General features: G+C 42.3%; 4 protein-coding genes across 5 annotated transcripts; 3 read left to right on the forward strand and 1 right to left on the reverse strand.

Annotated features, from left to right (window-relative positions):
* Positions 1-26,707: 26,707 nt before the first annotated feature.
* Positions 26,708-134,620, reverse strand: MTTP (microsomal triglyceride transfer protein). Its single transcript, XM_089680558.1, has 18 exons — positions 134,486-134,620; positions 105,055-105,242; positions 104,472-104,615; positions 83,909-84,016; positions 82,504-82,620; positions 78,457-78,596; positions 76,322-76,472; positions 76,054-76,211; positions 72,859-73,027; positions 68,586-68,693; positions 65,946-66,158; positions 47,801-48,012; positions 45,766-45,863; positions 44,445-44,566; positions 40,880-41,107; positions 34,426-34,550; positions 30,171-30,341; positions 26,708-27,044 (listed from the first exon to the last, which is right to left on the reverse strand). Exons 1-18 carry the CDS (start codon positions 134,547-134,549, stop codon positions 26,879-26,881), a joined length of 2,682 nt encoding a protein of 893 aa, XP_089536684.1. The 5' UTR covers positions 134,550-134,620; the 3' UTR covers positions 26,708-26,878.
* Positions 134,621-150,532: 15,912 nt separating this feature from the next.
* On the forward strand, positions 150,533-172,872 carry TRMT10A (tRNA methyltransferase 10A). 2 transcript variants are annotated; one of them, XM_089680559.1, is made up of 8 exons: positions 150,533-150,669; positions 152,508-152,729; positions 156,782-156,944; positions 157,028-157,099; positions 163,593-163,667; positions 165,548-165,697; positions 169,598-169,703; positions 172,362-172,872. In XM_089680559.1, the coding sequence occupies exons 2-8, from the start codon at positions 152,557-152,559 to the stop codon at positions 172,589-172,591; spliced, it is 969 nt and encodes a 322-aa protein (XP_089536685.1). In that variant the 5' UTR covers positions 150,533-150,669; positions 152,508-152,556; the 3' UTR covers positions 172,592-172,872. The 2 variants fall into 2 exon arrangements, with proteins under 2 accessions (XP_089536685.1, XP_089536686.1); XM_089680560.1 differs by having other exon boundaries at positions 150,560-151,313.
* A 19,836-nt stretch (positions 172,873-192,708) lies between these two features.
* Positions 192,709-195,221, forward strand: LOC149459867 (uncharacterized). The gene is made up of 4 exons (XM_089680588.1): positions 192,709-193,158; positions 193,634-194,274; positions 194,782-194,822; positions 194,929-195,221. Exons 1-4 carry the CDS (start codon positions 192,709-192,711, stop codon positions 195,219-195,221), a joined length of 1,425 nt encoding a protein of 474 aa, XP_089536714.1.
* Positions 195,222-203,351: 8,130 nt separating this feature from the next.
* LOC149459868 (alcohol dehydrogenase 1-like) lies at positions 203,352-239,283 on the forward strand. The gene is made up of 9 exons (XM_089680562.1): positions 203,352-203,449; positions 206,971-207,072; positions 213,025-213,166; positions 220,093-220,180; positions 222,021-222,238; positions 226,674-226,936; positions 228,736-228,871; positions 233,151-233,289; positions 238,728-239,283. Exons 1-9 carry the CDS (start codon positions 203,432-203,434, stop codon positions 238,750-238,752), a joined length of 1,131 nt encoding a protein of 376 aa, XP_089536688.1. The 5' UTR covers positions 203,352-203,431; the 3' UTR covers positions 238,753-239,283.
* Positions 239,284-252,223: the final 12,940 nt, after the last annotated feature.

Here is a 252,223-nt window from a genome sequence, read left to right on the forward strand (position 1 = left end):
TACACAGCACATGGCAGGCTGGAACCCTCTGCCTGATACTTCCTGGAAAACAACTATATAACATCCTGGGGTTTCCTGACCTCCTTGTAGGGGCAGGAAGCACACCTAGGGACTTGTCTGTAATGGGACCTCTATGGTAGTGGCTGTATATGGATGTAAACAAACCACAACTAGTGTATAAAATAACAGTTCCCTACACTCTCCCCCTGGTGAAACCTTTACGTCCCGTCAAAGGAAGCTCACATTATATACAATAATGAAATTCAATTTCAAATACACAACGTTGTCCTCTCTCCATTACAATGGTTTGCTAAAGAAAACAACAGATTAGTATAAATACATGCCAGGTGATGCAAATACAGGTAGCATATTGACCAGATTAGATACTGCCCCTACCCAGGCATGGTATAGATGGGGCTGAGGAATGATGCTGGGATCTCCCAAAGTATCATAAGTCAAAACAGGTGGTGGATGTCTAACCCTTCCTCCTCTACGCACTTCCCTATGAGGTAATCCCTGATTTTCAGGTACTGAATGAGGGCTTTGTGTCATGGGAAGAGATGGCACTGATTGTGGAGTAGAAATAGATCCTTGGTTAGGCGTACTCACTGACTCAGGCACAAACTCTGGAGATCTAGGGTTCAGTGACTCTCTTGGAAGAATAGAAGCTGTTGGGCTCTGAATCTCAGGAACTACAGTCCAGTCACTCTCATTAGAGTCAGGAGGGTCAGTTGTAATGTTAGCCTGAGGTTGTGGGGAGTCCCTACCCACAGTATCTTCTGAGTCATCATCATCAGTGACTTGAGGAATAGGGAGCAAATGGTTTCGATGCCAAGCTTTCACTCTACCTTCTGGTCCCTTTATTTTGTACACAGGTAATTCCAGGTAATTTGCTCACCACTGTAAAAATCTCATTCCTCCATCAGTCAGCTAATTTATGCTTCCCAGAAGGGCCCAAGTTTCTAAGCAATACCTGGTCACCAGGTTTCAATTCTCTGTATCTCACATGACGATCAAACCGCCTTTTGTTCCCTTCATTTATCTTGGCAGCATTTTCTTCAGCCAAACGATAAGCTGACTTAAGGGTATCTTTCAGATGAGCTACATACTGATAGTGACTTTGATGATCGACACCATCAGTGGAGACCCCTAGCAAGAGGTCTATTGGCAGTCTAGGCTCCCTTCCAAACATTAAGAAATAAGGGGAGAATCCCGTAGTCTCATGTCTTGTGCTATTGTAAGCATGAACCATGGCTTCAACTTTACGACTCCAAGTACGTTTATCATCAACCTGTAGAGTACCTAACACATCAAGCAAAGTTCTGTTAAATCTCTCAGGGAGAGCATCACCTTCAGGGTGATAAGGGGTAGTCCGGCTTTTATGGATGTTGAGCAGTTGAAGTAATTCCTTAACTATTCTGCTCTCAAAGTCTCTTCCCTGATCCGAATACAATCTGTGGGGTAAGCCATAGTGGATGAAATACTTCTCCCAAAGCACTCTGGCGACTGTCACTGCCTTTTGATCCTTGGTAGGAAAAGCTTGTGCATACCGGGTGTAGTGATCAGTCAATACCAACACGTTCCCAATTCCTCTTGAATCATTGTCAATGCATAGAAAATCGATACAGACCAAATCCATGGGGCCTGAACTCTGTAAATGTCCCATTGGGGCAGCTCGAACTGGGAGGGTTTTTCGTCTCAGACAACGGAGGCACCTTCTACAAAGGCTAGTCACAGTTTCTCTCATTCTGAGCCAATAAAAGCGGTCCTGAATCAAGCCATAGGTCTTCTCAGGCCCCAAATGACCATGATGATCATGTAGATTTCTGAAAACCATCTTTCGAAAACAATAAGGGAGAACCAGTTGACGTCTCCCTGGGTGGTCATGATACAGAGTCACACGGTAGAGTAGGCCCTTTTCAATCCTGAATTTATCCCAGTCTCTCAGAAATGAGCTACATTCAGCAGGCAAGGTTTTCTTCAATATCTCTGGATCATTAACACTAACTGCTCTATTTAAAGGTCCAATCAAAGGGTCAGTCTTTTGACTCTTAATCATCCGCTGAGGAGATATAGAACAGTTCTCAAATGAGCCTAGGGCTGCTGGGTAAGCAAACATGTCTGGTACAGCATCAGGTCCACTTCCTATGGAGTCTATGAGCCGCATCTCTGAGAAAGCCACGTTATCGTCCACTACTGCAGCCATAGAACATAGTGCTCCAACACCAGGACCAGGGACTTCCTCCCATTCATTGTCTTCAGAGACAGGCGTTAACCCAGGGCGTCTGGATAACGCATCTGCACCAATGTTCTTTGGACCAGGTTTGTATTTCAAGGTGAATTGATAATTTGATAGAGCAGCCAACCAGCGATGTCCAGTGGCATCTAGTTTTGCTGTGGTTAAGACATATGTCAAAGGATTGTTATCCGTTCTTACTTCGAAAGCTGCTCCATAAAGATAATCATGTAACTTATCGACAATAGCCCATTTGAGAGCTAAGAATTCCAACTTGTGAACTGGGTAATTGCGCTCGCTAACTGTGAGGCTTCGGCTGATGAAGGCGACTGGTCGCAACCCAGCTGGATACTCCTGGTGCAACACTCCACCCAGTCCTTCAAAGCTAGCATCTACATGGAGAACATACAGCTTTCGAGCATTAGCATAGGCCAGAACGGGTGCCTCTGTTAACTTCTTCTTTAACTGAATGAAGGCATCCTCACAGGCTGAAGTCCACTTATCGCCAAAAGGATTTTTGGTGGATTTCTTCTGTTTTTCTTGACCGCTCGAATCAGTCTTCAACAAGTCATGTAGGGACTTGGCCACTTTGGAATATCCTTCTTCAAATCTGCGGTAATAACCACAGAATCCAAGGAATGAACGTAACTCTGTGATATTCTGAGGTCGTGGCCAATTCACCACTGCTTCAACTTTGGCAGGATCTGTGGCCACTCCTTCAGCAGAAACAATGTGACCTACATAGGTAACAGATGAACGGCAGAACTTACACTTGTCTGCAGATAACTTCAGCCCTTCCTCCTTTAGACGCTGCAACACTCACATGAGACGTTCTTCATGTTCCTCCAATGAAGCTCCAAATACAATAATGTCATCGAGGTACACAAGACACTCTCGTGGCACTAAATCACCCAAAATGCATTCCATTAATCTTTGAAATGTTGCTGGTGCACCCCTTATGCCTTGTGGCATGCGGGTAAACTGATAGAAGCCCAAAGGACATATGAAGGCTGTTTTCTCTTGGTCTTCAGGAGCCATTGGAACCTGATAGTACCCTGACCGCAAATCAAGAACTGTGAACCACTGATTTCCATTCAGAGCTTCCAAAGCCTCTTCTATCCTGGGTAGTGTATACTGATCAGGTATTGTGCTTCGATTCAGGGTTCGATAGTCCACACATAGGCGAATAGATCCACACTTCTTTCTTACCACAACAATAGGTGAAGCATAGGGACTTTTACTATCCGCAATGATCCCCTGATCTTTCATCTGACGTAAGGTCTGTCTGAGCTCATCAACATCCTTTGGAGCTATCCTTCTGGGCCTTTCCCGGAAGGGAGTGGCATCTGTTAGCCTGAAAGTGTGTTGAGCACTTTTGGCACAGCCTACATCCATTTCATCCATAGAAAATACTTCTGGTAATCCTGATAACTGCTGTGTCAATCTGTGAACCCAAAGCTCTGATAAGTTTGGATCAGTCAGATCAAATTCAACAGTAGGAGCGGTACCTTCAACTTGCACTTTGCACACTTCAGCATAGGGGTTAACACCAAACACAGGATAGCAATGGGCTACCTTTTGGTAAGGATCAATTACAACGGGGTAAGGTGAACAGTTTCTCACAGTCACAACTGTAGATAGGTCCACTCTGGCTCTCCAGTCTTTCCTTTCAGGAATCACCTTCCACCCCTCTTTGTTGATCATCTCTTCAGGTGTTTCCATAAGGACGTAACTGCCATCTCCAAGTAGCTCAGGAGCAATGCTGGAAGCAACCCTTAGTATTCTCTCTCCCCCTTGAGGAATTTCCACTGCATGCCTACCGATGTGATACACCACTCCGTGTTGATAGCCAACAGAGAGGACATTACAAAGCTCTTTAAGATCAGAAGACAGTTAAATTTGATCAAAAGAAGCAGTTTGACCTCCTTCAAGAAACTTCTGAAAAGCACAGTGTATTGCTTTACAATTAGTACCTAATATCACAGGAGCGGCATTGGAGTCCCCAGTGTCGGGACACACAAGTGCAGTGATCTCCATGGGAGGAACACCTTTGTCCTCTAAACCAGGTACAGTAACAATTATGCGCAGGCTTCCATCAACAGGGTATGATTTAGAGTTCAACCCCCACAACTTCATCTGTCCAGTAGATTGAAGTGGTGTGTTGCTCAAATGCTTCTGATAGAAGGAACGATAGATAAGGGTAACTTGAGACCCAGTGTCAAACAAAGCTTAAGTTTTAAGTCCGTTGACAGTAACGTTAACAATGGACTTGGAGCCTATGATAGGCTGTTTTGATCCTGACTTTGAATATTTCAGTCGTCCTTTGTGCTTTTGTACAGGGAATGACACACTTTGCACCATTCCCTCATAATCGTCATGACATTGTCTAGCTGAATGGCCCGTCTGACCACACCTGAAGCACTTTCTAGAGTCTCTCCCTCTGTGTAATGCAACGGGCTTGTTAATGGAAGACTTGGACCAAGTGAATTCAGGTTGATCATTTTGAACAGGACGAGAAGGGAGGTCCTCTTTAAAAGGTTGTTTCACTTTCTTAGGGGTGCTAAACTGAATGTCAGCTTCCAATTTCTTCACTAACTTCATTAGTCCATGAAGAGGAAGATCATCATCAGATAACTTCACTTTGAGGAGCTGTGCGAGAGGATGATGAGGTAACAACCCCCGTACTAATTGACTAGTTCTCATTGAATTCACTGCATCAGGATCTATAGCAGTGTGATACACCAGACGTGACAACAGTAACTGCAATCGATTAATGAAAGTGGAAACACTCTCTCCTTCTTTCTGACGGGTCATACGATAGTCAGCAGCCATCTGTTCAAGGTCATAGTATGGTTCAAAATGGTCAGACAGTACTTGTATATAGTCTGTTGCACTTACCCCCTCATGGGTATCTCGATACAAGCGGATTAGTTCTGCTGCTGGAGATCGCAGACTTTCCATAACACGCTGACGCTTGCCTTCCTCTGAGCAGGACCATTCTTTCAAGCATTGAAGGGTGTGCTCTTTCCAAACTTCGAAAGCTTCTTCTCCTTGTGGTACAGGAACATTACCAGAGAACACTTTTAGCTTTCTATAATGTGCCGCCTGTAACCCTTGTGCTAGCATCTCAGTCAGTTGATTTAAAGTGCCAACAGCATTCTCACTAGATTGTGGAATATTGACATCTTCCTGATAAGAATAGTTAACTGGCATTTGTTCTTCTTTTACACTGACGTTTTGTGGGACAGAGGGAAGGTACCTCCTTCTAGGAGTAGGTTGAGGGCGCCACTTTTCTTCGTGTTGCTCCTCCATGACTGACTATTAAACCCACTTCGATCTCAGCAGTGCCTCCAAATGTAGCCCTGTTTTGGGGGGGGTTATGTGAAATGGCCCACACCAAACAAGCTATGGCGCTAACCTGTATATGAGTAGGCAATCCTGAGCCTTCGCTATATGGAAGAGGGGGTTGTGATAATACAAATGGCAGTGCCTCCACCTAGAATAGGGATCCTGCAATTGAGGAGACTCACCCCTTTCTAGGAATGTAACAGGTAGACAACTTACAGTAACTATACATAGCAGTATTAATGCACCCAGCTTATATTTCTAACATGATAAACATGTCACCACACCTGTATGAGATTAATGCAAAGTTTATATAAAGCAGCCACATAAAACAGGATGCATAAGAATAACATTCAGGAATTACAATTTAGCATAAATTGGGAGGTTGCAATTATACCCAGGTATATGTGCATGTAGTATACAGAATACCTCCAACCATGGGTTATAGCGCTGTCCGGTTGCAGGGGCCCCTGGAGAGGTGAAAGTCCATAAGATGCACGCTTCCACTTTAGATGCTGTGATGGCGTCCAAGTAACACGTTCTATGCGGATGATTGCACGGCTTGTCTGAAGATCAGCGATGCATCACCTAAAAGGATAAAATGCTCTATCTATCCTCACTCTTAGTCCCTATCCCTAAACTGGGCTGTCACTGCAACCGGGCCTCTATCTGTCTAAGTGGCCGTCGGGTGCCTAACCTACCTCTAGCCTAATCTATCCAACGCTCCCTATGCTAATCCTAGCTAAAGAGAGATCCAGACCAATAAGGCTCTTCAAGCAAAGAGGCTGCAAAGATACACTGCAATTAACAGAAAGTTCACCTGACAGTCTTATGCAGGTGAAAACACTGATATATATATATATATATAGACAACTATAAGGATTCTGCAGTGTGTAAATAGAATAATGATAATGAACCACAAATCTCTCTCTTACAGAGATATTAGGGTTCCTATACAGAAGTTGAAATATAACAGAGGCAGACCTAATCTGCTTCAGTAACAACTACATAGATAACAGCCTTGTTAATCTGGATCATTACTCACAGAATTACCACACAGTTCTCCCCAGATACATAGCACATGGCAGGCTGGTACCCTCTGCCTGATACTTCCTGGAAAACAACTATATAACATCCTGGGGTTTCTTGACCTCCTTGTAGGGGCAGGAAGCATACCCAGGGACTTGTCTGTAATGGGACCTCTATGGTAGTGGCTGTATATGGATGTAAACAAACCACAACTAGTGTATAAAATAACAGTTCCCTACAAATACATGACGTAAACTAAAGAGGAGCTCCAGTCTCTCCACCCAAAAGTTAAAAGTCATCAACTACAACTACTGTAGCTGCTTACTTTTAATATAAAGACACATATCTGTCCAGGGATCCAGTACTGTCCTCACCTGAGCCGATTTTTCAGTCAGCTTTGGGTCCATGCATCGGCATTCTAACTAAGGGAACACTGCTGTGAATGGTCCTGCACTCTTCTGGGACCTGTAATGTGCCCCAGAAGGCTGCAGGGGAAGGGGGGGGTGAATGTACGAGATGATCCAACCAGAAGTGGCAAATATTAAAGTGATATTAAAGGCATTTTTTTAAAATAATAACAAACATGTATACTTACTTGCTCTGTGCAGTGGTTTTGCACAGAACGGCCCAATCCTTTGCGGGTCCCCCGCCCTCACCTTTGGCCCCTCCCTCCTGCTGAGTGTCACCAGAGCAAGCTCTTTAACTACTTGCCCTCTGGGAAATGTACCCTGTTTCCTAACCAGGCCATTTTTTGTAACACGGCACTGCGTTACTTTAACTGACAATTGCACGGTCATGCAACACTGTACATAAATAAAATGTATATAATTTTTCCCCAAAAATAGAGCTTGCTTTTGGTGGTATTTAATCCCCTCTGCATTTTTTATTTTTTGCGCTATAAACATATCCAATAAAAAAATTTAAAAAATACAATTTCTTCATAAATTTAGGCCAAAATGTATTCAGCTACATGTCTTTGCTAAAAAAAAAAATCTCAATAAGTGTATATTAATTGGTTTAAGTGAAAGTTATAAAAACGGTATATATACTTGATTTTTATTTATTTATTTTTATACTAGTAATGGCGTTAATCAGCGACTTATAGCAGGACTGTGGGACTGCGATGGGCATTCTGACACTGAGGGGAACTGACTAACTGCCACTAACATCTCCAGTGACACTAATACAATGATCAGTGCTAATTAAAAGCACTGACACTGTACTAATGACACTGGGCAGGAAGGGGGTAAACATCTGGGGCGATCAAAGGGTTAACTGTGTGTTTACTAAGCAGACCTGCTGCTTTCTATCTCTTCTGTTGTTCTGTGAGATAGAAAGCAGCATGTCCCTGTATGCACAGATCTCTCTACTCTCAGCTTCGCCGATGATCACCGAGTCCTGGCCCGCTGGTTGTGAACCAGTGATTGACATCGCCAGAAGCCCATAGTAACATGGGTAGGGCGGCGGCACGCGCGCACCCTATCTGAAAATGCGAAATCATGCATATTTATGTGATTTTGCACAGCACGCCCACCCTGTAGCAGTACATCTGCTATGAGGCGGTCAGCAAGAGGTTTAAGGGATACTCTTTCCCACTAGGGTGGCTCCACAGCTGTCCTGGGAAACCTTAAGTTCTGGCGCTGTGGGTTCCTAGGAGGTTTCCAGGGGCATCTCTGTCACACTTGAAACTTTCAGTAGGCTAAATGGCAAACTTTCGTGGTCTCCCATAGTACTCCCAGTAGTCCCAGCACTCTGGTGGTTTGTTATCAGTCTAAAACATCACTTAGTTTTAGTCCTCATCATACCAGGTACTACACAGTGGTAACTCTCTTTTTACACAAACAGCGACTCTCCCAACCAGACTCGCTCCCAATTCACTAAGATCACAACTGCAAGAGTCTTACCTTTCCCCATGGCAATTGTTGTAGTCGTCAATTGAGAGGGCTTAATATGCTTTCATTTGGTGGTAAATGGAAATGGATATCTCCTGATATTTTTTTTTATTGTCAAAGGAAAACTGGCACAAAATAGTAAAAAAAAATAATGTTTTTAAATGTAGCTGTATAATTCTTGCTATCATCATAACCTACCACCAAGGAATAACCCAAAATAAATTCTCCTGCTCCTGATGATCACAGTGATACTACATATGTGGATGTTACTTGTTTGCACCCGCAGTAGGGCCCAAAAACAGTGCATATTTTGCTTTTTTCATTCTAACTAAAACCCACTAAAACTAACTGATACTAATGCTAATTTAAAAAATGCTTTTTTAAAATCCTACCTATATACACTGACCATGACCTTTGACACCCAACCCTTGAAGTGTTACTAAACTCAGGACCCTGTATTCAGTATATTTGGTCTCCCACAGTACACAGAACATGGAAATGCAATTATTTTAGTAAATATAAACTGCTAAATACCTTTTCTCATCAGCAGTATATAGTAGTCTTGTGACTTTTAGCACTGTTCAGCTGAGCACTGGTTAAAGCTTGTAGGAGGAGTTTTCTTTCTGCTCTAGGAGGATGTAAAACCCCTGACCTTTGTCTGGACAGTGCTGATTGGCCCTGTGCTGATCATATGCATTTTCCCAAGAAAAAAAACCCTTTCTAGCAATCCACACTAAACTGAGCATGTGCAGAAGGACTACAGGTTCAGTCTGTCTTATCAGCGTGGACATTTGAACAAGAGGAGGAGCAGAGAAGCCAGGATCAAACAGCATTTTTACACAATGCAGAGTATTAATCCCTTAGGTTCCACAGTGAGTATAACAAGCATGCTTTACTGCATATATAGACTGATTTTACTGTTGTGGGTTGAGTAACACTTTAACTCTGACCGTGACCTTTGACCCTGACTTAGATCAAACCCTGATTTAGCAATTTTTTTTTCATTGCTTTATTACTTTTTTTCTTATACACATTTATCTTCTCTAGCAATGAGACAATGATACAATGTTTATTTTTCTCCACTCGAGAGGAGAAAAAAACATAGGGCAGACTGTACAGTGACTGATCACTGTGTTAGCCAATCAGAAGCTGTCAAAGTGATCAGGTAATTGGGAACCAAGCCCGTTCCCAATTGTTAATAAGAGACCTGGGTCTCTCGGTGAGAGCCTAGTCTCTGTGCAGGGAGTGCGCTGTGCAACATACTCCCAGTGCAAACTCAGGAACGCATATATGCAGCCCCAGGAATAAGGACCAGCTTCCATGAGACCACATATATGTATACACTTGGTGGGAAGGGTTTAAAGAACAGCTTCCTAACTGACACTAATTTCTCCCTAGGTAGTTTGTCATCTTTCCGTATGCTTTCCTCATAACAACTTCCAATACACTGATACACTGACACTATGGATGCTTTTTTGCCCCCATCCTTTATAATGAGAGGGTTGGCTTATCCAAAAGCCCCCATATTGGCCTATCTAAGCTACCTGGCCATAGTTCAAATGCCATTGCAGTGCATTACGATTGAAAAATGAGTTCTCCCAGGCAAATCTGCACAAAAATTTGGTTGGACAGAAAATCTTGGACTTGCAGGACTCACTTCAAACTCAGTAAAGTGGCTAACTCGAACCCCATCCTTATTCTGTATTTACCTGGAAGTCCATCCAATTTCAAAAACACTTTTTTTCACTTGTGGTCATAACATGACATCATAACATGAATAAATAATAAACTTGTGAATAAACAGGCAGGCAAAAAACAGTGTACGATTTTACTTTTTTCACCACTTTAAAACTTTATATGGATGTGAGAGTGGAGATGTGATATTTGCTCTTCATAGCCATCTACTTTTGTTTACATAGGCGTGGCATCACACTGCTGTTTAAGCACACTTACTTATTTTTGGACTGTGATACCTTAATTTGGCATGGCCATGTGAAACTAAAAACTGCTGTATGGAAGATTTATGGTTCCATGCACAGATGCAAGTTTAGTTCTGAAGGAGTAAACTATTCCAACACTTAGGGCAGCAGTTGATGAGAACAAGGGAAAGAGCTCCTTAAAAGTAGATCATCAGAACCTTGATTAAGTGTTTTTTACAGTAACAAATGTACAGTAATATCCTTTAGTTGAAATATTGCTTTAACCCCTTCACTCCTAAGGGTAAAACAAATCTAAATGCCTAAGCACAATTTTGCAACGTTGGCATGTGTTATTAAAACCGTACATATCATCACAAGTACTTTGGTGAATTAAACCTTGTTTTTTTCAGCACACATTGGGCTTTCATTTGGTGGTAAATGGTAATGGATATCTCCTGATTTTTTTTATAATCAAAGGAAAACTTGCCCAAAATAGTAAAAAAATCTATATTTTTTAATGGAGCTGTGTGTTTCTTGTTACTACCATAACCTACCCCAATCTTGATGATCGCAGCGATACCATATATGTGTATGTTATTTGTTTGTACCCATAGTACAGCCCAGAAACAATAGTGCACATTTTGTTTTTTGGGGTTTTTTACGTAAAACACACTGATACCAAATAAAAAAAAAAAAAAAAAATCTTGACCTTTGACCCTGACCATTTGATCTTGACTTTTGACCCTGACCTTGACCCAAACACTAACCCTGGCACTGAAATAGATCAAACCTTGATCTAGGGATTTTTTCTTTCTTTTTTTTTTTAATGTTTATCTTTTTTTTTTTTAAACAAATATTTGTTTCTCTCTCTCTATGCAAGCAGTTAGAGAGATACAATGTACATGTTCATACAGAAATAAAAAATAAAAAACAAGGGGGGCAGGCTATACAGTGACTGATCACTGTAATAGCCAATCAGAGGCTATCGCAGTAATCATGTGACCTGGAATCGGGAGTCCTGGGTCTCGATTGTTAAAACAGGACCCGGGGCTCTCAGTGACATCCCGGTCTTTGTGCTGGGAGAGCGCTGTGTGGTGCTCTCCCAGCAGAAAGAAAGGTATGCAAATATGTGGCCCCATGGAAAAAATCCCTGTTTTGTGAGGCCGCATATTTGTGTGACGTTGGCGTGGAGGGATTAATCTCTGTACAGACATAATTATTTACTAAAATGACACACCTTTACTCACTTAGCTTAGGAAGAATTTATTTTTCTATCTTTCTTTTTTTTTATGGATAACATTTAATGACAAAATATAAATCTCACATGTGCTCAGTGTGTTGGGAATATCTTCCTACAAACCACACTGAGAAATGTGCAGCTTGTCCTATCACTCTACAGTATATACTGCTGTGAAAAAGTTTTTGCCCTCTTCCTGATTTTTATTTGCATATTTGTCACTCTTAAATGATTCAGATCATCAAACAAATTTTAATATTACACAAAGATAGCTCGAGTTAATACAAAATGCAGTTTTTAAATGATGATATCATTTATTAAGGGAAAAAAGCTGTCCAATCCTACCTGGCCCTATGTGAAAAAGTAATTCCCTCCCCCTTCTAAATCATGAATGAACTGCGATTAACCACATTTTTTAGAAAGCGGAGTTAAATTTCACTAGCCACACCCAGGCCTGATTACTGCCAGACCTGTTGAATCAAGAAATCACTTAAATATAAGCTGTCTGACAAAGTGAACCATGCTAGAAGATCTCAAAAAGCAAAACATCATGCCACAATGTAAAGAAATTCAAGAACAAATGAGAAACAAAGTAATTGATATGTATCAGTCTGGAAAGGGTTACAAAGCCATCTCTAAGGCTTTGGGATTCCAGTGAACCATGGTGAGAGCCATTATCCATATATGGAGAAAACTTGGAACAGTGGTGAACTTTCCGAGGAGTGGCCAGCCTACCAAAATTACTCCAAGAGTACAACAACTACTCATCCAGGAGATCATAAAAGAACTCAGAACAACATCTAAAGAACTGCAGGCCTCACTTGCATCAGGTAAGGTCAGTGTTCATGATTCACCAATAAGAAAGAGACTGGGATCAAATGGCATCCATGAGAAAGTTTCAAGGTGAAAGCCACAGCTGACCAAAAAGAACACAAAGGCTTGTCTCACATTTGTCAAAAAACATCTTGATTATCCTCAAGATTGTTGGGCAAATACTCTGTGGACTGATGAAATAAAAGCTGAACTTTGGAAGGAGTGTGTCTTGTTACATTTGGTGTAAAACTAACACAGCATTTAATATAAAGAACATCATATGAACAGTTAAATATGATGGTGGTAGTGTGATGGTCTGGGGCTACTTTGCAGCTTCAGGACCTGGACGACTTGCCATAATTGATGGAACCATGAATTCTGCGCTCTACCAGAAAATCCTGAAGGAGAATGTCTGGCCATCAGTTCAGGACCTCAAGTGCAAGCAAGTCCACCTCTGAATGGCTCAAAAAAAAATTATGGTTTTGGAGTGGCCTAGTCAAACTCTGAACTTAAATTTGATTAAGCTGGTAGGACCTTTGGCATGTTCAAAAACCCTCCAATGTGGAGGAACTAAAACAATTCTGCAAAGAAAAGCGAGCCAAAATGTATCCACTTGATTGCAGTTTTTGCCGCCATGGGTGGCACAACCAATTATTAGGTTTAGGGGGCAATTACCTTTTCACATAGGACCAGGCAGGTTTGGACAGCTTTTGTCCCTTAATAAATGAAATCCTCATTTAAAAACTGCATTTTGTATTTACTTGGGTTATCTTTGTGTTATATTAAAATTTATTTGATGATCTGAATCATTTAAGTGTGACAAATATGCAAACAAAAACCCAAAACAAATCAGGAAGGGGACAAATACTTCTTCACAGCACTGTAGATTATTTCACCTGTCACAGGAACATGAATAAAAGTATGTAATCTAGCCAAGTTTTGATTCAGAAAATAATCTCTCTCTTACTTGCAATGAACTGGAGGACACTCATCACAATGAAAGAATAGAGGTGTAACTTACAGGAAGTTCCCACCAGAAACAGATAACCAAGTTCTCCCATTCATCAATATACCAAAAATAGTGCTGTGCTAGTACCATCGTGGTGAATGTGCTCATAAACAACATAAAATGTTCCACATACTACAACTAATATAGTACTGTTCATATAAAGCAACACGTGTGTATATTAAGTACCCATAAGAAATCTCATATCACAAAGACCAAATATAAATCCAATCTTGATCTATAAGACGTGCTTCAAAACCAAAATGTCACTTTTGTGTAGAATTATTCAACATAAATTCCAGTGCCAAACCATCACCAGAAGAACTCTCACCTTAAAGATATGACCTCCTACCAAGTGTTCAGTCAACAGTGCTTTTTGACCCTATCATCGGGACCAACAATGATTCCTCCTCTCCAATTAAGGTTCCAGTGTTTCATACATAACTCCTCCTCCTCTCAGCTTGTTAGATTTGCCCATCCATCCTCTGTTCACATTGATTGTACTTCCCGACAATGAAGGGAACAGAAAATACTTCTAGAAAAGTACAGCAGCCAATCACAGAAGACTTCCAGAAGAAAAACATGGCACTCCCAACTTCTCTCTTCTTTATAAGTTCCCCCTTTCCACCTACTGTGCATCCAGTGTTCTGGGCAGAAGTGCAACTCCAGGGTATTAGTACTAAGGCAGGCCATGCATGATTTATTTTTTTTCCTTCAAATTAATGGATTCCCCCATCCAAACAGTTGATGTGGATGGGGGAATCCCTCCTGTAGAGCTATTGCATTCTGACAGCAGGGAGACTTCTCTGCAGTCAGAATACACTCATCAGCACAGCAATTGAAAATTTCAAACAGGCTGGTTGTACAGAAGTTGACCGAGAGATCAACTTCTATGCAACCAGCCTGCCCATTCATGGATTGAAAATCAGCCCGCCCCTGCTGACCTGGCTGAATTTCAATCCATCTATGGCCAGCTCAACCAGTTCCCGCCCGTTTACAGTACATTAACTGTGAGCGTGTGGCACAGGCAGGCTGGATCATATACATGTACGTTATCCAGCCTGTTCTAGGTTAGGAGAACGCATACTCCTGCTATTAGCCCCTGCTGTCCCTGGCTACAGCAAAATTTTCGGCAGACTCCGGTCAATGATTTATGGCTGAGACCTCCTGTTCAGCGGTAGCCAATCACAGCACAAAGCAGGGGCATATCTGCTGCGAGGTGCACAAGGCATTTGTCTTGGGTGGAATTTTGCAGGGGGGCAGTGCCGCCCCCAGGAAGAAGGGACCAAGGCTCAGGTGGGAGGAAGGGCTCAGCAGGGCTAGGGAGGGGGCAGTCTCGGTAGGGCTAGGGCAGGGAGGGCAGGCTCGGCAGTTCTCGGACAGGGGGAGGTGGGCTTGGGCAGGGAGAGAGCAGGCGCGGCAATGTTTGGGTGGGGGAGGCAGCCTTGGCAGTGTTTAGGTGGGGGAGGCGGCCTCAGCAGTGTATGGGCAGGGGAGGCGGGCTTGGCAGTGCTCGGGCAGGGAAGGTGGGATCGGAAGTGTTCAGGTGGGGGAGACAGGGCTCGGCAGTGTTTGGACTGGCTCGACTTACCTTCTCCTGTATCCTGTGCGCAGTCTCATGTATCATTTCTGCAGACTCCTGTATACTGTTTGCAGTTTCTGACCATCTCCTGTACTATGTCCGAAGTCTCTGACCTTCTCCTGTACTATGTCCACAGTCTCTGACTGTCTCCTATATCCTGTCTGCAGTCTCTGACCATCTCCTGTAGTAAGTCAGCAGTCTCTGACCATCTCCTATAGTATGTCTGCAGTCTCTGACCATCTCCTGTTGTATGTCTGTAGTCTCTGACCATCTCCTGTACTAGGTCTGCAGTCTCTGGCCAACTCCTGAGGTGCAGCGCTAATAGGAAGAGGTGGAGCCTAAAGAGAAAGGGGTGGAGTTTACAGATGAAGGGGTGGATCTTAAACAGGAAGGGGTGGGATAAATTTAGATGGGGGGAGGGTGCCCGATTTTAGTCTTGCCTAGGGCAGCACAAAACCAAAATATACCACTGGCACAAATAGCGATTTTTTTGTAGCGTAATGTTTGGTCTTTTTTTGTTTATATAATAAAAAAACCCAGTGGTGATCAAATACTACCAAAAGAAAGCTCTATATGTGTGAAAAATTATATAAATTTCATTTGGGTACAGTGTTGCATGACCACGCAATTGCCAGTTAAAGTAGCACTGTGCTGATTAGCAAAACATGCCCAGGTCATGAAGGGGGGGAAAACCTTCCGGAGGTCAAGTGGTTGAGACTGCATTTTATTTTGGGGATTTTTTTTTTAGTACAAAAAATGGTCAGCCTGATATCATTGTCCAGATATGACCCTTGCCCCTTTGTTCCCAGGCTGGGAATCTCCTGGCTGGCAGCCGAATAAGACTGGTGATAAGTTATCACTTGCTATGATGCTGGTAGCCATTGGCTTCATAGTAACAAGGGAGCCCTGTGCAAGATGATGTCATGTTCATGACAGCTTCCCTGCACAAAATGCCCCGCTCTTAGCACTTACGTCTCTCTGTACATCTAGTCAGAGTTGTTGGTCAGTTTAAAAATGTGGAAGTAATAAAAAGTTAGTTAAATCTGACACACGTTTCAGAAAAAAATACAAAACTGTTGCAAGGCTTATCTGAATTAGGCACAGGTCTTTTTTAAAGGGGGCACACTGCTCTACAACTGTCATAACTGCTTTACTGAATTCTCCCATTGGTCTTCAGCTTGTGTACAAACAGTGGGGTTGATTCACTAAAGGTAAATAGACCATGCACTTTGTAAGTGTAGTTGCACTCAATTAATTAGTAAATGTAATATGGGGAAGCTTCACTTTGTAAAGAATACCCAATCAGGTGCAAGGAAAATAAAAAAAAGCTTTTTTTGTTGGCTGATGGAAGTCAGCTGAGCTTTGGGGTTTTTTCCAAATTTACCAAATTTTGGGGAAAATGAGTGCAACTGGACTTGCGAAGTGCATAGTTTTTTTGCCTTTAGTACATTCATCCCTATGTCTCTTCTGCAGTGAAGTTTCTTACCCTCCTGCCCACAATGTACACTGAGCTGAACACATGCAGCTCATTGTACAATTTCAGCCCAGAGTGATGTCATCTTCACTCGGCCAATCAAAATGTCAGGGACTTGGAAGATGACCAGCTGAAGATGTCAGCAGCAGTCCACCAGGTAGCTTCTATATAAATATTGGCTAATCCAGATGTCCATCATGGTTTGACAAAGTAGCAGGACCCCTCGAAACGCGTAGCCACGACCTCAACTTCTGAACTGTCCCCTGCTGACATCACTTCTATTCCCACACTGCAACTTCATTCCAGGGTGGTTCCAGACACTTCCTGGTTCATGCCCAGCTTTAGCTAACAGAATACTGACAGCTCAGAGGTCAAATACACAGCATTGGTGACCCGAATGGACTGTTTATGAGATATGCCTGCCTGATTTACATGCCTAGTGAGTTGCTAATTGTTTATTTGAATAAACGTACTCTTTTGATGCTGCATCTCGTTGGCGCCCCCTTCTCTACCCTCTTTTACAATTCAGAGATCGCTTCTATCTCCTGGGGAGCAGCTTCAAGTACTGTTAATACCCTCCAAATGAACTTTATTGCTACCACTATTTGGTTTTATGGTATTTATTTGGATGGTTTAACCATCATTTGTCCCTTTTCTGGTTGTTTTATCATTTATATGCATACAATGTTCTGATCGTCATTGAGCTGAAGGGTTATCATCCCTTATGCACCATTTCATCCTTTATGGTCTAATGTGGAACTAAACACTTCTATACCTACTTCCCCTCCAGCAATGTGACCTCCCTTGTACTTTTAACTTTGCCAAGTCTTTTTCAAGGTCTGGCATCTTTGGCCAACTTGGTTGTTCAGGGATGACGTATCTGCACACAGGAAATGATTCTTTTCTGCACCAAGGCAGAGCATTCAGAGACTGTACGCTCAACTGTACATACTTGTGTATTCAGGAGAAACTTTGCTGGCAGGAAGGTAAGATGCTTTTATTGCATAAGAGACATACAGAATCTCTTGTAATAAAGGTTTTCCTGCTGGTAGTGTTTATTCTACAGCTACTGTATAGTTCCACTTTAAAGACTTCAGCAAAGCTGCTTGAAGCTGCTCTAAAGCTTTGCAAATGATTTGTAAAGAGATGTCCATAGTGAAAGGAAGAAAAAAAAAATAGCCAGGGCAGACATGACTGGGTTAAAGGGGGGGGGGGGGTAGGAAAGACAGGAAAGGGTTAAAGAAAAAGGTGGGAGTTAGAATATGGGCAAGTTACCTGATTGGCAATGGGGGGTGCAGGGTGGGGTCTTTGACACCTTTGGGTGTGGATGGGGAGGGTCATCCAGTTCAGTGCAGGAGGAGACAGCGGTGAGCGAGCTTCCCTCCCGCCCTCCCTTGGGGTTTGTGTGGGTGTTTTGTTGATTCCTGTTTTTTGTTCTGGTTCCGGGGGCAATTGTTGGTCTTTGGAGGCGGCACATACTTTGAAGCTAAAGATAATGGTTGGGACCGATCTGTGGTATGGTATGCCCGGGTGCATTCTGGTTAACCAAGGTTTAACTGGAAGGTGGAGGTTCTACACTGCGGATGGTATGTTTTTGTCTCCGAGCCGGTGCATTGCGGCTGGAGGCCTAGATATAATATAGGTTCCACAGGGGGATATTGGTTTTGTTTGGTGCCTTTGAAGACCAACAACTTCGCCTGTATGTTTCTGTTTTAAGGAATGTTTTGTGTATTGAAGTTGAAGTGTTAATAAAAGACTGTGTTGGCCATTTTACTCCAATCGGTGTTATATTTTACTTTAATGGTATGTTAAGGGGGTATGGGAGAGAGTGAGACGGTGGTGTAGGGGGTCTTAACTAGCCTATCTCTTGTGCACTAGTCATGGATTGCTGTTTTCGCTATCCTTACACAAACTGAAGCCCATAGGTACAATGCCTGAGAGATACCAGGGTATATGATTTCCCAACTTTTTGGAAACTCCCAATTTTTACTGTTCCTAATGTTTGCTTTACACACTATATTTTTAGATGTTCTTAGATTACAAATACCTGTTATTTCCCTTGATTTCCTTATTCAGAGTGGCAACACTATTACATCCAGTCATTCATATTGACACTCTGACTCCATATGTTACAGTTTTCCACTCCACTCTGAGCCGAGCCCAAGTGTTATATGAAAGAACGCATCCCCCAAATTGCTTTAGACGTGCATGTTCCTGGCCACTAGGTGTTGCAGACATTAGCTGTGCAATCTGTTCCAGAAACAGGTAAGATAGAATGTGAGTCACCAGTCACACTGCTGTGATTTAAAATCATGCGATTTGTGTGCAATTTTGGTGTGATTTCTGAAGACTTTATTGCTACTTGTGTCGATTTTCAATGATTTCTTGCAATTTGCAGTGCGATTTCTATTATATTCTATGTATGTGAAATCGCAACAAAACTGCAGAAAAAGACTACTTTAGAAATCACGCTGCAGCAAATCGCACATGTTAAGACACTGACAATCACATTCATTAGATGCGATTTCAGGTGCGATTTCAATTCCCAAATCACACCTGAAATTGCAACAGTATGACCAGGCACTTATCAAGCAACTGAACAGCAGATTGCGCAGTTATCCCCAATTCACATATATGCGGCCGTGCGGGCCGTGTTTTGCACGGGCACAAGAGCACATTCATTTGAATAGACTCCCATGCCCGTGACACGCAGAGAAGAAGTCCCTGCACTTCTTCCAAAAACGCAGCCCGCACAGGAACCTCAGTTCCCAATACAGTTGAGTTTTCCAGTGCGGGCGGCATGCCATTACAACTAATGGCTTCCGCCCATGGGTCCCCATTTCTCTATGCAGGTGGTGCGGCTGCACGGATTTTTGTGCGGATCTGCAGTGGCACCACCCATACAGATGTGAACCTTTTAGGGGCGGACTGACAACTCATGGGGCCCCCGGGCAATAGGGGATCATGGGGCCCCTGTGTCCTTGCCCAAACTCAAAAAAGCCTATGAAAAAGGTACCAGGGGCATCTCATGGGGCCCCTACTGACCCCGGGGCCTTGGGCAGTGCCCAAGTTTCCTAATGGTCAGTCCGCCCCTGGAACCTATCCTTAAAGTCTCCACCATCCAGTGGCTAGCAGAAAGGAACATGCATGTCCAAAGGATGAGATCATATGACTGTAGGATTAAAGAGGCAAAAAAAAGTATTTGAGCTTAGAGAAATGATGTGATTTATGACAAGTTATTATTAGGGTCCTATATCATGCTCATATGCAACGAATAGTTCTAATAAGTCTACATACACTTTAAAGCTGAACTCTGGTCTGAGGGACCCAGACAACAGACACTCAACACCTGCTGAACGGGTTAGAGGCCATGGGAGGGAGGGGAGATAAATGTTGCTGGGAGATGAGTTTTAAATAAGGCTCATGGATATATAAACAATAACAGTGGAAAAATCCCAAAATAATCATATTGATACAATAAAGGAAAAATCTTTTTTTGACTAAAATATTTAATTAATAGGTCTTTTTTTACAGAGGACTAAAGAAATGTTCATATCTACACTAGGGCTTTGCAGATAACATTAAGTATCCTGGTGATAATCCCACCATGATTTTTAAATTGATTGCAATCCAAAGGCCCTAGCATGGTCGCAATACATTTCTGCATGGTTGGCATGGTGTGTTTTACAGTGCATACATTGTATGATACCTTATTTTTGGAAGATTAACAGTTTTGTTGTTTCTGTAACCATGGTGTCACTGTGCTTTAAATGGTTACCTCAGGGCTGACAGCTGTTAAGTATAAAGCCACAGGCACTCTCATTATGCTCAGCTGTCGTAGCAGCTAATAACCAATGCGCTGTCATGTTAACTGACTTCATGGATGTTGTATACAGCTAATACTGAAATCATCAGACTTTGCCACTTTACTCAATTTCACAAAAGATGTGTATAAAAAAAATACATGTATATTAGTCGTGACCTTATACCAGTAAGACTATGGCTTGTTTTGGCAAATCAGTATATGATTTCATTTCCAGTTCCCTTTAAAGGGAAACACCACTTTATGGCTTGGTGGCAAAGTCCATCCCTCCCTAGAAGAATAAAGCTTTGCTTCTGACAATGGCTCTGTATTTGACTGTCACAGGACGGATTCAGAGGCTGCTGCAGGTACAGTATATGCACTTACCTCTTCTCTCTAGTGACCAAACTGTATACCACCTCTGTCATCCACAAGATGTAACCTATACATGGAATCACAACCTGAGATGCAGAGCAAATTATGTTTTACCTTAGATTGTAAGCTCCAAGGAGCAGAGCCCTCCTAACCCTCTTGTATTGAACTGTATTGTTGCTGTATTGTCTCCTTTTATATTGTAAAGTGCTGAGCAAACTGTTGGCGCCAGGGGCGGACTGACAACTCATGGGGCCCTCGGGCAATAGGGGATCATGGGGCCCCTGTGTCCTTGCCCAAACTCAAAAAAGCATATGGAAAAGGTACCAGGGGCATCTCATGGGGCCCCCTACTGACCCCGGGCCCTCGGGCAATGCCCGAGTTTCCAAATGGTCAGTCCGCCCCTGGTTGGCGCTATACAAATCCTGTATAATAATAATACCTGACTGCTGTTCCTGTTGCAGTATCCTCCTAGCATAGAAAAAGCTGCTAAGTAAATTTAGTTTGGCTCCCTTGTAATCAGAGGAGCAGGGGTTGATTATTTAGGGCTGCTCGGTGTTTCACAGGCTGCTGCTGTGTTACTTCCCCCATATTCTAGAGCAGGGGTGTCAAACTGGCGGCCCTCCAGCTGTTGTGAAACTGCAAGTCCCATCATGCCTCTGCCTTTGGGATTCATGCTTGTGACTGTCAATCTTGCAGTGCCTCATGGGGCTTGTAGTTTGGCAACAGCTGGAGGGCCGCCAGTTTGGCACCTGTGTTCTAGAGGATTCTATAATCATAGTGGGAGGAAGGACAGGGAAAGCAGCCTAAATATTTATGGCATTCTAGCCAATCCCTCAGGAGGTGTGCCTATTTGCAAATTCGCATCTGGGGATCAGGGTCGGACTGACAACTCATGGGGCCCCCAGGCAATAGGGAATCATGAGGCCCCTGTGTCCTTGCCCAAACTCAAAAAAGCCTATGAAAAAGGTACCAGGGGCATCTCATGGGGCCTCCTACTGACCCTGGGCCCTCGGGCAGTGCCCGAGTTTCCAAATGGTCAGTCCACCCCTGCTGGGGATCAAGTAATCAATTAATTTACTGGTGAGAGCCAGGAGAAAGTTGGTGGGAAAGAGTCCAGATGTCCTATGGTGGTGTCTACATCTCTCTCACAAAGAAGAGCCTGGTGGATACCTGGCTATTATGCGTATGAAATAGCTTCAGAACATTCTTAAGCACAAAATATGGAACAGGTATGATTAAGAGTTCTGATTTCAGTCTGACTTTCTAATCTGTATGCTTGTTTCAGATCATTGACTCAGAATAGTATTTAAACCTGTCACAGCAAGGAAACTTACATTTCCAGGAGGAGGTCAGCAGTGGTAACCTCCCATTATTCTTTCAGTAAAGGTTTTCTTTCTGGAAGAAGCTATGGGCTGTCTAGAGATCTAAAAGATCTGTAATATGCATCCACAACTAAATTCACAATTTTCATTTTGATGGCGAGGAGGGTGGATTTTTTTTTGCAACTTTAACAAGAATAACAAAGGCTTACAATTAGTTTGCTAAAATACAATACATCACAATATAATTAAAAAAAATCTAAAGAGGACTGGAACTATCTGTCAGTGTATGGCCAACTTAAAGCGGTGCTCCACCCAAAAGGGGAAGTTTCGCTTTAAGACCTGTCCCCTGCTCCCCGTTAGTGCCCGTTCACATATTTGCAGATTGGATGCGGTTTGAACCACATCCAATCTGCATGACTTGTGAAATAACATTGCTTCCTCTGGTGCCTGTTCACTTATGTCTGGTGCTCTGGTGGTGCAGATTCAGTGCGGATTCAGTTTGGTTTGAAAAAGAGTCCTGTACGATTTCTGAGCAGTGGCTTCAGGTTCAGGTGTGGATTACAGGCTATTGACTTCTATGGGAACCGTTTCTAAACTGCATATGTGTTAACAGGATAAGATCCTGAGCTAATCCTGTCCTGAACCTGATGTAAACCTGACCTGGACCCGGGAACAGCTACTGTATCAATTAGCTGTGAAACCTGACCTTCAATCCGCACCGCGTATATGTGAATCAGCTCTTAAGGATTGGCACCTTTGGGGAGCTGGAGGGGGAGCCGATTTTGACAGGCACCAGCTCCCACTTCCGCTGTGATCAACTAGGTGATCCGAAACGGAAGTTCTTCTTCTTCCCCATCCCCGCAGCCTTCCGGATCATGCAATAGGTCCCATAAGACTGCGGGACCATTCACAAGGCGCAGTGCTTCTCGTGCATGCGCAGTGGGCACTCGGCTGTGAAGTAGCAAGCTGTCACAGCCAGGTGCCCACACTTAAGATGCCGGCACCAGGGATGGCTGGAGAACCCGGCTGAGGTGAGGACACAATTGGATCGCAGTACAGGTGAGTGGCTGTTTTTTAATAGTCAGCAGCTACCATTTTTGTACCATTTTGACTTTTATTTTTTTTCACTGAAGACTGGAGCTCTGCTTTAATTTTCTGAGTATGCAATGTTTTCAGTTTATTCATTTTTGTGTTTTGGGTGAACTTGATAGATATGTACTTTTATTCAACCAGATTATGTACTAGGTACTTGTGTAGATAAAGCTAATCAATCAGGCTGAATATCTGGTTGAAATGTAGTCAGTCTTGAGAAGATATCATGTAGATGGAATAATAAAATAACCAGAAAAAAAATGTTTTCAAGTGAATAACTATCTCAGCAGTATTCATATTTCAAAGCTCTAAATTCAATTAATAAAATTGTTTAGCAGATTGGAATTATTATTGTTATCCAAACTATTATTTCCTATTACATTAAAATCACTCCCAATATACCACCCTGGGCAACCTTACCAACAAACTGAAATAATTTGTCCAAGGATACTATAATACATGACTTTGATGTATAAATATAAATAAATATGTAAGGTGTTTCAACTAACTTACCAAGGCTTAATATCTAAATGATTTTTCTAGCAAAAACTAAAATGAGAAAGTCAGAAACATTTTACAGTTTAATTTATTTTCAAGTTTTTATTAATTCATGTTACACTTAAAAAGGTATGTGTTTCTGTTTCAGCCATCTAAATTGCTAATACAGTGATAAACTGCATGCAAATAATTTATTAATGTACATTTTGTATACATAGATATAACAATACGGCTGGGTACATGTAAAATATTTGCTGTTACTCTATTATAAATAAATCTCCTACTGAGTTAAAACTAAAGCATAACATATTAAAACATATTAAACACATACTAAAACCCAGTTCATTTATAGAATATCATTTGAACAAAATGACTTAGTTCACTATACAAAATGTGGGTGATAGCATTTGTGTACCTGATACATACTTTTTTTTTCTTAATACTAGTGACTCAAGCTGTCCATAGATGGGTTATAGTGGGCTGAACAGAAAAAAAAAGTGAGATCGATGAAGGAAAGTGCCCTGCTGCAACACTGCATTTTGACAGTAGAACTCTCCACTGTAAAAATACACTGATCAGCAGCTGTAGCTGCCGATCAACAATAGTTTTCCAACATTCCCTTTCCAAAACATGATCGACTTCTGTCAAAAAGAGTTGCCCACACATTGATCAAATTTCATCCAGTCCATGCAGCACTGGCGGAAATGGCAATCCATCTATGGCCAGCTTAAGTTGACTTTTTCTTTCAGGGTGTATTCAGTTTCATAAACTTTATATATCCAGCAGGAATATTATTATATGGCATTTACAGCTTTCTATGGTCTTACACAAAGCCTTGTTACCCAATTTTACTTCAATGTACTTTGGATGATTTGTCCCTGGAACCTTTCACCTTCGAAACTTCCATGCTATTGGACATTGTACAGAAGCTAGTGATGTTATGCAGCTAAGCTATCTACTAACAGTACTGGTTCAGGGGAGTGATATTCACTATAATTCTATACGAATTATAGTGAATATCACTCCCCTGAACCAGTACTGTTAGTAGATAGCTTAGCTGCATAACCTCACTAGCTTCTGTACACTACTAATGCATTCCTGAGAAATGCATGCTAAATATTTTTGTATAAAAATCCTCCATATAGTAAGGGATGACTCTCAATGAAACAGTATATGACTGAAACAAAAAGTACTGTACCTAATGACAATAGCAGGGAGATCCAGTATACACTCCAAGCTTAAGCTGCCATTTGCAGATACCTGGTGATTACTGAGCCTCACCTTTTAATGATGCCACTGCAAAAGCTACGATAGGCCCAAAGAGCAGGGAACATCAGACTTCTGCACTGAATCAGCATTTAAACTGCATTAATATTTTGTGATTTCATACTAAATATGGATGCTCTAAATAAACCACTTTGATCAAATAAGAACCAAAACTCCCATCATAACAATTTTACAATAGTTAAAATGATACTAAAGGTAATTTTCTTACCTCCTCTCTGGCGGTTTCCTGCTGGCGCTGTCCACTCCTTATTTTTCTACGTGCCCTCTTAGCAAGCCATGTGCTATGTGGGCACCTGAATGCATGCTCCCGATCTGGGCTGTGTGCGTCCATTGATACACACAGCACCAGTAATCCACACCCTGCTTTCTATGGCTTTTGCTGCCTTCAGTATCTCTTGTGAGACCAGGATGAGAGCAGGGCTACCACCAGAAGAGCCCTGGATTGGTGAGAGGAGTCAGGTAAATGTTTAGGGATGAGGAGGGTGAAGGGGGGGATAGGAAGTGGGGACATTTTTGCAGAGAATGCATTAAGGTACAAAACTATTTTGACTTTAGAACCAGTCTAATGATTATTAAGCAAGCAGAATAGCTAGGCTTCTTTAATAAGACAAAAATCAGTTCTCATCAGCAACTGAACAGGACGTATCCTTCTGTAAACATAAAGGATAAATTTCATTAGTTGCCATGAGCTTTACTTGCACATCCGTTTTTCTCATTGCGCCCCAGTATTCATAAGGACAACCGAATCTTTACAATGCCGGGAGTAAAATTAACACTTGTAAGTGTCACAACCACTGGTGTTTATTTACTAAAACTGGAGAGTGCAAAATCAGGCTCATTTCTACATAGAAACCAATCAGCTTTCAGGTTTTATTGCCAAAGCTTAATTGAACAAGCTGAGGTTAGAAGCTGATTGGTTTCTATGCAGATGTGAACCTGATTTTGCACTCTCCAGCTTTAGTAAATAAACCTCAATATTTCTACTGCAGAGAGCAAGTCAGCTGAGTATGGCCCGTGATGCTTTTTTATTTGCACTAAAAGTCACATTTTCAGAGTGAGCTTTGGAGCCCAATGATAACGCCTTAGAACAGGGGTCTTCAAACTTTCTAAACAAAGGGCCAGTTTACTGTCCTTCAGATGTTAGGGGTGCCGTACTGTGTAGAAAAGATTCCAATGTTTGTGGGAATAAAAAATGCTGCATCTTTGTTGTTAGTGGGAGGAAAAGCGCACCATTGTTGGTGTCATTGGACCTCATTGTTGGTGTTATTGGGAGGAATAGCACACCATCTTTGATGTCATTGGGAGAATTTCCGCCCCTTCATTGGTGTCATAAGGGGGTGTGGCCATTGGAAGTCAAAAAGGTCCCAACATCAGTGGAAAAAAAAATGCCCCATCTTTGGTGTCAGTGGAAAGAACAGTGCCCCATCATTTGTGTCATTGGAAGGAATGGTGCCCCATCATTGGTTTCAGGTGGGGGGGGGGATAATGGCCCATTGGTGTTTTGAGAGAAATTGTTCACTGTCATTAGTGTCAGCGGGGGAAACATATGGCCCATTGTTGGTATCAGTGGATGAAATAGTGCCCCAAGGGCTGGATAAAAGCAAGCAAAGGGACGCATCTGGCCCCAGGGCCGCAGTTTGGAGACCACTGCCTTAGAAGAAAGCCTGCCCTGAAAATGTAGCTCTTAATGCAAATTAAAAAGTATCATGGACAATACTCAGCAGTGTTGTTGGAACCGTGCACTAGTATGGCTACAATCATTATACTGCAGGGAACAAAAACAGAACACTCACTACAATTTTAGTGCACGTCGTAACCTTCAACAATTTCTTTATTGTTTAACACTTTACAAATGACTTAAATACATGTAAATATGTAAACTTGATGCATGCACTAAACACATACAGTACATACACAACCCTCCAGTGAAAACCACTGGTTCAGCAAAATGGAATGTATCTGGTAACCATCAGAACCAGCTCTCTGAGGAATCTTGCTCTGCAAACACTTCCCTGCACATGTTGGAGTTCTCTTGATGAAGAGGAAGCTCAGAACCTGCCACATTCTGTACTTTTCCTTTCCGAGACACATACGACTTGCCGCAGGGCAGTCTTTCGTATTTTGTGACATACCGCCTGCAAATTAGTATCATTGATACAATCACTTACAATCATTCAAAATATGAGACAATGTTTATTTTATGGCTACACATCTACAATTCATGATTGAAGCAGCAATATTGGTTTCAAATAGCAGCATTCCCCTGCTGTTAGAAATGTTATGTCATGTACTGTCAAGCTGAACTTTGGTTAAAGTCCAAAGTTACAGCTGCAGTGGGGCTTATCCCGCACTGCAAGGGTTAAATACTCGTTTTTGTCTGGGGGGGGGACATAAATAGCAATTTTGTTCACCTTATCCCTCACTTCCCCAGCAGCCAGTGCTCTTCTCTTTCCTCTGATGCCCCAGGTAGATGGGCCCTCAGCTTCCTCTCTTGGGCCCTCTCTTCCTCTCTACAATGCCTGTAATTGACAGAGCAGCGACGAGAAGAAGCTGTGGGTGCCATTCATGCTGCTGGGAGAAAACCTGTGTCAGGGTCCATGCACACTGGGCCTAAAAATGCTAGTTCCCTTGGCAGAAAAAGGCTCATATAGGGCATTTTTGTACAGATGTTTAGAGGCATTTAGCATTTTTTTCAGACAGAAAACTCCTCTAAAAACTCTAACCAGAAGGGTTTTTTTATGCCTCTATAAGCTGAGCTTAAAATGTGCCTCTAAACCTCCTAGTGTGTATGGACACATAGGAGAACATGGAGATGCTTCTACAGGCAAAGCACAAAACTTTTGAAAACGCTTTTTTTAAGCCCAATGTCCTCGGACCCTGAGTGGGTAAAGCGCCTTAACCACACTTCTTCAGGAGATATGGGCAGTGCAGTTAAAACAAACCATCCGTAGGTCCCTAACCACAGTGGGGGGATGCGGTGGCTGAGACAAACAATGTCTTCCCTTGGGGCAGGTGTGGGAGCAAAAAAAGCAGCACTGATTGAAGTTGTCCAAGTATATATATATTCATGGAACTGGTGGATGTTTAAGGGAACAATGGAAGCAGACATATGTTTCCAAACCTCAATGACCATACGGTACTAAACCACCCAAGATCCACTTCCAATAGATCTACAACACCCTCCTTTTAATTATACTTGAAGTTCAGCATTAAAGCATCACTGTTGCTAAAACAAATATCTAAAATAAAGTGTTTCCTGCGAAAAAGACAGAAAATACTCACCTGCTGTCCACACCTTTGATTCCTGCTATAGTGATGAGAAACAATGGACTGAAGATTCTTCAGAATCTGACACTTCCCAAATTGCCGATTTCTTGGTCCCCCACTGCACACTGCAGGGATTTAACATTCCTGGAAGTGTTGCATTATGAAGATTCTTCAGTTAGTAGTTCCTCTTCACTAGAGATCAGAAGGATACGCTGCAAGCAGGGAACTTTTTATTTCAGACATTTATTTTAGCAATTTTAAGTTTAAGGCAACTTTATGTTTTTAAAATTAAAATAACAAACATGTCTATACTTATCTGCTCTGTGCAATGCTTTTGAACAGAGCAGCCCCTGATTCTCCTCTTCTCGGGTCCCCCGCTGGCTCTACTGGCCCTCCTCTTCAACGGGTGCCCCCACCGAAAGCTGCTTTCCATGTGGGCACCCATGCAGGCTCGCTCCCAAGCAGCCCTGTCTGCGCCCATTGACACAGAGTGAGCGGCTCGACCCTGCCCCCCGCTCCAGTGTCACAGCATTTGATTGTCCCAGCAGGAACCAATGGCTCCCACTGCTATCAATCTGCTCAGGGAGGAGAGAGACAGCAATGAGAGCAGCTGCTCTTGTGCACATCATTGGATCGGGCTCAGGTAAGAAAAAGGAGGTGGCTGGGGGGCTGCAGTAAGGTGAAAAATCTTAAGGCTTTAGAACCACTTTAACTTTAAAGCAACCTTAGAAGACTGCAAGAATTATGTACAAAAAGTTTAAAGCGGAGCTCCACCCAATAGGGGAAGTTCCGCTTTAAGGACTGCTCCTCCACTCCCCATTAAGGATTGGCACCTTTGGGGAGCGGGGGGGAGCAGGTACCCGAAGTTGACAGGTACCCGCTTCCGGTCTGATCGCCTAGGCGGAAGTTTCCCTCCCTCCCTGTAGCCTTTTAGGACAAGTGACAGGTCCCAGAAGACTACAGGACCATTCACAAAGCACAGCACTACTTGCACATGTGCAGTGGGTACCCGGCTGTGAAACCGAAAGCTATCACAGCTGGGTGCCCACACTGAAGATGCCAGCCTCCTGGAATACAGGACGGCCGGTGAAACAAGCTGCGGGGGACACACCGGGGGACCGAGGGACAGGTAAGTGGCTGTTTTTTAAAAGTCAGCTGCTACAGTTTTTGTAGCTGCTGACTTTTATTTTTTGATAGGTTGAGTGGAACTCCGCTTTAAGGCTCCATGCACACTGGCTTAAAAAATGCTGCTTATAGAGGAGTTTAGTGTTTTGCCTGTAGAAGCAACTAATATCACCCAATGTGCCCATGCACATTTTTTTAAGCTCAGCATTTAGAGACAGAAAAAAACCTTCTGTTTTGCATTTTTCAGAGCATTTTTCTGGCAGAAAAAAACACTAAACGATCCTAAACACTGCTAAATGCTCCTAAACGCTAGTACAAAAAATGTTCAAAAATTAGTGCTTCTTTCTGCCAAGAGCACTGGCATTTTTTAAGCCAGTGTAAATGGAGCCTATCGGAGGCTGCTGACTCTCACAGCTAATTGTGGCCATTCGCTTGTACTCTCTCATGGAGTGATCACATGCAAGTGATCAACCTGGGGCTGCCTCTCGCAGCTAATCATGGGAACCCCTACTGAGGTTCTTTCATCTAATCACAGTGTGGGTGCATTCACAAATGTGATTGCACCCTATATAACATTCATGGATGTAAGGTAAATATATAAAGGTTTTAGGAAGTATAGAAATTACCAGGGGCGGACCGACAACTCATGGGGCCCCCGGGCAATAGGGGATCATGGGGACCCTGTGTCCTTGCCCAAACTCAAAAAAGCCTATGAAAAAGGTACCAGGGGCATCTCATGGGGCCCCCTACTGACCCCGGACCTTCGGGCAGTGCCCGAGTTTCCAAATGGTCAGTCCGCCCCTGGAGATTACCTATCTATCTATCTATCTATCTATCTATCTATTTACCTATAGAAATTAAAATATTACCTGAATGGGTATGTTCCTTTATCCATTTGCATACACACCAAAAACGGATATGATGAAAACTGCACTGTTGAAAGAAAGTTAAAGGAAGACTCAGTTTCCATGCGGGTTTCCATGCCAGCATTTGCAAACCCTGAATCAACAGTTATGTTGCCTGTGATGACCATAGCTCCACTGTAGAAACATAAGAAACATAAACATGGTTAATTAGTGTTGAAGGAAATCTGAAAATATGGCAACATGGTATGCGAAAACAACAACCTTGTCTTCATAAACACACAAAACATATTTATTTTCCTAAATGGCTAGCACATCCAAAACTGGTGATGGAGAACTTTACATGTCCTACAAAATTTCGAAGGTAACATCAGAGCTGAAGTGAAGGTACTTTGTGGAGTGTTCATATACCTACCTGTGTAGGCATTCAGATTCAATCCTGTGTCAAGGTTGTACAAAGGAATGTGACTTTTAGCTAAGATTAAGCCCACTACTTGTAGAATTTAAGATAATTACCCTGTCATTCATATCTCAAATGCCAGAACTAACCTCACTATTTGTCCTGGGGATCACTGCAATCGGTAGGCAGAAAGAGAGAGGGTATCAAAAGTTTGTAACCAGAACATGAGAGAAATGGGTATACCTGTTTGGTGATACCAATGAAAGGCAGGGTTTCCCCAAATTTGAAAAGATTGCCATGAGGAAATGCAGGGAAATACCCCTTAAGAAGACACAACAGTTATAACCTTCTCTAGTTTATCCAAAAAGGCTAAGAAGTCAGAGGTGCTTGATTAACCACTTGCCCTCCAGAAGATTTATCCCCCTTCCTGACCAGGCCATTTTGTTGCGAAACGGCACTGCGTTACTTTAACTGAAAATTGCACAGTCATGCAATGCTGTACATAAATGAAATTTATATAATTTTTTCCCCACAAATAGAGATATCCTTTGGTGGTATTTGATCACCTCTGTGGTTTTTATTTTTTTCTCTATAAACAAAAAAAGACCGACAAATTTGAAAAAAACCCAATATTTTTGACTATTGGCTATATAACATATCCATTAAAAAAGATTAAATATAACATTTTATCACAAATTTAGGCCAAAATGTATTCTGCTACTACAAATAGCAGTATACAGTATATATTGAAATTTTTATTTATTTATTTATTTATTTATTTATTTATTTATACTAGTAATGGTGGCGATCAGCAACATAGCGGGAGTGCGGGACTGCAGCAGGCATTCTGACACTGGGTGGGAATAAAAAAATAAAAAAAACAATTTCTTCATAAATTTAGGCCAGAATGTATTCTGCTACATGTCTTTGCTAAGAAAATCCCTATAAGTGTATATTAATTGGTTTACGTGAAAGTTATTGCATCTAAAAAAGCGGTATATATACTGGAATTTTTATTTTAAAATTTTTTATACTAGTAATAGCGGTGATCAGCTACTTATAGCGGGACTGCGACGAGCATTCTGACACTGAGGGGAACTGAATAACTGCCACTGACATCTCCAGTGACACTAATACAGTGATCAGTGCTAATAAAAAGCACTGTCATTGTACTAATGACACTGGGAAGGAAGAAGTTAACATTTGGGGTGATCAAAGGGTTAATTGTGTGTTTTTATTGTGTACTGTGTGCTGTTTTACTTAGCAGACCTGCTGCTTTCTATCTATCAGCTGTGCAGAGAGATAGAAAGCAGCATGTTCATGCTGACAGGAGAGAGATCTTTACACACAGATCTCCCCTCTCTCAGCTTCGCTGATGATCACCGAGTCCCGTCCGGGAATCGCTGGTCAGGACCCGTGATTAACATCCTCAGGAGGCAATAGCAGTGTGGATAGGGTGAATGCGCGTCCGTGTGCCCACCCCTACCTGGAAATGTAGAATCACATACACTATATTGCCAAAAGTATTGGGACACCTGCCTTCACACGGACATGAACTTTAATGGCATCCCAGTCTTAGTCCGTAAGGTTCAGTATTGAGTTGGCCCACCCTTTGCAGCTATAACAGCTTCAACCCTTCTGGGAAGGCTGTCCACAAGGTTTAGGAGTGTGTCTATGGGAACGTTTGACCATTCTTCCAGAAGCACATTTGTGAGGTCAGGCATTAATGTTGGACAAGAAGGCCAGGCTCGCAGCCTCCACTATAAATTATCCCAAAGGTGTTCTATCTGTTAGGCCAGGACTCTGTGCAAGCCAGTCAAGTTCCTTCACCTGTGTGACAGACACGGCTTTCTCCATAGACAGGGCTGTCTTTAATATTGATTGGACCCTGGACAAACATTTTCTTGGGCCCTCCCCATGCAATTTCCCTCTCCAACTGCTCTGATACATACAATAAATAACAGCTAAACTCAAAATCAGTTTACTGCAGCAGATCAGGCAGCAATTGCAATTGATTGCCAGAGGTTACAGCATATCTTTACCGCTCACTGACTGGTTGCCAGAGGTTACAGCACACATTTTGGATCACTGATTAGTTGCTTGAGGTTACAGCACATGATTTCTGCTTGCTGATTGGTTGCTAGAGGTTACTGCACATCATTAGTGCTCATTGATTAGTTGCTTAAGGTTTCTGCATATCCTTACCACTCACTGGTTGGTTACTAGAGGTTATTGCACATCTGTATTGGTCATTGGTTGGTTGCTAGAGGTTACTGCTCATTATTACCGCTCACTGGTTGCTAGAGGTTACTGCATATCCTTACCACTCACTGATTGGTTGCTAGTGTTTAGAGCACTTAATTACTTCTCACTGATTGGTTGCTGAAGGTTACAGCACATTATCTCCTCACTGTCTGCCCATCATGGACTGAGAAGGTTAGGGGGTCCACCAGTAGTCAGAACACTCCTAGGACTCCTGGGATCAATGGCAGTGCTGTGGGCGAGGGTGTGATCAGTGGCAGTGCTGGGGGAAGGGCTGATGGGATAAGTGGCAGAGGTGGGGAGATGGGACCAGTGGCAGTGGTGGGGAGGATGGGATAAATGGCAGTACTGGGGGGATGGGACGAGTGACAATGATGATGGGGGGATGGGATCAGTGGTAGTGCTTGGGGGGATGGGATCAATGGCAGTGCTTGGGGTGTGTGACCATCAGTGTAAGGGCAATTCTGTACTTACCACCAATGTAAAGGGAAATTTTCACTGGCTACCAATGTATTGGGGAATTTCCACTGACCACCAATGTAATGGGGAATTTTACACCAACGACCAATACATTTCTACACTAGCCACCAATGTAAGGGGGGATTTACACTGACCACTAGCAGAGGTGTTGGTGGCTGGAACCTCTGGGGTCATAATATACATATGAATGCTGCCACTATTTACATATGAATGCCAGCATTTTTTATATGTGAATGTTGACATGGTCTGCACATATGAGTCATTTGTACAGACAGAGCTGGGCAACAGTAAGATACTGAGATATTGGACACAGCCTAAGACAAAGACTTCCAGGGACAAGGGAATGTAAACCAGTACAGTTGGCAATCATGGGGCAGCTGCTTTGGGCCCCACAACAATTACTGGGCCCAGGGTAGCTGCCCCTTTTGCCCCTCCTTAAAGACAGCCCTGTCCATAGATACAGTGTAGTGAAAAGGTGTATCTACCCTAGGACAGAAAGTGTGTTATTTGCACAATTGCTAGGTGAAACTAAAGGAAAAAAGTCTGAAAAAGAAAACGAATCCAAGCACAACACATCTAGAGACTGATAAACTACAATAAGGGAAATAATTGTTTTTGAGTTTATATTTGCTTTAATGTTACGAGTCACCCATAGTTACATACTGTAACTCATAAGGCTGAAAAAAGAGTCCATCTAGTTCAACCTATAAATGTTCTCTAATATAACAAAAATATGACAAAAAAGAATTGAGTTACTGTATATGTAACTGCACAGCTATTTATGAGTATCATTTAATACAATTTTGTAAGCTGGGTCAAAAAATTAGGCACATGGACCTTTGCTTAGTGAGGCTAAAATCCAATGTATAAAGAACTCTCCTCCATTACAGCAGGGCAGCATCATCTCTCATTGTCCCGATTACTCTGAATGGATAAAATGTCTTACTGGTTGGTATCTTTTAGTACACAACTGCACTTTTCTCTGACTTGTTAAAAAAGACCAATAGCTTCTTTTTTGCCCCTGTGTACAATTATGTATATTAGAAAACAAAAACTTCACATGCTTTGGAATTCAGGCAGATATCTGTTTTTAATGAGCGTGATAACAGGGTATCTTACCGGTTATTAACACTGGTTTTGGATTCCCGATACCACAGGCTGAAATCCATTCCTCCTGAGATATCAATGGCCAGTCCACCCTGGAACTCAACACTGGCCTGTAGCCCAGACTGCAGCTGAATAGTCTAAGAAAGTAATAGTACAGTGTTATTATTATTGGGAAAGATGGGGGAGGGAATCCGAAATTTGTCACTATAATATTGCAAAATACTACTCATATTTCACAAAATAATCAATGTGCTGATCATCTGTATTTATTTCTACTGCACAAACACATTGCAAGATACAATCTTCTTCATACCTGACATGTATTACTGACCTCCTCCACTCTTCCTACCACTCCATTCCCCACAGCTATCTCCTCCTGTACCACTATCCCCTCCCTCCTAGATTGTAAGCTCGAAAGAGCAGAGCCCTCGATTCCCTCATGTATTACACTGTATTGTTTTCGTACTGTCACATGTTCTGTCTCCCTTTGTAATGTACAGCGCTGAGCGAACTGCTGGCGCTTTATAAATACTGTAATAATAATAAGGTATGTGGATCTATTCATTCTGCATGGGCAACTTGAACAGCCTTATTTCATCTAAGCAACCCTTTTAATGTCATTATACCACAGCATTTAATGTCAGATCATGAGATCTGATAAATGCAGACAAAAGAAGATAAAAGTTGTGTGTCACTATAATATATGTAGCGTCCTCTCGTTTAGGCAGGATTTTTGTGTTTACTTAGAGGCTTGCTGGAAGCCTGGGTATGAGTCAGCCTAGGAGTGAGTCAGCAAGGTCACTTCAGGTTAGGCTGGGAGGCTCTACAGGTCAGGGCTTCTGGAACCCTTCTACTCTTCTAGAAACTGCTGGTACTTTTTAGAAGATGGGCGGAGGAGGGGAAGAGGCCTGGATTTGCATGTCTGAGGGAACCTGGCCAATTCCCAAGTAGGAGGTCTGGCATGGTGGCTAGGACAACCCTTAAATATGGGAGAACCTGATCAGCAGAAGGAGTTGGAGTCAGGTGGAAAATGGAATGAGAAAGGTGCTGTTGGTGTGGAGCCTGGGAGGGGCCCCCAGAAGAACTCAGCAGCCCTCAAGAGAATAGTGCTACATATATAATTTAAAACTTTACTTTAGCCTTTTATTATTTTAAAATATAAATACATTCACATTTTTTTCATTGAAACCTTCATTCCCCTGACTGAAATCATCCAATATATAACAAAAGGTCTCTCATTGTCACTTTATATAGCATGTGCAGACATTAGGTTCAATTCACAAAGCTAATAACCAGGATAAGGATTCTTATTGCACATAGTAATGTAAGTTATTTTCACTTGAGTCCAATAAAATTTTTAAAATTACATTAACATGGCTAAAAACAGAGTGCCTTAGGCTGGTGTAACAACTCTCTGACTTAAGTCTGTTTTCTCTCATAGTTCCTCATGGACCTTGCAGCCGCACAACTTCTTAAATCAAGGAAGCTATTACTGTTGTTCACATCACACCTTAATTTTAATCCAGCTTTGTCTGAATTACATACTTTGTGTACCATATGCAGTACTTCCATAGCCAATGTCTCAATTGCAGCCAAGCAGACCATGACATATAATGTTAATGCTTTGCTTTTGTGTATTGAGCCCGCATAACACTCAACCTCCATTGAGCGGTGTTTGTTGTAATAAAAAAATGAAAAAGAATTTAGAATTCTGCATCTAGATAGCATTTTTAATCAGAGAAGGCTCATTGCAGCTCTGATTTACATTCTTATCTATAGGGTACAGAAATATTTTTCATGCTCCTAATGAAACGCACTACTGAACCTTGCACTCTGTACCTAACGCATTCCTGAATCCTGTGCTCGGTATGAAACGCACTACTGAACCTTGCGCTCTGTATCTAACGCATTCCTGAATCCTGTGCTCGGTATGAAACGCACTACTAAACCTTGCACTCTGTACCTAACGCATTCCTGAATCCTGTGCTCAGTATGAAACGCACTACTGAACCTTGCGCTCTGTACCTAACGCATTCCTGAATCCTGTGCTCGGTATGAAACGCACTACTAAACCTTGCACTCTGTACCTAACGCATTCCTGAATCCTGTGCCGGTATGAAACGCACTACTGAACCTTGCACTCTGTACCTAATGCATTCCTGAATCCTGTGCTCGGTATGAAAAGCACTACTGAACCTTGCACTCTGTACCTAACGCATTCCTGAATCCTGCACTCTGTATGAAATGCATACCTGAAACTTGCACTCTGTACCTAATGCATTCCTGAATCCTGCACTCTGTATGAAATGCATACCTGAAACTTTCACTCTGTACCTAACACATTCCTGAATCCTGTATTCTGTATGAAATGCATACCTGAAACTTGCACTCTGTACCTAATGCATTCCTGAATCCTGCACTCTGTATGAAATGCATACCTGAAACTTTCACTCTGTACCTAACACATTCCTGAATCCTGTATTCTGTATGAAATGCATACCTGAAACTTGCACTCTGTACCTAATGCATTCCTGAATCCTGCACTCTGTATGAAACACACACCTGAACCTTGTACTCCTTACCTAATGCATTCCTGAATCCTGTGCTCTCTATGAGACACACACCTGAACCTTGCACTCTGTACCTAATGCATTCCTGAATCCTGTGCTCTGTATGAAATGCACTCCTGAATCCTGACTCTGTGTATAATGCATTCTTGAATCCTTCCACACTTCCGCACTCTTCCACAGTTTGAGCTAAACCATTTGTAATGGAAGCTTTTTATTCTTTTTATTAAATGATTGTGTTGGGGTTTGTGTCCATGAGACTCTTGCTTGTGGCACAGCAATCAAAGCATATTTTATAGGTACAAGGAAGCCTGGGTTTTGTTTAACCATGCCCCTTAGGCTTCTCCCACTGTTAAAATGTAATGTCCAGCCAGCTTAGAAAGGGCAGTAAGGGAGCTTTTGGTTAAGCCAGCAGTCTCACTTTAAAAAAGATGGGATGGGGGGACAGCCATTGTAGTGAATTGGAAACTGTCGTAGGGAAAGCATAGGTAAAGCTGACAAACAGCGTCAGATAGAAAACTCTACTTTAATTCTGATTGCTAGTTCTTAAGTTCTTACAAATCAACTCATTTGCTTTCTTTTTGTTTTTAAAATTGGGGCTTTTTTGTATTTTACTCAATTCATTGTATTTTTATATTGACGCTTATTTGAGATCATTTTATTTTGTGGTTGATTTTAAAAAATGGGCTTTTTGTTTCAGGAGGTGGTATTTTGGGGTCCATTTATTTAGAGGGTATTTTTTGTATGCTAATAGGAGCTGCCTTCTGTCAGCAGCTTGCCACTAGCCTTGAAAGAAAAAAAAAAAGAGAGGTGCAATAATAGTGCGCAGTTAAGCCACCTAATATTTTATCACTCACTTTATGCCACCCCTTATCCCCATAAAATAAATAAAAGGCACACTGCTGGCCAGTTTTACACTGATGTGTCTTAATTCTTGTAGTAGAACCATCCTGTGCTCTTTTCTCTAGTAAATTTGGGCCTAGCATTGCCTCCTAAAGTTGTCCTGCTGATGGCCAGTTTTACACTTCTATATTATCTGAGGTATCTTAATTCTTGTAGTTAAACACCTGCACATACCCCTTGTCTGTAGTACATTCTGGCCCTTGATGATTGATTCAAAATTTCCCACTACTTGCCAATTGTACACTACTGTATCCTGTGCAGTATCTTAATTCTTGTGGTGAAACTACAGCCTGTGCTCTTTGTCTCTAGTAAATTTAGGCCTAGTCTTCCTATTTATATTTGTCCTGCTGATGGACAATTTTATACTACTGTGTCATCTGTGGTCTCTTCATGTAGTAAAACACCTTCATGAACTCTTTTTCTCTAGTACATTTTAGCAATTTTTCTCTCAATGAATATGTCCTTTTGTTTAGTTTTACACTGTTGCATCATCTGTGGTTATTTAATTCTTTAAAGAGAGCTTGATAGAAATTGGCTAGCTGACAGTTTTGCATCAATGAGAACAGGGTCAGCCACAGCGCATTACTGACCACTGTGCCAAGCTAAGCGGGTCTAGTTCTATTTAATGGAAAAATCTGTTGGTTAAAAACCCTCCTGAAATAAATTAGATTGGGATGCAACTGCAAGCTTCGATGGCTGGAGTCCAAGAGAGATGCCCTCGCCATTACTGCTCTTGTGATGATTTCATCTTTTTAATTGCATTGAGTTTTCCGCATGACTTTGATTAATGGTTTTACACAAGTTAGTACATGGTCCTTTGCAGGGGCAAACTGACAACTCATGGGGCCCCCGGGCAATAGGGGATCATGGGGCCCCTGTGTCCTTGCCCAAACTCAAAAAAGCCTATGAAAAAGCTACCAGGGGCATCTCATGGGGCCCCCTACTGACCCCAGGCAGTGACCGAGTTTCCAAATGGTCAGTCCGCCCCTGGTCCTTTGTGAACACCTGATGAGATTCGGGATGAATGTATACACTTCATTTAGTCAATAAATCTCCCTGAAGAAGCCATAGCGAAAGGTGAGCCGAAATATGTCGGAGTACCTACTCGTAAGCTAAAATTAATCACAAGGACTACAACTATGTTGCAAGATTTTAATATTGTGATTTTAATTTTATGTAATCAATAAATTGTTATCTTTTTAACTTAATTTGCTATTTTTTTTGGTACCTAAAAAGTTCCATGGTAACATTTTGTTTCTTTATATATACCATGTACAGCTTTAAGGCATCCCCAAACATGTTATTTCAAGGATATGTTCAATGTGGCCCTTGAAGCCACATAAAAAGAACCTGTCTCTGCTCTATTTTTTTTTTCACACTGGTACATGTTCTCCTTGACAGTGTCCAGCTTTTTTTTCACAGGTGTTTGCCTATTAGTTCTACAAATGGTCAGATTTAATAACAGGATTTGCCTCCTATAGACTTGAGTGGATTTGTCAAACTTTGAACAAGATTAACAAAACCCTTAGTGAATTAAACCCAGGCAGATTCGCCAATTGCTAGTTATGAATTATTCATCTACATGCTATACTCAATGCCCTCAAGGAGCCACCTGGTACTGATATGTTAGATTAGACAGACTCCTACCAGGTTAAAGTTTGAGGACACACAGTAAAGCAAAATCTGCCTATATCTCAGACCTATAGTAAAGTTTTGCCATAACTGCCCTCACCTTATAGACCTGCAAGAAGTTGGTGTTTGCTATGGAGCCAGTGAGAAGTTTGCTCCACACCTAGTGAAATATTCTCAGACCTTGAGGGCTGTGTTTAAGAAATATTGCCCTACAGTATGCCATTACCAAGGCTAAATGCTGGCTATGCATGCCTCCAATTGGCTGATTCTTGCTAAATCAGCTAAAATGTGAGCCTTGAGTGGCCATCAGTGACTGAATAATTGAAGAACCTGAATGAAAAATTGTCACCCAGTTATGGCAAAGAGATGCAGTCACTGTGTAGATATTCTGACAGCCACAGGTTTAAGCCTCGTTATACTTTTTTATTTTTCACACTGCCTTGTTATGTATGCTGTGCTGTAAATTTCCTTTTCTGCTATGTTTCACTCTGTGTGGCATACTATACATTTTACACTTTCTCATTCTGAACTTCATTATATGCCATGGCATTTGGAAGCTTGTACAATAGTGTTTCTTTCTTCTGTTGAGTGCCCTTTAAAAATGTTTGCTACGGGGCCCTGCGATTTCTGGCTATGAATCTGCATCTTTGTTCTACCTTTTATTTTTTTCTCTAGCCAGTCCAGAGATATTCACAAGCAGCACAGGGAACACACTGCAGGCACTGTCCCTGCACACATCTAGGTCTATGTGAAATCTGATTGGCACCCTTGGAACTGTGCATTGTAATGAGAAAAGTGGTGGGATCCTAGCAGCAGAAGACAATCTTGTTCAGACATTATGGGTGGAAAAGGGAATGGTGGGGGGAGTAGTCCAGTTTGGCATCTTCACCCTGGGCACTGGATTACCTTGATGTAGCACTAGATGCAGCACTAAAAAACTCTTTAAAGGGATATAAAACTAGCACGGTCAGTTTGGGCAGCTTAATAAAGTATCCAAGGTGATAATAATAATAATAATAAAAAAAAAAAAAAAAAAAAAGATTTCTATCCAAAATATATTGGACAGACTGCAGGTCAAGGTTGCTAGAGTGGTGATATGCAATACTGTGAGGTGTTGTGTGAGCTGATGTGAGCTGTAGAGTGAAAACACGTATGCTTGCAAAACCTAGGCATGTGTGAAGGGGGATAGCATTATGGAATGCAGTATGAGATGACATTTAGTAAGCGCTGGAAATGTATACTTAATCACCAGTGTGTAGTGTAGCAGGTATAGAAATAACACAGATGTACTACAAGTTCTTTCACACTTAGGACTTAGGAATATACAAAAAAATGAAGTCAAACAAAGTTGTGTGCATTATTACCTCAGAATGGTCTGTTAGCAGCACTAGTCCTTTCACTACACTTATCGGGTCACCGGTTGCTGAAAACATTTTTGACATTAAATCACTATAACCCTGGAAAAAGGTTACAGGATGAAGCTGGACATCAAACAAGATGGCCGACATTCCAGCAAAGGACTCCAAGTCTTCCTCTCCTTCATCAGCAGTTGCAGCTATTAGGGATTCAAGTCCTTGTGCTTCAATAACAACCTATAATAAACACAGTATTGGGTTGAAAAATATTGCAATAGTATTTGAATTAGAACTGACTAAAACTGCTGAATGCCCTATTCTGCATGATTGTTACAGGGAACATGTAAAGTTATTTGGCTTGTTACTAGTCCATACATGAAGAAAGTGCATGTGGTTTCAGCAGCTAATTGGATAATATCCTAAAGGTAGAAAATTCCTATATCCTGCCACTGTCAAAAACTTTCATAATATTAATTAAATGATGAACCCTTACAATTATCCTAAGAATCCTATATCCTTTTAATAAAGGGCTAGTACAACCACAAATTATATTTCACATTTGTAAGTGGATGCTAGAGAGTTAAACCACATGATAATACTGTAGTTTATATCTCTCTTGAACTCTATATGTACGATCTCTGCACTTGGTTTGGTCTGCATGCCTGCTGTGGTCATTGTGAGGATGCCCAGGTCTCCTTGTTGGAAGTTTTATCATTATTATAAGAGAATGCCAAAGGATGGTCTGGAATCCACAACAGAGGGCATCAATGCAAAAAACAAAACAAAACAAAAACCAATAAGTGTATAGGAGGAGAGTCACGAATTAGTGTAAGGAGATCTTGCTGATGGAGTACCCAAGACATATAACAAATCAGGCATTGACCAATATGATTCATCTACAACTAATATATCACTTTTATGAGGACCAACCATCTAACTGTACACCATCCTAACATATTAAGAAACATACCTAATATACTTTGTTCAAGACTGTATAATTCCAAAACTTTCTTTTTTATTCTTTTTGTTTGTCCCCAGGGGCTTCTGCAGTCTGAAGGCGTTGTAAATGATTATTCAGTACGTCTTGTTTCATGATATAGGTAGTATGCAAGATTTGAGAAGGTAAGTAAGGCTGATTCATAAAAACTTGAGATAAGAAAATTAACACAAAAGTAGATATGTTCATCTTACCCACCAAACAGGATTCTTGTACTATTTTCCCTTTTGAAATTGGTTAAACCCAATTGGCTGCTACTGACAACAGCTCTACTTTTGGTCTTATTTCATTTTCTCTGGTTTTAATAAATCAGCCCCGATGCATATTTATGTTCAACGAACCAGATACAGTATTTTAATTTCCTTTCTAACAGCTTTTTTACTTTTTTTGTTTGAGTTGCTTTTGTAGTGTTAAGAAAATGTTTATACATATTAAAGCATGTAAAATATGTACAGTCAGGTCCATAAATATTGGGACATGGACACAATTCTAACATTTTTGGCTCTATACACCACCACAATGGATTTGAAATGAAACTAACAAGATGTGCTTTAACTGCAGACTGTCAGCTTTAATTTGATGGTATTTACATCTAAATCAGGTGAACAATGTAGGAATTACAACAGTTTGCATATGTGCCTCCCACTTGTTAAGGGACCAAAAGTAATGGGACAGAATAAAAATCATAAATCAAACTTTCACTTTTTAATACTTGGTTGCAAATCCTTTGCAGTCAATTACAGCCTGAAGTCTGGAACGCATAAACATCACCAGACGCTGGGTTTCATCCCTGGTGATGCTCTGCCAGGCCTCTACTACAACTGTCTTCAGTTCCTGCTTGTTCTTGGGGCATTTTCCCTTCAGTTTTGTCTTCAGCAAATGAAATGCATGCTCAATCGGATTCAGGTCAGGTGATTGACTTGGCCATTACATAACATTCCACTTCTTTCCCTTAAAAAAACTCTTTGGTTGCTTTTGCAGTATGCTTTGGGTCATTGTCCATCTGCACTGTGAAGCGGCGTCCAATGAGTTGTGAAGCATTTGGCTGAATATGAGCAGATAATATTGCCCGAAACACTTCAGAATTCATCCTGCTGCTTTTGTCAGCAGTCACATCATCAATAAATACAAGAGAACCAGTTCCATTGGCAGCCATACATGCCCACGCCATGACAATACCACCACCATGCTTCACTGATGAGGTGGTATGCTTAGGATCATGAGCAGTTCCTTTCCTTCTCCATACTCTTCTCTTCCCATCACTCTGGTACAAGTTGATCTTGGTCTCATCTGTCCATAGGATGTTGTTCCAGAACTGTGAAGGCTTTTTTAGATGTCGTTTGGCAAACTCTAATCTGACCTTCCTGTTTTTGAGGCTCACCAATGGTTTACATCTTGTGGTGAACCATCTGTATTCACTCTGGTGAAGTCTTCTCTTGATTGTTGACTTTGACACACATACACCTACCTCCTGGAGAGTGTTCTTGATCTGGCCAACTGTTGTGAAGGGTGTTTTCTTCACCAGGGAAAGAATTCTTCGGTCATCCACCACAGGTGTTTTCCATGGTCTTCCGAGTCTTTTGGTGTTGCTGAGCTCACCGGTGCGTTCCTTCTTTTTAAGAATGTTGCAAACAGTTGTTTTGGCCACGCCTAATGTTTTTGCTATCTCTCTGATGGGTTTGTTTTGTTTTTTCAGCCTAATGATGGCTTGCTTCACTGATAGTGACAGCTCTTTGGATCTCATCTTGAGAGTCGACAGCAACAGATTCCAAATGCAAATAGCACACTTGAAATGAACTCTGGACCTTTTATCTGCTCATTGTAATTGGGATAATGAGGGATAACACACACCTGGCCATGGAACAGCTGAGAAGCCAATTGTCCCATTACTTTTGGTCCCTTAACAAGTGGGAGGCACATATGCAAACTGTTGTAATTTCTACACCGTTCACCTGATTTGTATGTAAATACCCTCAAATTAAAGCTGACAGTCTGCAGTTAAAGCACATCTTGTTCGTTTCATTTCAAATCCATTGTGGTGGTGTATAGAGCCAAAAATGTTAGAATTGTGTTGATGTCCCAGTATTTATGGACCTGACTGTAAATGTGAGTAAATAAAAAGGCAAATGTATTGATTCATTCATGGACCAAAATTCTGTTTATCCTAGCATTGTTTTTGTACCGTTATGTAGACTTGAGAACTACCTGCATTGACCAAGATTTTCAATAAGGTTTCCTTAAAAGATTCATTGTGTGCAGAATAATAATATTAACATTTTTAAAATATTAATACATTTAAAAATAATAAGCAATAAAGCAAGGAAAACCATCTGTTATATTTCACAGGTGTATTTCCCTGTGCTATGATCCTGTTACACATGCAGTTCTCAAGGTCCTGGACTGCATTTCAGCTGTTGAGGTGCTAATTTAGCATGAAATATAACATGTCAGGCAACACATCTTGGAGGAAGTTCTCAGTCTTCAGGACAAGGCCTAAAGGACACCACACAGAATAAGCAAGAATATCCTACCAGGCTATTTGTAGCTGATAATTAAATTGTTTATGCTCCTAATTACCTGAATGGCATGCAGTTCTGTATTTTTGGAATAGACAAAGGTATCCATGTTGCTTCTTCTTAGGATGCCTGAACCAGAGTAAAGAATGTCAAGACTATATGTTGCTGATGAGTAAGGGCCACCTGAATGAATGAGAATATTAATTTAGAAGCTATCAAAATTAAAAGTTAATAATCAAAATTAACATATGCCATATATGCTATATATATATATATATATATATATATATGTATATATATACACTAAATTGCCAAAAGTATCATTGGATTCAGGTGTTTCAATCACCTCCATGGCTACAGGTGTATACAATCAAGCACCTAGACATGCAGACTGCTTCTACAACATTTGTGAAAGAATGGGTCGCTCTCAGGAGCTCAGTGATATCAAGCGTGCTACTGTGATAGGTTGCCACCTGTGCAATAAGTCCATCTGTGAAATTTCCTTTATCAACCCTTTGATAAAGTCTGGTGACGAAACACTTGTCAGGGCTGAGCCGCACGACATAATACTTTCTATCCAATAAATGGTTTTTAATGGATTCACGCCATGAGTTTCCTTTCACATGTTTCCATGATTACGGAGTGTAATAGTTTGGAGGATGTCCCGCCATCATATCAGTCTCTAATTGATGAAGGGCTTGTCGATTGATGATCTGTACTACGCTGACACTCACCACAAGTGCTATTGCCTGTCAGGTTTCGATGGGCCACAATATCTGGTGAGTGCCACTGAATTGGGGGAGGTTTTCCTCTGGATAACGTGTTGATATCTGAGTGCATTTTATTCAACCAATTATTATTATTATACAGTATTTATTATACAGTATTTATATAGCGCTAAAAGGTTTGCTCAGCGCTGTATCATTATGTATAATTATCATTATGCTGTTCACATGGTGATCTTGATGGATCAATAAGGACTTTGTACTTCATCACAATTTTCATTTTTTAGTTGGTGGACTTATGTCATATGATTTAAATATTTGTGTATACTAAATGAAGTGCTATATTTTGTGTCATATTTTCACTTTGCTATTGTTTTTTTTATATATATATTTTTTTTGCGTTGCTTTTATTTGTCATTGTTTTATGAGGTGATTATTGGATTATTCACTATTAGGGCAGCTGCATGCTTATACATTTTATGTACTCTTTTATTTATCTAGGTGAGTGATTTATTGTGCACATTTTCAGGCACATTTGCGCAGTGAATATACGGTTTATATATTGATTTTGAAAGATTAGAGAGATGTACTGATTTTTTTTTGCCAATGCATGCAGTTTTAAAAAAAAAAGGTAATAAAGTTAAATATGATACATACGTGTTATATATCCAGAATAGGCAGAGGAGGATCCAGGTTTTGAGAAGCGGTCATAGTTATGAACCTTCATATCCTTCAAAACTTCACGAGCAAGCTTACTAAAAGCAAACAATAAGTCCGTTCAGAATGTACAAGCAATTCCATTGCTATATGCGGTGACAAACATTTTATTGCATTGTAAATCACTTGTCACCACAGGGACACACAGGAAACAATTGTTTCCTGTGAGTCCCATTCACATTGTAATGCAGCCTAGTGCTAGGTTGCAGCGTGCTGCGGTAAAGTGAGGACATGCTCCATTTTATCACAGCGCACCATGCCGAATCGCACTTCAATGTACGTCAGCACAGTGCATCACACTGCCCTACGTTGCAGTGAATGAAGTGTATGTTTTGTAAACTTAGCATAAAGTTTAAGCAAAACAACAAAAATAGGGAGCTGCGTGATGCGCTGATCTGGGGGCACCCTTGTTAAAGGGGGCTTCCAGATTCCGATAAGCCGATAAGCCCCCTGCCTGCAGACATCAACATGGGGACAAAGTGCTTTGGCTCTCCCCTGCCCCAAAGCACCCCCTAATGTTGAGGGCATGTGGCCTGGTATGGTTCAGGGGGGGGGGCACTTGCTCACCCCCCCCCCCTTTCCTGACCTGCTGGGCTGCATGCTCGGATAAGGGTCTGGTATGGATTTTAGGGGGGACCCCCCACATCATTTGTTTTTAAATTAAAAAAAATCTAAATCCATACCAGACCAGAAGGGCTTGGTATGGATGGGAGGGGGAACCAATATTTTTATTTGCTGGCAATTCTTTTACATTCAGCTGTCAGTGGGGTACCCCGCTGAGAGCTGAAACATTAACATATGGTTGTCACTACTAAAATACTGCATGACTTAATAACTTATATAATTGGTTTTCAGTGCATTTCTATGGGAAACGGTGTTTTGGTTTACAAATTTTTTGCTATACAAAAGGTCCTGCAGAACGAATTAAATTCATAAACCGAGGTATTACTGTGTATTATTTGTTCTCTTTTGATCTGTTAAATTCACTAATGAAAACATTTTGTTTTAGGCCTGGTTCACACTGCTGCAACTTGGGATCCGACTTGTGAGACCCCAAGTCACATGGCATGTGAAATCCCATGTTAGTCAATGAGAGCCAGCTTAATTAGCACTACTGAAGTCGCTCCAACTTTAGAAAAGGTTCCTGTACTACTTCAAGGTGACTTCTATCCAACTTGTGCCCATAGCTTTAATAGAAGTCGCCTCCAAGTCGGATCCCCATCTATAATGATGTGATTTGGATCCGACATTACAGGAAGATTACTCAGGCATTCCCTGAAAGTTGCTTCAGAGTTACTTCAAAGTAGTACTCAAGTTGCCTGGAAAAGTCGCACTGCAAGTCGTGCGACTTTCAAGTAGCAGTAGTGTGAACCGAGACTTATCTGTTCAGTTAGTGCAAACATGTTAATCTTCCCAAAAATTTATAACTACCCTGTGTCTTGTGGAAATTTTTTGTATTGTCTCAACGAGCTTAAATGTATCTTCCAGTTCTTCCTTAGGACTACAGGGAGTCTTTATGTTGTGGAGAATAGGATAGGGGAAAGTTTGAGTAGTTTAGCAAAAGACAATTGGGCAGAGCTGACACCATTCAGTCCATATCCTATGTGTTGTCAGTGTATGTTGTGTTGTCAGTCCACAACAGCACTTAGTAGCAGAGTGCAATTATGGCACATCAACAGGTATGTTTCTGTATTTGCATTGTCTTTATGGGGATAAAACATGGAGAAATGTGCATGTGATGCAGATATTTATTGCACTTTTTTTTTGCTCTGACATACAATTAATTAAAGCAGTACAAAATGCAATAATCCATAGCAGCTAAGCCGGTTAAGTTTAGGGTTGATTTTTGCTTAAATGCTACAGGTTACTGCATTTTGCACTACTGCCTTTAATAAGCCCAATTATTCCAGGTGACTGAATAAACATTTTTGCCTATGTTGGCATTGGTCCACTGCTTCCCTGGGATCTTTGGTACCTGGCAGGCATCTGGAAACGAAGGATATCTTGGAACACAGAGAGCATGTACTTGTTCATTTCTAGTGGAAGATGCCCAATAGAAAGAAGCATGTTTTTTACTTCCATGTAAGTAGGGTTGTTGTTCAGTATTATATTTGCTGCAGACGTCCTCACTGTCTTTTCGTGTATTCTATAATTCTGGTGGTAGATGCGATTCATTACTTTTTTCACCTAATTTAAAAAAAGAAAATTTGCAAAACATAAGAATATAGTAACAGTTTCATGCACTTAAATAGGATTTTTACTGTAATGCTTTGCTTAAAAAGACAAGCAGGGAACAAGGAACTAGTCACCAGTATTGCCTGTAATCTCCCTACAGCTGAATCTTTTGCCCCTTATTGGCTTACCTTTTTCCACACCAGGTCTCCTTGTGAAAGCACCCATCTCACAAGTAGAGGGCTATGCTTTCTTCTGCCTTTCTGATGATTGGTGATCTAATGACTAGAGGGGCAATAATTAAGAACAACAGGGAAGGTGGAAGAAGCACAAATCCAAGGAATGGAAGAGCAGAACCAGTGACATCCTTGCCCTGCAGGTCCTCAGGTACAGCTTCATCACCAGCAAGGAGAACAGTGAACAGCACAGTAGTGATATCACCATCTCACTCCTATTTTGTGGGATTAGAAGTCAGGGGCAGCAGTACCCTAAATCTCACACTGCTTATACACAGCTATGAGGCTAAAGACACAGAAAGGTCTAGGCACAAGAAGTGCACTGCTATATTTCAAGATGAATTCAATGCAAAAGATATATTTTCAGGGTACACCGTAGACACAAGTAGCATTTCTAGATGTTCCCTAATATAGCAAATCTTCACTTTTAAATTTAGGTCCACTATAACAAATATACTCTTCAACATTCCAATGTGTATTTGACATTTTGTTTGTATTTGATGTTGTTTTTTTTGGCTTGCACTATTGCTGCAGAGTTATTTATTTTAATATTAAATTATTTTATTGTATATCACATTGAGATTTAAAGTGATGTCTACTTCACAGAGTGTTTCTTTCTGTACATTTGAATATCAATAAAATGTTGCCGGTAAATATGTATTAAAACTAATTCAACCAAATCTAAAGTTGTTTTAAATGATTAATGCTAGTGACATTATTTTACTAAATGTCAGATATTCTTTAAATAGCCATTCTTTATTCTTTAAATAGACATTCTTTAAAAAGCCAACTATAGATACACATACACAGCATTTAATGACAGAGAAAAGAAGGAGCATTACATACAAATACACAGACTCTAAATGAATCATGCTTCTTTTTCAATCATCACTAACCTCTGATATTTAGTGGCATTGCCTAAAGACAGAATTAAACTATAACATCAACAAAAAATAATGTATGATAATAAACAGTGTGGATATCCATATAAAAGGTAGATTTTTATCTCAAACTGTTAAGATATAAAGTTACTTATTATGCTTAAATATACTATTTCTATCATTTTTATTCATAGAATATCTAAATCTGCACACTACTGTATATGCTTGAAAGATCTTAATCACTAATCAATTCTTCATTCTCATTCCACATCTATAGGTAAAATGTCAATATATACAGCATATTGAAAATCAAGCCAAAGATTTCCAAAGTTTGAATGAAGTTCTGGTTCTGATTATTTAGAACATTCCAAGAAGATAAGATAAACATAATTAATATTATCAAAGTGTGTCAATGTTTTAAAAGCTTGGTTTGTAAGTATAGCTTGTAAAAAAAAAAATAAAAAAAATGTGTATATGTAGTGACATACTTCCTGACACCCTGGCTGGGTATCTTTGCTAAACTACAGTTTCCTCCACTCTGGAACCAGAATATAAAACATTCACCCCAAGCATCAAACAGAACCAATGTTGGAGTAAAACAAGGACTACATTATGCACAGCATTTATACACAAATACCTTCCCCCTAGACAGGTATGGCCCACATTACAAGTCTCAGGAGAAAATTACTTTACATAAACAAATAATCAAATACAAGAAAACATGTGCTGACCCCACTCTGTCATTTTACGTGGCCTACCACTTTGTGGCTGAGTTGCTGTTGTTGCCAGTTGCTTCCACTTTGTTATAATACCACCAGCAGTTGACCGTGAAATATTTTGTAGCAAAGAAATTTCACGGATGGACCATGCTTGAATTCACTGAACTCCTGAGAGGGACCCATTCTTTCACAAATATTCGTAGAAGCAGTCTGAATGCCTAGGTGCTTGATTTTATACACCTGTGGCCATGGAGGTAACTGGAACACCTGAATTCAATGATTTGGAGGGGTGTCCCAATACTTTTGGTATATATATATACATACACTGCTCACAAAAATTAAAGGAACACTTTTTTATAGGAGTATATCATCAAGTCAATTAAACTCCTGGAATATTGATCTGGTCAGTTAAGTAGGAGAGGGTGTTAGTCAGCTTCAGCTGCTTTGGTGTTAATGAAACTAACAACAGGTGCACTAGATAGGCAACAACGAGATGACACCCAAAACAGGAATGGTTTTACAGGTGGAGACCACTGACATTTTTTTCCCTACTCATCTTTTCTGACTGTTTTTCACTAGTTTTGCATTTGGCTATGGTCAGTGTCACTACTGGTAGCATGAGGCGATACCTGGACTCTAAAGAGGTTGCACAGGCAGTCCAACTCCTCCAGGATGGCACATCAATACGTGCCATTGCTAGAAGGTTTGCTGTGTCACAGTCTCAAGAGCATGGAGGAGATTCCAGGAGACAGGAAGTTACTCTAGGAGAGCTGGACAGGGCCATAGAAGGCCCTTAACCCATCAGCAGGAATGGTATCTGCTCCTTTGTGCAAGGAGGAACAGGAGGAGCACTGCCAGAGCCCTACAAAGTGACCTCCAGCAGGCCCCTGGTGTGAATGTCTCTGACCAAACAATCAGAAACACACCTCATGAGGGTGGCCTGAGGGCCTGAAGTCCTCTAGAGGTCCCTGTGCTCACTGCCTGGCACCATAGAGCTTGATTGGCATTTGCCACCAGAATTGGTTGGTCCGCCACTGGCGCCCTGTGGCCATGTGACAGATGTGAAAGGGTCTGGAGAAGCTGTGGAGAATGTTATGCTGCCTGTAACATCGTTCAACATGACCATTTTGGTGGTGGGTCAGTGATGATCTGGGGAGGCATACCCATGGAGAGACGCACAGACCTCTAAAGGCTAAACAATGGCACCCTAACTTCCATTAGGTATCAGGATGAAGTCCTTGGACCTATTGCCAGACCCTAAGCTGGTGCAGTGGGTCCTGGGTTCCTCCTGGTGAACGACAATGTCTGGCCTCATGTGGCGAGAGTATGCAGGCAGTTCCTGGAGGAAGAAGGAATTGAGACCATTGAATGACCCCCACACTTGCCTGACCTAAATCCAATAGAACACTCCTGGGATATCATGTTTCGGTCCATCTGACGCCACTAGGTTGCACCTCAGATTGTCCAGGAGCTCAGTGATGCTCTGATCCAGATCTGGGAGGAAATACCGTCTTATCATTAAGAGAATGCCCCAACATTGTCAGGCATGCATACAAGCATGTGGGGGCCATACAAACTATGAGTACCATTTTGAGTTGCTGCAATTAAATTACAGCAAAATGCACTAGCCTGCTGCATCATTTTTTCACTTTGATTTTTGGGGTGTCTTTGAATTCAGTCCTCTGGGGCATCCCTCCATTCCTAACACATTACCCAGTCCATATCAGTATAGATATCCAGCATGATATTTTTCCACATTGAGATCTGATGTTTTTTAAAGTGTTTCTTTAATTTTTTGAGCAGTGTATATCAGATTTGCTTATTTTAAACTCTTTTTTTCCATATCTTTAGTTACTTCCTAGTTTCCATGTCTAGGCATATATGCCTATGTTTTGAGCAGTATATATATTATAGCCATATTTGCTCATAACTAGAGATGAGCGAATCGAACATGACGAAGTGGAATTCGTTCCGAAGATTTGGAAAAATTCGATTCGCGACGAATCCGAAGATTAGCAAACTTCGGATGCACGAATCGAATTTTCCCAAAAATGGCGGCGACATGTGTGGCGACAGGAGAAAATGGACAGAGAAGATGGGGCAGGGATCTCTGGGAAGGCGCGCAGACAAGGCGCGCTGACCCATAATGCATTCATGAGTCATGAATCATGACATGTGATCGCATTAGCCAATCAGCAGCCAGCCAGCACTGTGTAATGGTGGAGCTATAAATCGCGGCCATCTTAGAATTCTCCATTAGCCTCCGGTCATTCAAGAGAGACAGACCTGTCTGTATTAAGGGACAGAGTTAGGGCCACAGAGACTTTAGGGCCACAGAATCGTTACTCAGGGACACAGAATTGTTACTCAGGGACACAGAATTGTTACTCAGGGACACAGAATTGTTACTCAGGGACACAGAATCGTTACTCAGGGACACAGAATCGTTACTCAGGGACACAGAATGGTTACTCAGGGACACAGAATTGTTACTCAGGGACACAGAATCGTTACTCAGGGACACAGAATCGTTACTCAGGGACACAGAATTGTTACTCAGGAACACAGAATCGTTACTCAGGGACACAGAATTGTTACTCAGGGACACAGAATCGTTACTCAGGGACACAGAATCGTTACTCAGGGACACAGAATCGTTACTCAGGGCCACAGCTATCAAAGAATCGAAAATTTAAAGTGACATACACCCTTTTTTTTTTTGGTGGCTGTCGTGCACAGTTGGTGCTGCAGTTTGCCGATTGTGCAAAATAAACTGACTTTCTGCTTCACAACCACTATTGTACGTTCAAAGAGTTAAATCCATTTACACGCCGGCTGGCGGTAATATTTTTTGGGTGATTAGTGCATTCCAGTGACACAAACGTACAGTTTCCAGCCAACGGCAAGCTGCAATTGACCGATTGTGTACAATAAACTGACTTTCTGCTTCACAACCACTATTGTACGTTCAAAGAGTTAGATCCATTTACACGCCGGGTGGCGGTAATATTTTTTGGGTGATTAGTGCATTCCAGTGACATAAACGTACAGTTTCCAGCCAACGGCAAGCTGCAATTGACCGATTGTGCTAAATAAACTGACTTTCTGCTTCACAACCACTATTGTACGTTCAAAGAGTTAAATCCATATACACGCCGGGTGGCGGTAATATTTTTTGGGTGATTAGTGTATTCCAGTGACATAAACGTACAGTTTCCAGCCAACGGCAAGCTGCAATTGACCGATTGTGCTAAATAAACTGACTTTCTGCTTCACAACCACTATTGTACGTTCAAAGAGTTAGATCCATTTACACGCCGGGTGGCGGTAATATTTTTTGGGTGATTAGTGCATTCCAGTGACATAAACGTACAGTTTCCAGCCAGCGGCAAGCTGCAATTGACCGATTGTGCTAAATAAACTGACTTTCTGCTTCACAACCACTATTGTACGTTCAAAGAGTTAGATCCATTTACACGCCGGGTGGCGGTAATATTTTTTGGGTGATTAGTGCATTCCAGTGACATAAACGTACAGTTTCCAGCCAACGGCAAGCTGCAATTGACCGATTGTGCTAAATAAACTGACTTTCTGCTTCACAACCACCATTGTACGTTCAAAGAGTTAGATCCATTTACACGCCGGGTAGCGGTAATATTTTTTGGGTGATTAGTGCATTCCAGTGACATAAACGTACAGTTTCCAGCCAACGGCAAGCTGCAATTGACCGATTGTGCTAAATAAACTGACTTTCTGCTTCACAACCACTATTGTACGTTCAAAGAGTTAAATCCATTTACACGCCGGCTGGCGGTAATATTTTTTGGGTGATTAGTGCATTCCAGTGACAGAAACGTACAGTTTCCAGCCAACGGCAAGCTGCAATTGACCGATTGTGTACAATAAACTGACTTTCTGCTTCACAACCACCATTGTACGTTCAAAGAGTTAGATCCATTTACACGCCGGGTGGCGGTAATATTTTTTGGGTGATTAGTGCATTCCAGTGACATAAACGTACAGTTTCCAGCCAACGGCAAGCTGCAATTGACTGATTGTGCTAAATAAACTGACTTTCTGCTTCACAACCACTATTGTACGTTCAAAGAGTTAGATCCATTTACACGCCGGGTGGCGGTAATATTTTTTGGGTGATTAGTGCATTCCAGTGACATAAACGTACAGTTTACAGCCAACGGCAAGCTGCAATTGACCGATTGTGCTAAATAAACTGACTTTCTGCTTCACAACCACTATTGTACGTTCAAAGAGTTAAATCCGGTTTTATTTTTGGGGTGCTTATTGAATTAAAGAGTATGTCAGACAACACGCAGAGGAGTGGCAGAGGAGGCAATGTTTCAGGAGCGAGCAGACGTGGCAGCAGAGGAAGGGGTCGAGGCAGCACTAGTCGCAGCCAGAGGCCAGTGCTCCCGGTGTCATCCAGCGGTCGTGTCTCCACCGACAACCCTGCCGTCATCGATTGGTTGACTCGGTCGTCTTCCTTTTCCCAGGTCACCTCTGACACCTACAGCCAACGGTCGGTGGGTACGTCAGACACAACCGTTAGTTGGCATGGCCCGGGAGCAAGCCCACTGAAATCACGTGTCCTTGACCTGCCCCTGTCCTTTGGTGTTCCCTCACCAAGCGAAGTATCGCATGCTGTGGGCTCAGCCCCACTGTACAGTGAGGAAGAGCTAACAGAGGGCAGTCAGGAACGGGGGGAGACATCCGCCTCTTCAGCAGCCAGGCGAAGAAGTACTGGCGAGGAGAGTGGCTCGGTAGCCGGTCTAGAGACAGGTCTGTCTCCTGACCCACACGCAGCAGAGGGGGCTAGTAGTGACGCGGAGACCCTAAATGATGATGATGAGGCTGATCGCACTTGGCAGCCTCGTCGTCATCAGGCTATTGCTTCCGCATCATCAGGAGAAGAGGGTGCCAGCTTGGCAGCGAGCAAAACAGTCGGTGGGTTGCCCAGGAGGCAGCAGGGTCGCAGCAGTGTCAGTGGAGGCAAACGGCCACGGAGTAGAGCACCAGCTCCACTGCAGCCTACCACCACGGCCAGTAGTGGTGCCGGTGTGCACGGAGGAAGTAGCAGTCAGCCAGTGAGGAGTAGCGGGGGCAAAGTTTCCTACTCGGCGGTGTGGCAATTTTTCGTCAAGCCGCCCGAGGAAGTAAACGTAGCCGTATGTCGACTATGTGGCCAGAAAGTCAAGCGTGGCCAGGGGGCCAATGTTGGGACTACAGCGTTGCGTCAGCATATGCAGCGTCGCCATTCGGTGGCCTGGGAAAACCGTGATAAAGATACGGCGGTTCTGCCTGCCCCAGCCCCCGCTCCATCACCCGCTCCGTTACTTGCTCCGTCACCCGACGTCAATCGCCCTGTATCAGCCAGTCAAGGCTCCAACACCTCTGCTGAGGGGAGTTGTCGCTCGTTGGCATCTTCCGCTCGTTCAGATGCTCCTTCTCCTGCTACTCCTCTTCACGGATTCCGTCAGCAGTCTTTCTTGGAATCCGTTTCCAAGAGACAACAGTTTGCGAGCACGCACCCGACGGTGCAGAAGCTGAACATCCTCCTGTCCAAGTTGCTGGTGCTGCAGTCCCTCTCTTTCCAAGTGGTGGACTCAGCACCTTTCCGAGAAATGATGGCTTGTGCCGAGCCGCGGTGGAGAGTGCCAAGCCGGCATTTCTTCGCCAAAAAGGCAGTGCCAGCCCTGCATTCACATGTAGAAGAGATGGTGGGCCAGTCTTTGAGCATGTCGGTCTCTGCCAAAGTGCACGGCAGCGCCGACGTGTGGAGCTGTAACTACGGTCAGGGACAGTACATGTCATTTACGGCCCACTGGGTGAACGTGGTGCCGGCACAGCCGCACCAGCAACTTGGACAGGTCACGCCGCTTTTGCCTCCACGTTTGCACGTCCTTGGTCCAGCAAAGATGTCCGCCTCTACCACCTCTTCTTCCGCCGTGTCCTCAGCCGCAACCCCCGTGCCAAGTCCCATTACCCGACCGGCATATCACATGTGCAGGGCGCAACGGTGTCACGCTGTGCTGCACCTGGTATGCCTTGGCGAACGTAGTCACACAGGGGAGGAACTTCTGAGTGTAATGAACAGAGAAATCGACAGATGGCTGTCTCCGTGCAAACTGAAAATCGGAACCATGTTGACCGACAACGGAAAGAACATGGTGTCTGCTCTGCGTCAAGGAAGGTTGTGCCATGCGCCATGCATGGCTCACATGTTCAATCTGGTTGTCAAGCGGTTCCTAAAATCCACCATCCCACTGCAAGACATCCTTAAAATGTCACGTAAACTTTGCATGCATTTCAGCCATTCCTACACCGCAAAGCACACCCTCCTTGAGCTGCAGCGGCAGAACGGAATTCCACAGCATCGCCTGATCTGCGACGTTGCAACAAGGTGGAATTCAACCCTACATATGTTAGACCGCCTTTACGAACAGCGAAAGGCCATCACCGATTTCCTGATGTTACAAGCGGATAAAGGTACTCCCCTGTGTAACTTAGATGTCAGCCATTGGCAGCTCATGCGTGACACCTGCCGCTTGCTGAGGCCCTTTGAGGAGGCCACGCTATTCGTGAGTCGGCAGGACTATGGGATGAACGACGTCATTCCTCTGTTGCACGTCCTGGAACAAATGCTGTTAACAATGGCTGGTCAGGGTGCGGTAGACGTGGCGCACAGATCTCAACGCCACATGACCCCTGTGGGGGCAGGACAGGAAGAAGAGGAGGAGGTAGAGGAGGACATTGGTGCTCAGGAATTATTGAGTGAAATGGGTGGTTTTTCCACTCAGCGGACAGGAGTGGAGGAGCAGGAGCATCTGGTAGAGGAGGAGGAGGAGACAGAGGACCCAGACGCACCGTGGCAGTATGCTGTGGAGATGGAGGCAGGGAGTCCCTCGCATTCCTTGGCACAAATGGCCCATAGCATGCTCGGTTGCTTGTGTAGCGACAGCCAAATAATAACCATCAGACAGAGGGATGACTTTTGGCTGTCCACCTTGTTGGACCCTCGCTACCGTTCAAAAATGGTGGCCTTTTTCACACCTGCTGAGAGGGAGGCCAAAATAAAGTACTATAAAAACCACCTATGTAGTCATGCAGTATATAGCCCTATCGGCCACTTTCTGGCATCCAGTTGCTGTAGCCCCCATCACCACACTGTGCCACGGGCCCCTGTACCGCCTTCTCATACTGCTGCCAGATCCATCCTCTGCCATGTGCGTCTTTGTCGTCTGCTCACGCTGCTGGGTTCCAGTTTTAAACCTAGGCCTGTGTATGGCTTCGGAATACTGCTGCCTCCACCGCCACCCTGCGCCATGTGCCTCTGTCGTCTGCTCACGCTGCTGACGGCTTCCGCTTTTTAACCGAGGCCTGTGTATGTCTTCCGAATACTGCTGCCTCCACCGCCACCCTGCGCCATGTGCCACTTTCAGGTCTCCTTACACTGTTGGTGGGTTCCATTTTGTGATAGGGTGCTGTATGGCCTTCCATTGCTGCTGCCTCCACCGCCACCCTGCGCCATGTGCCTCTGTCGTCTGCTCACGCTGCTGACGGCTTCCGCTTTTTAACCGAGGCCTGTGTTTGGCTTCCGAATACTGCTGCATCCACCGCCACCCTGCGCCAGGTGTCTCTGTCGTCTGCTCACGCTGCTGACGGCTTCCGCTTTTTAACCTAGGCCTGTGTATGGCTTCCGAATACTGCTGCCTCCACCGCCACCCTGCGCCATGTGCCTCTGTCGTCTGCTCACGCTGCTGACGGCTTCCGCTTTTTAAACTAGTCCTGTGTATGTCTTCCGAATACTGCTGCCTCCACCGCCACCCTGCGCCATGTGCCACTTTCAGGTCTCCTTACACTGTTGGTGGGTTCCATTTTGTGATAGGGTGCTGTATGGCCTTCCATTGCAGCTGCCTCCACCGCCACCCTGCGCCATGTGCCTCTGTCGTCTGCTCACGCTGCTGACGGTTTCCGCTTTTTAACCGAGGCCTGTGTTTGGCTTCCGAATACTGCTGCATCCACCGCCACCCTGCGCCATGTGTCTCTGTCGTCTGCTCATGCTGCTGACGGCTTCCGCTTTTTAACCTAGGCCTGTGTATGGCCTTCAATTGAAGCTGCTTCTGCTCCGCCACTCTGCCATTGGACTCTTGATAGTCGTCTCCCCACGCTTCTGCTGGGGGGACTTTTTAACATAGGCCTCTGTATGGCCTTCAATTTTAGCTGCTTACGCTCCGCCACTCTGCCATGGGCCCCTGTACCGCCTCCTCATGCTGCTGCCAGGCCTGTAATCTGCCATGGGCCCCCGTACCGACTCCTCATGCTGCTGCCAGGCCCGTAATCTGTCATGGGCCCCTGTACCGCCTCCTCATGCTGCTGCCAGGTCCAGAGTGTGTCATGGGTCCCTGTACGGCCTCCCATTGCTGCTGTCTCCATCGCCACACTCTGCCATGTGCCACTTTCAGGTCTCCTCACACTGCTGGTGGGTTCCATTTTGTCATAGGGTGCTGTATGGCCTCCCATTGCTGCTGCCTCCACCGCCACACTGTGGCTCCACACTCTGGTTTTGGCCCCGTGACTGCCCAAATGAGTGAAGTGTGCGGTGATTCTAAGATCGACGGCACTCATCTGCATGTCATACTGACTGACAGTATTATTTCTCTTCCCCAGCAGACTCCAAGGGCATTTAAATTAAAGGTACAGTGTTCTGCACTAATATAAAGGCTCTCTGAAGCCTAGAAACACCCTTTTTATAAGTTAAATTCGCAGCGAATATATTCGGCACAAAGCGAATTTAATCGGCGAATTCGGCGAATCAGCCGAACCGAATTTTTGAATAATTCGCTCATCTCTACTCATAACATACGCAGGGTCAGCTTCCTGCTGATTATCTTATCTCACTGATAAGGTCTATTTGAGTGCAAAACAATAGTTCTGAATAGCATAGTAAGAAAAAGATACTTTTTTATTAATGACATTCGGTAATGCCCTCTCGATGCTTGTAAAGTGTTTTCTTTTAATGTTAGATCCACTTTAACAAGTGTGTCAAACTCAAGTGAAACAGTGAGCTGACATGACTGAATCCCCAAGGTAGCCACATTATGTCTGGGGGATGTACCCACTTAAGTCCACTTACTTATTTTTGTTATGTATTTTTAGGTTAATAGGGTCTTTTTTTAAGCTTGGGGTGCTCAGAATGGAGCAATCAGTTATTATTGACTGGTCTCGTGTTACAGTACTGCTCTCCAAGCTAAGGAATTTACCGGTAAATCAAAATTCCTATTATCTAAAAAGTAAAGTATGGAGTTAAAAAAAAAAAAAAAAGTGCTTGGCAGGTCACTGAGAAGCTGAGCCAGGTGCTGATCCAGGCTTCTGGGTGGATCCTGATCATATGCTCAAGATATTTTCAGAGCCTGGACTGGTTCTGTGATGTGAGCCAACAGTGGGCTTTAGCTGGCTGAAAATGGATAAGAGTGCTCAACATACTACACTCCTGTGATCTACAGGAGAAGAATAGCTAAAATAGCTTTTGCTATACTTCTTTAATCATACACCACAGGACTGGCATTCATATGCCCTGGGACATACCCAAGCAATAAAACTAAGGAGGGAGTGACAACATAGCAATCTGGAACTGCCAACAGGCTCACGAGAAACACAAGGGTTTAAGGAACCTAAACAAAATATTCAAAAGAGATGAGTTGTCTGATCCACCTGGTAATGGCAGAGCAAGAAGCAGGAAATCCACTACAAGGACCTGCAGGTAAAACAAAAAGGGAGAAGCCAGAAAGTGGAGGGAGGGGGCCACTATAGGTAAAAAAAATAAAAATTTTGATCTCAAAACACCCATAACCTTGGCAAAAGAAGAAAAAGGCTCTTTACAAGAGAGAGCTGCTAACTCAGAAACAGACATGATGGCAACCAAGAAGGCAACTTTAAAGATGAGATCTTCTAACAAATTGTCTCTAATCAGTTTAAAAGGGGGTCTCTGAACAGCAGAGAACACTAGGTTGAAATCCAAAGGTGACACAGGATGTTAAAATGTGGAATTATATGAGCAAATCCATGTAGAAAAGTCCTTATAAGGGATTGAGAGGCAAGAAGTCACTGGAAGAGGATGGATAATGCAGAAACCTGTACCTTGAGGGCCAGATGCTGATCAATACCAAAATACAAGTGATAGAGTATTCCCTAGGGCTAAGCCTTCTGTCCTGGCACCATGCAAAGAAGGCCTTCCAAGTGTGATGGTAATCTTGGGGGAGTTGGATTTTTTTTTCTTAAGTAAAGTATAAAAAAAACCCTGGATGAGAGATACCCCTATAATTTATGACTTGGAACAGCCAGGCCCTTAAAGCCAGCTACTAGTGAGTAGCAAAATGGAGCAGGGGGCCTTCTAAGTCTGGTCTGCTTGGAAGAGGCCAGGGTCCATCATCCAGAAGTCTGAGTGTATCTATGTACTGCACTACCCCCATTTACTCCTCTTAATCTTGCACAGAAGTTGAAGGAGTATCTTCATAGGAGGGAAGGCATAAACCAGTTAGAATTAAATTTGTTCAGTTACTGTTGATGTTGGAGGCCAGGATGTTTTTCCCCACTTTTGCCAGAGATTCTGAAAGAACATGGTGGGCAAAGACTACTCCCCAAGGTTTAGGCATTAATGGCTTAGGAAATCTGCTTGCCAGTTGTCCACTCCTGGAATGTGGATGGCCAAGATATCAGTAATTAAATTTTCTGTCCATGAGGGTATTACATTCTTTTATGCTTCTAGTGCACCCTTGATGACTTATGTAGACTACTGCTGTGGCATTGTTTAACTGTACTCTGACTGGGTAACATTGTAGAATGGAGGTCCGATGTTGAAGAGACAGCCTGAGTGATCTCTGTTCCAGAATGCTAATCGATAGTTGTGTCTTCAATAAGGATCATGTTCCCTGTATGGTCAGGCTGCTTAACTGCTTTACCAAGGCTGTAAACTACATGCCCATCTATAACTACCAAATTCCAGGTCCTGTAAAAGAATGAGTCTCCCAATTCCAGGGTGGGATTTGAGTTCCAAAATGCAAGGAGTTCTTCAACTGAACAAAAACATTGAGCAATCCAAGGATTGAATCCAATTGTCCTTGTCTTGAGGTTATTGGATTGAAGGGATCTGAAGTGAAATTGCACAAAGGGAACTGGCTTGAAGGATATCACCATAATGTTCAGAACCCTCATGCTGTAGCAAATTGAGGGGTACTATTGCAAACCAAGGGTCAGAGAACTGAACTTCAGGGAGGACATCTTCTGCTGAGGGAGGAAGATTTTGGCATGGATTGTTTCCAAGATTAGACCTAGGTACCCCAGATGATGTGTGGGCTGTACAGTAGACTTTGGAAAGTTGAAAGGTTTGAAGGGACTGAATAGTCCAATGGATATTGGCAAACAAGATACTGTATGCTGATGAGTTCTTCAACAGGTCATCCAGATAACTTGTGACATGAATACCCTGGATTCGTAGAAGAGACAAAATTGAGGCAAGCACCTTTTTGAACACTTGGGGTACAAAGGAAAGTCCAAATGGCAGATGTTTTGTACGAGAGTATTCAGCAGACCAAGCTTTTAGTCACAAAATTCTGCACATGTGCACAGAGATAAGAGAGATTCCTGAGATTTGTTGATTGACATTCTCTAGAGCATCAACACAAAACTACATGGCTGAAAGCATTAGCTGTAATTGCACTAAGAGAGCAGGGTCTTCAAAGACAAGTTCCTGGTCTCTTCCTAACCAGTTGGTGATAGTTTGGCAAAAAGCAATTGCCTGTTGCAGAGCTGGACTTGTAAGACTAAATGAAGCATTTAAGAGGCCTTCAAGAAGCCTATCAACAGAAACCTTAAAGGAAGAAACATCCTCAGTAGGAAACAAAAGAGAAAGGAGCACCAAGAAGCCTCATAGCATAGTATTACTGTATTCAGTAAAGCAAAATAAAAATCAATAAGACTTGCACTCACAAGCACAGGAGGGGAACTGGCATGTAACTGAAAGGAGAAATTCCATATGTTTGCTTTAGATCCTGCTCTCTCTCGCAAGCCAACACTCAAGGCAGCAGCACAGCCAGCAGCTAGAGTTAGGCTTCATGTACACGAGCCTACCCTGAGCATCAGCCGCAGGAAAATGCAAATCGAGGTAAAACACGTCAACTACGGTGCTGCGGCTTTGCAGTGGTTTTGCCGCATTTTGCGTTTTTCTGTGGTCGGTGGTCAAAACGTTCCTATCCTGAACACGATTCTTTCGCATTTAGGAGAGGGAGGTTTAACCTGACCTAAACGCGACAGCTCCTAAACTCTGTTAAAAGCCTATGTGTACATGGACATATAGGCTTTTATGGAGCTAAGTTTAGGAGCTTTGGCAAAATATGCCAAAAGCTCCTAAACTCAAGTTTAGTAGCTGCTGGTGCACATGAAGCCTCAGTTTTTAGCAATCAACTTTATCTCCAGGACTTATTTATAGGTTTTTAATTTATATATTGTTTTGAGTGTGATAGTATCTCATTTTCTGAGAGATATAATTTTATCCTTTATATCCTTTCACTATTGTCCATGTTGACATACAGACATACAGTCTTATCCATTTGCAACATTGTTTCTCTTTTCATGCATGAATTAACCTCACACGCCCCTGTTGGCTGTTTGTATTACTTCAAATTATTTGTGCTTCTCTTGGTTACAGTCTATAGGTGGATGGTATGTTCCACAGGCAATCTTCTTTTTTGGTTTTAATATCCTCAATAGGTACATTTTTTAATTGCTGCACTGTTATTGTTATTTTATTATTTTATTTACTATTTGTGTTTATTGAGAACTGACATGACAGGACCCACTACCTGAACTGACCATTTAAAAAAATAAATCCTTTTCTATAGGATAAAGATCAGCATAAAGCTTAGATGAAGTATAAACCTTTTCATGGCTGAGCCAAGTCTCATAAAGTGCACAATCAATCTGTGCATGTATGTGAAAAGCCTCTGTATTGGCTGTGGAGAATCAGGTGCCTTTAAGCAAAAGGCTCGTGCACACCTTATTAATAAGTGTGTCCATAATGGAAAGCCTTTGGCATAAGGCCATAGGCTTCAAAGGAAGGGAAACCCTCTGCTGCCTCCACTTCACTATGAAAATAATGACCTCAGTACTTTCCTTAATATCTTAATGAGGTTCTGCTTCTGACTTCTGAACAGGATCAGGGGGAAAAAAGGTTGTGTAGCATTTTTGGCCTCTGGAACTGAAGGCTCGAAAAGAAATCATACATAGTCGTAGAGAAATCTGCCTTTGTGGGATAAGTAGATGGTGCTTGTCCAAAAGGGAGCCAGAGTCAGGCAATGGGAGAAGTGTTAGAGACAAAATGGCAGCACAATAAAGTGAATAACACCCCTAACACTTCTGGCCACTAAACCAAATAGTGTGCTATGACCTGTGCACGGTGCTGTTTAAAACAAGGGACTGGAGTCCATATACAGTGAAATCCAGGCTTGCCTTATTTACAGTTCTGGGCCTAATATTGTCCAGGCTTCCTACGTCATGGTGGGCATACCCCTGAAAGGTTCTTCAAGTTCTTGAACCCATAGAAATGGACCATAACTGTGGATCTGCATAGCACCCTGCAGCTAACTTCACACATTGCACGTTGTGTCAAGGTGAGCACCTAATGGAGGATCCAATGCCCAAAGCAAACATTACAGTTGAGTTTTGGTACCGTCCCCGAGGTACACACCAAGGGAACAGGTCCAGAAACTACTAGGTAGTGCAAAACAATAAGCAGTCAGATGTTGATAGAAGATTCAGATTTAAAAAATGTAGTGGTTTATAAAATACTTCTCCTGAGGAACCTAGGGGCACTAGCAAAATACTGGAGCCTCAGAGAATCAGTGCGGTTATAAGGGCCAGCTCTAGAGGGTGACCCTAGCCCAGTGTTTCTCAACTCCAGTCCTCATGGACCCCCAACAGGTCATGTTTTCAGGATTTCCATTATTTTGCACAGGTAATTTGATCAGTTTCACTGCCTTAGTAATTACCACAGCTGTTTCATCTGAGGGAAATCCTGAAAACATGACCTGTTGGGGGTCCATGAGGACTGGAGTTGAGAAACACTGCCCAAGCAAAACATTTTTGTCAGTGTTTAATCACCTGAGGGTAGCAGCATATACCCATTGCCTATGAATAACAGTCCTGTGTCCTGTATAGCATGATTAAGATTATAATTTTTCTCTATATTGTACTTAAAGGGGAATTAAACCCACCTATCCTTTACAGCCAAGGAAGCTCCTTTTTCTAACAGAAAGAATGTTTATTAAAATAATAAACCATGATACATGTGAATCACCATGACATTATTACAGAAAAAGAGAAACATGAGTGTCACAACAGAAGCATCAACCAAAAATTGCTTACTTCAAACAATCAACAGCAGGTCACAAAGAACCAACAAATAACACATTACATAATAGAACAATATAGCCTGAGGAAGGGGGGAGGAAGGTAAGAAAGGAGGGAGGGGGGAGGGGAGGAAGGAGGAAACTTAGGCAGTAGAAGGAAATATAGGAGTAGAAGGAGAAGAAAACAGCAGGCAGAAATGAAAAGAAATAGGGTAGACCAAGAGGAAAGTGTACATCCAGGGAGGGACTCGCATACAGAAAACTCACTCAGGGAAGTGCCAGGGATGGGAGGCGACTAAGCAACCAAGGGGAAGAGAGCGCTCAAATAAAGTGTCACAGCGTAAGGTGTCTCGCTTCCACCCAGAACAACCAAATTTTGCTAAACTTTTTGGGGAAATTATGTCCCATGTAGGTCAGCTTGTATATAGGCAAAACGGCATTGATCATGGAACGCCAGGCCGAAACTGTAGGAGGCTCCGGCATTTTCCATTTAGAAAATATAATCTTCCTTGCATAATAAACAGCATAAAAAACTGTTTGGTATGGGTAGTGGTAGGTAGGTTATCGGTTATTGAAGCTTCATTTTAGCCTCTGTTTAATTTGTAGTTGCCATGGTGCTGCACATTTGATCAGTTATGACACCAGTTATTTGATGGCTTGACAGTTCAGTTGAGAGCACAAGTAACCTTTACAGTTATCGTTCATGTTATGCCTTGAATGTTACTGTTTTAGAACTTAGTTAAATCAGTGGGTTTAGTTCTGCTTTAAATTATATTACTTCTGTGTATGTAGGGCTAATATGTGTTGTCTTGAGCAAACCTTTGAAATGTTAGCTTTCTTTTTCTAACACGAGAAAACATTATAAAGGAAAAAAGGAGGGTACACCCAGCAAACACCAAAAACCAGGAGGTTGACTTTCCAAACGCCAAGAACAATGCTATCAATCCAGAAATGCCTTCTGAACTGAACTGCCAGTGTGGTTGTACCTGCTATTTGGAAATAAACCCTTCTGGTTTTCGGATTTGCCACATGGACACATCTTTATTTTCCATTATATTGGAAGCCCAGTAAGACTGAAGTTTTGATAGCATCCTGTAGGTAGATGCTGGCTTGATCACCTAGTTTCAGCAGATTTTACAATAAAGTAGCATATACATATAATCTGTGTTTGTTGTAACATTTTTGGTTTTGGATAGAGTAGGTAAGGGTTGGAATGCTGTCGGGTTTTTACTGCTATCCAGGGCTCTGTGAGAGGTTTAACCAAACTTCTGTATATCTAACAATGATTTCACTTAACAGGAAAATATGGAAAATATATATCAAGGACACAGACAGAAATACAAATCTGATGGGGGTTCTAGCTTCTCCTTCTCTTCTTTCTCTCTGTGTTGCTGCCCTCACTTCCTTTCTGACAAAAGTTGTCAGAAAGACAGAAAATTAGTGGAAATCTCTCTTAAAAGAGCTCAGGAGAGCAATAAAAATATGACAGTGGTTGTAACCTTTCCACCACTATACTCAAAACTAAGAAAAAGTTTTGACTGGACATACACTTTAGAGTGACTTTCCGATTGGTTGCTGTGGAATACTGCTATTTGTTCCTTGGTATTATAGGATTTTTGTTGTTTATATTCTTCATTATCTCTATGTCATATGTAAGTTGGAAATGTGCAGAATGCCTGCATAGTAATTTACCTCATCAGTGATGAATGAGATGTCATAATTCTCAAGTGCGCTGACCGCAATGCTGCTGACAGGCCCCTCCCCAGATTCTGAATATTTCAGCAGCACTGGAATCCCTTCTGGCAGATTGGCATTTTTCAGGGATAAAAGATATGCTTTGACATCAGAAGGTTTGTCTGCCTTTTTCAAACCAGCTAAGATTAACTGCTTTGCTTCCTGAACTGCCTGTAATGAAAACAATACAGATTATATAATTTGAAATGTGCTGTATAAGGCAGAATTCCTATTCTTATTCATTGTTAACTAGGTACAATTTTTTTTATTTATAACTGTTATCACTTTCTGTATGATAGAATAAAGATTGATTTCATAGTATAAAAACTCTCACATACACTATATTGCCAAAAGTATTGGGACTCCTGCCTTTACATGCACATGACCTTTAATGGCATCCCAGTCTTAGTCCGTAGGGTTCAATATTGAGTTGGCCCACCCTTTGCAGCTATAACAGCTTCAACTCTTCTGGGAAGGCTGTGCACAAGAATTAGGACTGTGTCTATGGGAATGGTTGACCATTCTTCCAGAAGCGCATTTGTGAGGTCAGGCACTGATGTAGGACAAGAAGGCCTGGTTGCAGTCTCCACTCTAATTCATCCCAAAGGTGTTCTATCGGGTTGGGGTCAGGACTCTGTGCAGGCCAGTCAAGTTCCTCCACCCCAAACTCGCTCATCCATGTCTTTATGGACCTTGCCTTGTGCACTGGTGTGCAGTCATGTTGGTACAGGAAGGGGCCATCCCCAAACGGTTCCCACAAAGTTGGGAGCATGAAATTGTCCAAAATATATTGGTAAGCTGAAGCCTTAAGAGTTCTCTTCACTGGAACTAAGTGTCCAAGCCCAACCCCTGAAAAACAACCCCTCACCACAATCACCCCTCCACCAAACTTTACACTTGGCACAATGCAGTCAGGCATGTACCGTACTCCTGGCAACTGCCAAACCCAGACACGTCCATCAGATTGCCAGACAGAGAACCATGATTTGTTACGCCAGAGAACACATCTCCACTGCTCTAGAGTCCAGTGGTGGTGTGGTTTACACCACTGCATCCGACGCTTTACATTGCACTTGGTGATGGAAAGCTTGGATACAGCTGCTCGGCCATGGGACCCCATTCCATAAAGCTCTCTACGCATTGTTGTTGTGCTAATCTGAAGGCCACACGAAGTTTGGAGGTCTTTAGCTATTGACTCTGCAGACAGTTGGTGACTTCTGCGCACTGTGCGCTTCAACATGTGCTGACCCCACTCTGTCATTTTACGTGGCCTACCACTTCGTGGCTGAGTTGCTGTTGTTCCAAGTTGCTTTCACTTTGTTATAATACCACTAACAGCTGACCGTGGAATATTTAGTAGCAAGGAAATTTAATGGATGGACTTATTGCACAGGTGGCAACCTATCACGGTACCATGCTTGAATTCACTGAGCTCCTGAGAGGGACCCATTCTTTCACAAATGTTTGTAGAAGCAGTCTGCATGCCTAGGTGCTTGATTTTATACATCTGTGGCCATGGAGGTGATTGGAACACCTGAATCCAATGATTTGGAGGGGTGTCCCAATACTTTTGGCAATATAGTATATGACAGATCTATCTCATATTCATAGTCTGACAGTGCTAACTACTTCTTTTCAGTTTCCTTAAACATCTGGTTGGGTAAAATTATGCTTGTTTTGATACATGATGTAAATTAATAAAAATATGTGCAGACCATGTATTATCTATATGCAAACTGTTTTACCTGCCAAAGTATTTGTAATTCTGTTAGGCCAGTCTTCTGATCCATGCAGCCAGCCTGACAGCATAGCCAGGTTGGTCACCTTATTTTTTTCTACACTGAAAAAAACAGCTCAGTGAACATTTTACTCCCTACATACTAAATATTAAATGAAAAAACATTGTCACACTGAAGAGGTTGTTGCACTGTTCTCTTCTCTTTTCAGTAATGTACTAGCAGACAACTCTTTGCAATGCAGTAGAGCCTGATTGACTTTCCCTCACCCATGTAATTATTTAAGGTACTTATATAGCGTCATCAACTTACGCAGTGCTTTACATATATATTGTACAATCACATCAGTCCCTAACCCTCAAGGGGTGTACAGTCTAAGGTACCTAACTCACATTCATACATACACATACTAGGGACAATTTTAGACAGGATCCAATTCACCTACCAGCATGTCTTTGGAGTGTGGGAGGAAACTGGAGTAACCGGAGGAAACCCACACAGGCACAGGGAGAACATGTAAACTCCAGGCAGATGGTGCCGTGGTTGGAATTCGAACCAACGACCCTAGTACTGCCAGGCGGAAGTGCTAACCATTTAGCCACTGTGCTGCCCATAAGTAATTACAGTAAGTTGTTAAAAAGAGGGATTTGGGAACTTATAATAAGAATATTTATAGCTATTTTGAAGTAATTCCAACTGAATTCATAGTGTGTATGCATTCCATTGATTATCACACCCTGTGCTTTAACCTGTATTCTAATCTGTATTTCTGTACCTTGTCCTACTTTGCTGCTGTTATAAAGAAAATTAACCAATCCATCGGAAAACAAGTATGAATAAATAATAATAATGTAATGGTTACCCGTAGTTCAGAGCCTCCAGCCTTGCTCAGTTTTTTGACAAGAGCACCAATAATAATAATAACAGTTTCTTTAATCTCCTCATTTGCAATTTTTCCTTTGTATATGTCCTAGATAATTAAACAAAAAAATTATGACCAGTAGAACACTTTAATCAATTTCCATACTGCATATTGATATGAAGTGGAACAATTTTTGGCCATGAGGTTATTTAAAGCTGAACTTAAGTTATGATCTTAATAGCATAGTTATAACAATGGTCTGGCTTAGACCAATGTTAATATGCAGATCTCATACCTAAAGGGCAGCTGTGAAATTGGAAATCACTGTAGTAATTGGCAGGGCTTGTTTTCAGCAGGAACGTGGGGGAATGCAGTTCTGGCACCTCCAGCACTGAATGTATGCAATGGCAAGGGGTTTGGGCTGTGGGGTGTACTGGAGGATCTATTGATGTTGGCTGCTGGGGGATATATTATCACTGGTGGGGATCTGTTTTTGTATGAGGGTCTTATGTTGCTGGTCTACTTTTGAGAGAGAGATTGCTGACTGCTGGGAGATCTGTTGTTACTGCTGGGCGGGTCTAATGATTCTGGGGTAGATCTTTTATTGTCAGGTGTGAAGGTGTGTTGTGGGTGGTCCATTGTTGTTATGTGGAGGATCTATTGCTGCAGGAGTGGGGTCTAGTGTTGGGGAACCTATTGTTGTTGGGGGAGTCTATTGATGTGCGGGGGATCTATTGTTGCTGGGGTGGAGATCTACTGTTGCCTGGGGGATCTAGTGTTGCTGGCTGCAGGGGATCTGTTTTACCACTTTCCTTGTTATCATTAACAAATATCATACAAATTATTTAGCACCACAAAATTATACTTGGTTCTGTATTCCCTAAAAAGGGCAGTACTGAGAAGTTGGTAGGGGTGGAACAAAGGGACAGTGTTTAGAGGAGGGTAGGGGTGGAGACAAGGGGCAGAGACTCAGAAAGAGGGAGTTCTTGCACCTATTCTCTGAGAAAAAAAGCTTTGGTAATTGGCATTACTATAGTGATCACCATGATCTTCCAAGTCATGTATTAAAGCTGCTGCCCTACTGCATACCGACCACAGTGGGCCGCTCAGTTGGCTCTGCCACTCTTTACAGATTGACTTGTATTTTTGTCAATGAATACAAGGTGTTTTTTCATTGGAGGAAGTAGAATGGAGTGGCAGTGATGTCAAAATTTGCACCTTGCCCAATCATGGTACATCAGCTTATCCTAACCTTTTTTTCTTTGAGGAACCTTTAATTGTAAGGTTGTTAGGAATCCCTGCTGATATAATTACACCTACAAATCATAGTTACATTAGCATTATTAGTAAATTGTACAATGTTTAATAACATTTAGTAAGTAATAAATGTGGGATTTCTAGAGTATTTTGACACCAAGGCCAGATCATATATTACCACCTACCTGCTGTATATGAAAAAATTGTTTTTAGTAATTAAATTAAATGATTAATAACATCACCAAAAAAGAAATGCAGATAGTGAAAATTACGGTATGCCCTAACATTGGGGTTTACATTGGTGGTCAGTGGAAATTGTTCTCCAAACCTTGGTTGAGACAATCTGTGGTATATTTGGATGACATTTTTATTTGATGCGTTTGACCAGATACACTATTTGCTAAGGTAGGACATTGCAATATGATAGCATGTCGACATCTTAACTTGATATATGATGGCCCAAGTTTATTTCATGTTAGCATCAGGGGCGGACTGACAACTCATGGGGCCCCCGGGCAATAGGGGATCATGGGGCCCCTGTGTCCTTGCCCAAACTCAAAAAAGCCTATGAAAAAGGTACCAGGAGCATCTCATGGGGCCCCCTACTGACCCCGGGCCCTCGGGCAGTGCCCGAGTTTCCAAATGGTCAGTCCGCCCCTGGTTAGCATCCATTTGTACTTTATTATGGAATAATGCTGATAGTGTCTGTCATGGACTACATTATGTGATAACATTAGACACTTACATTTAAGCATGGACTGCTATATTCAGATATATACATAGCATTATCTATAAAGGGATGCTTAGTCAAAGACAAAATTAATGTGTTGTTAGAAAATTATCTATTTGTGGCTTATGACATCTTCAGGGAGAAATTTGCTAGCATATGGCCTAGAGGCATGATACAATGGAATAATGGGAATTATTGAATGGAATGCATGATGAGTTAGCAGCTGTAACCTACTGACAAATAATTATGGCACTGTTGCCTTTAAAGCCCTCTAGAGAATTCTGCTTGTAAGGGCTGGTAGCTAAACTAAATAAAAATAAATCACTAAAAAACTATTTAGTCTCTGAATTGAAGTTCAGGACTGAAAGATGCTCTATTAATGCCTTAGATAGGAATGTGCAGCATTCAGGTTATCTTTAGTCTGCGTTAGACATAAAGAAATAAAATTATTATGGCTATCAGGAAGAGGTACAACCAGCTCTCTGCTATTTTAAAGAATAATGCAGGCCATAGACGGGGAGAAAAACGGCCGATTTTTCTTTTAAAAAACGAAAAATCGGTCGTTCAAGCAGCCGACGTTACCACCAATGGTAAAAAAAAATCGGCCGATTTTTCATCCCGTCTACAGCCGGCAAAAAGTGTCCCTGCAGAGAGCTCTGCTATTTCTTTGACAGTTCTTTGACAGTTCCTTGACATTTACAGAGGTTGCAACATTGTATCTATTTGTATCCATTTAGGATACAGATGTTTTTATTCGGAAACAAATAGATACAATGTTGCAACCTCTGTAAATGTCAAAGAACTGTCAAAGAAATAGCAGAGCTCTCTGCAGGGACACTTTTTGCCGGGCTGGAATTCCTCTTCCTCTTCCTCTTCCTCTTCTTCATCTTCTTCTTCCTCTTGCAGGTCACTGCTCATGCGCAGATTTTTTATCAGTAAAAAAATCGGCCGATTTGCCCATTATTGCCGCGAAAATCGGCCGATTTTTTTTCCAACTTTACCGATTAAAAAAAACTGCCAAAATACCGAAAAACGGCCGAACAAATAGCCCACTAACGATCCGAAAATCGGCCGATTTTATTTTCGGCCGAAAAATCGGCCGATTTTCGACCCATCTATGGCCTGCATAAGTGTATATAGCACTTTTTCCTCTTCTGATCTCTCCTACAATTCCTGAGTGGCAGCATGATTGGATAGCTCGACTTCCCTCCCCCGCTGCATTTTGGAGACAAGCCCCACCAATTAGCACAACAGAGAGCTGGGTCAGCTCCATTCACAAAAGGTAAAGATCAGTTAGCTCCGCAGTGCAGTGTATATTTATTAGCAGCAGCAGCAATCTATCACACAGCCCCGTAGCACTCACTGATTAAGTGTTCTTGCATGGCAAGACCACTTACTGTTATCTCACATATATATTCTTATTATTATAGCCAAATTTACCACCCTAACTCTTCCCACAGTTTTTGCACTACATAGACAGTAATATACCAAAATGTGTGGATTGTTCCCGATTGGTATGCTATTACTTTGTGGAACGTTTCGCCAAATGGTTCACGAAATATCGGCGTTTTTGTGGTGCAATTGTTCCCATAGGAATGAATGGCGGAATGTTCAAAACTAGAGTGGGAGCTGACAAAAGCTAGAGTGTGAGCTGAAAAATCAGGACATGATTTCTAAACTGCCATCACTCCCTCATTTTCAAGCCCACCTACACAAATCTTATATCATAACGTTCAGCTTTCCCTGCTGCCACTAAAAATGTCCACGGCTAAGCCATAGTCCTGATTCTCACAATATAAAGCTCTTCAGTGTAGGATTTATAGTTTTTAAACTACAACCGTTTGAAGATGGCAACCGCCAGTGAAGTGAGCAAGTTGGAACAGTTTGTTTTTAACCGCTCTTCTCTGCCCTTGCTGTAGAGTGAGTTGCCATAGGAACCCAGGTGTGTGAGCAGGCAGCAGAGTGACAAGCCACTCCATCCAGTTACTCCGCCCACTCCAGTTGTAGACTACTGATGGAGGCAAGAACACTTCACACAATTTTCCCAGAAATTGTAGCTTTTCTAGTTTACTATACAAATTGTGAATGAACAGTCAGTGCTGCAGAGCTGCTCACAGTGTGATACTTAAACAGGGGGCAGTGATTACAGAACTGGCTGTAGTTCCCCCATTGGAATACCCATAAATGTATGGTTTCAATGGCTGACTGAATGCTACTGGTTTTTGCACCATGCTATTATGAAAAAACCCATTTTAGATTACACAATATAATATCAAATTAACTTACAATCAGAGCTGTCAGCATACTTTCATCTGGATGTGAAGCCAGGCCACAGGCACATAAGAATCTTTCTTGTAACAAAGGTCTACTTCCATTACCAAAGTCCAAAAACTCCAAAATGGCCTTCAAAGATTCAGGAGTCTGAGCAAAAGTCACTGCATCAATCAGCTGAGGACTGTGGGGAAATAGATATTAATATTTTATATCTGGTCCACTGGAAAAGCATACAGTTTTTGACACAAAGCTTCGCATCGTATCTATTACAGGTATTTATATAGCGCCAACAATTTGCACAATGCTTTAAATATACTGTACATTCACAGAAGTCCCTGCCACCAAAGGAGCTAACAGTATAAGGACCCTGCCTCACATGCATACATTCATATACTATGGCCAATTAAGATAGGAACCAATTAGATTATCAGCTTGTCTTTGGAGTGTGGGAGGAAACCCACGCAAGCGCAGGGAGAACATGCAAGCTCCATGCAGGTAGTGTTATGGTAGTAATTCAAACCAATTACCGAAGTGCTATAAGGCAGATGTACTAACCCAGCAATGGGCAAACTACGGCCCGGCGGACCTTTTAATCCGGCCCGCAGAGCGTGGCAAACATTGGCTGTCAGGATGTAGGCGGGGCAGCGTGACGAACGTGAGGGGAGCTAGGCTCCTCTCACAGTCTGCCCTGAAGACCGGAACGGCACGGGAACACAGCGAGAGGAATGCGCGGAGCAAAGGTAAGTGAATTGACACAATATGGGGAATGAATTACTATAGGGGGGATGAATTACTATATGGGGGATGAATTACTATGGGGGATGAATTACTATATGGGGAATGAATTACTATGGGGGATGAATTACTATATGGGGGATGAATTATTATGGGGGATGAATTATTATGGGGGATGAATTACTATATGGGGGATGAATTACTATAGGGGGGATGAATTACTATAAGTTGGAAGAATTACTATATGGGGGATGAATTACTATGGGGGATGAATTACTATGGGGGATGAATTACTATGGGGGATGAATTACTATGGGTTCGGCCCCCGGGTCCAATATATGAACCCTTTGCGGCCCTCAAGTCAAAAAGTTTGCCCACCCCTGTACTAACCACTATTTCACTGTGCTGATCCATATGTTGCTTCTGTTTTATAATGTTGAAGCATTTTCTCATTTTATCCTCTCTATAAGAATTACTACTATTCAATGCTATTTTTGCATATTCCCTGGGGGTGCTCATGCCTGGACTCTAGAGCAGTGAAGACATGTTCTCTGGAATGATGCATCATGTTTCTCTGTCTGGCAAACCGATGGATGTGTTTGGGTTTGGCGGTTGCCAGGAGAACGGTACTTGCCTGACTGCATTGTGCCAAGTGTAAAGTTTGGTGGAGGGGGGATTATAGTGTGGGGTTGTTTCTTAGGGGTTGGGCTTGGCCCCTTAGTTCCAGTGAGGGGAATTCTTAAGGTGTCAGCATACCAATACATTTTGGACAGTTTCCAAATGCTCCCAACTTTGTGGGAACAGTTTGTGGATGGCCCCTTTCTGTTCCAACATGACTGCGCACCAATGCACAAAGCAAGGCCCATAAAGACATGGATGAGGAAGTTTGGGGTGGAGAAACTTGACTGGCCTGCAACGAGTCCTGACCTCAACCCTAAAGAACACCATTGGGATGAAATAGAGCAGAGATTGCGATCCAGGCCTTTTCATCCGATATCAGTGCCTGACCTCACAAATGTGATTCCATAAGAATGGTCAAACATTCCCATAGATACATTCCTAAACCTTGTGGACAGCCTTCCCAGAAGAGTTGAAGCTGTTCTAGCTGAAAAGAGTGGGCCAACTCAATATTGAACCCTACAGACAAAGACTCAGATGCCATTAAAGTTCATGTGTGTGTAAAGGCAGGCATCCCAATACTTTTGGCAATATAGTGTATATATGTATTGCAGCTGTATATTTAGCGGGATCTTAAACCTGGAGTTCAGCTCTAAGATGCTAGCTTCAGTGTACAATCCCAGAATAATTAAGAAGTTGCATTGCTGCTGGAAGACTGCAGGGTATACATTGAAAAACTGTAAAAAAGTGAAATGGATTGGCTTAAAACAATGAAAGCAAATTAAACCTTCCATATTTTTTTTGCAGAGTCACTGTTAATGAAAATGATTCAGCCACATTGCAGGATTTACCGTTTCCTAATCCTCAATGTTGGCTTGAACAAGCATGGATATAAGAGGTTTAATCACAACTTTGTGCTTGCTGAGCAAAATCATATTAATTCTTCAACAGGTAAATGCAATTGCTTTAGAAAACACTGCCAAACAGTCTCTTTCAGTGACCATCCTATAAATAATTCTAGATGTAAACTAAAAAAAGTGTGATAAAAGATTACCTTTGCCATTCATGGATTGAACACTGAACACCAATGCATGCATTTTAGGATATGTCCACCTAAAATTGATTTAGTCACAGGTGAAGCCTGGTGGTCTGCATCTGGCTACCTATAAGTATTGGTTACTTGGACAGTGAGATTCTCCCACCAAAATTCCTGAATCTATTCTGGATATCTCTTCAAGTCTTCCCCTCAACATTGCATACTCCAATACCTTCTGTTGCTTGTTCCATTATGAAAAATAAAAAATCCAGCAGGGTAAGTGGAACCCTCTCCTATGGCAGGTGAACACACATATGAACTCCACTACAGGTATCTCAATACCAATGTCCGATGATTACCTCTCTGTAATTTGAAAGAAAAAACATTTTTTTCTGTACTTTGGAGTATTTTGATGTCTGAGAGTGTAATGGAAAGTAGAAAAGTTGGGTTACCACATCAATGTGGTAGAAGTATGCATTTGCTATCAGTTTTGGATGCACTGAACCATAACATAACAAAACAATAATTTTTGTAATTCCCTCTTTCTCTGTGGCACACCTAGCACAAAAGCAGAGGTGTAGCATCTTTTGTATACTATGAGACTAAGTAGAGCCCAAAGGGCCTTATGAAATTTTGGGTGGCCTGGCACTAACAAATATTGTTCTTATTCTTCCTTTAAATGTTTCCAACTTCTGCTATGATTGCTCATGCAGAACATCTACATAATGAAGATCCTGACTCCTAGGTGCACTGGTCCTTCATTTTACAATTTTAATAGTAACATAACATCAGAACAGTACATGTAAAGTAATACTCACAGCACATGTGCTTTCTCTGATCTAAGAAGTGTTAGAATATCTGATTTTTTAGCTCTACGAAGTCCTTGAATTAGTGACAGAAAGCTATGAGCTGCAGTCGCTTTTGAAAGATTTTCAGGTTCCAGGTTTTTACGAATGGCCTGCCATTGCTTTGAAAGCTGATAAGAAAAAGAATGAAATAAATTACATCATGGACTATTTGTTGTATTTTATAAAAATAATATTTCATATAAAGGTTATATGTAACAATATTGATGAGTTTACTCACCACAGGACAATTTTTACATTCTAATTTTATTGGATCAGCCACTAGGGGAATAGCCATATATTTGGGATCTAGCCCTTTGACTACTTTGACTATCTGCTTTCCTGCCACTTCCTTTGGTCCAGCTTCAACAGCCTTCAGTTCTAGCTTTTGTCTGCATTTTTGGAAAGATACAATATTATTATTATAATACAGGACTTATATAGTGCCAACAGTTTACGCAGCGCTTTACAAAATGAAGGCAGACATTACAGTTACAATACAATTTGGTACAAGAGGAAACAGAGGGCCCTGCTTGTTAGAGCTTACAATGTAGGAGGAAGGGTTGAGTGATACAAAAGGTAATAACTGTGGTGGATGAGCTGATGGAGGATATAAAAGGCAGTTTGCTAGTTAGAAGCAGGATAGGCTTCTTTAAAGAGGAAGGTTTTCATGGATTGTCTAAAGGTGGATAGATTAGGAGATAGCTGGACAGATTGGGGGAGGGTGTTCCATAAGATGGGAGAAGCTTGGGAGAAGTCCTCGAGGTGAGCATGGGAGGAGGTGACACGGCAACTAGAGAGCATGAGGTCTTGGGAGGATTGAAGAGAGCAGTTTGGTTGATATTTTGAGACCAGGTTGGTGATGTAGCTGGGGGCAGAGTTGTGAATGGCTTTGTAAGTTGTTGTTAGTATTTTGAATTTTATTCGTTGGGCAAGTGGAAGACAGTGGAGGGATTGGCAGAGAGGGGTAGCAGACACTAAACGGTTGGTAAGGTGGAAGAGCCTGGCAGCAGTATTCATGATGGACTGGAGGGGGGATAGCTTATGAAAAGTAATCCCATAAGAAAGGAGTTGCAGTAGTTGAGGCGAGAGATAACCAGGGAGTGAATTAAGAGCTTTGTGGTATCATTGGTTAAAAAAGTGGTGTATTCTGGAGATGTTGTGGAGGTTGAGGCACCATGAATTGGATAGGGATTGGATGTGGGCCTGAAATGATAGTTCAGAATCTAGGGTTGCCCCTAGCACCCTGGCATGTGGGGATGGGTTCTGGGATCCTGACTGAGAAATCAGGTAAAGAGGCATGTGGGGGAGCAAATATTATGATCTCAGTTTTAGATAGATTGAGTTTTAGGAAGTGGTGTGACTTCCAGTCTGATATGTCTGTTAGTAAATCGGTGATACGTGAGAAAACTGATGGGGTGAGCTAAGTAGAGAGATAGATTTATGTGTCATCAGCATAGAAATGGTATTGAAAACCATGGGAAGCTATCAGCTGACCCAAGGAAGAAGTGTAGATTGAGAATAGCAGAGGTCCAAGGACAGAACCTTGTGGGACCCCAGTGGTAAGAGGAGTAGTAGAGTTGTAAGTGACTCTGAAGGTGCGGTGAGATAGTACAATTCAAACCAACAAAGAGTAGAGTCATGTAGACCAAGAAAATAGAGGTTTTTGAGGAGGAGGAGTGGTCAACTGTGTCAAAGAAAAAATAGATAACTGCATAAAGCATATACAGACATATATAGACAGAGAGATTTACAGGTTGCTGGAGGGTGTGAATTTATTATCCTTCTGGCCGAATTCCTAGGGAATCCAGTATTAGTATCCGAAATCACTACAGCAGAGGCAACTTCTCTTAATACTTGGGCTACTCTGGATTCCACAAGTTCCTGTTGGAAGGAGCACAACATCACTCTCGCCTTTGTGCCATGGGAGGAAGGCAGCAGTAAGCTAAGTTTATAACCTAGCCTATTACCTTATAGGTAATGTTTTCAGATTATAATTTTTTATGCAGTAATTTGTGCACAGGGAGGGGATTGATTTTATAAGCTGACCTTACATTTCTGGTGCAGGGTCTGCTTTAAATACAGTAACTCATTACAACCAGTCAGAATCCACCATATTCTGGTCTGATTTTATTAGAAGGAATTCCAGTTGATTCTTCTTGCTGCTATGGGTTACTGCACGGTGCACCTGAGAATAAGACCTCTTAACTGGATAATGTCATTGCTGCTGCCATCACATTATATATTTATTCACTGTATTAAGAATGTGTCATTTTTTTCTGCATGGTCTTTCTTGATTTACTCTTTTTTTTTCCTTAACACTTTGCTGCCTTTCACCAAAGAAGAATAAAAAGAAAAAGGAGAAAAGAGACTGACCTGCACAGTATTTTGGCTGCAATAGTTTCATGAACATTGAGTGTCAGCACATGATTTTCTTCAGCCACTGCAGATTTAATATTGTCATCTTCAATGAGATAACTTGTACCAGACGTGTCTTTGTTAGTAACACCCAACACCTGTTCCAAATACAAGGTGAATACCTATGTTATACAAATTATTATCACCATTACTAAAGGTTAACCCCGCTACAAATAAATAAATATATATGTAAGTTGTTTTATATATATATATATATATATATATATATATTTACAAAATTGTTATACAAGTCGTTATGTCCAGCAGTCAGCTATGATTTTCTAACATTGGCAAAAAAATATATCAGATATCACTTTGTATGGGGCCATTCTTTATCTTGTTGGGATACAGAACTCCTCTAAAATGATTTTACTTGCAGGCAGAACTTGGTAAATGTATCTAACTATAGAAGGATTGTTTTTCTCAGCAAAGTGGACACTTTAAGAACAGAACTGCATAAATATGTTCACCCTATCAAATGTTGGAAAGAAATTAATTCTATGGCACTCTGCATGTGTGTGGCAAAACTTTGCCTACTATTTATTATAGGTACTTATATAGCGCCAACAATTTTAGCAGCACTCTACATATACAGTATGTTGTACATTCACATCAGTCCCTGCCCTTGAGGTGCTTACAATCTAAGTCCAGAATTCACATTCATACATACACATACTAAAGCCAATTTAGACAGAAGCCAATTAACCTACCAGCATGTCTTTGGAATACGGGAGGAAACTTGCACAGGCCCAGAGAACATGCAAGCTCTAGGCAGGTAGTGCCATGATTGGAATTCAAACCGACATCCCTGGCTCATCAGCAGAAGTTTTCTTCCTATTTGTTTTTGTCGGCCACTAGAACAATTGCTCAGGCATGGAAGAGCCCGTTTGTCCCTCTTCAGGAGGTGCGGAAACTGTATGACCACTATGATGCTCAATGAACAGATGTCGAGTATCTGTAACAACTCCCAACGGAAATTCTTGAAAATATGGGAGCCGTGGTTGCAATATGCCTTTCCCAAGCTCCCCCTGGCTAGTCTGGGGTTGTGATGTTGCTCGGTATTGGCGTTCTCAGACCCCCGCTCTTGGTCTTGTCATCATTTTCCTTTTGTACTCCTCCTTCCTTTTCTTTTTTTTTTGTTTTTGGTGTGGCAGTGGGTAGTTGCCTTAAGTTTGAGTTACTGTCAGTGTTATACCAATGTTTTGTCATATATGTGCCATTGATAGCCCCTGCGTGGGTGCAACGTTTGCTCTGTTGGTGTTAGAGCACTGTTTTCTTTATTTTTTTATGTGCAATTGATGGCCCCTGCGTGGGCGTGTTTTTTTGCTCCTGTCTTCTTAAACTGTTTATAAATTAATAAAAACATTGAAATACAAACCGACAACCCTAATGTTACCAGGTGGAAGTGCTAACCACTTAGCCACTGTGGTTCTCACTAAACCCAATGACTAACTCATTGTCCCTCAGATATGATCACAAAGGTGGTTGGTAAATGACTGATGAATATAGAGGTGAAGAAACAGACTAAAATGGTGGTGGTAAAGGTCAAGTCATACAGTAAAACACCTATATCTAGAGAACTGATTGTGAATATATAATCAGTAAAATATAAAACTTCTGTTTGGCATTCAGTCTTTGCAAGTTATAGATAAAAATAAATCTTCAAGGTACGTGATCATATCTGAGGGACAATGAGTTAGTCATTGGGTTTGTTCAATTAAGCTTTGGCAATAACACCTGGAAGCTGATTGGTTACTATGCAGAGCTGCACCAGATTTTGCACTCTTCAGTTTTAGTAAATGACCCCCAGTATGGTTTGTGTAATGCAGTGCACCACAATGCATGTTAATTAATGAATGGAACCGCAGTGCACAAAATAAATTGTGAGGATTTTGCTCGCTTTAGAAACCGCAACTTGGCATTGCATGCCATTATTAGGCTTGTGATCTACCAGAACTCCCAGATCCTTCTCCACCATTGATTCCCCCAGTTGTACTCCCCCTAGTATGTATGATGCATGAATATTCTTAGCCCCCAAGTGCATAACCTTATATTTATCAACATTAAACCTCATTTGCCACATAGTTGCCCAATTAGATAGAGCATTGAGGTCAGCTTGCAAGTTGGAGACATCCTGTAAGGACGTTATTCCACTGCACAGCTTGGTGTCATCTGCAAAGACTGAAATGGGATTTTTAATCTCAGACCCTATATCATTTATAAATATTTTAAAAAGTAAGGGCCCCAACACTGAACCTTGGGGTACACCACTGATGACCCCAGACCATTCAGAGTATGAATCATTAACCACTACTCTCTGAATACGATCTTTTAGCCAGTTTTCTGTCCATTTACATACAGATTTTTCCAAGCCTGTAGACTTTACCTTACACATTAGCCATGTGTGGGGAACTGTGTCAAACGCTTTTGCAAACTCCAAGTATATCACGTCCACCGCCACCCCTCTGTCCAAGGTTTTACTCACCTCCTCATAAAAACCCCCAAAAACAAACAATCAGGAATATGTATATGTAAGAATCTGGATTTCCACTGGTGAACCTTTTCCCAGACTGTGGAAACACTAGGCACTGCCCCATTGATGTTTGGACATCAATGGAGGAGAAGGATCTAGGAGTTCTGGTAGATCACAAGCTTAATAATGGCATGCAATGCTAAGCTGCGGTTTCTAAAGCGAGCAAAATCCTCTCTTGTATTAAAAGAGGTATAGACTCCAGAGAGAGAAAGACATCATATTACCCCTGTACAAATCATTAGTAAGACCTCTTCTGGAATATGCAGTTCCGTTTTGGGCACCAATTCACAAAAAAAACATTGGGGAACTTGAGAAAGTACAGAGAAGGGCAACTAAACTGATAAGAGGCATGGAGGAGCTCAGCTATGAGGAAAGATTAGAGGAACTGAATTCATTCTCTCTTGAGAAGAGGAGATTAAGGGGGGATATGATCAACATGTATAAATACATCAGTGGTTCATATAGTGAACTCAGTGTAGAGCTATTCACCCTGAGGTCATCACAGAGGACAAGGGGGCACTCTTTACGTCTGGAGGAAAAGAAATGTAATCTCCAAACACAGAAAGGTTTCTTCACAGTAAGAGCTGTGCAAATGTGAACTAGACTTCCTCAAGAGTTGGATCTGGCCAGCTCAGTGGATTGCTTTAAAAAAGGCCTGGATTCTTTCTTAGATAAACAGAATATAACTGGATACTAACATTTATAGGTAAAGTTGATCCAGGGAATATCAGATTGCCTCTTGGGGGATCAGGAAGGAATTTTTTTCCCAGCAGCAAATTGGATCATGCTTTGCTGGGTTTTTTTCCTTCCTCTGGATCAACTGTGGGTATAGGATTATAACTTTTTTTTTTGTTCTATGTTTGAACTGGATGGACTTTTGTCTTTTTTCAGCCAGATTAACTATGAATGAAAAAGATGTGCTTGAAACTTGAAAAAAAATGTATTTTGTGCACTGCGGTTCCATTCATTAATTAACATGCATTGTGGTGCACTGCATTACACAAACCATACTGGGGGTCATTTACTAAAACTGAAGAGTGCAAAATCTGGTGCAGCTCTGCATAGTAACCAATCAGCTTCCAGGTGTTATTGCCAAAGCTTAATTGAACAAGCTGAAGTTAGAAGCTGGATGGATACCATGCAAAGCTGCACCAGATTCTGAGTGCTCCAGTTTTAATAAATCTCCCCCACTGTGTGCACCTTTTTGGTGCATTAGGCAGCCCAATGAGCTGTTTAAACAAACAGCAAACTAATGTGCAGAATAATGTTAGGTAACGCACGTGCGGCACCACAAAAGTGTGAATCCAAGTACTGTATTTTTTAAACAAGTCATACATCTTATAAACAAAACTGACATGTTCACTTAGACAAAATACACATTTTCAGAATGTCTTTTATGCCTTAAAATCAATATCACGTATGCAGTCTATTTTTTTTTATCTGTTGATCAGATTTAAAACCATTTTCAGTACCTTGTTAGAATTAGTGAATCCAGTTTTTGAAATCTTGCAGCTGTCCAGTTGTTTGATTTTTGTCACCTGGTTTTGTTTTGCTAGGTAAGTAACCTTACAATTACCAGAAACATCAGCCTGAAAAAGACAAAAACGCATATAATTCCTGTATGTAATTTAACTGAAAATCAATACACTTTAATTTACTAGTTGATAAGCTGCATGCAGCTTTTAAATGTCACCTGCTGCTTGGCTTTGAAATACCCATATTGTAAAACCACCTGCTTCAATGCATACAAGCATATTTAGGGGCTCCATTTACACATCCCTTCAATGAAATCATATCTAAACCCCAAAACAAAAATGTAAACTATTGGAGCTTAAAAGTCCTTAGATGTGTTGCAGGTCTTCCACTTTGGTCACCACCAACAGATAATTGTTTGAAATACTGTGTGCATTGCCTGTTTCAGCCCAACGGGCTGCAGTTTGTATGGGGGGGGGGGCTAAAATGATGTATATTTTTCTGTAATGGCTTGTAACTTCTTTCTTATGGAAAAAAGGAATGAACACTATTGAAAAGAAAACGTCCTTAGATGTGGTGGCTCCATTTGTATACTTCTTTTCAAGATTTTTATTTTTTATGGTGATCCTGCCAACAGTGTTGTCACTAGGCTGGTCTCTTAATTTCGACTACAAATATCTTCACCTCCTTATAATAATATTAATTACATAAGGGGAGGAATTCTGTAGTTTACAGAAGACATCTAGGAAGGCAGATAACATTGTTTGAGACAGCTCAGTGCACATGAAGCTACAAAGACAGCGGAGTTCTGTCATGATTAGCAGGTAATTTTCTGTGTGTGCCTAAAAAAAATAGAAAACTAATGCAGATACAACATCTAATGACTTGTAAGCTGCAATATATTGCACGTTTTGTATTTTGTTTTAGATATACTTTAAGTTGCTTTGTAAAAACTACAAAACAGGACATACCTATTTCAATACATAAGAATATTAATAATTTCTTTTGGAGATGTAACTCCACATACCTTGAATCATACCTTGCATTGTACAGGTTTATAACTCAAAACAATTATTTTTAAATTCATAGAACACAATTTACTGCAAGTCAGTGCATGGTAACTATTCAATGCTGATGAGATGCAGAAAACTAAAAGTATTTATCGAGAAACAGATGCCATATTTCCTGTATAAACCTCCACACTTCATAGTTTTTCTACCCACAAGCAGAATATGAGTCTTCTCATCATGAGTACTGCTTTTCAGACACCCACAAACCTCAGCAGGCACAGGAGATGACCTACAATGGAATCTCACCTCCAAGGAATTTCATGGCCTGACTAACGTCCTACTGGGTCACAAGCTGCCACTTGTGCTAACTGCCCACATATGACAAAACTATTACCTCTGTCACTGTACCAGGACTGAACTGTATCTGGAAAAGACTTGCCAGGCCTCTTTTAATGTTCACAAGGATGGTGGGTTCATTCTGGTACAGATACAAGGTTTTAACCTATGGAAAAAAAACACGTATTTAATAAAATAACAAATGTTAATTAGAAAACCAGATTGCTCCTTTGATTTCTTGGTTGATTTAAGGTTAACAGTTAATTTGTGTATATGGATCAGAATCATAAATGGAATTTATCTAAAATAGCAAAAACATTTAAAGATGAATACTACTGAAAAACATATCAGAAACAAATATAAGAATGATGAACGTCCAATACTGCAGTAAGGAAAAATTGGATAGATGCTGGGCACACATTTCTTGCGCTGCCTAATATTAATTGCTTAAGATGCACAAAAATGGCAAACTCACCACCAATGATCAGAAAAAATGAAAAAGGCTGACAAATGGTTGACAATGTTCATCTTATATTGGTTCAGGCAGACTGCCTTCTCTATGTTGCTAATCAGAAGCTCTTTTATGCTCCCATACTGGAATAAGAATTGTAGGGCTATGTAGGGTGTCTGAGACACTTTTGTAAATGAAGCCCGTTGTGTGTTCACAAGCTAATGCAACCACTAAGTCACAGAATTTGGGTGTCCGTTTATGACACAGAGAATAGCTGCGATTCAACGGATCTCAGCTATTCTCTGGTCATTCACAGTTTATAACACTCAGGAGATCATGTCAACCCTTCAGTGGAGATCTGTGTTCTCCCTCCAGATTCTCCAGCCCAGAGCTGGAGAATCGGAGGGACCGCAAACTAAGCAGAGATAATTTACCTCTGTTTAATAAACTGATTTTTTACTGTAATCTCGCGAGATTATAGTAAAATCAGCCGTTTTCCAGAGTTTGTAGACCGTTCTCCAGCGTTTGGAGATCGTTCTCCCTTCGTTCGGAGAACTCCTTTATAAACTGCATTCACAGGAGAACTGTGTTCTCCGAGAATGCCGGAGAACTGAGCAGCGATCTATTACCGCTGGTTCATAAACGGACACCTATGTCAGATGTTCTATTAAAAATAAAAAGGTCTGCTTGTGTATAGTTTGCTTTAGCAATCTCATCATGGACATCTTTGAATTCGTTACCCTAAAATGGTTGACAGAAGTTGCATTTACAGTAGCTCCATAGCAAACCTGAATACTATGACAAATACAATTTCCATGTGGGACTTCTACCTTCTTTGTGAACAGTGGTGTCCGTTTATGACACAGAGAATAGCTGCGATTCAGAGGATCACAGCTATTCTCTGGTCATTCACAGTTTATGACACTCAGGAAATCAGCAGAGAACATGTTCAGCCCTTCACTGGAGATCTGTGTTCTCCCTCCAGATTCTCCAGCCCAGAGCTGGAGAATCAGAGGAACCACAAACTAAGCAGAGATAATTTACCTCTGTTTAGTAAACTGATCTTTTACTGTAATCTCACGAGATTATAGTAAAAGCAGCCGTTTTCCAGCGTTTGTAGACCGTTCTCCCTTCGTTTGGAGAACTGATCTACACCACTTCATAAAAGGCATTCACAGGAGAACTGTGTTCTCCGAGAATGCCGGAGAACTGAGCAGCGATCATTTACCGCTGGTTCATAAACGGACACCAGTATTAGTAAAACTTTTCTTGTAGGAAACTATTTTAAGGGATAAGCTGTTTATATAAAATGTGTAACAGTTTTGTTACTGTGCCAGATGTGTGAATGGCCTCCAGTCAATGACGTGTCGCCAACTGTGCAGTCTTTGAACTATGACTTTATCTATTGTAATGAATTGTATTACACTTAAGGACTTTGTATCTGTGCTTCCAGCTTGACTGTAAGAGCCCATATAATGCTATCTAAGAATGTACCTTGCTACAATGACTAAAAGAACAAATGTGCTAACAGTAAAACAAAAGCAGCACAAAAGAAAGTAGACAATTATTTGAAATGCAACACTGTACTAATCATTGGACCAATCTGTATCTTATAGGTTTAAAAGACATGGTGAAGAGCTCAAATCATTATCAGGTTTTGTTTTGCTCTTGTCTCTATTAGAGAGATTATTATTATTATTATTATTATTATTATTATTAATAAACAGGAACTATATATTGCCAACAGTTTGCTCAGTGCTTTACAAAATAAAGGAAGACAATACAGAAACAATACAGTTCAATACAAGAGGGTTAGAAGCAGGGGTGGACTGATCATTTGGAAACTCGGGCACTGCCCAAGGGCCCGGGGTTAGTAGGGGGCCCTATGAGATGCCCCTGGTACCTTTTTCATAGGCTTTTTTGAGTTTGGGCAAGGACACAGGGGCCCCATGGTCCCCTATTGCCCGGGGGCCCCATGAGTTTTCTGTGTTGTTACCAGAAGAATAGTGGAGAAAGGAATAGAGGAATGGAACTACACTGCACCTGATCACCACAAACCAACAACGCTGTTTAACTAATTTTTAATATTCAAAGCAAACTTACTCATCCATACATTTGTCCATGCTTTATTTTGCTGAGAAATCAGTTCGATAAACTCCCCCTAACATGTCTGGCCGTGGCCATCTTGAGTAAGGGCAGATGATTCATGTAGCATTTACTTCCTGGAATCCATCTGCCCTTAGCTCAGGCATGCAGACAGGAAGATGTGTTTAGCTGACAAAGTCCCTGCTTCCCTGCTAAAGACTCCTGGAATCAGGGGTGGACTGACAACTCATGGGGCCCCCGGGCAATAGGGTATCATGGGGCCCCTGTGTCCTAGCCTACACTCAAACCACATCCAACAAAGGCTATGAAAGGTACCAGGGGCATCTCATGGGGCCCCCTACTGACCCAGGGCCCTCAGGCAGTGCCCAAGTTCCCGAATGGTCAGTCCGCCCCTACCTGGGATGTATGACATCATGTGCCTAGGCATGGAAACCAGGAAGCAGTTGAAATGTAAAAAAATCTAAAAACAAGAAAATATGATATACTTTTCTATATATTTACTAATACTATCAGCATGAGGATTAAAAATAGGCAATGTTGACTGAGAGAGTACAGTTCCACTTTAAGAACAATTGTTTAATATGGGACACATTTATGTCTTTTCAGATTATCGATCTATCTTGTGATAGGCAGACAGCTGTAAACAAAACTTAATGCGCTTACATTCTTTTTTATTATTACTATTATTATTATTATACAGGATTTATATAGCGCCAATAGTTTGCTCAGCACTTTACAATATAAAGGGAGCAAATACAGCAACAATACAGTTCAATACAAGAGGGTTGGGAGGGCCCTGCTCCTTGGACCATACAATCTACAATCTTTTACCTACATACCATCACGTTTAGGTCCTGAAAAAATAGAAAGGGGTGCAAACCTTTTTCTGACTTGACTTGGGGGCGATCAGAAGTAAACATATGCACATCTGTTTACATCCACCTGCCCAAAGACTAACATCAAACTTCTATTCAGGTCTGCCTACAAAAATTGGCAGGCAGATCTAATTAGAACAGTTGGTTGGACGGGGCCTAAAGCCGGCCATACATGGGGTCAAATTCTGAAAGAATTTTCTTTAGAAAATCTTTTCTAAGAATTTTCATTTGAATTTCGCACCATCAGTGGGCCACAGCAATGGCCGATGTTCGAACGACCATCGAATTTGAGTGATCGGGCATGCTGGAAATGTTTTGAAAAACAAACAAATTTCTAATCAATGATGCAGAATCGTGCAAAAAAATGAGCATGAGCTGTGACCTAGAAAGAATAGAAAATTATTTTCTGTAGCAACATGAGGTGAAGTTAAAGGTTTGGTTGGTCAAATTTCAAAATCAATAGTGGCACCATCGAATTACAAAACGCATGAAAATTCTGATTTTCTAAAGAAAATTTGTTCGGAATTTGACCATTTATAGCCTGCATAAGATATACCCATGTCTGTAATTCAGCAGACAGAGCCTATTACACTTAGAGTGATGAGAAGTAATGGCTTGCATTGAAGCAGGGTGCCAACAATATTTTTTTTTGGGGGGTGGGGGATAGATATGCATTGGACAGTAGTTGCCTGACTCCTAGGGTTTCTCCTGCTACTGTTTGGTCCATAATGAGTTCTCATATATGAAAATAGACTGAAAAGGTCTAGGTGAGTAAATTGAAGGTCTTTTACCCTCAGCTATCAATGCCATGCTGGTGTGTACAAAATCAAGGGTGGCACCATCGAATTACAAAACGCATGAAAATTATGATTTTCTAAAGAAAATTTGTTCGGAATTTGACCATTTATAGCCTGCATAAGATATACCCATGTCTGTAATTCAGCAGGCAGAACCTATTACACTTAGAGTGATGAGCAGCAATGGCTTGCATTGAAGCAGGGTGCCAACAATATTTTTTGGGGGGGCGGGGGGGGGATAGATATGCGTTAGACAGTAGTTACCTGACTCCTAGGGTTTCTCCTGCCACTGTTTGGTCCACGATGAGTTCTCATATATGAAAATAGACTGAAAAGGTCTAGGTGAGTAAACTGAAGGTCTTTTACCCTCAGCTATCAATGCTATGCTGGTGTGAGATAAAGATCTACAGCTGAAAGATAAAGTATGATTTCATAGCATACATTGTGCATATAATACAAAAGGTTTTCCACTTACAGCAGAGCTCCACCCAAAAGGAGAAGCTCTGCTTCTTTGCTTCTGTGCTTCCTCCCCCCTTCACTGCCACATTTGACCCTTTTTGGGGGGGGAGCGGGTAACTGGTTTTGACAAGTACCCACTCCCACCTCTGGCTCAGTTCACCATGGCAAACAGAACCAGAAGTTCGGCCTCCTCCTTCCCCCTGCCAATCTCAAGGTACAGCGCGACTCACGCATGTACAGTACGAAACCAACTGTGAAGCCACAAAGCTTCACTTCCAGTTTCTCTCACTTGCCGGTGTCAGGAACCCAGAGGCTAGTAAACAACTAGCCTGGGTGATGACAGTGCTGGAACCCTTGACAGGTCAGTTTTTGTAGCTGCTGACTATTACATTTTTGGGGAGACTAGACCTCCTCTTTAAAGCGGAGCACCACCCAAAAGGGGAAGTTCCACTTTAAAGACTGCTCCCCCACTCCCCATTAAGGATTGGCACCTTTGGGGGGCGGAGGGAGCAGGTACCTGAATTTGACAGGTACCGGCTCCCAATTGTGGTCGGACCGCCTAGGCCAGGGGTCTGCAACCTTTAAGACATAAAGAGCCACTTGGACCCGTTTCCGAAGGGAAAAAAAAGACTGGGAGCCGCAAAACCATTGCAACATTTATAACAAATCCGACACTGCATATATTGCAAAAAGCACTCTGGTCATGAAGGGGGTTTAAGGGCCCAGTAAGCAAAGGGTTAATCAGGGCCACAGTGTATCTTCATAATCACAATCATAGCCTTAGGTCAGTGGTGGGCAACCTTTTTTTTCAACTGAGCCAAATCTCGCCAAAACCACGATTGAAATTTATTTTGACAGCCACATTTTTAAAACTGAAAATACATCCCCCATATAGTAATTCATCCCCCATAGTAATTCATCCCCCATATAGTAATTCATCCCCCATAGTAATTCATCCCCCATATAGTAATTCATCCCCCATAGTAATTCATCCCCCACATAGTAATTCATCCCCCATAGTAATTCATCCCCCATATAGTAATTCATCCCCCATATAGTAATTCTTCCCCCATAGTAATTCATCCCCCATATAGTAATTCATCCCCCATATAGTAATTCTTCCCCCATATAGTAATTCATCCCCCATAGTAATTCATCCCCCATATAGTAATTCATCCCCCATATAGTAATTCATCCCCCATAGTAATTCATCCCCCACATAGTAATTCATCCCCCATAGTAATTCATCCCCCATAGTAATTCATCCCCCATATAGTAATTCATCCCCCATATAGTAATTCTTCCCCCATAGTAATTCATCCCCCATATAGTAATTCTTCCCCCATAGTAATTCATCCCCCATATAGTAATTCTTCCCCCATAGTAATTCATCCCCCACATAGTAATTCATTCCCCATAGTAATTCATCCCCCACATAGTAATTCATCCCCCACATAGTAATTCATCCCCCACACAGTAATTCATCCCCCACATAGTAATTCATCCCCCATATTGTCTCAATTCACTTACCTTTGCTCCGCGCGTTCCTCTCGCTGTGTTCCCGCGCCGTTCTGGTCTTCAGGGCGGACTGAGAGAGGAGTTCGTCACTCTGCCCCGCCTACATCCTGGCTGCTCCACCTACATCCTGACAGCCAATGTTCCACGCTCCGCGGGCCGGATTTTTGAGGAGGGAGGGGAGCGGGCGCCCGGCACACAGAAGAGCCGCATGTGGCTCGCGATCTGCGGCTTGCCGACCACCTGGTGGGCAGTGTGCTCCGGAGCCGCAGCAAAGATGAAAAAGAGCCGCATGCGGCTCCGGAGCCGCGGGTTGCCGACACCCGGCCTAGGCGATCGGAAACAGAAGGTGTCCTCCCTCCTTCCCTCCCCGTAGTCTTCTGGGACACGTGACATGTCCCAGAAGACTACAGGATCATTCATGAAGCGCAGTGCTACTCGCGCATGCGCAGTGGGTACCCGGCTGTGAAGCCACAAGCAGTCACAGCTGGGTGCCCACACTGAATATGCCAGCCTCCAGGATGGCAGGTGAAACGGGCTGCGGGACACAGAGGCGGACTGACCATTTGGAAACTTGGCACTGCCCACGGCCTGGGATCAGTAGGGGGCCCCATGAGATGCCCCTGGTACCTTTTTCGTAGGCTTTTTTGAGTTTGGGTAAGGACACAGGGGCCCCATGATCCCCTATTGCCTGAGGGCCCCATGAGTTGTCAGTCCGTCCCTGGCGGGACACACACCAAGGGACCGAGGGACAGGTAAGTGGCTGTTTTTTAAAAGTCAGCAGCTACAGTTTTTGTAGATGCTGACTTTTATTTTTTGGCAGGATGAATGGAACTCCGCTTTAAAGCCTTGTACACACAATGAGAATATCAGACAAAAAAATACAGCTTCCGGAGCAATCGTCCGATAATCTGCTGGATATGTGAAAATAACCGACAAACGACAAGCATGATAATTTTTCTCGTACGATAACAGAACAAACAATTTTTGTTTAAACAGTTCGGTGTTTATCCATAAAAAAATTGAATGACCAAGACTGCGCATGCTTGGAACGAAATAATACATTACAATACAATACATGACCACTTCTGAAGTTGTATTCTGTCTTATGAGAATTTTCATAACTTTAGTAACCTCTTCATTTTTGATGTGAGACTAACATGCAAAAACAACAAACAATCATTCATTCTCATCGTGTGTCTTAGGTTTTATACAAAAAGTATGTCTTTGACTCAAGGTATCCTTAGACTTGATATGTGACATGGATAGCATGAACACATCCTCCAGTCTGAATGCCTGAGCTAAGGGCAGATGGACTCCAGGAAGTAAATGCTACATGAATTATCTGCCCTTACACAAGATGGCCACGGCCAGATATGCTAGGGGGTGTTTTTCAAAGCGATTTCTCAGCAAAATAGAGCATGGAGAAATGGATGGATGAGTGAGTTTGCTTTGAGTATTACAAAAATAATAAATAAGTGCATGCAGACCCATGATTATGTCTGACAAGGCTGTCAATGTACTAATACCATACCTCATGTACTAGCCTTATCACTAAGGAAATTTAGTGACTGATCATGATAATTTAACTCAACTGATCAGTAAAGATTAGCCAGAGAATAATGTGCGCAGCAGTCTATAACAAATATATATATATATGTAAACCTGTATCTCTCCTAGGGTCTCCTAGAGACCCTTATGCAGGCTTCACTTTTGTAGAAAGTGAACAATAATGATCCATACACTGCAAGCTGAAGGGTGAACATCACTTAAAGTGTTACTAAACCCACAACTAAAATCAGTCTGTTTATGCAGTGAAGCATGCTTGTTATACTCACTGTGAAATCTAAGGGGTAATCCTCTGCATTGTGTACAAATGCTGTTTGATCCTGACTTCTCTGATCCTCCCGTTCTTCCAGTGTCCCCCTCTTATCTACTGATAAGACATATCGTGTGGAGACACTCTGCACATGCTCAGTTTAGTGTATATTGCTAGAGGTTTTTTTCTTGGGAGAGTGCATGTGATCAGCACAGAGCCAATCAGAGCTGTCCACACAGAGGTCAGGGGTTCTGCATTCTCCTAAAGCAGAAAGAAAACTCCTCCTACAAGCTTTAACCAGTGCTCTGCTGAAGTCACAAGACTGCTCTAGCCGCTGATGAGAACAGGTATTTAGCAGTTTATATTTACTAAAATAATTGTATTTCCATGTTCTGTGTACTGTGGGACACCAGATATGCAGGGTTCTGGGTTTAGTAACACTTTAAGCTGGACATGCAATACAGATGGAAGAATCTGCAGTGCTGGCTATTGTCTTCTGACAGCTGACGAGACAAGGTTTTGCCTGTGTTTGCTCAGCATAAACTGAGCAGGCACAGATGTGACATCCGTCCCATTTGACTTTGAACGGCGGGGGATCTGCTCACAGATCCCCTGCTGATCGGAGCAGTGTCTGTTCCATGTAACAGGGGTCTTACTAGCTGACTCACCAGATAAAAATAAAAGGAAAGAAAGTCTAAAAAAAGAAAACTAATGCAGCCATCACATCTAAAAATTGGTAAGCTGCAATAATATAATTATTATAAAGGATCTGTATAGCGCCAACAGTTTGCTCAGTGCTTTACAATATAACGGGAGACAATAAAGCAACAATACAGTTCAATACAAGTGGGATAGGAGGGCCCTGCTCCTTGGAGCTTACAATCTAGGAGTATGATCAATGTTTGCTGTTGGGTTTAATACCGCTTAAATATATCCGGGCCCCATCTCTCATACTATATATAGCTGCATGAAAGTAATATAAAAACTTTTAGGTAAAAAGGTTAACGAATACAGTAGAGTCTATACTGGAGGGTGAGGCAGATCTAGCAAGCAGATCTTGGTTTATACTGCAAAGTCCACTTTAAGTGGTTACTGAGAGCACAGTGGCTAGCAGCCTGTCATTCCATAGCAAGATACACTAACTACAACAGATGTAAGCTGCAAGACAATCCTGCTGTGCACTTATTTCTGGCACTTGCAAAGTGTCAGCATATTGACAAATATCTGTACATTACTACATGGATATAGAGTATTTGATGGCAGTCGCTCTATAATAGCATTATCTATCTTTCTATCTACCGTATTTGCCGGCGTATAAGACGACTGGGCGTATAAGACGACCCCCCTACTTTTCCTGCTAAAATGTAGTGTTTGGGCTATACTCGCCGTATAAGACTACCCCTCTTCCAATGCACACCAGTGGGAGGAATAGTGCCCCATCATTGATGTCAGTGGGAGGAATAGTGCCCCATCATTGGTATTAGTGGGAGGAATAGTGTCCCATCATTGGTATCAGTGGGAGGAATAGTGCCCCATCATTGGCATTAGTGGCAGGAATAGTGCCCTATCATTAGTATCAGTGGAGGAATAGTGCTCCATCATTGGTGTCAGTGGGAGGAACAGTGCCCCATCATTGGTATCAGTGGCAGGAATGGTGCCCCATCATTGGTATCAGTGGCAGGAATAGTGCCCCATTATTGGTGTCAGTGGGAGGAATGGTGTCCCATCATTGGTGTCAGTGGGGGGTGGAATAGTGCCCCATCATTGGTGTCAGTGGGGGGTGGAATAGTGCCCCATCGTTGGTGTCAGTGGGGGGTGGAATAGTGCCCCATCGTTGGTGTCAGTGGGGGGGGGGAATAGTGCCCCATCATTGGTGTCAGTGGGGGGGGGGAATAGTGCCCCATCGTTGGTGTCAGTGGGAGGAATAGTGCCCCATCGTTGGTGTCAGTGGGAGGAATAGTGCCCCATCATTGGTATCAGTGACACCAATGATGGGGCACTATTCCTCCCACTGAGACTTGCTGACCCTGTTCTCGTATGGTGCTGCTGCAGCCAGCATATGTGGTTGCAGCAGCACCTCTACACAGAACACTTACCTGCTGCTCCGGCACTCAATTTTCGCGGGGCCGCTCGGCTCCGCCCCCTCGCCGGTGATTGGCTGCCTGTGTGCCTTTCCTGAGCCACAGTTCTGGCGGCCAATCACCGGTGAGGAGGCGGAGCCGAGCAGCCGCACGAACATCCAGTGGCCGAACTGAAGGAGACGCCGCGCTTCCTGGACCGGATCGTCGTGGGACTGGATCCAGGTAAGAGACATCAGCCCCTGCCCACCCCTGTACTTAATGCCGCAGCCCCCCTAAACATGTGTACCGGCGTATAAGACGACCCCCTACTTTTGAGAAGATTTTCAAGGGTCAAAAAGTCGTCTTATACGCCGGCAAATACGGTATCTATCTATCTATCTATCTATCTATCTATCTAGCTAGCTATATCTATAACTTTATATATATATATATATAATAATTAAATTACTTACTTTTTTGTTCACTACCTAAAACACAATTCCATAACATGATCTTGCGGAAATTACCCTTTGTGCTGTCCTAGTCTAAACCCGACATATATAATGACTAACAAATGTTAACAGTGAACTTTGAGCCATAAATATGCAACTGCAAGAAACCTGATATAGCAACAACACAACAGATAGTCTTTAGTAGCATAGTCTAATGTATATGTTCATATTTTGTCCGAGAACAAAAACTGTGTATTATAATAAATGTTAGGTTCAAATTAGGGTTTGCAAATTTGAATGAAGCACAAGAACAATATTATTGAAAGTCCATGTAAAATGTTTTCATTGCTTTACAACAGTAATAACATGATCAGTGATAGTTCTAACACTGTCTGCCTCATACACCATACCAGACCAATAAATATCAATCTTCAATCCTTTCCTCTAAATTAGCTGTGGATATTTGAAGCATTCTCTAGGTTTCCATAGATATTCTGATTGGGCATAAGAAAATTCTATGTAACCCATTCATTAAAATATACCGAAAATGCTTTACTGTCTGCATGCAAATTTACAAACCTGGCCTTTGTGAAGACAATCATTATTTTGTTTTTAAAGTGAATCTAAAGGCATTTTTTAAAAAAACAAACATGATATATGTACCTGCTCTGTGCAATGGGTGCTCCACTTTTTAGGTCCTTCGCTGGCGCTCCTGGCTCCTCCACCCTTCCAAGTGCCCCCATAGCAAGCAACTTGTTCTGGGGGCATTAGTGCTCGCTTTGTGTGTCCATTGACTCAGCCCTGCCCCCCATTCTCTCCTCACTGGCTGTGATTTACAGCAGCAGCAGCAGAAGCAGATGGCTCCTGCTGCTGCCTCTCTGTCCAGTGAGGAGAGAGAGCCAAGAGAGTTGCTACTCTCGTACACATCGCTGGTATAAGATTGGGCTTAGATAAGTATTTAGGGGGGCTCAGGGGAAGCTGCATGCAGAAGGGTTTCTACCTTAACTTCTTGCCAACCGCAGATAGCCGAATGATGGCTACACTGCGGCCGGCTAGTTCTGGGAGGGCGTCATATGACGTCCTCCCAGAACGCACTCTCCTGCGTGCCCCTGGCGATCTCTGTGATCACAGCTGATCACGTGACAATCCGTGTCCAATGGCACGCTGATCACAGGGAAATGCAATTGCCGGTTCTCGGCTGCACTTTCCTCATGCTGTCAAGGAAAGTACTGCCGAGAACCGGCAGTTGTCAGAGCAGGGATTGGCACCGATCATCAGGACACTGATGATCAGTGCCCTGATGATCGGTGCCCAGCAGTGCCACCCACCAGTTCATCCCACCTCTGCCCAGCAGTGCCGCCCACCAGTGCCACCCACCAGTGCCCAGCAGTGCCACCCACCTGTGCCCACCAGGGCCACCTACCTGTGCCCACCAGGGCCACCCACCTGTGCCCACCAGTGCCACCCACCTGTGCCCACCAGGGCCACCCACCTGTGCCCATCAATGCAGTGCTGCCAGTCAGCACCACCAGTCAGTGCCCAGCGGTTGTGCCAGTCAGTGCCCATCAGTTTCCCCAGTCAATGCCTAGCAGTGCCTCCAGTCAGTGGCCAGCAGTGATGCCAGTCAGTGCCACCTATCAGTGCCGTCTATCAGTACCCATCATCAGTGCCGCCTATCAGTGCCACCTATCAGTGCCGCCTATCCATGCCACCTCATTAGTGCTGCCTATCAGTGCCACCTATCAGTGCCCTTCAGTGCTGCCTATCAATGCCCATCAGTGCTGCCTATCAGTGCCCATCAGTGCTGCCTCATCAACGCACATCAGTGAAGGAGAAAAATTACCTGCTTGAAAAATTTTATAATAGAAACAAAGAAAAACATTTTTTTTTTCAAATGTTTTGCAATTTTTTTGTTTATAGCGCAAAAAGTAAAGCGCCCAGCGGTGATTAAATACCACCAAAAGAAAGCTCTATTTGTGAGAAAAAATGATAAAAATTTCATATGGGTACAATCTCGCATGACCGCGCAATTGTCAAATTGCGACAGCAATGAAAGCTGAAAATTGGCCTGGTAAAGAACGGGGTATAAGTGCCCGGTAAGCAAGTGGTTAATGCATAGAATCCATTAAAGTAAAAAACCTTGTACCTATAGATCCACTTTAATTGATGGAAGACCTATGTGCACATATCTGGCCAATTAAAGGGACCTGGCACTCTGTAACATATTTCTGAAGGTTTAGGTGTAAAAGATAATTGCTAAGAGGTTTTTTAATTTGAGCAAGTGCTTCTAAAACCTTAAGGTTTTTACCTTAATGCATTCTCTGCATTAAATGAGTAGTAGAGACAAATCCCGTTTGGTCCTACTTCTCCTGTGAGTCACAGGAGTGCACTTTGTTCTGTACTCCTATGACCTGCATTCAGCCAACAGCAGGCTAAAGTCCAAGTTGGCTGACATCACACAGCTGGTCCAGGCTCTGGAAAGATTCCAACTTTAAAGTCAGGATCCACCCGGATGCCTGGCAGCTGGCTCAGCCTCTCAACATCCTCCTGTGAGCCTGAACCAGCTGATCCTGCCCCCCCCCCCCATCCCTTCACTCCAGTGAGCGCTGGAGGGTACAGAGCAGAGAGGCAGTGACTGACAGTTACCGCTCTCAGCTCACTGACTACCGAAAACTGAACGATCAGTGGTCTTTAATCACTCAGTTCTCAGTGTAAAGATAGATTCTTTGGATCACTGCTGCACCCACCTAAGTGAGTACGTGTGTTTGTTATTTTCATATCCCGCACTTCTCTTTTAAGGTGAAAAACCTTCTGTGTCCAGACTTCCCCCCTCAGTCCCCCCTTATACTTACCTGTATCTGATCTCAATCCAGCATTGTGCACGAGAGCAGTGGCTCTCTCTGCTCTCCCCCTCTTCACAGGGCAGATTGACAGCATTGGGAGCCATTGCTGTTGTCAATCAACTCCTATGACATGAGAGCAAGGGGTGGGGCAAAACCCTGCTGACGGCTTGCTATGGGGGTACTCGGAAGGCAGGAGCCAGGGGTGCTGGACAGCCTGGACAAGTTGTGTGATGTCACCTGGCAGTGGGCTTTAGCCCACTAACGGCAAAAAAATGAGTCACAAGAGTGCAGAACTAAGTGCACTCCTGTGATCCATAGGAGAAGTAGAGCCAAAACAGCTTTGGCCCTGCTTCTCCTTTAAGTTTCTAAGTGTCCCGGTGACATGTTTTAGGGCGTGACAGGTTGTTAATAGGATAAAAATTGATGGAAAACTCCAGAAAAGACAAAGCTAGCTGGACATAGGTCATCCCTCACTCCACACAAAAAAAAAAAGTTTGGCTTAGCATGAACCTGTACTTTGTCCATGAGAGGCATACAATCCCTGTAACATCTAACACTCACTTTCGCTTTGCTCTCTCTTCCCTCCATTTTCTGGTGGAGAAAGGAGTAAAAGTAACATGTTAATCTCAATTCAAGTTTATACAAATCTGAGAACTCTCTCCCCATCTCGTGTGACAATCTGAATGCCTAAAACTACTAGTTATGTCAGTTTTCTCACGTGGAAGAACAAATCAGTGAGGAAGCAAAAGGAGGTTCATTTTAAATTGAGCAGCCACCACATCTAAGAACTGGTTGTCACACGATTCCTGCATGGTTGTCTGGGATTTCCAGGATTCTTAAGACATTCAGTACTCCCATGATCTCTACTGGGTTTTCCAGGATTTCTAGGATTCCCGGGACAACCTGTACACACAGGATCCCAACTGGGATCTTCCAGGAATTCCAAGATTCTTAGAACATCCAGTACTCAGTCCTTGCCAGGTCTTCTTAGATTTCCAGGATTCTTAGCACTTCCAATAACTCTAGGACTTCCATAAATCCTAGAAACCATGCCTGGTATATCCTCTGTTCTGAGGAGTATTTAATGCACCTGCCTTAGAAGTGGCTAGTGCTGTGTCTTATCACCAGCTACATGAGAGCTAAAGAACTATATTATTTATTTTGCAGTTGCGAGATTGTTACCAACATGAATTGACATGACCCCTGAGTCCTAAAATACTATAATACCTGCCAGTTGCTAGTTTGTTGCCAACCCAGACTTCCTTGTCTCTGGCTTCCTGTCCACTAAGACCCCTGACTGAACATGATTGCTCTTCCACTTTCTACCTGAATAGACCTAATATGCTGACTCTACTGCTCTGATGCCTTGTGAACAATCTCTGCATTGTAGCCTTCATATTCCAGCCTCCCCCTTGGTAGGGCAATCCTGAAGGCTGCCACCTGGTGCCAGTTTTCAGCAAAGAAAATTGGTGACCACCAGGGTTTCCAACCTATTATCCCTTCCAGGGTGCTCTGGTGAGGACCAACTGTCACTTAGACCCCATGCTTTGGGTAAGCCCATGATACGTTTCAAGAGGGACCATAACATTGGTAAGATACAATATACTAAATGTTTGTTCTTGAGTTTTAGTTATCCTTTAAACCAAAATACAAAGTTTAGAAATAAAAATTCAGTGGTCTTTAATCACTCAGTTCTCAGTGTAAAGGCAAATGCATTGGATCACTGCTGCACCCACCTAAGTGAGTACATGTGTTTGTTATTTTCATATCCCGCACTTCACTTTTAAGGTGAAAAACCTTCTGTGTCCAGACTTCCCCCCTCAGCCCCCCCTTATAATTACCTGTGCCTGATCTCAATCCAGCATTGTGCACGGGAGCAGTGCCTCTCTCTGCTCTCCCCCTCTTCACAGGAAAGAAAATGGGAGACCACCAGGGTTTCCAACCTAATATCCCTTCCAGGGTGCTCTAGTGAGGACCAACCGTCACTTAGACCCCGTGCTTCGGGTAAGCTCAGGATACCTTTTCAAGAGGGACCATAACATTGGTAAGCTACAATATACTAAATGTTTGTTCTTGAGTTTTAGTTATCCTTTAAACCAAAATACAAAGTTTACAAATAAAAATTTCTAGACACAGGAAAAAAAAGGAGACATTTCTAACCATGTAGATAAAAAATCCAGTTTTGAGGACTGCAGATCTTTAAATGTGTTACATCTATACAATATCATGCATATGGGCTTATGAAAATTAGCAGCATTTTTTCTGCCAGAATTTCTCCCAAAAAAAGACCTCTAAGGGTATAATATGTATGCTCATTTATGTGCATTTATGACTCTATGGCATTTAAGCGTAAATGTGTTCTACTGGCCAGAATATTAACTTATTCTGGCCACTGGAATATATTGAATTTGCACGCATACCCATGCGTTTACACACATTTATGAGCACATGCGTGTTCTTTTTGCTCAAAAGCTCATCTCAGAATGTGACTTTGGTACATTTTATTTTCTGCCTGTAAACGCTCCTCTTCAACTATGCCTGTAAATGCGCAAGGCTACATAGGCTAACATAGAAGTGCTTTAACAGGCATTAAAAAAAATGCAGAATGTCTGTATAATCAGCGTTTTTAAGCTCTGATTGCATGAGGCCGTAATCACAGCAAATGCCAGCTGTATTGCACAAGCATACTGGTGTCAGTGTGTGTGGCACAGTACTACGGCAGCCAGATAAGCTTTCCATAGATCTGAACGTGTCTTTATTCTATTGGCTGTGAGTGACCTTTATACACAGATTTCCTTCATTAGTTTTATTGACACTTAGTGATAAAATCAAGGTTATTTAATTGCACATTGATAATGAAACATTATTTTAAAGTTCATCTGTGAGAGCTGAAAATCAATGTTCACCTAACATAAAATGTATTAGTTAAGTTATACTTCAGCTAAAGATGAAAATGAAACCTTGAGATGCACAAAAGAGTGCAGCCTGTCTCCCTAGTACTTCATTTTTTTCATACAGGCATTTCTGTAATGTACCAGCCCACCCTACTACCCACTGAAAGTAATCTGGTGATCCTGGACCATGCCTGCTTGTGTTGCTAGAACACCTACAACAGACTGTACTGCCTCCCACATACTGAAAGCTTGACATCATCACATGAAGTTTTCTACAACTTCTAATCAGCTTCAAAATTGATTTACAAATTCAAACATGAATGGCTTTGCAAAATGTAAAGCAAATTGACTACAGCACAAGCTACATGAAGTACACTTCCATCCAGGGATTTATTTTTGTGGGAATGTGGCACCTCGAGCACTGAATGTATGTAATAGTGTGGGGAGCTGGGGTGTGATGGAAGGTCTATTAATGCTGGCTGCTGGGGGATCTATTGTTGGATGGTGGTATATTGTTGCTTGGGAAGTGTATTGTTGCTGGTGGGGATCTGTTATTGCTAGGTGGTCAATTGTTACTAGAAGGGATCTACTGTTGAGGGAGGGGTCTGTTGTTTCTGCCTGCTGGAGAGTATGTTGATGCTGGCTGTTGAAAAATCTGTTGTTGCTGGGGGGTATTTTGTTGTGAGGGTCCATTGTTGCTGGGGGTCTATTGTTGCATGGTGGTATATTGTTCCTTGGGAGGTCTATTGTTGCTGGTGGGGGCCTGTTGTTGCTAGGGGGTCGATTTTTACTGGAAGGGATCTACTGTTGAGGGAGGGATCTGCTTTTTTCTGGCGGCTGGAGAGTCTGTTGATGCTGGCTGATGGGAAATCTGTTGTTGTTGGGGGCATTTTGTTGTGAGGGTCCATTGTTGCTGGGGTTCTAATGTTGCATGGTGGTATATTGTTCCTTGGGAGGTCTATTGTTGCTGGTGGGGACCTGTTGTTGCTAGGGGGTCAATGGTTACTGGAATGGATCTATTGTTTAGGGAGGGGTTCTATTGTTGCTGGATGCTGTAAAGTCTGTTGATGCTGGCTGCTGGTAAATATGTTCTTGCTGGGGGGTATTTTGTTGTGAGGGTCCATTGTTGCTGGGGGAATCTTTTGTTGCTCGAGGGGGGTATGTTGCTACTGGCTGCAAGGGATCTATTTTACAGCTTTTCTTGTTGCCATGAACGAAATTCCATACAAATTGCTCAGCACCTCAAAACGATACTTGACCCTGTATTCTCTAAAAGGTGTGGTACTGGGAGGTGGGTAGGGGGTGGATCCAAGGGACGGCGCTCAGAGGCGGGTACTGGGATGAGACAAGAAGTGATTTAGAAGGGAACAGTTCCTGCACCTATTTTCTGAGAAAAAAAGCCTTGCCCACTACCCTACTTTAGCACATTTGCAGTGTTAATTTGTAACAGTTACAGAAATTAGATTTATTGTTTTAAGACATATTTATTTAACATTTTTGTCCTTTTATGTGGGAGCACTTGAAATACTGCCCAAGAATACACAAAATACTTGAATAAAATGGTAGACTTACCTCTGAGTTTGCTGTGTTCCAGCGATGACAGCTCTGTACTTAACTCTCTATAGCCATTAGTGCCATTCTCCATGAAGCTTTAAAGGGTGTCCAGAGGTGATGCAACTCCCATGCATGCACACTGGAGTTGCACCATCCTGGCACTGTAAAGTGCAGGGGTGGACTGACAGCTCATGGGGCCCCCGGGCAATAGGGGATCAAGGGACCCCTGTGTCCTTGCACAAACTCAAAAAAGCCTATGAAAAAGGTACCAGGGGCATCTCATGGGGCCCCCTACTGACCCCGGACCCTCGGGCAGTGCCCGAGTTTCCAAATGGTCAGTCCGCCCTTGGTAAAGTGGTATTCTAAGCCAAATCATTTTGGTAGACAGTGTATGTCTCTGGATCTTGCTGCTCTTTTGAAGCAAGTAGGAAAATACCAAGACAGCGCTCATTTTGTAAACAGCACTATATATGGAAAAGCATATTTTAGTCTGGGTGTGCTGCCAAGCCAATATAATTGCTGTAGTTTTAAACTCATTACTCATTATGACCTTGTTCTTCTAATTAAGACTAGTACTGTAACTGTATTGCTTTATTAAATAGTGAATAACTCCATACTATTCGATTTTTGATTGCTTGCAGAACAGAAAACTGAAGCGTAGCATACCTCTCAATTTTCTGAAATTGGTACCTTTCTGTACGAAGCATGTAGGCAACCGACAACATCCTTGCCACATGCTCAATTACAAGAGCCTCAAAGAATTAACACATAGAAAATACATTTTTAAAACTTAAAGTAGTTGTAAAGGCTGAAGGTTTATTACCTTCATGCATTCTATGTATGAAGGTAAAAACCTTCTGTGTGCAGCAGCCCCCCCCCCCCACCCCAATACTTACTGGAGCCCCCTTTCCCCCTCCCACTGTTTCTTTTTATTTTCCTTGCACATGCTTGGGTATTCTTTGCAAATGAAATTTCATTGCATTAACTAAGCTGTGGGGAAAATACCCTTGTAAAAGCAATAGTCTATTTGCCTTTATTAAATGCTGTTCTATCTCCTTGTGTAGTGTGGCTGGCCTTGTTTTCGCCTCCTTCTTGTAGTTTAATGCAAGAAGCTTGTTGGGTGGGGCTCTGCTAGGTCCCTCCGAAAGCTCTGCTCTCTGCAAGTGACTATGAAGTTGATTTACAGTGATGATGCCACCACTACTTTTACAAGGAAATTTCTGGGTTTTCAAAGGCATTGGTGCACACAATGGGGTTTATTTATTAAAGCTGGAGAGTGCAAAATCAGGCTCACTTCTGCATATAAGCCAATCAGTTTCCAGGTTTTATTGCCAAAGCTTAATTGAACAAGCTGAGGTTAGAAGCTGATTGGTTTCTCTGCAGAAGTGACCCTGATTTTGCACTCTCCGCCCTGGTTCACACTGATGCGGTGCGGAATTCGCAGCAGTTTCTGTGTGAATTCCGCACCGCATCAGAATCGGACCCCGTTCATGCGAACCTCTGCGGGTGTGTATGTTAAATTAACAACACCCTGAAAGCGGTTCGCAAAACACAGTGCTGTGTGCAGAATCGGATCACATAGGTGTGAATACCCATGTGATCCGATTCTAGTGCGGACCCAAAAAAGGGTCCTGCACCTTTTTGGTGCAGGTGCGTTGCGACTAGAGCCATACAAAATGTATGGCTTCAATCGCACCGCACACAAATTGCATGTGATTTGCACAGGAATGTGGTGTGGTTTCTGTGTGAATCACTTGAGATATACCGCACTGCATATATGTGAACCCAGGCTCAAGCTTTGGTAAATAAACCCTAATGTTCTTTTTGGCTATTGAGGAATATGTTTAAAAGAAAAATTTTTTTGTTTGTTCCTCGAGTTCAGCTCTAAACACAAAACTGCTTTTTTCAACCACTACTTTTAATTCCTGGCCATTTTTCACAATTAGAAATGAAATAATTTAGAGGTTGGATTACATTTTAAGAATAGTATAACACTTTATAAATAAAATATAGTAAATATGTTTTAGAGGTCTATACATGAGACCAAAAGGAAAGACAACTGAGGAGGAAAGAGGGATTTGGTCCCAACTAAGGAGGAGCTATGGTGCAGTCATTTATATAATTCCAAGTAATGAAGATGGAATAGCAGTTTTCTGAAAATGTACAGTACTACTTCCCAAGTTATGTCTTTATTTTTTAATTAATTCAATTTCTGTTCAAGAACTGGCTTTTGCCAAGTTATGTGGATGCAGAGAAATAATACAGGCACTAGTCTGGGGTGAAAATTCAGGAAAATGCATTGTCCATGGCGTGCCACTTAGAAAAACCCACTACATGTGCAGTATGCCTGTAGATGAAACATGGTGGAGTAGCTATGGCTGCACAGATTTAACAGAGGTTTCTACACACAGGTCACAGACATTCTACTGCTGCCTAGCATGGACAATCATTACAGTAAACTTCACGTGATTTCAAATCCAAAGCCCTGGAATTCACTGGTAATAAATACATTTTACACATGGGCATTAGAAATTGATAGAAACATTATTAAGTTGGCTGGCTACACATTAGCTTGGGAAATAAGGAAAAAAGGCCAAATATATCATGTACAGACAAGTGATATATTTACTCATTTTACTGTCGCATAATAAAAAGAATTGAGTAAACTTTGTACTATATGTTCATAGGATTTTAGTGCTCTCACCAAAATAAATTATACTGTAGACAAGTTTCAGGTGACCACTGGCCATCGACACATAAAGAAACAACACTATTCTATAATTCATTTTACCTTACCTTTCCATGACTCCATTGTACAAGAATTGGCCTTTGAAGAATAGAAAGATTATCTTCTCCTAGAAGTTTTGCAGCATTTGTTCCAGTAAAAATGTTCTGATTTTGTGGGCGTTCGTTGATATTGTCAACTTTAATATTTTTCATCTGCAAACAAATAATATCTATTAGTAGAGTACAACCAGCTAGATCCTCCTTATTAAAGAGAAGCACTGGCGTTCAATATTTATGTTAATATTAACAAACAGTGTTGGGAAACATATTAAACCTATGATGCTTGTCATCCACAGAAACCATTATGTTCATTGTCCTCTGTCATATAAAATACATAGGAAAAATGCAAAATATATATATATCATAAGATAGATCATACATAAGATACATAGATAAGATATGCTAAGAAAATTAATAAACAGAATTTTAAAAAAAAGATAAGATATGCTATGCTATGCTATGCTATGCAAAAACGTATCATGTATAATCTAAGTGTTGTTCTATAAAATACTTTAAATGGATAAAAAGAAGAGAAACTTTTTTTTTCATATAATGTATCATTGCACAACATATTCAATCATGATAAACATACCTCAATTCTGATGAGCTGGTCATCTTTGTTGGTTGGGTTTCTCCAAATTAAGCTAACTTCTACTTCTGAGGAAATCTTGTAGCCTACGCTGTCCTGCAGTGACCCTCTTGGCTTATCAATTAATACTTCTGTGGCATAATTATATCTATACACCTTGTCATTGTTAAGCCTTGGTCCAGCTGTATGTACTGTGAAAAAAGGAAAAAAATATATATACAAATATAAGATATCTGTCAAATAAGCTGTAAAAGTTCTGTGTACAGGATTTGCGATTTTGCATAAGGCGAATAAAAAGGTAAATATATGGTCAAGAAATTAATTTGCTATCTGTGTACCATGTAGGTAATTTCCCTTGACTTCCTAGAGACACAACAGAATATTAGAGAAAACCTCTCCAAATGAGAGAAATTACCTTCGAAGACAGTTGTCCTCAGAACAGGTGTCCCCATTGGAAGACTTCCCCTTAAATTATAGTCTGGAGATAAAATATTGCTAATTTCCTATTACTTTTTCCCCAATGGGGACACAAACACGAGCAAATATCTGATATAGAATAAAACCCTTCCCTACTCTATCAAAGGTAAAAAAAGTAAAAAGGTAAAAAAAGAAAACATTTTTATTCAATTATTTTATTCAATTGTATTCAATTATAAGCAATAAGCCCTCAACAATAATTCCAGCAAGTGGAGGGCTTTTGGCACCCATGGGCATCTCAACCCTTCCATAGGAGCCTGTATACCCCTTGGATAAAAAGGAACTGTTATACCCAAGGTTGACATTTGAAAATAAATAATTTTTCTTCAAAAATTTAGACCAAAGTGTATTCTGCTATAATTCTTTGGTAAAAAAAAAAATAATCCAAATTAGTGTATATTATTTAGATTGTGTGAAAATTATAGAGTCTACAAACTATGGTATAGATACTGTATTTGAAAATGAATCAGTCCTGATGTATTGATGGCCTATCTTGAAGCCCTAAAATGCCAGGACAGTAGAAATACCCCCCAAAACATCCCCTTTTTGGAAAGTTGACAAAAAGTTAAAAAGGGGGAAAAAATTCATTTATACGCACATGAACTTGATGGCATCCCAGAATTAGTCCATAGGGTTCAATATTGAGTTGGCCCGCCCTTTGCAGCTATAACAGCTTCAACTCTTCTGGGAAGGCTGTCCACAAGGTTTATGAGTGTGACTATGGGATTGTTTGACCACTCTTCCAGAAGCACATTTGTGAGGTTAGGCACTGATGTCGGTCGAGAAGGCCTGGCTCACAATCTCTGCTCTAATTCATACCAAAGGTGTTCTATTGGTCAAGTTCCTCCACTCCAAACTTGCTCATCCATGTCTTTATGTTGGAACAGGAAGGGGCCATCCCCAAAGTGTTCCCACAAAGTTGTAAGCATGAAATTGTCCAAAATGTCTTGGCATGCTGATTCCTTAAGAGTTCCCTTCACTGTAACTAAGGGGCCAAGTCCAACCCCTGAAAAACAACCCCTCACCATAATCCCCCCTCCACCAAACTTTACACTTGGTATGATGCAGTCAGGCAAGTACCATTCTCCTGGCAACTGCCAAACCCAAACACATCCATCTGATGGCCAGACAAAGAAGCGTGATTTGTCACTCCAGAGAACATGTCTCCATTGCTCTAGAGTTCAGTGGTGGCGTGCTTTACTCTGCTGCATCTGATGTTTTGCATTGCACTTGGTGATGTAAGGCTTGGATACAGCTGCTCGGCCTTGGAAACCTATTCCATGAAGCTCTCTTCGCAATGTTGTTGTGCTCATCTGAAGGCCATACAAAGTTTGGAAGTCTTTAGCTATTGACTCTGCAGACAGTTGGTGACTACTGCACACTGTGCGCTTTAGCATGCGCTGACTCTACTCTGTCAATTTATGTGGCATGTTACGAGTTGTTATTGTTCCCAGTTGCTTCCACTTTGTTATAATACCACTAACAGTTGACCGTGGAATATTTAGCAGCAAGGGAATTTCATGAATGGACTTATTGCACAGGTGGCAACCTATCATGGTACCACACTGGAATTCACTGAGCTCCTGAGAGCGACCCGTTCTTTCAGAAATGTTTTTAGAAGAAACCTGCATGCCTAGGTGCTTGATTTTATACACCTGTGACCATGGAGGTGATTGGAACATTTGAATCCAATGATTTGGAGGGGTGTCCCAATACTTTTGGTAATATAGTGTACATACTATACATATATATATCTGTATTTGTATGCCATTATCATGACCACCACCAAAAAAAACTCAAAATACATTCACCTACCGCAAACGTGCATGAAGATACCACATGTTTGCTTTATTTGTTGTTTGTACCTGTAGTAGGGCCAAGACACTATAGTGAGCATTTAGTTTTTTTCATCCTACCTAATCCCACTGGCACCAACACTAGCCTAGATCAGGCCCTGATCTAATTATTTACTATTTTATCTTTTTTTTTTTTTAGCAGACTTTTTTATGTTTATACAGGCTTCTCTGAAAACTGTATGTTTTCTTCTCAAAGAGGAGAAACAGTAGAGTTGTGAGTTTTAAAACTGGTGATCACATTGGTTATCACAGTTATCACATGATTGGGAGTTGGTCGCACTGACTCCCAATCAGTACTCTGAGAAAATTTGCAGTGCAATGAAAGGAAGCTTACTTTCTTGATACAATATATATGTGTTACGCTGGTATCAGGGGTGCCGTAGGTAATCGGTACCTATGAAGAACCCAGGTGGCTGTGGCACCCTGGTTGAGATAAGCTGCTTTAAACTGTCACATTTCTACTATTTTCAATTATAACTGTTAATATTTCACTACTGTCTTGTTAAGTGGTAGCTGCAATGGAAAATTAGTAAAGTCCACTTTTCAACCCTGTGAAAAAAATGAAGTCAATGGCTGTAAAATCTAAACAACAAGAAATGTGCTCTTATTAGGAAATCCATACAATCTACTTAAAATCTGTGCATGAAAATAAATCACATTAATCTATGATTGTATTACAAAGGCCCAATTACTCCTTTGTCTTTTATCGCACACAGGAGCACAAGTTTACCAACCTTTTTAATGGTGCTGATTAGCATATATGTGGTGCATTGGTAAATAAATATGTCCATTTTCTAATATATCAAGATGTGTTAAATGATTTTTGATGTGACAAATCAACACGCCTGCCCAAAGTAGTTAAAAAAAATCCAGGATAACACAGACACATAGGTGTTAAGCCAGTCTCAATGTTTGCAATTTCTAACATGTGTAGCATTTTGTGTGCGCACATTTTTCACAAGGATTAGGAATGATCAAAAAATAATAATTAAAGACAAATTGTTTTAATATGCTACAATAAAAGCACAGCTTAAAAGTGGATAACTTGTGACAGAATATTTACTGTAGTAGACCAGTCAAATAAGTGTGAGCAATCTATAATTAAATCATGTCACTGTATACTGAAGAACTTTGCAATGCATACACAAGCAAGTGTCAGGGGCTGACTCAGTGACATGCTTGGCATGCATATCTGTCACCTACCCAACTTGTTCCTATGTTGTATAGTCAAGATTTTATATTAGGCATGTTGACACAGGAACTTTTCTAAGTGATAAATTATTTATGTTTACTTTAGAGTTTTCCGTTTCATATTTTTTTTACCCCAGTTGTTGGATTTGTTTAGTTACTCAGTACTCACAGAAACTCAGAGTTATCAAGTGACATTTCTTTTTATGCTCATTCCATTAAAGTCATTCCATGTAATTTTTGGAGGCTCTGTGTAAGCTCCACGTTGCTCTAGTCAGACATAACTTTGGGATAAAGACTGTCTCCCTGTTCATGTGTATGTACTGGGCCAATCACTGAGCATTTGAGAATAGGATTTCCTGAATACCTGGAAGTACTGGATATTTTCTTTAGCACCCAGTGGCTGAATGGAGCAGTGGAGGAGGTAAGGAAAAGGGGACATTCAGGGCCCATTTGGACCTATGAAATGCAGTAACATGGTTAAGTGCAAAAGCATTTTTTTGTGGTGAAATTATTAACTATGTTGCAGTACACCAGAAACACATGGCATGGGCTTACAAAAAAGGGTCATTTCCATTTATTGGCTGGGTCTGTGCATTGCCAGCTTGTTAAAAATGAATGAAACTTTCATTGAAATACAATGTGGAAATGAGTACATGATTTTACATTTTAACCATAGGTACACATTAAAGTGGTCCTAAAGGCATTCTGTTCATTATGGTAAAAAACCTTCTGAATTCAGCTACCCCCCAGACCCACTTTAACTTACCTGAGCCCGATCTCGATCAAGCGCTAGAGCAGTGGCTTTCTCAACTTTCTCCCCCCTCATATGTGCAGAGACAGTCAATCGCAGCCAGTGAGGGGGAGCAGGGGACAGGGTCAAACCACACTCTGTGTGTCAATGGAGTGAGCCCGCATGAGTGCCTCCATAGCCAGCGTCTTGTTATGGTGGGCACTCAGTGGGAGGAGGAGCCAGGAGTGCTGATGGGGAACACCAGAAGAGGAGGATCTCTGCTACTCTGTGCAAAACCATTTCCCAGAGCAAGTAAGTAAATCATGTTAGTTATTTTTAAAAAATGTATGTAGCGCCATCCTAGTTTGCTAGGGGAAGCTAGAATCCTGATTATTAGAGAGGGCTTAGTAGCAGGTGTGATAGTCAGGAGGTAAAATTGCGGTCAGGGCTGAGAGGCTCTGCAGGCCAGCCCTTCTGTAATTTTCCCCTGCTCTAGAGCTTTAGAGGAAGGTCTACAGGCAGTGGGTGGACCTGAGGAGTGGCTGGCTTGTACTCTTGAGGGATCCTGGCCAATCCCCAACAGGAGGCTTGGCCAGGACAACCCTTAAGGGTAAGAAAGCCTGTTCAGCAGAGAGTTGGAGTGGAGAGGTGGAAGAGAGAAGGATGTGAGGCTGGATGCAGGAGCCTGTGAGAGAGCACAGATGGAGAGGGCCTCTCCTGCAGGCAGAGGACCTTGGAAGGTGGAAAACTTGGACTTCACTAGCCCCCTGAGAAAGTACCACCTGTGTGGTGGGAAGGAGTGCCTCAGCTAGAAGACCTGGTAGCAGCCACCGACCAAGGAGAGGCACCAAGTGAGTAAACATACACCCCCTGGGGCAGTAAGGGGAAAGGAGTTGCCATTTCCCTTGGGCATCCCATACATCCCCTTACCCCATCCAAGTTCTAAATCCCCTAATAAAACTTCAAAACAAGCTCAAGGACTAGTTTCTGTCTCCTAATGCAAAATCTGAATTAGGAAATACATGATGCCAGGCTGTGCAGGACTACAGGGGGACCCAAATCTGTTGCAACTCCTAAGAAGGTAGTGTTACATGTATTTACAAAAAAAATTTGTATTGAGCTGTAAACGTTTTTATTTTTAAAAAATAGATGTCAACAGAAAAGACAGAATGTACACAGTTGTAAGCATTTTTTCCCCAAGATTTTTCTTAATACACCCCCATTGGTTAAACACAACCTATAAATTATATATAGGTATTAAAAGTCACACAGACTTTTTATAGTTTGACTGTAAATTCAAATTTAAAGTGGTCTTAAATAAGTGTGTGTTGGGGTCGCTGGAACTTAGTGTTGTTTGTCAGCCTAAAAACAGGTCCATACATGAGGCCACATGGTCCATTGTTTGGATAGACAGGCCTGAAAAGGGTCTTGGGTGAATATAAAAAGCTAAGGGAAAGCAAAGTTCCCAAATGAAATGTTTAGGAGCCCAAGAAAATTTATTTTATTATAGCCATCCAAAGGTAACATTTTAACACATTTCAGGAGCTCTAACATACCCTCTTCATTAAAAAGTAACTCCACTTTTGTTGAGAAAAAAAATCTGCTCTGGGTGATCTATGTACAGTACATTGCAAAGATTTTAATAAACCTTGTTGCAGATTCCCACCTTTTGTTCTATTGAAGAAATAGCAGTTTTTTTTGTCTGTGTTCATGATCAGAGTGAATCTGTATGGGAGTGGTTTTACAATTATCAATCAGCTGCTGCACCTGCAGGGCTCTAATGAGGAAATTGACAGGGTCTGCATCCCTTTACACGTGATTTCTCTTTGAAAGTATCTCAATTACATTTTTCTTGCAGGGTATGCTCAAAATCTGACTTGTATCTTAGTGCAGACTTCTGGGAAAATCAGTAAGCCAATCACTCAAGCTGGAAGTGACATTTTCAGGGGGTGTTCTGTTTGTGTACAGAACACCTCTAGGTAGCCATACTATGCACGCAATAACAACAATAGGAGCACAGAGGGTGGAGCACAATTTAAAGGCAAAGAAACCATATACAAAGTTATTTGTGGAGGATTTCTATCTCAATAACTTAAAAGGACTGTATGAGTATTCAATACTAGCACTGTAGTAAATATATTTGTTTAGGTAGCCATATTGCATTGCATTTTTCAGAAAATTACAGTGCTGCCAATTGAAAAGGAAAGGTAATTTTTGTATTTCAATGGTTTTTATTAACTTTTGTAAACAATTTAACAAGAAGGAGTAGAGCAGAAGACACGCCCACGCAGGGGCTATCAATGGCACATAAAAAATAAAGAGATCAGTATTGTAACTCCAACAATGCAAGAGGTGCGCCCACGTAGGGGCTATCAATAGCACATAAAATACAAAAACAGTGATATAACACCAACAAATATTTCCAGCCAAAGGGAAATATCTATTGTCTCACGTAATCAAACAAAAAAAGAAAGAGGAAAAAAGAGTAAAGAAAGAAGTAGAAAACAAGACCAGAAGCAGGGATCCGGGAACGCATTTACCATACAGCATCATAAACCCAGACTAGCTGGGGGAGCTTGGGAAAAGAATATGTCAACCACGGCTCCCATATTTTCAAAAATTTTCATCGGGAGTCGTTACGGATACTCGGCATCTGTTCATTGAGCATCAGAGTGGTCATACGGTCCCGCACCCCCTGAAGAGGGACAGATGGGCTCTTCCATGCCTGGGCAATTGTTCTAGTGGCTGACAGAAACAGATAGGAAGCCAACTTCTGCTGATGAGCCAACAGGTCCAGTATGGGACACTGAAGCAAAGCATACCGAGCCTCTAGGTGTATGGAGAGATGGAACCAAAAACGAAACAGTCTCGAACATGACCACCATATATGCAACACATCTCCACGTTGGCTGCAACTCTGAAAGTAGCGATCACTATAGGCAGGGTTTGCCTGGGCTATACGAGCCAGGACCCGATACCAACGAAACAGCACCTTGTATGCCGCCTCCAGCAAGCCCATATTAAATGAATATTTAGCTACAAATGACCAGGCCTTATTTCAGTCCTCCAGACCCATGACCGTCCTCAAGTCACGCTCCCACTGGACACCATATGATAGAGAATTACGCATTGGGCGCCTATTCAAGGAGGCATAGAGTAGGGAAACAAGACCCGGGGCACCCGGATGCTATTCAAGGGCTGATTTCTGATATGGAAAGGTGGAAGTGCCATGCAGTGAGGTCAACCAGTGTCGCAATTGAAGGTAACAGAGAAATTCTGCCTGAGGGATATCCCATGATTCCTGAAGAGATTTACAGGTGGGGAAGGATGAAGAGGTCAAAAAGGGCAAAAAGCACCTGCGAAAAACCGTTGGCCACCCATCAAGAGAACGCCCCTGGCTGATCCAAACCTGGTGGAAAAAGAGGATTATTGTTAATCGGGAGCAAGGGCAGAAATGACGTCATCAAGCCACTAGAGTAGCGTACTGAATCCCACATTCAAAAGCCGTGGAGCCATAAAAGCATTGACATCACAAGGAGGGCACAGTTAAGCAGTTCAAAAAGGACCCAGAGAGGAATGTAGAAGAAGTGTGCAACATAGACAGGGGGGCAGTCTGGCTCGCCTGGTAATACTTAGCTACAATAAGCACCCCAAGACCTCCCTTCAGTCTATGGGTAAAAAGCGTGTTCCTGGAGATTCTGAAGCATCTGTCAGCCCAGATAAATCGCATAATCTTTGTCTGAAGTAACCGAATTGACCCGAATTGACCCGTCCAATTCAGGACAGTTGCGGGATTTCCCAAGACTGCATAAGGGAGGACACAAAGCAAAGCAATGGATAATAATTTGCCGTAAACAAAGAGCCATAAGTGGGGGTCAGGTGAATGCCCAAGTATTCCAGGGAAGAGGCAGCTCATTTGTAAGGGTAAGTGGAAAGGTAATTTTTAACAACATTCAATTACAATGACTTGAGTCGCAATTGTAAATGCTATATTACATTTTTTTAAAATTGCTAATTTTTTTCCTGCAAAAATTGAGTTACCCTTTAAGTTTTCAAGTACTACTTTAGAGTAAAGTGAGGAATTATAAATATGAATTAATGGAGGATGCTTCAACAGGTTGTGCATACTTTCATTTTAAAAACCATGCTAATTTCTTTAGTCACAAGTGGCTGTAAATCTGTCTCGCATTGACAAGATTTCCAAAGATTAGAGATAGTTTACCAAATTTTACAGATATTTCCCCAGATTCCACAAATTTCTCAGATTTTTCTGTGCTGTTAGGACTATATGACAAATGTTTGTTTATACTGTCCTGATTAGACTATGGCACTTATTTGTATAGGGTTGTAGTATACACATCCCTTCTATAAACTTCCAATTTGAGTCCTGATCTTTCAGCGAAGTCCATTTTGGAAATCTACGCTGAGACATCTGGAAGGCATAGATGAATGTGACCTTCATAACTGTCATTAGATTAGAGTTATGTTAAATGTTCCTGCACAGCGTGGGTAATCTAAGCCAAGATAAAGGAAGTATATGCCTTATCATTCATCGAAGTCAGTGTAGAAAACAACTGTAAGGGTGCCCTAGACATTAGAGGAAAGTCAGATGAAACAAATGATTTTGAATCACTTAATCAACCATCTGGCAAAGGTTTTTGATGAACGATCAGTTCAGACACTGATGACTAACAGTTACCAGCCTTGTTGGATTTTTTAAAACTCTTTGTCTGTTTTAAGTTCACATAGATACCAGCAGATGTTAAATGATTTTTCTTACTATGTGCACCTGCAGGATTGTGAAGTAATGGCACGGTCTGAAAGAACTTTGTTATTACTGTTACTCTAAAACAGTGTTTTTCAACCTTTTTTGTGCAAAGGCACACTTTTTTCATGAAAAAAATCACGAGGCACACCACCATTAAAAAATGTTAAAAAAATGTATTGAAAAACTTTTTGACTTGAGGGCCGCAATGGGTTCATATATTGGACCCGGGGGCCGGACCAAGAGTAGATGAATGATGTGTATGTGTCATCCATAGTAAGTATAGTAATATTCCCCCATAGTAAGCATAGTAATTAATCCCCCATATAGTAATTCATCCCCCATAGTAATTCATCCCCCATATAGTAATTCATCCCCCATAGTAATTCATCCCCCATAGTAATTAATCCCCCATATAGTAATTCATCCCCCATAGTAATTCATCCCCCATAGTAATTAATCCCCCATATAGCAATTCATCTCCCATAGTAATTAATCCCCCATATAGTAATTCATCCCCCATAGTAATTCATCCCCCATATAGTAATTCATCCCCCATAGTAATTCATCCCCCATAGTAATTCACCCCCCATATAGTAATTCATCCCCCATATAGTAATTCATCCCCCATATAGTAATTCATCCCCCATATAGTAATTCATCCCCCATAGTAATTCATCCCCCCTATAGTAATTAATCCCCCATACAGTAATTCATCCCCCATAGTAATTCATCCCCCATATAGTAATTCATCCCCCATAGTAATTCATCCCCCCTATAGTAATTCATCCCCCCTAGTAATTCATCCCCCATAGTAATTCATCCCCCATATAGTAATTCATCCCCCATAGTAATTCATCCCCCATAGTAATTCATCCCCCATATTAATTCATCCCCCATATTAAGTCCCCAAGCCCCCCCTGTGTCAATTCACTTACCTTTGCTCCGCGCGTTCCTCTCGCCGTTCCGGTGTAGCATGAAAATCTGTCTCCTATGAGGATCTGTCCCCCTCGACGTATCTGCGCATGTGCCAGTTTCAGGCATTAGCAGCCGATCGGCGATCTCCGGGCACATGCGCAGATACGTCGAGGGGGACAGATCATCCTGACAGTATCACGCTCCGCGGGCCGGATTAAAAGGTCCGCCGGGCCATATACGGCCCGCGGGCCGTAGTTTGCCCATTGCTGTTCTAATGATTGGTCTATTTGTGAGCCGAGGCCACATGTTACGGATGAAATTGCAATTTTTCCCACGGCACACCAGACAATATCTCACGGCACACTAGTGTGCCGCGGCACAGTGGTTGAAAAACGCTGCTCTAAAAAACAAACTCCTGTCTGTCAGTGCTTTCTACATGAACGAAAGTGTATCTATAGCCAAAACTGTTTTTTTTTCATTTATTTTAGATTGATTGAGAAAGGGTTAGACCCCTGTCTAGTTTCAGTGATATCTGGGCCTCTGTTAGAGAGACTTTCTGTTCTGGTGACAACCATTTACCCCACAGGAAGTGAGGAAAACATTTGCAACAGTGAAACAGTAGACAACAATAGAAAGCTATACATTTTATCCAATGAGAGTGCCAAACAAATGTCTAAGAATTCATGGTAATTTAACGATTAAATTGGATCACAGCAGAATGGGCTTTATTCTGCTATGAATTAGGCTATGTTCACACTAGCCTTGTTAGCAAGCAGCAGACAGGCATTTGGGAAGCATTTTTACCATTTCCCAAACGCCTGTGAAAATTCTGCACATTGCAGCACATAGTGCTGTTCAAATGGGAACGTTAGTGTCGCAGCAAAACAGACGCCTCTGGTCGAGTCAGGAGGAGTTGAAGCCTCCTATTCAAGCCTATGGTGCTGCTCCGCAAACGCCCGAACGGCGTTTGCGGTGCAGTTGCAACGCGGTTGCGGGGCATTTCCGGAACGTTAACACCATTCAAACTTCATCATAAGCTCCATGTACACTGCAGCTGATAAACTCACATGTAGGAGATTTTCAGCGTTTTTCAGCAGCCCCTGAACTCTCCCTAATGTTTTCCTATGTGTCCATGTACACATCATCGTTTACAGGCATTTTTTTTTAATGCAACAAACTTGCGTTCAGGAGTAGATTTTATCAACGTTTCAAACGCCAAACGCTTGTAAACGTATGTAAATGCATGCACGTGGCTAATCGTGTTTATAAGTGTTTGCATTTGGAGATTTTTTTTAACTCTTCCATTTCCAGATGCTGTCCAGAGCCTTTTTTCATCATCAAAAATGCATGCAAAGCGTTTTCCCTGTACTCAAATGGACCTGGTACACCATACTTTGAGGTTTCTCATGAAAGAAAATATGTTAGACACAGCTGAAATAATTTCTGCATAGAAATGAACTGGAACACATTCAAACACCAGAAAAAAAAAAGACAGCTAATCTCAACAAATACTGATCTCTCTGCTTCTGCTCTCTCTATTTCTCTCAAAATGTCTGAAATAGTTCATTTTTTTACTGTTTTTCAGTTCATTCTGGGCATTTTGGAAGGTCTCCTGAGGTTATCTTTAAAACACGCTTCTAAACGCAAAAGCTCATAGACGCATATAAACACGCTATGCAAACGTAGCTAAACAGACATTTTTTAACGTACGTTTTCCAGCAGTCAGTTTCTATCGTTCAGAAGTGTTTTCCAAATGTCCTATGTACATGGAGCCTTAGGATAATAGCACACAAGGGGATTTTCTGGCAGTAACTTTTTCTTTAAAATTTAACCTCTATAAATTATTTACTGAGCACAAAGATAATTTGTCTGACAGGACCGCAGATGTGAAATCACTATCTGTAGTCAACTTCACAGAATATTTTGAGCAGCAAAAGTCTGAAGTCACACATAAGCGTTCCAGTTAAATGACAATGAGACATATACATAAGCAGGGGTGGACTGACAACTCATGGGGCTCCCGGGCAATAGGGGATCATGGGGCCCTGTGTCCTTGCCCACACTCAAAGTACACCCAAAAAAGTTTATAAAAGGTACCAGGGGCATTTCATGGGGCCCCCTACTGACCCCGGGCGTATTTGGACGTAAGAGCATTCTGCACTTTGGCCGCATACAAACTGAATAATTAGCTACATTCAGTTTGCATAGGGCCAGAACTGCGTCCAGGGCAAGTGAGAAGCCCTATTCAAATGTAGCCGCTAGTATGAGCAGTTACATGCAAACAGCGGCAGACACCCATCGCAATGAGCCATCAGAAAAACTTCAGCAAGGTGTACCTGTGTTTACCTAAAACTTTCAATCATTTGCAGAAGATATTGAAATCCTGCTTAGGGGATTTTGAAAAAATAGAGCTTCTTCACATGGATGTTTGATGTGAACCTCACTGTACACTTTAGTAAACCTTAGACCCAGATCCACTTTACCTCTCTTTGCCTCATCTCACATTTTGGGAAAGCAAACCTAAGCGTACTTCACCTCACCTCACTGCATATGATAGTAAATCAGACTCAGGGTCTTTCTAAAGATAGAACGAGTAAAAGGATCAGCACATTTTTTTCATTCACTGACATCTAGAGATGATTATTCATGCTGTAAAATAAATATAAATAGATAAAAAATGAGAAGACATACATGTATACGTTACAATTTTGTAAGAAGAAGGAATCAATATCTTCAATTTAAAGTATATGTAAAGATACAACTTTTTTTTTTTTTTTTTTTTAGCTTTGGGCACCGTAGGTAAGGGCTAGAAACAGAAATGTAATGGCAGAAAAAAAGACCAAGTAGTCAACCAAGTTTGCTTTTTATTATACATGGTTTTGTTTTTTTGTTGTTTTTTTGTGAGTTTTTTTTTAACTTTTTTTTCTGAGTATAAATCTATGTTTGTCCCAAGCATGTCTGAAGCCACTTACTGTTGACTGACTCACTACCTCTGCTGGAAGTCTGTTCCAAGCACCAACTACCCTTTCAGTAAAATATTACATTCTAAGATTAATTTTAAACTTTCCTCCTGTTAATGTGAGGTCATGTCCCTGTGTTCTTGATGTATTTAAAGATTTGATCACATCTCACCTTTCCCTTTTTTCCTCTAGACCAGTGGTCTCCAAACTGTGGCCAGTTGCGTCCCTTTGTTTGCTTTTATCCGACCCTTAAGGCACTATTTTTATCCACTGATACCAGTAATGAGGCATAATCCCACACCCCCCTCTGACACCAATGAAGGGGCAGAAATACTCCCAATGACGCCAAAGATTTCTACACAGTCCGGATCCCCTTAAGTATGAAGAACAGTAAACTGGCCCTTTGTTTAGAGAGTTTGGAGACCCCTGCGCTAGACTGTACATATTAAGTTCCTGAAGTCTCTCCTGGTATGTTTTATCCCTCAGACCTTTCATCAATTTTGTTACCCGTCCCTGGACTTGTTCTATCTTATCAATATCTTTTTGTAAGTGAGGTTTCCAGAACTGCACACAGTATTCTAAATGAGGTCTAGCAAGTTTTTATTGTTGTGTCCATGCTTAGGAGATTCACATGTCTGTTTGTCCTGATAATGTTCTATGGTGAAGAAAGAGACGGGAAATTTAAAACTACACTTGCCCAAAACAAGAGCAGAGGATAGATAATCCAACAGAGACAAATGTTCTGGTGACAACTATGTAGAGAATTCTCCTCACTTAGGTGAAATTTCTTCTCACTTGTTGTGTCTCCAGAACAGGACATGAATGGAAATCTCCCCAACAGGACACAGATAGCACAATTATTATTATTATACAGGATTTATATAGCACCAACAGTTTGCTCAGCGCTTTCCAATATAAAGGGAGACAATACAGCAACGATACAGTTCAATGCAAGAGGGTTAGGAGGGCCTTGCTCCTTGGAGCTTACAATCTAAGAGGGAGGGGCTGGTGGTACAAAAGGTAATAACTGTGGGGGATGGACTGGTAGGAGGAATAGAAGACTCCGTTATTAGCTGAAGGCGGGATAGGCTTCCCTGAAGAGATAGGTTTTCAGAGATTGCCTAAAAGTTGGCAGAGTAGGCAATAGTCAGATAGATTGGGGTAGAGAGGATGGGGGAGGCTCTGGAGAAGTCCTGGAGCCGAGCATGGTAGGAGGAGACAAGGGAGCTAGAGAGCAGGAGGTCGTGGGAGGAGTGGAGAGGACGGTTTGGGCGATATTTGGAGACAAGATTGGTGATGTAATTTGGGGCAGAGTTATAAATGGCTTTATATGTTATTGTTAATGTTTTGAATTTTTGTCATTGGGCAATGGGAAGCCAGTGGAGGGATTGGCAGAGATGGATGGCAGATATGGAACAATTAGTAAGGTGGATAAGTAAGCAGCAGCATTCATGATAGACTGGAGAGAGGATAGCCTGCAATTAGGTAGGCCAATGAGGAGGGAGTTACAATAGTCAAGGCGAGATATAACAAGGGAGTGAATAAGCTGCTTAGTGGTTTCAGTGGTTAAGAACGGGCGTATCTTGGAGATGTTGCAGAGGTGAAGTCTACAAGATTTGGACAGTGATTGGATTTGGGGCTGAAAGGACAGATAGGAGTCTAGGATTACACCTAGTACCCTGGCATGAGGGGAAGGACTGATGGTTGTATTATTTATCTTGATGGAGAAGTCAAGGGAGGGGGAACGGGCTGGAGGGAATAATATGAGCTCTGTTTTGGAAAGATTTAGTTTGAGGAAGTGGAGTGGCACCCATGCTATTGTGTCACTTAGTATGTTAGTAATGCAAGAGGAGACTGAAGGGGTGAGGTGAGAAGTAGAAAGATAGATTTGTGTGTCATCAGCATAGAGGTGGTACTTAAAGCCATGGGAGTTTATTAAGTGACCATGGGAGGAGGTTTAAATGGAGAAGAGAAGGGGTCCAAGGACAGAACCTTGAGGGACAGAAAGAGGAAGTGGAGAGGAGGAGACAGAGTTATAGGTAATGCTCAAGGTGCGCTGCGCTAGGTAGTAGGAGAACCAGGAGAGAGCAGAGTCTCAGAGGCCAAGAGGATGGAGTTTTTTTGAAGAGGAGAGTATGGACAACAGTATCAAAAGCCGCAGAGAGGTCAAGTAATAAGAGTATGCAGTTGGTAAATCATTAGTGAGTTTTAGTAGGGCAGTTTCAGGGGAGTGTAGTGAGCAAAAGCTAGACTGTAAAGCGTCAAGAAGGTTGTTGTCAGTGAGGTAGGAGCTCAGGAAATTGTAGACTAAGCATTCCAAGAGTTTAGAGGTACACGGGAGCAGGGAGATGGGTCTTAAGTTGTTCAGGTTGGTGGGGTCCAGCGAGGACTTTTTAAGTATGGGATGGTATGGCATGCTTTAGAGGGGTAAGGAAGGCACCATTAGAGGGAGAGATTGAAGATGTGAGTGAGGGAGCATAGGATAAAAGAAGAGGGTGATCGTAGTGTGATCGTAGTAGTTGAGAGGGGACAGGATCCAGGGGGCAGGTGGTGAGACGAGCTTCTGAGAAAACTTTAGTGACCTCTTCATTAATAGCAAGGTTAAAGGAGGAAAGTGTTGAGGGAGGTTTAGTATAAGCTATGCTAAGTGGGATATATGTCTGTGTAGCGGAGATGCCCCTACGAATCACATCAATCTTGTTTTTGAAATGATTTGTAATCTCGTAAGCAGTGAGTGAGTTACTGGGTGGAGGTGGAGGTGGAGAAAGTAGAGAGTTAAAAGTAGAGAAGAGACGACGAGGACTGGATGATAAGCTATTGATGAAAGTGACAAAGTAGGCTTATTTGGTAGCATGGAGGGAGGAATTGTATGTTAAGAAAGCAGATTTATATAGGATGAATGCTTTCTGAGATTTGGTTTGGTTTGGTCTGCTGGAGAAGAACAATCTGATGCTTGAAGCCAGGTTTCTGTAATTGCTAGTAGATTAAGGGAATGTGAGACAAAAAGGTCATGGACAGAGGTGAGCTTATTACAGACAGAGAGGGCATTCCAAAGTGCACTTGAAAAACGGAGGGTGGTTTTTAGGAGCATGGGGATTGAGATTAAATTGAGTGGATTGCGGCTATTCCCACTGTGCTTTACTTTTAGTTTCGTAATAAGAAAGAGGGAGGTGTAAAACAGATTGGGGAATCTAAGGCTAGAATTACTGGGAATTAATAGTGATTGGGACAGGTTTTCCTCAGGTCATTTTATGTCTATATAGAATACATAATATGGGAAGATCAGCTCCTAAGTAGAGATGAGCAAACTAACCTGAGTTCTGTTTGTGGGAAAATTTATGAACCCCGTCTGAAAATTCGCAGTCTGAAATTCCTAAACCAACAACAAGCAAAAACAAAGCATAAAACAACATGAGTCCCCTCCCAAAATCCATACCAGATGCTTATTCTTGATAAGGGTCTGGTATAACTTTAGAAGGGACCCCCAGGAAAAAAACTGCCATAGGATCCCCCTGAAATCCTTACCAGACCTTTATCAAGGCATGCAGCCCGTATAAGGGAAGAGCAGCAAGCATTTCCCCCCACCTTCCTGGACCACGATAGGCCACATGCCCTCAACGTGGGGAGGGCACCACCTGGATGTGGGGGTTTGCAGGGGGGAGGGGGAATGGGTGTACTTGGGGACTTACCAGAATCTGGAAGCTCCCCTTAGGTGGCCCCCAGATATCCCCCATTTCCACACAAATTAAGCAAACGGTAAATACAATATATACACCATGACAAAGTCCAGTTACAGCTACAGGCATTTTTCTAAACGACAAAAAGTTTTAAGCCATATAAAAAAAGCCTGATTATTTTAAATAAATAAAAAATACTTAGTGATCCTGCCAGAAACTTATGAGCTCCTAACTTTGTATTGTAGGCTGACAACACTGCAAGTGATGCCATGAAATTTCAAGTAGTGTGTCAGCCAGTACGTTCACCTAGGAGGGGGAGACATTTGTCTATGCACTTTATATTTTGTAAAGGAGGAAGATGGTTTGTAGGACAGATTGATTTCATATTAGCATTGTTCTTTTATTCACTCATGTTCATTTAGATAGGGGAGGTGGTTTGTAGTTCCTATTTGATTTTACCTGCTTTATCCCAAGTAGGAAGGTGTTCGGGAGGGATCCTTTAAGGGAGTCACACTTCAGCACTTATTATTTAATTTTGAAACATTCATGGGAGTAGGAAGGGGGAGATGTTTTGTAGTACGGAGTGGCCCTTATATGTCAGAAAGGATTCACTCCTTTCACATTGAGCACTGAGCACCATTATCAATTCCCAGTTGGAGAATTACACTAATATTATATTTTGGGAGCAGCACAACACCTTTGTTTCAATAGTGTGTCAGCTATGCCTAAGTTCTTCCCTACTGAACCAAAGAATTTTGTCTAAGCCCAGTCCTATCTGTTCATGTCCAACAGTGCTGCTGCCTTGATACCATAAAACCCGCACAAAGGCTGTTATTATGGAAAGAGTTCTCGTGAGATATAGTCCTGGAATAGTAGAAACTGAACAACAGCACCCTGCAGATCCCTCCTCCCAGCAGCTGCCCCAGCCAAAATTGAACTAGCCATGACATAGACAAATAAAAGCTGTTTTTTACTAGAGGAACAAGTTAAAACATAAGATTCATGTTGGGACATGCTCTAGAAGGGGAGAGTTAGGTATGGGGGGAAGTTGAGATCATGATTATACAAATCCTGAACTTAAAGTAGTGTGAGCACCTGGCTGTGACAGTTTGCGGCTTCACAGCCGGGTGGGCACTGCGCATGCGCGAGAAGCACTATGCGTTGTGAATGGCCCCGTAGTCTTCTGGGACCTGTCACGTGTCCCAGAAGACTACGGGGAGGGAAGACAACTTCTGCTTCTGATGGGCTAGGCGATCGCAGCAAAAGTGGGAGCGGGTACCTGTCAGATTCAGGTACCTGCTCCCCCACCGCTCCCCAAAGATGCCAATCCTTAATGGGAGTGGGGGGACAAAGCATTAAACCCTTTTGGGTGGAACTCCGCTTCAATAATAAAATGCTGTTTTCAATTTGTTTTCTATCACAGTTCTAATAATGTCCTACAGCTTCTTTCAGCTACTTCTTTTCTTTATGCTCTTGGTCCTGCTCATGGTTGAACATCATTGCTCTGGACTGGTTTACTGATAGTGACAACGTTTAAAATGATGATAGCACATTAAAACTCATAGGAGAATTTAGTGATCGGGTTTAACACAGTTAAAGTAGTTCTAAAGATAAACTTATTTTTTTTTACCTTAATGCATTCCCTGCAATAAAATTGTATACCACTTGCTGTGCACTGCCCCCCAATACTTACCTGTATCGATCCAGCAGTGTTCCCAGCTGCATGTGTTCTCTCCCTTTCCCCCCTATTCTCAAAAGATTGGCCCAGAGAAGAATAAGCCATTGGCTCCTGCTGATGTCAGTCAAATCCTGTAAGGGAGCAGGGGGAAGGACAGGCAATGCTGTGTGTGTCTATAGACACTCACAGCCCAGCTCGGGAGTGAGCCCGCAGGTGCACCCCCATAAGAATCGGCTTCCTATGGTGGTGCACTGAGAAGAGGAGAAGCCTAGAGCACCAGCAGGGGACCCAAAAACCTTTGGGGCTGCTCTGTGAAATACTATTGCACAAAGCAGGTAAGTACAACATGTTTGTTATTTTAATAAACAACTGTAAGATTTACAATCACTCTCACTCTTTGAACAGTTGAACAGTGAAAAATAGTTATAAAGTGTATGCATCCAGCATTGGGTTAGCTGCAAATGATCAAAATAAGATCTTTACATAATCACTACCAAATCTCTAGACCTACTTCATCTTGAATGAGGCAACATGACCCGTGCTTGCATGGACTACAGACTTCATTTATCTTATTAAGCTTTTTTTATTCTGGAATGGTGTTATCAGTTGATTTGTACAAGTACCAGCTAACTCACACTTATCTAAGCTTTGGAATTTAATGATTTGTTCAGCCAAAAGAAGACAATTCAATGGCCATTGGAGCCATAGTTATCTCAGCAGAAGCACTAACCTGCAAAATAAGCTCATTTAATCAACAAGTTAGAGCAATAAAATAGTACGAAAGACCTGATTGCCAGTTATCTAGAAAAAACTGTGCATTCATAGCTGCTACAAAAGTTTTGAGTCTCGTCTACATAATTTCCATTTAGACATTCACCTTTAGGGCTCATGTACACTGCAGCTGCTAAACTCACGTTTAGGAGCTGTTCAGTGTTTTTTTCAGCAGCCCCAGAACTCACCCAAATGTCTTCCTATGTGTCCATGTACACATCTTTGTTTACAGTCATTTACAGGCAGTTGAGTTTACAGTCATTTTTTTAACGCAACAAACTTGTGTTCAGACGTTGATGTTATCAGCGTTTCAAACGCAAAACGCTTGTAAATGCAGCAAATCGTGTTTATAAGCGTTTGTGTTTTAAATTTTTTTTATAACTCTTCCAGTTCCCAATGCTGTCCAGAGCCTTTTTTCATCATGAAAAATGCATGCAAAGAGTTTTCATGGTGCTTAGATGGACAAAACACTGAACACAGGATGTTCCTACCAAGCTTGTCACACATTATAAGGACCAATTCACACCTCAGACCTCTCCCACCCTTGGAAACAAAAGATATGTTAATGACCATTGACACCTCAAATTCCTCATGAAGACCCCCTGCCAGGTGGCCTTAATGACTCACTCCACCAGACACCTTTCCCACCATTGGAAACAAAAGAAATGTTAATGAGCAACTCACACCTAGCTAATGTCAACACGTACTGCTGTATCTGCTTCTACTGTCTATATTTCTCTGAAACAGTCTGAAATAGTTAATAATTTACCACTTTTCAGTGCAATCTGGACCTAGCTAATGTCAACACGTACTGCTGTATCTGCTTCTACTGTCTATATTTCTCTGAAACAGTCTGAAATAGTTAATAATTTACCACTTTTCAGTGCAATCTGGGCATTTGGGAGGTTCTCCTGTGCTTATCTTTAAAAAACGCTTCTAAATGCAAATGTGCATAAATGCGTTATGCAAATGCGGCTAAACAGATGTTTTTTAACCTACGTTTTCCAGCAGTCAGTTTCCATTGTTCAGAAATGTCCCGGGTACATGGGGCCTTACAATCAGAAGTTACTAGGTGGCACAACTAGAAAAGCTTATTCCACTAAGGGTCCATTCAGGCTGTTTTGGCACGTTACTTCCTGCGCCTTAACATGCGTTGACAAGTGCCATGCCAATCAACTCATCTTTTATGAGTATGGATGTGTTGCATGTATACAGAGCACCGCACCACAATGCAGATGGTTCAAATCTTTGCACTGCACAAAAACACAAGCTTGTGGTGCTGCCTAGGTACATTGGGTAGCATTCAAAACAAATGGGCATGACCACACGTTGAACTAATACATGATATAAGGTGTCTTGTTGTACTCTACCACAAAGCAGTAGTGGGCCTTATAAATCAGTGCAATGCATGCATTGCACGCATGTGCAATGAGCTACATTATTTGCATAAAACAAATCCAATCTATACCTCTCCACCATGACCAGACCAGTGAAGGAGAAGAAGAAACCGAAGTCCAGGCTTCAGTGTTTCCACAACTTCACTGATGTGACATGCATAAATAAATATCTGGCAACTTGGTGTCTTCCAAAATACAGGTGAAACTCGAAAAATTAGAATAACGTGCAAAAGTTTTATTTCAGTAATGCAACTTAAAAGGTGAAACTAACATATGAGATAGACTCATTACATGCAAAGCAAGATAGTTCAAGCCGTGATTTGTCATAATTGTGATGATTACACAGGTCTGCAAAAAAATTTTTTTCAAGAGCTGTTTTGGTTATTCTACGTAATCTTTATGTGTTTTGGTGCGCTGAATCCGAAAATGACCTCCATTTTGTCATAGGACATCATGTTTCCTGACAATTTAGGTAACTATGTTAAATAAGGCAATATCTCAAAATAAATGGAAATAGACTTATACAATTAAAGTTTTATTACAATTTTTTCATGAAAATCCTTTTTTGAACTGAAATGAGCTCACCTACACACACTAAACTTGATTCTTCTTCCCTGTCAGGCTCCTCTTGGTGCATTTACGCTTGTGAGTAGCATCTGGAATGTCTCTCTGAAGCATCCAACAATAGTCTGCCATCATTGTAATGCTCCATTTTCCCTGGTATCTCCTTTCCATCTCTTTAATGTCTTGGTGGAATCGTTCACCTTGTTCCTCACTCACAGCTCCCAAATTTTCTGGAAAGTATCCAAGGTGGGACAGGAGGAAATGCACTTTCAAACTCATCAGGCAACCTAAAGCTTGAAATGCTTTCAGCATTCGTCCGACGATCTTTTTGTAGTGAGGATCTTTGTTATTGCCTAAAAAGTTCTGTATGACTTCCTTAAATGCAATCCACCCTTCTTTTTGAGGATCCGTCATGGTATTGACAAACTCTTTATCAACTATAAGCCTTCTAATGTCTGATCCGACGAACACACCTTCAATTTTGCCTCCGACAGGCCTGGAAACTTGGTGACCAAGTATTTGAAGCATTCTCCATCTCTTGGAAGTGATTTTACGAATTGCTTCATCAATCCCAATTTTATGTGGAGAGGTTGTAGAAGAACTTTATGGGAAGGTACCAAAGTTTCTCGGAGGACATTTTTTTCACCGACTGTTAGCACCCTCGGCTGCCAACTCTTCTTGGTCCACTGATTTTGTCGGTCTCGACTGTCCCATAGACACAGAAAACAAGGGTATTTGGTATCCCACCCACTGGATTCTTCAGGAAAGATTAACCCCTTCTATCATTAGAAGCACAGACTCAGGGCTGAGGCTTACACATACAGCATGCTGCTGAGTATCCCAGTAGTCAGACATGTCACTCAGAGCAGCACTTGTATTCACCCCGTTTGCAGGGTTGAGGGGCAGAGATTGTTTACCTGCAAATAACAACAAAGGGCCAGAAGAGAACTGGGGAAATGAGAAAATAGAATTCTTTTCCCTAACACTTGCTTCGCTTATGTTTATATTGCTGACCATCAGATTTACAGTGCTATATTTTTTTTTTACATAACTCGGACAACCCCTTTAAGGTTTTTTTGGCATTTTATATCTTAAATGCACTTATGTGAATTAATTAATAGTAATTTGGACTTTAAATTTGGTTAAAAACCCATAATATACAAATATACCAAAAATTAAAAAAAGTTGAAGACAATTTTGCATTTTGTGGCAAATCATGACGTCTAGGAGTTTTTTCAATATTTAATTTGTTTTCAGCACACCAAAATACATGGAAATTAGATGAAAATAATCAAACAGCTTTTTAGTCGCAGACCTGTGTTATGGCTTACAGCTTATGAAAACCCCAAATCCACAATCTCAGAAAATTAGAATATTTTAAAAAAGTGCAATATTCTAGGCTCAAAGTGTCCCACTCTAATCAGCTAATTAAGCCATAACACCAGCAAAGGGTTCCTGAGCGTTTAAATGGTCTTAGTCTGGTTCAGTAGGAATCACAATCATGGGAAAGACTGCTGACCTAAAAGTTGTGCAGAAAACCATCATTGACACCCTCCATAAGGAGGAAAAGCCTCAAAAGGTAATTGCAAAAGAAGTTGGATGTTCCCAAAGTGCTGTATCAAAGCAAATTAAGAGAAAGTTATGTGGAAGAGAAAAGTGTGGAAGAAAAAGGTGTACAAGCAGCAGGGATGACCGCAGCCTGGAGAGGATTGTCAGGAAACGGCCATTCAAAAGTGTTGGGGACTTTCACAAGGAGTGGACTGAGACTGGAGTAAGTGCATCAAGAGCCACCACACACAGACGGATCCTGGACATGGGCTTCAAATGTCGTATTCCTCTTGTCAAGCCGCTCCTGAACAACAACCAACGTCAGAAGTGTCTTACCTGGGCTAAAGAAAAACAGACTTGGTCTGTTGCTCAGTGGTCCAAAGTCCTGATGAGAGCAACTTTTGCATCTCATTTGGAAACCAAGAACCCAGAGTATGGAGGAAGAATGGAGAGGCACACACTGCAAGATGCTTGAAGTCCAGTGTGAAGTTTCCACAGTCTGTGTTGATTTGGGGAGCCATGTCATCTGCTGGTGTTGGTCCACAGTGCTTCATTAAGTCCAGGGTCAACGCAGCTGTCTACCAGGAGATTTTGGAGCACTTCATGCTTCCTTCCGCAGACGAGCTTTATGGGGATGCTGACTTCATTTTCCAGCAGGACTTGGCACCTGCCCACACTGCCAAAAGCACCAAAACCTGGTTCAATGACCGTGGGATTACTGTGCTTGATTGGCCAGCAATCTCGCCTGACCTGAACCCCATAGAGAATCTATGAGGCATTGCCAAGAGAAAGATGAGAGACATGAGACCGAACAATTCAGAAGAGCTGAAGGCCGCTATTGAAGCATCCTGGTCTTCCATAACACCTCAGCAGTGCCACAGGCTGATAGCTTCCATGCCACGCCGCATTGAGGCAGTAATTGCTGCAAAAGGGGTCCAAACCAAGTACTGAGTACATATGCATGCTTATACTTTTCAGAGGTCCGATATTGCTCTATGTACAATCTTTGTTTTATTGATTGCATGTAATATTCTAATTTTTTGAGATTGTGGATTTGGGGTTTTCATGAGCTGTAAGCCATAATCATCACAATTATGACAAATCACGGCTTGAACTATCTTGCTTTGCATGTAATGAGTCAATCTCATATATTAGTTTCACCTTTTAAGTTGCATTACTGAAATAAATTAACTTTTGCACGATATTCTAATTTTTCGAGTTTCACCTGTATGAAATTTTTTTAGCTGCGTCATCATTACAGGATAAAATTAACTAATACGTTTCAGCCATCAGACTTTAGTCATAGCACATTGCGCTGTGACTAAGGCCTTACCTCCAAAATGTATTAGTGTATTTTATCCTGTACTGATGATATAACTAATAAAAATTTCCCTATTTTGGAAGACATCGAGTTGCTGGCTATTCTATTTTATGTTATTTGCTTGCTCTGTCAGTTAGTTCTATGCACAAGGCTCATTTCAACTCTTTGAAATTAATGACTGCTGGAGACATTGGTTATTATACCAATAGTAATGTAAAAAGCTCAGAAATCTAAACGTACTAAAATAGCAGTTATTACTTGATTTGCTCTTGTGCCAATATCTGTTGCCTGAGCCTGAGGGTTTTAAGCAGTATTTACATACCTAGTAGCTGCAGGGTGCAATTTTTTTTATCAGGTGATAGAGAAGAACTTTACAAGTGTTCTGTTTGAACTCAGAATAATACAAGAATATAATAGAAGAGATTTACAGCAATAGCAGTTTAGACCCCATGCTCATGTTAGTAACTTTACATATACCGATGCTATTTATACATTTTGTTCACAGATCCATGTTAGATGATTTATCATAAGAACTGTATCAGTATCTAGAGTTACCAATTCAATGGAGCCAAGTTACGCCAAGACTGTTCAAATTTTTCTCCAAAACACCCGATCCGCAAGTAGATAGTGAAAACGTAGATATTGTATTAACATTTTTTTCTATTTGCTTAGGAGATCTTCTGTCATCCTACACTTTGCTCCTGAGTATTTTCAATAATAGAGTGGGATAAAAAAAATGTATAAAAAAATTTGCTGGCAAATTACCTAAGAATGCGTCTCTCAAGTCATACAATTGCATTGGCTGTGTTTTTAGAAGACTTTTTAAGCATACAGGGGTTTATTTTCTAAAGTAGGGGAGTGCAAAATCAGGCTCACTTCTGCATATAAACCAATCAGATTCTAACTTCAGCTTGTTTAATTAAGCTTTGGCAATAAAACCTGGAAGCTGATTGGTTTCTATGAAGAAGTGAGCCTGATTTTGCACTTTCCAGCTTTAGTAAATAAACCCCACAATGATACAAGGAGGGAGAAATATCCAGAAATAAAATATCCAGGAATAACATTGACATACTGATTGCTAAAAAGCAAAAGTACACAACAGGACTGGTAAGTGGAATTTTTATTTATGAAATGATGGGAGATAATATAATTGGGTTGGTTTACTAAATCTGGAGAGTAAGACCCCAAGCTCTGCATAGAAACCAATCAGCTTCCAGGTTTTTTTTTTCAAAGCTTAAGTTAGAAGCTAATTGGCAACCATGCAGATCTGCACCAGATTTTGCACTCTCCGGTTTTAGTAAATCAACCCCAATGTTTGCAAAACATTACTCTCTGTAAGAATCATTGTTTTACCGCCCGAGTTATAAGCATCTGACTTACATATGACTCGTACGTAAGAACGGAGGCAGCGTGAGGGTACGCCGGTCCTGGAAACCACCAGGCGGCCATCTTGCTGCTCACCGTATGCTGCCATCTACTGTCCAGCGAACCTGTCAGCAATTCCACATCACTGCATGGCCAGTTAACCCTTCCCTATGCTATCCAAAACAAAAATAATTTTTGGGCTGGAGTTAAACTTAAAAAAATTACCTGTTCCAACATACATACAAATTCAATCTAAGAACAAACTTAGGGACTGCCTGTATATGTTATTTGTATACTATACCCCATCACAAACTTTATAGGTAAATTTGGGGTTTATTCATTTTGCAGTAGTTGAGCCTTTTCCATGGCCTTCACATGAAATTTGCACGTCAATATTATTTCTGATTTATTAATTATCCCTTAATAATAAACAAATACAGGCTTAAGTAACAGTATTGTGTTGCAGAGCTGGGGTCTTCTAAACATAGGGCCAGTTTATTGTTCTTCAGGCTTTAGGGGGGCCGGACTTTGGCCAGTAAGAGTAGAAATTCTCCTAGTGTGGGAGCAAACAATGCTTCATCATTTGTGTGAGTTGGAGGAATAGTGCCTCATCATTGGTGTTAGTGGGAAGAATAGTGCCTCATCATCGGTGTCAGTGGGAGGAATAGTGAATGGGATAGTATCCCATCATTGGTGTCAGTTGCATTAATTATACCCCATTGTTGGTGTCAATAATAGTGTCCCAAAGGCCAGATAAAGGCAAGCCAAGGGCCACATCTGGCCCCCGGCTTGCCAGTCAGTTTGGAGACCACTGCTCTAGAGCACGGGTGTCAAACTGGTGGCTCTTCAACTGTTGCCAAACTACAAGTCCCATGAGGCATTGCAAGATTGACAGTTACAAGCATGACTCCCAAAGGCAGAGGCATGATGGAACTTGTAGTTTTGCAACAGCTGGAGGGCCTCCAATTTGACACCCGTGCACTAGAGGTATCATATAGAAAACATATTTGGGCTGATGGTGTTACAATTCATCAGTCTTTTTTGTAATTATAATGCCCCTATGCTAGTGTCATACCATAAGGGGAAACACAGCTAAACCCTACATTTAGTTGCTCAGTTTCTCCACAGTCAAACAACTCAATGCTGTATACATCTTGGTATTCAAAATCAAAAATGGCTAGAGCATTTAATGGCAGTGATATAAATCTTGTCCGCTGTCATCCTCATTCATTATACATGTTGGCATTAAGTCTTGTCCAACAGTACTTTGAAATTCCTTTCTGAACAGTTCAAGAAAGATAAGCTTCTACAATAGCAGAGAATGACACCCAAGGTACAGTTAGAGCAGTACAGCAATATAGGTAAGTCCAAAAGCAACCAGCGACTACAGTAACTTTTTACTATAAATTACCCACAAGAAACTGATGATATTATTAAAACTACTGTATATCCCAATTTTATCATGGATAGTGACTGCAATTTACCCAAATGATTACATAGGTGGTAGAGAAGGAGATAAGATTATTTGTAATTTGTATATTTTGAACTAGTATCATGTTTTCATGCAAACTGTCAAGCTGCAACAGTACTAATTTCTGTAGGGAAACCTTTTGATAGATCACAATATAAACAGAAAACCGGTACAGCAGAAGTGCTTTGAGTGGTATATTACTAAAACTACTGTATATCCCAATTTTATCATGGATAGTGACTGCAATTTACCCAAATGATTACATAGGTGGTAGAGAAGAAGATAAGATTATTTATAATTTGTATATTTTGAACTAGTATCATGTTTTCATGCAAACTGTCTAGCTGCAACAGTACTAATTTCTGTAGGGAAACCTTTTGATAGATCACAATATATACAGAAAACCGGTACAGCAGAAGTGCTTTGAGTGGTATATTACTACATTTCAGTAATCATTTACAGTATAACATGTTTTTTTATACACCAAAATGTATTAACATGGATGTATAGTCAAAACAAAAGTCTGAGCCATGTAAATACCCTGCTTGATTGTAATGACAAATAAGGCTGTGAAAAACCTATGCTGCAAAATAGGGCTCCTGGCATATTGAGATTGGGATACTGATGCTCAGCCAGGGCTGACAAATCAGTGGCAATGCCTGAACAATGGTCTTTCCCATTAGTTCTAACAACATGACCAATGGAAAGTTATAGGCTGCATGAAGTTTTATTGAAGGGATACTGAAGCCCCATTTTCTTAGAGCCAACTCTAAGTAGTTAGTTAAGAAACAGTGCAAATTGTTTCTTTTCTCCTTTGAAGAAGAATCTACTGCTCTGTTTTTCTAGGTCATGGGCAATGCACACTTATACTTGCCTTAACCTTTGATTTAGCAACACCCACCTATCTAGTCCTCTTTTCTCTAGCACTGGCATATGGATGGGCAGTCCTTCCAGTGTCCATGTCCCATCATGATGATGTGGCTACTGATCCTGCACTGTATATGATGACACTGGGTGCAGCAGCAATGACAAGAATGATCAGAAATCAACAAGGAGAGATTCTTCTTGGGACTGGTCAACACAACTGGAACCCGATGGGAATAAAATTGCGTAATTGTGGATTAAAATGATTATAATTGTCTGTTACCCATTTGCAATACTAGATCCTTTCTCACCGAGGTGGGGAGTGGAGATGAATTTAAATTGGTTCTGAATTCTAGCCTAAGCTCTCTTGGTAGTAGATACCAGAAGAAATGTATACTTGTTTTTCCTGCACTCCAGGACTGCAGCACAGTGCTTGAGTAGGCAGTAGCCAGGTCTGTGCTCTTTGACATGGTGATGGGGAAAGTGCACAGATCCCTAAGAAAATGAAATCTTGCAGAAGAATTTTTGGGGGCTTGAGTGCTATATCTAGACAGTCTGGGGCATGGCAAGGTTATAGATTCCTTGAAGAGCCTGCTATCAAGCGAACCTGTTACTGTTCCTAGTCTAGGCAAAGTACAAAACTAGTTTTAAGCAAATGTTTCACAAGGTTATTTACCATTCATTAGCATTGTGAAGCAAGATATTTACAATGGCCAGGATTTAGGGTGTGTGTATAGACCTTCCTAAAACTTAGATCTGCTCCATCACTGTTTTACTAGAAACAAGTAGATTAGCATATTCATAAATAAAATGTAGCTACAATACTAAAAGCAAAGTAGTTAAAAATATTTTCTTCAAAAACACAATTCTTCCTTTATGAAGAAATATTATATTTTACCATAATAATTAGCACAAATTTGCCATATTCTCTCTTACTTTTTCCACACACTATCTCTTAATTTTTCCACAGTTATGCAGATTTATATGTATCTTGTCAAAGACTTTTCAAATTACTTTTAAATTCTTAACTGGTCCACAACCAGACTGTGTATGTTTGACATATCCTGTTATTCTTACTGCAATGGTATTAAATTTGCCAAGACTTGTTTGTAATTAAGTTAAAAAAAGTTATTAAAAAAGTATATATTATTTTATAGCGCTGTTAATTTTATGCAACGCTTTACATACATATTGTACATTCACATCAGTCCCTAACCTTCAAGGAGCGTACAATCTAAGGTGTGTATATATATATATATATATATATATATATATATATCTCAATCAATATATATCTGTACATACCCTTATACCCTTAAAAGAGTGTTGTGTTTCTACAGTATTTTGTAATTGAATCTTCTGCTTAGTCTACAGTCAGAAGGAAAAACAACAGCAAGTCTGCTTTCCAGATTTCTAAACACATCCTACAAAGGAATGCTATACAATATCACACCAAGTTATTTGCTGTTATCTATAGCACATGTAAATATAGAATGAGACACATTATATAGGTTAAAGAGAACTTACTGCTTGCTCAGTTTGCTCTGTGTAAGATGCACAAAATTAGTAAAACAAATCTGGAACAGGTCCTATTCCCATTAAACGCTTACCATTCATGAACAGATCTTTCATTAAAGAAAAGATCTGACACTGACTTTTTTACATTACATTTTTGGGATTTGAAATTCAAATCATGACGTAAACATTTTCCTACCCAGTAAAAGTATGCCTTGATAGGTGTTGTCATACATTGTCAATACATTTATGCTAGGCCACACTGTCAGATTACTGCTAATGAAGCTCAGATTGTTGCTTTTACCAATGGGATACTGTACAACTGGCCCAACGTCTAAAGCAGCGTGATCTCAGAAGCATTCTTACCTTTAATAGAAGCAGAAAATGTTGAAAATATACAAAGGAAAAACAACAAAGTTAACGACATCATCGTTTGGTATCCTCCAGCTCTAAATGTGGCTTAGTTTGTGCCGGTTGTCACTGGGCAGAGGTTCACACAAGGAAAAGAAAGATTGTGAGTGGAGAGCAGTGTTTATCTAGATGTAGTAAAGGTCATAATCCAAACTCCATGCACTGGTTTTATTGACTAAAGGTCTTTCAGTTAATCATTAGTTTGAAAAAGTTTTTAAATGGTACCCTCAATATTTAGAATGCTGTTCATCTCTCCATTGTTTCACACAAAACATGTTTGTTGAACAGAAAGGTCAGTGAGATGAGTGGGGATGACACAGGATAGTGTTGACCATTTGACAACCTATGGTGGCACAATAATGGAGTTAAAGCTTCAACTTTAAAAAGAAACTATTAAAAGATAAATGCCAGGTATACAGGAAAATCTTTTGGCAGCAAAAACAGCTCTCATATATGAAATATATTTGTAAGAACTGTTTTAACTGCCAAAGGATTTTTATTTTTGTCCTTCTAGTTCTCATAATAATGCATCTCTGCCACGCAGCAAAGACAAAGACCTGCATGGCAAGGAAGGGGACTTAACCTTTCTGTACTGCGGTTTCACTTTTAGGGTCCATGTACACTGGGCTTAAAAAGTGCTGCTTCTACAGGAGTCTTGCCTTTTTTTCTTGTGCCTTTACAAGCACCTCAATGTTAGAGGCATATTTGAAGAGGAGAGTTTAAAGCGAAAAAAAATTATTACAAGTGTATTTTTGAGAGGAGGTTTCAGGCACAAAAAAACGCTATGCACTCATAAACAAGACTGAATGCAGCGTTTAGTAGCATTTGGCATTTTCATCAAAAAATGAGCAGAGGAGAATGTTTTGGAAAAAAAAATGCTTATAAAAGCAAATGCCCATAAACTCTTGTAAATTCTTGTGCAATATGAGCTACTTTGAGCATTTTTTTCTGCCGCTTTTTCTGTCAGAGGTCCTGGCATTTTTACTGCTCCTAGTGTGAATGCATAGATTTCCTCCCCACCTTGTAACTGGACAGTAAAATGAGAAGCAGCTCATTTTTCTGGAGAGACTCAGGCATACTTCTTTCAAGGCTTTCTGATTTCTGGTCTCAACCTCTAGTCTCCCCTTGTGTAGGCCACACTTATGGCATTGTCCAAATGCCTGCTGACTGAGTCACCATATAGGAAAGGGTTCAGTTGATGTGGATAGTGGAGAGAGTTAAATTACAGTTCCCTTCCCAGGAGCAGCTTAGGATTGCATTTTTCAAGGCTGTCTAACTGCTGCTCTTGACTTTTGTTCTCCCCTTGTGTAAGCCACAGCTGTGGTGTTGTCCAACTACACCATGAATGAGTGACCACCTAGTAGAGGGGCGCAGAGAGTTAGTCTAGTCTAGACTCCTGCTGGGATCAGGTTCCCTGAACAGTCAGGGAATTGTAGACCCTGCTCCAGCCAGTCCGGCTTGTGTCTGTTCTTATCACTATCCAGGGAAGAAAAAGGAATGATATCTGGGATTCTAGGGCTGAGTTGGCAATAAACCCTACCAAGGAGATTTTTACCTGGCTGGGCAGCAGTAGTAGACAATCCAGAGAAGGGATCTGCTAGTCCCTTACCTGGTTGACCTGAGAATCTGATAGCTGGACCTCAGAGAAGCAGTCTTTTGCTAGGAAAGGAAAATTGTTGCCTGGCCTGTGTCCAAGTACTTACTGGAGGGCAAAAGTCTTGAAGTTGATCAGCCATCCAAACGTTTGATGAAACAGGATTGTCTTTTAGATGTTGGAAGAGAGGATCAGGGCTGAGGAATGTTTAAGCAGAAGGTTGTCCAGGTATCCTGTGACCTGGATACCCTGAGATCTGAGCAGGTCCAGAATAGGAATAAGAACTTTTGTGAGGGCATCTGGTGTAGAGAGCCCAAATGGCAGGGTGCCAAATTAAAAGTGTTGGTCAGAAACTGCTGTCAAATTGTTACTCCATTTGGGGAGTTCAATCCTGGTTCTAACATAGATCTGTGAAGTCAGTTTTCTCCACCCAAATTTTATCCTGTGTTGAGCTCTGATAAAGTATTGTTGCCCCTGAAAACATGTTGAGTGTTTTTATATGACTTATTTACCAACAAATAAAATTATCTTCTTATTTTTCTGTATTTATATAAATTGAAAGCATTGGTTTCCCATAGCAAAGTGTAGAAAGCATTGGTGGAAATGTGAAAGTAGGCATCTTGGATGTCTACTGGTGCGAGTAATTCCCATGATCTGACAGAAGCGATGAAAGATCTTTCAGTTTTGGGACTGTGAATACGTTTGAGCAAAGCCCTTTGAACCTGAAGTTTTCTCAGGGAGACCTACAAATCTGCTAATCTTTCAAGTGAAGCTGGCAAATTGGAGGGCAAGAATCAAGTAGAAAGAAGGAATAGAAATTCTATTTTGCAGCACCTGGAAATGACCGATTGGACCCAGAGGTCCAAGGCTTCTCTGATCCAGACTGGCGCAAATGCCAACAAACAATTCCCCACTCCAAGAATTGGAAGAAGTGCTTCTGGGTAAGCTTGCACGGTTTGGGGTTCAGGACATGCTACAAAAGGATGGACCTGTCCTTGGTTGAATGAAAACGCCACCTTTGGTTAGAAGAGGTAGTAACTGGAGTAATAGTAGGTCTAGGCTGTTTTTTGTGGGGTAAAAATACTTTTCCTCTAGTAAAACTTCCTTGCTAAATATTTAGTGATTCAGCAATCCAAAGACATGCTTAAAAGATGTCTTTTGCAAACAGGCTCAGCGGACCAAGCATTTAACCACAAAAGAGAGCAGTGTCATCCTAGAGACCTGTCTATCTCTGTACATTCTCTGGGGCATCAACAAAAAAGCGGTGACAAAGGCATGAGCTACAATTGTTCCAGTAGAGCAGGGTCCTCAAAGCAGGATTGTTTTCTCTATTAATTTGCCCAGTCCAGTTAGCAACAGTCTGGTAAACAGACATAGCCACAATGGACTGCCGTTGTAAGGCAGGACCAACAAGAGTAAAGGTTACCTTCAATAGGGTTTCAAAATATTTGTCAACAGAATCCTTAAAGGAGGGAACATCCGCAACAAGAACAGTGAGATGTTTATGAGAACAGAACAGAAATAGCAGGATCTACTACTGGTGCAGACCATTTTTTCATAAATGCCTTTTCCTTTTATGATATAACTCGGCAAAGAGTGTTGGAGGAAGGAATACCTTTTTAGGATTTGGCCAATCCTCATGCAATGCAGAATTAATTTGCATGTGCAAGGTAAAAATCTTTCTAGACTTCGCCAGCTATTTTGTGCCCCCTGGAGCTTGTTTAGGTTGAGGAGATTATAGTGGTGCTACACAAAGGCTCCCATGCACTGTATCAATAGGTGAGCTAAGAGTAGAAAGCATATGGTGTGAACCCTTAGCTTGTTCCTCATAAAATGCAGGTTAAAAATTGCTCTGCAGGATATTCTTCTGAGTCCACCTCTCCTTCCTCCATATCACCCACAAATAGAATAGGAGGCTCAGGGTTATAGTGATGAATAAATTCAGGTGGTGGAGAGGCAGAACAGCACTTTTGGGCCCTGGACAATGAAGGTGCTAGAAGGGCAAAGGCTTTCCTAAAGAAATCAGACTTAGTCAGATGGGCAGTCTGTTGTGTGCCTGAGATAGAGCTAGAATTAGAGGAGCTGTGTCAGTTTAGGACCTTGTTTCAGAGTAGGAACACAGCTATCACCCAGATACCACCTTTTTAATGGTTTTCCTTGGTGCCACCTGAAGCATGTGTTATTATTATTATTTTTTGACAGCAGCACTGCACTATGCCTCCACCATTACTAAGTGAGGGATCCCCTGTAGGGTATTCTCAAAATGTATGCAGAATGAGAGGGTATTAGCTTGTTTAGGAGGGGAGCTGTGATAATTCAGGTGCTGACTTACTGGTATGTCCTGTGGTTGTGTCTTTGGAATAGCGAATAGGTGAGAGGCAAGCAGACATGTTTCTTGTGTTCTTGTTTGCAAAGAGCAACTACATCACTATCTGAGCAGCAATGCTGTGTGAGAAAAACCCACCAAATTAGAAAAAGGTAAATGTTATAATAACATTACCTACTGCCAATGTAGTAGAGACAGTTACAGAGGAGGATAACACAACAGGAGAATACCACCACACATGTAACAACAGGACCTGGTCACAACACAGGGAAATCCTGTCTTACCATATCCATGTTGCAAGTTCCCAGAGGGGACCACACATCCCCCATTACAGTGAACATACACCTGAAGGGGTCTTCAGGGTTTGGGTGTCATAGGAAAGGACCATAGCCCTGTACTTGTATAGCACCCTTCGGATAATTACACTCGTTGCACCATGTGCCATGTTGAGCACCGAATGCAGGATCCAGTGCCCAATGAAAACATTACTGTTTGCAGTAGTGGGGGCCTAGGTACAATTCCCAAGATGTACATGAAGAGTAACCAATCCAGAAACAGCTAAGGAGCCCTGAGGCAATAAGCAGCTGGAGCTTGATAGAAGTGTCAGTCATAGTAGTGAAGAAAAATAACAAAACAATGGTTTCAAAAATGTATCCAGAGATGTGCATCACCTAAGGACACTAGCAAAAAACAGCAATCCCAGTGAGTGGGCAGGGTTATATGAGTTTATACTGGAGACATTCCTAGCAAAGCTTTTGCCAGTGTCCAGTCACTTGAAGGTAGAGGCATATAACACACGATTAATGAATTCTTGTGCTGTGCCCTGTACTGTACAAGTAAGATACTTTTTTAACAAATACACTTTTAATGCAATAACAATTGACAATAACAAGGGATTTCCACAGCACTATGAATTACTCAAAGATGGCTGTAGGTAGACAAGAAACGTTCCCTACCCAGCATGTGCTGTCTGACTAAAACTTTAAACAGAGCAGTCAAGGAATAAATCATTCTTCTGATTCATTCACTTGTGTAGGCAAACATCAGTTTGGGTTATTGAGCTCTAAAAACAACAGGCTGTTTACAACAAAGGAGAAGAAATGTGAAAAAAGGCCAAGAGCTCCGCCTGCTGACTGCAAAGAAGACCAAATATACAATATATTACAATAGTCCCATCTAGTGTAGATAGTTCTTTTGTGTAGCTAGAGGCTTGCTAGAAGCCTGGGTGCGAGACAGAGAGTTTACTTCAGGTCAGTCCTCTGGTACCTCTCCCTGCTCTAGAAGCTTGGAGAAGCTTCTAGAAGTCAGTAGGCAGAGGTGAGTAGGGGCTGATCAGCATGTTTATGGCAGTCTGACCAATCCCAGGCAGAGGGCCTGGCAGTATGGCAGACTGGCCCATTCATATGACAGAGCCTGGCAAGCAGGGGAGTCTGGTGGAAGATGGAGTGCAGAGAAGTGCTGCTGTGTAGCCTGGAAGGGGGGCCCCAGAGAAGGGGGGTTCTGCCTCCAGGCTGGAGACTGGAGGAAAGCTGAAGGAGGGAGCTCTGCTGCCCTGCAGTCCACCGGAGAAGGATAGCCTGCATAGCTTGGAGAGGAACCAGCCCAGCAGAAGGCCTGAAAGCCATTCTATGCTCAGCTGCAGGACAAGGACAGTGTGGTTACCTCTACACCCCCAGGGCCTATGAGGGAGAAGTCTGCTGAATTCAAGTTCTTGGCAAGTCTTCAGGGAACAGTTCATAGCTTACCCCATCCCTTGTCCTGGGATCAGATACCGTAGCCAGGTGGGCTGGTATTTTGTTCACTTAGGGGATTAAGAGCTCCTGCAAACTGTCACTTTGCTAAAGACTGTCACTGGAACACAGTCAAAGATCTATCATTCTTGTAGTAGTCTAGAGAAGGAAATTGTTCTCATTTTGTTATTCTTCAATCAAGTTGGATATTCCATCACCCCTTTACCCCATCCAAGGTAAATTCCCTAACAAATACAAAAACCAAGACCATGGACTTTTTCTTGTGTCTGGAAAATGCATGTTGCCTGGCTGTGCAGGAAGTAAAGGGGGACCCAAAACCAGCACCACCCAAGAGTTTAGCGCTACATAACTTACAAAAAAGAAGAAAAGGGTCATTGTATCTGGATACCACATCCCCATTTAAAACAGAAATTCATGAACAGACATCGACTTTGTTGGACTTTTTAGGTGTCACAATAAAGTACAAATCACTCAGAAATACAGTCATAAAAAATCTCATTATTTATTATACATATATTAAAGCATCATTTTATATATATATATATATATATATATATATATATATGCTCCCCAGCTATATATAGACTGAAATACATATACTGACAGGATGAACTACCTTTACCCAGCCACTGCCAACTACACACAGTTCAAAGAGTGATGTTTACAAGGCTTGCAAGTGGTTGGTGGTAGACCCTTGACATGTTTCCCAGATGAACTGTGATCTGCTTCCTTAGAAATCCTGTAACAAGAATAGCTAAAGATAATGTCAAAAATTATGTCAGTAAAATATAAAGAAGGCCACATTCACACTTACAAATTGGCCCGACAGTGTGTAGATGCGTGAACCCCAGCAGGGGGTCCTGGCAATTAGCTGTGAGAGGCAGCCCCATTGAATGCAATGGGAGGCTGCCAGCTCCTGCAACTAATTGCAGTCGCTAACATATATCATCTGACAGTATCGGCCCTGGACACAGATGCATGCAAGCGGGCGCAATTAGCTGCTGGAGCCAGCAGCCTCCCATTGCTTTCAAAGGAGCTGCCTCCTGCAGCTAATTTCCAGGACCCCCTTCTGGGATTCTTGCTATTACACACTGTTGTTGCACAGCTGTGAATATAGACAGGACATGTTGCGCCGCACACAGGGATTCGGTCAATTTTGTGTTGGGAGCCAGATATCTACAATATATTATAACTGAGAAAAGGCCCAGAAAACTCTATGAAGTATTCAGGAATGAGAAGTTCACACCACAGAAATTCAGCCCGGATGTGTTCTGGATGTGTTTTTCTGCATGCATTTTGGTGCGTTCCAGTGCATTTTTTATGCATTATGGCAGGGTTGTCAAACTGGAAGCCCTCCAGCTGTTGCAAAACTACAAGTCCCATCATGCCTCTGCCTTTGGGAGTCATGCTTGTAACTGTCAATCTCGCAATGCCTCGTGGGAGTTGTAGTTTGGCAAAAGCTGGAAGGCCGCCAGTTTGATGCCCGTGCATTATGGTGTGTGTTTTTCCCTCTCTATTTTTCTTCATCTTAAATAGGGAAATGTGCATTTTGCTGAGTTTCACCTCATTCCAGTACGGCTGTGTGCAGAAAAAATGCTGCATGTTCTGCTTTCTTTCTGCACTGGAACACACTGGAACTGACTGCACTGATGTGAATTATGCCTTTCGAACCAATAAAATCTACTATCCATGCGTTTTTGATGCAGAAAAATAAAAGCACTGAACTGCATCTGGTGTGAACAGGCCTTGAAGGCAAATCTGCAATTTACAGTTGTTTGTACTTAGACTAATGTTATTGTTTTTTTTTGTAGCAACATTCCATAAATGATCCACTTTCCCACTGCCCTATAGCAGTAAATCCTCTGGAGGGCAAGTGGTTATCATCTATTAGAAGAGATCTTCCTGGAAATAAAATACCTTAAAACTGCTTTCCGGCCGCCCTATAGCAGATATACTGCTACAGGGTGACATGGGTGTGCACAATCACGTATATATATATATATATGATTTTGCATTTCCAGGTAGGGCCATGCGCGTGCCCTACCCGCACCGCCATTCGTGGCCGCGGCTGTCAATCACCAGGTCCCAGCCGGTGATTACTTGCCTGCGCCCAGTGATTGCCGAGGATCTCCGACGGGGGGAAGGAATTATTAGGAAACAAAACAGTTTTCCTTCCTGTCAGTTCCTGCACACTGATTTGCATGGCTGTGCTCAGCACAGCCATGCAAAGCAGTGAGCTTACAGTGAAGCACACAGACACAGCCCCACAGCAAAACACTCCCTGCACACAGTTAACCCTTTGATCGCCCCACATGTTAACCCCTTCCTGCCCAGTGCCATTAGTATAGTGTCAGTGCTTTTTATTAGCACTGATCACTGTATTGGTGTCACTGGGGATGTCAGTGACACCAAGTCAGTTCCCCCTGATGTCAGAATGTCTGCTGCAGTCCCGCAAGTCCTGCTATGTGTCGCTGATTGCCGCCATTACTAGTAAAAAAAAATCCCAGTATATATACTGCCATTTGTAAATGCTATAAAGTTCACGCAAAACAATTAATTTACACATATTGGGATTTTTTTTAGCAAAGACATGTAGCTGAATACATTTGGCCTAAATTTATGACAAAATTTGATTTTTTAACATTATTTTACTGGACATGTTTAATAACAAAAAGTCAAAAATATAGTTTTTTTTCTCACAATTGTCTTTCTTTTTATAGAGCAAAAAATAAAAATGTACAGGCGATTAAATACCACCAGAAGAAATCTGAGTTTGTGGGAAAAAAAGGACGTACATTTCATTTGGGTGCAGCCTTGCATGACCGCACAATTGGCAGTTAAAATAACGCAGCGCCTCAATGCAAAAAATGGCCCGGTCAGGAAGGGGGGTAAATCCTCTGAAGGGCAAGTGGTTAATAAAGTAAATTGTATTTATTTTTTGTGTGAGAAAGGATTTTGGAATTAACACAAGCTAATTTGTGTGCATCATCAGCTATCTTGAAAAGCATTGCCACCTACAGGTCAAGCTAATAATTGAACTATAAGAGCCCATTCACTCTTATGTGTATGCCATTCAGCTGCATTTTAATTGCACTTTTCAATGCATGTTGTAATGCATTTTTAAAGTGGAGCTCCAGTCTCCTGTAAAAAAATAAAATCCATCAGCTACAAAAACTGGCTTAACCAGCCTCCTCTGTCCCCGGTACTGGCATCTTAATTGTGGGCACCCAGCTGTGACAACTTGTGGCTTCACAGCTGTGTGCCCACTGCGCATGCACGAGTAGCACATTGTGAATTGTCCTATTGTAGACAGACACCTGTCAACATTGGTACCCCCCGAGTCCCCAAAGGTGCTAATTCTGCATGGGGAGCAGGGACCAGTCCTTAAAGCAGAACTTCCCCTTTGGGGTGGAGTTCTGCTTTTGGGTTCTATCGCGAATGCACACGGACTAAAACACACATGCCTTGTAGTGCATAAAAGGTATGGTGTGAACAAGCCTTAACTATTTTACTGCATGGTATATGTCTGTGGCAGTGGGGGTTATTGCACACACTCCCGGCTGCTACAACAGTTTGCAACTTTTGGCAAATGTAGTAGCCTCCCTGGCGGTATTCCCGAGTGTAGCTCGGGGTAAAGTTTCAGTACCACAAGCGGTAACCCCGAGCTACACTCGGGCTTACCATGCGGCGTTGATCCAGGATCTGTTCTTCTCTTACCTTGTTCTGCGCTCCCCTGTAATGTCCTCCGCCGGATGCTGGCATCTGTATTCTGGGTTCCGTTCCCTGCGACGTCGGGATGTACGGGGGACGGAACTGGCGGAAAATTTGAAAATGACAAAAAGTGACATTCACTAAATTCACTAAAATCACATAGTAAAACATTACTGTATCAAACCATTTCACATACATTTTGTCCCTAGTGCTTTGTCCTGTGCCCTCCCTGCATTTTTACTCTTCTTTCTGCCTGGAAACTGAGAAACGTCCATGGCGTCCAAAAAGTGTCCCTTTAGGTCAAAAGCAGTTTTAAACCAGCTAGAGAACAGCGATAGTAAATTAGAACTACTTGCAGAATTGAGTGATAATGATTCGTGGGGAAATTCGTCATCAGATACTGAAAACGATTCTGCGACTTTGCTCAGTGATGTGCGAGCTTGGCGCTATATTTCAAATGTCAGTGTTTTTGGTTTGATTACATTATTGAATTAAATTTATTATTATATTATTATTTTTTATGATTATTTATTAAATTATAATTTATGATTTCGTGTTTCAAATTTTAACATACCCAGGATGCTTACTAGACTCTTGTTCGGACAGATTTCAGTGAGTTATTCCTAAAAATGACAGGCCTACAATAAAAAAAATACATATTTCCATGCAAAAAAATGTATCACTTTGAGCACAGAAATATGGACATAATCAGACTGCTAGGGAGGTTAACAAAACTGTACAGCTTGACTTGTAGTTCACCTTCTGGGTTGCATTCAGCTGCCAGTTCATATGGTGCACACGGGTAGAGTTCTTTTCCATTATATTCCTTGACTCTTTCCCTTTTCATATAGTACAGGATCTGTAGCATAGAAGGGTGCACAAACAAAATAAAGAACAACAGTTTTGTTTTTTTTAAGTGGAACTACACTACCTCTGAGCACCGCAAACCAAAAACACTGTTTAATATATTTTTAATATTCAAAGCACACTCCCCCATCCATCCATGTCTTCATGCTTTATTTTGCTGATAAATCGCTTTGAAAAACACCCCCCAGCATTTCTGGACATCTTTTGTAAGGGCGGGTGAATCATGTAGCATTTATGTCCTGGAATCTATCTGCCATTAGCTCAGACATGCAGGAGGGGGTGCTTGGTTTATAAAGTTCCTTCTCCCCTCCTGTAGACTCATGGGATGTATGAAATCATTTGCCAAGGCTTGGAAACCAAGTGCCTGAAGAAATGTAAAATTGTTTTATCGAAATAAGTAAATATGATATACCTATTTACTAATGCTAGCAGCATAAGGATTACAAATAGTCAGTGTTGATTGAGAGAGTGAAGTCCCACTTTAAGCCACATTAATGGTCAGCCCACCTTTTCTGTTTTTAAAAGATGCCAGAGAGTTGTACCAGCTGAAAATGTATTATATCTCCACTGGTGAGATATTTGTCTTGGAGTATATGTACAGCAGAGCTCAGACTGGCAGAAAAAGAAGCAGTGCAAAGAGCCAATCAGTTGGGTTGTGGTGCTCATGTGCTAACAATGAACATGCTGATAGCAGGAAAGAACTAAGTGACAGAGAAATTAATTAATCAATATGCTATGAGGGATAAGATCTGTAATTGTAACTTAACTGCAGCAGAGAAAAATCAGGTTGCAAAAATATAAAGACACAGATGAATACATACTGTATATTCCAGCTATTTTAACTGCAAAAAGATTTATATTACTGTCCATACGATCCTGAGAATTACACACATGCTGTGTGAGAGATGGACGCTGCATGCTTGTAAAGGCTTGAGAAAGGAGATAATCTCTGAAACACATTGCCTATCTGCCTCCTGCACCACTCAGCTCCCCATTAGAACCTCTCTGCAACTCACACAGCATGCATGTTGAAGATCACTGGACTGCACTCCTGTCACCTGGAACTTCCATCCACATCTGACAGCTCTCCCCACTTACATCCCTGACATTGTGGCCAGTTGCGATTATTGTTCCTTCTTCATTTAGAATAAATGGAATAAATCCTCGGACTCTCTGTTCACCTGTCCAGCAAAGAGACAGCTCATCCAGCAAAGAGACAGCCCATCCAGCAAAGAGACATCCCTGTCCAGCAAAGAGACTTCCCATATTTGCTATATATTTGCTGTGTTGTTAGGGGCGCTGTGTTATGTTAAGGGGTGCTGTGTTATGTTAAGGGGTGCTATGTTGTGTTAGGGGTGCTGTGTTGTGTTAGGAGACACTGTGCTTTGTGATGTGAAGGGAAAAGAGGACACTGTGGGACTTCTTTAAAGAGGGGACTGTGATGTAGAGGGGGCTATAGTGTGAAAGTTATGCTAAAGATTACAATGTACTGGGGGACTATGATGTGTTATATCGCTAACGAGATTCGGACCTGGAAGGAAATTTTGCTGACCAGACCTCCATACATTTTAATTCAAGACCCCTGACATAGATGATTCAATTTTCTTTCCTGCAACCATGGGAGGAAGGAAAGAAATTCACTTGCTTGCCCCATCAACACAGTGTGTTGTTGGGGAATCTCTCCTAGGGCACTATTGTGTTCTTCTGGCAGGGAGCCTTCCCAGCTGGAAGAGCACAATGATTACTGTCGCAGCTATAGCAAATGCAAACAATCCAACAGGCTGCTTGTACTGAAGTTGAGCAGTGTTTTGAATTCAGCACAACCAGCTTCCCATAGATGGATTGAATCTCGGCTGCTCCCTGAATTGGCCGAGATTTGATTAATCTATGGCAGGCTTTAGCCTTGGTGTGTCAAGAGTGGTGGTATTCACTGAAGGGTTGTTATTAGGGATGAGCTTAGGTGGGTTCAGACACACATCTGAACCCACCGGAGCTTTCCCTCCAGGTAGATGTCAAAGCCGACAGCCAATAATGAGCAGTGGAGGCACTCCCCACCCCACAGCCACATGTATGAAAAGTGTATGTAATAATCCCTCCACCACCGCCCAGGTAGGATTGGACTCGTGTTCAAACACGTGTGAGGTTATCACTGATCACCAGGAACCAAGAAACCCAACAATCCAGTGGCTCCTTCGTGGATAAAGCTGGCTATACATAGATCGCAATTTGTTAGGTTAAGCAGGGACCGCCCAAAGTTCGATCCATGTTTGGCCGCTGTGGTTGAACGGAAGTCAGTCTACTGATCAACATCTATTCAACTGCCTGTTGGATAAAAGCTGCTCAATCAACGTTGCAGGCAATAAGCTACAGCACTGATCAGTGTATTTTGATGGTGGGGAAGTCTCCCCACTGTCACAATGCAATAACTCAGCGGGAAGGATTCCCCCATCCATGTTGAATATGTGGAATGGGGTCAGTTTTTCATTCAACCCATCCATGTATCTAAAGTGGTTGTAAAGGCTCAAGGTTTTTTACCTTTATGCATTTTATGCATGAAGGTAAAAAAACCTCTATGCAGCTTCCCCCCCAGCTCCCCAATACTTACTCGAGTCCTTTCGCAATCCAGATATGTGCACTAGAGCCTTGGCTACCTGGGGACTCTCCCTCCACGGGGAATTTGAATCCCTGGAACAGGGAAGCAGCCTGTGGCCTAATCTTCTCTCCTCAGTGTGCTGATAGTGCAGGCTAGATGAATTCTGATTGGTCAGCGCCGTCCATGTGATGATGTTGACCAATTAGAATCCCTGTAGTCCGTACTGGTTAAGCAATACAAAGTGGAGATTAAGTCGGGGGGATTTCAAATCCCTGGAATGGTGATGCGGATTTTCGGTGTCTGACAGAGGGGGCTCACAACAGTCTGGTACAGCGGGATTGGGGGGATGGGGAGGGGGTCCATTGTAAGATCACCATACAGATTTTCCATAAAGGTGAACTTACAATTTAACCACTTGCCCTCCACAGGATTCACCCCCCCCCCTTCCAGACCAGGCCATTTTTTGCGTTACGACGCTGCATTACTTTAACTGACAATTGCGGGGTCATGCAAAGCTGAACCCAAATGAAATTTACGTCCTATTTTTCCCACGAATAGAGATTTCTTTTGGTGATATTTGATCGCCTGTGCGGTTTAAATTTTTTGCACTATAAAAAAAAGTCCGCCAATTTTGAGGAAAATAACTATATTTTGGACTTTTTGCTATTAAACATGTCCAGTAAAAAAATGTTAAAAACTAAATTTTGTCATAAATTTAGGCCAAAATATATCCTGCTACATGTCTTTGCTAAAAAAAAATCCCAATACATGTAAATTAATTGGTTTACGTGAAAGTTATAGCGTTTACAAGTGGCGGTATAGATACTGAAATTATTTTTTTTTTTACTAGTAATGGTGGCAATCAGCGACTTATAGCGGGACTGCGTTGGGCATTCTGACACTGGGGGGAACTGACTTGGTGTCACTGACATCCCCAGTGACACTAATACAGTGATCAATGCAAAAAAAAAGGACTGACGCTGTACTATTGGCACTGGGCAGGAAGGGGTTAACATGAGGGGTGATCAAAGGGTTAACTGTGTGCTGTTTCACTGTAAGCTGTGCCCGTGAGCTTCACTGTAATCACACATGTAATCACACTGCTTTGCATGGCTGTGCTGTGCACAGCCATGCAAAGCAGTGTGCACGAGCTGACAGGAAGAAGAACTGTTTTGTTTACAAACAGTTGTCCTCCCTGTCGGAGATACTTGGCAATCACCAGCTGGGACCCGGTGATTGACAGCCACGGCAGCAAATGGCGGCAAAGGTAGGGGCGCGTGCCTCCTACCCGGAAAATAAAATCATGTATATACACACGTGAATTTGTGCACCCGTGCCACCCTGTAGCAGTATATCTCCTATAGGTCGGTCATGAAGCGGTTAAAGTACAACTAAAGGCAAAACTTTTTTTACGTTTTGGACAGAGTGTAGATGGATTAGAACCTCTGTCAGTTTTTATTGCTGTCTGTGTCCCGTTGGACAGATTCACCCTATTTGTCCTGTTTACCATTATCATTGAAAGTAAAGGTCAAAGCAAAACCCCAAATTTTGGGTTGTACCCAGAAAAGAAATAGAGGAGAAATCTTCAAATGGGGACACTAGTTCTGGTGACATGGGGGTCCCCAAGGAATTCCCTTAATTTGCAATGATTTCCTCTCACTTCCTGTTTGCCTATGGGACAGGAAGTGAAGGGAAATCTCCGAAATGGGACACGGGGGGCAAAAAATAAACTGACAGGGGGGATAAACCTTCCACACTCTTTATCAAAATGGAAAAAAGTTTTGCCTTTAGTTCTACTTTAACCACCTCCCGCCCGCCATATAAGGAAATGATGGGCGCAAGGCGGTTCTCTCGTTCTGGGAGGACATCATATGACATCCTCCCACTCTAACCGCGCGTGTGCGGCTCCGGTGGCGCACAGCGTGGCGATCGGTGGTGTGCTGTGTCCCTCGGACACAGCGGATCACTGATCAACAGAAAGAACCGAAGACATCGGCTCTGTCATGTGATCAGCTGTGTCCAATCACAGCTGATCGCATGTAAATAGGGAAATGCCGGTTATCGGCATTTCTCTCGTCATGAGCTGTCACTATGACAGCTTGTGAGGAGAGGAGAGCCAGTAATCGGCATTCCTCAGAGGGGACATGTACACTGATCATCAGAGCACTGATGATCAGTGTAGCCCCATCAGTGCCACCTGTCAGTGTCCATCAATGCCAGCCGTCAGTGCTCATCAATGCCACATATCAGTGCCTACCAGTGCACATCAATGCCACATATCAGTGCCCATCTGAGCTGCCTTTCAGTGCCACCTATCAGTGCCAGTCAGTGCCACCTATCAATGCCAGTCAGTGCCACCTATCAGTGCTGCCTATCATTACCAGTCAGTGCCGCCTAACAGTGCCAGTCAGTGCCGCCTATCAGTGCCATATATGAGTGCTGCCTTTCAGTGCCCATCAGTGATGCCTGTCAATGTCCATCAGTGTCACCTACGAGTGCCTCCTCATCAGTGCAGCCTATCAGTGCCCATCACTGCAGCCTCATTAGCACACATCAGTGAAGGAGAAAAATCACTTATTTACAAAATTTTATAACAGAAACTAAGAAAAAACTTTTTCTTTTCAAAATGTTCAGTGGTTTTTGGATTGTTTAGCAAAAATAGAAAACCCAGAGGTGATTAAATACCACCAAAAGAAAGCTCTGTCTCAAAAAATTATACAAATTTCACATGGGTACAGTGTTGCATGACCACGCAATTGTCATTCAAAGTGCGACAGTGCTGAAAGCTGGAAATTGGCCTGGGCAGGAAGGGGGTATAAGTGCCCTGTAGGTGAGTGGTTAAACACTACACAGGTGACTAGCATTTCAGAATAAAGTCAGCAATGGTAGTGACCACAGCAACAATGTAGCAAAAACTAAATCTAGTGGGAAAAAAAAAAGAATGGTATTTCATCGGGTCGCAACTGAACCTCAGGGACAGATTTTAAAAATCATGTCTGGCAGTCAATGCCACATGAATGGTCTACTCTAGATAAACACTGTCACCCCTAGATGTCACACTTCTCATTGCCAGCAGAACATACGTCACTCGTTCACGTCATGTACTGGACAAAACTATGAAAAGAACTGGCTGCCATGCCCACTTCAAATATGGCGCTGGCGCTCTGTTCCGTTCCTCAACCAAGGTGATGTCATAGAAATGCGCCGGACAACCTGTGCTTCGGGTAGCACGTTGTTGTGGCAGCTGTAGGAAGTGAGGAAGGGATGTGAGGGGAGCAGAAGGATCCCGGGATTTCGGTTAGTGACAGAACACAGAGCTTCTTCTTAGGTCATGGAATGCGCTGGAATTGTTTGTTATTCCATGTGAACGGTTAGGGGACTCAGTTTATGGCTGATCCTCGTCTGTATTGATGGGGGTCAGTCTCTGAGTTCTGATCCTTGCTATGCAGACAGGAAATATCTGATTCTGGACTGTTTACTTTACCTTTTCCCCTTCATAGGTATATTGTGGCCATTTTAAACCACAGCTTGGTATACTGCTTAGGGTGAGCTTTGCTTGTCAATGTCATCTTATGTTCAATACTTTGCTTGTCAATGTCATAGCAGGGAGAAAAGAATTCTGGCCAAACCTGTACTTTGTTTTAGGCTGCTTTTCCCCTAGGTTCCCACCTAAGTGTTTTCTGCAATGTTTTGCAGAAACGCACTACAGTCCATTTAAAATTATTTCCTATGAAACATGTTCACATCTCTGCGTTTTCACCCAGTGCATTTTTTTTTGGAAAGGGTCAGGGACTTTTTTTTTAAAAGGCAAAAAGTTGCGTTTTTGGTTCTCTAGGCTTTTGCCGCGTTTTTGATGCATTTTAAATCTGCCTAGCAACAAGAAAAAAAAGCAAAACGTATGTGCAAAAACTGCTGAAATGGATCAAACGCAAACTGCATAGGTATGAACATAGCCTGATACTGATGTGTTATTCTTCTGCTTTTGCGTTTAATAAAAGCGGATAAAAAATGCGTGACCGTGTATTTCTATGGAACTTGTCACACTGATCATTTGTGGATCCAATGTGTTTTTCAGAGTCCTGCGTGCTGCATTTTCGGTGCAGTACAAAAATGCACCAGAAATGCTCCTCGCCTTTGAAATCAATCAAAAACTTGGCCAAAATGTATCAAAAACTCATCTGTGTTGCATTTTTGGTATGATTTTTGAGTCACACTTCCTTTTAAAAAAAAAAAAAAAATCACCGTAAAGACGGATTATTGTGAAAGTAGCCTTAGGGTCACAGGTATGTTTTACTTTTGTATTGCTGTGGCCCAGAGTCAGCTGATAGCATGCTAATGCTCGCTATCAGTTGACAGGGTAGAGCCGCACCAAGTTCTGGAAGGATCCTGGCAATATTGTTGGGCTCCAGCCAGCTGCTTGGTGGGCACAGCTGAGAGCTTGAGATAGGGGGCAGTATAGTGTATAAATGGTTAGCACTTCCGCCTGGCAGTACTAGGGTCTTTGGTTCGAATCCCAACCATGGCACTACCTGCCTGGAGTTGCATGTTCTCCCTGTGCCTGTGTGGGTTTCCTCCAGGTACTCCGGTTTCCTCCCACATTCCACAGCCATGCTGGTAGGTTAATTGGCTCCTGTCTAAATTGGCCCTAATATGTGTATGTATGAATGTGAGTTAGGTACCTTAGATTGTACACTCCTTGAGGGTTAGGGACTGACATGAATGTAAAATATATATATAAAATGTGTGTGTGTGTGTAAAGCGCTGCGTAAATTGTCGGTGCTATAGAAGTATCTGTGGTAAATAAATATCTCAGGATCCTGTTGGAAAGTCTAGGGACTGCACCCACATGTAGGCGTGATGGGTGGAAGATAGACTGTAAGGAGTACATTTTTTTATTTTTATCTTGTTTTACTCCTAATGTGTATTTTTAAACGTAACTCTTTTTATCATTTCATTGTGGTTGGGGCAGAGTGACTAAAAGTTAGGAGACATGCAAGATGCACTAGATTCTACTTTTAATGAAAATACAGTTGTAGAAGAATGTTCAACAATCATGCATGTATACATTCTTTGCATTGTTTGCAAATTTTTTGTGATCTACAAAATGTCTCTCTCCTTGTATATTATTCTTGTAGGACTTAAACATAGGATTGTTGTGCATAGAATATTTACTACTATACAGCAATGGACACAGAACCATCAGATCTCCAACCAGAGAGGAGCAAGTGTACATCAGAACTTGCCAATAGTGAGAAAAGAAATAATGGAGCATGTAACACACCTGAGGTTATGTCTAAGAGGCAGATGAAGAAAATGATTAAGCAGAAACAATGGGAAGATCAAAGAGAGCTCAGAAAGTAAGTGTGAGTTTTTTCGGTTGTGTGTTTTTTTTTTTTTTTTTTTTGTTTTTTTTTTTAGTTTTTTTTTTTTTTTGCAGGCTCATTAAAGCAGAACTAAACTATCTGAGCACCACAAACCAAACACGCTATTTATTCATATATAATATTCAAAGCAAACTCGCCCATCCATCTCCATGCTTTATTTTGCTGAGAAAGCACTTAGAAAAACACCCCCTACCATATATGGACGTGGCCATCCTGCGTAAGGGCAGATGATTTGTGTAGCAATTACTTCCTGTAATCCATCTGCCCTTAGTTCAGGCATGTAGGCAGGAGGGTGTGCTTAGCTGAGAAATCCCCTTCTGAATACTCCTGGGATGTATGACATCATTTGCCTAGGCATGGAAACTAGGAAGTGACTAAAGAAATATAGGAAATAGTTTAAAACAAATAAATATAATAAACTTTCCTATCTATTTACTAATGCCAGCAGCATAAGAATTTAAAATGGTCAATGTTGATTGAGAGAGTGAAGTTCTACTTTATGGCTTTCTTTACGCTTACAATTTGGGGATGGTAAAAACAGGCAGTTGAGCTGTGTTGGAATGACTACCCCTGCCACCAAAGCTTCAAATACAGATGTACAAGTTTATACACATGTTGAGTGCCTAAAATGATCCCCTCTGCCACGTTCAGCTGGCAGGAGAGCCCACTAAATTTGACCGATTCAAGTGAATATGCCTGTACCACAACCGCCTCCAATGTATGTGATTGTAGTGGTGTGGGATTTTGACAGCTATGCAGGCTGTGAGAAGGTGTCTCCTCACCCCGTGAAATGCAATCCACTGCTTATCAATTTTCAGAGGGCAACACTAGTATAAGCAAGTCGTAAAAGAGGCTCTGTCATCTTGCCCATTTAGGCTGACCCAGTGATATGACCGTGCTCTCTTGCTACTCCTTCCTCCATTAGTCAATTCAAAACACCTGATGCCATTCCCCTTGTCATGTGGCAGTGTTTGTGCCTAGCAATTCACTGTTAGGTCCGAATGCTGCATGATAAGGAGAGGTCACATTCCCCTTCATAACCAGAAGCACTGGGTATGTGGTGGGTGTGACATAAGAAGGGGCAGCAGAGAAGTTGTGAAAATCAGGTCGTGGACTTTAAAGGATAGGTTTGAGGTTATTAAAAAAAAAAAACGCAAACAAACATGCTCAGTTGCTTGCTGCATCATCAGTGTGATGCTGCAGCTGGCCCTAAGCCCTCATTCAGCTCTGAGTGACTGTCAGTGACTGCTCTCCGCTCTGTCCCCCCAATGCTCACTGTAGAAGGGGCAGGCACTAAAGCTGCACTCTAAAAGCCAGAGGCAGCTGTCATTCAGGCAGCTGGATGAATCCTGACAATATGGTCAGGATCCTTCCAGAGCCTGGAGCAGCTCTGTTATGTTAACGCACAGCAGACTTTAGCCTTCTGTCAGTTGATTCTGGGTCCCACGGAGTGCAAACGTAAGTGCACTCCTGTGGCCAACCTAGAACACCTGTCAGTTCTTATTGCTGTCTGCCCCTGTTAGGGAGCATCAGCATTATCCTTGAAAGTCAAAGTAAAAGAAAATCCCTAATTTGGGTTCTCCCCAGAAAAGTAATACAGGGGAAATTTTACAATGGGGACACTAGTTCTGGTGACTTGGGGGTCTCCAAGGAATTTCCCTAATTTGCAGAGATTTCCCCTCACTTCCTGTTTTGGCTATGGGACAGGAGGTGAAGGAACATCTCTTGCATTTCAGAATAAAGACAGCAATGGTAGTGACCACAGCAACAATGTGGCAAAAACCCAATCTAGTTTTTAAAAAAATGGTATTTTACAATATAACTGGCCACAACTAAACCCAAGGGTACATTTTAGAAATCATGACTGGAAACCAATGCAACTTGAGTGGTTTATTGTAATCCAATAAACGCTGTCACCCCCAGCAGTCAAACTTCTCATTGTGACGCTGCTGCTGTTGCGTGCTGGGTCTAAGCCCAGAAAGTGAGTGAACACATGACCACTGATCGCTAAGTCCTCAGTCAGCTTTGAGCAGAGAACAATGACTGTCAGTGACCGCTTTCCGCTCTGTCCCTTCAGTGCTTACTAGAGCGCCGGGCTGGAGAGGGGGCAGGTGCAGCTGGATGGATCTTGACAATGGTAAGGATCCTTCCAGAGCCTAGAGCAGCTCTGTCGACCCACAGCAGACTTTAGCCCTTTGCTGGATGATTCTGGGTCACAGAACTGTAAAAGTTAAGTGTACTTTTGTGATCTAGAAGAGAAGTATGACCAAAAAAGCTTTAGCCATACTTCTCTTTTTAAAGACTTTCTTTGCAAGGAGATGGGTTCTCTTTAGTTAAGAATACAAAGGAGTCCCTGCTTTTTATTTATCATGATACATGGGAGCGAATACTATCCAGAAGTAGCTATAGGCATCAGATGACAAGGAGGTGAGCTGGATTGGGAAACATTCTCATATATGTGCCTGCACTGGATATCTGCTGGCTGACTGGTCTAAGGAAGAGAAACCTGTTCAGTTATATTTTACTCACTCTATGATAAATAGGGGTGGGAATTCCAGTTGCTGCTCACTTTTCCAGTGGCAGGATATCAGCAGTTTGTCGTGCTTGCTAATCTGTCATTCACTGCATCGATGTAGATATGCAGGTAGTGTTCAGACATGTCCTTCTCTAAGAGCAGCCAGACTGCAGAGCTGTGCAGGTTTGTACCGTCCAGGAAGCAGCTGGTGCCCCCAGGACCAGAGGTAGCAGCTGAGAGTGAAGGAGGGGGTGCAGTCATGCACACATTATCATCCTGGGCTAACACATGGAGCAGCTCCTTCCCTCACCCAACCGGTGCTGCGGTGTCTGCTGCTGCTCCTGAAGATGCTTGGATTCTTCTCCTGCCATGCACTCATGGAACAGTCTGCAATTGCACCAATCCCAAAGCAAGCCACACATTTTCTCCTGGAGTGACTGTTGTAGGCTCTGAGGCACCAGTCACTCCAGGCCAGATTATGAAGAGCAGCCAGCTGCTTTTACCTTGTGCTGTATTGCACAATACTGTATTATCTCTGGGTGATTCTAGGAAGATCAAGAGAGGGCAGAATGACCTCACCAGCTGCTGCTGCTACTGTTTTGTCCAGTCATGGGCTTGTGTCTGTATTACAATCTGTATTACTTAATTGTAGTGTAGCCTACAAAGTCTAAGGGAATGGCTTAGCTGTTTTTCAGGGTGACAAGAGTGGATGAATAGAATTCCAGAATTTCTTTGCCAGGTATGATATGTAAAATCTAAACCGAAGAATAAAATATGTTCCAACGTGCTAGTTTAAAGCTGTAGTGACTGGATTAGCAAGTGCAGAAAAATATCTGTTAATTTGCAGAAATGCAGGGTCCTTGTAGCTTCCTGTACACTGAACTGAAAGCTTGAACCTGATCAACCTTCCATTTCTCTTCAGTGAACTACAGAACACCTACTCCTGTGTTATGAAGATGAGAAAGGGGAAGTGTTTGTAGTCAAAATCAAGATAATAGCTTGGGGTGATTGTGCTGCTCCTCCTTAGAGGAGTGGTGGGTGAGTGTTGTCACCGCAAGACAAGAACTGTGTTATCTGGTAAAAAATAAATGGAAGACTGCCTGAACAATAAAGTAAATGCAACCACCACATCTCCGTTCTTGTAAGATGCAATATATTATATTTTTGTTCTTAGAGATAATTTAACGTGTGTCTTTGCAACAATTTCTCTACAACTTGTCATGCAACAATTTCTCATGCAACAATTTCTCTACAGTGCAGCTTAATTTTAAAAGATTTATCTGTTGTTTTACATAAGAAGTTTTACAACAGATGAAAGATGGAACTTTTTGACAGGTGTATAGCCTTATCTTAAGCAATGCTCAGGAATAATATTTCACCCTACTATCTTTCCAGTGCTACTGTGTCTATCACATTGGTTAAAAAAATGGTTGCGTTAGTCTAGTTTGTCGGTAATGGTTGCTGAAGTCTAGCTTTTGGTAATCTTAAATGTCCTTTTTTATGTTTCCAGGCAGAAGAGGAAAGAGAAAAGGCAGAAAAGGAAACTTGAAAGGCAGGCTCAGCTAGGACAAAATGTGGAGGGCATTGCCTGTAAAAAAGTGCGAAGTGAGATCCATCCCAGTGCATTACGTCTTATAATAGACTGCAGCTTTGATCATTTAATGTTATTACGAGTAAGCTATTCTCTCCGCCTTCCTTTTTTGTTTAATCCTAATTTTTTATGAGATTGCCGTTTTACTAATGTCTTCTTATTTAGGATGTGAAGAAGTTAAACAAGCAAATTAGAAGGTGTTATTCAGAAAACCGCAGAGCAATACACCCTGTTCAGGTAAATTATTGTATTTGTTTACAATTTCATGTTGTTATTAGCCATATTCTACATCAGATAACAATCTGATTTCTTTAAAACAGAAAACCTACAGAGATGTTGGCTAGAAGTTCTAACTTAAAAAATTATTTGGTAAAGCAAATTACATGCTCTTATCATTTTTGCCTTAAAGTTAAAAATGTCTCTTCCAGTAATTGAGATTCAGGCAAGAATAAGATGTTCAAAAAAGAGGGGTTTGTGAAAAGAGATTCACAGAAAAGCGGCTACATAATGAATAGAACGTGACACTCAGAAAATTTCCAAAAATTATGCTTTATTACACATATATAGATATGACATATGGGCATATGCCCTGGTTTACCATCACCTCAGTATGAGACAATAACACACAGACCTAAAACCATATAAAATGACATCAAGACCGGTCTAAATGCATGTGCAACAGAAAGAATGACTACAAGAGTCTAATACCTCTGCAGCGCAAGCACATAGGTGAACACTTCCATGGGGAGGTGTATCCAAAAATTGTACCATAAGTATACCATAATATTGAATATATAATAAATGACAATATCAATCTGGTGAATCCCAATAAGGGAATCCAAAAATTATACTATGGATATATATATATATCACATGTATGCAAGGCAGCAGCACAAAAAGCGTGAAGAAGAGAACAATAGGCCTAGGGCCTGTATGGAAAAAGACATAAATGTCCAATATATGATACAATGCATTCCTGTGCCAGCACACGTGGTTGGGGCCCATTCATCTGTAATATGAACAGCTGTATCTCAGAGCTTTTGAATGAAAATAAGCCCCAGTTATTCCTAGGATGGGAGAAAAGATGCAAATAGCAACATTCTGCTTGAAATGGTGTCTTCACCACTATTTGTGGACTACACACCACCTTTTGTAGAAAAAACAACAACAAGACATGTCCCAAGATATCTTCTGCTTGTAGAAATATATATGGTGTTATATCTTGTGTCCTACATAAAGCACCATGATGTCCCCATCCTGTAGTAAAACAAATAATGTGGGAAGTCACTGACAGAGCTTACACTCAATAAGATATATAGATCATATAAATCACAGAGGATCATATATCTAATGTCCCGCAACAAAATCTTAGAACTACTAAACAAACTAAATTTAGACGTGATTTAAAAGACTGGGAAACAGGTGAGATATTTGATCTCACCACAAAAAGAAGTAGGAGTCGATCTAAACGAAGAGTTTTTCGTTCACATTCTAGATTAATGGGAGAAACTATGTCTAGTGAAAGTGAGTCAGAAAATCTTGGGAAATCGGTCTCTTTTTTAGACCAACAGAACGGAGAACCTCCTCGTGTCCATCAATTACAGATGGGAAGAGGATCAAAAAAGAAAGTAGAGGAATCCTTAAAAAACAAACATCAGGAGGACAAGGGCAGAACAAGAAGTCAGAGGAGGTAGTAGAAGAGAATATTAATGACAAAAAGGTGATCAATTTGGCTAACTTTCCACTTAAAAGGGAACATATTTCTTTATTAAATAAAGGAATGTCCTTTTCACCAGTGACTCCCATGGACGAGTTCGAGGTATTTAAAGATGTAAACTTATTTCTAAGAAAAGTTTTCCTGAGAATGATACACAGTAATCCCATTATCTTGGAGGATTTGGCCTCTGACTCGTCCACTGAGGATCGCAAGATGCTGGATATGTTGATATCTCTCATAGAAGAAAATGAGGATGATGATGAAAATGTAATAGATTTGGATAATTTTAACAACATTATTAGAAAGGTCGATCTAAACATCAGATCGACAAAAATGCCGAAAATTCGTTCTAATATGAGGATCTCGACATTTCTAGACTTTGTTGCTGATGATCTCAAAAATCTTGAGTGGAAAATGCCAATTGGTGATAACCTCACTAAAAGAGAAAGAAAAGCTCTAAAAGAATTAAAAGAGACTAGAGACATTGTCATTAAGAGAAGTGATAAAGGGGGCAATGTGGTGATTATGAAAGAACTAAATTATGTTAGGGAGGTGAAACGTTTATTGAGTGACTCATCCACATATAGGAAAGTGACTGCGAATCCTTTCCATATGGTGGTTAAAAAACTGAATTCCATTTTAACATTAGGAAAAGAAGTGGGTTTATTAACAAAAAAAGAATATGACTATTTAAGAACTGAAGAATTCAATCACCCTACTTTTTACATTATCCCAAAAATACATAAAAACCAAGAAAACCCTCCAGGCAGACCTATTGTTTCTGCCATCAATGGTCCCCTAGACAAAACAGGGAAATATATTGACTTGTTTCTTAAGGATATGGTTCCGAATCTCGCCTCATATGTTAGGGATACTAAAGATGTGTTGGCTAAAATCAAAAATATGACTATTCAGGACAATTCCATTCTAGTGGGAATAGATGTGGAGTCACTTTACACCTCTATCCCACATGAATGTGGTGTGAGATCAGTTTCCTACTTCCTTGACAAAACATATCCCACTTTAGGAGGACAGAACGAATTTATTAGTGAGTTACTGGAGTTTGCACTGAAACATAACTTCTTTCAATTTAATAATACCTTTTATCAGCAAACTAGAGGTACTAGTATGGGAGCACCGTGGGCTCCGGCTTACGCATGTCTCCATTTGGGGTTTTGGGAGGAACAAGTAGTATTTAGATCATCAAGATTCCTAGCTAATGTCCAGATCTGGTTAAGATATATAGATGATGTGTTCCTCGTATGGCAAGGAACATCTGAGGAATTAAAATTATTCCTGGAAGAGCTGAATCAGAACTCCTTTAATATTGGACTTACATACATATTTGATGAAAGATGCATTTCTTTTCTGGATCTGGAGATTAGACTTGAAAATCGAAGACTTCTCACTAAGACATATAGAAAACCCACAGCCGCCAATACCTTATTGGAGGCAAGAAGCTACCATCCACGTTCACTGATCTCAGGGATTCCTGTGGGACAGTTTTTGAGATGTCGAAGAAACTGTTCAAACATCAATGATTTTAAAATAGAAGCTCAGGACCTCTATAAAAGATTTAGAGAAAGGGGATATTCCCACTCCCAAATTAGAAATGCTCGGAGGCGGGCATATCAAACTGACCGCGAGGATTTATTATCTACGAAAAAGGAAGAAAAGGCCAAATTGAGTGATCAGCCTGTGAGAATGATAACCCAATTTGGAGCCCAGTGGCAAGATGTCAAATTGATATTGGAAAAACACTGGAAGATTCTCACCCAATGTCCCAGGTTGAGTAAGATAGTAGGTGAACGTCCTCAAATGGTAGCAAGAAGAGCACCAAGTCTTGGTGATCTCCTTATTCATTCAGATTATCAACCATTAAAACAAACAACATGGCTAAAATCACGTACTAAGGGAATGTTTAAATGTGGGAAATGTCAAATCTGCAAGTATGTGGATCGCACAGATTCCTTTTATGATTCAGGAAATAATACTCACTATAAAATTCAGAGTCTTATAAACTGCTCTACAGTAAGAGTACTATATATTTTAACTTGTCCCTGTAAAAAGATGTATGTAGGTAAAACTAAAAGACAACTTAAAGTACGAATAGGTGAACATCTTAGAGATATTAGATCTAATGACCCTGATAGTAATCTTGCTCAACATTATGCCAAATACCATGGAGGCAAATTGGATGGTACCAAAGTAAAAGGTTTCTATGCATTGCACTTCCCACAAAGGAGGGGTGATTTTGATAGAGAACTGCTTAAAAAGGAGAAATATTGGATATATAAACTTGATACACTGTACCCTAAGGGGTTAAATGTGGAATGTGATCTCCAAGTGTTTTTGGAAAAATAGATCTATGGGACTATGTACTGGTTCACTACCATGTGACGGTTAGTTGATGGCATTTCCCCATCCCCCTTTGTGGTTGGAATTGTGATCAACTAATCTCATTAACCACACTATATACAGTGGGAATATTTATACAAGTAGGGATGATCCTATGATATGAACTTTCATATAGCTTGTATAATGTATAAGGGTTTACGGCCTGATCAAATGATCTTTAGTACTTCCTTCTTTGTACAATAATCACATTGTGAGATGGCTGTTTAAAAAATTGGGATATTTTAGTTGTAATGACCCTTATGTGAATTCTCAGGTTATATTGCCATCTTGTGGTGGTTTTAGGTAATATAGGATACCTGTTGATAATAGACATTGATTTTCAAGTAACCAGATTTGGTGAATGGAATTGTTGATTCTCTGATTTATATCACTATCTATTGGCGGGAATGTATGAAAGGCTTTAATAGATTGAGAGATATATATAATTTATGATCCATGTGATCAATATGTATATCGGTAAATAATATTCAGCCTCTCCCCTCATTGTTGACTCCAGCCGTCTGTTTTCTTTTAATTTTATTAAGACCAGCAGCTGTGCTAAGTATTTAGCCTCCCCCCCCTTGTTCTTTCCCATTTGAATAATTGCAGGTCATCCTCTTTTGCATAAATGGGTGGGTTCTTACCCACTATAAATAGGATATTGAAATGCAGTTATCTCATTGGTCCTGACGAAGCTGAGTGAGATACGCCCATCGGCGAAACGCGTTGACGTCATACGTCAGTTACGTCACTTCCGGTCATGCGCACTAGGTGGAACGCACGCTGGTCCATGAGGAGGAAGCCATCTTCACATGCCATGAGGCAAGTGTGAGCAGCACAAGCGCCAAGAGGGGGCTGGAGCCCGCGGTATATCGGTGGATGTCAGCGGTGGCTCCCTGGTCTCTGTGGCCGTGTATGGCAATACCCATGAAGGACATTTCTTTTTATTCTCATTTTCCACAGCACAGGTGGTGAGTGGATTGTTGCGGGACATTAGATATATGATCCTCTGTGATTTATATGATCTATATATCTTATTGAGTGTAAGCTCTGTCAGTGACTTCCCACATTATTTGTTTTACTACAGGATGGGGACATCATGGTGCTTTATGTAGGACACAAGATATAACACCATATATATTTCTACAAGCAGAAGATATCTTGGGACATGTCTTGTTGTTGTTTTTTCTACAAAAGGTGGTGTGTAGTCCACAAATAGTGGTGAAGACACCATTTCAAGCAGAATGTTGCTATTTGCATCTTTTCTCCCATCCTAGGAATAACTGGGGCTTATTTTCATTCAAAAGCTCTGAGATACAGCTGTTCATATTACAGATGAATGGGCCCCAACCACGTGTGCTGGCACAGGAATGCATTGTATCATATATTGGACATTTATGTCTTTTTCCATACAGGCCCTAGGCCTATTGTTCTCTTCTTCACGCTTTTTGTGCTGCTGCCTTGCATACATGTGATATATATATATATCCATAGTATAATTTTTGGATTCCCTTATTGGGATTCACCAGATTGATATTGTCATTTATTATATATTCAATATTATGGTATACTTATGGTACAATTTTTGGATACACCTCCCCATGGAAGTGTTCACCTATGTGCTTGCGCTGCAGAGGTATTAGACTCTTGTAGTCATTCTTTCTGTTGCACATGCATTTAGACCGGTCTTGATGTCATTTTATATGGTTTTAGGTCTGTGTGTTATTGTCTCATACTGAGGTGATGGTAAACCAGGGCATATGCCCATATGTCATATCTATATATGTGTAATAAAGCATAATTTTTGGAAATTTTCTGAGTGTCACGTTCTATTCATTATGTAGCCGCTTTTCTGTGAATCTCTTTTCACAAACCCCTCTTTTTTGAATGCCTTTTTTGGCTACTGAATAGAAACCAAATACTGGGTGACATGATAACTTAACTGATAACCTCTTAACAATTACTTTTAGTATAAGAATAAGATGTTCCCTACCTCTTAGCTAGAGTCAGTTAAAGGATAAGTTCACCTTTGGAAATAGGCACTGCCCATTCCCCCCCATGACAGCAGTACGGGGAGAAGTTCCCCATGCAAACTGTCACTTTTTGAATAGAGTGCATCTGTGCTGGGCTCTCCCCCCACTCGTCTGCGTCATTCATTCACAGAGTTCTGTGAATGAATGAACTACAAGTCCTGACAGCCTTAGTGCCTGTTGGCTTGTAGTTCTCATACTACCACAGTGCTGTGGTAGTTCATTGATTCTTCCTGTCAGTGTATCTTCTTGCCCGTACATCCCATATGGGCAAGCAGATATACTGACAGTTATGCATGAGACTTGCATGGCACTAGCAATCTTCTGATCGCTGATGCAATGGTTTACAGGCTCCTGCAACTAGAAATCATTAATGCACATTTTTTTATTTTTTTTTTTACCTGTCAAAAGGTTAACTTCTACTTTAACTCCCAGGTCCGTCTGTCGTGGCTGCAGCCACCAGGAGTGTGTGTATATCACACACCCACATTAAGGGAATTTATAAAAAAAAAAAAAAAAAAAAACTTTTGCTATTTGCAAGACCCCTTTGAAATGTTTATGCCCGTTCATCTTATATTATTTCTAGTTTTATCTAACCAGCCATGATGGACAACTGAAAAGCAACATGGATGAATATGACAAAGGTTGGATCAACTGGAAGGTAATCTCGCATAAAAGATTGCTGTGTATTTTGTTAAGGCTTTGTTTAAAATTTTTTTTTACCTAGTTTTTTAATCCTGCTCCTTTTGACATGATTGAGTACGTGTGACATGACTGAGCAGGAAATCCTAGTATGTTTGGTACTTTTAAATTTGGATTTCAGATGTATATATTTGATGCTTTAAGTGAACTTGTCACCAGTGGTGTACTGTGTTATGTTATTTTAGCTAACTGTATTATTGCAGGAGCTTGCACATACTTTGATATAAATGTGTACATACCTTTTTAATAGTTATAGAAAGGTTGCAGTACCACAATGCTGACACCTAGGTGTGCCTGCACATACTATTTTGTATTTACCACAGATGGAATTTTCTGCATGATAGTGTCAAGGTTTTCACCTTCAAATTGGTCTTTCACTATGAAATGTAGTCTTATTGGTCATTAGGAAGGTGCCAGCTAGCTCTTGACTAGAGATGAGTATGGTTTTGGTCTGAACATGGGTTTGCACCAAACCCGGAAGGAAGCTTCACTGCTACCCAATCAACTGCTGTCAGGGCATTCCCCACACTGTAGACTCAATTCCCCCAATTGGTGGGGATATTTGTGACATCTTTGATCTGATACGGCCATATTAGCTCAATAATTTCATGGGCATGCCCATTATTCTGTGCAGATGCAGCTGCTGGGCGCGGAATGCCCTGACCACAGTTGAATAGGTGGAAGTGACAGGTTCCTTCAAGGTTCAGTCTGAAGAAATGTTAGGGCCAAACTTGATGTCATCCCTCCTATTGACACTTGGGAAGTGGTAAAATTTACATGTTAGACTGCTGTGTTTTCGGGCACTGGGGTTTTTGAGAAAACACAGAAAGGTGAGTGCAGGAATCATTAGTGCTTGTATTGTAGCACTACAGACTTTTGATGTTGATATACCTTGGACATCCATTATATAGTATTTTCTAAATACAGGATTGAGTTTTTCAATCATATCAAGATCTAGTATGGTGTCAGACAGAGAGGCTGATTTTACTATGTACACAGTCCTCCCTGTCAGAAATCTAGGGCTTGGTGGTCTTTCAAAGCCGTGTAAAAGATGGACCTAAAAAGAGAGGCTGTATACAAAGCAGGAACTGTCTCCTATCTATTCCGTAAGCATTGGGGGGTAGATGTCAAAATATCTAGCTGGGTAGTCTGAGTGTAGAGCACATCTTGAGCTTGTGGGTTCCCAGGACATTCAGCAAACTTTTGTAACTGAAAGTAAAGGTGCACACAGGCTTCTACAGTCACCTACTATAAGACATTTATGTAGTATAATAGGTTTAAAAAGCTGCAGGTTAAATGCAGAAATGTGCATTATAAAGCAAGAAGCTGTTTGCTTCACTATTTTTTTTTTTTTTTTATATAGATACACTATTTGGAATAAAAAAAAAATGTATAAAGATTTAAATATGCAATATGAAATTAAGTCTGTTCCAGGTAATGCCATCTCCTTTCCATGAAAGTCAAGATCCAGTGAAATGGACAGCAACAAAACTGACAGTAGTTCTAACCATGCTCCACTATACTAATAAACATGCTCTAATTGTAGTCTGTCCCTTTTTTGAAAAGATTTTCCTTTTATTTTTTGACTGGAAGTGAGGAAGACTTCCAAGAATTGGCTATAAAAATCTGACATGTTCTGCCCCTGTCCCTTTGTAACCATACATTAGAAAAATTCATCTTTCGCTGGAGTTCCACTTTAAGAAAAAAACCCTTTATCCTAATCGCTTGGCTTGTTGTGCCATTAATCACAAAAAAAATTGCTAATGGCACATAATCTGCATGCTTACTGGTGATTTTCACTCTCTAGTTCTTGAATACAATCTATAATTTTCCCTATAGGATATACACATCAATTCTGAGCATTATAAAGATCTCATGAAGTCTGAAGACCTTGTTTACCTCACATCTGATTCTCCTGAAGTACTCCGTGAACTAGATGAGACCAAAGCTTACATTATCGGTGGTCTTGTTGATCACAATCACCACAAGGTAAAGGGGAAAAAAAATGTGCAGAATGTTGGAAGTCCAGTATCACCAGCTTTTGGTTGGTGCAATTTCTAAGGGTTATACGTGTAAGGGTTCTGAATTACACTTGAAAATGATCTATTCATACAACACGGTTATGGGTACTATATTGATTTAATCAAATACAGGATCAGAAAAAATGTAACTGTGTGCTAAGCCAACAAATTATTTTCTTAGCTTAAAATTGAGTAGGGAATAGTTGGAACCATGGCTTATTTTTTTACTGCAAATGGGACTCATAGTGCCAAATTTGCTGCGCCTAGGGCAGCCCATTGAGATGAATGGCCTGCCCTATGTACATAGCATGACGATGCACTGCATGGTGTGAAAGGTGTTATATGATGAGAATATCTCCTCATATGTGAACCTTAATTTGAGCTGGCCTAAAACATGCCCAATGTAACAGTGAAGGCAACGTGTGGTACCAACAAGTATTTGTTTTAGTCTGATCCCTCCATGTATTGTTGTGGAACCCCTTTGGGACAAAGATCAATCTAAAAAAACACCTTGCTTGTAGGCACTAAAAGATACCTGCACTTTACTACTGTTACCTTTTTAGGTCAGTTCAGATTTACTTTAACTATAACCAGTTAACGGTTTTAGCTACATTCCTTGCAGCAGAGAAAAGCTAATGCATTTCATTATTTAACATCCTCAGAACAATGTGTTCACCATTACCTCTCAGCCGTATGTACCTATTTAAAGTATATACAAAACCCCAAAATGTAGTACACTGATCAGCCATAACATTATGACCACTGACAGGCAAAGTGAATTACAATGGCATTTGAAAGTGAGTGGGATATATTATGCAGCAAGTCCCTTGTTGTCTCTGAAGTTGATCTGTTGAACACAGAAAGAATGGGCAAGTGTAAGGATTTGAGTGACTTTGACAAGGCCCAAATTGTAATGGCTGGGCGGGATGGATTATAGCAACTCTAAAAATACAGCTCTTGTAGAATGTTCCCAGTCTGCAGTAGTCAGGACTTACCAAAGTGGTCCAAGGAAGGAAAACTGGGCGACCGGTGACAAGATTATGGGTGGCCAAGACGCATTGATGTACATGAGGAGTGAAGGCTGGCCTGTGTAGTTAGATCCATCCAATAAGAGAGCTACTGTAGCTCAGATTGATTAAGAAGTCCATGCTGGTTCAGATAGGCATCAGAATACATCACAGTTTGGTGCGTATGGGACTGTGCAGCTGCAAACTGGTCAGGCTGCCCATGATGACCTGTGTCCAGACAATAGCGCCTAGAGTGGGCATGTGAGCATCAGAACTGGACCACAGAGCATGTGAAGAAGGTGGCCAGGTCTGATGAATTCAAGAATGGTTTTAGGAGCACAACAGTGAGTTTGAGGTGTAGACTTTGCCCCCAAATTCTCCAGATCTCAATCCCACTAAGCATCTGTGGGATGTGCTGGAAAACAAGTCTGTTTTATTGAGGCCCCACCTCGCAACTTACAGGATCTAAAGGCTCTCCTATGGACAGGTTGGTGCCAGATACCGCAGCAAGTCTTCAGAGACCTAGTGGAGTGCATGCTTCAACAGTTTACGGTGGGTGGTCATAATGTTATGGCTGTTCGGTGTATATACACTGCTCAAAAATATTAAAGGAACACTTTTCATATAACTGACTTTAACTGACTTTTCAGTATAGCATCAAGTCAGTTAAACTCCTGGGATATTGATATTGTCAGTCAAGTAGCAGAGGGGGTTGTTAATCAGTTTCAGCTGATTTGGAGTTAATGAAATTAACAGGTGCACTAGATGCGCAACAATGAGAACCCCCCCCCCCCCCCCAAAAAAAAAAAACAGGAATGGTTTTACAGGTGGAGACCACTGACATTTTTTTACCCTACTCCATCTTTTCTGACTGTTTTTTCACTAGTTTTGCATTTGGCTAGGGTCAGTGTCATTACTGGTAATGTGGCAATACCTGGACCCTACAGTGGTTGCACAGGCAGCCCAACTCCTCCATGACGGCACATCAATATGTGCCATCACCAGAAGGTTTGCTGTGTCTCCTAGCACAGTCTCAAGAGCGAGGAGGAGATTCCAGGAGACAGGCAGTTACTCTAGGAGAGCTGGAGAGGGCCATAGAAGGTCCTTAACCCATCCAGTATCTGCTGCTTTGTGCAAGGAGGAATAGGGTGAGCACTTCCAGAGCCCTACAGAATGACCTCCAGCAGGCCACTGGTGTGAAGGTCTCTGACCAAACAATCAGAAACAGACATCATGAGGGTGGCTGGAGGGCCCGACGTCCACAGTGGGCCCTGTGCTCACTGCCCAGCATCATAGAGCTCAATTAACATTTGCCATTGAACACCAGAATTGGCAGGTCCACCACTGGTGCCCTATGCTTTTCACAGATGAGAGCAGGCTCACCCTGAGCACATGTGACAGACGTGAAAGGGTCTGGAGAAGCCATGGAGAATGTTATGCATAGTTCAGCATGACCGTTTTGGTGGTAGGTCAGTGATGGTCTGGGGAGGCAAATCCATGGAGAGACGCATAGACCTCTCCAGGCTAGACAATGGCACCCTGACTGCCATTAGATATTGGGATGAAATCCTAGGACCCATTGTCAGACCCTACGCTGGTGCAGTGCATCCTGGTGTACAACAATGCCTGGCCTCGTGTGGCGAGAGTATGCAGGCAGTTCCTGCAGGATGAAGGAATTGATACCGTTGAGTGGTCCCCACGCTCGCTTGAGCTAAATCCAATAGAACACCTCGGGGATATCATGTTTCGGTCCATCCGACACCACCAGGTTGCACCTTAGACTATACAGGAACTCTGTGATGCCCTGGTCCAGATCTGGGAAGAAATACCCCAGGACGCCATCTGTCATCTCATTAGGAGTATGCACCAACGTCAGGCATACATGCAAGCATGTGGGGGCCATAAAAACTACTGAATACCATTTTTGAGTTGCTGCAATGAAATTTCAACAAAATGGACTAGCCTGTTGCATAATGTTTTCACTTTGATTTCAGTCCTCTGTAGGTTGATAATTTTCATTTCCATCAAACGATGGGACATCCTTATATTCCTCACACATTACCCAGTCCATCTCCGTATAAATGTCCAGCATGATATTTTTCCCCATTGAGATCTGATGTGTTTTCAAAGTGTTCCTTTCATTTTTCTGAGCAGTGCATTACCAGTTCTTAGATGTGGCTGCATGTGGTGTTTTTTTTTTTTTTTCCCCAAGTTTAGTGAAATTACAGAAGATTGTTATTTTGGGAAGCTTGCACAACTTTATACCTTAACTAGATTTGTGTGCAGATAATGATGACATTGTTCTTGCTAGCGGGTATACTCGCTGAAGCTTCGGCAGGTTAGCAATCAGTGTGTGTTTGAAGCATAAGCACACAGGTATTTTATCCGGTTTTGTAAATGGTAGTAGGAAGAGCATCAAAATCGGCCCTAATTTTAAGCAGCATGCTTAAATCTAAATTCAGCTTCCATCTTCCACCACAGGGTCACTTGAAAACTAGTAAAACCCAGTAAGGGAAGAGCAGTTAAACCTACCTTCCAGTGTTCCATGTACTCAAACTGACATTTTGCTGCTCCTTGGCTGCAGGTGTTCCATATTTTGGGTGAGTCCAACACAGTACTTGCTCCACTCCGTGTGTGTTCTCCCTCCAGCATGTATGTCCTGTAGTGACATATGTGCTAGCAGGAGGAGCAGATATGCAGAGAAGTGTGGAATACCTGCTGCAACTAGGGAGCATCCATGTGCCAAAAGTTGAAGACGTGGCTGCTTTAAGCAGACTTTAATATGCTTTAACTGTTCTTGATACATTTACATTGCTATTAATCATCGGTCATGACTTTAAGTTTTGAAATTTTTATTACAGGGCATTACATACAAGCAAGCTCTGGATCTTGGTATCCGCCATGCTCAACTTCCTCTTGGGAGTTTTGTGAAGATGAATAGTCGCAAAGTCTTAGCTGTGAATCACGGTAAGTTATCTATTTAACAGTCATAGGTACAAATCTAGAGGAATCTATTTTTGAAAGTTCAGTCAACAAATATTTCATAATATTAAAGCCCAACTCCAGCCAAAATGTTTATTTGTTCTCAAAGAGATGTTCCATCAGTTGTTATCCTCCTTGTACCTGGGACAGGAGGTGAAGGTAAATTGTCCTCATTAAGGATGACAGAATAAAAAAACTATGGAAGTGAATTTTTAGATCCACCTCACAGTACTATTTAAATGTCTTAGGCCACCAAAGGAAACGTTTAAAGCCATTTGTCTTGTTAGTAAGTACAGTATATACTGTAAAAAAAAAATTAAAAAAAATAAATCTCCTTAGAGGGCTAAAGTAATCCTGTGCATTTGTAAAATGTCAGCACCTGCTTGCTTACTTTGGCACATTTACATTGCATGATATTGATTAGCCAAACAAAATTTGCTGGATGCTTGGTAACAGAATTGCTGTACTGTGATATTTGAAAAGGTTAAGCTGACCTAAAATAGTAGTTTTAAACAAACAGTGTTGTAGTCAGTGACCAGCAACCCGATTTAAACTTGGATTTTCATGATGTGGTGTTAGAGATTTAGTGGAAGAAAAAAAACACAATGGGAGACCTAAGAAACTGTCTACATGTGAAGGACCTCCTGTATTCCTCAAAGAGACATTGCTATGCATATAAAACGAGTTCTGTTTGTTCAGTCCACTCTTTGGGAGGGAACTTTTTGACAAGTTTTTTTTGACACCAAGAGAAAAATGGTGATAGGCGAGGGACCTCCAGCAGATTGACAGCCTCAACTCTGTTCCTGTGTGCGGTGTGGAGGTGGGTCTCCTCTTTCCTCCAGTCACCTCTCAAAAATCTCCTCGGTGTGCACTGCAGTGTAACTTCAGCTTTCTGCTCTCAGAAAAGCTTTAAAATGCAGCACTTTGGATGTAGAGCACAAGATACATCAGATAAACAGGTACAACTTATGTAGGAGGATTTGTTTAATGTGTGTATCACAAAAGGCCAATTACTTCACTGGGTATATGTGAGGGTTTACAACCACTTTACTCTTCTAAGCTGTCACATAGAAGTTTTTAAGTTTGTCTCAACGCACCCATGGTGCAGAGACATCAGTTTTTCTGCATGCGTTCTGCAACGGCACAACAAATTAAATTGTTTTTTATGTGCACATTCACACCACAACACTGGTATCGTGTGCAGATTTTTTTTCTGCGCAGGAATCTGTAACTTGTATAAAACTAATTGAAGCACGCATGTAAACTGATGTCTCTGCAAGTGAAATCTGCACGTGCGTTTTTCTGCACGTACGGTGTGAAAGAGGCCTTAATATGTTACAAAAGTTTAAAGCTGGCCATACGTGGACAAATTTCAGACAGTTCCTGATGACCTGGTCGAAATTCATCCTGGTTGGCCCTGTCGGCACCCTTTCACCTGACATCTTTTTATCAGAAATCTGAAGGGTGCCGGGGAGCATGCTTTGCTTATTCTCTATAGGTTGGATTCAGTTGATTTCTGTTATTCTGCCTGCGCAGCTGAAGGAGCGATATCTTGGTGTATGGCCTGCTTTAATTTCTATGAAAGCACAAACACTTAATCCAGAACTTAATCCAGTGCTTACAAGTCAGGGGATGGGGATGATTGTGGGTCATCCTTGCACAGGGGCCATGCTAATCTTTTCTGTATGGGGATAATTGCAGTCACAAGGTAGAGGCACATTTAAGAACCCCACGCTACATGCTAGAATTAATTGATAAAAAGTGATACCTGTCTTCTGTAAAACATTATTATTATACAGGATTTATATAGCGCCAACATTTTGCTCAGCGCTTTACAATGTAACGGGAGACAATACAGTTCAATACAAGAGGGTTAGGAGGGCCCTGCTCCTTGGAGCTTACAATCTAAGAGATGGTGGTGACTTATGTTCTAACATGCTACATAGCACTGTGCCATAGTGAATTATTTCAAATAGAGGCCATACTAAATATTGATTTCTTTTGGAAATACAAAATATTCCTGTATGGTTCTTAATGTAAGAATATTCTAACATTAACCCTTTTATGACAACTATACAAAAATATGCTAGGGCAGGGTGGGTGGGCCTTAACCCCCTTAGCCTCTACATATATGCTTTGTTGTCTTTTTTTTTTTTTTCTTTTTTTTTTTTTTTTTCTAGGGCATGCTTCATTTGCACCCCAATAATTTCGACTGAGCTCTCATGGACAGCTAATGGTCAACTGCAGATGATCAATAGCCAATAGGATGGGCTCCCAATGATATCAGCACTATGCAGCCAGTTTCAGTGCTGCACATTCGATGTCTCCTCCTGCTGGCCTGGGGCACCACAGCTCATTTAGAGCACCATCTCTTGCTGATTTAAAGGGCCTAAATACTGCTCTTATCTGAACAAATATTTACTTACTGGCCATTAAAAATAACTTTCTCTGGTGGCCTTTTGTACATTTTGCACAGTACCATAAACGTACTGTATCAGTTTGTCTAAAGAGATGCATTTTATTCTGATAAATGTATTTGGAATCTCACTATCGCTGATAAACTTGTCCTGAATATTCTGCTAGTAATTGCCTGTAAATGTACCTTTTTTTTTGTTTTTGCTTAACAATGTATTTTTATTGTAGTATTTGAGATCATACTTGCATATCTGGAGAAGAAAAATTGGAAGGAAGCATTCTTCAGTGTTTTACCTCAACGTAAAGGAGCAGTGCCTATTGATGAAACCGGTGAGGCCCCAACAGAAGTTTCCTTTACTCTGGATGAAGCGGATCACTTACTGGACAGTGATTCTGATTCTGGCGATGATGCAGAACAGATAGAGCTTGGAAAAGAACAGCATAACAATGACAAATGACATCCTGTGGATGCTATCTTATATGTATATATTTTTTTCTTCATTTCAAGAAGAATTTTTCAGTTTCGCACCAAGCAATAGTGGTTAATATGTAAATTTTAAGTAAAAATAACAAAATCTTGTTTGTGTTTGTATAGCTGTTTTTAAGTTCTTTATTGGAAGAATTCATACTGAAACTATATTTCAAAACACTTTTTTAGTTTTAAAGACTCCTTTATGGGCATTTAATAAAACAAAAAGGTGGCAATCATTACATGTTGTATCTGGCCTCTTGGACTTCATTATGTGTGAAATTTTGTTTTTTTTTTCGATTTAATGTCTATCTTTTGTAGAACACATGAGAAGCATTGATTGTCACCGCATTGTGCTGCTGAAACTTAAGGAGACTTTTCTGGGGAGAAATGTGTTTTATAAATTTCTCCTGGTTGTTGCTAACTGGGTGGTAGGAGTCTTACCTGGGTTTAAATATTTTGCAAGTATGGCTGTATTTTGTAAGAGAAGTAACTACAGGTACTCTGGATAAAAACATCACTTGTGTCCTGAATATTGAGGCGTGCCATATATAAGCTTGGCTTTTATTATGTATCACTGAGCCTTCCTACTAGTACATGAAATGGTTTTTTAGTAGAAGGGTTACTAGAAGAAACTCCACATTGCTGGACACTGAGGCTTAGACTGTGGTAATCATAGAAGAGCAGAAACAAGCAGTGTATTTTGATGGGTTTGCTTCCATTATTTGTGACATCATCATCAGAAGGAAGTTTCCTACTGATTAGTCTATTTCTGAGGTTGGGGGGTTGTCTGAAGGCCAGTATTGGTGGTTGCTGGAATATTTCTTTCAGAGTTCCATCCTCTGTTATGATGGGTTGTAAATCTTTGATTATTTTTCCTATTCCTTCTAGTGCTGGGTTGTATGTGGTTACTAAAGGTACACGGTTGTTTTTTTTGTTTTTTCTCTTTGTACTGAAGTAGATATTCCCTTCGGGTTCTCAAGGCTGTGTTTATGCTGTTGTTGATAGTTTTGTCCTTGTAACCTTTCTTATGGAAGGAGTCTGCTGGTGTCCCGAGATGTGCATCTCTGTCTCTTGGGTCAGAACATATTCGGTGGTATCTAATGGCCTGACTGTGTATGATGGCACGTTTTGTGTGTTGGGGGGTGGAAGCTGGAACTGTGCAGGTAGTTGCAGCTGTCAGTGGGTTTCCTGTATATTGAGGTGTGAAGCGCATCATCCCTGATGTATACTGTGGTGTCTAGGAAGTGTGTGTTTGAGTATTCCATTTTTAGTTTGATTGATGGATGAAAAGTGTTGATCAATGAGTAAAATTGTTTTAGGTATTCTTCACCTTCTGTCCATATGATGAAAATATCAATATAGCGATAGTATCTGTATGGTTTTTGTTCCATGCTGTTCAGGAATTTTTCCTCCAGGTCAGCCTTAAATAAATTGGCATGTTGGGGTGCCATTTTACTGCCCATCGCAGTACCCATACATTGAAGATAGATGTCTTTATTGAAGGCAAAGTAGTTGTGTGTAAGTATGAATTCAATGAGCTGTGTAACATCCTCAGCCGTGTATTTATGGTTTGGTGAGGATGATAAGGATCTGTGACATGCAGCTAATCTATCCTTTGTGAGGGATATTACTATACAGGGATACTACATACATAGTCACTAGAAGTGTATTAGATGGCAATTGCTGTAGCTACACCAAGAGCAGACTTTTTGGATACAACCTAAACATAAAAGCAACTCAACAGCTATACATCCTACTATCGGTGACCTGGAATCTAATCTGGAATCCCAAGGTATCCCTTGTGTAAGTGCTGACCTGACTGAAAATGTGGATATAACAGAGGAACTTAGAATCATCAACTTGTCAAATCATAAACTTTCTGAACCAGAATTAACCATCCTCTCCAAAGGCCTTACATTCTGCCCAACCACCAAATTGGATCATTTACAATTGTCAGATATGGAGGAATTCTTCAGGAGACTAAGGCTCAAAGAATATTTCCACAGCAATGAAAGGAATCCCAGGACAATGGAGTGCTACACAAAGAAAAAGAACAGCTGCTTCACACCTCCACAAGGACGCAACCCCCAAACTGGACACCTATATTGACAGTTTCAGATTGCTACTTCCGTGATATCCACCCAGCAAAAGAAAATTCTGTACAATCTTTCACCACTAGAACGAAGGGCTACACACGATTTGCGCAATAATCAGGCCAGCACCATCAAACCAGCGGATAAAGGGGGAGCAGTTGTGATGAATATAAACAAATACAAGAAGGCCAGAGGCAGCTGGAAAATACCATCTACTATAAGAAACTGGATTATGATCCGACCCAGGACTTTGGAAAGCAATTAAAAGGTCTCATTAAAACACTTCCCGCTCACCTACATTCAGAACTTATAAATGCGATTCCGGATCATCCAGAAATCGGGGACTTCTACATGCTGCCCAAAATCACAAGCCAGGAAATCCAGTTAGTCAAGAATACTGCTAGCTTCCTGCAAGACACAACTGACTTTCTAAACAAGATCAACAACATACAGCAACTAGAAAAGCTACAATTTCTGGGGAAATTGTGTGACATGTTCTTGCCTCCACCAGTAGTCTACAACTGGAGTGAGTGGAGTAACTGTGTGGAGTGGCTTGTCACTCTGCTGCCTGATCACACACCTGGGTTGCTATGGCAACTCACTCTACAGCAGTGTTTCTCAACTCCAGTCCTCATGGACCCCCAACAGGTCATGTTTTCAGGATTTCCCTCAGATGAAACAGCTGTGGTAATTACTAAGGCAGTGAAACTGATCAAATCACCTGTGCAAAATAATGGAAATCTTGAAAACATGACCTGTTGGGGGTCCATGAGGACTGGAGTTGAGAAACACTGCTCTACAGCAAGGGCAGAGAAGAGCGGTTAAAAACAAACTGCTCCAACTTGCTCATTTCACTGGCGGTTGCCATCTTCAAACGATTGTAGTGTAAAAATTATAAATCTTACAGCGAAGAGCTTTATATTGTGAGAATCACAATACCCAGACCTACATTTTGATGCAAAGTATGTCTCTGAAATATTAAAAATGAAGTCACAGTCGCAGTTTAGAAATTGCCTCTCAAATTTGAGGTGGGTAGAGTGCAGTTTCAATAAATGTCAATGGGAGGCGTGAGTTGTAAACAAATGGTCATATTGTGAAAACTATCAGGACTATGGCTTAGCCGTGGACATTTTTAGTTGCAGCAGGGATAGCTGAATGTTTTGATATAAGATTTGTGTAGGTGGGCTTGAAAATGAGGGAGTGATGGCAGTTTAGAAATCATGTCCTGATTTTTCAGTTCACACTCTAGCTTTTGTCAGCTCCCACTCTAGTTTTGAACATTCCGCCATTCATTCCTATGGGACAAATTTCACCACAAAAATGCCGATATTTTGTGAACCATTCGGCAAAATATTCCACAAAGTAATAGCACACCAATCGGGAACAATCCGCACGTTTCGGTATATTACTGTCTATGTAGTGTAAAAACTGTGGGAGGAGTTAGGGTGGTAAATTTGGCTATAATAAGAATATATATGTGAGATAACACTAAGTGGTCTTGCCACGCAAGAACACTTAATTACCATCTAATACACTTCTAGTGACTATGGATGTAGTATCCCTGTATAGTAATATCCCTCACAAGGATGGATTAGCTGCATGTCACAGATCCTTATCATCCTCACCAAACCATAAATACAGGGCTGAGGATGTTACACAGCTCATTGAAGTCATACTTACACACAACTACTTTGCCTTCAATATAGACATCTATCTTCAATGCATGGGTACTGCGATGGGAAGTAAAATGGCACCCCAATATGCCTATTTATGGCTGACCTGGAGGAAAAATTCCTGAACAGCATGGAACCAAAACTATACAGATACTATCGCTATATTGATGATATTTTCATCATATGGACAGAAGGTGAAGAATACCTAAAACAATTTTACTCCCTGATCAACACTTTTCATCCATCAATCAAACTAAAAATGGAATACTCAAACACACACGTCAACTTCCTAGACACCACAGTATACATCAGGGATGATATGCGTCACACCTCAATATGCAGGAAACCCATTGACAGACGCAACTACCTCCACAGTTCTAGCTTCCACCCCCAACACACGAAACGTGCCATCATACACAGTCAGGCCATTAGATACCACCGAATATGTTCTGACCCAAGAGACAGAGATACACATCTTGGGACACTAGCAGACTCCTTCCATAAGAAAGGTTACAAGGACAAAACTATTAACACCAGCATAAACACAGCCTTGAGAACCCGAAGGGAATATCTACTTCAGTACAAAGAGAAAAAAAACAAACAACTGTGTACCTTTAGTAACCACATACAACCCAGCACTAGAAGGAGTAAGAAAAATAATCAAAGATTTACAACCCATCATAACAGAGGATGGAACTCTGAAAGAAATATTCCAGCAACCACCAATACTGGTCTTCAGACAACCCCCCAACCTCAGAAATAAACTAATCAGTAGGAAACTTCCTTCTGATGATGATGTCACAAATAATGGAAGCAAACCCATCAAAATACACTGCTTGTTTCTGCTCTTCTATGATTACCACAGTCTAAGCCTCAGTGTCCAGCAATGTGGAGTTTCTGCTAGTAACCCTTCTACTAAAAAACCATTTCATGTACTAGTAGGAAGCCCCCGTACCGCCTCCTCATGCTGCTGCCAGGTCCAGAGTCTCTCATGGGTCCCTGTACGGCCTCCCATTGCTGCTGTCTCCATCGCCACACTCTGCCATGTGCCACTTTCAGGTCTCCTCACACACTGCTGGTGTGTTCCATTTTTTGTCATAGGGTGCTGGCAGATTACGGGCCTCCCATTGCTGCTGCCAGGCCCGTAATCTGCCATGGGCCCCTGTACCGCCTCCTCATGCTGCTGCCAGGTCCAGAGTCTCTCATGGGTCCCTGTAAGGCCTCCCATTGCTGCTGTCTCCATCGCCACACTCTGCCATGTGCCACTTTCAGGTCTCCTCACACACTGCTGGTGTGTTCCATTTTTTGTCATAGGGTGCTGGCAGATTACGGGCCTCCCATTGCTGCTGCCAGGCCCGTAATCTGCCGTGGGCCCCTGTATCGCCTCTTCATGCTGCTGCCAGGTCCAGAGTGTCTTCTTTCTGATGATGATGTCACAAATAATGGAAGCAAACACTGCAATAAAATGCGCTGCAAACTGTGCAACCAAATCAATCCGTCAAAAAGTGGCAGACACTCGAAAGGGATCTTTGATATCTCTGGATCGTACAGCTGCACCTCCAGTAATGTTGTGTACCTTATACAGTGCAGAAAATGTAACAAAGGATCCTATGCTGGCAAAACAGGACAGAAGTTACAAACAAGGATGAATTTGCACAGACATACCATCAAGGAACATAAAGAAGATGACTTTTGCACACCTGTGGGACACCATTTCACACAACCAGACCACACAATGGGAGACCTCAATATTTTAGTTCTTAAAGGAAATTTCAAATCCATCCAGGAAAGAAAAACGTTTGAACTAAGAATGATAATTCTATTGGACACAAGAGATAACGGCCTGAATTTGGATATGGGATTCCTCACTCATCCAACAGTTTTATTACCTCAAGCATCACTGCCTCGGTGACTTTGCTGTGTCTTATCCATTTGTTTTTTTTTCTCCTTCCAACTCCAAAACATCTCTTCTAACCCTTTGTGATCCGTGCTGCTTAGACCTGAAGAAAGGGACACTCCTCAAAAGCTTGTCCTTAAAATTGTTTGTTAGTGCAAATAAAAAAAGTATCTCGGACAGTACTCAATTGTTTCTGTTGCAAATGCACTAATACGGCTACAATCAACTCATAGAAGAGCAGAAACTATAGGGTTCAGCTGAAGAGGCAGCTAGGTACCTGTACAAGATGAGTGTCCATATGAAAGGAGAATCTATCATTGGTAAGTTGTGTCCTTTTTATAAGTTTTACTACAGGATTTAAATCATCTTCACAATGATAGCCCATACTTATGGGTTGTTACTCCTACCTTTTTTATAAACTGGAAACTATGAAAATGTTAAAGGAGACATGTCCAGGGGTCATGAAGATTGAGACAGCTGCCCTCATTCTGAAAATATAGGTTGTCTGGCTGTCATACCCATCCAATAGCTTTTGGATGGATTTTTTTTTCAAAGTTTCTCTCTACACTTACCTAATTGGTGTTCTGTCTCTTCTAGAAAAGGAAGTAGCTGACCCTTCAGCTAGGCTGTCCTATTTTTGCTTGCTATCATTTACTTGGAAGGCACTTTAAAATGATTTAAAGGCAAACTTTATTAAAATAAATAAATAAATAAACATGCCATAATTACCTGCTCTGTTATGGTTTTGCGCAGAGCTCCCGATCCTGCATGTGCATCTGACCCATTCCCCCTGCTGAGTGCCCCCATAGCAAGCCACTTGCTATGGGGGCATGTGCGTGTGCTCACTCCCAAGCTGGCTCTGTGTGTCAATTGATAAACAGAGTGTGGCTTGGTCCGGATCCTTCCTCACTGGCTGTGAATGACAGCACTGGGAGGCAATGCTTACCACTGGTTTCTCTAAGCCAAAGAGGAGAGAGAGCCTTGGATCTCATGCATATCGCTGAATCTAGATTAGGCTCGGGTAAGTATTTAGGAGTGAAGATGGGTGAAAGTCTGTTTGTAATATTCGTGACATCAAATGGTGAGGAAATGAGAATAATATGCACTAAGCAGATAGCGCTATATAAAACGCATGTAGATGATGAGATCATCTAGGTATGAGCATCTGGACCCAGGTGTTCTGATTATGGCAACATCTATCGCAGCATTTCAACAGGGTTTCCAAATGGCAGAGTTATGATTGAAGACCACCAGAGGGAGCCAGCAACCAGGATCTCTTCAGACCAGGTATCCCAAGGCGTATAGTATGTTCACCGACCACCAGAGGGAGAAAGAGCTCAGGAGAATATCCAATAATTTCCTTAGGGAAAACTGGCTCAAGCAAAAAAGAGCCAGAGGACAAAAATATCTAAGTGCAGCATTACTTTATTCAAAAATTGCAGAAAAATGATAAAATATAACTCACATGATATGCAAAAAGGCCCATTGGCCAGACAGAAGAGGTCCACGTGGATAGAAAGTCACTGAGGGCAGCTTTCTGACATGTTTCGTGCCAAGCACGTTCTCAAAGAAAGCTGGCCCCCTCAGTGACTGAACAAGCATATATATAGTAACACATTCAATTGTAATCGGCGTTCCCGCCGTTCGCGCATGCGCAGTTCGCGCTTGCCGGTTCACGCATGTGTAGTTCGCGCCCGCGGCGGCCATTTTGTTGAAGCTCAATGCATATTGAGGCTTCTATTTGCAGACATGGGAAGTGATCAGCCAGAGTGTATGGATAGTCACTCTACTTTCACTTCTCTCCCATGCTGAAAGCACAATATTACAATGCTAATATCCTCTATCAGTGTGCATATTTAGTAACAGAAGGCAATGTATACGTCCTAAAAATTTATAATTGGGGAAATATGAACTTATAACAGGGATCTTGCTCAAAATAATCGCCTGTTTGTTTAGTAAGAGGATCTATTATTTTCGCAGTCCTGTGGAACTACAGGTGCCAGCGTTTTCTTCCCAAACGTGTATATACCCCTACAAATAGTCAATATTACACACCACAACAATGTAAAACTTGTTAAAAAAACATACAAAATTTATAATACTAGTTAAAAATGTGGACCGAAGATTATATTTGATAAAACACATATATGATATGAGCATAAAATAATTAAATTATAATCATAAACTATAAAATTCAATCTATAAGATTAATAATAATTTCGTAAGAATAAATTGTGTGCTCCAACCTGAATGAACCTGATGGAATAGTGTACATAAAAATAGTGATAAAAGGTATCAAATAGCAAAGAGGACCTGTCATGACTTGGTCCTGGCCGTACTCGCGTTTCGTTACTATTCAATAATGGATATGTGATATAATAATTAGCCCCCAGTGTTCACCCCTAGAGGTCAAATTAAGTGTCGCACTCCATTATTACTTGTTTTGTATCTTTTAGAAAGGCCGGTGTGTTAGCTACCAGTGGCTGCAGGAAAAAAATCAATGTATTGTCCTATTCGTGAGGTCAATGAGCCTATGCCACTTATTATTGGTCTACCTGGAGGTTTGGCTGGGTTCTTGTGTATCTTTGGTAAACTGTAAAAAAATGGTAGCCTCGGTGCTATAGGGCACAGGTAATCCTTCTCCTTTTTATTCAAAATTCCCGTTTCATAACCTCTTTTTAAAAGACTTTTGAGCTCCTTTTTATAGGGTATGAGGGGGTTACCTTGTAATATTTTGTAAGTAGTATCATCATTCAGGATATCATATGCCTGCGTGAGATAATCTTTTTTATCCAAAATAACCACTCCTCCACCCTTGTCTGCTGATCGAATCACTAGATCTTTCTCCTTTAGTAAATTCTCTCTCATTTTTTCAGTTTCTTTAAGGCCTTTCAAATTCCAAATCTTTATTTTTAAATTATCTAGGTCTTTGAGGACCATGCTTTTAAAGATGTTGATATGAGAGTGTGCTTGAGGGTTGAAAAGAGAAGCATTTTTCAGGTGAGATGTTTTAATACTCCCCTGAGTTTGAGTTATGCTTTGTCGTGTCAAAGGTGTATTGAGAAAATGCCTTTTGATGGCTAGACGTCTAGTAAATTTGTGAATGTCAATGAAGGTGTTAAATTTATTAAGATTAGTAGTAGGTGCAAACTTTAGACCTTTGTTTAGTAGAGTCAACTCTTTATTAGTTAACTCTTTATTACTTAGGTTAAAAATACCTTCCTTGGTTACATCCTTTTGTTTCTTGTCTATGCAGCCTCTTTCCTCCTCTCCTTCCTCTGTTCTTATATTTCTTTTTTGTGTTTGGCCTTGTCCTAAAAAATGGTGGTCACCCTGTTGTGCCTGATGGGTTCTAGGTTGATACTCCTCATTTGGGTGTCCCATATGGTGATAATTGTGGTTGGGATATGGTAAATCATCATATTGATTACCGTAGTTGTTTGGCATATGTTGGGTGGGATAACCTCTGCTAGAGTAATTTTGGTATGATTGTTTATACCCTGATGGGGATTGTTGATATGAGTAGTTATTATAGTAGTGGGTTTGGTTCTCATAGTTATTTCGATGTTTGTTATTGTGCCCATTATTGTAAGGTTTCCTTTGGTTTTGATTGTAAGGACTATAATTTCTATTGTTTTGAGATGATTTATTGGTATCTCTAGGGTGTGTTCTCATATCTCGGTAGCCTATAGTGGGGCTAGTGGTGTAAATCTATTTCTAGTAGAAATATTGGGTGTGTAGTTGTTGGTAAAAGATTGTTGATAGTTTTGTCTAGGAGTATGTGGGGGTTTAGGGAAGTTTCTCTTCCCTTGATTATCCTTACGGATCTGATTGCCCCCTTCATGTGTTAAATTTGTGGGTTCTTGTGGGTCACTGGAAAAATCGTACCTCGCTGTTTCCCATTTGAAAACTACCTTTTCTTTATAATCGTTAAGGTCTCGTAAATATTTCTTTCTCTTTTTGATTTTTTGTTCTTTCTCAGTTTTTTCTAATAATGATCGCAATTTATCAGATTCCGTTTTGTACTCATTACTACCCTTATATTGCATCAGTTTGTCTTTTGTTTTATTTATTTCTTTATCTAGGTATTCCAATTCAACATAGAGCCACAATATACAGTTTTAATACACATTTTATTATGTCACGTTATGTATTGCCAATTTTTACAACACATCCTGAACAGTAACAATGGAGTGCGACACTTAATTTGACCTCTAGGGGTGAACACTGGGGGCTAATTATTATATCACATATCCATTATTGAATAGTAACGAAACGCGAGTACGGCCAGGACCAAGTCATGACAGGTCCTCTTTGCTATTTGATACCTTTTATCACTATTTTTATGTACACTATTCCATCAGGTTCATTCAGGTTGGAGCACACAATTTATTCTTACGAAATTATTATTAATCTTATAGATTGAATTTTATAGTTTATGATTATAATTTAATTATTTTATGCTCATATCATATATGTGTTTTATCAAATATAATCTTCGGTCCACATTTTTAACTAGTATTATAAATTTTGTATGTTTTTTTATCAAGTTTTACATTGTTGTGGTGTGTAATATTGACTATTTGTAGGGGTATATACACGTTTGGGAAGAAAACGCTGGCACCTGTAGTTCCACAGGACTGCGAAAATAATAGATCCTCTTACTAAACAAACAAGCGATTATTTTGAGCAAGATACCTGTTATAAGTTCATATTTCCCCAATTATAAATTTTTAGGACGTATACATTGCCTTCTGTTACTAAATATGCACACTGATAGAGGATATTAGCATTGTAATATTGTGCTTTCAGCATGGGAGAGAAGTGAAAGTAGAGTGACTATCCATACACTCTGGCTGATCACTTCCCATGTCTGCAAATAGAAGCCTCAATATGCATTGAGCTTCAACAAAATGGCCGCCGCGGGCGCGAACTGCGCATGCGTGAACCGGCAAGCGCGAACTGCGCATGCGCGAACGGCGGGAACGCCGATTACAATTGAATGTGTTACTATATATATGCTTGTTCAGTCACTGAGGGGGCCAGCTTTCTTTGAGAACGTGCTTGGCACGAAACATGTCAGAAAGCTGCCCTCAGTGACTTTCTATCCACGTGGACCTCTTCTGTCTGGCCAATGGGCCTTTTTGCATATCATGTGAGTTATATTTTATCATTTTTCTGCAATTTTTGAATAAAGTAATGCTGCACTTAGATATTTTTGTCCTCTGGCTCTTTTTTGCTTGAGCCAATTTTCCCTAAGGAAATTATTGGATATTCTCCTGAGCTCTTTCTCCCTCTGGTGGTCGGTGAACATACTATACTCCTTGGGATACCTGGTCTGAAGAGATCCTGGTTGCTGGCTCCCTCTGGTGGTCTTCAATCATAACTCTGCCATTTGGAAACCCTGTTGAAATGCTGCGATAGATGTTGCCATAATCAGAACACCTGGGTCCAGATGCTCATACCTAGATGATCTCATCATCTACATGCGTTTTATATAGCGCTATCTGGTTAGTGCATATTATTCTCATTTCCTCACCATTTGATGTCACGAATATTTTGATGTTTGCTACGAACAGACTGTCACCTATCTTCACGTTTCAATTTTGGAAATCCATTCATGAACTTATCCATGCTCGGCAATTCATAGCTATGTGTGTTATGCACCATTTTGCACACATATAAGTATATATGTCAAATTCGAAGTAACATACATGTGTTTGGTATTTTGTTTGCTTTATATCATATAGGAGCGCTGCATGCTTGTTTTATATATTGATGTTATCCCAAGAGGTTTTTTGAGGTTTTACCCTTTTATGCTAAGCTGCTCCACTATACAGATCTAGCGCTCGTTTCTCTTAGATATTTGTTTAAGTATTTAGGAGTGGTTGAATGCAGAAGATTTTCATTACCATAATGCATAGAATGCAGTAAGGTAAAAAAAATCTTCTGCCTTTAGAACCACTTTAAGAAGGGATTTCAGGAATAACCGTAAAAGGAACATGGCATCTGGATATTCGATTTCCTCTTCTGGCTTCTGTTTGATAAAATAAGTGTGCTTTATGCACCTGTTCAATATTCCTTGACTCTGCATCCTGCTTAAATAAGTTTATTGCAAAGGGCAATTGCCTTTTTTGTTGATAACCAGCAGGACATGGGTATTTCAGCATCAAAGCAGTCTGGTGACATTTGTTTTTTCTATAGTAGCTGCTCCTGGCTACCACTTCCACCACCCTAAATAACATTTATTGGGAGAAAAGTTGGAGTAGCAGTATGATTTTCACTGTTATCCACTTTCAAAACCATGCAGGTCACCGATTGGTATGAGGGTCATTATTTAAGCTTTGATTTAGCTTTTTCTCATCCTTTATTGCAGGAAGCTAAAGGAATTCAAAAGAAATCCTAACTTAAATACAAATTACCTGTGTTGTCCAAACTATGCAGTCATTATTACACAGTTAGTTAGCCAGGACACCATCATTCTACAGTCAGCTCAAAAGTACTTTGAACCTGACTACAAAATAAAAGAAAAAGATGGACCTATTTGCTATGTGAACCAGCAGCCTACACCTTACATTTTGATGTTTTAAACCAGGGGTCTCAAAACTTTCTAAACATAGGGCCAGTGCACTGTCCATCTGACTTTCGGGGGGGGGGGGGGGGGAGGGCTGTGGCCATTGGGAGTAGAAATTGTCCCGACATCAGTGGGAGTAAACAACGCATCTTTGGTATTAGGGGAAGGAAAAGCGCCTGTTCATTGGTGTAAGTGGGAGGAATAGTGCCCAATTGTTGGTGTCAGCGGGAGGAATAGTGCCCAGTTGTGTCAGTGGGAGGAATAGTGCCCCATCATTGGTGTCAGTTGGAGGAATAGTGTCCTATTGGTGTCATTGGGGAGAAATCGTGCCCCTTGGTTGGTATCGGTGGCAGAAATAGTGCCCCATCATTGGTGTCAGTGGGAGGAATAGTGTCCTATTGTTGGTGTCAGTGGGAGGGAAATTGTGCCCCATCAATGGTGTCTGTGGGAGGGAAATAGTGCTGCATCAATGGTGTCAGTGGGAGGGACATAGTTCCCCATCAATGGTGTCAGTGGGAGGGAAATAGTGCCCCATCAATGGTGTCAGTGGGAGGGAAATAGTGCCTCATCCATGGTGTCAGTGTGAGGAATAGTGCCCTACTGTTGGTGTCATTGGGGGGAAATAGTGCCCCATCATTGGTGTTTGTGGCAGAAATTGTGCCCTATCAGTGGTGCAGTGGGAGGAATAGTGCCTCATTGTTGACATCAGTAGCAGTAATTATGCCTCATTGTTTGTGGGAAGAAAGGAATAGTACCTTGTATCAGTGGGATTAAAAGTGCCCTGAGGGACGGATAAAGGCAAGCAAAGTGCCACATCCGTCCCCTGGGCCACAGTTTGGAGACCACTGTTTTAAACCAAAGATATATTCTGGAACAATCATAGCAAAGTACATATACTGAATTGATTTCTACAGGTGCCTCCTGTCACACCTTACATTTTTTTATACTGAGAGCTTGATTTTAAAGAATATGCAAACCCAGCATTTCATAATTCTGATATTTGCCTGCTGTACCATGTACTTATATGAAAAAGTATCCTGGTAATTTTGTATTGCTTCCTTTGTATGGAATTACTGGTGTTCCTGCCAGTCCCTCTGCTTTCCTGCTAAAACCGACCACACTAAGCAGGAGAACACACTGGTCAGTTCTCTAGCTGTGCTGGGAACTTGGCTTGCTCTCCTCAAATGATCTAACCTGTGTTGACATGCCTTTCATTGGAAAGATTAGTGTTCTGCTGTTTATCCTCCCTGAGCTTCTTATGCAGCTGAGAAGAGAGGGAATGTGATCACTTACAAAATGAAAAAAAAAAGTGCACAAATGTTTAGCCTTTCATTTCTACTTTAAACTGCATGGGTTGTTTTACAATGTGAAGGTTTATAATCACTTTAAACCTCAATGGAAGGGGGGTTTACAAAGAATTAGATGACAAAATGTATAATTTTAGAGAGGGATGGAGATAAACCGTGTAAAATATCAATATAGGTGTCCAGTTTGGGGTTGAGTCCTCGTGGAGGTGTGAAGCAGCTGTTCTTTTTGTTTGTGTTGCATTCCATTGTCCTAGGATTCCTTTCATTATTGTGGAAATATTCTTTGAGCCTTAGTCTCCTTTGCTTTTGCTCCATCTTATCTCTAGTCTATCCTAGTTTTATAAGTGTGTGTGTGTGTGTGTGTTTCCTACCCTCAGATTTTCTTTTAACATTCTTCTAAAATTTTGTGAAGTAGTACTGTTTGTACCTTGAAGAAGGGGACATACCCCGAAAGCTTGTCCTGAAAATTGTATGTTAGTGCATATAAAAAAAAGTATAACGGACAGTACTCAATTGTTTCTGTCGCAAGTGTACAAATATGGCTACAATCACTTCAAGCAAAATTTAGAGTAAAGTTATACCTTTTATTGGCTGGGGACAGCAGACTTTAAAATTAGCTCCTGTATTTTCTTGGGTGATAGTTAAAGTGCAAAACTGTATTATGAAATTACACTGAAGTTATTTAGATTTATGTCCACTTAATTCTTCTGCGGAACCTGTGCTGTGATAAGATGGTACAAGGCAGAGCTCTATATGTGATACTTCATTTTGAACTAAACTGCAATTAAAAAAAAAAAGATTACACTTGGAACTTTTTATTGTGCTACAATTTTGTATGCAAGGAATATGAAACCATTTGTTTCCTGACGGGATAAATTATTTATCCACTTCACAAATGATACATTACATTTATGCTTCTATTTACTTAATTGTGACACAAATTACTAAGATGAAAATGAACTTGGCATGAATTGAAGTGTTCTGTGTGCACTTCAAAGATAAATTTTAAAATGAACATTTTTGGAATTTGACATGAATACTGAGACTTTCCCACTTTAGTAAACCAAGTTCTTTAAAACTACATCATGCATGCATTTGGGATAATGGAGCTTATAGAAAAAATCGTTTTGCACCACTCGGTACTGTATACTGCACAATCTTGTTTTTGTTTTTTTTTTATATACCAGAAGGTGGTGCTGCTTTCTCATATTTGTTTTTGAGAATGAGAAATAAATATAAAATTAAACCTCTACTGAGATCATACTGAGTATGTCATTGCTGGGCTCTTTCCTTGGGAATTTAAATTCCCTTGCCATATTATGTTGCTTCACTGACTTTTTTTTTCCTTACCCTAACCTTTATACTGTATGTAATACAAAAATGGCATTACATTTACATGTGGAAAGGGAACATAGTAAGATGAGCTCCATTTCTTCTTGTTAGGCATTTGTAAAATGTACTCTGTGGAAGATAAAACTCATCATGTGCACTTTATGCCCAGACATAAGGAAACAAGCCTTTAAAGATCTGTTCGCTTTTTTTTTTTATTTAATCTTTATTCGTTTTATTATACAAAATCCACTTTATATCAAACATCATAAAACACAAATTCCACATAAATCTATCTATTCCCTTCGGGAGTTCTACCCCCCTTCTCTTCAAATTTACCCCTTTTCCTCTTATTCTTTTCTTTTACTTCTTGTTCCTCCAATACTCTTTCCATCTACCTTCTCACCCCTCTTCTCCTTTTCTTTCTTTTACCCTTCTGCATACTCCTGTTTCCTTTCCATTTTGTCTTTTCTTGTTCTTTACACTCTGACCACTTCTAAGTCTTTTTGATTTTTTTAAAGTCATACCATCTACCTCAAGATTTTTTTTTACATTTTGCAATTTTATCCTCATCAATATGGTACAATTCTTCCATTATTTATATATATATATATATATATATATATATATATATATATATATTATATTCAACTCTGTTTATCCAATCTTTTATTTTTGGTGGCTCTAATGCTTGCCAAAATTTGGGAATGAGACCTTTGGCAGCGTTTATTAAATGCAATAGTATCATTCTTATATTGTTTCACTGAAGTCTCCGATTTGTGGAATAAACAAACCCACGGATCTATTGGTATACTAATCCCCAGTATCTCCTGTATGTATTGAATTATTGCCCGCCAAAATTCCTGTATTTTAGGTCAATCCCACCAAATATGTGCCATTGTTCCTTTAATCCCACACATCCTCCTACACAAAGATGAGACCTCTGGTCTTTGTGTGTCACATTAGGTGTAATATACCCTCTTACTATTTATTTATAATTAATTTAGACTATATTCATATTCACCGCTCTATGTGTTAGTTTAAACATTTTATTTTTTTGTTGCTTGTTTAATTTTGTTCCGAGGTCCTTTTTCCACTTATCCAAGATCGATTGGGACTCCGATCCAGCTAATTCAGTAAGGATCTTGTAAATCCTAGAGGTGACATGTTTTTGAACTAAACATTTATTCTAAAGGATGCATGTCTTCCTCTGTCCTTGGTGGCTGCGGGAGTGTTGCAACAAAATGTCTTAACTGGTAGTACCGCCATTCATCCAATATAAAAAATACTTCCTTTTTATTTTTTAATCTTGAAAATAACATAATTCCCCCTTATCTACAATATCTTTTAAATGTGCATTTCTATCCATTTTCCTGAAATGTTATCATTACCGGATGGGAAAATTTTTGTTCCCACCAACGGTATTAACAGTGAGTTCTTCCAATCCATTTGCTTATACATTACATTCCAAATCCTCAATACATTCTGTGTCAAAGTGCTTGCATTTTTATCCAGTGTACGAAACCTATGGTGTAACCAAATAATTCTATCTAGTTGTGACTTAAGTGTACTCTCCATTTTAACCCAACTTCTTCCTCGTGAATTATGTATCCAATCTGCTATTTGTGACATTAACACTGAGGTATAATGTCACTTAACCTCCCTAGTGGTTTTCCCGAGTCTGGCTCGGGGTTAAATGTAGCTGTCAAGCTGCAGCCTCGGGGTCACCGCAAAATACATACCTGGTCCTGCGATCCATGTCCCGAGTCCTGCAGCCACCTTGAGCCATCCCCCCTGACCATCCCCTGTCTCCTTCCCGGCTATCTCACGCTGATCTGTGTGATCAGCATGAGACAGCTGCGCTGTGCCGTCGGGGGGCGTGGCTTGCGGGAGGCAGGAGTTTTAAAAATATACTTGTGTAAAAATAAAGTGTTACTCTAGTGAATACATTGTAGCATTACCTCAGATATATCCATAGTGCAGTTTCTCAGTTTCTGTGACTAAAAACGGTTTTGCACTCATGGCTTCCAAAAAGCGTCTCTCTAGCGCCAAAGTTGTTTATGATGAGCTAGCAAACAGTGACAGTGAGGAGCTACTTGAATTGAGCGATAGTGACTCGTAGAGATTTGTCTTCAGACACTGACAGAGAAGACAGTGCCGAATCTGAGATCGATGTGAATGATCTGCGAACGTGGTGCACTATTGATTGAAGTACACCAGCGCCGCCAAGATTCCGGTGCACCTGGTATGAAAGTCCACGTTGAAGGTGACAACCCCTTGGCGTACTTAGAATTGTTTCTGACCAATGAGGTTATTGAAATAATCGTGACGGAGACAAACAGGTACGTAGAGCAACAACTAGCTGCTCCATACAGCAGGTTTCCACGAAGCAGAAAGTGGGAACCTGTGACCATAGACATTTGGCTGTTTCTCGGCCTAATTATTCTGCAAGGAGTGGTGGGTAAACCACTGCAGAAGTGGTATTGGACCACCAACAAAATGCTTGCCATGCCGTTCTTTGGCACAGTCATGTCGGAGTACTGCTTTTCACTCATGAAATTTTTGCACTTCGCAAACAGTGATGATTTTGATGAATCGACTTATCCGGCTCCCAAGCTAAAGAAAATTTGGGAAGTCTCCCAAATAATTGTCAGGAATTTCCAGCAGAGCTATGTGCCAGAGAGAGACATCAGTATAGACGAAAGTCTAATGGCCTACAGAGTAAGGCTCAGCTGGGTACAGTACATCGCATCCAAGAGAACATGATTTCTCCCTATGTCTTCCAGGACAGCCATCTGAGACCTAGAGCTCCTCCCTCCGGATCAGGAAACACACCATCCCCATGCCTTTAAAAGGCGGGCCTCCAGGCCTCACATCCAGTTTTTAGTGTTTCCTGAGCCGGAAGGATGCACGCTGTAGGAGCCAAGGTGATCCTCGCACCCTCAGGAAGGCTGGCCTGGAAGGGTGTTGTGTGGTCTGTACCTCCGTCCCCGATGCCTTCCACGTGGTGGGGCTGGCATCTGGTGGTGTCCTTCAGGCCCAGGTGGGTAACCGGCGCTGCCACGAGTCACTGGGGCTTGCCCCGATCGTTTCCTCTCCTCTGACCCGGCATTCAGTTGAATGTGCAGGGGAGAGGCGGGACTTCCGGTTGGGCGTGGCCTTGCGTTCCAGGAACCGGAAGTAGTAGGGCGGATGTGCTCCACAGGCCGGAAGTCCGCCAATGACGTGGGCGCCAGAGATGTGGCTCCGATCTTCAGAGGCGCAGGCACACCAGGGGAATTAAAAGCCGGTGGGTGTGCGGAGCGGCGGCGCTGTCTCCACGCCAGGGGGACAATGGAAGCTGGTCCTTCGTAGGCTGACCCCGGTCCCGGCTCCTCCCAGGTAAGCTTGGGGAGGCTCCCCTTTATGCTATATCCCTGGGCGGAGGTTTTAGGAGGTCCCTTAAGTCCCCAAGGTTGTGGGTGTTGAGGCACACTGCAGTTTTTTCCCCATCACTGGGTGCAGTGGGGGTCCTGGGATATTGTTCCTCTCAGGTGCCTAGTTTTGTTTTTGTCATTTATTTTTTAGACTAAAACACAGGACAGGACCCCGGTACAGGCCCCAAAGAGGAGATGTGCAGTGTGTGCGGCCAAGTTAGGCGCAGGATATGAGAAGCCTTTTTGCCGCAACTGCATTGATAGTCTTGTTAGAGACGAATCTTTTACGACATGCCATAAAGTTTTGTCCTTTATTAAGGAGGATATGTCAGCAACTTTTCAGGCGTTTCGGTCCCTTCTTGATAGGGTTCAGTCTCCTTTGGAGATAGGTTCGCAGTCTGCGTTGGGGATAGTACCCTCCCGGCAGGTAGTTCCGGAAGAGGAGACAGAGGAAGATGTTCCTCAATCTCGGGCGTCCTCCCAGTTAGGTTCAGGGTCCGAGGATGAGGAAGCCCCCACCTCTTCAGGCTCTAAGTATAGATTGGCCCTAGAGGAGGTGGATGAGCTTTTGAAAGCAATTTATGAGACTCTGGAGATCGAGGAGGAAGAAGTGACCTTGTCGAAGCATGATCTCATGTATCAAGGGCTTCATGCTAAAAAAGCCAGGGTTTTTCCGGTCCATAGTTCCTTGGTTGAGACTATCAGACAGGAGTGGGAAAGCCCGGAGAGGAGGCCCTTCTTTTCCGGTGACCTAAAGAGGAGATTCCCCTTTGATGAGGATCCCTCGCAACCCTGGAATAAGGTTCCAAAGTTGGACGCCCCTTTGTCCAGGATTTCAAAAAGGACGGATCTGGCCTTTGAGGACATGGGGGCTTTAAAGGACCCTATGGACAAAAGGGGGGAAGTTTTGTTGCGAAGAGCCTGGGAATCCTCTTCGGTCAGTTTGAAGCCAGCTCTGTCGGCGACTTGCGTGGCCAGAAATTTGGAGTGCTGGTTAGCCCAACTACAGAATCACCTAGCGGCAGGAACCTCGAGGCAGCAGATTCTAAAGTCGCTACCGTTGCTTCTGAAAGCAGCAAGGTTTTTGGCGGACGCCTCAGCAGAAGCAGTCAAGCTCGCGGCCAGGTCTTCAGCCCTGGTTAACTCCGCTAGGTGAGCTTTGTGGTTAAAGACCTGGGCAGGGGATTCAGCGTCTAAGTTACGTTTATGCGCATTGCCATTTTTGGGGGATAACCTTTTTGGCCCAGGCCTGGAGGAGGCTCTTGAGCGTACGGCAGATAGGAAAAAGGCCTTCCCAGAGAGTAGAAAAAAGGTCTTTCCTAGGAAAACCTTTCGGCCTAGAACCCAAGTGCTTCCGCATAGAGAAGTTCAGCCAAAAAAGCATTGGACAGGGCATAATAACAGATGCCGGGGAGGGATATTATTCAATCCTCCTCAGGGATCCTCCAAGCCCCAATGACTTGGATGGCCTGGTAGGGGGAAGGTTGGGGTCCTTTCTCCCTCAGTGGGCTTCTATATCCCCGAGCCCCTTCATTTGGAGCCTGATTCAGGGAGGCTACAGGATAGAGTTCGAGGACTGCCCTCCAAGCAGGTTCTTGGTTACCGATCTTCCCAGGGACCGCAGGAAGTCTCAGGCGTTATGCGGTCTTATAGGGGAATTGGTGGACCAGAGAGTTCTGGTGCAGGTGCCTCAGAACGGGCGGGGTTCAGGGTGTTACTCACACGTCTATGTGGTGGGAAAGCCTTCAGGAAAATTCAGGTTAATCCTGAATCTACGCTCCCTAAATCAGGCCCTAAAATACAAACACTTCAGAATGGAATCAATTTATTCTGTAAAGAATATCCTGTTCCGGGGGTGCTTCATGGCCACAGTGGACTTGAGAGATGCTTACTTTCACATTCCCATCCATCAGACAAGTCAGAAGTTCCTGAGGTTGGCCATAAGGATAGGGTCACAGACTTTCCATTGGCAGTTTCGGGCCTTGCCCTTCGGTCTAGCATCGGCTCCCAGGATCTTTACAAAGGTTTTAGCAGAAGCTCTGGTTCCCCTGAGGCTGAGATTAATCTTGGTGGTTCCTTACCTGGATGACTTGCTTTTGGTGGCCGGGTCTCGGCAACAGTTGCTTGAGCACCTGGGAGTAGCCCAGAATCTCCTGCAGGGTCTGGGCTGGCTCATCAACAGGGAAAAGTCATCTCTTATACCCGCACAGAGGGTGGTTTACCTAGGGTACGAGATCTCTTCTGTAGAGGGAAAAAATTTTTCTGCCACGAGAAAAGATCGAGAAGATGAATCGGGTGTTGTTAGGGTTGCAGTGCAACCTGCCTGTTTCGGTGAGGGAAGTCGCAGGGGCAGTGGGTCTTATGACATCCTGTTTTCCGGCGGTTCCATGGGCGAGATTTCACCAAAGACCGCTCCAGGCCTTCTTGTTAAAGGAATGGGACGGAAATGTCACAGATCTGGAGCGGCTGGTCCGGCTTCCGTCCAGAGTCAAGAGATCTCTGTGGTGGTGGCGAAAGGAGAGAAACTTGACCAGGGGTCTGGATTGGAGGCCATTGGATCCACTCATTGTAACCACAGACGCCAGCAGTTTTGGTTGGGGAGCTCATCTACAAGGGAGAACGGCCCAGGGGAGGTGGTCCCGGGAGGACTCCTTAAAGCCCTCAAATCAACGGGAGCTGTTGGCAGTTTGGAAAGCCTTGGAGGTTTTTCAGGCAGGCTTGAAAGGCCTTCATGTGCAGGTTCGTTCAGACAACATGGCAACAGTAGCTTATGTGAACAATCAGGGGAGGACAAGGAGTCCTTCGCTGCAGAGGATCGCAGGCGATATTCTGACCTGGGCAGAACAGAATCTGCGATCAATTTCGGCAGTACACTTAAAAGGTGCTCAGAATTTGCTTGCGGATTTCCTGAGCCGACGGCCACTCTCCCACGACGATTGGTCACTCAACCAAGAGGTATTTCAGGAGTTGGTGTCCAGGTGGGGGAAACCGGAGGTGGATCTTTTTGCGTCACGGGAGAACAGGAGGGTCGACCAGTTCTTTTCCCTAAACTCGCGAGAGCAGAGCTTGGGGATAGACGCTCTGTCGAAAGCTTGGGATTTCAAGCTGGCCTATGCGTTCCCTCCAATCAGGCTGATTCCGGCGGTCCTGCAAAAATTTTTAGGGGAAAGGTCGGATCTACTCTTGATCGCACCTTTTTGGCCGAGAAGGCCATGGTTTTCCCTGCTGAACAGGCTGGCTTCAGCTTGCCCGTATCCCTTGCCGGAAAGGGCAGATCTGATTGCGCAGGGTCCGCTTTTGCATCCGCGAGTCAAGACGTTACGGTTGACGGCCTGGTTCTTGAGGAACAGATCCTCAGAGCCAGGGGGTTCTCTGATCAGGTAGTAAAGACTTTGGTGAGCTGTCGCAAGCCGGTAACCAGAGCCATTTATTCAAAGGTCTGGAAAAGATTTTCCTCGTGGTGTTCGGACCGACCAGGGCCCCTGGACATTCTGATGGTTTTGGATTTTTTTCAGGAGGGGGCCGATAGGGGACTCTCGATCAGCACCTTGAAAGTACAGGCTTCTGCTTTGAGTATTTTTTTGCAGTGCTCTTTGCAACAAAATCCCTTCGTAGTTGATTTTTTCAGATCTCTCTCCAGGGCTAGGCCTGCTAAGGTGGGAGGTTGTCCGAGTTGGGATCTGTCCCTGGTCCTAAGGGCTTTGGTCCGAGAACCTTTTGAGCCTTTAGAGGAGTCAGCTTTCAAGTTTTTAACCTTAAAAATAGTTTTTTTGGTAGCAATCACATCGGCCCATAGGGTGAGTGAGCTAAAAGCGCTTTCTTAAGGACAGGGTTGTGCTTAGGACTGATCCGGGATTCCTTCCTAAAGTATCCTCCTCTTTTCACAGGTCGCAGGAGATTGTTCTGCCGACCTTTTGTTCCTCTGAAGGTAAAGAGGAAGAAAGGCTAGGTTTGCTGGATGTAAAGAGGAGTCTTATAATTTATTTAGACAGGTCCAGGGAATTTAGGAAGTTGGATTCCCTTTTTGTTTTCAGGGCAGAGAAGGGGGTTGGCAGCATCTAAAGCCATGATAGGCAGGTGGATTAGGCTGGCAATTGGGGAATCTTACAAGGTCTTGGGGATTCCGCCTCCTTTTGTTAAAGCCCACTCAACTAGATCCTTGGCAGCGTCCTGGGCGGAGAGAGCCGGGGCTTCGCTGGAGGAAATCTGTAAGGCAGCCACTTGGTCGAGGTTTTCTACCTTCGTGAAGCATTATCGCTTGGATATCCTGTCAGATAAGGAACAGGTGTTCGGACGCAAGGTCCTCCAGGCGGTGGTCCCACCCTAAGGGGGTAAGTTCTCGTTTATCGTCTCAGATGGCTGTCCTGGAAGACGTAGGGAGAAAACCAGAGTTAGACTTACCGGTAACTCCTTTTCTACGAGTCTTCCAGGACAGCCGGTAATTCCCACCCTTCTAATGTACAACCGAGAGAGTTAAGGTTGACTGCATGGAAATGTATTTACCTATATTTGTGTCTTTTAGTGGCTTCCGCTAGTTCTCTTTTAATAACTGGATGTGAGGCCCGCCTTTTAAAGGCATGGGGGATGGTGTGTTTCCTGATCCGGAGGGAGGAGCTCTAGGTCTCAGATGGCTGTCCTGGAAGACTCATAGAAAAGGAGTTACCGGTAAGTCTAACTCTGGTTTTCATGTCAAATCCTACCTGCTGTGCGAATCCTCTACTGGCTACATCTGGAACACAATTATTTACACTGGCAAAAGGAACAAAATTTGATCCCAAGCACAGCAAATATGGAATGGCAACATCATCCGTCCTGTCACTAATTGAGCCTCTGCTAAACCAAGGCTACTGTGTAACAACGGACAATTTCTACACCTCTCCAGAACTTTACAAAGTTTTTCTGCAGCACAAAATGGATGCCTATGGAACCATTAGGGCTAACCGGTGCAACCTGCCATCAATGTTTGGAAAAACCAAACTGAAGCCTTGAGAAATAGTTGCCTGGCAGAAAGGCAAAATGATGGCACTGAGATGGCGGGAGAAGAAGGATGTGTGCCTAATGAGTACCATTCACAATGCCTCCACAGTGATGGTACAAGCAAAAGGTGGGAAAAACATTTAGAAGCCACAGGTAGTTATTGACTATAACATCTCCATGGGAGATGTCGACAGAGCTGACCAAGCTATGATTTTCTATCCGGCGATAAGCAGCAGACGAAATATTACAAAAAGATTTTCTGGCATCTTCTGGAACAGTGCTTGTGGAATGCCTACATTCTGTTCCGCAAAAACAGTGACAAGCCTGTGCTTCATGCGGATTTTATCTGAAAAGTTGCAGAATCCATCTTCCTCAAACACCAAACGCCATCAATGTCTGTGGGTAGATCCGGACGACGTGCTGTGGGAGTTGTCAACCCAGAACGCCTGACTGGACGTCACTTTATGAACCACATCCCACCAACCCAAAAAAAGGCAGCACCTACACGGATGTGCGTGGTATGTTGAGAGATGAGAATGGAAAAAAATAAAAAAAACAACATATTTCCATTGAAAACAATGTACCGCTTTGAGCACAGAAATACTGACTTAATATACCACTAGGGAGGTTAAAATCCGGCATGTTTAATCCCCCTTTCTTTTTGTTATTGCACAAGAATTCAAATTTAACTTTTTTTTATTAGCCCATATATACTTAAGTATCTTTTTTTTTTAAGGGTTGCAAAAAAACCCTGGTAACTCTATCGATTCTAGAGATATTACAAATAACAGTGGTGAGAGTGATCTTCCCTGTCTTGTTCCATTATACATTCTAAAAAACTTTGACAGTGACCCATTGACCTTCACCGCTGCTAAACTAATTTCATCTTGTGAACTTAAATTATTTGGCTTCATCTAATCTAGGTAGGCCAGCCTCGCTTAAATATGTCTGCCTTTTTCCCTTTCTTTCTCCATCTGTTTCTTTCTGGTTCCTAAGTTTTGCTGCTCCATATTAGACTACTGTAATATTTTTTAAATGTATTGGCAATATCAGTGGTTCAATGTACCATTTCTCCTGTTTCATCTTAAATTTTTTCTATAAAATTTCTGATTTCTTTTACCTTAACTTTGTCGTTAGATATTTTCCAAGTCTTTTCCCCCACTGCTATCTTTCCTTTAAGACCCTATTAAAGATTCTCTTTGTTTCTTGTTCCATTAGATCCTTTAACTCTTCTCTTTTTAAAATGATCTGTTGTATATCTGTATCTATTTTCTTTTTATGCGATTGTTCCAACTTGTATAATTCCTCCGTTAACCTTATTTTCTTCCCACGTGCTTTCTTTTTTTCTGCCCCTATCGAAATCTGGATTCCCCTAATATATGCCTTATGTGCTTCCCATACTGTAGCAACCGCCATGGTCTTGTTAAACCTAAAATATAAAATTTCAAACAATCGGTAAAACCCTAAAATTTCTTATCGTGCAATAACATAAATCCCCTAGACGCACAAAAACTCACACTTTCCCCCCAGAAAGTCCAAAGTCAAAAAACCTCCTCAGTGTCTGTGAATCTTCAAATTTTCATACACCAACTTGATCCATCTCCAAGATCAATCCTTATGTGTTCATGTGTACCTACAAAAAAAAACATATAGTGCATTGCCCTCAATCTTAACAAAATAAATATTAATGTGCACTTATGATCAAACTTATATATAAAAAACAGCCGGTGTCCATCAAATGTGGCTTTATAACATACTCTTACCCTAAAGATAACTTTAAATGGCTTTATCTGTCACACCCCATCAGGATCCAATCATGTCCGATCCTACGGACATATCACCAAATAAGGAATACCTCTGAAAAAAAAACGTATCATAGTGTGTCATATCCTTTAAACATGTGATCAGTGCTCTCCTCTTCACCACCACTTAGTGAAATGCAAAATCACTCTCCATCAACTTCCAACCCATGCACCTTACCGGACTACAGATTGCATAAATAGATATAGGATGGCTCCTCTTAATCCATACCGATCCAATCTCTCAGCATCTTTCCAGCTCCGCTCGGCTCAGGTTCATTGTCCCAGCTGTCAAGCCTAGCCCCGCCTTCTACCTAGGAAGGGAAGGAGAAATTCCGCTCAGATCGCTTAGGTACCTGCTTCACCCCCTCCAAAACTACATGCCAGGTTAGGTAGAGGAGGGGGGTAGGATGTCTTAAAGTGGAACTTCCCCAGTTTGGATGGAGCTCTGCCTTAATGTCATTTTAGGGGCAGGTATGCCTGAAGGGAGTACTTTCTTTCTTGCAAGCACAGGTACACACCAGAAGTCCAGAACAGCAGGATGGCACTTGAGATGTCCAATGTTTGCCTGTGCCAATTCCAACAAGCAAAACAAAAATGACAACTGCTCCAATTTATAGCTAGCTTTTAAAGTAAGGTGCACGTGGAAGAGTTTGAACCTTGAACCTGACTGGGAAGATTCTGGAGAGCCAGTGTGAGGTCACATTGGTGATATCTTGTGGGCAGGGGTTAAGACTCTGCATAATTAAGTCCCATGTTATGGGGGTGGGTTACCCTCTTGACTATATAATGTCTATATATATATGTGAGACCTAGCGAGCGCACATGGAAGCAGCTATATGCACCAAAAGGAACCACAGAACTTTTCTATAACAAGCAAATGTAAATAAAGTGCAGCGCTAAAATGAAAGATATCCAATAAGGAACAAATCCTATATAAACACTTCTATATGAGTATAAACGAAGAGTCCAATGTTATATATCATATGATGACTCGATTAGCCCAGTGTGAAAACTGATCCGGTATCCAGGTGAAAAAGTATGGAAAGATATATAATGTCTGCTTTGACGTAGAGCTTCAGAGATGCATGGGAAGAGTGGGTCTCAAATAGACACTATGTAGTTTGAAGGAACATGGGGAAGAAGCTCCTCCGAGGAAGGCCTGGGAGTACTCCTGTTTCAAAGGGACCTAAATTAAGGATGGAAATTTAAGAACTTTGGTACCTTGGAAGGGCTGTGCAAAACCTCTCGTTCTTGAAGAGACATAAGTGTTGGGAAAGAAGAAAAAAGTTTGGCAAAATTCTGTGTTATGGAGAAATTAGTTATGATTCAAATAAATCATCAAAAAAAGAAAAAAAAAATGCTATGTACATATTTGGGTGACACTGTAGAAGAGTCTTTGTACAACTCTTGTATTTCAGGTAACGCTGGAGCTTTAACATGGTTGTACATGGATCTTATGTGAACTAGAACTTCACTGTAAAAATGTATTTATATGAAAGCAAATGTTGCACTACAGTTGTGAACTGTGCTTCATACCATTGTTTGGAATCGATTCATTAAATTTCACATGCATTACTTTTCAATAAATGATCATTTCTGCTAAAGAAATCATTTTTAAAGGCCATACAGTAAAATAATTGTCCAAATGATACAGTAATATTAAAACACTGCACTCTAATAAGTTGCTATCCACTTTCATAGGCCTATATCGTAAAAATGAAAAAAAGGTTATCAAATGTATTTGCCATTACAGCGATACCTTGGCTGAAGATAAATATGAGATTGCAGTGTTGACCAAATGAAACTGCTTTTTGCCTGCATGTCATGTTACCCACTGTTTTTAATATTGCTGATTGTCCTTAAAGCAATTCTAAAGGTTCATTTTGTGATTGCCTGGCAACAAAGCCTTAAAGGAGAAATTCTTGGCAAATGCTTCAAATGTCTCCCACACTTATAGTAAATTATTTGGCTGAATTATTTTTTCAACTGAAGAAGAGTATTCATCACCTCAGATGAGCATCCTATGCCTATTAGTTGCTGCTCTATCTCTACATCTTCAAATCCACAATTGAGTTGGCTTGCATCAGAAGCTGTGGAAGTAGAGGAAGAGCTAACAACTTGCAAGTCAGCAATTGGATCAAGGACATCAATTATGGCCTTCATTCAGGCATTGTGGGATAAATGCCAAGATAATCCCTGGCTTCCACATAAGGCATTGCATGAACCTCAAAGTTATTATTAAACATGATTTATACAGCTGTAATACTTTGTGCAGCTTGCTTCTCAAAATAATAGGAGACAGTACAGTTACAATACAATTGTAACAAAGACAAGATTTGGAGGGTCCTAATTGTGAGAACTCACAATCTAAAGGGAAGAGGAAGTGATACTAAAAGGTAGTAACTGTGTGGGGATAAGTTGCTTGACAAAGTACACTTCAGTTGTTAGATATATACCTGTCTGAAAAGATGAGTTTTCAGGGATCACCTAAATGTAGACAGAGTAGGAGATAACTGTATAGATTGGGATAGGGAGTTCCAGTGGATGGGAGAGGCTCTGGAGAATCCTGGACGCAAGCATAGGAGGTCATGAGGAGGCAAAGGAGCAGAAGGTCTTGGGAAGAACTAAAAGGACAGTTTTGTTGCTACCTTGTGATGAGGTTAGTGATTTAGCTGGGGGAAGAATAGAGGATGACTTTGAAAGTTGATAATATTTTGAAAATATGTTGGGAAATCAGAAGCCAGTGGAAGGATTGGCAGAGAGGAGTGGCAGACACTGCGTAGTTGGTAACATGGATGGATCTGGAAGCAGAATTTATGATAGACTGAAGCCCTTGTAGAGCTAGAACATTGAGGAGCAAATTGCAGTAGTCAAGGTGAGAGATAACAAGTGAGTGAATTTGTACATTGGTACTGTCAGTTAAGAAGGTGTTTTTGACAATGTTACAATTGTGAAGGTGCAAAACTTGGATAGTGATTAAATGTTGCTGAAAAGATAGGTTGGAGTCCAGGATTGCACCTGGCACCGTGGTATAAATGACGGGATGTATAGATGTGTTATCCAAGGCTTTTTCAGAAAATAGGTGTACAAACTCCCCCCTTCTAAGTTACCCCTTGTCTCCACCCACCTCCAAACACTGTTTGAAGGTTCCACCCTCTAACCACCTCCAAGTACCACCCCTTTTAGAGAATACAGAACCAAGTATCATTTTGTGGCGTTTTGTTTGGAATTTGTTTATAACAAGAAAAGCAGTAAAATAGATCACCTGTAGCCTGCAAATATAGATGCCCTCCCCAGGAACAAAATACCCCCCCAGTAACAATAGATCCCCCAGCAACAATAGATTCACCCACAACAATAGAACACCCATCAAAAATAGGGCAATCACAACAAAATAGCACCCCAGCTACAGATCTCCCAGCAGCCAGCATCAGTAGACCCTCCTGCAGACAGCATAAATAGACATCTACGTCCAAAGATTTCCCCCTGCAACATCTTACCTTCCAGCAACAAGAGAACCCCCCCAGCAACAATAGATTTCTCCCCAGCAACAATAGACCCCTAGACAAAAACAGATCCCCTCCAGCAACAATAGATCCCACAGCAGCTAGCACCGATAGACCCTCAAACACCCCTTGCCATTACATATATTGAGTGCTTGAGATGCCAGAACTGTGATCCTCCATGTTCCAGCTGAAAAAAAGCCCTGGTGTTATTGAAAAGTCTGGGTAAGGTGCACATGGTTGTGGGGAGGGGAGCTGAAGTGCAAGGGGAACAAAGAGGTGAGCTGAGAAGAGATAGATTTGGATGTTGTCATCATAATGATGGTATTGGAAACAATTCAAAAAGGTAGCAAAGGAAAAGGTAGAGTTAAAAGGAGCACTTAGAATGTAGGATGAGAACAAGGAAATCTCAGAGGCATGGAGACCAGGGGAATGAAGTTTCTCAAGGATGAGTACCTTGGACTATGTCCAATGCAGCAGGAAGGTCTGTACTGAGTAGTGGCCATTGGTTTTAGCAGTTAATAAGATGCTAGTGGAAAATAAGATGTGGGCTCAGAGACTATTCTTTGCTAATCACAAAATACCTTGATAGGTATGATATGCACATTCTGAGGTAGGAATGTCACCTCCCTGAAAAGGTTCCTCTCTGCCCAAGAGAAAATAGGACTCGCTTCTTGTAAAAGCGTTTTTCTCTGCAAACCTCACTGACTATCCACAGCATTTGTAGCAATATAGCCTTGTGCTTTAGCAGTGAAGATAGATGTTTCCAAGCCTTCTAAGTATGCTAGAGTTCCAGAATATTATAGACTATGCCTTCTGAGGGTAGAAACTCCTCTGGACCATAATGTCCCCACAAAAGCTGCTCAACCTAGATGACTAACATCAGATGTAAAAATGGTCTAGGAGATGTGATCTAGTAGAGAGATGTGCTGGAACAGGTTCTCTAGCCTTGTTCACCACCACAGACAGGGTTTTATACCCTTCAAAATGTACAGTGCTGTGCAAAAGTCTTAGGCAGGTGTGAAAAAATGCTGTAAATTAGGAAGGCTTTCATTAATAGAAGTGGTAATAGTTTATTTTTACCAATTAACAAAATTGCTCCCACTTTACCATTTTACCCCATACAGAGCTGGTTTTCAAAGATGCAAACTGGTTCTTGAGGAATGAATTGGTATAAGGATTGTGTGTCAAATTGACAGCTGCATTACTTGGCTATCAGCTTGACACTCTCCTTTGTACACAGAGCTGAATCAACATGATATAAGGTTTTTTTTTTGCTCTGTTACGACAGATAGATAGATATTAAGTAATGCATGTGAAAACTTTACCTTAATCAGGCGTGGACTGACAACTCATGGGGCCCCTGTGTCCTTGCCCAAACTCAAAAAAGCCTATGAAAAAGGTACCAGGGGCATCTCATGGGGCCCCCTACTGACCCCGGGCCCTCGGGCAGTGCCCGAGTTTCCAAATGGTCAGTCCGCCCTTGACCTTAATGCGCATGTGTTGACAGCTCCTGCATAAAAAAAAAGCTTGCAACTGTGAAAATAGTTGTTACTTACCTCTTTCCTCCACAATATTTAAACGTATGTAAACTTTTTTCACTTTTGTTCATTTCAGATTTTTTTTATTATCGTTGCATTTAAAAATTATGCTAAATGCATTTTTTCATCTCTATTTAATTTTTCAATACGATCATCATTCTTTGTATCAGAAACATAATTTTATTATTTTATAAAAAAACATATATATATATATATATATATATATATATATATATATATATATATTTATATACTTACAGTTCAATATCGGGGAAATGTTATGCAAAGCATTTTTTTCCTCTTTCTTATGGTGGAATGTTTCCAAAACTTATAAAAAGATATTTATTGTACATTGTAATAATATATAGGAAATGTTCCACATAAGAGAAAGTTTTATTTGAAGATTTGCAAATTATATTGCTTGAAAATAAGGATCTGTAGCCTAGTGCGTTAACTTTGTCAGCTTAGCATGATATATACAACTCACCGTACCAGTTATATCCTAGGTGTGGGTGGTTTATATCTAGTATAACGTGTTAATTGAGCTGAAAAGCTTTGGTCTGTAGTGAGACAAAGTACTAAGGACAGCATTCACAGCAGCTGCTGGCTTTTTAATCATGTGACTGTGATCATGTGTTTCATTCGGAAGTGGAACTGTGTACAGAATAGGCTTACTAGTTGTGCTGCTGCTGATAGCGAAGCTTTGCTATAACAATGGATCATACAGGAAAAGTAAGAGCTGTTAATTACTGCATTGAGAATCAGCTGAAGTTGATAGCTGTCCAATAATGATTGCACAGTTTAATTATATAGTGACTGATAACATATGATCAGGCAGAGGAGTCGTTTGCAGAGATGACTGATCAGCCCATTCATACTGCTACGATCATCAATGCACATATGTTAAAATGCAATATTTTGTGTACATTTTGATAGCCCAGGGCAAAATAATTCATTTTTAAAAAGACATGTAGCATTTTATTCAATGCAGTGCACCACAAAGCACAGGGTTGACATCTGCCTAGGTGTATTGAGTTGACCTCCATGCATTGACGTCTTTTAGGCCAGATTCATACCTATACACACATATATTGACTGAAACGCTTGTTCAAACAGCATTGCTACAAGCATTGAGAGTAAACATGCTTAAAACACACATTTTACCAAACCACACACATCTGAAAACATACAGTCATGGCCGAAATTGTTGGCACCCTTGATATTTCTCCAGGAAATCATGTATTTCTCACGAAACGTATTGCATTAACACATGTTTTGCTATACACATGTTTATTCCCTTTGTGTGTATTGGGACAAAACAAAAAAAGGGAGGAAAGAAAGCAAATTCGACATAATGTCACACAAACCTCCAAAAATGGGCTGGACAAAAGTATTGGCACCCTTTCACAACTGCGGATAAATAAGAATGTTACAAGCATGTGATGCTCCTGTAAACTCACCTGGGGCAAGTAACAGGTGTGGGCAATATAGAAATCACACCTGAAAGCAGATAAAAAGGAGAGACGTTCACTTAACCTTTGCATTGTGTGTCTGTCTGTGCCACACTAAGCATGGACAACAGAAAGAGGAGACGAGAACTGTCTGAGGACCTGAGAACCAAAATTGTGGCAAAATATCAACAATCTCAAGGTTACAAGTCCATCTCCAGAGAACTAGATTTGCCTTTGTCCACAGTGCGCAACATTATCAAGAAGTTTGCAACCCATGGCACTGTAGCTAATCTCCCTGGTCGTGGACGGATGAGGAAAATTGATGAAAGATTGCAACGCAGAATAGTCCGGATGGTGGATAAGCAGCCCCAAACATGTTCCAAAGACATTCAAGCTGTCCTGCAGGCTCAGGGAGCATCAGTGTCAGCGCGAACTATCCGTCGACATTTAAATGAAATGAAACGCTATGGCAGGAGACCCAGGAGGACCCCACTGCTGACACAGAGACATAAAAAAGCAAGACTACAGTTTGCCAAAATGTACTTGAGTAAGCCAAAAGCCTTCTGGGAAAACGTCTTGTGGACAGATGAGACCAAGATAGAGCTTTTCGGTAAAGCACATCATTCTACTGTTTACCGAAAACGGAATGAGGCCTACAAAGAACAAAACACAGTACCTACGGTAAAATATGGTGGAGGTTCAATGATGTTTTGGGGTTGTTTTGCTGCCTCTGGCACTGGGTGCCTTGACTGTGTGCAAGGCATCATGAAATCTGAGGATTACCAAAGGATTTTGGGTCGCACTGTAGGGCCCAGTGTCAGAAAGCTGGGTTTGCGTCCAAGATCCTGGGTCTTCCAGCAGGACAATGACCCCAAACATACGTCAAAAAGCACTCAGAAATGGATGGCAAAGAAGCGCTGGAGAGTTCTGAAGTGGCCAGCAATGAGCCCAGATCTAAATCCCATTGAACACCTGTGGAGAGATCTTAAAATTGCTGTTGGGAAAAGGTGTCCTTCCAATAAGAGAGACCTGGAGCTGTTTGCAAAGGAAGAGTGGTCCAAAATTCCGGGTGAGAGGTGTCAGAAGCTTATTGATGGTTATAGGAAGCGACTGATTTCAGTTATGTTTTCGAAAGGGTGTGCAACCAAATATTAAGTTAAGGGTGCCAATACTTTTGTCCAGCCCATTTTTGGGGTTTTGTGTGACATTATGTCATATTTGCTTTTCTGCCTCTGTTTTATATTTGTTCCAATACATACAAAGGGAATAAACATGTGTATAGCAAAACATGTGTTAATGCAATACCTTTTTTGTGTGAAATACTTGATTTTCAGGAAAAATATCAAGGGTGCCAACAATTTCGGCCATGACTGTATCTATGCCAAAAGAAATATGGAAGCTGCCACTGCTGACCTTGCTCTGAAAATGCTAGCTGCCTGGCTGTCATACACATCTAATAGCTTTAGTTCTGGAGTCACTGATCCAGGGCATTAATTCAGTTCCAGAAGTTTGACTTTACTGGCTACATACTTATTCCAGATCATTGTCAGAAAACATCAAAGTTGGAGGATCAGCGTAATTACCAGGCTGCTACAATTTTTAGGAATGCAAATGAAAGCCTGTATTCCTTCCTTTCGGACAGATTCACACCTATGCATACACACATATATATATATATATATATATATATATATATATATATATATATAGATCGACACATTCATTTTTGTCCATGTTAACTTATTTTTGCAAGCATTGACCTTCAAGGGTGTGTACCTTTTCCTTGAATTAACTGAAGGATCTCTAGGCATTTTACCAAAACACACAGATCTGAATGAGCCCTAAAGCCGAGAGAAATATGGAAGCTGTCACTGATGACCTCGCTCTGAAAATGCTAGCTGTCTGGCTGTTATACACAAATAATGGCTTTAGTACTGTGAGTCACTGATCCAGGACACTCATTTAGTTACAAGAATCTGACTTTACTTGCTACATACTGTATTTATCCCAGGTCACTGGCAGAGGATCAGCATATTTACCAGGCTACTAGAATTTTAAGGACTGCAAAGGAAAACCTGTCTCCCTCCATGCATTGATGTTTTTTAGGCCAGATTCACACCTATACACACACATGTATTGACTGAAACGCTTGTTCAAACAGCACTGCTACAAGCATTGACAGGCACAGTAACACACCTTTTTCATGTTTTTCATTGATTTATCTCAGGGGTCTTAAAAAGAAGGGCCTGTTTCCTTTAGACTTTGGGGGGGGGGGGGGGGATTGTGGCCAGTTGTAGTAGAAAATGGCTGGAGGTCAGCGGGAGTAAAAAGAATGAGTGTGGTCACTGGGAGGAGGAATAGTGCTGCATAATTGGTATTAAGGGGAGGATTGTTTTGTCACTGGGAGGAATAATGCACAATCCTTTATATCCCTGGGAGGAATTATGCCCCCCTAGTTGGTTTCAGTGGAAGAAATAGTGCCTCATCGCTGGTGTCAGTGGAAGGAATAGTACCCCACTCTTGGTGTCAGCCGAAGGAATGGTGCCTTGTATTGATGTGATAAATAGTGATTTAACTGATCATTTTTTCATTGATTTCAAGGGTAAATGCACCTGATAAAAAGTATAGGTGGAAATCTGGTCTTACACTGTCAAAACAGCATTATCTGTCAATGTTATAGCCATTTGTAAAGATCATAATGGTATTAAAGGTTATCTCAAACTTAAATAATAGCTGTGCAAATTGAGTAAATCTAACAAAACATAATTGATGTGTCATCTCTTATGTGTAATTTTTTCTAAGGTGATAAAATGCAAGGCAGCTGTTACATGGGGTAAACATCAGCCACTTTCTATTGAAGAAGTAGAGATACAACCTCCAGGGTTTCGTGAGGTGCGCGTTAAGGTAAAGTTTTTACATTTATTACTTAATATCTATCTATCTATCATAACATCATAATATCTATCATAATTGGTAAACACAGTTGAAACTCCTTTCATGTTGCTGAAGTCAAGCCACATAGAAGGTGCCAAAATGTGAAACATATATTCCCAGAATCAAAGGAAATGACTTTAGGAGTGTTCCCTGATGACTTACTTGAGAGGTGTACAGGGCCTCATAACATCTCAGAGTGGATCTCTGGTATGTAGTGATACCAGTCACTAATGCTTGAACAGTTTATTATCTAAATAAAACTATAAATATATATAATAGCTTACTGGAAGAAGGGTGACAGTTGAAGTGCCAACTCCTCAGCAAACGGTTGCTTAATTGAAAGTGGCATTATATGGCCTCCCTGTGTCCTGTAGTGACATGGGGGCAGGGGTGGACTGACCAGTTGGAAACTCGGGCACTGCCCGAGGGCCCAGGGTCAGTAGGGGGCCCCATGAGATGCCCCTGGTACCTTTTTCATAGGCTTTTTTTGAGTTTGGGCAAGGACACAGTGGCCCCATGATCCCCTATTGCCCAGGGGCCCCATGAGTTGTCAGTTCGCCCCTGCATGGGGGTCAGCAGGGGCAACCACTAAACCTGTGTGGGGACAAGGAAATCTACATTCCTGGAAGTATTGGTTTCCGAAGAGAGTTCAGACAATGATTTCCCAGTATTGGGTAGCACTCGGTGACACAGTTTATAGGGGAACCCTTTATTGCTCTTTTAATTTTAGGAACAGAGTTGCTCTCAGGTCTTAAAAAGATTTTACATCACCTAACCTTCGCAACAGCAATACAGTTTTCCCTGTGCTTTGCCCTCTAAAGAAATCGACCATAAAAAATACTTATTTCCCTCATGAACATGCAAATCAGTGCATTATTTGTTAGACATGCATTTCTTTTTAATTTTTTGTTGCTATTCTGTCTCTGTGTTACAATACACCTACCATTTGATTTTTAGACTGATCATTTCTTTGTGAGTGGCAAACATTCAAAAGCAGCAGGGGATCAAATACTTATTTCCTTCACTGTACTTCAATAATCCATTTTTGTTTTTTAAAGCAAACTCACCCTTCCCTCCATGTCTTCATGCTTTCTTTTGCTTAGAGATCACTTAGAAAATGCCCCTCCTTGCCCCCAGCATTTCTAGCTGAGGCCATTTTGAGTAAGGACAGATAATTCATGTAGCATTTACTTCCTGGAATCCATCTACCCTAGCTTGGCCAAGAAAGCCCTCTGTTCCTCCAGGTAAACAAAAAAAAGGCCCAGGAAGACTCCTGGGATGTATGACATAATTTTGGCCTAGGCCAGAAACCAGAAATCAACTGAAATAATGTAAAAAAAAAAAGTTTAAAATAACTATAGATACCTTCCTATCTACATACCTGAGCCAGATCCAGCGATGTGCATGAGAGCCGTGGCTCTCTCGCTCCTCATTGGCTCACATATCAATCAGAGCAAGTGTCAGGAATGGACTGGCCAGCAATGGTGGGACTCACCTGCCTTTTGATCTGCAGTACCAGGGCTGGCCAGCGGATGCTCCCAGCAATCAGAGACTCAACTTTGCAGCCAGCTAACACCTGGAACTGATTATGCTGGGGTATTTAAGGGATGGCCAGACCCACAGACTCTGCCTTGGTGTTGTGTTTGTCCTGGGCCCTGTATCTGTCCTGCATCCTGTTTCTGAACCGCTGCTGACTTCTCCTGCTCTGATCCCAGCTCGCTCCTGACCATCCCTCTGCCTGACCCTCTGTACCACGCTGCTTGCTACCTGTTCTGATCCCTGGCTTGTGACCCTGACCATCCCTCTGCCTGACCCTCTGTACTACGCTGCTTGCTACCTGCTGAACCTGGCCTGTGACCCCGACCAATCTCCGCTTGCTCCCCCTGTACCTACCTGCCCTATTGATATTGACCCGGCCTGCCTGACGACACTTGCTTGTATGTACTGTTATCTGTGGGAGGTTGGTTTGGTTTGGTTGCACTGTATTATGTTTTAGTATTGCACTGCGTTTATGTTTGTATTGTTAGTGTTAATAAATTATATTGTTTATAACATATCTGAGGTCTGCATTTCCCTGCGTCAGCCACACACCTCTGGTCACACCTGGGAGCCCTGACATTACACCAAGGCCAATCCTGACCAGAAGTGGCTGCACAGGGAAGCCATCTTGGCTTGTTGCTGGGAAGGATGGATCTGGATGAGGTTGTGTATTTATATCTGCTAGTGTTTGATGACAGGGAGTATGCTTATCAAACTCTGAAGGAGTATCCCAGGGATCAACTACTAGAATGTATACGGCTCGCTCATGTTCTAGTAGATCAGGGCACAGAGTTCTCTGAGGTGCAGCCTTTGATTGAGGTTTGTGCTGAGTTGGTTTCATCTGGTTCCCCCGAATGCAGGGATGAATTTTTGCCACCATTTAGTGCAGACCAGGTAGAGTCCCTGTTGTGGTTATTAGAGGATGATGTGGGTTACTTTCTGGAGCGTTATTCCACATGTTCACCACAGACACTAAGAGATTGTATAAACGCAGTGCAGTCATTGACCAGACAGGCTTTGTGTAAGCTCAGCTTTGTTCAACCCCTACTGCAGACATGGACAGACTTGTTGCACCCAGCCTCAGTCAGCTTACAAAAACCCAGTCCTGCTTCTAACTCTACTCCTGTATTCCCACCAGCTCCTCCAGTTACAGCCCAGTATACTTGGCTATCTACCGTATGTCAGTACCCTGTTCCCACTCGCTGCACCTATCCTGCCTTTAACCCTGTAAAAAAGCCCTCTGTAGCAACTGCTCCCTCTCCTGTTCCATCCTCCAGTTTTTCTCTGTCTCCAGCTGCTCCATTCGTTTGCAGACCTGCGTTTACTTGCAGTGCTCCAGTAGTTAAAACCAGAAAAAAGCGAAAATTCTTTCCAACCAATACCATCCTGCCAGTATCCAAACCGGTGAACCTGCCTTCCGTGACTCAGCCTGAAGCCTCTACTCAGCCTGAAGCCTCTACTCAGCCTGAAGCCTCTACTCAGCCTGAAGCCTCTACTCAGCCTGAAGCCTCTACTCAGCCGGATGCCTCTCTTCAGCCGGATGCCTCTCTTCAGCCGGATGCCTCTACTCAGCCTGATGCCGCTACTCAGCATGATGAACTGATCCAGCCCAACGATCCTATTAGGCCAGTTGACTCGATGCCCGCTGTTGATCCAGATGATTCGGTACCTGATCCAGTGCCCGCTGTCATGCCAATTGACTCAGAGCCCGCTGTCATACCTGGTGACCCGGTGCCCACTGCCTTGCCAGATGACGCGGTGCCCGCTGGCAAGCCAAATGACCTGATGCCTGGTGACCCAGTGCCCGCTGTCATACCTGGTGACCCGATGCCCGCTGTCGAGCCAGACAATCCGATACCTGATGACCCGGTGCCCACTGTCGTGCCTGTTGACTCGGAGCCCACTGTCTTGCCAGACGACTCGGTGCCCGCTGTTCCGCCAGTCGACTCGGTGCCCGCAGTCTTGCCAGACGACTCGGTGCCCGCAGTCTTGCCAGACGACTCGGTGCCCGCAGTCTTGCCAGACGACTCGGTGCCCGCAGTCTTGCCAGACGACTCGGTGCCCGCAGTCTTGCCAGACGACTCGGTGCCCGCAGTCTTGCCAGTTGACTCGGTGCCCGCTGTTCCGCCAGTTGACTCGGTGCCCGCAGTCGTGCCTGGTGACTCGGTGCCCGCCGCTTCGTCTGGGGGCCCGAGACCTGTCGCTCCGCCTGAGGGCCCGAGACCTGTCGCTCCATCTGGGGGTCCGGCACCCGCCGCCCCGCCTGGGGGCCCGATGCCTGTCGCCCCGCCTGGGGGCCCGATGCCTGTCGCCCCGCCTGGGGGCCCAAGGCCTGTCGCTCCATCTGGGGTTCCGGCACCCGCCGCTCCGCCTGAGGGCCCGAGACCTGTCGCTCCATCTGGGATTCCGGCGCCCGCCGCTCCGCCTGAGGGCCGAGACCTGTCGCTCCATCTGGGGGTCCGGCGCCCGCCGCTCCGCCTGAGGGCCCGAGACCCGCCGCTCCGCCTGAGGGCCCGAGACCTGTAGTTCCGCCTGGGGGTCCGGCGCCCGCCGCTCCGCCTGAGGGCCCGAGACCTGTAGTTCCGCCTGGGGGTCCGGCGCCCGCCGCCCCGCCTGGGGGCCCGCGGCCTGTCGCCCTGCCCGGGGGTCCGGTGCCTGCCGCCCCGCCCGGGGGCCCGGTGCCTGCTGCCCCGCCCGGGGGCCCGGTGCCTGCCGCCCCGCCCGGGGGCCCGGTGCCTGCCGCCCCGCCCGGTGGACCGCTGCCTGCCGCTTCGCTCGGTAGCCCGATGTGCCTCTGCCCGGAGTCCAGCCCGATGTGCCTCTGCCCGGAGTCCAGCCCGATGTGCCTCTGCCCGGAGTCCAGCCCGATGTACCTCTGCCCGGAGTCCAGCCCGATGTGCCTCTGCCCGGAGTCCAGCCCGATGTGCCTCTGCCCGGAGTCCAGCCCGATGTGCCTCTGCCCGGAGTCCAGCCCGATGTGCCTCTGCCCGGAGTCCAGCCCGGTGTGCCTCTGCCCGGAGTCCAGCCCGGTGTGCCTCTGCCCGGAGTCCAGCCCGGTGTGCCTCTGCCCGGAGTCCAGCCCGGTGTGCCTCTGCCCGGAGTCCAGCCCGGTGTGCCTCTGCCCGGAGTCCAGCCCGGTGTGCCTCTGCCCGGAGTCCAGCCCGGTGTGCCTCTGCCCGGAGTCCAGCCCGGTGTGCCTCTGCCCGGAGTCCTGCCCGGTGTGCCTCTGCCCGGTGTGCCTCTGCCCGGTGTACCGCTGCCCGGAGTCCTGCCCGGTGTGCCAGTCTTTGATATCCCGCCAGTTACCAGACCCGGGCGGTGGAACATTTTTCCCAGCTAGGACTGTTTGGAGCGTCCTGAGGCCGCTCCTTGAGGGGGGGGTACTGTCAGGAATGGACTGGCCAGCAATGGTGGGACTCACCTGCCTTTTGATCTGCAGTACCAGGGCTGGCCAGCGGATGCTCCCAGCAATCAGAGACTCAACTTTGCAGCCAGCTAACACCTGGAACTGATTATGCTGGGGTATTTAAGGGATGGCCAGACCCACAGACTCTGCCTTGGTGTTGTGTTTGTCCTGGGCCCTGTATCCTGTTTCTGTCCTGCATCCTGTTTCTGAACCGCTGCTGACTTCTCCTGCTCTGATCCCGGCTCGCTCCTGACCATCCCTCTGCCTGACCCTCTGTACCACGCTGCTTGCTACCTGTTCTGATCCCTGGCTTGTGACCCTGACCATCCCTCTGCCTGACCCTCTGTACTACGCTGCTTGCTACCTGCTGAGCCTGGCCTGTGACCCCGACCAATCTCCGCTTGCTCCCCCTGTACCTACCTGCCCTATTGATATTGACCCGGCCTGCCTGACGACGCTTACTTGTATGTACTGTTATCTGTGGGAGGTTGGTTTGGTTTGGTTGCACTGTATTATGTTTTAGTATTGCACTGCGTTTATGTTTGTATTGTTAGTGTTAATAAATTATATTGTTTATAACATATCTGAGGTCTGCATTTCCCTGCGTCAGCCACACACCTCTGGTCACACCTGGGAGCCCTGACAGCAAGTGACGTGGAGCAGGGGACGGGGCCGAGCCCCACTCTGTGTCTCTTATAAACACACAGAGCCGGTTCAAGAGCGAGCATGCACAAGTGCTCCCAGAGGAAGCTGCTTGCTATGGAAGCACTTGGCGGGGAATGGAGTCAGGAGCATCAGCGGGGGACTGAGAAAAGGAGGATCGAGGTTGCTCTGTGCAAAACCATTGCACAGAGCAAGGTAACTATGACATGCTTGTTATTTTAATAATAAAAAAAAACCCTACACTTTACTATCCCTTAAGTATTACAAAAACTAAAATGTCTGCACTGACTGAAGTTTGATTCTTCCATATTTAGATGGTGGCTACAGGAATATGTCGGACAGATGATCATGCTTTGCATGGTGACATGAGTAATATTAATTATCCAGTTATTCTTGGCCATGAAGGTGCTGGAATAGTTGAAAGTGTTGGAGAAGGAGTGAATGACCTAAATCCAGGTATGGATGCAAAAATAAACATATATAGTAGTATCATTACCAAAGTACTGCAGGACACATGGGTGCAGACAGAATTACTGGCAACTGCTTCAGGATGGGCCTTATGACATTTATGCAGAACAGCTACAGATGGTACACAAAGGGTATAAACTCAACTATTATCAAAAGAAAAGTAAATCTCAAGGTATAGAATCAAGTCTTGGTTACACCTAAGAGGCTTTTTAACCTTGACAAGACTGGAGAGATGAAGGGCAGAGCAGGACAGCATAGAGAGATAGATCTTTTTAAATTGCTGAGCCTCATTCTCACTGGCAATGACTACTATGCATTGTATGTGTATAGCAACCTCCTAGATAGGTGCTAGGTTAGTTAAATTTAGTTCTGGGCTCACTCAGCCAGTTGAACTGCATGTGATTATTTTCATCTGTTCTGTGTTTCACTGGCTGCAGGTTGACTGCTTCCCCCTGTCTGTCCGGAAAGGTTCTACAAGATAGAGTCTAATCAGCAGCTGCATATTTATGCAGCCCTGGCCAATCCCTGGGAAAAATGTGCCCAGATGGTGGCTGGGAGAGTGTATAAATACGCAGAGACCCAGAACAGAGGGGTCTTTTGTCCTGAGGAAGGTGACCGCAGCCTGGAGGACTGATGTTCCTCTGGGCATACTCGCCATGTGTGTACTGCTTAACGGGGTCCCAGCTAGACTAGCTGGAGGGGCCTATTCTGCTGAAAGTTGTTGGTGCTGATTGAGGGACTTTCCTCTGGTACCACTGGAGTGGTGTCTGGAAGATATTGGAAGGAGGCATCTAACTATCCAGGGGGAATACAATGAGTGAGTACAGGCTGGTTTGAGAGATCCCTGAGGCTGTATGCTGCGGCCACCACTCTTGTGCTAGTGTCAGCATTGCTCAAATGGGATATTATGTTTGGTGTCCTGATATAGCTCAGTCCACTATTTGCTTGTGCAATGGCTCTGGGTGCAGGTTCCAAGTGGTAGTTAGCCGCACTGTGGGTTCCATTGTTAAACAAAAAAGAAAACACTGAAGCTGCTCTCCATTAAAAGCCCCATGTCTGTTTATTCACATGTCCAATTCACAAACCGATCCACCTAATTCTGCATGTCCTTATGCATTTCACTCCATCTGCAGCTTATTTGGTAGAGTGAGGATCAGGGGTAAGGGAGCCCTTAAAACAGGGCTTAACAACCTACATCTGTCACTTATGAAACATTCAGAATATTAGGCTAGCTGGAAAGGAGGCTCCTTTGACATGTCACAGATGCACTACAGTAGATGCCAGATATGAGCATTAGCTCGTATCTTCTGAAAACATATTGTTACAAAACTCTTTAACTGGTTGCCAACCAGCCGCAGTGTTTCTACTGCGGTAGGGCGGCACCTCTGCGAACAGCGCCGTCTTTTAACGTCGCTCGGCAAAACAGGTACTCGCGCGCCCACCCTACCCGTCCCGCCGATCGCGGCAGCGGGTGTCCATCACCGGGTCCCGGCTGGTCTTTACCCGCCGGGTCCCGGTGATTAACTGTAATCAAAGACAGATAGCACGGCTGTCAGTTCAGAGCACACTGAACCTGAGAGAAGACTTTATCTCTCGGGATCAGTGTGTTCCTGTGAAGCACACCCCCCCGCCCCCTAGTAAAACACTCCCCTCACACAGTTAACCCTTTCATTACCTAAAAAATGTTAACCCCTTCCTCCCCAGTGCCATTAGTACAGTGTCCGTGTTTTTTTTTTTTGCACTGATCACTGTATTGGTGTCACTGGGGATGTCAGTGACCCCAAGTCAGTTTCCCCCCCCAGTGTAGAAATGTCTGCCGCAGTCCTGCCATAAGTCGCTTTAAAAGCCTTTAAAAAAATATTAAAAATGTTTGCAGTTTGTCGCCATTGCACGGGGCATGCGCAGTTTTAAAGCATGTCATGTTTAGTGTCTATTTACTCGGCATACCATTATCTTTTACCAAATAATTGGCCGATATATTGTGTTTTTGTACATTAAAAGTAAAAAAAGTGTATTTTTTATTTTAAATTTGCATTTGAAAAATCGCTGCGCGAGTACTATGTGCCATAAAAAATTGTAGTACCCAATATTTTATTCACTAGGGTGTCTGCTTTAAAAAAATATATAATGTTTGGGGGTTTAAATTAATTTCTTAGCAAAAAATACAGATTTTTTTTCATGTGAATAAAAAGTGTCAGAAAAGGCTTGATCTTCAGGTGGTTAGAAGAGTGAATGATGTGTGGCATAAACTTCTAATGCTGGGCATAAAATGCCCCCACCCCCCAAAACGACCCCTTTTTGGAAAGTAGACACCCCAAACTATTTGCAGAGAGGCATGTTGAATTAATAGAAGAATTTATTTTTTTACAACAAGTTTTTGAAAAATGACAAAAAAAATATAAATTTTTTTTTTTTGAACACAAAATTGGCACTTAAATGATTTACTGCTCACACATGCCATGGGTATATGTGGAATTACTCCCCAAAATACATTCTGCTACTTATCCCAAGTATGGTGGTACCACATGTGAGACGTTTTGGCAGTCTAGCTAAGTACAGGACCCCAAAATCCAATAAGCACCTTCAGGCTTTTAAAGGGCTTTATTTCCTCATTACACTTCCAGACTACCTATCACAGTTTCGGAGGCCCTGAAATGCCAGGATAGCACCTAACTCCCCCAAATAACCCTTTTTGGAAAGTAGACACCCCAAGGAATTTGATAAGTAAGTATTTTGTAGATCTCATTTGTTGCCACAAGATTTTGGAAAATGAAGAAAAAAAAATAAAAATATATTTTTTCTTTTTTTTTTTTATATTTCAAAATGTGAGAAAAAATTAGATCTGCAAAATACTCACCATGCCTCTTTTTAAATTCCTTGGGGTGTCTACTTTCCAGAAAGGGGTCATTTGGGGGGGGGGGGGTTGGTGCTATTCTGGCATGTCAGGGCCTTCAAAACTGTGATAGGTAGTGAGGAAGTAAAATTAGGAAGTTACGCACCTTCAGACTTTCAAAGGGGTCATTGGATTTCAGGCTCCTGTATGTGGCTAGGCTCCCAAAAAGTCTCACACACGTGGTATCCCCATACTCGGTAGAAGTAGCAGAATGTATTTTGGGGTGTAATTCCACATATAACCATGGCTTGTGCGAGAAATAAATCATTTAAATTACAACTTTGTGTAAAAAAAAAAAAGGTTTTTGGCATTTTCCAGAAAATTGGGGAAAAAAAAAAAATCTTCCATGGACTCAATATGCCTCTCAGCAGATAGCTTAGGGTGTCTACTTTCCGAAAAGGGGTCATTTGAGGGTGTTTGTACTATCCTGGTATTTTAGCACCTCAAGAAATGTGATGGGCAGTCAGAAAGTAAAAGCTGTGTAAATTTCATTATCTATACCATATTTTTTAGATACTATAACTTTCACACAAAGCAATCAATATACACTTACTGGGATTTTTTTTAACCAAAAACATGTAGCAGAATACATTTTGGCCTAAATTTATGACGAAATTTTAATTTTTTGGATATTTTTTATGACCGAAATGAGAAAATATTGTTTTTTTTAAAAAACATTTTTTCTTCAAAATTTTTCTGGTTATAGCGCCAAAAATAAAAAGTGCACAGGTGATCAAAAACCACCAAAAGAAAGCTCTATTTGTGTGAAAAAAAGGACATAAATTTAATTTATGTACCGTATTGCATGACCGCGCAATCCATTAAACTAGCGCAGTGCTGTATAGCAAAAAAAGGCGTAAATTGCAGTATCTATACCATAGTACTATACCATAGTTTGTAGACCCTATAACTTTCACACAAAGCAATCAATATACACTTACTGGGATTTTTTTTAACCAAAAACATGTAGCAGAATACATTTTGGCCTAAATTTATGACGAAATTTTAATTTTTTGGATATTTTTTATGACCGAAATGAGAAAATATTGTTTTTTTTAAAAAACATTTTTTCTTCAAAATTTTTCTGGTTATAGCGCCAAAAATAAAAAGTGCACAGGTGATCAAAAACCACCAAAAGAAAGCTCTATTTGTGTGAAAAAAAGGACATAAATTTAATTTATGTACCGTATTGCATGACCGCGCAATCCATTAAACTAGCGCAGTGCTGTATAGCAAAAAAAGGCGTAAATTGCAGTATCTATACCATAGTACTATACCATAGTTTGTAGACCCTATAACTTTCACACAAAGCAATCAATATACACTTATTGGGATTTTTTTTTACCAAAAACATGTAGAAGAATACATTTTGGCCTAAATTTATAACTAACTTTGAGTTTACTATATATTTTTTATAGCCGAAAGTAAAAAATATCGTTTTTCTTCAAAATTTTTGGTCTTTTTTTGTTTATAGCGTGAAAAATAAAAAGTGCACAGGTGATCAAATACCACAGAAAGAAAGCTCTATTTGTGTGAAAAAAAGGACATAAATTTCGTTTGGGTGCAGCATTGCATGACAGCGCAATTATCAGTTGAATTAGTGCAGCGCCGAGTAGCAAAAAGAGGCCTGGTCAGGAAGGGGGGTAAATCCTCAGGAGGGCAAGTGGTTAATGTATTGCAAATATCTTCTACTTTTTCCTTTTCCCTTCTCCTTCTCCCTTTCCTTTCCTTTTCCCTTTCCTTTCCCTTTTCCCCTTTCCCTTTTCTTTTCCCTCTCTCATGTTACTTTTATTTTCCTTTTGCATCCTTGCCCCCCCCCCCTTCATTTTCTATTTCTTTTCTCTCTCCATTTTTCCTTTTCTTCTCTACCTCTCCATTTCATTAAGTCTGTATATACATATTGATGAAGGTATCTTACAATTAAGGTAACATTTGTAAAAAAGACAATATAAGGATGAATTATATCATGAGATAAGATATTACATTTCCCATTCTATACTGGTATTGGATTATATATTTATTATTGGTTTTAATATTGATTTTTGGCAATTTTATAATAAACCTTTTGTGGTTCATTAACAAAATTGGGATTATTATCAATAGGTTTGTATTGTAATGCTGTTACTGGTTAACCTAGCCATGCTGGTGATTAGGTGTCTTTTTTTTTTTTTTGTAACATGTATCTCTTTTGTAACTGAGATTTGCAACACATCGGAGTTTTATAACAACATGTTTTCACCAGGTACAAGCTATTGCTGGTACCTGTACTCTGCTGTTGTGCATCTGTGCCATGTTAAAAGAGCCTGTCTTTCAGCTGGCTGATATATTCTAACCCCTGGTTCACATCTGTGCGATTGTTCGGGCTGTGAATTTGCGTGGGCAGGAGAGCCCATTCATTTGAATGGACCCCCGTGCCCCTGGACACGCAGGGAAGAAGTTCCTGCACTACTTGGGAAATCGCAGCCCGCACTGGAATCTCGGTTCCCAGTACGGTTGTGATTTCCACTGTGGGTCATGTGCCATTAGAATTAATGGCACGTGCCTGCGAGTCCCGCATTCCTCTGTGTGGGTGGTGCGGCTGCAAGTATTTGTGTGGGTCCTGCAGCGGCACCACCTGCACAGATGTGAACCGGGGTAAATGTTTCATAAGTGAGAGATGTATGTTGGTAAACGTACATCTCTCACGAGTAACGAAAAACATTTACATTCCCAGCATGCCAGAAATGCTAACTGTGACATTTGCTTGTGCTGCCAAGCTCACATGTGCAGCATCGTGACAGTTGATGATCAAACAAAGGATACAATGGCAGCTTTCATGGCCGAAAATGATAGGAGTGTTAGTTCCACTTTAAGCCCTGTTTTTAGGGCTCTCTCACCCCATGATCCTAACTCTATGAATAAGCTTCAGATGGATTGAAATGAGTTAGGATTTGCAGGATAAGGTAGAACTGTTTGTACATCGAACATGTAAATAAACAGACATGGAGTTTTTAATGGAAAGCAGCTTAATGATTTTCTTTTTTGTTTAACATGCATTTATATGACATTTCTAAATGCATATACATGCATGTAATAATTTTAAATGGTACTCTAAGGGCAGGTTACTATGAGCACTTTTAAATGCATGTAAAAACATGTAAAGGAATGTAAATGGAAGAACATTTAGGCCTCTTGCACACATGCGGTTTAGACATGCAATGTGAATTTGGGTGTCTCTTTTCTGCCCAGGTGCTGTGTACAGCCTCAACATGGACAAAAATGGCTGTATGCAGCTGACTTCGGGTATATGCTGGTGCTATCATAAACACAAGTATAAGGCTCCATGCACACTGGGCGTTTTCATAACGCTGGTAACATTAGCTGTGTAAAGTCATATTAAAAACGTGAGACAAAAAATGTCCAAAAACACCAGTTTGCAGCGTTTCACCACGTTTTTCAGCATTAGAGCATTTTTACAGTTAAAAATCTCCTCTAGAAACCTAGCAGTCCTGGGTTTTTTTTCCAGCCAAAAAATGTCCCAACCAAAAAAGTTGATTACAGTCTATGTGTGCATGGACACATAGGATAACATGCTGAGGGGTTTACTGGCTGTAGAAAAAAATGTCAAAAACAGCTGCTGTAAAAATGTCAAGTGTGCATGAACACTAATGCTCAGGAGTATGCAAAAAAACTGAATATTTTCTCTTTTTTTGCCTACGCCCTTATGCTATACTTGTGTTTATAAAAGCCCTGCATATACTGGAGGGCAGCAGCACACAGCCATTTGTGTCTTTGGGTAGCTGTTATCAGATATCAGCTGGCCGAACAAACAAGTTAATTTTAAACCTTATCTGGTGTTAATCACCCTCTATATGGGTAAAAGAAACACCTAAGTATGGTTGAAATCTGATCAAAATCAATCAACTTCCAAATAGCAAGGAATGACACAGACATGAGTGCTTATGTTGCACCAATCAAGAAAAAAAATACATTAAAAAACAAAGCTCATTAATTAATGCATTTATGTATTTTTTTTCTTTAGGAGATAAAGTAATTCCATTGTGTATTCCTCAGTGTGGACAATGCTGCTCTTGTTTAAATCCACACACCAACTGCTGCCTCAAAACACAGTACGTTTTTCTTTTTCTGTTACTCTACTGAAACAAGGACAGTCAGTCAAGTATAATTACTAATATGTATTTATTATTACAGGGTGATTAAAGAAAAGGTTATACCCCTCAGAAATTATACACCCAGTGCAGTATAGGTATTTATGGAAGCTTCATGCCTCTACCAGTCGTACCCATGACCTGTGTATGTCCACTCACTAAGAACAGATATGATCAAAGAAAACTTCTCCTTATGATACAAAATAAATATTTCTTGTATACACTGTGTAAATTGTGCTGTCTGCTTGACATGGTGGAAGGGATTGAGGCGCAACATTTTCTGGATTGTTTGGTCCTTGATGTTGTGTTTATAGATTTTGTCCCACCACCAAGAAAAAAAAGCATCAAAGGGGATTTAAAAAAAACTAGAAATTACTTTTCAGAAGCAAATCCCTATATATAACGTAGATTGTGGGACTGGAAAAATTGCCACCCCAAACATCTTAAAGAATATGTTACCCCAACATTTCATATTCCTGATATGTGCCTGCTGTACCATTTACTTGTGTTGAACCACGCTAGACAAGCCTGTCTTCCAGTGATCAGACTTTTGCTGACACCCCCTGCACAGCAATTAACTGAGAAGATAAGTGTTCATTCAAACATAAATAGTTATATAACTGACTGAGCTTTACTAGCCTAGAAAATGGTAAAAATGGACAAAATGTGGCTTGCCATCTACAACGTGTTTGGCTTCATTCAAGTACTGTGAAGGCAAGAAAAGAATGTAGCTGATGTGACTTTAGTTTTTACAAGAAGGTTTGTACATGCAATGCATTTACAATGTGTTGTTTAAAGAGCTTTCCTTCTCCACCTTGGAGTCTGGGCCCATGATAAATACTGCCAGGATGGCGAGCGGAAGGACATATTAGAGTATCTGTTTTTTTTTTCCTCATAGTTTATATACATCAGCCCGCTTGTTTTCTTGTGTAGAGGAAAATGGCTTGATTACAGGTCCATCTTTAAGGAGGGGCAAAAGGGGCAGCTTCCCTGGGCCCAGTCATTGCTGAGGGGCCCAAAACAGCTGCTCCATACTTGCCAACTGTCCCAATTTACATTTCCTTGGCTCTTGAAGTCTTTGCTCTTCGCTATGTCCTGATATCTGTGTGAAGTGCTGTCACTTATGCTGCCCAGCTCTGCCCTATTGCCATGTACAGATGACTTGCGTGTGCAGACCATGTCAGTACAGTGATGCACAGTAACCAATAGCAACCAATAAGTGACCAGTAATAATGTTCAGTAACCTCTAGCAACCAGTGAGTGGTAATGATGTGCAGTAACCTCTAGCAATCAATCAGTGAACAATAGCGATCTGCTGTAATCTCAATCAATCAGTCAATCAATCAATCAGTAAGCAATAATGATGGGCGGTGACCTCTAGCAACCAATCAGTGAACAGTAATGATGTGCAGTAACCTCTAGCAGCCAATCAGTGAGTGGTAATGATGTGCTGTAACCTCTAGCAACTAATCAGTGAACCATAATGTGTGCTGTAGCTTCTAGCCACCAGTCAGTGAGAGGTAATGATATGCTGTACCCTCCAGGCAACTAATCACAATCGCTGCTTGATCTTCTGCAGTAAACCGATTTTGAGTCTAACTGCTATTAATTGTATGTCTCAGAGCAGGTGGAGAGTGAAATTGCAAGGGGGCCCAAGAAAATGTTTGGCCAGGGTCCAATCAATAATAAAGATAGCCTTGCTCCATTATTAACGTGTAACTTTAAAAACTATTTTTTCAGTGTTGAAATGTTTAAATGTATCTGCTTTGTTATTTTTCCTCCTGCTGTCATTCCAATACAGCATCAGTGAACCTCAAAATACAATGCCTGACAAGACAACCAGGTTTTCATGCAAGGGGAAAGTGGTCTACCATTTTTTGTGGACAAGCACCTTTTCGGAATACACTGTAGTGCCTGTTGATGCTGTTGCAAAAATTGATGACAAAGCTCCAATGGACAAGGCTTGCCTTTTTGGATGCGGTTTTCCTACTGGATATGGAGCTGCTATCAACATTGCCAAGTTAAGCAGTTTTGTCTTTCACTTTCATAACATTGTTAATAATTTCTGCTTTCTGTGTCTACCTTCAAATAGGAACTACTGTGTAAGTTGGTAAAAATGTAATTCCACAGTGGTAAGTTGCAATGACAAAGACTTTTAATACGCATGCATGTACCTTATGCTGCAGTGCATGCATACTAGGATGTATTTTATTTAGAATGAAAAAATAGTTGTATAGAGGAGGGAAACCAGCCAGCAATTCTTCATTTCTTTACCTTGTCATTTATTGTCACATCATTAGGTGAAATCTTGACTTTCACATGTAATGAAATAGCATAACAAAATACATACTATCTGGACACTCCTACCTAGACAAATGTTTTTGAAATGCCCTCAGGGAATCTATGCCTAGCTGGGAGAAAATTAATTTTGCGAGCCTGGGTGTGTGTGTTTGTGTGTGTGTGTGTGTGTATATGTGTATATATATATATATATATATATATATATATATTACACTATAATACCAAAAGTATTGGGACACCTGCCTTTACACACACATGGACCTTAATGGCCTCCCAGTGTTAGTCCGTAGGGTTCAATGAGTTGGCCCACCCTTTGCAGCTATAACAACTTCAATTCTTCTGGGAATGTTTAACCATTCTTCCAGAAGCGCATTTGTGAGGTCAGGCACTAATGTCACACGAGAAGGCCTGGCTTTCAGTCTCCACCCTAATTCATCCCAAAGGTGCTCTATCGGGTTGAAGTCAGGACTCTGTACAAGCCAGTCAAGTTCCTCCACCCTAAACTCACTCATTCATGTCTCTATGGACCTTGCTTTGTGCACTGGTGTGCGGTCATGTTAGAACAGGAAGAGGCCATCCCCAAACTGTTCCGACAAAGTTGGGAGCATGAAATTGTCAAAAATGTCTTGATATGCTGAAGCCTTAAAAGTTCCCTTCACTAGAATTATGGGGCCAAGCCCAACCCCTGAAAAACAACCCCACACCATAATCCCCCTTCCACCAAACTTTACACTTGGCACAATGCAGTCAGGCAAGTACTGTTCTCCTGGCAACCACTAAAGACAGACACATCCATCAGATTGCCAGACAGAGAAGCGTGATTTGTCACTTCAGAGAACACATCTCCACTGCTCTAGACCCCATTGGCAGTGTGCTTTACACCACTGCATCCAACGCTTTCATTTTGCACTTGGTGATGTAAGGCTTGGATGCAACTGCTCGGCCATGGAAACCCATACTATGAGCTCTCAATGCACTGTTGTTGTGCTAATCTGAAGGTCACACAAAATTTGGAGGTCTTTAGCTATTGACTCTGCAGACGGTTGGTGACTTCTGCTCACTGTATGCTTCAGAATGCGCTGACACCACTCTGTAATTTTACATGGCCTACCATTTTGTGGCTGAGTTGCTGTTGCTCCCAGTTGCTTCCACTTTGTTATGATACCACTAAAAGTGGACTGTGGAATATTTAATAGCAAGGAAATTTCACGGATGGACTTATTGCACAGGTGACAACCTATCACGGTACCATGCTTGAATTCACTGAGCTCCTGAGAATGACCCATTCTTTCAGAAAGATTTGTAGAAGCAGTCTGCATGCCTAGGTGCTTGATTTTATACACCTGTGACCATGGAGGTGATTGGAACACCTTAATCCAGTGATTTGTTGGCATGTCTCTATACTCTTTTCAATATAGTGTGTGTGTGTGTGTGTGTGTGTGTGTGTGTGTGTGTGTGTGTGTGTGTGTATATATATATATATATATATATATATATATATACACACACAAAGGGGTTGATTTATTAAAGGCAAATAGACTGTGCACTTTCCAAGTGCACTTGCACTCATTTTCCTCAGAGGTTAGTGAATTAGCTTCATCCATCATATGCAAGCATACATTCAGTTTTTTTTATTTTCCTTGCACCTGATTGGGTATTCTTACAAAGTGAAGCTTCACTATATTCAATAAGCTTTGGGGAAAATATGTACAACTGCAACTGCACTGTGCACAGTCTAATTAACTGTGGTAAATCCATCCCATACACATGGGTTAGTAAATCAACATAAAAAAAGAGTAAAAATGTGAATCTCTTGTGATGCTTTACCTCTTTTCTTAGTAGTGGTAGGACAGACTCTACCACCTTAGATTTCTTGTTGAATATTGGCATCAAAAATGGCCTAATGTTATTGAGGGAGGAATGTGCTTGAAGGAATGGATACCTGTACTTTTGACATGAGCTGGAATATAGAATGAAGAAGCGAAATAACACATCAGCGCTAGAGTGATATGAGGCAATATGTACCAGTCCTGGAGCAGGAGAATCTGATGGCTCCACAATACAGCATAGCACCCAGGTAAGCTTCAGGCCTTGCTTCCCTCTTCAGATCAGGGAAATCTTTGAATAAAAAATAAATAATAAAACAACAAGAAGGGTGCAGCAGCCTTGTGCATTACCATTGGTGCCTTTTTATTGATAGCTGTGTAGTCATAGATTTGAACATAACATAAATGTCAGTCCTTGGATACACCAGAACCTGGATGTTCAATCGGAGGACCTATGTAGATGATACTTAACGGCAGACTAAAGGTCTAAGGCATTTTTAGGGCTATACCCCTTTCCTCAAAGCTAACTTGTCTGCCAGACATCTGGCCTATAAATAATAAGCTACATTAGCCTCTATTAGACTCAGCCCGGGTTCACACTGAATGCGGCTTTGAAATCAAGCTACTTCACTTGAAGTAGCACAATTTCAAAGCCACTGGTCATTGCGATTTCATGTGTGACTTGCCTGACATCTGTGCAACTTCATGCACAGATGTCTATGCAAGTCGCACATGAAGTCGGTGCCACACCACAAGGTTGGAGTTGTTGATGCTTCATTGGATTTTAGAGAATCGGAAGCTTTCGGGAACCATAGCTGTGGTAAAGTGGAAAGCAGTACCACAACATTTTCTTCTGCAGGCCCTGTGGTATCACAGAATATGTTAATCAGTCTTTTGATCCTCGCTGCCCCTCGACGGTCCCCATCTCGCAGGTCTGGGGCTATGAACTAAATGTATTTTTTTGCCAATCCTTATGGTGCTGTCTTCTGGTACCCTCTTCTCTTCATCATGTTAACTTTGCAGAATCAAACCCTTGAGTTCTCTAAGAGTTCAGGGGTCTTCTCGCCCTTTCAGGGTCTATTAAGCTATACTATACCATACATTTTTGGTTTCTGTTGCTTACTAAGCTTGGTTGTCTGATTAGACAGTCACCTAGTTCTATACCCCTGGTTTTAAGGAGTAGAGATGACAAGCCTTTAGTCTTTCCATGTGGACTGGACAGTCCTTTACCTGAATCCTTATTTTGTGTTAAATTTCCTTAAAACTAGTTCCACCCTGGGCATTACCACCAATGTGCTGTTATGATGACCACATTGGGCTGTTGGTCCCTTCCTCCCTATTGGGTGTTTGTTGGTGGTCTACCTGTTTTTAGTGGGTTCTGATTATTTAGCTTCTTGCTGGCTCGAATTCTATGTGAAATTCTTCACATCACCTTGTTGTGTTGTCAGGTCTCCCTATCTGGTGAAAGGGATTCACATTATTCCTACACATTTGTGTATTTGTCTTTTAGATGGCTCCTGGGTTGCAGGCGGTCCCTAGTCCTCCTAGCAAGGCCTGTAGTGGTTTTCTGCTGTGTTACCCACCCCTCAGTGGGGCTGATTCTGAAATTCCAGATTGTATATGAATTCCTGTGTCCCTGAATGAATGAGAAAAAAAATTGAATGTTTTTACTTCCCTTAAAACCAACAGGTCCCATCTCTTTGCATTTTTTCTGTTCATGCTTTAGCACAAATGTTAGGCATACTTTGTAGAGGATGGGTTATATAACTTTAAATAGCTTTAGATATTTTCCAGCATATTGAGAATTCTTTGTGAGCAATAAAATACACTTTGCTGCTTTTGCTTGGTATTGTTTTGTTAAGTATATCTAAATCCAAAAACATACATTTAATATATTGCAGATTACCAGTTTGTAGACACAATGGATGCATTAGTTTTCCTTTTTCAATTAAGGGCACTTTTTGTAAATACAAAATATACCTGTTTATACCTTCCTGTGCACTGAATTGACATATCAAACAATCTTTTAACTATCTTCTGTCAGCTACAAAAGAATACCTCCCTATTTAATGGAGATGGGGAGTGGAGAAAGGGTTAGTATCTCAAATCAGTATAGCAGTTTAGCGGTAAACATGGTTTTCTCCATGGATTTAGCAGAGTGAGCATAGGATTTAGGTATGTGTTAACTCCTTCACTGAATGTTAATAACAAGTGTAACTTGTTTGCAATACTTGCAGATATTTGAATATGTATCCCCAGGGGCAGAAGTTTAGTGTTAATATCTGAGATTATTGTTACAGTTAGTTAACCGTGCTTTGTAATTGTACAGGTGGAGCCTGGTACTACTTGTGCTGTGTTTGGATTGGGTGCCATTGGGCTGTCAGCCATTATTGGATGTAAAGTTTCTGGTGCATCAAGAATTATTGCTATAGATATAAACAGCAGCAAGTTTGAAAAGGCAAAGCTGTTTGGAGCCACTGATTGCATCAATCCTAAAGATTTTAGCAAGCCAATCCAGGAGGTGATCATAGAAATGACAGGACATGGAGTGCATTATTCCTTTGAATGCATCGGCAGTACAGATATTATGGTATGTCACTTTAAAGGTTGCCATCGTTCTGTCTGATTATTTACTAAAAAAACATCAACTTTTAGGATACTCATACCATTATTCATCTAGACATTTCACAAGTTGTTGATTTTGGCTTTGCCATCTGTAGAGGGAAGGTTACTTATCATAATGCTTTCTGAAATGTTCTTGTTGTGACAGTAGGCAGGTGAAATCACCTGGTTGCGTCCTGGATGGACGATATATTTGTCCGAGGTTCAGGCTTTATGGGGATTTGTACCACTAGAGGGAAGTGCTGAGTCCTTCAGCACTGAGGTAATGAGCCCAGCTGAAGGTAGTGGGCTCATTACCACCTGTATAAAACTTCCCAGAGTGCTTAGGGAGTTGCTCCACCCTGGAACCAGATCTGTGCCTGAACTGTCTGGGGAGCTGAACTGTTATCTGTGTGCAGAGAGACCAAAGCCTGTGTGGCTAGCCTTCAAGTACTAGCAACTAGGTATAGCAGCAGGCTGTACCTAGTGGGTAGCTAGGGAAAGCGGTTGTTACAGTAAGTAGCCAAGTTGGCCAGGATTTATTTTGATGTTTCTTTTTGGTTTACCATTTTTTTGTAAATATTGTAAATAAATTGCACCTGTTTGTTTTCACCTCCACTGTTGTTGTGCTGTGCCTGTCTTTTTGTGTTGTGCACCCATCCAGGGGGTCACACACACCCGCTGCCGAGCTAACCCTGTTACATAGTCTAATACTATCTGGAATGTTCTGTTTCCAGGTTGCCATGTTTAGATTGGGCACAGTTGACATAAAAAAATTGCTAAAGATAAATTCCAAGCTAGTGTATGTAGAGGAGGTTTCAATAACAATAATACATAACAAAATTAACCTGATCCTTTCTTTACATCAGGGGTGTCAAACTGGTGGCCCTCCAGCTGTTATGAAACTAGTCCCATCATGCCTCTACCTTTTGGGAGTCATGCTTGTAACTGTCAATCTTGCAATGCCTCATGGGACTTGTAGTTTGGCAACAGCTGGAGGGCCACCAGTTTGACACCCATGCATTACATAGTTAAAACTATCATAAGCACATAAAGTATAAGCCAAGAGAATATATAATGAGCCCAAAGTGTTAATTTTATAAATCCCACTCATTAGCTGTGGAGCCCTGCCACTTTAGTTACCTCCCCTAAAGGAAAGAAAATGGCAGATGACATTTCTGAACTGTACTTCTGAAAATGCTTGTTTCTTAGGTTTCGGACTGACCCCACTCTAATGCTGGCCATACACTGTACGAATTTTGTCCTGATCCCCAGAAACTAGATGAAATTCTCTTAGTGGAGGGCCCTTTTTTCCTCCACCCACCCAACATCCTTCAACTAAAAAATTTAAGTAATTGGGTGGAAGACTATTACCAAACAGTGGCTGCTTCCAATCAGATACAGCCACTATTTGGGGACTTTCACAACCAGCGGGGCCATCACTCAAAATACACTAGCTGTGGTGGGAGATATGTCCATTTACGTTGTTTAGCACAGATGAAAGTTGTACTTGTATGAGTATTTCTTGCAGCATCTAACATCTTTCATTCTGTGTCACTGATACATTTTTCATCTTCCCCATGAATTACCAGTCTATCCCTTGGCATGCCCTCCCTGCATTCATTTTGTTTCTGATATTTGCCACTCCTTTTTTGAATGTCCTAATTTTTTCTTGTTTTTTCTTGTGCTTTCATTTATTGTATGTATAGAATTTTCAGTGATTATAATTGAATATGGAAGCTCTGAATAATTTCAATTATTGTTTGTGTTTTTTTGTTTCTGATGCAGAAATCTGCCCTGGAGTGTACACAACTAGGATATGGGATCAGTGTAATTATAGGAGGTGCCCCAGCAAATTCCCACATTACATTTGATCCCTATCTACTCTTTACAGGACGTACATGGAAAGGCTGTATTTTTGGAGGTATCAAAGCAAAGTTAACACATACATAGAAAATACAGTGTTTGTTTTGGTTTGCAGTGTATTCTTGGGTGAATAGAATTATGGTTGGTCACAAATAGGACCAGTTTATTATGGGAGAGGAGAAAGCTCTTCAAAAATACTGTAGTTAGAGCTCTGCCATAGTGACTATCCAAATTCCTTGTTTCTTCTAGAGAATAAACAAAAAAAATAACTTTTACCTATGGAAAGATTCTTACGCTTGCAGAGAGTGACCTCTCTCAGAACAGGCCACCAGTCACAGAGCCTTTCAGGCCAGTTTTAAAGTAGGACCTGCATAAAATAGCAGCTACAGATTGGGACAGACTACCCGTTACGCTCTCCTCCTTGCTCATAGAGATTTGTTGTACTTACCGGTCACATGACCTATTGCAGCATGCTGGAGAAATAGTCAATACTGAAGGATTTTCATGACAAAACTCTATAATCAAAGACAGAGCAGGTACAAGTTTATTCCAATCAGTGGCTGTTATTACATGCAAGCCCAGCATTTAATAACAAAAGTTTGAAAGGGGGAAATTATTTCAAGTATGAACCACTAGCAGCCAGTTCTACTTTGGGTTACCAGAGGCAAGCCTAGTATATTGCCACTAGCGGCCAGTTCTACGTTTAGGTTACCAGAGGCAATCTTAGTATATTGCCACTAGCGGACAGTTCTACTTTGGGTTACCAGAGGCAAACTTAGAATATTGCCACTAGCAGCCAGCTCTACTTTGGGTTACCAGAGGCAAGCCTAGTATATTGCCACTAGCAGCCAGTTCTACTTTGGGTTACCAGAGGCAAGCCTAGTATATTGCCACTAGCGGCCAGTTCTACTTTGGGTTACCAGAGGGAAGCCTAGTATATTGCCACTAGCGGCCAGTTCTACTTTGGGTTACCAGAGGCAAGCTTAGTATAATGCCACTAGCGACCAGCTCTACTTTGGGTTACCAGAGGCAAGCTTAGTATAATGCCACTAGCGGCCAGTTCTACTTTGGGTTACCAGAGGCAAGCTTAGTATAATGCCACTAGCGGCCAGTTCTACTTTGGGTTACCAGAGGCAAGCTTAATATATTGCCACTAGCGGCCAGCTCTACTTTGGGTTACCAGAGGAAAACTTAGAATATTGCCACTAGCGGCCAGTTCTACTTTGGGTTACCAGAGGCAAGCCTAGTATATTGCCACTAGCAGGCCAGTTCTACTTTGGGTTACCAGAGGCAAGCCTAGTATATTGCCACTAGCGGCCAGTTCTACTTTGGGTTACCAGAGGCAAGCCTAGTATATTGCCACTAGTGGCCAGTTCTGCTTTGGGTTACCAGAGGCAAGCCTAGTATATTAAATAAGAAAGCTACCCTTGGGGACAAATGCCATGTGACCCCTCAACCCAGGCCATTTCTTCACAAGGTTTATCATACTTCATATGGAAACCAGATATGACTCCAAAGCTTGTATTTGTTTTTAGTTTTCTGGGTTAGCTATTAAATCCCAAATTTCCTTTCTGTTGTTGATTGACATGAATCTTTCCTGCCTTGCGCTGCTCTTTACATCCAAATACGACACACATACGTTTCTCAACAGTGTTCCACAATGTGCAGCATTAGCTGATCAAGTCGTTATACATGCAAATTCCCCTTATCACCCTTAAAGTGGTATTAAACCCACCCTCAAAAAAGTAATATATTGCAGCTTACCAATCCTTAAATGTGGTGACTGCATTGGTTTCATTTTTTTAGGCTTTTCTCCCCTTAATTTTCACCTGGTAATCCAACCAGTAAGACACTTTCCTGTCTTAGAGTGGCTCTGGATGGAGAAGCAGCAGAGACACCTTTTGGACATCTGCATTGCCAGCCTGTGGAGAGGGTAATATTAGAAGCAATGGCAGTTTTAAATGGACTTGACTAACAAACTAAAGCTACACACTTTAAGTTGTTACAGAAGCATTTTTGTCCCTTTTTGAGATAAAGGTTTTACATAAATGAATAAAAGGTGACCATTGTAATCACCCCTGTTAGTGGTAAACTGCTACTTTTAATGGGCAGCTTGGTCTGTTAAAGGAAGTTAAAAAAGCAGGCTTAGGGCTAGTTCACACTTGTGGCAGCCCTTGCTGCCCCCCCCCCCCAAAATAAAAGTCTTCTGTGGTGCTTTGAAGGCATCTTGGAGGTGATTTGTCTTTATTTTTTTTACTTTGTGATTTGATTTCACCACCTATTTTAACCCTAAAAAGCCAGGGTCACTGTGCAACGGCATGCATTAAATCTGGTTGCTAAGTGATTGTGGCACGGCCCCACTCAGCTAAATATTGCTGTGGAAAGTGGTGTGTGGCAAAATTGTAGCTGGATAAGTTGCATGTGAACAACCCTTTTCAGCCTCGTTGCATCTTAACTGCTTCCCAACCGCCCTATAGCAGAAATACTGCTACAGGGTGGCACGGGTGCACAAAATCACGTGTATATATACACGTTATTTTGCATTTCCGGGTAGAGGGCGCTTGCAGGAGCCTGGTGATTACCGAGACTCTCTCACAGGCAGAACTGTTTTGTTTAGTAACAGTTCTCTTCCCTGTCAGCTCGGGACACTGGTTTGGATGGCTGTGTACAGCACAGCCATCCAAACAGTGTACTTACAGTGAAGCACACAGACACTGCTCTATAGTAAAACACTCCCTGCACACAGTTAACCCTTTGATTGCCCCTCATGTTAACCCCTTCCTGCCCAGTGCTATTAGTACAGTGTCAGTGCTTTTTTTTTAGCACTGATCACTGTATTGGTGTCACTGGCGATGACAGTGACACCAAGTCAGTTCCCCCCAGTGTCAGAATGTCCGCCACAGTCCCACTGTCCTGCTATAAGTCACTGGTCGCCACCGTTACCAGTAAAAAAAATTTTTTCAGTATATATACCACCATCTGTAAACGCTATAACTTTCACATAAACCAGTTAATTTACACGTATTGGGATTTTTTTTTAGCAAAGGCATGTAGCAGAATACATTTTGGCATAAATTTATGATGAAATTTGATTTTTCAAATTTTTTGTACTGGACATGTTTAATAGCAAAAATATTGTTTTTTTCTCAAAATTTTTGGTCTTTTTTTTTATAGTGCAAGAAATAAAAACGCACAGGTGCAATTGTCAGTTAAAGTAACGCATCGCCGTAACGCAAAAAATGGCCTGGTCAGGAAGGGGGGTAAATCCTCAGGAGGGCAAGTGGTTAAAGTGGTTGTAAACCCTTACCTATAGCCCAGTGCAGTGACTAGCCTCAGGTAATACACAGAGATTAAACAAATCCTACATAAAGCGGTACCTCATTATCTGCAGCCATTTGTCCTGTACATCCTTGTAAAACCCAGAGATGAAAATGATTTTTCACAGTCTCACAAAACAGGGGGAAGGGGGCTGCAATTATACACTGTGCAAGAGCTCTTGAGTGCTGATTGGATGGAAGGGATCCCCCCTCTTCACACAGCACACAGGAACAGAGCTGAGGCTGTCAATCAACTGGCGATCCCTCCCCTGTCACCTTTTTTAGCTCGTGGTGCCAGGAAAACTTGTCACCATTTGACTTATGCTGATAACAGAGGAACTACAGAGCAGAGAGAAATGACACTTAGTGCTTTGATGAGAGGCATGTAAACACTGCAGAAATATGTTTGGATTTTAGTTCTGAGGTTTACAACCACTTTAAAGGAGGTAGATGAGGGTCTGTAAAAGCACAGCTCAACCAACTACTTTCACCATCCTGGCTGCCCATGTGGACAAGCTCTTACTGGATGCATCACCAGGTGAAAATAAATGGAACAAAAGCCAAAAAAAAATAAACTAATGCAACCACCACATTCAAAAATTGTAAGCAGCCTTATAATATATTTTTGTTTTTTTAGTTTAATGTTGCTATAATTGCCTTTTTTATAACAAAAATCTTTGCATGCTATTAATGAAATTTTGGCTGAAAAGGTTTTTGTTTATGTGGTGCACTAACCATAATTGATACCACCTAGAAGGGGAAATCTTGCCTTGTGCCTTCTTACTAGGCTATTAGGAGACTATTGAGGCTACTTGTACTCTTTAAAAAAAAAGTTAGTCAAATATTGTTTATGAAACTGCTAATTATATTGTGAGATAATGTTTATGTGTATACCGTTATACCTGATTCTGTGTATTAACATTTAATTTTTTTTATTTTATTTTTTGGTTGAACTGGATGGACTTTGTCTTTATTCAGCCAGACTAACTATGTAACATAATTCTGGCCTGCATTTTTCAGGTTGGAAAAGTAAAGAATGCGTTCCCAAACTGGTGTCTGACTATTTGGCAAATAAATTTAATGTGGATGGATTAGTGAGCCATACACTGCCTTTTAATCGTATTAATGAAGGCTTTGAGCTTTTGGAGTCTGGCAAAAGGTAATATGGTAACAATAACAATTGTATTTGTTATTTGAACTCCAATTCTATGTTAAACTTAAAGGGTAATTCCACTTTCATGGGAAAAAAATAGCAAATAAAAAAAAAGTAACATACAGTTGTGACACATGTCATATTGTAATTCAATGTTACTATAAAATGTATTTCCTTTTCAATCTGCAGCACTGTAATTTTCTGTAAAATGCAATGCAATAGGGCTACCAGAATGTGTGCAGTACACCCTCAGATTTCAGACATCCCCTGCAACAGAAATGTTATTTTTGGAGAGATGCTCCCAATAGGAAATCACGTCTAAAGAGATGCGGACCCTGCAATTTCCTCATTAGAGCCCTGCAGGTACAGCAGCTGATTGTTAAGTACAAAACCACTCCCATACAGATTCACCATGCACATGGACACAGAAAGACAAACCTCTATTTCTTAAGAATAATGCAGGCCATAGATGGGTCGAAAATCGGCCAATTTTTCGGCCGAAAATAAAATCGGCCGATTTTCGGATCGTTAGTGGGCTATTTGTTCGGCTGTTTTTCGGTATTTTGGCCGTTTTTTTTTTTTGGTAAAGTTGGAAAAAAATCATCCGATTTTGCCGATCGGCCGATTTTCGCGGCAATTAGTGGGCAAATCGGCCGATTTTTTACCGATAAAAAATCTGCACTTGAGCAGTGACCTGCAAGAGGAAGACAAAAAGAAGAAGAGGATGAAGAAGAGGATGAAGAAGAGGATGAAGAAGAGGATGAAGAAGAGGATGAGGATGAAGAAGAGGATGAGGATGAAGAAGAGGATGAGGATGAAGAAGAGGATGAGGATGAAGAAGAAGAGGATGAAGAAGAAGAAGAGGATGAAGAAGGAGAAGAAGAAGAGGATGAGGATGAAGAAGGAGAAGAAGGAGAGGATGAGGATGAAGAAGGGGAAGAGGATGAAGAAGGGGAAGAGGATGAAGAAGGGGAAGAGGATGAAGAAGGGGGAAGAGGATGAGGATGATGAAGAAGAAAGAGGATGAGGATGATGAAGAAGAAAGAGGATGAGGATGATGAAGAAGAAAGAGGATGAGGATGATGGAGAAGGAGATGAGGATGAAGGATGAAGGAGATGAGGATGAAGGATGAAGAAGTAGAAGTAGAAGAAGAGGATGAGGATGAAGAAGAAGAGGATGAGGATGAAGTAGAAGAAGAAGAAGAAGAGGAGGAGGATGAAGTAGAAGAAGAAGAAGAAGAAGAGGAGGAGGATGAAGTAGAAGAAGAAGAAGAAGAGGATGAGGATGAAGTAGAAGAAGAAGAAGAGGATGATGAGGAGGAAGAAGAAGAAGAAGTAGAAGAAGAAGAAGAAGAGGATGATGAAGAAGTAGAAGAAGAAGAAGAAGAAGAGGATGATGAAGAAGAAGAGGATGAGGATGAAGTAGAAGAAGAGGATGATGAGGAGGAAGAAGAGGATGATGAAGAAGAAGAGGATGATGAGGAGGAAGAAGAGGATGATGAAGAAGAAGAGGATGATGAGGAGGAAGAAGAAGAAGTAGAAGAAGAAGAGGATGATGAAGAAGTAGAAGAAGAAGAAGAAGAAGAAGAAGAGGATGATGAAGAAGAGGATGAGGATGACGAAGAAGAAGAGGATGAGGATGAAGTAGAAGAAGAGGATGATGAGGAGGAAGAAGAGGATGATGAAGAAGAAGAGGATGATGAGGAGGAAGAAGAGGATGATGAAGAAGAAGAGGATGATGAGGAGGAAGAAGAGCATGATGAAGAAGAAGAGGATGATGAGGAGGAAGAAGAGGATGAAGAAGAAGAGGATGATGAGGAGGAAGAAGAGGATGATGAAGAAGAAGAGGATGATGAGGAGGAAGAAGAGGATGAGGATGAAGAAGAAGTAGGATGAAAATAAGAGGAATTCCAGTCCAGCAAAAAGTGTCCCTGCAGAGAGCTCCGCTATTTCTTTGACAGTTCTCTGACAGTTCCTTGACATTTACAGCGGTTGCAACATTGTATCTATTTGTTTCCGAATAAAAACATCTGTATCCTAAATGGAAACAAATAGATACATTGTTGCAACCTCTATAAATGTCAAGGAACTGTCAGAGAACTGTCAAAGAAATAGCGGAGCTCTCTGCAGGGACCCTTTTTGCCGGCTGTAGACGGGATGAAAATCGGCCGTTTTTTTTTTTTTCTTTTACCATTGATGGTAACGTCGGCCGCTTGAACGACCGATTTTTCGTTTTTTAAAAGAAAAATCTGCCGTTTTTCGACCCATCTATGGCCTGCATAAGGGCTCATGTTCACTGCAGCTCCTAAACTTACGTTCAGGAGCTGTTCAGCATTTTTTATTTAGCAGCCCCTGAACTCTCCCTAATGTTTTCCTATGTGTCCATGTACAGTCATTTACAGTCATTTACAGGCAGTTGAGCTTACAGTAAATTTTTTAACACACCAAACTTGCATTCAGGAGTAGATTTTACTGGCGTTTCAAACGCATGTAAATGTGGTTAACCGCATTTATAAACATTTGCATTTATAAGCTTTTTTTTAACTGTTCCATATCCAGATGCTGTCCAGAGCCTTTTTTCATCATCAGAAATGCATGCAAAACATTTTCCATGTATTCAATGGACCCAGTACACCAGTGCAGTCAGTTCTAGGTTTCGTGTGAAGGAAAAAATGGTAGAACATGCTGCACTATGCTCATGATGGGATCCATAGTGAATACAACCAGAAAAGATATGTGATCTCAACACACACTGCTGCTTCTGCTCTCTCTATTCCTAAAATGTCTGAAATAGTTAATTATTTACTATTTTTCAGTGCATTCTGGGCATTTGGAAGGTCTCCTGAGGTTATCTTTTAAAAACGCTTCTAAATGCAAATGCACATAAACGCGGTATGCAAACACGGCTAAACTGACATTTTTTAACCTATGATTTCCAGCAGTCAGTTTCCATCATTCAGAAGAGTTTTCCAAACGCCCCGTGTACATGAGCCCTTACACAAGCTTTGTTAAAATCCTTCCAATGTACATAGATCACCCAGAGAAGAATACTTTTTTTTTCTTCAACAAAAGTGGAGTTACACTTTAAAGTACTGTATAACTAAACGTAACAACTTTTTTTTTTCTTTCTTCGTTTTGGATAGATTGGAGATGGATTAGTCAGTTTTTATTGGTACCTGTGCCCTGTTGGGGGGATTCACCCTCTTTATTTGTCCTGTTTACCATTATCATCAAAAGTGAAAGTAAAATAAAATCTCAAATTTTGGGCTGACATCAGAACACTAATAGAGGGGAAATCTTCTAATGTGGACACCAGTTCTGGTGACACCCTGGGATTCCCTCACTTTTGAAGAATTTCCAATCACTTTCTGTTTTGGCAATAGGAAAAGAAGTGAAGGATAATCTCCTCAGTGTAGATGACATTAAAAAAAAGTTTTGCAGACTCTGGACGTGTTATACACACACAAAGAAATGTCATCATAGTACACAGAGTGTGTGTGACACGTCCAGTTCTTCTGCCCTGCTGCAAGGACCTCCACTGTCCCAGTACTCAGCAATTCAGCTCTGACTAATCAAAGTGGCATTGCCCAGTATACAGAGAAAGTTCGGACAGCTGGAGCTGTCAAACTAAAGCAGTCTGGCAATGTTTATCAATAACTTTGCTCAAAAGAAACATTGTTTCGTTTTTGTATCTGTTTATTCATTTACAGATCAAAGGGATTAAAGTGGTTGCAAAAGCTGAAGGTTTGTTTATCTTCATGCATTCTATACATCTAGGTAAACAAACTTCCATGTGCAGCAGCGCCCCCCCCCCCCCCCCCCCCCCAGCCTCCTCAATACTTAACTGAGCCTCATAGCGATCCAGCAATATGAATGACAGCCTTGGCTGTTCCGGGTCTCTGCCTCCTCCTCAGCTGAGACAGTAAGCGGGAGCCATTGGCTCCTGCTGCTGTCAATCATAGTCAGTCAGCCAATGAGGAGAGAGAGGGGGTGGGGACAAGCCATGGCTCTGTGTGTGAATGGACACACAGAGCAGTGGGTGCCCTCATAGCAAGCTGCTTGTTGTGGGGGCACCCAACAGGAGGGAGGGGCCAGGAGAGCGTGTGGGGGACCCGAGAAGAAGAGGATCCAGGCTGCTCTATGCAAAACCAGTACACACAGCAGGTAAGTATAGACATGTTTGTTATGTTCCAAAAAAAATCCCTTTTAGAATCGCTTTAATTTCATCTGCAGATGAAATCCCTTAAAGCAACCTGACAAGTAAAAAAAAAAAAGTTTTTTTTAATAAATGTTCCTCTGTTTAACCCCTCATTAAGCCTTAGTTTACGCCATTCAGCCCTAATTAACTCCTTATCCATTCAGTTATTCTTTTCCTGCTGGATTGCTATGGGGACACACAAAGAAGAAGAGGAAACAAGATCGCTGGCGGGAGACCACAGAAGTGGAGGATCAGGGCTGCTCTGTGCAATACCACTGCACAGAGCAGGTAGTATGACATGTTTGTTATTTTAATTAAAAAGAAAATGTCCCATCAGAGGTACCTTTTTAGCATAAGCAATAGATGAAGGTCTCTGTGTAGCAGCTGTAAAGGGACAGTCTTTAGTCCTAACTCTTCAGCCAGCTAGTGTTGGGGCCTAGTTGTACCATTGGTGCATGTGAAAATAAGTGTAGTAAAACCTGCTGGCAGCAATAAGGCTACTAGCTAGCTGTATGGTGAGTCCCTAAAGGGCTCAGGCTCTCTAGCAGTAGATAGTAAATCCCCACAGCAGTAGTTCACCAGTCCCAGTGATATTGCAGCTCATTGTATGGACACACACAGAGATGATTCTGGCTCTCTGCACTCTGGATCCTGCTCAGACTGCTGATATGCTGTAGTGATGATGCACACTGGACAGCGATGTACACTCTCTGATCTCCCTCTCAGCAAGAGGAAGCTGTGTCTTGTACAGCCTGAGAAAATTCAGCTCCTTCGCCTCCTTCTGCAATCTTTCTATGGGAAATGCAGTTCAAAACTTCTTGATTACAGTAGAGTCTCTCTCCTCTGGACTACAGTTCTCACAATGTAGTGCTGCCTGACTCTATTGAACTATTCCTGGTCATCAGCTCCCTGCCCTTGCTGATATAGCTGTTAACTAGTTCAGAGAGCAGCTGCAACCAGTGTTTTTCTCACTCTCCATTCTTACCCAATCATTTGGCTGCACACAGATTTTCATGTAGGCTACACTTTATCCAAACATTAATTTCTAGTGCTGATAGATGAGGGTATACTCAGCACTTCTAAAGCACACAAAACATCCATCATCTACTGTCAAAACTCTAAATCAAAAGAGACATTTCAGTGTTACACATGCAAATAAAAAAATGCAAGAAAAATATAATTATGTGCAATGTTTTCTAAATGTATGCCTATTGTTAATTTACAAACCTTTTTTTTTATTTAAAAGCATCCGAACAATCCTATTATTCTAACATGGAAGACTGCTTTGTATTGGTGTCATGTTCAGCAGTTTATTCTGAAGGTTCACAATTCAAGTGAAATGATATGAAGTTTTGAACCTGAAATATTTTCAACACTACAAGTAAAATCCATGATAAAAAATCTTACTATTTAACTGATTGACTAAATCTGTTGTAACCATTTCTTTCAACAGTATGCCAAATAAAGCATTAATGTTAAAATGATGTATGATATATCCATAACATAACCCCTCATGCCTGTAGCTGATTATCTAAACTTTGTTACCTGTTTCCCCTAACAATTCAAGTGAAATGATATGAAGTTTTGAACCTGAAATAATTTCATAACTACAAATTAAAATCCATGCTGTAAAATCTTACTGTTTAGCTGACTGACTAAACCAGCTGTAACTGTTTCACCCAACAGTACATAAACTAAAGTATGAAATATATCCATAACATAACATCTCAGTGCTTTGGCTGATTATCTAACCTAATGTAACCTAACCTAACAAAGAATAAAAGAAAGCATTTTGTGTCTTATTTTAATCTTTAAAGTGGATCTATTCTCCCCTCCCCTTGCTTCCTTGTTATGGGGACTCGGGTACTGCCCTGAGGGAAATGAATCAGGGAAAAAATGTTTTTCAAAAAGTACCATTTTTAAAGGGGCAGTCATTTTTCATTGCTTAAAGTAAGAAAAACATTTTTTTCATAAATTCTTTTAAATATCATGCCTGGCGTGTCCCCTTTAAACTACCTGCAAAATTGCACATCTGTACAATGTATATGCTGCAGCAGGATTGCCATTTTTTTTTTCAAATGATATGTATATTAAAAAAACAGCGTGAGGTCCCCCCACCCCCAATTTTTATACCAGATTTGTTTTTAATGTATTGTTTGCTTATATTATTTTTTTAAATGATTATTTTTGATTTAATTGGGGTTTTTTTGGGGGAGAGTATTCTCCCCTCTGTCTTATATAGTGTGGGCTGGATACAGTTCACTGTGAGAGCGCAGTGCATTGTGGGGTGTTTGGTTGTCGAACAGTTGGTGGTGCCTTCACACCGTAACCCTTCTGTGTTATTCTTGATGAGTGCAGGATTAGACCTTGTTCTAAAAATGCTAATAATATGCACGTGTAATACCTTCCATTTTGTTTGAGTTGATTGTAGCTGTATTAGTGCATTTGCGACAGAAACAATTGAGTACTGTCCGTAATACACCTGTAATACAAGTGCAGAAAAATTGGGCCTTGGGTGTTGGTGGTGCCTGAACACTGTAACTCCTCACAGTTACTATTGCTGGGCGCAGGAATGGGCCCTGCAGTTAAAAATTGTTAATTAGAGAAAAATGGTGAAAAATTTAAATTTAGATGCGCCTGTCAAACTGGTACAGAAAAACTGGGCCTGAAGTGTCCTGTCCATGATTCCAGCAAAAAGGGGATAGTGGGAGGGATAGTGTCACTGGTGCATGCATTGTCGCAGCTCACCATCCTTGTGGCCTCCTTAAATGGTGACAGGACAGTGCATGCATCCTTTAATCAGCAGCCACTAGCGTGGGGAAAGAAGCCAAGCTCCCCTGACCATTCAAATGGCTGCGCATCCTCCAGCTGCATATAATGGACACTGTGATAAAATAATTCTGGTGACTTCTCCATGCATGATGGTGGGACTATGGAAGGAGCAGCTATGGTGGAAACGGAGCCTGTGGAATAGGCTGCTTTGGCAGCTGTGATGGTAGGCAAAATAGTATGAGTCTGGGTGACAGAGGATGAGGAGGATGAGCATGGCTGAGTTATCCACTCCACCACTTCTTCTGCATGTTGTGGCTCAATAATAAGGCCAGCACCAGAAAAAAAGGACAAGTGTGCCCTGCCTGCAGAGGATACACCATGTCCTCAACCTACACTTTTCAGTGTGGACACAGGCTGCTTACCCTCTCTTATGCAGGCCATATATGGGTCGAATTCCAAACAAATTTGTTTTAGAAAATCAGAAATTTCGTACATTTTGTAAATCGATTAATTACGAAGCCTTCAATTTCACATGTTGCTACAGAAACTAATTTTCGTGGCCAAGAATTTTCTTTTCTTTCCAGGTCACAGCTTGTATATTTCTCACACGACTCTCCCATCATTGATTAGAATGTGGTCAGGTGCAATGCTTTGACTAACCACAAAGCATGTTTTACATTGTTTGCGTGCACAGGCAAACTTCCTGCCGAATGCCCTTTGTCAGGGCTCCCAGGTATGACCAGAGATGTGTGACTGATGCAGGGAAACGCAGACTTCAGAAATGTGATAAACAATATAATTTATTAACACTAACCATACAAACATAAACGCAGGGCAATACTAAACATAATACAGTGCAAACAAACCAAACCAACCACCCACAGATAACAGTACATACAAGCAAGCGTCGTCAGGCAGGCCGGGTCAATATCAATTGGGCAGGTAGGTACGGGGGGAGCAAGCAGAGAATGGTCGGGGTCACAGGCCAGGTTCAGCAGGTAGCAAGCAGCGAGGTACAGAGGGTCAGACAGAGGGGTGGTCAGGGTCACAAGCCAGGATCAGAGCAGGAGTAGTCGGCAGCAGTTCAGATCAGGGTCAGCAAAGGAACAGAAACAGGATGCAGGACAGATACAGGGCCCAGGACAAACACAACACCAAGGCAGAGTCTGCAAGTCTGGCCATCCCTTAAATACCCCAGTATCATCAGTTCCAGGTGTTAGCTGGCTGAAAGGTTGAGTCTCTGATTGCTGGGAGCACCCGCTGGCCAGCCCTGGTACTGCAGATCAAAAGGCAGGTGAGTCCCACCATTGCTGGCCAGTCCATTCCTAACAGTACCCCCCCCTCAAGGAGCGGCCTCAGGACGCTCCAAACAGTCCTAGCTGGGCAAAATGTTCCACCGCCCGGGTCTGGCAACTGGCGGGATAGCAAAGACTGGCACACCGGGCAGGACTCCGGGCAGCGGCACACCGGGCTGGACTCCGGGCAGCGGCACATCGAGCAGAGGCACTCCGGGCAGAGGCACACCGGGCAGAGGCACATCGGGCAGAGGCACACCGGGCAGGACTCCGGGCAGAGGCACATCGGGCAGGACTCCGGGCAGAGGCACATCGGATTACCAGGCGAAGCAGCAGGCACCGGGCCCCCGGGCGGGGCGACAGGCACCGGGCCCCCGGGCGGGGCGACAGGCACCGGGCCCCCGGGCGGGGCGACAGGCACCGGGCCCCCGGGCGGGGCGACAGGCACCGGGCCCCCGGGCGGGGCGACAGGCACCGGGCCCCCGGGCGGAGCAGCAGGCACCGGGCCCCCGGGCGGAGCAGCAGGCACCGGGCCCCCGGGCGGAGCAGCAGGCACCGGGCCCCCGGGCGGAGCAGCAGGCACCGGGCCCCCGGGCGGAGCAGCAGGCATCGTGCCCCCGGGCGGGGCGACAGGCATCGTGCCCCCAGGCGGGGCGACAGGCATCGTGCCCCCAGGCGGGGCGACAGGCATCGTGCCCCCAGGCGGAGCGGCGGGCGCCGGACCCCCAGGCGGAGCGACAGGTCTCGGGCCCTCAGGCGGAGCGGCGGGCGCCGGACCCCCAGGCGGAGCGACAGGTCTCGGGCCTTCAGGCGGAGCGGCGGGCGCCGGACCCCCAGGCGGAGCGACAGGTCTCGGGCCCTCAGGCGGAGCGGCGGGCGCCAAACCCCCAGGAGGAGCGACAGGTCTCGGGCCCTCAGGCGGAGCGGCGGGCGCCGGACCCCCAGGTGGAGCGACAGGTCTCGGGCCCTCAGGCGGAGCGGCGGGCGCCGGACCCCCAGGCGGAGCGACAGGTCTCGGGCCCATAGGCGGAGCGGCGGGCGCCGGACCCCCAGGCGGAGCGACAGGTCTCGGGCCCTCAGGCGGAGCGGCGGGCGCCGGACTCCCAGGTGGAGCGACAGGTCTCGGGCCCTCAGGCGGAGCGGCGGGCGCCGGACCCCCAGGAGAAGCGACAGGTCTCGGGCCCTCAGGCGGAGCGGCGGGCGCCGGACCCCCAGGTGGAGCGACAGGTCTCGGGCCCTCAGGCGGAGCGGCGGGCGCCGGACCCCCAGGTGGAGCGACAGGTCTCGGGCCCTCAGGCGGAGCGGCGGGCGCCGGACCCCCAGGAGGAGCGACAGGTCTCGGGCCCTCAGGCGGAGCGGCGGGCGCCGGACCCCCAGGAGGAGCGACAGGTCTCGGGCCCTCAGGCGGAGCGACAGGTCTCGGGCCCCCAGGCGGGGCGGCGGGCGCCGGATCCCCAGGCGGAGCGGCGGGCGCTGGACCCCCAAGCGGAGCAACAGGTCTCGGGCCCCCAGGCGGAGCGGCGGGCACCGAGTCACCAGGCACGACAGTGGGCTCCGAGTCAACTGGTATGACCGCAGGCACTGGGTCAGACATTGTATGGTCTGGCTGGACAGCGGGCATCGGGTCACCAGGCATCAGGTCATTTGGCTCGACCGCGGGCACCGCGTCATCTGGCAAGGCAGTGGGCTCCGAGTCAACTGGTATGACCGCAGGCACTGGGTCAGACATTGTATGGTCTGGCTGGACAGTGGGCATCGGGTCACCAGGCATCAGGTCATTTGGCTCGACAGCGGGCACCGCGTCATCCGGCAAGGCAGTGGGCTCCGAGTCAACTGGTATGACCGCGGGCACTGGGTCAGACATTGGATCGTCTGACTGGACAGCGGGCACTGGGTCACCAGGCATCAGGTCATTTGGCTCGACAGCGGGCACCGCGTCATCTGGCAAGGCAGTGGGCTCCGAGTCAACAGGCACGACAGTGAGCACCGGGGCATCAGGTACCGGATTGTCTGGCTCGACAGCGGGCATCGGGTCACCAGGTATGACAGCGGGCACTGGGTCACCAGGCATCAGGTCATTTGGCTTGTCAGCGGGCACCGCGTCATCTGGCAAGGCAGTGGGCACCGGGTCACCAGGCATTGGATCGTCTGGCTCGACAGCGGGCATCTGGTCACCAGGTATGACAGCGGGCACTGGGTCACCAGGCATCAGGTCATTTGGCTTGCCAGCGGGCACCGCGTCATCTGGCAAGGCAGTGGGCACCGGGTCACCAGATATGACAGCGGGCTCTGAGTCAATTGGCACGACAGCGGGCACTGGATCAGGTACCGGATCATCTGGATCAACAGCGGGCATCGAGTCAACTGGCCTAATAGGATCGTCGGGCTGGATCAGTTCATCATGCTGAGTAGCGGCATCAGGCTGAATGCAGGCATCAGGCTGAGGAGAGGCTTCAGGCTGAAGAGAGGCATCCGGCTGAAGAGAGGCATCAGGCCGAGTAGAGGCTTCAGGCTGAGTAGAGGCTTCAGGCCGAGTCACGGAAGGCAGGCTCACCGGTTTGGATACTGGCAGGATGGTATTGGTTGGAAAGAATTTTCGCTTTTTTCTGGTTTTAACTACTGGAGCACTGCAAGTAAACGCAGGTCTGCAAACGAATGGAGCAGCTGGAGACAGAGAAAAACTGGAGGATGGAACAGGAGAGGGAGCAGTTGCTACAGAGGGCTCTTTTACAGGGTTAAAGGCAGGATAGGTGCAGCGAGTGGGAACAGGGTACTGACATGCGGTAGATAGCAGGGCAGGAGGAGCTGGTGGGAATACAGGAGTAGAGTTAGAAGCAGGACTGGGTCTTTGTAAGCTGACTGAGGCTGGGTGCAACAAATCTGTCCATGTCTGCAGTAGGGGTTGAACAAAGCTGAGCTTACACAAAGTCTGTCTGGTCAATGACTGCACTGCGTTGATACAATCTCTTAGTGTCTGTGGTGAACATGTGGAGTAACGCTCCAAAAGGTAACCCACATCATCCTCTAATAACCACACCAGGGACTCTACCTGGTCTGCACTAAATGGTGGCAAAAATTCATCCCTGCATTCGGGGGAACCAGATGAAACCAACTCTGCACAAACCTCAATCAATGGCTGCACCTCAGAGAACACTGTGCCCTGATCTACTAGAACATGAGCGAGCCGTATACATTCTAGCAATTCATCCCGGGTATACTCCTTCAGAGTTTGATAAGCATACTCCCTGTCATAAAACACTAGCAGAGATAAATACTCAACCTCATCAAGATCCATCCTTCCCATCAACAAGCCAAGATGGCTTCCCTGTGCAGCCACTTCTGGTCAGGATTGGCCTTGGTGTAATGTCAGGGCTCCCAGGTATGACCAGAGGTGTGTGACTGATGCAGGGAAACGCAGACTTCAGAAATGTGATAAACAATATAATTTATTAACACTAACCATACAAACATAAACGCAGGGCAATACTAAACATAATACAGTGCAAACAAACCAAACCAACCACCCACCCACAGATAACAGTACATACAAGCAAGCGTCGTCAGGCAGGCCGGGTCAATATCAATTGGGCAGGTAGGTACGGGGGGAGCAAGCAGAGAATGGTCGGGGTCACAGGCCAGGTTCAGCAGGTAGCAAGCAGCGAGGTACAGAGGGGTGGTCAGGGTCACAAGCCAGGATCAGAGCAGGAGTAGTCGGCAGCAGTTCAGATCAGGGTCAGCAAAGGACCAGAAACAGGATGCAGGACAGATACAGGGCCCAGGACAAACACAACACCAAGGCAGAGTCTGCAAGTCTGGCCATCCCTTAAATACCCCAGTATCATCAGTTCCAGGTGTTAGCTGGCTGAAAGGTTGAGTCTCTGATTGCTGGGAGCACCCGCTGGCCAGCCCTGGTACTGCAGATCAAAAGGCAGGTGAGTCCCACCATTGCTGGCCAGTCCATTCCTAACACCCTTATTGTTCAATGAACACTCGAACGGCCAGTGTTCGAGTTGAACTTATGTTTGATTCAAATTGTCGGCCCATCCCTAGTGTGGACCTTTGTGAACACTCTCAGGGTTGAAGCAAGACCAAAGGAATAGGCCAAAAATTAATAGCTGAAAAGATGATGCTCCATGAATGAAAAACATAACACGGTCTTCTCATACCCTTGCTCCTCCGATATGAACTTAAGCCATAGCGCCCTGGACAGAACAAAGACATCAATTGTCTGGCATGTCACACAGAAAAAATATCTGGTTAGCGCAATCAATAAGTGCAAAAAGAGGATAAACAGAATGAGAACTGCTTCCAACTTCTAATCAGTAGGATCTTTATGGAACCACCAGGAGCAAGCAATCTATTCTCTGGGTCTTTCTATTCTTGTAGGTAAAAGCATGACATTAGGGATAATAAGGAGACACCTTGATGGAATATTTGGGTTTATGATAATGGAGTCCAAACATTGTGCTAGGAGATGGAATAGGAAGGTGTTTTGGGATCTGCAAAAAGAGCAGAAGGCACCATCTTTTCCCATGTCTATAATTGACCTTGCATATAGTGCAAACTCAGTCCTGATTAGAAAAATTTGCCCGCAGCCACAAAGACAACCTCCCTTCCGTTTGGCGCTTGATATATTGCAAACAATCAGAAAGTTGTATACCTTGAGAAGGGGTGTGAGCCTTTAAGAAAAATACCCAGAATTATTCATGGGCTCAAGCCAGATATGTATCAAGGGTAAAAATAGCGCCATGATCTTGTGACCACATGTTACTGCACCCTGTGCTCTTGAATTGCCAGTATTAAGTCCACTGCCACAATGCTCTGTTTCTGTCAAAGAAAGTTATGGATATTTGTGTGGAGAACAATTCCTTATCACATTTCCTCACTAAATGACTGGTGGGAGAGTAGTCTGACTAGGATTCAAGATGCTAACATATACCATGCAATATCCTCATCACAGCCAATTGCATGGACACTGAATATAGCGAGCCTGTTCCTATTAGACATGACACACAACCCAAACAGGGGACACTGCATTGGGAAAGTGACACTTGCTTCTGATATTTCATCATACATTACATGATTCTAACATATTTTTTTCCATTGTCAATGTTTCAGCAGCCATCAACTGTCCTCTCCTATATATATATATATATATATATATATATATATATATATATATATACACACAGAAACTGTGCCTGCGCCCCTCACCTGCCTCCTTCCAGGGGGCTTCATCCTACAGGTAGGCAGGCTGTGAGGAAACAGAACAGGTGACTGGGCCAGCTGTCAACCACTTCAAGCCCACAACAGTAAAATCAGTCTGTGTATGTAGTAAAGCATGTTTGTTATACTCACTGTGGAACCTAAGAGGTTAATCCTCTGCAATGTGTAAAAACACTGGTAGATCCTCTCTTTTCTGATCCTCCCCTTCTTCCAATGCCTCCCTCTTATCTCCTGATAAGACATATTGTGTGGAGTCACTCTGCACATGCTCTGTTTGGTGTGTATTGCTAGAGAGGTTTTTTTTCTTCTTGGGAGAATGCATGTGATCAGCACAAGGCCAATCAGAACTGTCCAGACAGAAGTCAAGGGTTCTGCATCCTTCTAGAAGAAAATGAAAACTCCTACAAGGTTTAAAGCACAGTTCCAGTCAAAAGTTGAAGCTCCACTTCTTTGCCTCCTCCCCCTCAACCACTTCCATATTTGGCACCTTTTGGGCGGAAGGGGGGAGCGGGTACTTGGTTTTGACAGGTACCCGCTCCCACTTCTGGCTCAGTTCGCTGCGGCAAAGTGAGCCTGAACTTTCACAGGTCCCAGGAGACTGCCAGACCAATCAAGAGGCACAGCACGACTTGCGCATGTGCAGTGGGCACCAGGCTATGAAGCCGCAAGCTGTCACAGCCTGGTACCCACAGTTGAGATGCTGGCGCCGTGGAGGAGAGAAGGGGAGAAGGGATGGTGTGGGTGAGAACATCGGTGGACTCTGGGACAGGTAAGTGTTTGTTTATTAAAAGTCATCAGCTACAGTTTTTTTGTAGCTGCTGCCTTTTTAATAAACACAAAAATGGCTGGAACTCCGCTTTAACATGTGCTTGGCTGGACACTGATAGAAGTCACAAGACTGCTCTAACTGCTGATGAGAAGGTATTTAGCAATTTATATTTACTAAAATAATTGCATTTCCATGTTGTGTGTACTGTGGGAGAACAGATATAGTGAATGCAGGCTCCTGGGTTTAGTAACACTTTCAGTGGGACTTGATGATGGTGCTAGCATATTACGGTGCTGTGTCACAGATTTCCAGCCAGGGAAGATGGCGGTTCAAAAATAAATAGTAACCAGGCGGTGAAGACAAAAAGGATAACAACCGTGCTTAGTTCTTTATAACTTAAAGTGGACCTTTCCCCATTTCACTAAAATTCATGGCAGCATACACCAAAACCTTTGTTGGTCATTTACAAGGGAGTCTGCAGAGAACTGGGACAGGTTAAACTGACACTGCTCTCTAAACTCAGCAAATAATCCACTGATAAGCAAGCCTGGCCTGAATAGTAGAGTCCTGTGTGAACTGGAACACAGACTGGTTGTGACTGCCCACTGAAGAACTACAGCTTAGGGATCACAGTGGCATTCATACTTCTAGTCTGTAGATGTCACTATTTACAAGTATGATACTTTCTATAACTTGCATAAACACAAGAAATCCAGAACACAAGAAGAGTGGCCAGGAGCATGGCTCCTCTATCTCTTCAAAAGCCTGCACCTTTTCTTCCACACCCTAGTGAGCCTGTAATCCCATACCTCCCACCTTTTTGAGATGGGAACGAGGGACACCTATTAGCAAATGTATGTAAGCATAGGGCACACCCCCTTAATATATTCCAAAAAGTACTTAAACCCACAAGTGCTTTTTGTTTACCACTACTATCCTTTTATATTGGCTTTTGAAATTTACAAATGCAACAATTTGGAAATTAAATGAAAGGTTTAGCACTGTGAAACACTTTTTAGAAGCTAAATAGAGAATATTATTATTAGTACAACTGTATAGATTAGAGCAAAATGAGGAGGAAGGAGGGACAAAGGGACTTTTTTTCCAAATGAGGGACAGTCCCTCGAAATGAGGGACAGATAGAAGGTATGTGTAATGATTTTTAATGCTTGGTGTCCTATATTTGAAAATGACTGTATTTTTCGCTCCTTAAGACGAACCTGACCATAAGATGCACGTAGATTTTAGAAGAGGAAAACAAGAAAAAAAAATTTCTGAACCAATGGACTGCAAACATAGTACAGGAAATGACCAGAGACTGCAAATGTACTACAGGAGATGACCAGAGACTGCAAATGTACTACAGGAGATGACCAGAGACTGCAAATGTACTACAGGAGGTGACCAGAGACTGCAGACAGACATAGTACAGGAAATGACCAGAGACTGCAGACATAATACAGGAGGTGACTAGAGACTGCTGCCACAGTACAGGAGATGACCAGAGACTGCAGACACAGTACAGGAGATGACCAGAGACTGCGGACACAGTACAGGAGATGATCAGAGACTGCGGACACAGTACAGGAGGTGACCAGAGACTGCGGACACAGTACAGGAGGTGACCAGAGATTGCGGACACAGTGCAGGAGGTGACCAGACACTACGGACACAGTACAGGAGATGACCAGAGATTGCGGACACAGTACAGGAGATGACCAGAGACTGCGGACACAGTACAGGAGATGACGAGAGACTGCAGACACAATACAGGAGATGACCAGAGACTGCAGACAGTACAGGGGATGACGAGAGACTGCGGACAGTACAGGAGATGACCAGAGACTGCGGACACAGTACAGGAGATGACCAGAGACTGCAGACAGAGTACAGAAGATTACCAGAGACTGCAGACACAGTACAGGGGATGACCAGACACTGCGGACCAGGGGCGGACTGACAACTCATGGGGCCCCCGGGCAATAGGGGATCATGGGGCCCCTGTGTCCTTGCCCAAACTCAACAAAGCCTATGAAAAAAAGGTACCAGGGGCATCTCATGGGGACCCCTACTGACCCCGGGCCCTCGGGCAGTGCCCGAGTTTCCAAATGGTCAGTCCGCCTCTAAACCTAGGTGCGTCTTATGGTCAGGTGCGTCTTATGGAGCGAAAAATATGGTACATGCCAACTGCAGATAGTCGAATGACGGCTACACTATGGCTGGCCAGTTCTGGGAGGGCGTCATATGACGTCCTCCCAGAACGCGCTCTCCTGCGCGCACCCGGCAATCTCCGTGATCGCTGTGTCCTAAGGACACAGCTGATCACGTAATGTGGTAAAAGGCCAATCACAGCGGCTTTTTACCACATGATCAGCTGTGTCCAATGACATGCTGATCACCAGGAAATGCAATTGCCGGTTCTCGGCTGCACTTTCCTCATGGTGTCAAAGCGTGAGGAAAGTACTGCCGAGAATCGGCAGTTGTCAGAGCAGGGATCGGCACCGATCATCAGGGCACTGATGATTAGTGCCCTGATGATCGGTGCCCACCAGTGCCACCCACCTGTGCCCATCAATGCAGCCCAGCAGTGCTGCCACCAGTCAGTGCCCAGCGGTTGTGCCAGTCAGTGCCCAGCAGTTACGCCAGTCAATGCCTAGCAGTGCCTCCAGTCAATGCCCAGCAGTGATGCCAGTCAGTGCCACCTATCAGTGCTGTCTATCAGTACCCATCATCAGTGCCGCCTCTCCGTGACACCTCATTAGTGCTGCCTATCAGTGCCGCCTATCCGTGCCACCTCATTAGTGCCGCCTATCAGTGCCGCCTCATCAACGCACATCAGTGAAGGAGAAAAATTACCTGTTTGAAAAATGTTATAATAGAAACAAAGAAACTTTTTTTTTTTTTCAAATTTTTTGCACGCTTTTTGTTTATAGTGCAAAAAGTAAAGCGCCCAGTGGCGATTAAATACCACCAAAAGAAAGCTCTATTTGTGAGAAAAAAATGATAAAAATTTCATATGGGTATAATCTTGCATGACCGCACAATTGTCAAAGTGCGACAGCGCTGAAAGCTGGAAATTGCCCTGGTAAAGAAGGGGGTATAAATGCCCTGTAGGCAAGTGGTTAATATGGCCTATAAACTGTACAACTCAGTTGAAAAACAAACTGAAATCTTTTACGGGGGCAAGTAAACATAAAAAACTAAAATAATGTGGTTGAATAAGTGTGCACACCCTCTTATAACTGGGGATGTAGCTGTGTTCAGAATTAAACAATAACATTCAAAATCATGTTAAATAGGATTCAGTACACACCTGCCATCATTTAACCACTTACCTACTGGGCACTTATACCCCCCTCTTTACCAGGCTAATTTTCAGCTTTCAGCGCTGTTGCACTTTGATTGACAATTGTGCGGTCATGCAAGATTGTACCCATATGAAATTTTTATCATTTTTTTTCTCACAAATAGAGCTTTCTTTTGGTGGTATTTAATTGCTGCTGTGCACTTTACTTTTTGCGCTATAAACAAAAAGTTTGCAAAAAATTTGAAAAAAAAAAGTATTTGTTTCTATTCTAAAATTTTTCAAACAGGTAATTTTTCTCCTTCACTGATGTGCGTTGATGAGGCAGCACTGATGGGCACTGATAGGCGGCACTGATAAGCACTGATAGGCAGCACTAATGAGGTGGCACGGATAGGCGGCACTGATAGCCAGCACTAATGAGGTGTTACGGATAGGTGGCACTGATAGGCAGCACTAATGAGGTGGCACGGATAGACAGCACTGATAGGTGGCACTGACTGGCATCACTGCTGGGCACTGACTGGTGGCAATGCTAGGCATTGACTGGCGCAACCACTGGGCACTGACTGGCACAAACACTAGGCACTAACTGGTGGCATTGACTGGCAGCACTGCTGGGCTGCATTGATGGGCACTGGAGGGTGGCACTGGTGGGTGGCACTGCTGGGCACAAGTGGGTGGCACTGCTGGGTGGCACTGGTGGGCACTACTGGGCACAGGTGGGTGCACTGCTGGGCACAGGTGGGCGGAGCTAGTGGGCGGCACTGCTGGGCACAGGTGGGCGGAACTGGTGGGTGGCGCTGCTGTGCACCGATCATCAGGGCACTGATCATCAGTGCCCTGATGATTGGTGCCGATCCTTGCTCGGACAACTGCCAGTTCTCGGCAGTACTTTCCTCGCGCACTGACAGCGTGAGGAAAGTACAGCTGAGAACCGGCAATTGCATTTCCCAGTGATCAGCGTGTCATTGGACACGGCTGATCATGTGGTAAAAGGCCGCTGTGATTGGCCTTTTACCACATCACATGATCAGCTGTGTCCGTAGGACACAGCGAGCACGGAGATCGCGGGGGGCGCTCAGGAGAGTGCGTTCTGGGAGAACATCAAATGAGCCCTCCCAGAATTAGCTGGCCGCAGTGCAGCCGTCATTCGGCTATCTGCAGTTGGCAAGTAGTTAAAGTGCCTCTGATTAACCCCAAATAAATTTCAGCTGTTCTAGTAGGTCTTTCCTCACATTTTCTTAGTCGCATCCTACAGCAAAAGCCATGGTCCGCAGAGAGCTTTCAAAGCATCAGAGAGATCTCATTTTTAAAAAGGTATCAGTCAGGAGAAGGGTACAAAGAATTTCCAATTCATTAGATATACCATGGAA

The sequence above is a fragment of the Staurois parvus genome, unplaced genomic scaffold (assembly GCF_062004578.1).
Source record: "Staurois parvus isolate SC_StPar_1 unplaced genomic scaffold, SC_StPar_1.0 ptg000244l, whole genome shotgun sequence".
Taxonomy (NCBI): domain Eukaryota; kingdom Metazoa; phylum Chordata; class Amphibia; order Anura; family Ranidae; genus Staurois; species Staurois parvus.

Excerpts from the sequence above, each read along its gene's own strand:
- MTTP (XM_089680558.1), bottom strand. The coding sequence starts at position 134,549 with ATGATGTCGTTAACTTTGTTGTTTTTCCTTTGTATATTTTCAACATTT. Across the intron at positions 104,616-105,054 it reads ACCAGCTCATCAGAATTGAG|ATGAAAAATATTAAAGTTGA; the intron begins GTATGTTTATCA and ends ATTTGTTTGCAG. Across the intron at positions 34,551-40,879 it reads TGCTAACAGACCATTCTGAG|ACTATTCAGCTGCAGTCTGG; the intron begins GTAATAATGCAC and ends TTACTTTCTTAG.
- TRMT10A (XM_089680559.1), top strand. The coding sequence starts at position 152,557 with ATGGACACAGAACCATCAGATCTCCAACCAGAGAGGAGCAAGTGTACA. Across the intron at positions 152,730-156,781 it reads GATCAAAGAGAGCTCAGAAA|GCAGAAGAGGAAAGAGAAAA; the intron begins GTAAGTGTGAGT and ends TTATGTTTCCAG. Across the intron at positions 156,945-157,027 it reads ATCATTTAATGTTATTACGA|GATGTGAAGAAGTTAAACAA; the intron begins GTAAGCTATTCT and ends CTTCTTATTTAG.
- LOC149459867 (XM_089680588.1), top strand. The coding sequence starts at position 192,709 with ATGGAATCAATTTATTCTGTAAAGAATATCCTGTTCCGGGGGTGCTTC. Across the intron at positions 194,275-194,781 it reads CCAGGGGGTTCTCTGATCAG|GTCGCAGGAGATTGTTCTGC; the intron begins GTAGTAAAGACT and ends CTCTTTTCACAG. Across the intron at positions 194,823-194,928 it reads GACCTTTTGTTCCTCTGAAG|GGCAGAGAAGGGGGTTGGCA; the intron begins GTAAAGAGGAAG and ends TTTTGTTTTCAG.
- LOC149459868 (XM_089680562.1), top strand. Across the intron at positions 207,073-213,024 it reads TTCGTGAGGTGCGCGTTAAG|ATGGTGGCTACAGGAATATG; the intron begins GTAAAGTTTTTA and ends TTCCATATTTAG. Across the intron at positions 228,872-233,150 it reads GAAAGGCTGTATTTTTGGAG|GTTGGAAAAGTAAAGAATGC; the intron begins GTATCAAAGCAA and ends TGCATTTTTCAG.